The 285,340-nt window shown below is 47.7% G+C and overlaps 5 protein-coding genes, 2 long non-coding RNA genes and 1 pseudogene across 18 annotated transcripts; 7 read left to right on the plus strand and 1 right to left on the minus strand.

The window, feature by feature from the left end:
• Positions 1 to 38,174: 38,174 nt before the first annotated feature.
• GATA4 (GATA binding protein 4) lies at positions 38,175 to 122,650 on the plus strand. 4 transcript variants are annotated; one of them, XM_033177110.1, is made up of 7 exons: positions 38,175 to 38,288; positions 69,086 to 70,181; positions 111,551 to 111,720; positions 112,717 to 112,842; positions 117,717 to 117,804; positions 119,589 to 119,737; positions 120,952 to 122,650. In XM_033177110.1, exons 2-7 carry the CDS (start codon positions 69,566 to 69,568, stop codon positions 121,132 to 121,134), a joined length of 1,332 nt encoding a protein of 443 aa, XP_033033001.1. In that variant the 5' UTR covers positions 38,175 to 38,288; positions 69,086 to 69,565; the 3' UTR covers positions 121,135 to 122,650. The 4 variants fall into 4 exon arrangements, with proteins under 4 accessions (XP_033033001.1, XP_033033012.1, XP_033032992.1 ...); XM_033177121.1 differs by lacking the exon at positions 38,175 to 38,288 and adding an exon at positions 61,527 to 61,728; XM_033177101.1 differs by lacking the exon at positions 38,175 to 38,288 and adding an exon at positions 65,161 to 65,504.
• A 1,706-nt stretch (positions 122,651 to 124,356) lies between these two features.
• Positions 124,357 to 125,711, plus strand: CUNH8orf49 (chromosome unknown C8orf49 homolog). The gene is given in 4 exon segments (XM_033176631.1): positions 124,357 to 124,440; positions 124,442 to 124,619; positions 124,622 to 124,858; positions 124,861 to 125,711. Coding segments are annotated over 4 exon segments (687 nt in total). The 3' UTR covers positions 125,049 to 125,711.
• A 6,998-nt stretch (positions 125,712 to 132,709) lies between these two features.
• NEIL2 (nei like DNA glycosylase 2) lies at positions 132,710 to 153,487 on the plus strand. Of its 3 annotated transcripts, none has more exons than XM_033177145.1 (5): positions 132,710 to 132,866; positions 135,611 to 135,750; positions 145,050 to 145,402; positions 149,354 to 149,550; positions 152,116 to 153,487. In XM_033177145.1, the coding sequence occupies exons 2-5, from the start codon at positions 135,613 to 135,615 to the stop codon at positions 152,424 to 152,426; spliced, it is 999 nt and encodes a 332-aa protein (XP_033033036.1). In that variant the 5' UTR covers positions 132,710 to 132,866; positions 135,611 to 135,612; the 3' UTR covers positions 152,427 to 153,487. The 3 variants fall into 3 exon arrangements, with proteins under 3 accessions (XP_033033036.1, XP_033033053.1, XP_033033045.1); XM_033177154.1 differs by lacking the exon at positions 132,710 to 132,866 and adding an exon at positions 133,444 to 133,837; XM_033177162.1 differs by lacking the exon at positions 135,611 to 135,750 and having other exon boundaries at positions 132,732 to 132,866.
• A 2,528-nt stretch (positions 153,488 to 156,015) lies between these two features.
• Positions 156,016 to 156,650, plus strand: LOC117063478 (annotated as a pseudogene).
• Positions 156,651 to 168,767: 12,117 nt separating this feature from the next.
• FDFT1 (farnesyl-diphosphate farnesyltransferase 1) lies at positions 168,768 to 203,396 on the plus strand. 3 transcript variants are annotated; one of them, XM_033177198.1, is made up of 8 exons: positions 168,768 to 169,083; positions 174,912 to 175,009; positions 175,788 to 175,971; positions 189,413 to 189,541; positions 193,379 to 193,570; positions 197,821 to 197,997; positions 199,089 to 199,241; positions 202,487 to 203,396. In XM_033177198.1, exons 1-8 carry the CDS (start codon positions 168,985 to 168,987, stop codon positions 202,706 to 202,708), a joined length of 1,254 nt encoding a protein of 417 aa, XP_033033089.1. In that variant the 5' UTR covers positions 168,768 to 168,984; the 3' UTR covers positions 202,709 to 203,396. The 3 variants fall into 3 exon arrangements, with proteins under 3 accessions (XP_033033089.1, XP_033033079.1, XP_033033100.1); XM_033177188.1 differs by lacking the exon at positions 168,768 to 169,083 and having other exon boundaries at positions 174,535 to 175,009; XM_033177209.1 differs by lacking the exons at positions 168,768 to 169,083; positions 174,912 to 175,009 and adding an exon at positions 175,475 to 175,629.
• Positions 203,397 to 207,424: 4,028 nt separating this feature from the next.
• On the minus strand, positions 207,425 to 233,280 carry CTSB (cathepsin B). 5 transcript variants are annotated; one of them, XM_033177215.1, is made up of 10 exons: positions 233,136 to 233,280; positions 218,147 to 218,297; positions 217,440 to 217,525; positions 215,784 to 215,898; positions 213,685 to 213,803; positions 212,715 to 212,800; positions 212,310 to 212,453; positions 211,687 to 211,803; positions 209,977 to 210,105; positions 207,425 to 209,530 (listed from the first exon to the last, which is right to left on the minus strand). In XM_033177215.1, the coding sequence occupies exons 2-10, from the start codon at positions 218,270 to 218,272 to the stop codon at positions 209,433 to 209,435; spliced, it is 1,020 nt and encodes a 339-aa protein (XP_033033106.1). In that variant the 5' UTR covers positions 218,273 to 218,297; positions 233,136 to 233,280; the 3' UTR covers positions 207,425 to 209,432. The 5 variants fall into 5 exon arrangements, with proteins under 5 accessions (XP_033033106.1, XP_033033123.1, XP_033033113.1 ...); XM_033177232.1 differs by lacking the exon at positions 233,136 to 233,280 and adding an exon at positions 232,382 to 232,514; XM_033177222.1 differs by lacking the exon at positions 233,136 to 233,280 and adding an exon at positions 232,005 to 232,025.
• A 20,521-nt stretch (positions 233,281 to 253,801) lies between these two features.
• LOC117062771 lies at positions 253,802 to 255,098 on the plus strand. The gene is made up of 2 exons (XR_004428579.1): positions 253,802 to 254,028; positions 255,060 to 255,098. It is a non-coding gene; the product is annotated as an uncharacterized LOC117062771 (long non-coding RNA).
• An 18,212-nt stretch (positions 255,099 to 273,310) lies between these two features.
• Positions 273,311 to 274,491, plus strand: LOC117062775. The gene is made up of 2 exons (XR_004428583.1): positions 273,311 to 273,613; positions 274,160 to 274,491. It is a non-coding gene; the product is annotated as an uncharacterized LOC117062775 (long non-coding RNA).
• The last annotated feature ends 10,849 nt before the right edge of the window (positions 274,492 to 285,340 follow it).

The raw sequence follows: 285,340 nt of genomic DNA on the forward strand, positions 1-285,340 counted from the left end.
CCTTCTTCTTTTCGGTTAAGTAGCAAGTCTGGTCCTTGCTTTGCTGAGCAGAACCCAGAGCTTTACAGTTAATATCCTGCCGCCTCTGATTGCAGCTTTAAGAGGTGTAACATTTGATAAGCCCCATTTAGCTTGGCTGAGCTGCATTGTTTAAATTATTCGAAGACAGATTGCTCCCTCCCCCCACCCCGAGGATTTCTGCTCGACTGAGCTTGCCCACAGCAAGTTACCAGGAAATACGGCAGGGAAGTCAGCAGGGCAGTTTCTCACCGTGAGGCTGAAAATCAGTTCCAGCCGCTGTTCTGCAGCCATCACACCCCATTATTCCCTGCTAATTGCAAGCCTGGTATGCAGGTTAACTCTTTGAGAACAATGCCAGCTTTGATGGCTGAGGAGGCTTAGTCGCCACCGCACCGTCCCCAGCCCGACCGCCCTCTTCTCCCACCGTCCTCAGCTGACTCTGCCTGTCTGGGATTCCAAGCATGTCACACTGGGAAAGAAGAGTCAGGGTTGGGAAGGAATCTGAAGTGAAGCCTGTTCCCCAGGCACTCCGATTGGGGGAGGGAAAGAGGGCACGGAGGGGACAGCTGGGGGGTCCCAGCCCCCTGAGACGTGAGCAGCCTCCATTCTAAATGATGTCGAAGAGCGGGCAACCCAGACACAGCTGCTCTGCAAGCCCACCTGCCCAGGTCCAGGCTCAACCTCAGGACACGCCCACTCCTCCTGGTCCAAAGGCGGATGGGGAGCCTCCAGCCAGTGCTCCTGGGCACTGTCTCACTCACTCACCCCAGCATTGCTTAAAACACACTGGGTAAATGTGGATGGCTGTCAGACACTTTTAATGAGGAAATATTATTTCAGAGACTGTGTTTTTTTAATCTACAGAATCTACTGGCCTAGATTTGCCAGACATTCATTTAGAAACAATAAAAATAACCGCAAGAGCGACTACATGGCCTGCAGAGCCTAAACCATTTCGTATCTGGTCTTTCACAGAAAAATGTTGCTAACTCCCCGCCCTCCCAGCCGCCAGAATTTGGATTAAAAGAGACTAAAGCGATGTGACAATGAAATGCAATGCGTGAGCCTGTCTCGAATTGGATCCTAGACCAGAGAAAGGACATTTGAGGGGAAACTGGCAACCTTTGAAAGGGATCCGCAATTTAGACAATAAAGTGCCTCAAGGTCGGTTTGTTGGTTTCACTCATTTCACTGTGGTTCTGTGAGCTGTTAACCTTTGGGAAATCTGGGTATGTGGTCATTCTTTGTACCATTTTTGTAACTTTTTTGCCAGTTTGAAATTATTTTAGAAAAGAAATCTTTAAAAAATGATCATAAGGAGAGGAGACTCTTACTCCCCAGAATTCTTGGAACCTGGGAAAGGCGGGGTTGGTGGGGAGGCGTCTGGGAAAGAAGCTCTTAGAGTAGATGCAGTTACTCCCAGAGAGCTGGAGTGTCAGGGGTGTGGAGTCGGAGGAAACCCAGGGGTCCAAGAAACATGGGCTTTTGGAAAGGACGTGGAAGTGAGGAGGGAGGCGAGGCAGGGTGGCAGAAGGATGTACCTGAAGTGATCCTTAAAACTGCAGTGAATTCACTAACCGGATGACATACAAGAGTGGCGAGATTTCTGCTTGAAGAGGCGAAGGGTCCAACGTTGCGCCAGCTGGCAGGAGGGTGACTGAAGCTGACAGATCTGGATGTAGGAGCCAAGGCAAGGGCCATAAGGAAGAGAGACTGGCCCTTCACAGGCGTCCCAGGAGGCCTCCGGGCTTCCCCAGGCTGTGCCACACGATCAGAGCGAGGTGCACCTCAATTGCTCCAAGTGCAGGGCTAGCCTCTCACGCACTACAGAACACACAACGGGCATGACTTCTCGCAAGGGAGCTTACCCCCTCTGCTCCCTTGAGAACACACAGCCCAGGCTGATATGGGGCCTAAGCCGGGCACCAGCAGTCACTCCATCAGAACTCAATGCACTCCCTGAGCTGTTTGCTTTCTCCAGCTGTAGAACCTGCTAATCAAAGTCTGGAAGAGGCACATTTGCTGGGCTGTAAGCAGCATGATCGACCTGTGGATTACCTATGAATAGTAACTAATCACAAAACAGGGAAGTCTTGCACACTGCAAAAGTATCTTTAAGCAAGGATGGATGTAAAGAGGCCAGAAGATCCCTATCAGGTAGGTAGGAAAATGGTCAGGTTAGGCAGCGTGGCCTTAAGAATCAGCCTTTACAGACACCCTCCCACCCCAGGGCAGCGCTCACTGACCAGGCTGCACTGCTGCTATGAAATCCAGGGCAGCTTTTCTAGGAAGGCCTCCCTTCCCACCATGCACAGGCTGCTCCCAGCCACAGCTGAGTACAGCAGGGAGACCGGGCAGGCTCCTCCGGTGGCCAGCGTGAGCACAATGACTCCCTGACTGTTTTGCCAGACTTGCCTTTGATGGCATCTTCGTCGAGCAATTTGCACCCAACTTTCTCTCCCTCTCTCCTTCACCCAATTTGAACTCGCTTTGAAGACTGACAGTTCCAGATTCTCTTGCTCCTTCTTCATTTTCTCTTACACATGCATTTCCCCTAATAAAATCTTAGCACGTTTAATACCATCTTAGCATCTGTTTCTGGGAGGATCAAGATTGACCCAGGCGGTTTTGGAAGAGGCTGGCCCGCTTCATGTGTGCTGTTCCCAAGATGCTTCCCTCCTCAAAAGTCACCCTCAAGATGCAGCAAGGCTTTGGGAGGAAGATATTTTCATAGTGCTTTTTAAATAAATTCCAGTAATATAACCTGTACTATGATTATAAGAAGAGGTGGTAAACTATACACCCTGGGGAAAAAAACCCTTCAAACTTGATTTCTGGTTAGATACCTTCCTACTAGTTGCAGTGATATCACTTTTGTACTACTTACTGCCAATGTCTTTAAATGTTTTGTTGAACAATTACTGAAGGCAGTTTATAAGGAAAAGCACGATCCTCCACCTCCACCCCCAAAAAAGTGAGAAACTATTTCAGATGAATAAGCCTCAGAATTAAGGATCAAGTCAGAAAGCACAGTGGAAGATCATTAGATTGATTGAACCTCTATTTCAACAAGAGTCACATAATGCATATTTACAATATGCAATTATCAAAGTCATACAGTTTTTCGCTGGCTTTACTTAATTTCTGTAAATGCTTTCTCCAACGTAAAAATATATGTATAGGTATGCCTATTTACAAACTAGGAAGCTGCATCAGAAACAGCACGATTTAGAGGGAAATGGGAAAGACAAAATAAAGGGAAGAGCCAGGAAGGAAACACAGAAGGGAAGAGTGTCCACTCTGTGAGGTGGCAAAGTCAAGTGACACGCATTTGGGAAAGGGAGAAAGGGAAGGATCATTGGCTCTGTGGCTAGAGATCCTCTTCAGAGGACAAAGCAGGGAGATGCATGGGTTTGCCAATCCTGCTACTAACAAAAGTCCCAGCCTGAAGTGCCCAAGATGTGCCCCATGTCATCCTGATGGGTAAAAACGTGGAAGGGGAATCTTATTTCTCAGAGGAGGAGAGGGAAACATTTGGAAAACATTCCTGTCTCCACACATGCCAAGGATGTTAGGGACATTCATTGTGTGGGAAACCCAGGGGGAGGGACCCCAGATCAGTGAGAGCAGGGGTCCTGAGGAGGGCAGGGAAGACAGGCTCGGCACTGGCCTCAGCCCCTCCCTACATTGAGGAAGCCAAAGGCTCCCTTAAAACAGTCAAGAAGGTAAAGAGCCCTGGAGGTTAGCACTGAGCAAAGCCTGGGCCCTTTTGGTACCCAGTCTACTTGCTGAGGTTTAGGAAATGGGGCTTGGAGAGGCTGAAAGCTGCTAAGTGAAGAGCTGGGGTTAGACCTGTCTGAGGGCACCATGTTGGTGCCCTGACTCCGTCCTGTGACTCTAATCAAGAAGGCATTCCTGAACTCGCCTGATGACTCTCTCAGCACTCACTTTCTTGGCTGGATTTTGGACTCAAAGCTGCCCAAGTGATGACATCAGATTTGCCTTTGCTTAAGACAGCTCTTTTAAATTGTTTTCAGTACAACTCACAGTAGCAAATATATCTTTACCTGCAGTCCAGTACACACATGTGTGTATCAAGTATCTGAAACAAAAGTGTCACAAGACAATACTCATCCTGAAGATTCGCTATGCATCTAGTATTTTCTTTTCCTGTGTCTTCTTGTCCTTTCCCTATCATTCTTAAAAAGAAAAATGTGCTTGTAATCGGACAAGCACTAGCTGAAAGATCACAACTCTGGTGACCCAAGGACACTTGCTGGCCTCCACAGATTCCCCTAAAGAGATAGCAGGTCATGAGTGAGGCTATATGGAATTATGAGGACCCTGTAGACCACGGGTCAGTCCACTCCACTAAAACACTCGTATTCTAGGTTCAAGGGACATGCCTTAACTCAGATACTCTTATAGCTTTTGACTACAGCAACAATAATTTGCACTTTACTTACATATATTATCCCAGTAGAAAATGCTCAGAATGACCAGGCACAGTGGCTCATGCCAGTAATCTCAGCACTTTGGGAGGCCGAGGTAGGGGGAATCGTTTGAGGCCAGAAAGTCGAGACCAGCCTGGCCAACACGGTGAAACTCCCGTCTCCACTAAAAATACAAAAATTAGGCCAAGTGTGGTGGCTCACACCTGTAATCCCAACACTTTGGGAGGCGGAGGCGGGTGAGTCACCTGAGGTCAGGAGTTCAAGACCAACCTGGCCAACATGATGAAATCCTGTCTCTACTGAAAATACCAAAAAAAAAAAAAAAAAAAAAAAAAGCTGGGCAAGGTGGTGGACACCTATAAACCCAGCCACTTGGGAGGCTGAGGAGACTCTGTCTCAAAAAAAAAAAAAAAAGAAAGGAAAAGAGAAAATGCTCAGCCTAGCAAAATAAGTGACATTATTTTCTTGTTTAACAAAGGGAAAGTTTCTTATGGTCATCTTACCACAATCGTTGCCCCTCCAATAGGGAATTCAGCCAGAGTCCGCTCCGCAAAGCACGAGCAAATGTTCAGGGTCTGGAGACAACAGATCGCTCCAGGAGAAATATGAAGGAGCCACCCTGCTTCCATCTCTGCCTGGGAACTCTTTTAAGCTGCTGAGGTCAGAAGAGATTTGCAAAGCCCTCCAAGAGCCTTCAACGAAAGACGTCGTGTGCTGGGGGTTAATGTTTTTCTTCATTCGTTGTGTTTGTAGCTTCTTGAAATTATCGTATACGGAATGGCACCCACCCCAGCCTCCACTCATCAGCAGAACTGCATTGGGGGATGGCCCCCGGCTTCATCCATCAAACAAGCCACTGTCTGCAGACGTTCCAGGATTTGTTGTATTTGGGATTAAATGGGGGAGGAGGGAAAATTAACAGGTTTCTATAAATAATCACTTCTCTGGTTCTTGTTAAAGCTCTGGGGGTCACAGGAAATCTCTGGTTTCAAACAACTGTATGTGGCGTGATCCTGTTTACTTGAAATGTCTAGCAGCTAAGACCTAGCTTTGCCACGTTAATACTAAATAAATAATATCCACAGAAGCTATTTTTTGGTCCTCTTTGCCAAAAATCTTGAGAAAGGGGTCCAGCACAGAAGCCTTACATGCATGTTTCATATAGAAGCCACAGGTCAATGGAAACTAGGCTTCCTTATTTTTTTTAAAGCTGTTTCATGACAGAGAAAACTCAGCTGGTAAGCTAATCCATACCAAATGACCCATCAGGGCCACCGTACTTGTTACCACCCAGAAGGCAGTTCCATGAACCTCACATTTATTCTCTTTCTATCTAAACTCCCTCTCTGAAAAGGATCCAATGGACGTACCTACCTGAGGTGTAAATGGTTGGTAAGTGGGGGTTGCCAGATTTCGCACATCAAATACAAACTGCTCGGTTGAATTTATATGTTAGACAAATGATGAATAATTTTAAGTATAGTAGGTCCTGTGCAATATTTGAAACATACATATGTTAATTTATTATTTGTCATTTATCTGAAATTCAAATTTCATTGAGCATCTTGTATTTTATCTGGCAGCCCTACTGCTAAGGCCCAACGTGCCACCCTTTAAAGGAACTCGATGTCTCACAGGAGACATAATAGCCAATGTTGTGATTAGGAAGGAGCTTGTGGGCCCGGGAGAGTTCCCCAGTGGAGAGGAGCTTCCTCGTCTAAGAATTTGCTTCGTGTCAGAAGGGACAGCTTATCCCGCTACCCGGTCCCTAAACAAGCTCTGTGCCGTGGCCTGTGAGGATGGTGGCATTGCTGGGTGCCCACTGCTTTACAGTCATGATGAGGGGATATTATCACCCACTTTTACAAAAGGGGAAACTGAGTGCAGGGAGATTAGAAACGTGTCCAGTTCACCCCCATGGGAAGCGGTCACCTGAGCAGTTCAGGACCAATGTGGGAGGGAGGGAGCTCTTCCATAAGCTGCTGCCCTGGGTGTAGAGAGACACAGATGGACAGCAAGGATGCAGAGGGGTGCTTGGTGTCCCCGACACTTCGTGGATGGTCCCAGCGAAAGGAGGTTTGTGCAAAGTGTTTTATGATTCTTACGGCTTCTGGGAAGCTCCAGGGACAGGCGATTTTGGAGAAAATCAGTGAAAGATTTTTAAAGAGGTGATTGAATTGGAGGGAGGCAGAAGAGGTGCCAACTTGATTTCTGAAAATTGTAATCCCAACTGCTCTCAGAGCCACTGCATGGTACGGAAAATGTATCTTCTTCCACTGGCTTTGCACACAATTTTACAGGAAATTCAAGTCAAAATCTCAGGGGAAAAGAAAAGCCTGCTAGCCTTATTACTAGAAAAAGACCCCTCCAATAGAACCCACTTCAGGACAAGGCCTCCAAAATTGCTGTTTATCTCTTATTCGTGCTGCAAGAAAGTCAATATCTGTGTCCTACTAAACTTGGATGTACCGACAGTGAATTTCAAGAGATCCTGAACTCTCTGCAGGCCTACATCAGTGGTTCTCAACCAGGGGATTTTGTCCCCAGGGGACATTTGACAATCTCTGGAGATGTTTTGCGTTGTTATAACTTGGGGGTGGGGGCAGGAGTGCTACCTACGTCTAACGGACAGAGGCCAGAGATGCTGCTAAACGGCCTACCCTGCACAGCAGCAAAGAATCCCTTCTTTGCTTCTCCCCAACAAAGAATCCTCTGGTCTAAGCTATTCATTTATTTCCTTCATTTGAGAAGCATTGACTGAGCACCAGCGATGCCCCCAGTTGCTGGGCTGGATGCTTGGGATGTGCGGATAAATAAAGCACGGCCCCTGGTGTCATCAGCTCACACTCTGGCAGGGAGGAAGACACACAGATGAAGTTTTGCCAAACTGCATGCTTGTGGCACAGGCCAGTGCACAGCCCTGGAAGGAAAGAGGGAAGAGCTTCCAGGAGAGAAACGCGGAAAGAGGCCTTTGAAGGATGAATGGGAGTTTGATGAGCAGGAAAGGGAGGAAGGTCTCAGGCAGTGGAGCCCAGAGGCCCAGAGGCGTGAGAGTAACATGGCATGTTCTGGAAACTCTGCGGGCACTATTCAGATGTCCATGCTGCCTGTGGTGGAGGAGAGACATGGCTGGCCATGGAGGGCTGGCCATTCCAGCCCAGCAATCTGGACTCTCCTGGAGTCTAATGCAACAGGATCTGAACACCGTGCCATCGTGAGCTCGTGTGCAAAGCTGACAAACATGTCTGTGGTGGAGGGTGGTGCGGAGCAGGCTATGGCAATGACACAGAAGGAGGCCTGGGAGGCCGAGGGTTACAGTGGAGGAAAAGCTGGGAGACTTTAGGACTTGGTGACTGGTGTTACTTGGGGGAAGGGAGAAGGGAGAGATGAAGGATTTAGACATTGCAGGAAGGAGGGTGAGTGCAGCTGTGACTGCTGTGCTCTAGGGCTGGAGCGGGGTTGAGGTGGGGAAGTGTATCTGTCAGTTAGGGCTGCCTAAAGGGCCATAGACGGAAGAGCTTTAACGACAAAAAGTATTCCTCACGGCCTGGAAGCTGGAAGTCCAAAGTCAAGGTTGGCAGGATCAGTTTCTTCTAAGGCCTCTCACTGTGACTTGTAGATACTGTCACCTCCTCCCTGCGTTTTCACTGGGTCTTCCCTCTGTGTGTGACTATGTCCCTAATCTCCTCTTCTTATAAGGATGCCTGTCATATTCGATTAGGACGCACCCTAATGATCTCGTTTAACTTTAATTACCTCTTTAAAGACCCTCCAAATACAGTCACATTCTGAGCTACAGGGGGTTAGAACTTCAACATACGAATTTTGGGCAGACACAGTTCAGCCCCTACCCAGAAGGAAAGGAGTTCAGTCTCTTCCCCACATTCCCCGGAGCCACGGGATTGCCACGACTCACAGCAAGAAGGCCGAGGCACCTTACCACAGACCAGGCGGCCTGCCGATTCTCTCATCCAGAAAAAAAGAAACACCTGTTTACTGAGTGACTGCTGTGTGATAGTGCTTTGTGCACCATGATGTCATTTCATCCACACAATAACACTGCAGGCAGCTGCTGCTATCTTTGTACAGATTGAGACTGAGATTTGGAGAGATTAGAAATCCTGCCAAAGCTCTCAAAGCTCAAATGAGCAAGATTCAGCCCAACCTCACCTCCTGGGCTTCTGCTGCACATGGACATGCTTGTCTGAAGAGCCCAGCTCTCCACTGGAGGGTCCTGCCACTGCATCCCGCAAGGGTACCCTTCCCCTCTGTGTCGCCCATCCAGAGCCCCAGCCAGACACATCTATCCCACCGCACCAGGGATGTGCCCGTGGTAACCACAGGTAGCTCCTGGGACACCAGAGCCTCCAGTCAATATTTACCCAGTAATTCAAGCAGGTAATAAACAGCTTACAGGTAGCCTCCCTCACACACACACCAGCTTCCTCAGCCCTCAGACTGGGAACAGCCCCAGCAAGTCTGGGCTGGAGCCTCCTCTGTCTGCCCCAAGGAGCAGCAGCTCCCAACTGGCTGCACATTAAAATCCCAAGGCAGCTTTGAAATCCTGGGCCCAGGCCACCTCCAGAGAAATTAAATCAGGGCCTCTGGGGTGGGCCTCAGGCACCCACATTCTTGTAAAGTTTTCCAAGGTGCAGAAAAGATTCACAAAACACTGACATTGACAGATATGGAAAGACTCTTCAATCTTCGTCATCTGAAGACCAAACTGAGGGCTGTGACCTTCAGCACAGCAGCCCCTCCCTCTGCGCACACAACGCTAGGACTTCCCACTTCAACACCCTGCCACGTAGATGGATACACCCATGTGTGGACATACACACATTTGGTCATATATACACATATGTGCACACCTGCCAGTACCATCAAATGCCAGAGTTAGACTTCTCCAGTGGGGGAAGCACAGGTCACCCCTGTCTTTTACCCCTCATCATCCGGAGCAGCAGAGTAAAATCCGCAGGCCCCGCTCCCAGTAATCTTCATTCCAGATCCTGGGAAGGGTGATGCCAGCATGTAACCAGTGGGGAGCACCACTGCGGGGAAGGAGAGGGACCTTGGCCATGGTCCCACCACATCTGTTCTGTGTGGGGAAACTGAGGCCCAGAGAGGTGAAGGACTGTGCCCAAGGGCTGACCATCCCTGAGCACAAGCCAACAGAAGGACAGGAAAGACCATCACACTCTTCAGTGATGTCACTGATCACTGACTTTGGGCTGGATCATTTTCTGAGGGTGTTAGACATGTCACAAATTCAAAGCAGGGAAGGCTTTTTCACCCAACTTTAGAGATGAGGAAGTTGGAACTCTTTTAACATTGTTGTAAAATACCCAGAACATTAACTATTTTAAGTGTGCACCTCAGGGGCGTCACATGCCCTCCCACTGTTATGCAGCCAATGTTCCCAAACTGAAACTCTGCACCATTCAACACTAACTCCCAAGACTCCTCCCCCCAGCCCCTGGCAGTTCCCATTCTACTTTGTCTGTAGGAATTTGCCTACTCCAGGTGCCTCATGCAGTATGTGTCTTCTGTGTCTTGCTTACTTCACCCAGCATAACGTCCTCAAGGTTCATCCACGTAGCATGTGTCAAATTTTCCTTCCTTTTTAAGGCTGCATAATATTCCATTTATGTACATTTTCTTTATCTATTCACCCATAATGGACACTTGGGTTGTTTGCACCTTTTGGCCGTTGTGAGTAATGCAGCTGTGAGACCCTGCTTTCAATTCTTATTGGTATATACCCAGAAGTGGGATTGCTGAATTATATGGTAATGCTATTGAAGGAAACTCCATGCTGTTTCTCACAGTGGCTACACCATTCTACACTCCCAACAAATGCACAAGGGCTCTGATTTCTCCACATCCTCACCAATACATATTTTCTGTTGACAGTAGCCAAAGACGGAGATCAGGTAATATCTCATTGTGGTTGTGATTTACATTTCCCTAATGATTTGTGATTTTGAGCATCTTTTCATGTGCTTGCTGGACATTTGTATATCTTCTTTGGAGAAATGTGAAACTTAGGGCTTTTAAGTAACTTGCCCAAGGCTATTGAACTAGCAGTGGCAGGACTAAATTTATGCCTAAACATCTACCTGCAGGAACTTGCTCCTAACAACTGGCACTGAAATGATACATGTGGCGCTCTTGAAACAGTGCCATGGATGTATTTATTAGTAAGTGCCCAATAAATGTGAGTTATTACTACTGTATTAGTTTATTCTCACACTGCTATAAGGAACTACCTGAGACTGGATAATTTATAAAGAAAAGAGGTTTAATTCAGCTCACAGTTCTACAAGCTGAATAGGAAGCATGACTGGGAGGCCTAAGGAAACTTACAATTATGGCAGAAGGCAAAGGGGAAGCAAGCACATCTTACCATGGTGGAGCAGGGGAGAGAGAGCAAAAAGGAAAGTGCTACACACTGTTAAACAATCAGATCTCATGAGAACTGACTCACTATCAGGAGAACAGCAAGAGGGAAATCTGCCCCCACAACCCAATCACCTTCCACCAGGTTCCACACCCAACACTGGAGATTACAATTCAACATGAGATTTGGGTGGGAACACAGAGCCAAACCATATCAACTACCACTAACATTACTGCTGTGGAAGTCCTAGTAGAGCAATCAGACAAGAGAGAGCAATAAAATGCATCCAAATTGGAAAGGAAGAAGTCAAATTATCTTTGATTACAGGTGATATGATCTTATATTTAGAAAAACCTAAAGACTCCAGCAAAAAAAAAAAAAAAACTATTAGAACTGATCAACAAATACAGTAAAGTTGCAGGACACAGAATCAACATACACAAATCAGTAGCATTTTTATATGGCAACAGCAAATAATCTGAAAAAGACAACAAGAAAGTAATTCCATTTGCAATAGCTACAAATAAAATTAAATTCCTAGGAATTAACTTAACCAAAGATATCATAGAGACAGAGAGTAGTTGAAACCACAACAGCAACAACAACAACAACAAAACTTAACTGAAGAACTGTAAGATCTCTGCTCTGCAATGAAAATTATAAAACATTAACAAAAGAAATGGAAGAGGACACAGAATATGGAAAGATATTACACGTTCATGGATTGGAAGAATCAATATTGTTAAAATGTACATATTACCAGAATGAATCAACAGATTCACTGCAATCCCTATCAAAACACCAATAACGTTCTTCACAGAAATAGAAAAGACGATCCTAAAATTTGTATTGAACCACAAAAGACCAAGAATAGCCAAAGCCATCCTGAGCAAAAAGAACAAAACTGGAGGAATCACATTACCTGACTTCAAATTATACTACAGAGATATAGTAACAAAAACAGCATGGTGCTGGCATAAAACCAGACACACAGACCAATGAAACAGAATATAGCACCCAGAAACAAATTCACACATCTACAGTGAACTGGTTTTCAACAAAGGTGCCAATAACATACATTGGGGAAAGGAGAATCTCTTCAATAAACAGTGCTGGGAAAACCGAATATTCATATGCAAAAGAATGAAATTGGACCCCATCTCTTGCCATATACAAAAATGAAATCAAAATAATTAAAAACTTAAATCTAAGACCTCAAACTATGAAACTACTACAAGAAAATGTTGGAGAAACTCTCCAGGACATTGGACTGGGCCAAGATTTCTCGAGTAACACCCCAAAAGCACAGGCAGCCAAAGCAAAACCAGACAAATGGGATCACATCAATTTAAAAAACTTCTGCACAGCAAAATAAGCAATCAACAAAGTGAAGAGACAACCTGCAGAGTGGGAGAAAATATTTGCAGAATATTTACCTGACAAAGGATTAATAACCAAAATATATAAGGAGCCCAAACAACTCTACAGGAAAAAATATAATAATGCAATTAAAAAATGGACAAAAGATCTGCATAAACATTTCTCAAAAGAAGACATACAAATGGCAAACAGGTATATAAAAAGGTGCTCAACAGCATTGATCATCAGAGAAATGCAAATCAAAACTGCAATGACATATCATCTTGCTCCAGTTAAAATGACTTTTGTTCAAAAGATGGGCAGTAACAAGTGTCCACAAAAATGTGCAGAAAAGGGAACCCTTGTACACTGTTGATGGGAATGTAAATTAGTACAGTCTCTGTGGAGAACAGTTTTGAGGTTCTTCAAAAAGCTGAAAATAGGACTACCATATTATCCAGCAATCCTACGGCTAAGAATATACTCAAGAGAATGGAAATCAATATACTGAAGAAATATCTGCACTTTCATGTTTATTGCAGTACTATTCACAATAGCCAAGATTTGGAAACATCCTAAGTGTTCATCAACAGACAAATGAATAAACCAAATGGGTACATATAAACAACGGAGTACTATTCAGCCATTAAAAAAAAGAATAAGATCCTGTCATTTGCAACAACTGGATGAAACTGAAGGCCATTATGTTCAGTGAAATAAGCCAGGCACAGAAAAACAAACTTCACATGTTCTTATTTATTTGTGGGAGCTAAAAATTAAAACAATTGAACTCATAGAGGTAGAATGATGAGATGAGATAGAGTGTAGAGGCTGGGTGTGGCGAGAGGCAGTGCGGGGACAACAGTATAATTAGAATGAGTAAGATCTTGGGTGACTACAGTCAACAGCAGGAACAGCAGGGTAACTACAGTCAACAATTACTTACTATACATATAAAAATAACTAAAAGAGTATAATTGGATTGTTTGTGACACAAATAAAGGTTAAATGCTTGAGGTGGTAGATACCCCATTTACCCTGATGTGGTTATTATGCCTTGCATTCCTGCATCAAAATATCTCAGGTACCCCATAAATATATACACCTACTATGTATCCACACAAATTTAAAAAATTTTAAAATTACTGCTACTATTACTACCATTAATGTTACTACCACCATTACTACTATTAATAATCCTACCAGTTCTGCTGCTGTTACTACAAGACTTCCCAAGACTAGAGCTAGATAGTTCTATCTCAAGACACAGTGGCAACTCCACATCTGTAAACAGGGGGATTTTTAGCATGGTTATGACCAAAGGAAAATAGATTAAGGGATTTGTGATTCATTCCCTATTTCAGCATTTCTCAAAGAGTGAACTGTGGACTGGCTGGAACAGAATAACATGAGTCACTGGGTTTAAATCAGATTCTGGGTCTCCTTCTCAGACCTGCCACACTGCAATCACTGAGTGGGAGCAGCTGGACATTTGCAGGACACAAGCCCTCAGGGGACTCTGCTCAGTTCGATGAAGCATCTTGGCCCACTGGAGCTGGGACTAGAGTCTTGTTCACTGGTGAGCCCTGGATGTCTTTTTTATGGTAAAAACAATCCTCCCAACATACCCAAAAATGAAATGAGTGATTGATCTTCTTTTTCCTGCTTTCATAAATTTTTAAATTTCTGATTATCCTGTGTTAGTTTTATGCTTTAGAAACATACATTTTTAAAGCAACTAAAATTTTTGAGGCATCTATATTCTTTTTAACAGCTTTGTGGAAGTAAAGCTGATATACAATAAACTGCACCTATTTAAATGTAAAATTTGATAAGTATTGACACATGTAGAAACCCATGAAACCATCACCATGATCACAAGGGTAAATATATTAATCACCCTAAATGTTTCAACCTGTCCCTCTGTAGAGATGCTTGTATCTTGTGCCTTCCTGTCGTTCCCTTTACCCATGCACTTTCCACCCTTCCTCCAAGATCTTCAGTATTTGAATTTGTGGATTATAAGGCTGTACCTTTTCCCAGTGAGCACTGCCACCAAAACAACCCTGGTGACACTGCCTAGAACAACAGACCAGGTCTCAGCCAGTGGGAATAAACTAAGCAGGCCCCAGAGAAACTTGGACTGCAGCAAATACAGTGCAGTTGTACCAGAAACAGAAAGGATGGGACAGATCACCTGCATGAGCAGGTGCTGGTCTTTGTGCCCAGAACGCCTTCCTCTGGCATCATCCAATTTTCAAACTCCTATTCGTCCTTTATAACTCACTTCCTCCTCTAGGAAGCCTCCCTTGGTCCACCTGCCAGCAGCAGCCTTGTTCAAGGTGATGCCCAACGGTGAGGGACATTTTCTGCCAAGCATGAAACAAAATCAGGAAGCTTGGGGCATCCTCCCAACCACTTTCCAGAAACTGTGATTTCTAAGCCTGTCCCCAAAAGACAGATGTCTCTCTTCTTTTCTTTAAACCTTCCAAGGAAGAGTCATAAATGCCCATGGCAGTGCCTAACAGCCTCCTCAGTTATGCCCAGCTCCGTGCCCACTGCAGCCAGTCATTTGCTCGTCTGTCCAACTGATCCTACTTCCCCCGACTCCTGATCATAGTGCTGTTGGAGCCAGGCCAGCAGCCCTTCAGCACCCAACACCTACCTCAGCTACCAGTAGGGAGAGGGTACAGGGGAGGGAAGGGAGGCAGGATTGAGGAGAATGGAGTCAGACCTGTTTTCTGAGTATTGTCTGGAAGACGACAGAAGTGGAGCACAGTGAAGACAAATGGGCTTTTCTTCCTTAACGACATTACATACCTAGCTGTGCACTGGCTATGAGTTCTCCAAGCCAGGGACCATCAGTATAATAGTAGCTAAATTTCGTGGAGCACTCACTATATAGCGAATTCATTTGCATATAGTATCTCATTTAATCCTCACAACAACCCCGTAAGGTGGGCCATTGTTACTGTTACTCTTCACAGGAGGCAGAGAGGGGCTAACTCCCCCAAGTCACCCAACTAATGTGAGGCAGAGCCAGGAGCCATGTGCTGACAGCTTGCCTGCTGAGTCTGGGTCCTTCACCCCAGCAGCATTCTGGCACCAGAACCAGAGTGTAACCAATGGAAAATCAACGTCTGTCTGCACATTTGGCCGTGGAGCTCTCAGTCCATGACTTCGGCCTCGGTGCTGGGAGTACCATACCCAAGCCTTTGAGAACGAGTCCAGTTCCTGTCCAGTAGCAGAGCTGAGGACAGACGAGAACGCCCTGGGACATCTGGTTACCACTCACAGCTGTCTGGCTACAGCTCCAGACCCACACAACCCTGGGAGCAACCCACAGGCAGGTAAACATGAGGATGGCTCCTGTGTCCAAGCAGCGCTCTGCGCTCTCCAGGCTTCGCCACATGACCTTCTTTCCTTCTCAGAAGAGGCCTGCCTGGGTCTTCCGGGAAGAGAAAGGTGAGTGGCCCCTCCCTCCCTCCCCAGCCGTGGCCTGTAGAGGCCAGGCAGCCTGACTCGGAGCTGCCTTGTCATGCGTGATAAAGTGGAAGGAATGCCGGGTTTCCAGGCAGCCTTAACCAGGGAAGAGAAGAGGTGAGAACAGGAGGAGAGTGGGGAGAGTAAGGGCAGCACGTCAGCCAGTGGGGGCCTGAGAGGAAAGGTTCTCAGAGCAAAATCCGCTGAGGGGGTGGCCAAGGAACCCCAGGGCAATCATGTCCAATATTCGATTTAGATCCATGTGCTGTGTGGTCCTGAAAGGTGAGCTTCCCTCTCTGTTACCTCCCTAGACTTTAATAAAGTCGGTCTCACACAGAGCTGGGATGTCCCTGATGCTTTGGGGTGTGAAGGAAGAGGAATGGCATGGGCAAAGGAGAGCAGAAGAGGGTGGCAGCTACACAGGTTGCAGAGGCACCTCATGGCGTGGGTAGGTGGGGGATGAGAGGGGATTTATGGGAAACGCAGAGAAAATCTGGATCCACTGATGGGAACATAAGCCCCCGAGACCGGGACACATCCGATTGCATCGCACCAAGTCCCCCTGAGGATTATCGAACCAGGGGGTGGAGCCAAGTGCTGAAAGACAGGAAGACCAGAGGACTTATGTCATAGGGATAATGGAGAGAATGATGTCCTACAGCTACCATTCTCCAGATGAGAAAACAGAGGCTTCTGCCCATTTGCTCCAGCCACTCAACCACGGCCGCTCCCACGTCTCCTAAACAAAGGAGACAGGAATCTGGGTCCTCCCTCCTGTGCTTCAATCTGGCTGCTCCAATGACCTGTGGCCACCTGTGTCACCCTGCTGCCTGTCCCCTGGTGGCTGCGGGAGAAGATCCCTCTCTTGGTCATTCCTTGAGGGTAGAGCCATGGTCCCTCCCACAAGCCCGGGCTGTCCTGGCTGCACCTTTAGACTGCAAGTGCCACATGGGCAAGGACTCTGCTGTTCGCCTGGGCTCCACCTTCTTAACTGATTCCCTGCCATCCTCATTTACAGCCCCATAAAATGACACAATTCAAAAGAAATAAATAACCAAGTGGCCGTTGGCACTCCCTTTTCAAGAGAGAGGTTGAGCAGGGTTCTACCTTCCAAGTTCAGAAATGGAAATACTACCTTTCACCCACATAAGAAGTGGCATCCAAGATGCCTTGCCAATCTCATAGTGCTCTGAGCCCTATCCTGCCTGCTTCCACAGGGCATCCATCTGAGGGAAGTCATCTTCAGGGCCCTCTACAACCCCCACTCATCCATCTCTACCCTCTGACTCCCGGCCTCCTCATGACTTGTCCCTATCCAGAGCTGCCCCAAATCCCCAGAACCCTACTATGCCCTGCACCTCCCTGTTTTCCTTCCCTGTGATCCCAGACTAGTGAAGTCCTTCTCCCTTCATCAAAACCCTTTTCCTCCTTTCCCAAGAATTTCCCTCTATGGAGACTCTCACCTTCTTTGTAAGTGAAAAAGAATGAAACTAAGAGCCCTTTCCCACTTCCCAGAAGCACCTTCCTCATCTCCCCAGAAACACCAGCTGGCACCGTAGGCTGCTGTCCCTGCTGCTGCCCGGTGGAAAGCACAGTGGACTTTCTCCCCAGGGCACCTTTGGGGAAGTGGCTGGGTCAGCCTACTCCTTGGTTCCCTGAGGAGCCTTCCAGAACTGTGGTCCCCACCTCAGCAAATTTGGTCTGCTCCAAAAGACCCACGTGAGTCCACCTCACCATCTCTCTGAGTGAAAAATGTACCTTATGAAATAGGAGAAAAGATTTGGAAACCACATAACATATAAGGGGTTAATATTCATAATATATAAAGAATTCCAACAACTCAACCACAAAAAAAAAATCCAATTTTTTTTAAATGGGCAGAGGACTTGAATAGATATTTCTCCAAAGAAGATATACAGATGGCCAGCACACTCGTGAAAAGATGCTCAACATCACTAATCATTAGGGAAATGCAAATCAAAACTTAGAAAGGGGAGTTTAGACTACATAGTTGGTGGGAAGACGCGGACAGGCCCATGAAGTTCTGAAGGAGTTACCCGGGAGAGCGAGGCGCCCATTTCACTAGGGGGCGGGGGGTGGACGCGTGATTAGACACTCCTCTGGGAGGATAGAGGTGACGTGCCAGTTCACACAGGATGTTCCACTGGGTGACTGAAAAGCCGCCCCCAGGATTTTCACTCTGACCATCTTGTTATTCAACCAAGAGCACCTAGAAGTGAGAGAAACGGCAAATTCAAGGCTGACTAAACCCCTGTGCTCATCCAGGGTGGGTCCCAGGGATGCGTGGCCCCAGCAGGGGCAGAGAAGGAGTGTGTCGCTGCCTTCCTGCACCTCCGGGACCAGGCAGTGTGGATCACACTCACGGAAGACCAGCTCTGAAGCCTGGAAGTTGGAGGGGCTTGGTCACGGTCTCTCAGCAGGTTAGGGGCAGAGCCTGGCACAGGCCTCTCACTGCACCACACTGCATCCCCTCACAACCCTCAGCCTGACACCAACCATCTCAGAGATGAAAAGTGGTCCCCAAATTTCAGCAGCTTCCTCATGTCTCGTGTAAACTACTCTCCCTCCTTTGACCTTCATCACCTTTCTGCTTCCATCTTGCCTTATTTCTTTATTATCCAACTGAAGACTTCCTGCCTTACCCAAGGCTCCCCGTGTCACACAATTGTCACTGGCATTATTTTTTTCTGTAGGTGTTTGTGACCGACCTGATGCTGGAACAACCTCTTGGAGTCTGTGCTCTCTCTGCACCACGGCCCTCAAACTGCATGAAACAAGTGCATCAGTTTGTGAGACTCCACGTCTTAAAGGCTTATTCCATCTAGAGAGACGGTACCTGCTCTTTTCCCCTGGGTAGTCTAAACAAGCATCTTAAGAAAAAGGCATTTACTGCCAAGACAATTGGAGATAAGGGAAAATCATCTGTCTGCCAGAATGGCTTGGGCTGGGCCTGAGCTGTGGCATTGTCAGAGTGATTTTAGCACAAACCCTGCTAGACATGAGCCTATTACAAACGCTAGATAAGGCCCTCGTTTTTATAGAGCTTGGAGGAGTAGAGGGGAGACGGGGAGTTGCAGTGATAGTCGCCACTGCAGATAAGAAGAATATATATTTTGTTTAACCAAACCTGTCCGTTGGCTAGAGACTCCAATGCAGTGGTATCCATCAAATCCTTTTCTGATTTACACAAATACCTGATTCCCCCGATAAGGAAAAGTGTAAGTCAACACTGCTCTGTTGTAATTGGGTGTTACCTGCCCCGATACTGGACTTTTTATCTGCAGCTCCTTTTTCAGGCTCGCTCCAGCTTTATTTGCCTCTTAGGCGTGACCAAATTGTCGTGTGTGTGTTTGTGTGTGTGTGTGTGCGTGTCTGTTGGCTCCAAAGGTTTATTCATGAATAGATCCCACAGAAATGTCACAGAGAAATAGTAACTTGAAGTCCAAAGAGGAAAAAAAGGGAGGCGGCAGGCACATGATGGATCTGTGCAATGGTCATATGTAAGCCGCCATGATGTCCAGGCCACGGCGACCCCGTCAGCTATGCATCACCCACAGCACCGCAGCCGAACCCCAGGGCTGCCCTGATAAGAAGCCGAAACTGTGGTAAATCATCCCACACCTCCATCCCACACCTCTGGACTCAGTTTCTCCATCTATGAAAGGGAAAATTCGGTCCACTGCCAGGCATTTATCATGAGGATAAATGAACTGCATTGCGCCAAGTGATCTTGAAACAGGAAGGCTGGTGGATTAAATAAAGATTTACAAAGAATTATGTCAAAATGATCCTTATTTATGATGTGCTTGGTGAAGGTAATAGATGAGAACTCAAAGAGACCCCAAGAGAACCTGCTTCCAGTGCCTTTTTTTCCAGATGGAAACACACGCACACACACACACCCTAAAATTGAGGCCCAGAGAAAAGAAGGAACTTGCCCAAGATAAACTAATCCTTTCCCCACCTCCACCTTCCTTAGCTGGGTAAGGCAGGGCTCAGGAAAGACAAGCTTGTGCTACAAGCTGTCCTCAAAGCCACCTTCTAGCCCTGAAAAGGGTGTGCTCAGAAAGAATTTTTAGCAATGCAAAGAAAAATTGTAGTAAAATGTTAAGGAACACAGCAGAATAAAAAAAAAGCTCACATCCTATGAACTGCAAAAATTGTGCGTGGGGGGGAACAATATTTCAAAAGATGAAAACAGTTGTGTTTGGGAGTGGGTTTTATTTTCAGATTTTCTTTCTATTGTCATTGCTTTGTTACTGGTCTGTTACAAATTATTAATATTACATTCTCTTTGTAAAAGCTTTTGTTTTCAAGCAACGCAGAAGTGAATAAAATGTTTTTAAATAAATAAATAAACAAAAGCACTGCCTTACTCCCACTACCCAACCTCCTAATCTCATTCTCCCAGAGTAACTATTTTCACATTTGCAGGGTCTTTCCAGACCTTTCTTGGATACAAACTTGAACCTAAATGTTTGAATTTCTGTGTTTTGTAATTTAAAGGGGATGGTGGTGGTGCTGGCAGGGTGGTGGAAGTTCCCTGGTGCTATCATTCAACAAACAGGAACAAGCCGTTCTGTGACCCAAGCCATTCAAGGAAGGCGAATGCACTCTTAGAGCCACCAGGAAAACGTGGCTTGTGAGCTGGGTGAGAGCAGAGTTCATTCACCTCCCTCAGGAGAGACATTACTCCCAGAAAGACTGACTCAGGCCGGTTCCGGGTAGCCTGGCTCCTTCCCCCTCAGCCCACAAGGCCCCCAAGTTTATTGGCCTCATGGACTCAACTAGTACCATTGTAGTCAGAGGTCAGTTTAATGGGGGTGGCTCTGAGACAGCAGTGAATTGGTGTATTTGAGTGACTTGACAAAAACAAATAATAAGACAAGAATTCTGGAGAGAACAGGTAGAGCTGACATTATGTTCAATATATTGTAATGTGTGTGGATAATATTCCTGGGAAATCCACTGCCCTTCAAATACCATCTTTGTAAAGCATTCACTTATCTTCAACCCTGGGTTGTCCTACTGTGCTAATCCAAGCTTTGGACAGGACACTTTCATGATGCCAGTAGCCCTGTGTAGGACCCAACCATTGATACAGCATCCCCATCAACACTTACCCCATCCCTTGATCCCAAAACACTTGGAGCAGGCTCTCCATATTCAGGGTTTCTAACTGTAGCAAATAAAAATGCAGGATACCCAATCACATGTGAATTTCAGATAAACACCCAATTATGTTTCTTAACTAGTTAGTGTTGGTATGAAAGTTAATTTTTCCGGATACTTCTTTTATAACCAGCTACCATATAAAACTATCTTATAAGCTGGGGTACCAGCCAGGGACCAGTCAGGAGACAGAAACTACATCAGTATTTTTAACAGATAATTTAATAAAAGGAATTGTTAATTAGGCATGGAAAAACCAATAAAGCAAAAAGATGATCCTAACATATCATGAAGGTAGAGACTGCAGAGGCAGATATTACTTGTAAAGTTGGGCAAGTAGAAGAAAAAGGTTGAAATTATTAACATTTAGACACTTGGAGGAAAGGCCCATGGGGCTGGAAACATATGTCTGAGGAGGGGTGAGTGGCAGACGGTACTTCATGAGCTTGTTTCTGTAAGAATAAGAAAAACCAGGCTGGGCGTGGTGGCTCATGCCTGTAATCCTAGCACTTTGGAAGGCTGAGGTGGGTGGATCACTTGAGCTCACAAGTTCCACACCCGCCTGGCCAACATGGCGAAACCCCAGCTTTACTAAAAATGCAAAAATTAGCCGGGTGTGGTGGCACATGCCTGTAATCCCAGCTACTCAGGAGGCTGAGGCAGGAGAATCACTTGAACCCAGGAGGCGGAGGTCACAGTGAGTGCGTATCGCACCACTGCACTCCAGCCTGGGTAACAGAGTGAGATTCCGTCTCAAAAAAAAAAAAAAAAAAAAAAGAAAGGAAAAACTGAAAACTGGAGTCAGCTCCTGCTATAAGAATCAGCTGTTGCTGCCATGATAGAGAGGCTAAAGAAGGGCATTTATGACCAGGAAGCCAACAGAAGGTGTATTTCCTTCACCTCCACAAGCCTTGTAGTCTCCCTCCATTGTTCTCTATGGGCAGAATCTGACATAGAGCCAGCCAGAAAGACAGAAAAGTGGTGTACAGAATCTCAACCCCACAAGCACAAGACAGAAAATAGAAAGGTGGGTTTGAGGCAGGAACTATAGCTTAGACTTGCAGAGTGTGCAGGTAAAAATGATTTTGCTTCCTCCCTTCCAATTCTTATGTCTCATGTTTTTCTTATATTATTGCATTGGTTAGCTTTTCCGGAATACTGATGTTGGGCATCTTCTTTTTGTTCCTAACAAGAATGAAAAATCTCTTCTGGTTTTTCACCATTAAATAATGCTAGTGGTTGGTTTGAGTCCGATTTCAAACTTTTTTTAAATCTCAATAGCTTTTTGGGTGCAAGTGGTTTTTTGGTCACATGGATGCATTGTACAGTGGTGAAGTCAGACTTTTATGCACCTGTCACCCAAGTAGTATACATTGTACCCTATAAGTAACTTTTTATCCCTCACCTCCCTCCCTTCCTCTTTCTTCTGAGTCTCCAAAGTCCATTATACCACTCTGTCTGCCTTTGCATACCCCACAGCTTAGCTCTCACTTACAAGTGAGAATTGCATACCCCACAGCTTAGCTCTCACTTACAAGTGAGAACACACAGTGTTTGGTTTTCCACCCTTGAGTTATTTTGCTTAGAATAATGGCATCCAGCTCCATTCAAGTTGCTGCAAAAGACATACTTTCCTTTTCATGGCTGAGTAGTATTCCACGGTGTATGTATTTGCTTTCTCTACTCATTAGGCAATGGGCACTTAGATTTGTTCTACATCTTTGCAATTGCAAATTGTATTGTAATAAACATATGCATGTGGGTGTCTTTTTGATATTACTATTTTTCCTTTGGGTAATTACCTGGTAGTGAGATTGCCGGATCAAATGATAGATCTACTTTTACTTCTTTGAGACATCTCCACACAGTTTTCCATAGAGGTTGTACTCATTTACATTTTCACCAGTAGGGTATAATGGTCCCTTTTCACCACATGCAGCCAACATCTATTGTTTTTTAATTTGTTAAATAATGGCCATTCTTACAGGGGTAAGGTGGTATCTTACTGTGGTTTTAATTTGCATTTTGCTGATAATTAGTGATGTTGAGCATTTTTTCATATGTTGGTTGGCCATTTGTATATCTTCTTTCGAGAATGTCTGCTCATGTCATTTGCCCACTTTTTGATGGGATTATTTGTTTCTTTCTTGCTGATTTGTTTGAATTTCTTGTAGATTCTGGATATTAGTCCTTTGTTAAATGCATAGTTTGCAAATATTTTCTCCCACTCTGTGGGTTGTCTGTTTACTCTGATGATTATTTCTTTTGCTGTACAGAAGATTTTAGTTTAATAAGGTCCCATTTCTTTATTTTGTTTGAATCAGATATTTTTATTATGTTATAGGAATATCCTTTTGTTCTAATTTTTAGTAAGAGTTTTATTTGTTTTAATCAAGAAAGGATGCTGCATTTGGTTAAATGCCTTTTCATTCCTATTGGTATAGTTGTATAGTTTTTCTTCCTTTGACTGAATACTGTAATAAATTATATTGCTTCCTAATATTTTGTTTTGTTTCTTAGAGATGAGAGTCTTACTCTGTCATACAGGCTAGAGTGTAGTGGTACAATCGTAGCTCACTGCAGCCTTGAACCCCTGGGCTCAAGAAGTCCTCCTTCCTCAGCCTCCCAAGTGGCTGGGATTACAGGCATGAGCCACAGTGCCTGTTTCCTAATATTAATGACCTGGCTCCCTAAGGGAAAACCCTATTGAGCATTGATATTTTATTTTAATATACCGCTGGATTCAGCTTGCTAATATTTTATTCATTTAGAATAGTTGCATCAATATTAAGAAGAATAGTTTAATTAAAATGACCCCAAATTTATGCCAGTTGTAACCTTCTTTTATCCTAAAAAATTCAGACTGGATGGAGTGGCTCATGCCTAAAATCCCAGCATTTTGGGAGGCCAAGGCAGGAGGATCACCTGAGACCAGAAGTTCGAGACCAACCTGGACAAAATAGTGAGACTCTGTCACTACAAAAATTTTAAAGAATTAGCCAGGCATGGTGGCACGCATCTGTAGTCCCAGTTACTCAGGAAGGGAGGTTGAGGTGGGAGGATCACTTGAGCCAGGGAAGTTGAGGCTGCAGTAAGCCGTGATCACACCACCGCACTCCAGCCAGGGTGACAGAATGAGATCCTGTCTCAATTAAAAAAAAAAAAAAAAAAAGAGGAAAAATTTCAAATCAGCTATCTAAGCTTTCACCTCAAGAAACTGGAAAATAAGAGTAAAATAAATCCAAAGCAAATAAAAGGAAGGAAGTAATAAAGACAGGAGCAGATATCAATGAAATAGAAAATATAAAAATAAAAGAAAAAAACAATAAAACAAAAAGCTAAAAAGGCCGGGCGTGGTAGCTCATGCCTGTAATCCCAGCACTTTGGGAGGCTGAGGCAGGTGGATCACCTGAGGTCAGGAGTTTGAGACCAGCCTGACCAACATGGTGAATGAAATCCAATCTCTAATAAAAATACCAGTTCTTCAAAAAGTGTAAAGTACAACCACTTACTTAATATGAAGTAGGCCATTTAGCCCCGTAACTCCTTTTAAAATTGAAATTGTAGGCCGGGCGCGGTGGCTCAAGCCTGTAATCCCAGCACTTTGGGAAGCCGAGACGGGCGGATCACGAGGTCAGGAGATCGAGACCATCCTGGCTAACACGGTGAAACCCCGTCTCTACTAAAAATACAAAAAACTAGCCGGGCGAGGTGGCGGACGCCTGTAGTCCCAGCTACTTGGGAGGCTGAGGCAGGAGAATGGCGTAAACCCGGGAGGCGGAGCTTGCAGTGAGCTGAGATCCGGCCACTGCACTCCAGCCTGGGCGACAGAGCAAGACTCCGTCTCAAAAATAAAATAAAATAAAATAAAATAAAATAAAATAAAATAAAATTGAAATTGTAATTAAAACTCCAAAAACACACCAATTCAACACATTTTTTTCCAGAAAAAAAAGAAAACATTTTCCAATGCAATTTGTAAGGCCAATATTACTCTAACACTAAAACCAGACTAATATACAAAGAAAACACTACAGCCCAATATCCCTCATTTACATAGATGCAAATCCTTAACAAAATATCAGCAAATAGAAGGCAGCAATATGCAAGAATTACACACCATGACTAGTGACATTTATTTCAGAGATGTCGAACTGACTCAATAATTTAAAATCAATGCAATCCACCACATTAACACGCTAAAGAAAACAAATCATATGATCATACCAATTGATACAGAAAAAAGCTTTTGATGAAATTTGATGCCCATTCATGATAAAAACTCTGAAAATTAGGAATAGAGGGAACTTCCTCAACTTGATAAACAATACTTACAAAAGACCAACAGCTAACATAATTAATGGTAAAAGACTAAAGCCTTTCCACAAAGGCTGAGAATAAGACAAGAATTTCCACTCTCACTACTTCTATTCAACATAGCAATGGAAGTTTTAGCTAGACAATAAGGAAAGTAAAGAAAATAATAATAAAAGGGCTGGGTGCAGTAGCATGTACCAGTAGTAGTCCAAGCTACTGGGGAGGCTGAGGCAACAGGATCACTTGAGCCCAGGAGCTCAGGCTGTAGTACACCATAATTGCACCTGTGAATACCCACTGATCTCCAGCCTGGGCAACACAGCAAGACCCCTTCTTTTTTTTTTTTTTTTTTTTGAGGCGGAGTCTTGCTCTGTCGCCCAGGCTGGAGTGCAGTGGCCAGATCTCGGCTCACTGCAAGCTCCGCCTCCCGGGTTTTACGCCATTCTCCTGCCTCAGCCTCCCGAGTAGCTGGGACTACAGGCGCCCGCCACCTCTCCCGGCTAGTTTTTTGTATTTTTTAGTAGAGACGGGGTTTCACCGTGTTAGCCAGGATGGTCTCGATCTCCTGACCTCGTGATCCGCCCGTCTCGGCCTCCCAAAGTGCTGGGATTACAGGCTTGAGCCACCGCGCCCGGCCAAGACCCCTTCTTTTTAAAAGATAGTACAAAAAATAAAAATACAATGAATACAGGTCAGAAAGGAAGAAATTAAAGTATGTCTGTTTGGAGATAACTTGATCATCTACATAGAAAACCTCCAAGAAATATACTAGAAAAGAAAAGAAAAAACCTCCTAGAACCAACATATGAATTCAGCAAGGCTGCAGAAAACAAAATCAACATACGAAAGTAAACTATAATTCCATATACTAGCAATGAACATGTGGAAAATGAAATTAAATGTATAATATTACTTACAGTTGCTCAAATAATTAGATTCTTAAGTGTAAATCCAACAAAACATATATAGGACTTGTACGCTGAGTATTACAAAACACTGGTGAAAGAAATTAAGATTTAAATAAATGGAGAGACATACCACATTCATGGATTGGAAAATTCAACATAGCAAGTACGTCAATTCTTTCAAAATTCATATATAGATTTAATGCAATTCCTGTGAAAAATCTCAGCAAGATTTTCATATAGAGACAAGATTATTCTAAAATATATGTAGAAAGGCAAAAAAAAAATTATGTAGAAAGCATAGAAAAACCCACCAAACTAGAAGAGCTGAAACAAGTTTGGGGAAGAAGAACAAAGTGGGATTATATGGCTGCAGTAGTCAGGACTACGTAGCATTGATGGAGAAATAGGCACTGCATCAGTAGAACACAGTAGAGAACTCAGAAACAGACCCACATGGGTATGGTTTTTGACAAAGGTGCAAAAGCAATTCAATGGAGAATAGATAGTCCTTTCAACAAATGATGCTGGAACAACTGGATATCTTGAAACTAAATAAATAAACAAACCTTGAACTCAGCTCATACTTTATACAAAAATAACTCAAAGTGGAGCATAGATTTAAATATAAAATGTATAAGTATAAAACTTTTAGAAGAAAACATAGGAGAAAATCTTCGTAACCTAGGGTTTTATGAAGACTGCTTAGACATGACACCAAAAGTACAATTCATTAAAAAATTGAACTTCTTCAAACTGAAAATGTTTGCTGTGTGAAACACCCTTTTAAGAAACTGAAAAGACAAGTTATAGATGCGGAGAAAATATTTGCAAACCAAGGATTCACATCTAGAATATATAAAGAACCCTCAAAGCTCAACAGTAAAATAATAATAATAATAACAATATAAAACCTAACTACTCAGACAATGGGCAAAAGACAGGAGGAGACATTTCCTCAAAGGATATACAGATGGCAAATAAGTATATGAAAAGATTTTCAGGATCACTAGCCACTGGGAGAATGCAAACTCAAACCATGTTAAGTATCACTACACACCTACCAGAACAGCAAATGCTGGCAAGAATGCAGAAAAACTCAATCTCTTCTATATTGCTGATGGACTGTAAAATAGTAGAGCCACTTCAGATGGTAGTTTGGCAGTTTCTTTAAAAAAATAAACATAAGCGGCCGGGCGCGGTGGCTCAAGCCTGTAATCCCAGCACTTTGGGAGGCCGAGACGGGCGGATCACGAGGTCAGGAGATCGAGACCATCCTGGCTAACACGGTGAAACCCCGTCTCTACTAAAAAGTACAAAAAACTAGCCGGACGACGTGGTGGGCGCCTGTAGTCCCAGCTACTCAGAGGCTGAGGCAGGAGAATGGCATAAACCCGGGAGGCGGAGCTTGCAGTGAGCTGAGAACCGGCCACTGCACTCCAGCCTGGGCGACAGAGCAAGACTCCGTCTCAAAAAAATAAATAAATAAATAAATAAATAATAAATAAATAAATAAATAAACATAAGCTTCATCTCATGACCCAGCTCTCACATTTCTGAACATTCATCCACAAGAAATGAAAACTTATGTTCACAAAAAAACCTGTACACAATGGCTCTTAGCAGCTTCATTTGTAATAGCCAAGGACAGAAAACAACCAAAATGTCTTTCAGTAAGTAAATAGTTTAAAAACTGTGGTACATCCATGCCATGGGATACTACTCAATGATGAGAAGGAATGAGCTAATGATATTTGCAGCAACTTAGATGAATCTCAAAAACATTAGCAGGCTGGAAAAAAAAGCCAGCCTCAAAAGGTTACACACACTGTATAATTCTATTAATATAACGTTCTCAAAAATGACCAAATTATAGAGATGGAGAAATTGGTGTTTGCCAGGAATTAGGCATGCTGGGGAAAAGGGGAGTAGTGACTGCAGAGGCATAGCTCAAGGGAAGTTTTTGTAGTGATGGAATATTTCCACATGTTAATTGCAGTCATGGTTCCATGCATCTACATACGGTAAAATGACATGGAACTTAGCACAGGCATTGCAGCAATGTCAAATTCCTGGTTTGGGTATTGTACTATAATCACATAAGACATAATAATTGGGAAAAATTGGATGAAGTGTGTACGAAATGTGTCCACACTATTTTTGCATCTTCTTGTAAATCTAAAATTATTTCATAATTTTTAGTCCCAGCACTTTGGGAGGCCTACGCAGGCGGATCACCTGAGGTCAGGAGTTTGAGACCAGCCTGGCCAACATGGCGAAACCCTATCTCTACTAAAAATACAAAAATTAGCTGGGAGTGGTGGTGCATGCCTGTAATCTCAGCTACTTGGGAGGCTGAGGCTGGAGTATTGCTTGAACCTGGGAGGCAGAAGTTGCAGTGAGCTGAGATCGTGCCACTGTACTCCAGTCTGGGCAACAGAGCAAGACTCCATCTCAAAACATAAAAACCAAAATTATTTCAAAATAAAAAGTTTATATATGTATGTATGCATATACACATACGAATCATGGTGAATTAGCAGCCAAAACGCTTCCCTGTGAGTAAAGACTGAAGAGGAAAGAGCCTTTGTGCTGTAATGAGAGTCTTTTCCTCACATTTTGAAAGCACATATCTCTTTTAATGAAATACAGATGATGATTGGGATGAGAACAATGATGGCATCTTCTTCCTTTTACAACACATTTGTAGTGTCAAAGAAAAGCTTGATCACTTAGAATTTGACATAAATTTTTTGTCAAACCATAAGAGAGGAGATTTGGTTTATCCAATGCCACAGCTTACTTGTTCATACAGGACAATAAGTCAACAGAATGATGGATTATTCTGTGTTTGTGACCCTGTGTTAGTCAGTACTCTTTCAGTTGCAAGTGTCAAAAAATTCAAATTAGCTTAATAAAGACATGGCTCAATCTAGGCGTTCAAAATATGTAAGACCTGAAGACACATGTCCTACCAATTTTGGAACCCCAATAGACAAATGCCTTCTTCAACCATTGTGTCTTCAATCATTGTGGAAGACAGTGTGGTGATTCCTCAAAGACCTAAAAGCAGAAATACCATGTGACCCAACAATCCCATTACTGGGTATATATCCAAAAGAATATAAATCATTTATCATAAAGACACATACATGCCTATGTTGCTGCAGCACTATTCATAATAGCAAAGACATGGAATCAACCTAAATGCCCATCAATGGTAGACTGGATAAAGAAAATGTGGTACATATACACCACGGAATACTACGCAGCCATCTAAAAAGAATGAGATAGTGTGTTTTGCAGGAACATCAATGGAGCTGGAGGCCATTATCCTTAGCAAACTAACGCAGGAAGAGAAAACCAAATACTATATGTTCTCACTTAAAAGTGGGAGCTAAATGATGAGAACACATAGAAGGGAACAACACACACTAAGGCCTATCACAGGGTAAAGGGTGGGAGGAGGGAGAGGATAAGCGAAAATAACTAACGGGTACTAGGCTTAATACCTGGGTGACAAAATAATCTGTAAAACAAACCCCCATGACACAAATATACCTATATAACAAACCAGTACATGTACCCCTGAACTTTAAAGTTAATTTTTTTAAGTTTTATTTTTAATTCATACACAATAATTACACATATTTATGGGGATAAAATACAATGTTTAGATACATGTATATATTACATAATAATCAAATCAGAGTAATTAGCATATCCATCACCTTAAACATTTATCATTTCTTTGTGGTGAGAACAATGTCCAGTCTTCTAGCTATTCTGAAATATGCATTGTTGTGAACTATAGTCACCTATTGTGCAGCGGAACACCAGACTACTTCCTCCTGTCTTACTGAAACTTTGTACCAGTTGACCAACTTCTCCTTATCCCCCTTCCACCCTCGCCTGCCTGCCTCCGGCGACCACCATACTATTCTCTACTTCTATGATCTCAGCTATTTTAGATTCCACACATAAGTGAGCTTGTGCAGTATTTGCCTTTCTGTATCTGGCTTATTTCACTTAGTGTAATGTCTTCCAGCTTCCTCCATGTTGCCACAAATGAGAGAATTTCTTTCTTTTTGTGGCTGAATAGTCTCCCATTGTGTATACGTGCCACATTTTCTTTATTCATCTGTTAATGGACACTTGGGTTGATTCCACATCTTCACTATTGTGAAAAGTGTGGCAATAAACATGGCAGTGCAGATGTCATTTCTACTTACTGATTTCCTTTTCTTTCCCACTACTCAGTAGTGAGATTACCAGATTACATAGGTAATTCTAGTTTTAAATATTTTTTGAAACCTCTATACTGTTTTCTTAGTGGCAGTACTAATTTACATTCCCATCAACAGTGTATAAGAGTTTCCCTTTCTCCACATCCTTGCCAACACTTGTTATCTTTTGTCTGTCTGACCACAGCCATTCTAAATGGAGTGAAGTGATATCTCATTGTCATTTTGAGTTGCATTTCCCTGATGATTACTGATATTGAGCATTTGTTCACATACCTGTTTGCTATTTTTGTATGCCTTCTTTTGAGAAATATTTATTTCATCTATTCAGTTATTTTGCTCACTTTTAAATCAGATTTTTTTGGTGTTGAATTATTTGAATTTCTGACATAGTCTAGATATTAACCCTTTGTCAGTTGTATAGTGTGCAAACATCTTCTCCCATTCTGTGAATTGTCTCTTCACTTTGCTGATTGTTTCCTTTGCTGTGCAGACTTTTTAGTTTGATGTAATTCCATGTGTCTATTTTTTGCTTTTGCTGCCTGTGCTTTTGAGATCTTATCCAAAAAATCCTTGCCCAGACCAATATCATGAAACATTTTCCCTCTGATTTCACAGTAGTTTCATAGTTTTGAGTCTAGTCTTCAAGTCTGTAATCCATTTTGAGTTGATTTTTGTATTTAGTAAGAGATAGAGGTCTAGTGTCATTCTTCTTCATGTAGCTATCCAATTTTTCCAGCACCACTTATTGAAGAAAATATCCTTTTCCCCATGTGTTTTCTTGGTCCCTTTGTTAAAAATCAGTTGGCTGCAGATGTATGAATTCATTTCTGGGCTTTCCGTTCTGTTCCATCTGTCTATGTGTCTGTTTTTATGCCAGTATCATGCTGTTTTGGTTACTATAGCTTTGTAGTGTATTTGGGAATCAAGTAGTGTGATGCCTTTACCTTTGTTCTTTTTACTTAATATTGCTTTGGTGATTCAGGGGTTTTGTTGTTGTTGTTGTTCCATGCAAATTTTAGAATTATTTTTGGACAGAGCTTTTTCATCATTAGCCCTGGCTAAAACATCTCAGGAAAATTCTCAGTGGATCCTCAAATTGGCCAAACTTGGGACACCTGTTGCACCTCAGCCACAGGGAGTGGATGTCCCATAGGAAAGAGGATCTGTCCCTTGAAGAAGGGATGAGAGAGGCCATATGATGGGACAAGCCCTTCAAGAAAACCCTCTTGGTCCTTAAAAATGAAATTACCAGATAGCCCTTGGCCCTATAGACCTTATATCCTTATGTCCCAAGAGGAGCCAGAAGATGAATGTAAATACGTAATTAATACATAAACACCAGAGATGGGAGATTGCAAATACGCACACACTCAACTTATGAAAAGACATTGATCTGACTCGAACATTAAAGGCTGAATAATGAAATGTTGAGCTGGTATCCCAAGTGACTGGAGGGTCTGGGATCAGATGAACCTGGTGCAGAGAGACTCCGAGGAGCAGGGTCAAAGAAGGGAAAGTATGAAAACATTCTCCTCGCACACACACAAGGTGGATGGGAGGATCAAATGAAGCAAGAGAAGAGAATGCTTTGTAAACTGCAACCTGCTACCCAAATTATTGTTGGTATTACTTAGCAAGGTGTGTCAGCTTAAGGGCAGGTATAATGAGTAGGTCAGAGTCAGTCTGGCACAGCAAAAACAAAATAATATTTTTTTGACATGAGGTTTGCTCTGCCAACCAAGATGGAGTGCAGTGGTGTGATCATAGCTCACTGTGACCTCAAACTCTTGGGCTCAAGTGATCCTCCTACCTCAGCCTTCTGAGTAGCTAGGACTATAGGTGTGTGCCATCATGCCCAGCTAATTTTTTTATTTTTTGTAGAGACAGGATCTCATTATGTTGCCCAGGCTGGTCTTGAAGTCCCGGGCTCAAGTGATCCTTCTACTCCGGCCTCCCAAAGTGCTGGGATTACAGGCTTGAGTCACTGTGCCTAGCCACAAGAATATGAGAGTGGAAGCCAGAAGACCTAAGTTCTAGGCTTTCTTGTAAAATTAGATAATAAGAGAGAATGCACACATAGGTCTTGGCACAGTGCCTGGTACTGGGAGAGCCCAAGAAATGGTGGTCATTGATCAAGACAGTCCTGGTTCACCAATGTCCCAGTTCAATGTCAATGTGTAGAAGCCAGAGGGAGGGAGTGTGGCTCAGTTGCAGATGTGGACCCAGTAAAGTGAGCCAGCGTGGAGCTGGGCCAGCCAAACTCCAAGGAGCACACTAACTGCAATACCTGGGATTTTACACAAGAAACTTCCAGTAAACATTTACTGAATCCAATCAAACTGCAGCCTCGGGGGATGAAAATGTTAAGATTTCAATACCGATGATGGTTGCATAACCTTGTGAGATACTAAAAACCACGGACTCATGCATTTTTAAAGGATATGTGAATTATATCTCATTTTGTAACAGTGGAAGCCTAACAGGCTGGAACAGAGAGCGTCGCTCGCTGCAGGATGGAAATGTGGAGTTCAGTCGGAACCTGGTCCATCGGGCCATTTGATTTCAAATTGTTCTCACTTCTGCCCATGCTGTGGGGACTTCAGGTAACTCCAGGGTCCCTTAGCTCTTCTGGAGACTCCAGTGTGAATAAAGTGCCACCCACCAGCAGTTCATCACTTAGGGCTTCCTAGTCCCGAGGGGATACTCTTTCCAGCAGTTCTGTCACCATGATGGGAGAAGCTGCCTGCTGAGCACTCCATAGCCCTGAGCTCCTGGGCCTGGAGCAGCCACAGCCGGCGAACACTCAGCAGGCAGCTGTCCACAGATTTGCTGCCCTAAACACAGGTCGGTCTCGGTGGCTAGAGCAGCGTCACCAGGCTGAATACAAGACTCCTTTTGCCCACAGCTGCTAATAATATTAGCAGTGGTAGTAATAGCTAATTGTTTTTAGTACCAGGCATCACACTAAGTGATTCTCATATGGTTATCGCATTTTAACCTTGGCAAGGACCCAATGAGATAAGTATTATTATTGCACTCACTTTACAGATTTGAAAACTGAGGATTAAAGATGTTCATTCATTTGCTACACTACAGGAAGAAATGTAATTTCTTTTTTTTTTTTTTTTTTTTTTGAGACGGAGTCTCGCTCTGTCGCCCAGGCTGGAGCGCAGTGGCCGGATCTCAGATCACTGCAAGCTCCGCCTCCCGGGTTTACGCCATTCTCCTGCCTCAGCCTCCCGAGTAGCTGGGACTACAGGCGCCCGCCACCGCGCCCGGCTAGTTTTTTTTTTTTGTATTTTTAGTAGAGACGGGGTTTCACCGTGTTAGCCAGGATGGTCTCGATCTCCTGACCTCGTGATCCGCCCGTCTCGGCCTCCCAAAGTGCTGGGATTACAGGCTTGAGCCACCGCGCCCGGCCAGAAATGTAATTTCTGCAGACTGTCTCTTAATCACATGCTGAACGTCAAACAGCTCAGAAAAAGGACAGTCCTCAGATGGGAAGTCGCAGTGGAAGAGCTGCCTGGGGACGGGGAAATGGCAGATGGTCAGAAGACCTTTGTTTTCTGCCTTCTGTAGTACTTTTGGGCAGGACGCAATGGCTCTTGCCTATAATCCCAGCAGTTTGGGAGGCCGAGAGGGAGGAGCTGCTTGAGGCCAGGAATTCAAGGCTTCAGTGAGCTATGATTGTGCCACTGCACTCCAGCCTGGGCAACAGAGAGAGACTGTCTCTAAACATAAAAAATAAAATACAGTACTTTCAAGTTAGTAATGAATATGTAACACGCTGATAAGAAAAAGCACTAATTTTGTGCACGTGCATGCACGCATGTGTGTGTACGTTTAAAGAACAGCGACAGCAGGCCTCAGAAACACTCCGAGGTGTTCCCCAGAAAGTCTCTCTCTGGCACTCTCCCTGCTCTGGATTCCAAGTGATTTTTGGAGTTCTGGCTGGTGTTATCAGCAGTCACATCATCCTCATCATCTCTGGTGGCCCCTCTGACTCAACAGGACAAGTGTGGGAGCACAGAGGCACACCAGCCTCTGCCCAGGACAAGGACACTCAGGAGTCACGGCAGGTGGCTTCACTCATGATGCCTGGGTTCCCTGGGCCTGTCTCCTGGCCCCCTTCTCCACTCTCCTGGGCAGTAGGGGCTGCTGGGCTTCGTTAGATTTTTCCCGGGGAGACACTCATGCTGACCTGCGCAGGCATAATACCCTGAGATAGGCCTCAGGACAATGGAGTTTTAGGTTCCCCAAAATATATAAAACCCCTGGAAAATCTGAAACCGTGGGGGACAAAAATGGGCTTCCTTTCACCTCACAAGAAACAATTCAGAAATATAGGGAGAAATAAAAATACCTGATGGTTCATTAACACTCCCATGATTCCTCTTATTTTTTAAATTTTGGAACACAAAAAAGTGTTCTCTAGGACTTGTATACTTTTCCTGGACATTGGTGGCCTCAATAATAATGCCGTGAGGTCCCCAGATTCTTGTAGGCACATGTGGAGGACAGAGGCAATGGGATGTCAGAGGCGAAGGTCAAACACAGGTGCTCTTGTTACCACAGCACTGGAAGTTATGCTTCCTAAGTTTTTAATAAAGAAGTGAGTGTTCTCTCTGCTCCACTGCAAGTCTCTAGGGAACTTCATGTTCCACCTTCTTCCTTACTGCACATCACTCTCTCCCAGAACTTCGGAGCAGGCAGGGCAATCTGCCCCAAATATGACTCCAACTGTGCTAAGAGGATGCTGCTACTCCCAGTTCCCTGCTACATAGACAGGATGATGGAGACCTCCTCTCCAAATTTTGGATCAAAACTCCATGAGAGGTGGAAAATGGTATGGCAATTCCTCGAAAAACTTGCACATAGACAGGTCCTTGTGAGCCGGCAAACCCCCTTCTAAGGGTATGCCCAGAAGAATTGAAAACAGCAACTAAAACAGACATTTGCACACCTATGTTTATGGCAGAATTAATCGCAGTAACCAAAAGGTGAAAACACCCCAAAGGCCCATCAACAGATGAATGCATAAACACAATACAGTCTTTGTGTGGCCCCTGCTACACCACAGATGAAGCTTGAGGACATGGTGCTAAGTGAAATAAACCAGCCACAAAGGAATACATACTGTATGATTCCATGTATAGGAGGTACCTAGAGGAGGCACATTCAGGGAGACAGAAAGTTGAATGGGGGTTGCCAGAGGTTAGGGGAAAGAGGGGAATGGAGAATTAGTGTCTAATAGGTGCAGGGTTTCTGTTTGGAAAGGTGAAAATGTTCCAGAGATGGAAGTGGTGATGGTTGTACAACAATGTGAATGTACCTAATACCATGGAACTGTACACTTAAAAACGGTTAAAGTGGGATCGGGCACAGTGGCTCACACCTGTAATCCCAGCACTTTGGGAGGCCGAGGAGGGCGGATCATGAGGTCAGGAGTTCAAGACCAGCCTGGCCAACATGGTGAAACCCCGTCTCTATTAAAAATACAAAAATTAGCTGGGGATGGTGGCACGTGCCTGTAATCCCAGCTACTCGAGAGGCTAAGGCAGGAGAATTGTTTGAACCGGGACCTGGGAGGCGGAGGTTGCAGTGAGCCAAGATCATACCACTACACTCCAGCCTGGGCTGCAGAGCAAGACGCCGTCTCAAAAAAAAAAAAAAAAAGAAAAGAAAAGAAAAAAAAAAAACACACACGGTTAAAGTGTCGGGAGGCTGAGGCAGGAGAACTGCTTGAAAGTGGGAGGCAGAAGAGGTTGCAGTGAGCAGACATCAGACCACTGCACTCCAACCTGGGTGACAAGAGCGAAACTCCGACTCGAATAAAACAACAGTTCAAGTGGCAAATTTTGTATTATGTGTTTTTTACCATAATAATCATAAGTAATAAAAATAATTCCATAAGGGAAGGCTACTCCCTTATGTGGGTGAACAAGGCTCCTCCCTGGTGAAAATGGCAGGGCCCCTGGAAAGACAAGGCCTGGCCCTGGCCTCTGCATCTGTGCCTTGTACTGTTGGGCTCATGCGTCAGGAATTTTAATGATCTGACACCACAGGGAGTTTTACACTAAAATCTTCCTGAGGCATAGTTTCTACGAGTCATTTGGCAGGGGAAGAGTATAAAGCCAGATAACAGTAATGGACACTTTATTCATCACTTGCAAAAATATTCAAAACCAAAAATTCTTGGAAGGGAAAAAATATTCATGTTTCCTTCATATTTTTCCTCTCTCTTCCCAGCCTGATTCACCTCTCTAGTTCTGTTTCCACCTGATGACCATACGTTTACTCTTTGATTTCTGGCAGTTCACTTACCTTTTCTGTTTCAGTTTCCTGGCCTATATTTGTTTGTTGTTGTTGTTGTTTGTTTGTTTGTTTTGAGATGGGGTCTCGCTCTGTCACCCAGGCTGAAGTGCAGTGGCATGATCTCAATCTCGACTCACTGCAACCTCCCCCTCTGGGGTTCAAGCTGTTCTCCTGCCTCAGCCACCTGAGTAGCTGGGATTACAGGCACCCGCCACCACACTTGGCTACTTTGTGTATTTTTAGTAGAGGCGGGGTTTCGTCATGTTGGCCAGGCTGGTCTCGAACTCTCGACCTCAAGTGATCTGCCTGCCTCAGCTTCTCAAAGCGCTGGAATTACAGGCATGAACCACCAAGCTCGATTTCCTGGCCTACATTTGGGAAAAAATATTAACTTGTCTGATTTCTCCCTACCTTGCAGAGATTGTTGTAAGGATCCTGGGAGACTGTGAACTGGGAAATATGTGAAAATAGAAAGGTATTGGGTTTCTTCCTTTCCTCCAAACTGCCTTTGGGAGATACCAACTCCCAACAGGGACAACTTCCCTAAATAAAACCAGGCATGAGAGCAGGGAATTCCACAGCAGACCTGTCAGGGGAGATCTGTTTGCCCAGTTCCTCAAATCACATGATAGCGGCAGCTCCCTGTGCCTTTCTGTGTTCCCAGTCCAGCAGTGCTGGGTCATTTGGGAAGCAGCAAAGTGTGGTGGTCAGCGGAGCTGCACACCCATGGCACGCAGAGAATGAGCTCCCCATCACCAAGAGTATTCAAGTAGAGTACGGATAATCGCCTTGGAGGGTATTCCTGATTTAAGCAGGAGCTTGGAATTCTGAGGTCTCTTCCTAGTCTAAGAAGCCATGGATTTCTTTAATTTGAAATTCAATACCCGCTCCATTTCTTTCTTGCTGTGACTTGACCACAGGCACATTCCTAACCTCTCCCAGCCGGTTACCTCATCTAGGTTAATAATATAGCATCTGCCTGCTTGACCCTATTGTAAGGAGCTCAGAAATGCTGTTATAGCAGTGCTTGCAAAAAGATTGTAATTTGTAATTGCATGCTAGGAGGAGTTGCACTGCTCTTACTATTATTTCCATGCCCAGAGGGCAATCACACAACAGAAGCAAATGTCACAAGCAGTCCTCCCTACCTCAATCTACAGGCAAGACTAGAGTCTTAGAGGAGTCTTGGGGTGCAGGAAGCACATACAGTGAACTGAGCATTTCTCCCTATGAACGGCGATTCCTCGGGTCCTTCTGAGTGACCTTCCAGAATCATCTCTGGAACCTTGTGAACATTGACTTTTTTAAAACTGTCCAGCCAGAACTTCATTCCCTAGCAGAATTTCCTTCCACTTTTACACACACACACCAAAAAAAAAAAAAAAAAAAAATGGCTTGCTGAATTAATGAACCACTTCTCTTATCTATTTTTCCTGTTATCTAATTCTGAGAAGGAAGCTGGGAGCTCAGAGGGAGCTGGGAGACAGCTCACAACGTCTCCCTCCCACCCGGCTCAGAACAGCCTGGATTCCCTGGGCAGACTTTGCCTCACACCAGGCCTTGAGCAGCCGCAGGGACGCCGCTCCCACCGCGGGTGAGTCCCCTCCTGGCCCTTTCGGTGACCCCTCTGCCGGGGGAGGCTGGGATGATGGGGAATGGAAGGCTTGGGGAGCTCTCCTTGCTCACCACAATCTCCAGCTGTGGGGAGAGGGAGGTGGGGGAGGGGAAGGCAAGGCTTCCCCAGCGTGGGGCGAGGCGGAGGCTGGGTAGAGGCTTTGAGGCCTTTGCGGGACAGGAAGGAAGGATGAGGCCCGGCCGCAGATGCCAGGCTTCCGTCCCACTGTCTTTCTGGGTCCCTCCTTCTTACAATTACGTGGCCTTTTAGTTTCTCTATTTCCTGATTCAGCTTCCCATTCCCACAACTGGGAAAGGAGAGGGGTGGCTGTTCTCTCAGGCAACACCTAAATCAATACATACACACCAGAAATGAAATGGATCTGCCCAGGTATGCCAGGACCATCTGGCCCCTGCCTCACCGAGCACACCCAAATGCCCTGGGGTCCCCCGCAGTCATGGTGTCCTCTCAAGAAAGCACTTGGAAAGTTCAGGCAAACCCTTCCTGGCCCATGTCAGAGCCAGCCTAGTTTGCTTTTGGGGTCAGAAAGTCTCCACGCTGTTTCCCGTCGGCTGGTTTCATTAGTTAGTAGCTAGGTCTCAGAGCCCTCAGGCTGGGATACTTTTCTTTGCCTATTCGCAGATCAAGGGTCCGCCAGGTTTGGTGCAGGGTTTAATTTTCGTTTATTCTGGAGCCAGACCTATGATGGGAAAGAGGGGTGGGGGTGGATCTTGCAGGTGGACCACAGGGATTGTATTTTTCTTCCCCAGGTCCACTGCATGCTTTGCAGAGCTTTTGGTTGTACTCTTTTGCATACAAGTCCAACTTACCTCTGCTTCCTATAAAGCCAAAGTCTGGACAAATGAGTCTTGAATCTTATTTGTAGCTGAGAAAAGGACTGAGTCAAAATAATAATAATAATAATAATAAATAGGAGTGGCAGCTTTGAGAAGGAGTGCAGCTTTGAGAAGGCACCGGTCAGTGTCATAATCAAGGCTCTGAGAGTTTGAAACCTACCAGGTTTCCTGTGCCTCCTCCACATGCTCGCAGGTTGAAAGCAGACAGTGGCATTTGTTCACTCTGTAGCCTCAGGAGGACCCAGCAAGGGCTCTTCTGGAATTGGGTAGGATTGAGGGCAAAGCCTCTCAGTCCTGGTGTACCTACTACAAATATTAGCTTTGCGAGGCAGAGAACAGAAAATTGTTCCCTTTGACTATCTTTCCATCTCCAGCAGCCCCGCCGGCTTCCAGGGGGTGAATTGAAAAGCTCTCACAAAACTTACACTCATCTGCGTTGCTTATCTTTCCCCTGCCCAACTCTCTGGCTTGCTTACCCTTGCTAATGTTTTCCCAGGGCTGATATTCCTGCTCTTCTGTACGCTGTCCAAAAATAAGGGAAATTGAAAGGGTTTTAGCTGGGAAAAGCAGGGACGGGCCAATCTGAGTTGAGGGAAAGCCGTTCTTATGTAAGGTTGCTAGAATCCTGTGATTTATCATCATAAAATTGGATTGGCTTTTTAAGTAGTAGTAGCAGTAGTTGTAGTATTTGTAGTACTAAGAAATGTTTTGTTTCTGCTGGTCTCATTTTGATAAATCAATCTAGAGTAAAGGATACGTGAAAGTCTCACTTTATGAACTTCTTTTTACAGAGTTCATTTTTAGTGACATAATCATTGCCACAGATTTCCTTTTTCTTCTAAGAATTTGTCTCTGAAAGTGATTTTGCATTCACAAGTTCGATTGGAGGAGAGCCTTAAAGACAATTTTGTGTGCTTAGTATTGAGGAAGTGTTTATAAATTACTCTTTCTCCCTGTTCTAGTCTCAAGCCTAATAAAATATCAATTTCAAATAGCTTTCTAATGTCTTGTTATATTTGCCAAGTGATTTATAGGACAGAAAATTAGAGTTTGCGTGTGTAAAGTTCAGAGATATTTTAGAGCTTGGAGCAGAGGAGAGGAGAGGTTTTAGGGTTAAATTCAAGTCATCAATCTCCAATTGTCTAAACACTGCACGAAGTGGAGATTCTAGGCAATTATCCGAATAATTGGGGGGGGCACTTTCCCCTGAATTATCTAGATAAAAGTGTGACACAGGAGAATGTCCGTGGCCCTGAAGGCCCTGCCTCGGATCTCCACGGTTGCGCGAATTCGGGCAATTTTTCTGCAGGTTCTCAGACTTGGGGATGGGGGAGGAAGGGGATGTTTCTAGAAGCTTAAAGGGGGCTCGCGCCGCACGACTGGAGGTGGAGGGCATTCGCCGCGGGACGCCCCAGCCGGGTCTGATAAAGTCCCGAAGCCGATCTAAGGTCAATAAACTAGGCGGCGTCAGGCTCCGGCCGAGGGCCGGGAGGGGAGGAGAGTGGAGCCCGCTCAGGCTGGCGGCAGAATGAAAAGGAACCAGGACTGCTGGGGTCCAAGCCCTGGTCCGCTTGCGGGGCGCGCAGCCGGGGAGAGGAGCTGGGCGCTCGGCCTGGGCCCCTCAACTGCCTGACCCCAGGACAGCCAAGCACCCGCGGCCTTACAAGTATCCCGGCGAGCCCTGAGTGGGCCGGTCCTGGGCAAACTGTCCTAGCCCTGCACTGAGTTTGGAAAAGCGAACGGAAAGTGACATTTTTACAGGGGCGAGGCTGGGGTCTGGAGGGTGATGGAGACCCCCGAATAATGGAAACGCAGAAGCCTCAGGGACACCACCAAGAGGCAGAGAAGTGTCCCTAAGTGGGGAAAATGAGGAGGAGGGTAACAGTATTGTTCATTGGCCATGAATTTTAGTCCCTGTTGTGTGTCGCCGAATAGTTTACAAACTCTTTCTGCATTGGGGTTTTGTTTCTCCCACTCCCTGCATGATGAGAAGAAAGATTGGGACAAGTTAATCGGCTCAAAGTCACGTCGCTGGGGTCTCCTGCCGGGGGCTTCGACCGGTGGCTAAAGGACTTCCCGCCGCAGGTCTTCCCAAGGGAGGTTCCCAACCAGAGCGCGCAGCCCGCGGGGAAAACCTAACGCGCGCCGGAAAATGACGCCGCTCCCTCCTAGGCCGCTCTGGGGCCGCTTAACCTCCCGAATGTCCCGACCCCGGGCTCCATCTTTCGTGCAAGGCCTGAGTGGGCAGGTGGGAGACGAGGCGGTGCCGGTGGAGCGGGCTCCTTCAGCAGCACGAGGCTGGGGAGATGCTCGCGGAGAGGCGCGACCACGCGCCCTGGAGCCCGCGGATCTTTGCAAGGGACTAACCTGGCCCCCGGATTCATTGCGACTTTCCCGCCCTTGGCCCACGAGGCCAAGGAGCTCCCTCTCTTCTCCTCTCCGTTCCTGGCAAGGCCGAGGCCGGACTGCTTTGGATGCATTTCGACCCATCGGGCGCCCCCTGGGTCGGGTCACCTTGGACGGGCGTCACGCCCACGTCCTCCGGGGTCGCAGGCTGGTGGGCCAGGAAGCCCAGGCCATGCCCAGCAGGGTCCGAGCCGCGGGCGGTGGCGTGACCTCTGGCCAGGCCTGGAGCTTCTGGAAACGTGTCTCTGGTTGCCCTTTGCTCCAGAGACCCCACCTGGGGAGCGCGGCATCCTCCCCGCTGCGCGGGGATACCTGGGGCGGCGAGGGGGGCCCGGCTTCTGCGCACTCGTCTCCGGATGCCAGGGGCTCACTCACCCTCCCCCGGCTCGCCCCGACGCCGCTGTCCCCACGCTCTCAGCAGCGAGACCTATAGCGAAGCCCCGACCCATTTCTTCTCAGTTGCGACTCTGCGTGAGACCCCTAGAGAGGCCGAGGATCACAGTCAGTGTTTCATCAAAATGGCCACTGTGTCCCCAGGTTAGGCGGCCGGTATCTCAATATCACCCTGCGGGGAGACCCGGTACCCCGCAATCCCATACCCCAGTCTGCAAAGCGCAGATCTCAGGCCTTCTTCCTCTGGCCGGGTTTGGAGGGACATTGAGGGGCATGGGTGGCACCCCAGGCTCGCAGGGGTCGTGGTCCCGAAAACCGAGCCCAGGAAATCGCCAGCTCCGTTCTGTTCGAAGAACCTTCGGGTGTTAGTCACAGGCCCTGGCCCGCGCGGGATCTGGAGGCAGCTATTTCTCGAGGACTGGGGACTCGGGGTTTGTCTGGGAGCCGCTGCGTTTCCAGGCCTCTGCACGCTGCGGTTCCGGCAAAGAGCTCTGTCTTCACCGCTCCTCGACCTGCTCCCTAACCCGACGAATCTCCAGCACTCGTCGCCCTGGGTTTCACAAAAGCTCCTGGCAGACCCTTCCAGGACCACGCGTGGCTCGACTCGGGGGCCGTAACTGATCCCCGCGCAGACGCCCAAATCCGGGGCCGGGTCCCGGCGCAGATGCCCGAACCCGGGGCCGCGTGCGGCACTCGCGGGGGCCGATGAGGTCGGTCCCTCTTGGGAACGGCTGCTGTTGTTTCTTTAGATACTGAGATGTAATTTCTCCCTCATCCACCCCACCCGCTGTTCTTAACAATTTTCTTTATTGGTTTGCTATTGTCTTGCTAACGTTTCTTCTCTTCCCCTAGCCTTTTTTCATCCCCTCTCTTCATTTCTCTCTTTTTCCTTAATTCCGTTGCAACGTTTCCTTTTCTTGCTTCATCAAAATCCTCCCCGCTTACTTTGTCCTTTGTCCGTAGCATTCGTTCTTCTTTTCTCCTTGCCTGCCTTCTTCGTTCCCGCTGTTCTTGGCCGTGGGCAGACACGGCTGATTTAGGAACTGCAGTTTTTCCCAGGCATACTCTGCGCTTTCGGATTTGGTCCGCGTCTGGCTGGGTCTTTTCCCACCCCAACCCGAGGTCCTTGCCCCCCGCAATAAATTCGTTTTTATTCATTCTGATGTTTGCATACAGAAATTACTCGATAAAGATGTTTTGTTTGATGACTCAAAAGGCTTCTTGTCTTCGAATTATTTTAATTTCTGGATATTAAACTGCACAGTAGCTATTTTATTTGCCTTTAAGAAATTTCTAAAATTTTTACCTCTAACTAATGGCACATTATAAATAATTTTCCAAGCACTAGGTGGTGTCTGACAAGGTTGAGTCACTCAAAAACAATGCAGAATTTCTTAAATGTAGAATCTTTTAAAACGGTGTCAGATGGCTTCTCCTGCTACATCGTTTATTTGTGGCTTTCCACTAACTCTGAAGATTGAACAGGAAACTGATATGGTAGAAATAGATAACTTTTCCTTGTTCACTAGCTAAGATTTGATTTGCTTTCTGTTAGATCACAGTAGTTCTAGCATAATAATGATAGAACAATTAGTCTTTCCTTGTAGATAAATAATGATTTTGAGTGCTTATTATTTGTTTTATGTAGAATTTGTTGTTAGATCACACATGAGAATTTTATTTCACTGAATAGTGCTAATAGATAGTAGATGCTTTTCATTTTCAACAAAACAGAGACAAGATTTTGCTCTTAAGAAGTTTTTTTCCCCTTCAAGAAACTTAAAGCTTTAACTCTTATAAAAAATTCTAACAAAACTTTTCTTGAAGAACAAAATTACTAATAGGTAAAAACTTGACCATGAGAAATTCAGAAGGAAGGAGTGAAAGTCAGCTGTGTCTCCTCTGCTAATTGCAGAACAACAAACATTAGAAAAGTTACCATCCTACTGGTCAGATGCAGTAGACCCCGTTTGTGCAAAACACCTCTGGGTCGTGGCGAGGTGGGGAGGGGGTGTGGTCAAATCGTCCTCACTTCTCAAAGGTTGACACAGAGTCTAACAGTTACCCTCTTAGAACTACTCAGTAGGTAGTAGTTAGAATTCAGTAGGTAGTAGCTAGTTTCCACACCGGGGACCTGCTTTGTTAAATGCTGTGGGTGTGGGGACAAGACCTTGGATTCAGAAAAAGTTCTGGGAAGAGCCTTGAGGTGGAAACAGCCTCGGTGCGCGGGGGTTTCTCGACAGCTCTCTGGTCTCTCTTACCCCCTAGGTTTTCCCAACCTTCCCGCCGGATTGCCTTGGAAAGCTCTTGGTGTGGTGGCCCCTGCGGTTTGCTCCAGCAAAGATAATGGAGGGGCTCGCTATCTAATCTGGACAGCAGCAAGAACAATCCATTAGACCTCAGCTTTTATCGGGGCGGGGGAGGCCGGAGGGACGGGGCTGGCGTGCTCCACCCGGCCCTGGGAGGCGCAGGTCTGCCCCGTAGGTGGCAGGGGGATTAATCAAACAGACTTCAGTGCGAAATCAAAACTCACCACTGCGTATTATGCTTGCTGATGCCGGCAAATGGTAATTCTACCCATTGTGACTGTTAGGAAGTAGCAGAAGGCCTTTGGGTTGGAGGGATCTTTTTTTTGTTTTAAGAAGTTCAATGTGCTTTACATTGTCTCATTCAAACTCACCCATCGAGGGGCGCGGTTCGATTCCAACCTTCACCAGTATTCCTTGAGACTAGGGAGACTAAATCCATCCGCCCATTCTTTCATTCATTCATTCAGCAAACATTTACCAAGCTTTCCTCTGCGCTAGGCACTATGTCTTGTACTGACAGGTTAAATTATTTGCCCAAGATGAGGACTAAAGCCGGTGACTGGGGCGGGACGCTAAATCAACTATTTCAGTCCCGCAACTGCTCACTTGTTTGCCCCAAGACACACAAATTGGAGATGTTTGGCATTGGAAGGGCCCCAGGGGTTATCTAGTCCAGCCTTCCATTCAGTGCAGGAATCCCTCCCCACAATGCCCGGGCGGGGCCCCTACCTGTACTCTCTGCCAGCTCAGGAAACTACAGCTCCCGGGTGGGCTTCCCCTTTGAAAGTGGCCCGGCAAACGGGAAAGAATTTCCCTGGGAGAAAACGGGTTTAGTTTACCCACGCCTAAACTTGGACTGCTGAGCCCTTCATGCTGCTGTGACTCCCAGGTCTCCGGATTTATGCACCAAGAGTAAGCGTTCCCCTGCCCAAGGGCAACCCATGTCCTCAACCATAACTGGCTGGCCTCCACCCAGGCTGTGCCACGGCTCCCATCAGCTTTGCCCTGGTGATGGAGATCCCTGAGTTGCTCAACACTAAAGCCCTGTAACTTGAAGACACTGTGGGCCTTAGTCAAGCCAGCCTTCCTCTGTTGCTGTGGTGGGTATTTGCTGCAAGGTGAGAGAAAACACCATAGGCAGTAGCCAAAGAATTGCCAGAGCCTGGATTCTAGATTCTAGTTCCCACACAAACACCTACAAGCTGGGTGACCTTGAGCACGTTATTTCACTTCTATTTCTAGCATAGTCTAAAAATAAGGTGCAGGAATGTGCTTCTCAAAAGTTGAAGATGACATCTTTTTCAAAGACAAAATTTCTCCTTATAATCTGTGCTCACAAAAGGCAATTTCTGAACCATAAACTCATTACAAAGAATGCTCTGGAACCTTTTTAGATTTGATGAGATCCTAAATGTACATTGTCCCTAGGTCAGTGTAAGAGTTTAGACTCCGGTGTTAGAATGATGTGATTTGAATTCCATCTCCACCACTCACTGGTTTTCTTGGTCAAATTACTTAACATTTCTGTGTTTCAGTTTCTTATATTTTAAAATCCTTATAAACCTTAGAGGACAGACAGACTGCCCTAATCCCTGAGATAATCATATGTTCAGTTAGACACTAATGTTCTCCTTGTTTTTGTTTGGCTTTGTGTGTTTTGCTTCTTTACCTATTACTTCAAAACGCTTCAGTAATTAAATACATCTAATAAGAGGTAGAAATTTACCTGACATATTGATAAATATATTTGTTTATTTAGCTTGTCCAAAATTGACTGCTGCTGGTGGTTGTGAAAATTCTGAGTGCAACGTTTCTGAAAGGCAATTTGGCAATAGACATTCAAACCCCAAAAAGTGGTCATATTCTTTGACCCATTTTTTCTGGTAATAGAAATTTACCCTCAGGGAATAATCACAGGTTTACAAGATGCTTTACTTAGCAAAATTTATGATTTGACAAGGATGCAACAAACATTATTTATTGAGGTGAAAACCAGATAATAACCTAAACTCTAAACAATAAGAGTTTACTTACATAAACTGTACTAAATCCATTACATGATCATTAAATTATGTTTTCTTAAGATATTCAATGACATGAAAAGTCTCGATTCTTAAGAAATAAAAAGTAGATTGTGAAACACTTCTATCACAATTGAGAAAGAGAAGAGAGAAGACTAATGTTTCCAATTCTTTCTGCCTAATGTGGCTAAGGATGGATTTGGTTATCCCTGTTATATTTTTCTGTATTTCCAAATGGACTAGACAAACTCGTGTTTATTTGAAAGTAGAATAAAGAAATATTTTGAGAGAGGTGAAGAAGACAGGCCAGATCCAAGACATGTCAGCCTTCATCAGGCTTCCTATGATGTTATGACTGTTGCGTTTTCATAGCAAAGCATTTGTTCCAGAGGATTCAGTTTTAGGGTCCCCAAAACTCAGTGGACTCAAAACTCCAAGAACAGCCCTGAACTCCTGATTTCAGGCTAGAGATGTTCACAGTTGGTAGGAGTCACTTTTCCACAAGGAAGAGATTCCCCTCCCCATTTAGAAAATGTTTTCAGGTCCAAATTGTCTCAGAATTTCACTTGCAACCTTGAGTGTTTCTGAAATTGAAAACAATCGTCTACATTCTTGTAACTTTTCCCTCTTCCACGACTCCCTTTTCTGGCAGGAGGATGTGGTGGGATGTGAGGCCAGGTGCAGGGTGGTGAGGGGGGGCGCTGCAAATAGAAGCTGATTATTCAGACCTCAGGGAGGGAGAAAAGGAGGAGACTTGGTGGGGAGGAAAGTCAGACCTTTGGTGGTGGCCAAGAAGCCAGGTGTTCACAAAGGAAGGCCGTGTGAAGGCAAGAGAGCCAAAGCGAAGGACTGGACTGCAGACCGAATGAATCACAAGACAGCTCTTAACAAATGTCAGGTGCGGGTTTTGAAACTGAAATAGTTTGCGCTTGCAGAGGAACAAGTAACAGATGCCTTCCTCCCTCCCGCTTTACAAGCAGGGCGCGGGATGGGGCTGGGTGAGAGTGGTCACAAAAGGAAGTAGAAATTAGGTTCCACCATAAACTTAGGAGACCTTCAAAAGATCTTGTACTGGGTCTTTTCTTTTTTTTTAATCTTAATGTAGCACATCCCAGTCAATAGAAGATAAAAGTAACATCAATATAAAGATCAAATTCACTTTTATTAATTAGCAAATAAATATTTAGCAAATAAATTGCATTCTGAATATAGTATGAAATATAAACTTAAAATACCACTTAATAATGGTATTTTCTTTCTCTAAGTCCTACATTTCAAAAAAAAATTTGAGGTTGGCCTTTGTTGCTTGGGTGGGTGGGTGGTTGTTGATAATGGAGTATGAATAGAATTTTTGCAAACCACAGAATTTTCTGAAGACTGGATCCAGCTCCTCCTAAGCTCATCTCTCCCCTTCTTCATCTACAAGGCAAGCAGGGTTCAGACAGGCACCGTAGTCATCTTCATGTAATTTTCCAGCCCCCTGCACTGCACAGGCATCGTGGTAGGAACATTCTTGAGGGATGATTCTTGCAGGGGTGAGTTCCAGACACCTTTGTTGACTTAATTCTCTACAAACAAAATCCTCAGGCTGGGGGCAGTAGCTCAAGCCTCTAATCCCAGAACTTTGGGAGGCCGAGGCAGTCAGATCACGAGGTCAGGAGTTCAAGACCAACCTGACCAACACGGTGAAACCCTGTCTCTACTAAAAATACAAAAATTACTTGGGCATGGTGGTGCACGCCTGTAATCTCAGCTACTCAGGAGGCGGAGGTTGCAGTGAGCCAAGATTGCGCCATTGCACTCCAGCCTGGGCGACAGAGTGAGAATCCGTCTCCAAAAAAAAAAAAAAATCGTCAACCACAGTTGTTTTATCTGCCCCTTTTCTAGGAAAGGGATCAACTCCAAAGCCTGAGTAGTGTTCTTGATGTGGAGAGGATGCCTCCCAAAGTAAGGGGTGTGAGAGGCAAGGAGGGCACCGCTGGGAGGGAACAGATTTCCCTTGCTTTTGAAAAATGCTTCATTCTCTGCTAGCTACGCATTCTGGGGTGGGTGGGTCAGTGTGTTGTTGACTGTTTTTCTTATCACTGTACCATTTAGCATTCCCAGAAATGGCTCCTCAGGCACAGGTTTTTTTAGGCATCCATAGACCAACCCCCCTCCCAGAGAAGTCTCCTAGGTGCTCCATCTTTGTACAATTTTGTAATAATTTCCACCTGTAATCAAAATAGAATGAGGGAGGTCAAGCAATCTTCCTCTTGGCCCTGCTACAAACTGCTGAATCAAACTGCTCTATGCCCTCATCTGTGAGTTGGGGGCAATAAATAATAGCTGTGGTTTATCAAAGTGCTGTCACATATGTCACATTTGAACCTCACAGCAACTCTCTAGGGTAATTGGTGTATTATTAGAGCATTTCCCCCTTTTTATAGATGAGAAAAGTGAGACTCAGAGATGTTGTAAAGCCAAAGGTCACAGTACTAATAAGTAACAGAATTAAACTCAAAATGCCTTGCTCTAACTACCAAGTGCTGCCTCCCTCACCCTCCAGAGAAAAGCCAAGGATACAGGAGATTGTCTACATGAGCTGATATATAATGGCTCTGACAAGTTTTATTGGGATCCCTAACTTATCCAAAAATCAAAAAGCAACACAGCTACAAGGCTCCTAGAGCTGATCAGGCCATGCACCCGTTTCATTTTGAAGGTGTGGCCCAATGAGGTGAAGTGATTTGCCAAAGGTCACTCCATGAGTTTGTGGAAAAATGACCAATGTCATTTTTTTTTTTTTTTTTTGAGACAGAGTCTCGCTCTGTCGCCCAGGCTGGGGTACAGTGGCCGGATCTCCACTTACTGCAAGCTCCGCCTCCTGGGTTCACGCCATTCACCTGCCTCAGCCTCCCCAGTAGCTGGGACTACAGGCGCCCGCCACCTCGCCCGGCTAGACCAATGTCATTTTTTAAAATTAGTTAAAATTACCTTCTACCAAGCCCATTTTTATGGCTTATTTTAAGCGGGTTAATAAGTATACCAGGCACAGCTTAAACCCAACTGAGTAAATGCTGACACCAGTTTATAGATTCGGCAGATAAGTAGCAATAAGGAATTATTCATCTCTCATTTATCATCCAACCTCTCCAAGGTGCAAGTTATAAAGTGAAGCAAATAGCAGTTCAAGAGCCCCCCACACACATGAGATCAAAACAGTGAAAAAACAAATTGATTTTCAAAGCTATATGTTTATAATGCGTCTATGCCTGAGGTCTCCTGAAATATGAAAAAGAATAATATTTGGGAAAACTTTTTGCATTTCACAAATAGGCACATTTCTTATACAGAGCTCTATATTTGACCTTCAGACATATTCAATCATTAATTCATTCTTTTGAGTATGTATTGGGTACCTACTCTGTGCAGACCAGTGTAGGAGATTATAGAATTATTAAATGATATTCCAGCCATCAAGAAATTTTTAAACCTAATGAGGTGACAAAATAAAGCACACATGTGTGCATGCGTGCACGCACACACACACACACACACTTGAATCTCAACCCTATAAATCTCTGTGTGGGGACGTTATATGATGCCCAGAGCCAGTGGGTGTCAGGGGGAGTGTGTGCATGGGGACAGGAGGGAATGTGAAGATTGCCTGGTGTGACTAGGGGAGCCATAGCTAGGAACACATTGAGGAGATGGCCTTGCCTCAACCTTCTCCCCAGTAACATATCTTTATCATGAGAAGAGGGTTAGGAAAACTCATAGGCAAAAAATAAGACAAAGAATTGATGGCCCCAATTAAGAACCTAATCCCCAAATCCCCTGAAGCACAAACTGGTGGAGAGATGGATGAGGGACCAATGGGGGCAATAGCAGTTATAATATTTGTAATGTCTGCAGAAAATGAATAAAATCAACTGATGATTTATTTGGGAGGTGAGCACTAATGAATTCTCATGTGTTATTTAGAAACATTGGCTTACCTTATATTTTTATTGCTCCCAGTCGCCTTCCAGTGATGGACCTGAGACCCAAAATTCAATGTCAATAACAAAGCAGCGACAAATCAAAAAAGTGACTTTGCTCTTAGTTGCCCAGACAAGAAGCTGCAAGACACCTTCTGGAACCTCCCGTGGGTCAATTCACTGTCCCTCCCCAGGGATGAGGCCTGTTTCTTCAGGCCAGTAACTACTTATTTCTGGGCTCTGCATCCATAAAACTGAAGCATTTTCCAGTGTAAAAATAAATGGGAAGACATTTACTCATGGGGTTTACTCAAAATCCTTTACTTGGGATATTGGGAAACCGAGGCTCAGCAAATTCAAATGACTTATACATAGAGTGACCACATAATTTGTGTGAAATTACAGGTGAATGTGTATATCACTGATGATTACCCAGAACAGCAGCATGCACCGGGCCTGTTTCAGGCACCCAGGACATTAGATCACCCCCAATAAACAATGAGAATCAGAACAAGGATCCACCCATTATGCCCCACATACACTTGACTACCTTCTTTTCTTTATTTTGAAGGCTGAGTCCACAAGACCATTAGGAAGATATTCAGTCTAGAGATGCAATATGTGCCTGGTGCCCATTTTGGCTTCGTTTATCCCCAGTCTAAGTAGGGCATGGAATAACTGTGGCTTTGAATGTCTATGATCTCCCTTTACCTCATCCTCAAGCCCTCACCCGCCCCTACCCTTGACTGGGCCAACGTCACTGTTTCCAGTGCCCTGCAAAGGGCGTGGGCAGCAGCTCTAACCAGGTTGCCTGATTTCTAGGCTCTGCCCCAGAGCCCAGGGCTGCCTTATCTCTGATCTTCTCACCCTAGTGATTGCAACAGGGTGAGGGAAGTTTGGCCTTGGGAGTCAATGTATAGAGGGGAGATATCAATTCCTATAGTAGCATGTTGAAATGGAAGAACAGAGTATGACCAGGGTGCCAGGGAACCTTGTCATGGTTGTGCCGCTAAATAGGTGTGTGACTCTAAAGGGCTCTGTATCTCTTTCTGGGTACTAACTGCCTCTTCTGCAAAATGAGTGAATTGGACCAGAATCCTTGAAGTCCCTTGCAACTCCAGGGCTCCACATCAGTGTCAGAGAGAGGCTGTCTCAGGACTGATAAATGGGCCAAAGGTACCTGGGGCCATAATCACCCACCAATGGAGGACGAAGGTGCTGATGAGGTACCACATGGCATCTTCTGCATGTGAGCTTCTGTGTTTGCACACAGTGGAAGAGACCATGGCACCCGCGTCTCAGCCACAGCCATGATACCACATCTTTAGTCATCAAGGATGGGGATTTACACTGTATTAGGACAAAGTGGAAACTCCACTTTTTAAAATACAATTCAGCAAACTTAAAAAAAAATCTACTATAATTAGAAACTGGAAAATACAAAGATGTCAAATGTAAGATTTCTGCCTTCAAGGAGATTAAAGTTTTGGGGAAAGAGGTATATACAGAGGCAGATGTGTAGAGAGATTAAACTAAAATACAACATGATAAAGGCTGTAAAAACAGAAGAGGAAAGAGACTGATTCTGGAATAAGGATGGAAGTTAAAAAAAAAAAAAAAGCGGGGGGAGGGGGCTGGCCTGGTGTGGTGGCTCTAGCTCAGACCTGTAATCCCAGCACTTCGGGAGGCTAAGCAAGAAGGCAGTGGGAGGGTCACTCCAGCCAGGAATTCCGGACCAGCTTGGTCAATATAGCGAGACCCTGTCTTTACAAACAAACAAACAAACAAAATAGCCAGGTCTGGTGGTGTGCACCTGTACTCCTCACTACGCCGCAGGCCGAAGTGGGATGATCGCTTGAGCCCAGGAATTCGAGGTTCCAGTGAACTATGATCGCACTACTGCACTCCAACCTGGGCGAAAGAGAAACACCCTGTCTCTCTCTCTTTAATAAAAAAAAAAAAAGAAAAGAAAGAAAAGAAAAAAAAAGTTATGTAAGAAGATACCCAGCACAGTGCCATTGCCTTGCCCCGAGGAGCAGTTTTTGAGTTCTGCAGTCAACCTACTTGAATTTAAGTCTTGGCTCCACCACCTATTAAGCGGGGCAAGTTACTTATTAGTTTGTGCCTTAGTTTCTTCATCTGTAAAACGGAGGAAATAGAGTGATTGTGTGGATAAGTGACTGTGTGGTTAATCAATCTATGCAGCATACTTGGCACTGTGTCTGGCATATAGCAATGCCCAGTGTTACTCAATAAATGTTTGCCTAGTAAATGGATCCCAGTTTTCACCTGCAAACCAAACCTTTTATTTTGCATATTCAAATGGGCCTCCCATTTTTAGTTCCTCACTGAACATATTCGTTATGAATGGCTAAGATTGAATTCAGACTTAGGGTCCGGTGTTCCCACCCTAAGAGATAAGGCCTCATTCTGTTGCCCAGGCCAGAGTGCTGAGGTGCCATCACTGCTCCCTGCAGCCTCGACCTCCCAGGCTCAGGTGATCTTCCCACCTCAGTCACCCTGGTAGGTGGGACTATGGGCATGTGCCACCACACCCCGCTATGTTTTTGTATTTTTATTAGAGATGGGGTTTCTCCATGTTGTCCATGCTGGATTTCGGGAGCTTAAAGTCACAAAATGTTGGGACAGGAAGGAACCTAGGAGACAGTTTAGTAGTCTCTTCATTTTACGGACAGAAAACTAAGGCTTAGAAAGTTAAATGACTTTCCTGTGGGCATGGCACTCCTCTGGTGGCAGTGGTGGGATGAGAACCCAGGAATCCGGACTCCCAGACCAAGGAGCTCCCTCCAGCCTCAACCAGACCCAGATCTTCCAGGCTTAAGCTTCGCTCTACAATGACACTCAGGCCACAGCAACCTGGGGTCCATCCCTCCTCTTTCTATGGCACCCCAAAGAAGAGGCTACCTGTTTCCCAGTTCTTAGGGCACATCTAAGGAAGAAATTAGGACTTCCCAGTCCAGGGCTAGCTCTCAACTCATACAGGGAAGAAAAAAAACAAATCAAAAACCACTTCAGACCATAAATGCTCCACGTTGTTTCCAGTGTTGACTTTCTCCTTTAATTCTCATTCACGGAGACTGCTTCGCAGGGGATCTGTTCATGACCCTCACCTTAGTGCCACTAACAGAGGTGGCCGTGGGGGCTTTCCGTAGAAGAGGCAGGCAGGAGCTCGGCCCACTTGTTCTCCAGCCTGTCGGGCTCAGGTAACCGCCCAGCGGCCTCGCTCCTCCTTCCCCAAAGGCAAGGGAAGAAAAACGAGGCAATAACCAGAGGGAGGAAGGTGGAACTGGGGGAAACTGAGCGCAGGGGTGGAGAATGAGCCAAGCTCCGTCACACCTTTTCAAGCACAGCAATGACAGTGTGTGCTGTTATAAAAGAACACTTGCTCCATGAGAACATTCGAAAAGTACCAAAAAATTCACGCAAGACCTCGCCGTCTTTATAGGCAGGTGTGTTTCCGTTGATTTCTCTATCTTATCTATCACTATATAATTCGAATGAACCCTAATAGAATATTGACCAGTGTCCTGAATTTTCTCCTCCGTGCACAGCGTGAGCAATTCCCCTGAAACTTTGCTCTTGCCGATCTAGATTGAATCCGATCCTTCTGGCCGCGGCGGCTCCGCCTGGGAGGACGTGGCCCCTGTGCAGGGGCGGGGACCGACCCGGGTGGGCGCGCGGCCCCTGCGCCTCCGCCTGCCTCCGCCGCGGGTGGGTGCGGGGTGCGGGGTGCGGGGCTGCCGCGCCGGGAGACTGGGAGGGAGAGCCGGGGCCGGGACCCACGCAAGGCGCGGACGGGCGGGGGCGGGAAGCGAGGCTGCCGAGGGGAGGAAGCGGGGCCGGCGCAGCGGGCGCCAGGCCGGGCAGAGGCGGGGGCGGCCGGCCGAGGGCTGACCCCGAGCGCCGCCGAGTCTGCGCCGCCAGCCGCCTCGCGCTCGCCTCCAGCCGCCCGGGGTTCCGCGGCGGCCGTCAGCGCGCACCTCATCAATAAGGCCTGCCAGGCGCCCGCCCCGCGGCCATCCATCACCCCGCGGCACCCCCGGCCGCTCCGAGGCTCCGGCGAGCGCCTGCGGGGCCTCTGCGTGGAATGGGCGGGGCCCGCGTTCACCCGGGGCTGGGCCTAACACCCTCGTGTGGATTGCAGGCAGCGTTGTTCTACCCGGCAACACATACGTGGCTTTATTCCATCTCTTAATCCCAACGTCTGTTAACGATGCTGTGATCATTTGTTCCTAAAGAGCTGTAAGGAAGCTAAGAAATGATTCTGCCAGCGGGCGCGGTGCCGCACGCTTGTAATCCCAGCACTGAGTGAGGCCGAGGCCGCAGGATCGCTTGAGCCCAGCAGTTTGAGACTAGCCTGGACAGCAGGCGAAACCCCATCTCTACAAAAACATAAAATTAGCCAGGCGTGGTGGCGCGTGCCTGTGGTCCTACTGGGGAGGCTGAGGTGAGAGGATCTCCTGAGCCTGGGGAGGTAGACGCTGCAGTGAGCTGAGATCGCACCCCTGCACTCCAGCCTGGTGACAGAGCCAGACTCTGTGGAGAAAGAGAGAAAGGGAGGAAGAAGAGAGAGAGAAAAGAGGATTGATTCACCACACACACACACACACACACACACACACACACACAGAGCGAGAGCGAGCGAGAGACAGAGAGAGAGAGAAAGGACTGATTCAGCACAACCAGTGCATTTCACAGATAAGGAGACCGAGGGCCAGAGTGGGCGGCTGGCGTGCCTGAGGCCACACCAGGAGGTGGTGATGGAAACTAGACTAGGGCCTGCATCTCTTGTCCTACCCCCACTCCCAGCCCTTGTGCCCTCCAAATGGGCACTCCGCAGGTCCAGGATCAATATGCATGTTTGGCATCGAATGTGTGAAAAGGACGAAGTCATGGGTTATGGGTGTGGGTGTCAGTGCATGAACAACACAGAGTCCGCAGGCATTCTGTCCCCCAACTCAGGCCACACCCTCTCTGTGTGTGTGTGTGTGTGTGTGGTGAGGTCCAGAAAGAGTATTAGGTAAAAGAGAGGGAGAAACACGTCTCCATTAAAAGCAAAGTGTTCCTTGAATTCATTTAGGTCATCTCCCACCTGCCTTTTTCCCCAAGGAGGCACAGTGGGTCCCCTTCCTGCTGGTGTCTGTGCCAGCATTCACTCCTGCTCCTGTCTGCAGGACGCTTTTGCTCTCTGGTTTGCAGGTAGAAACTTGTGTTCATCTGTGTATCTACAAGTTTGCATGGTGCCTGGCACATGATAAACATTCAATAAATGTTTGCTCTGTGAATGGTAGCTCTTGTGAGGGAATTCGAGTAATTCTGGATCAGAGGGCATGTAGGCTGAAAGAACTCACAGATTAGTTGTTCAATCTCATTTCATAAGAGGGAGACTGAGGCTCCCAGCATTGCCCCATTGAACCATTGCCTGGTTCACTCAAGGCCTTCCTCTGTAAGGTCAGAGCAGGCATGACCCTCAGGGATCCCTTTCTTTTCTCCCTGCAGAACATTGTCCTGCCACCAGCTCTCATCACTTCTTTCCCTTGCCACCTTTTGGTTCCTCTGCTGCTTAATTAGCAAGCTCTCCCAGGGTGAGGGACAGAAAAGATCATGGAAGCCAAACTGTCTGCTTTTTTCCTAGGAGGAAACACAATATTTTGTGGGGGATTGTTTTGTTTTTGTTCATGGTGTTGTTTTCTTAGTGTTGGTGGTGTTGGATTTTAAATTCAAATTCAAATGACGAAATTAAAATCAATGAGTGTCTGCTAATCTTAACATCCATTTTTCTTCCCTGATCGCAGAGGTATGACTAGAGTTAGAAACAATGATATTATCAAGAACTCTGGGAAGAAGTAGAAATAATCAATCTCCTCTCTCTCTCTCTCACACACACACACACCTCACTTTTACTGAAGAGCAAAGGGAGCAAAGACATCTTGTAGCCCAGGCAGTCAGTGGCTTTGGGCTCCCATGTGATGTCCACTAGACTATAATTGCTGTAAATACAAGCCTAGAGTGTGATTTTATCTGGCACAGAGCACTTTCATCTGGCTACCTTGCACCCTGATGGTAGCCCATCCATGTGAACATCATGACCTGCAACTGAGCATGATGGAAATTGACTTAAGAATCAGAGCCAGAGGCCAGGCACGGTGGCTCATGCCTGTAATCCCAGCATTTTGGGAGGCCGAGACTGGTGGATCACCTGAGGTTGGGAGTTCGAAACCAGCCTGACCAACATAGAGAAACCCCATCTCTACTAAAAATGCAAAAATTAGCCGGGCATGGTGTCACATGCCTGTAATCCCAACAACTTGGGAGGCTGAGGCAGGAGAATCACTTGAACCCGGGAGGCAGAGGTTGCGGTGAGCCAAGATCACGCCATTGCACTCCAGCATGGGCACCAAGAGCGAAACTCCATCTCAAAAAAAAAAAAAAAAAAAAAAATCAGAGCCAGAGTAATGGGTTCTGCAGAATGATATCGTCTTGTACAGAAAAGACCACATTTCATTGACGGCTTTTCCCTTAGTCCATTCAGAAATACAGTCCTACTCTCAAGGGGCTGAAGTGTTTCCCCTTCAAGGCCAGTCCTTGGCTTACCCTTGCCTCAGGGGACCAGCTGGACCAAACTCAGTTTGCAAGGACTGGCTGGTTCTCTCTGCTTCCCATCACCCTCTTCCAGGCAGCCATCAGATTGTTGAAAGGGACTTAGCAATCCCTGAGCTTCTGCTGTTTGGCTTCAAGACCTTCAGGATGTGAGAGGAGGATACCCCTCACTCTGACGTCACCCTTCCAGCAGCCTGCCCAAAAACCTGAGTGCACCGTTGCTCGTGTGTTTGTGCCATACATGCTCAAGATAGGCACTGGAACTGTACCCAGGATGGACCACTGTGGCCATTCCTGTGGACCAAGGATGAGCAAAAGGGAGGACCAACCCTAAAAAATGATCCTTTAAAAAGAAATGCAAGGCTTTCTTTTGTATATAAATCACTCTTCTAGCATATTTTAGGTGGGAGTCAAAAGTGTACCAGGGATGTGGAGTCACACTAAAGACAAGATGGGGCTAGAGAGAATGGGAGCTGAAGAGTCTTATCCTGCCCCACCTGTGCTCTTTTTCCTGCCTTTTTCAAAGCCAGATTTATTGAAGTGTAACTTATATAAGTAAATTCACTCCTTTTAGTGTACAGTTTTCTCAGTCTTGACAAACACACAAATCGTGTGACCACCATCACAAGATATGAGAATAGTCCCAGGGCCCCTCCAAATTTCTTCCTCCCCCTCTGTAGTCAACTCTTCCCCTCCCCAGCCCCTGGCAACAACCTCTGATCTGTTTTCAGCCCCTATTATTCCATCTTCTTCAGAATGTCATATAAAATGGATTTTGTCTATAATCTTTTGAATGTTCTTTCGCTTAGCTGAATGCATTCAAAATTCATTAGTGGTGTTGGGTGTTTGTTGTTCATTCCTTTTTGTTACTGAGTAGTATTCCATTGTATGGATGTACCTCGGTTTACCTATTCCCCCGCTTAAGGATCATTTGGGTGGTTTCCCATTTAGGGCAATTATGAATAATTGTAGGTTTTGAAATTGAAAGCTGTAGGTTTTGAAGATACCAACAATACTATTTTATAGTTTAAAACACAACTTACATTTAGCTCTTCTTGTCCTGAAGCTCATTGCAAATAGTATATCTGCTGGGGCATGTTCAAAGACTAGGGTGGGGAAGTCACAGTCCCTGACAAAAGGTGGTGTATGGAGGGGGTGTGTGCGTCTCCATTCGATGTATGGAAAGAGAGATGAATTCAGAGTTTGGGAAGTGCAGTAAAGACAAAGTGCTCACAGGATGATTGAGAAACTGAGGTGGCAAGTAAGTCTTTTATTGACTCTACCTGTTCTGAGCCCACCAGCCCCTGAGCCCAAGAGTGTGGGCCCCTGGAGCTGGGCATCTGCAGCGTCTTCCTAGGGGAGGCCCCCTGGGGAGATGGTGTGAAATAGGGGAGGGAGGAGGAGATGAAGTCGGGATAGCTTTGCACCTTCCTGAGTGACATCCTGCCAGTCCCCTCCACCTAGGTGCGGAGAGCTCCGTTTCACGACGCCCCTTTGCACTTTGGATTTTCTCTCTTCACTTCCTTGCCCTTTGGCAATTTGCTGTTCAATAGCACCTCTGCTGCAGACCAGGGGGCAGTCCCAGAAGTCCCACTTTAACCGGAGAGCCCCTGTCCTTCTGTCAAACACACGCACACGCACAAGACTAACGAGGGGGATGAGTGGAAACCAGCCGCAAAGAAATGGAGTGGGAGGTTCTTCTTTAAAATCCACTCCGTTCAAGTGAACACCCTTTGACAGAAGAAGGACTGTTTAGCTATTCCAAGCTCCGTGCCTCCCCTTTCTTGAGACTATTGTTACAAGAAACCAATGATTTCTAACAATAGGAACCTCCCAGCTCGGGAAGCGGTGTTTGGAGGGGAGCAGCGCTCTCGGTGGGCACCTGCTGCGGTTGGGGTGGGAGGAGTGGTCGCGGAGGCCACTTTCGCGTCCACCGCCAGGGAAGCCCGGCCTGTCTGAGGGGGTCCTCGCCTGCGCGGGGGACGGCCGGGCCTCCCGTCCCAACACAGCCCCCCTTTCAGAGGACCCCGGGTCTCTGCGCCGGCGGACCAGAGGCTGTTTTCGCACTTGGGCTTCGCGCTTCCTTGACACTTTCCTGTCTCTGCTCGCCGCGCCAGGTCGCGGCGCCTGCCTGGGCGTCTTCCCCAACTCCGGGTCATCTCGGGGCGAGGGCAAGGGTGCCGGGCCGGTGGGGTGTTCCGGCCACCACGGGGCGGGGGAGGGGCGGCCTTTGCGGAAACGGGCCGAGCTGGCTCCGGGAATGCCAGATATCTGGGGGATCCACCAGTCCCCTCGTGTGCGCGTGGAGGTCTTGGGCCTGGCGGCGCTCCAGCCGCGGTTGTCCATACCGTCACCACTGTCCTCCCTGGGAGCTGGGCAAGGGGAGCCCTGGACTCTGGGTTGACCTCGTCCCAGTCGGGTTCTCTCTCCTCTCACCCAGGCCCGGCCGCTTTCTGGCGTCCTTGCTCTCCCAGGAGGTCCTGGCCTGTCTCCGTCTCCAAGTCTCTTGACTCCCAGCTCGCCTTACTTCCCAGAGTCTGTGGGCTCTCTCCTTTCTCTGTCTCCGCTCTCTCTGCCGGTGCATTCCCTGCTTTGGTTTTTCCATAATATTTCATCATTCAACACTCTGTATTTGACTTATATATTGTCCCGTTTTTCTCTTACAGCATGTAAGTTCCTTAGGATAGAATTCTTCTCTGTTTTGTTCCATGCTGAGTACTCATGCCTGTAGTGTTCCTGGCACAGAGTAAGTGCTCAGTCAATGTGAAATGAATGAGTGGGTGAGTGAGTGGATGCATGAGTGGATGAATCGTCATCTCTCCCTCTCTGCTACCGGCCAGTCATTTCTCTCTGTCCTGGTCTCTGCCTGTCTTCCTCTGTCTCTCCCGCTTTTCTCTCCCTCCTCTTGCTTCTCCTCCTCCACTCCTCACCCTGCATTTTTCCTCTATCCCGCTGACTTGGTCCCTCCATCCTTCCAGGATTTATGGGTTGGGCTCCCTATGCCTCAGAAAGGGTGCACCTGGCTCCTGGTCAGCCTTCATCCCCGGAGCCCTGAGGCCTCCCTCGCCAGTCTAACAGCCTAAGCATCTAGCCAGGTTCCCAGCTCAACTTCCCAAATCCTGGCTGCACACAGGGAAGTCCCTTCTTCCTGCAGTCCCCAGGATATGGGGACCCTGAGGTGTCCTTAGGAGCAGCCTAGATTTGAGCTGGTGGTTTGTGGGAGGTAGCAGCTCCACTGGCAGATGAAGCCACCAGGGGGATTTGTGCCACCCAGGGTGGGCCACTCCTTCCACTTCTGGTCAGTGTTCTATTCTGAGAAATGGCAGTCCTGCCCATCAGTGCACCAGGTCCCTTGAGGGGCAAACATTCCCTTAAGGGGAATGTTTCATTCTCCATCTCCCAGCAACTTTGATGGATGCTATTAGCAGCCCTTTTTAAAATTTTAATCATTCACCCAACACTTATTGACCACCTACTGTAATCGTTGCTTTAGGCAGACCAGGATTTTGGTCACTGCCTTCACAGAGCATACCTTTTGGGGTGTGTAGAGGGGAGGTGAGTGGTGCATGTGTGTGGACAGCCAACCCCATATAAATTACTTTATGACTTCAGGAGGCATGGACAAATGAATAAAGTGCAAGATCATTTTACTAGTCCAAGGATGTTAACTGTGCTCTTGCTCTGGGCTCAGCACAGACAGCACTGTGACTTCAAAAGTCTCTCACTGGGGGGTATCGAGGCCCCACATGTGAAAGAATTGGGGCCTGTGTCACCAAGAGAGATCCCAGAGGAGGCAATCCCCGAAGGAAAGGGCCCCTTACAGACTCAAAGAACCTGCAGTCTGGGAACCAGACTCCCTATGGTCTGGGTGGTGGGTGGCCTGGGCAGTAGGCGTTAGCAGCTCTTTCAGGCTGCTGTTTTCTCCAGGTCCTTGGATGGGGAGGGAGAGAGGGAACCAAGTTGGCAGCAAGAGAGGCAGCATACATAGTGGCACCCACATAGCCACTACGCCTCCGGTGCTGGTGCTCCCCAACCTAGTGGGGCCCCTGCCTGGACTTGCCTACACTGGACTGGGCTTCAGTCCTAGTCTCAGCTATGCTGGACCTGAAGAGGTCCTTCCTATTAAAAAAGGCTATGGTGTCCACCCCAAACTCAGCAAAAATGTTCAGAGATTTCTTTTCACTTTTCCCTGTCTTCCTGCGGGCTCTTAGATTATGAGATATAAACTGTTTAAAACATCGATTTTATTTTTTAAATGTTAAACATGCTCATTAAAGGAAACTTAGAAAAATCTTTTAAAGACAGTTTTTAAAAATAGGTTTTCATGGTAGAAAGTCGACATTTAATAGAATGGGGAAAAAAAAGAACTAAGATTCAGGAATCCAGGTTCTAGATCTGCAGTTTCGCCCTTGCTTTGCCACCTCACACAAGTACCTTAACCTTTCTGAGCCTCCATATGCTGGTTTGTAAGGTGAGGGTGATAACACCGTTTCTCCCTCCCTCTTGCTAATGATATTGTTGTTCCCTAGAGAAAAATGAGATTTGAAAGTGTTCTGTAATCTGGAAGTGACTATAAAATATGAGGGGGTGTGCCACAAACTCTGGTCCTCAGGGCTGGAAGCACCAGGAAGCACTTGCGGAGGTCTACGAGGGAGAACATGTATTCGCTTTGCAACCCAAGTAGTAATTTCGAAAGCAAGACCATTAACAAGAGTTGCTGCTTCCTCTCCTCTCGTCTGCAACAGGCTGCAGAGCACGGTTCCGGGGGAACAGGGCGGGGCCTCTACGTCCACTCCGTATCCCCAAGAATTCTGAGTGTCCGAGGCACGGACCATAGGAAGTGAAGGAAGGTAGGTCGACGTGGCCTTGCAGCTGAATTCGTTCTCCATTTTTCCTTCAGCAGGGACGCGTCTTGCTCCGCACCGTGGTTCTCCGCGCTGCACCCGCGGGGGCTCGTGCAGGGCACGGCGGGCAGCGCCGGTGAGGACCGAGTGCTGCGCAGGGAAAGAGAATCGCAGACCGGCGCCCAGGCCCAATGGGGGAATCCGAGGGCCGTGTGGGGGCAGGACTTGGCATTCGTTTTGCGCGGGTCACCTTGAATGTCTGTCCGCAACCCTCGCGACCTGCCGCAGAGGTGCGTCCAGATCTTGGAGGAATTCGTTCCATAGAAGGAGGGTTGATTTTCTCTGGGGTTTCTTGTTTTCCATTATAAGACTCTGGCAACCTTGGTGGCGCCACATTTTTTTCAGACGTTGCTTTTGTTCCGGGTGTAGCGGCCAAGATCATGGTCCCTGGCGTTGCACTTGGTTTAAAGCAAACTCGGACACGTCCCACCAAAAACTCACAGGAACTCGGCACTGGGAAACCATCAGTGGTTTCACTGTGAATTCCAGCATCCCCCGTTTATTTTTATTTTTTGGTGGAACCAGTGTTTAAATTCCTCTGTACACAATGCGCAGCCTACAATTTGCCTCTTCTAGGGTATGGACCAGCTCAAGTCCCAGGAACCTTAATGAAACAGGGCAAAGCAATTTATTCTTACCTTGGAGATATTTTTTAAAAGAGTACACCTAAGTAATTCTTATTTGTCTAAAATCTGACGACCTGACGCTGGGTCATTAGACCCAGGTTCTTAGAAAAAAAAAAAAAAGTCAAAGACGTTCACAGTGTTAAATTCTCCTCCTAGATTATGGGAAAGGAAACCCGAGAGAGGACTTGAATGGGGATTGGGCCGCTCTACCCAGGCCAGCCCAGGCATATCTTCCTTAAAAATAGCCAAGAGGCCGGACCTCAGAGCACCCACCCGCTGCCCCCCTTCCCAGCGGCCTCTGGAGCGAGAGAGAAGCCTGGGAACCTAGAGAGGCGCCGATAAACCTCCTCCAGCCGGCGGCCCAGCGAGGCCTTGACATGCTCCCCGCTCCTGGCAACGCGCAGCCAAACTGCAGGCTCCCGCTTGGCCCAAGGGAGGGAGGGGGCGAGCGAAGGCGGAAAGGAGGGAAAAGGAAACACCCCCCAAAAAGCAGCTCGTTTGCCAACCACTCCTGGTTTGTCCTTGAGCTGAGGCCTTGGGGAGAAAGTTGGGGCGCTGGACCTAGAGGAAAAAGCCACAAGAAACATAATTTTCTCTGTCCCAGGCGCTTTCCAGAGACAGCGAATATTCCTGGGTCAGGGGATCCCAGGTTTCAGTCCACTAGGAGCGCCAGCGGAAGGTGCGGGTAAAGGACTGGGTGGTGGGGGGTGGTAGGAGGTGGTAGGGGGCCCAGGGCTGGCAGAAAGTGGCGGCTCAGGGAATCTGGGGTTCCTAGCAAGCAAGCACCCAGCAAAAGCAAGCGATCCCACCCAGGGGTGTGGCAGCGGCCATCCACAGCACAGCCTGTTACAGCCCCACCAGTGTACAGAGCAGGGGATTGAAGCTTAGGGAGGATGGGGAAGGCGAGGGTGAAGGATCGCCGCAAGGCACTGCACCTCCCGCTGCGGCCCATCCCGCACTACTGAGAGAAGCCGACGTAGGAGAGCAGCCTGTGTCTTTGGCTGTGGGGAGAACGCTCAGATGGCACCCCGCCAGACACTAAGCCCCAAGCCCCTGGCTTGTTGCTAAGAAAATTCACTGCCTGGTCCAGACTCAGCCCTTTTCGCCCTTTGAGGGTCGCGCGTGGGAGGCAGCTCTGAGACCCCAGGCAGCGCTGGAGCCACAGATTTCCTCGGAGAAAAGAGAGGCCGGGGCACCTTCCCGCTCGCCCAAGCCCAGAATTTCCACTCTCCAGAAAGGCCTTGCAGGCCCCTGCCGCGGGCCTTGGCTTCGCGCCTCTCTCGCTCACCCCCGCGAGGATGGTTGCCGGTTTCAAACCGTTAGCAGGGAGTCTGCTTCCTTCTCCGCTGCGGCCGAAGGATCGCAGATTGGAGCGTGCTCCAGAGATCGCTTTTCCCCAGCGCCGGCCTCCGAGATCACCAGGATCCCTTCAGCCTTAAGTTCCCACGTCTCAGGTCCGTGGCGCCAATTCTGCTAAGGCGCAGGCTAGGAGTTGGGGGAAGTCGGAGAAGAAATCCTAAGTGTGCGCCCCCAGCCTCCGGGGTACAGGTCGGCCGGGGTCTGAAGGAGCGGCTGCAGTGCGTCCAGCCTGTGCGCAGGCCTTTCGCCGCTCGTCGCCCCACGCAGCCTCTGTTTGGGCCCCCGTGAACCTCCGCACCTCTCATTCCGGGAGGAGAATTCCCCGCGCAGCCGCGCTCGTTTCTTCCTCTGGGATTTTCCTGAGAATCCCCAGGAGTTGGCCACGATCCCATGGGGGGTTTCCTTCCACCCAGCCCCGCGTCCTGGCCTGGTCCTTAACACCTGTGTTGCCTTCACTGACGCTGGGAATCCACGACTGGTTTCCTACTGCCGAAGCGGGTGGCGTCCCCAGCCTGCTTTCGGAGCAGCACGGATTTCGTGCAGGGTGATATCCCGACCCCTTCCCCCATCCCTTTAATCTGGTTTGAGAAGCCTGTGCTGGGGAAAAAAACGCGGCCAAAAAAAAAAAAAAAAAAAGTCTAACCGAAAGCGTGAGAGCCACCCGCCGGCTGTTATCTGGGGCTGAAGGCTGCGGTAATCGATGGGTTATTTTTACGCGGTAATAGGGCCCGGTGATTGCTCTATTAACCTTTAGACCTGTCTGAGGGACTCTCCGGCTCGCAGTCCCGCTGCGCGGGGGCCTCCAGGCCCTGACGCCGACTCCCAACTCAGGCCTGACACATTCCCCTCCCCCGTTCCCTGGAAGAGCCCCCTCCACGGAGAAGCTCCCCTGGGCCGCCGGGCTCCCCAGTCCTTGCCACATCCCTTGGGTTGGTGCTGCGGCCGCCGCAGGCTGCAGAAAAAACGGGGACTGATTAGAAGAGAGGAGGCAACGGGCGATGGGAAGTGTCGCCAGGAAGGGATGCAGACTTGGCTTAAATACATAAAATTGAGGGTGAGGCCTGGGCTCCCGACCGTCTCCCTGTGCTTTTGGGAAGGTAAAAGGGAGGCTTCGGTCTCTACGCTCTGATTTTAGGAGGCAGTCTGGGTGTCTCCTGAACCTCCCCGAATTCGGGCAGGATACCCCTGCCCAGAAACTAGCATCCAGCCGGGCATCCGGGTGACGCAGTGCCCCACACAAGATCGGGAGTTGAGCCCAAGAGGTCACCTTCTTCTCTACTGGCCCCGCCCCTCGCCCACCACCGCGGGATGAGGACCACGGGAAGGGGGGCGGGGAGGGAGAAAGGAAACTCATTAATAAAGCTGACCCTGGGCACCACAGCGAACCCAATCGACCTCCGGCTGGGCTGCGGGCGATTCCCCGCGCCCGGCCTGTAGCACTTCGGCGTTTTCCGCGGAGACCCCAGAGCCTGGACTTTGCCTGCCGGAGGAGCTTTCCGCACAGCCCCGCTGCCGGCGCCCGGCGGAGGTGTAGCCGGGGCAGCGCACCCCCGCCCCGCCCTTGCACGTGACTCCCACAGGCCAGTCAGCGCCCGCGGGCCGAGTCGCAGGGCCGGGGACCCGAGCCGCGAGCAGGGGACTCGGAGGCGACCGGCGCAGGGGCCGCGAGAGGCTTCGTCGCCGCTCCAGCTCCGGGGGCGCCCAGGGGAGCGCGCGCGGAACCTCCAGGCCCAGCAGGTAGGGCTTTTTTCTTCCCTTTCTTTGCTCCTTCCCGCGGTCCCCCAAACTCGGAGTTTCTCCGCCCTTGCTCGTCTGGAGACAGAGAGGTAGCTAGTGGGAGGAAAAGACATGCGCTCCTCCCTTCCCCGAAATTGGCCAACCCCGCTCTGCTTTTGACTTTGCCTTAGCAACATCTTTAGGTCCAAGTAAGACTTGGGGGCAAAACAGAGAAATATTGGAAGCGCTTTTGGAGTCTTTCCGTGTGAACTTGAACGCTTTCAGTCCCTGCCCCCGTGTGTACATTCTGCAGCCCTTGTTTGCACATTGCAGGCCGGGGCCTGGGTGCTCATGGTGGCTGTGTGAAGTGACCGGGACTGACGCACCCGAGACAGGCCGCACGGCAGCTCGCACAGGGAGGGAAGTAGACGGAGGCGTGTCGCCCACCAGCGACTCCGGGGACGCAGGGTGGCGGCGCCAGGCAGCGCCGCTGGGCCTCGGGGGCCCCCGGGAGACGCGCCGAGGTGCGGGAAGGCTGCTGAGTGGCGGAACTGTTCGTGCCCTTTCTGGCCAGCCTCCTCGCCCGCGGGGCTGGGGTCCAGGGACGGAATGTTCTCTGGAAACTCACCACCCCACCTACCCGCGCTGCTTCTGCCTGAAACCGGCCGAGGGCCCGAGCCCGGACCGGAGCCGTGACTTCCCTCCGCCGGCCACGGCGCTGCCAGGATCCGCCGGGTTATGTCGCTTGGCTTTGGGCTCAGGGGTCACCGTGGGCAGAGGGATGGCCGGGGTGGCGGACTGCCACCAGGTGGAGGGAAGGAGGGGCCTTTTGGTTGAGGAGAGAGCGTGGTGGGGGACCCGCGGCCGATGAAGCCCTGGGGTAGTGCCGCCCGCACCGCGGAGTTTGGGGAAGCCCCTCGGGGAAGTGTTTCCTGTATTCCCAGAAAAGGAAGACAACCGAGAGCAGGTTTCAGGCTTTTTCAGAAAGCCTGGGGTGAGGAGGTGATGCTCCGCACATTTCTGTGTCTCCTTCCCGGCTGCGGCCGACTGGGTTGTGCCGGCTCGTGTGTGACCGTCCTCCTTGCTGCAGGCCGAGAGCGGAGGCGTAAGCCCAGGCCAGCGAGCAGTGTCCTGTAAAGGGACGGGTACATTTGGGCGCTTGCAATTCTCCCATTCCCAAAAACCGATCGGAAGAGGGCTGTTGGTTGATTCTTGAAAGGAGAGTGTATTTCCTGTTGGCCTGAGAATTTGGGGTGAACTGGGACAAGTGATCAGAAGGAGAGCAAAAACTCCCCGATTCTGGCAGCCTCAGGAGCTGCTGGGCTTTCTCCGGAGGTGCTGGGCTTTCTCCACCAACTGCAGGATCCAGGTTCAATTTCAGCAACTAGCCAGAGGCGTTTTCAAAGAGTAACTAATTTCTTGTCTTTCCAGAAAGTTACAGAGGGATATTTTCTCCACCTTCTATTGTTGTAGTAATTCAACTCAGGCAATGTATCAGCCATTTGAAAAGGCAGAGAATGTGATAAAGACAAATATTCGATTTATGACATTTTTTGCATCTACATTTTAAAGTCTGCAAGTTGCTACCTGTGTGTATACTGGAAGTTGGATTATAAAATTCTGAATCTCCTTTCTTTGCCAATGTTATGAGAGAAAAAATATTACATTATCTTGAAGAACTGCAGGAGTTGAGTATTCCAGAAAATGCAATAAAATAGGTCAGCTACTTGATTTAAAAGTCAAATACTGGATCTTTTATTAAGGTAAACTCATAATTCTTTAACTTTATTTTCAAAGGGAAAAGTTAGTGACCTCAGGTCAATTTTTTTATCTGTTCGCTAACCAAACTTGCTGGAATGAACTATTCGCCAAACTAATAGTTTATTGCATATTTTGAAAGCAAATAAGCTTTTAGGAGTTATCTTGTGATTATATAATACAATACAGTACTATTAATTCCATTATTATTACTAGTGATGTTGCAAAAAAGGTGAAAAGCATTATGTGGTGTGTATTAAAGATTCCGTTTCCAGATTTTACAGTAATAAAGATGATCATTTATTATAGTACATACATCTGAGGTACTTTCTTGTGTTACGTTAGAAATCTGTAGCAATAGTCAACTGTGTTTTAGAACTTTCTTTTTGCCCGTTAGGACAGTTTTATAAAAATCTGTTATAAGTGTTTTACAAATATTAATTTATAATCCTCACTCCTAAGCTTCACGATGACTTTACAAAATAGGTGCCTTTAATATTTGCATTTTGCAGATGAGGAAACTGAGGCACAGAGAGGCTAAGTAATTTGTCTAAGGGTATTTATTCCGTAAGTGTCAGAGCCTGGATTCAATATATAGTTAATATTCTTGTAAATCTACTATTGAAATAAAAAAGAAATATTTGTCGGGAGTAGTTGCCTTTTCTTAAAGAGAGAAATGGAGTGTGCTGGACAGCTTCAAGTCCCTGGAGCCCTGCTGATCCCATCCCCTTCCCCCACCCCTTCTGATTGTACTTTGATCTTCCACAAGTTTCAAAACTTTCCAGTGCTTCAGTTCCCTCTTGTAAAATGAGGAGAGACACCTGTACAATGAGGAGAGTTGTAGAGAAGAAGACTTGGAGGTAATTCAGACAGCAGGTAATTCAGAAAGTGGAGCTCTTGTTTTATCAGAAAAATTGCCTGATAGCAAAACGCAGGATGCTGGGAAGTATATAATCAAGTTCCACAAACTGCTCTTTCCCCAAGCTTCCACTTTGGTGTTAGGATTCTGCTTATGGGTGGACTTATGATTCCATATGAAGAACACATTCAGTGAATTAGAATGGTCCAGTGGGTTATTCTGTAGAGCAACATTGTACATTCTTCTCACTTTTCTGGTTCTGATATACAATTTGCAAAATGACTAAATTATAACTATTTGCAAGAAACCTGTAACTTGTCCGATTTGACGTCCACATGGTATAGTGTGTGGATGAGGGTTTCACAGCCCTCTTCATGAGGCTTAGCAGACACCGTTGTTCATTTATAAACATTTGGACTCTACTTCTGTTTTGTTTTTTTTTTGGTTTTTTTTTTTTTTGTTTTTTTATTACAAACAAACTTTGTTAGGTTGTTATTTTGTATAGTTTGTCCTTGTCCCCCCAAGGACAATCTAAAGTTCTTTCTAGGTCAGTAATGCTTGGGGAGAGATGGGGGAACGGAGGAGGTGAGAGATTTCTTGGGTCCCAGGCGCTCTGCATGAACCCCAAACTTTTGGGCTTACACTTACAAAAATATGCTTGCAGAATAAGGTAACATTAAAGTCCTTCCTGACAAGCAATATAAAAATAATTGACCAAGATCACAACCAATAACTGCACGCCCAAGACCCGGGAAGCCCCTGGTCCCCGGGGCGCCTCTCCCAGACTTGCCTGGGCCGCCTGACCCAACGCCTGGACAAAACAAAGGCCCCTGCTTCCCGGCACCGCGCGGCCTCCGGAGCTGGACCCCCAAACCCCCGTGGCGACTTCGATTGCAGCGTGGAAGAAACAAGCACGCAAGTAGACAGTGGGTTCTGAAAGCTCTGGGATGAACCGCCCTCTCTCTTTTTCTTACTCCTCCTTTAGGAACCCGGCTGCAGCGAGGAGGAAGGAGCCAGCCTGGCCCTCTGCCTTGGAGCCAGCCTAGCAGCTTCTGCGCCCGTGGCCGCAGGTGTCCTGGAGGCCTCTCGGCGTGACGAGTGGGGGACCCGAAGGCCCGTGCGCCACCTCCAGGCTTGGACGCTGCCCTCCATCTTCTGCCCCCAATAGGTGCTCCGGACCTCCCGGCCCTGGGGTGAATTCAGCTGCTCCGGCATCACCTTCCGGAACCACCAAAAATTCAGATTGGGATTTTCCGGAGTAAACAAGAACCTAGAGTCTTTGCTCAATGCTGGATTTAATACGTATATATTTTTAAGCGATTTGGTTTTTTCCCCTTTGATTTTTGGTCTTCGTGACAGTTCCTCCCACGCATATTATTGTTGTTGCCGTCGTTTTTTCTCCCCGCGTGGCTCCTTGACCTGCGAGGGAGAAGGAGGACCCCGAAGCCGGGAGCTCTCAGGGGCGATGTACCAGAGCCTGGCCATGGCCGCCAACCACGGGCCGCCCCCCGGTGCCTACGAGGCGGGCGGCCCCGGCGCCTTCATGCACGGCGCGGGCGCTGCATCCTCGCCGGTCTACGTGCCGACGCCCCGGGTGCCCTCCTCCGTGCTGGGCCTGTCCTACCTCCAGGGCGGAGGCGCAGGATCTGCGTCCGGAGGCGCCTCGGGCGGCAGCTCTGGTGCGGCCGCGTCTGGTGCCGGGCCCGGGACCCAGCAGGGCAGCCCAGGCTGGAGCCAGGCGGGAGCCGACGGAGCCGCCTACACCCCGCCGCCGGTGTCACCGCGCTTCTCCTTCCCGGGGACCACCGGGTCCCTGGCGGCCGCCGCCGCCGCCGCCGCGGCCCGGGAAGCTGCGGCCTACAGCGGCGGCGGCGGAGCGGCGGGCGCGGGCCTGGCTGGCCGCGAGCAGTACGGGCGCGCCGGCTTCGCGGGCTCCTACTCCAGCCCCTACCCGGCCTACATGGCCGACGTGGGCGCGTCCTGGGCCGCGGCCGCCGCCGCCTCCGCCGGCCCCTTCGACAGCCCGGTCCTGCACAGCCTACCCGGCCGGGCCAACCCCGCTGCCCGGCACCCCAATCTCGGTGAGTAGGAGCGCGAGGGCTGGGGCGCGTGGGGGCCGGGGCAGAGGCCGTCTCGAGCCCGTTCTAGGGCCTCTTGTTTTTCCGCGAGCGCCTGCGTCGGGCTGGGGATGGTGCTGGACTCCCTCGGGTTTCCAGGGAAGGCAGAAGCCAGTGCGGGGCTGGCGACATCACAGCCCCAGGAGATCGGCTTCTGTGCAGTGGGCCGGACCTGCCCGCGGGGGCCGCTTTGGAGACGGTGGCAGGTCGGAGTGCGGCCCTCCCGCCATCCCGGACATCGGCGTGGCCACGCCGCGCTGTGGGTGACGCGGGAGGACAGCGGGCTCCCTGGAGAGCCGGGGGCAGCGGCCTGAGCTCCCCTCGTGGACGCTGCTGTCAATTGCTGGGTTTCTGCGCCCATTTCCTCCCCACCCGCCCTCGGGCCTCCGCAGGGAACTGATTACAGCGGTTTGGACCTTAGACCTTCTGGGCCATTTGGCGGCCCAGTTGGAGGATCCCTCGGGGTGGCTGATGCTGCTGATTTTCCTGTCGGGGGTCTCACACCGAGAACAAAGGAGGGATGGACAAAGGAGACGCCGGGGAGATGCGCGGAACTGGAGCGGGCACCTTGCGGGTGGCACCAGCCCGGCGCGTGGGCGCATCATGCCGGCGGCCGGGGGGGAACACAGGGACCCCAGACGGGCTTGTTTGTGACACCCGAGTTAAATGGAGACTGCAGTCGCTTGCACGCGTGGAGCCTTCTCTTCTCGCGTGGGCCAGGGTTGGAAATAACCATTGTGGGAGGTTCTGTACAGTGTTTGCATCGGATGTCAGACGGGGAGGGATGGCAAACGTGTCTCCACGTCCACCGATTCACCCATAATCCCGGGGCAGCGGGGTCTGAGAAGGGGAAGAAAGGGAAGCGGCAATCCCTAGTTCAAAATGCAAACGACCTCTGGAATTTCGGAAGAGACGGAGGAGGGAGTTTGAATTGCGCCCACCCTGTGGGGGAGGGGAAGCCCGGACTTGAGAAGCAAAGCTCGCGTTTATTGACCACCTACTAAGTGCTAAATCCTTCTGCATTTGTTCTCACTTTGAAGAGTAAAGGTTGCCCCTGCCAGGTTTCCAGGCTTGGGCTGGCTCCGATAAAGGCCCGGGCTTTGAAGCGCTTTTAAATTATTCTCTGGCTCTGGGTGGCCAGGGAAGGTCCCCTGGGGTGCAGCCGAATACACATCGCCGGCAAACTGATTAACCCTGGAAGTGGCGCCGAGGCCCGGTCTGCGGCCCTTGGTGTTCCCCTCCCCCTCATCCCTCTTGGGGGAGCCAGACGGCCACCCCCGGGGAGGAGGGCCCCCGCCGAGCCTCGCAGCGACCTCTGCGAGATTGGGCGGCGACATCTCCACACAATGGCGCCCGCAGGCGGGAGTGTGGGGCGGGGCGGGGCGCCCTGGCCTTGCGCGCTTACGGGGTCCTCTCCAGGGCCCTCTGGGGTCTCTGACTTAAAATAGGCAGGACTGGGTCAGGAGATCGAGACCATCCTGGCCAACATGTTGAAACCCCGCCTCTACTAAAATACAAAAAAAAAAAAAAAAAAAAAAAATATATATATATATATATATATAGCCGGTAGTGGTGGCGGCGCCTGTAGTCCCAGCTACTCGGGAGACTGAGGCAGGAGAATCGCCTGAACCCGGGAGGCGGAAGTTGCAGTGAGCGGAGATCCAGCCACTGCACTCCAGCCTGGCGACAGACCAAGACTCCGTCTCCAAAAAAAAAAAAAAAAATAGGAGGACTGGTCCAGGGAGAGTTTGCTTTGTAATCCCGATAATCCTGGAGGGGATTTGGTGTTTGGTTAAGCAAAAGAGAGTTCAAAATCGTGAGTTACATCCAGCAGTGTAAAAACGAAATATCGGCAGGGCGCGGTGGCTCACACCTGTAATCTCAGCACTTTGGGAGGCCCAGGCGGGCGGATCACGAGGTCAGGAGTTCCTGGCCGATGTGGTGAAACCCCATCTCTACTAAAAATACAAAAATTAGCTGGGTGTGGTGGTGCTTGCCTGTGGTCCCAATTACTTGGGAGGCTGAGGCCGGAGAGTCGCTTGAACCCCAGAGGTGGAGGTTGCAGTGAGCCGAGATTGCACCACTGCACTCCAGGCCTGGCGACAGAGGGAGACTCCATCTCAAAACAAACAAACCAAAAAAAAAAAAAAAAAAAAAAACCTGAAATACTATGTGAGTGTGCACACAGGATTCAGATTTTAAAATGTCAGTCATGCCATGTAGAGGCTGCTGCTGAAGTGATGTTTCCCAAATTCCTGTGTCAGCAAATGGCAAGCTGACCTCCCTGAGCGTCTCTCTGCCAAGAACTGCCACCTGCCTTCTCTGGGCTCTTCCCGGATAGCTTATGAAGTCCACAGCCTTTGAGTCTGGCCTAGAGGGTAGATTTTCTCTTCCGCACGCAGCCAGGTGTTTTAGGAGAGGTGTAACTCTCTGTGAGGGAACACAGGGCATGTTGAACTTGTTGGCATTCATAGCTTCGGCGTGTTCTGCAGGTGGCACTTACATAAAAGCAACTGAAGTTAAAAGCAATGCATGTGGTCAGGCGCGGAGGCTCATGCCTGTAATCCCAGCACTTTGGGAGGCTGAGGGGGGAGGATCATTTGAGGCCAAGAGTTCGAGGTGAGCCTGGGCAACATAGTGAGACCCCATCCCTACAAAACATTTTTAAAAATTAGTCAGGCATGGGGTTGGGTGCCTGTAGTCCCAGCTTCGGAAGCTGAGGTAGGAGGATCACATGAGCCCGAGACCACTGCACTCCAGCCTGGGTGACAGAGTGAGACCTGTCTCAAAAAAAAAAAGCCAGTGCATGTGAATGTGCTTTTTATATGTTCTTCCCATCACTTGGGCTCTCCTAGCTGCCTGGCAGCTTTAGTGAGGACCAGCATCACATACTAGCTGAGCCTGAGTGATGGAGGGAAGATGAGAATCGACCCCAGAGTTCTGAGGAGTTGCCACTGAGCCCTAAGATGGCCAGACAGTGCGGTGGGAAGAGCACAGGGTTTTAAAGTTGGGCAAACCTAGATTCAGTTCCAGGAGCCTCGTGTCATCTTGGGTAAGTTACTTACCTCTCTTGGTCTCACCTCTTTTTCTGTAAAATGGGATCATCATAACTTTTTTTAGTATTGCCTTAAATTAGAAAAATAAGGTAATACTTGTGAAGAATTTGGCTTTGGCCCTTCATAAATGATGGTTATTTTATTGAATAGCCACTCACTATCATGTGGCGTTACTAATTTTGCTGGTGTACCCAGGACTGAGGGTGTTCTCGGAATGTGGGTTTGTTAGTGGTAAACCTGGGACAGTCCCCAGTGAACACAGACTGTTGGACACTCAATAAAATGGTGCATGACCCATCGCTGCAGTTTGGTAATGAGCTGAGGACAAAGGAGAAACAGCAGAGGAGAAGCAGCTGAGAGCAAAGGAGAAGCAGCATTCTTCTTCCCTCTGCTGAGACTCTGGAAGTTGTCACTTAAGTGCTGCCATCTGCATTTGGTATTGAAGGGTGAGGAAGAGATTGTCAGGAATTTTTTTAAAAAAGAAATATTGGGCCGGGCGCGGTGGCTCACACCTGTAATCCCAGCACTTTGGGAGGCCGAGGTGGATGGATCATGAAGTCAGGAGATCGAGACCATTCTGGCAAACACGGTGAAACCCCGTCTCTACTAAAACATACAAAAAATTAGCTGGGCATGGTGGCGAGCACCTGTAGTCCCAGCTACTTGGGATGCTGAGGCAGGAGAATGGAGTGAACCCGAGAGGCGGAGCTTGCAGTGAGCCCAGATGGCGCCACTGCACTCCAGCCTGGGTGGCAGAGTGAGACTCCAGCTCAAAAAGGTATGTATATATATTGACCATTTTATAGGGAAAAAAAGAAAAAGAAAAAGAGGCCAGGCTCAGTGGTTCACATCTGTAATCCCACCCTTTGGGAGGCTAAGGTGGGAGGATTGCTTGAGCTCGGGAGCTTGAGATAAGCCTGGACAACATAGTGAGAGCACATCTCTAAAAAAAAAAAAAAATTAGCTGGGCATGATAATGCTTGCATGTAACTCCAGCAACTCAGGAGGCTGAGGTGGGAGGATCATTTGAGTCAGGGAGGTTGACTGAGGCTGCAGTGAGCCGTGATCGCACCACTGTACTCTTACCTGGAGAACAGAGCAAAGACCCTGTCTCAAAAAAAGAAAAAGAAAGGATATACTCTACTAATATGTTGTGTGGCACCATGAAATAATACAATGCAACCTGGCCTTTGGTTTAAATAACATATTTGTCACTATAAGTAAAACTATACAGACTAATTCACCCTTAACTCGGAAACTGTTTTTAATTTCACTGAGGAGAAATAAGAGAACATTTTTATTTTTCTATGTAACTGCTGTAGTTTTAACAATATCTTGCCATAGTTCTTATGTTGGTTATTTGAATAGGGCAAAAATCAAAATAATAAAAGTTAACAGGGGCCTCTGTAAAGCCCTGAACTTAGGTTGGAAGAAATAAGTGTGGCCTGATTGCAATGTATGTGAACTTTAATTCACTCCAAGTTCCATATGAGCTATGACCCTAAAACAACTGTTAAAATCATTAATTAGACTGCATGAATGGAATTATGTGACCTTACTGAGGGCAGGTACAGAGTCTTACTCATATTTAAGTGCCTGGCACATGTTGGACACTTAGCAAATATTTGCGTAGGGATCTTGGTGGTAATTGCCCCAGGACTCTGCCCTACCTGGGTCCAACCACAGAGAATGGCTGCAGGAGTCCATTAAGAAGCAAACTGGAGAGCCCTAGGGGAAGGGTGGGCAGGATGGAAGAGGGTTCTGGAAACTTCAGGGAACCACTGGTGGAAAGTAGGGCTTTTAGGCTAGAGAAGTCACTGAGTGGATAAAAGTAAGTTGGAGTATGACTGTGTCCAAATTTCTAAAAATCAAAAAAACAAAACAAAACAAAAAAAGACCATGGCCTTTTACCTCTGTGTTACTGAAGGTGAGCGATATTAGATGCGAGAACACTCCTAGATGATTGTGGTTGTGTGGAAATGCAATATGGAATGTGACTTGCGTTCATCATAAACTCCTGGGCACTGGAAACACCGTGGTGGAGGTGGGCGGACAGTTCTTGCCTTGCAGGGGCTAGGATCTGCATGCGCCTGTGAAACAGACAGAGCCGGAGAAGGTAGCTCTTGCCTTTTAAAGAACCCAGTCACGGTGGTTACACATGTATCTCCATATGGCAATATTGTGGAGCTGTGCTCTTAAAATGGGATCTTTTATTGCGTGTACATTACACCTCAGTGAAGCTGATTTTTGTACCAGTTAATGCTTATGAGTACTTAAGGCTGAAAAGGAGACCGAAATGGAAATAGATTGTAAATATGCCTTGACGGATATATGGTGGTAGGTGTTACTGGAAAGGCTAGGAAAATATATTTTACTATGGGATAACAATTATTTTGTGTAATGGAGAAATAAGCAATTATGATATTCTCCCAGGATTTCAAAAATTTTGAGTCATTTTTAGAGTCAATAAAAATAACAACACAATGAAATACATGTACAGTATATCACTGTGTACCCAAACGATTTATTTAAAAGCAGTTTTGCCCCATTAGGGATGGAGTGGGGGCATTCAAGGTGTTCTCGGAGTTTGTTTATGGTGCAGGTCAGTGAAAAACCCTGAAGTGTTTTCTGGATCTTTTGGGACCTGCTTATCAAGTACGCTAGTGGCTTTCAGAGTCGGCTCATTTGTGTGGGGAACTTTGTGAAACTGGAGAATGATTTGTCAGTCTTCAGGAAAACCAAAGTTGTTTAACTTTCTGGTTACCACCCTGAGCAGGTCAGTCAGAGCTGGGGTTGGTCTGTGGTGCTACGCTGGGAACGAATTAAATAAGGAAGGCGTGTTGGGGTAGCCAGGGGTGTGGCACTACCTCTAGTGAGCCCAATTGTGTCCCATCAAAAGGTCAGGCCACATTTGCTAGGCACTTTCTAAGCACTCAGGTGGAATGATGCCCAGGAGACAGTTCTAGATAACGTTTTATTCTGTATCCCTTCCCATTTCTTTTCTTACTTAAATGCACTAAGAAAACAAACATACTGAGGTGTGGGGAAACAGGAACTCTGATACCTGTGGGTGGGAGTGTAAATCGCTCTGACCTTTATGGAGAGTCTTTGGTGTAGTAGCCATAAAATTGCGAAGTAGACAGCCCTGACTCCGGAATTTTCATTTCTAGGGATTTGTTCCACAAATACACTGGCACATATTAATTTCAGTATTGCTCGTAATAACAAAATTGGAAATAATCTACTTGTGCATCCTCAGGGGACTGTTTGTATGCACATGGCACGTAGAAACCATAAGCTATGTGGGCATAAAAATAATGAAGTTCGTTATCTAATGTATGGAGTCCTCACAAAGACATTTATAAATGCAGGAAGTGTATATAGCACTTTACTCTTTGTGTTAAAAAAAAAAAGGGAAGAAAAAGATTATATTCACTTGAAAATACAAAATCTCACGAGAAAGTTGTAACACAGATTTGCCTGTGGGGAGGAAAGCCGGTAGGGGAGGGGTACTGGTAGAAAAGGGATTTTCACTATGCATGCCTTGGAACTCTTTGAATTTTTTAACCACCTTAATCATTTTTATAGTCATTTCTGTGCTTCATTAATCCATTTAATAACAAGAAAATACATTTAACATACAAGGAAGTTAAAGTTAAGTTTAATCTAAAAATTTCAAATCATTGGCTGGGTGCAGTGGCTCACTCCTGTAATCCCAGCACTTTGGGAGGCCAAGGCGGGCGGATCGTGAGATCAGGAGTTCAAGACCAGCCTGGCCAACGTGGTGAAACCCTGTCTCTACTAAAAATACAAAAATTAGCTGGGCATGGTGGCACGTGCCTGTAATCCCAGCTGCTCAGGAGGCTGAGGCAGGAGAACTGCTTGAACCCGGGAGTCGGAGGTTGCAGTGAACCAAGATCACACCACTGCATTCCAGCCTGGGCAACAGAGCAAGACTCCATCTCGGGAAAAAAAAATTCAAATCATCTTAGCCATTTTTAAGTATACAGTTCAGTAGTGTTAAGTATATTCGCATTGCTGTGTATCAGATCTTTAGAACTTAAACTCTGCCCATTAAAATACGACTCCCATTCCTCTCCACACCAGCCCCTGGTAGCCCCCATTCTATTTTCTTTTTCTTGTGAATTTGACCACTCTAGGGACCTCATACAAGTAGAATCATACAGTATTTGTCCTTTTGTTTCTGGCTAATGTCACTTAACATAATGTCTTCATGATTCATCCATGTTGTATCATGTGCCAGAATTTCCTTCCTTTTTAAGGCTGAATAATATTCCTTTGTATGTGTAGACCACGTTTGGTTTATCCATCCATCCATGGATGGACACCTGAGATGCTTCTCCCTCTTGGCTATTGTGAATAATGCTGCTATGAACATGGGTATGCAAATGGAACTTTTGAATATTGAAGGATGTGACTATATTACCTATTTTAAAAAATATATTAAACTAATTAAGTTTTAAAAAACAGATTATGGTATTCATGAATCAACTTCCTGAAAGTAGAGTTTTTTTTTAAAAAAGAAGATTCTGTACTGAGTGTTGATGGATGTACAGGAAAATTGCTTTCAGGTATAGGTTGCTTTTATTAAATTTGTCTTTTGCCCATTCTTTTATAATTTTGGGGGTTTTCCTTTGTGCTCAAGCTTCCTCAAGATTCTTAATAGGTAGATCAAAACTATCCTGAGTGACAATCCTGTATTTGGCTTTTGAGTTTGCTTATCTCACAGGAGGTTGCTTTACTGAGAGGGGCGAGTCTCTCCTCCTGGTCTCAGTACTGGTAGTAGATCTAAGTCAGCAATGGGCAGACACCCCAACCCCACACTACTGTGGCGTCCCCACTTGTGGGCACAAACACTCACATACTAGGCAATGGTGACCTCTCCAGGTAGGCAGTTTTCCCTCAGGTTATATTGGAGTCAGAACCTGCCTGAAAACCGCTAACCGGCTGCAGTGGTGGGATTGTGTGAAGAACAAGTTACCTTCCTCCAGGGCAAGGTGATTCTTTTCAACAAATTTTAAGACAATTTAGTTGTACTGAATTTAGAGCTGAAGCCAGTTGCAAATGTAGCTGCTTGTGTTTGCATAAGAAAGAGGAAGTATGCTGGTTTTCCTTTCCTCGTTCCAGAAGGGGGCAATTCTTGCGGATGAGAGCTGCTGCTTTAAGAACTTGAAGCGAGTTTTCAGACGTCTGAGACTATTTGTGTTTTGGGAACGTATTTGTCCTAGCCTGCTTGCAGAATCAGCTGATAAGGCTCTCTTGGGAAGGAGTATCGCTCTGCTGTATTGGCCTCTGGTAGACCATGACATGGCCCCATGTACCATACAACATAAACCGGTTACTAAGACTAATTTAATGGCTATCTCTAGAGCTACTCTTTTGTCACCTTCTAAAGAAGACCGGGAAGACAGTATGAATGGGGTTATAATAGGAATAATCTTGAATCTGTTTTGATTTATACAAAGTCCATTTATAAATTTTGGTACATTCATGTTTGGATCCTGGCTAACAACTTTTTAGGGAGAGTAGCCTGTATCTTGCATGACATTCCATTGAACAGTAAGGTGGATCCCAGTCAATGAAGAAATCATCTGATGCCAGGGACTTTGAAGTCTTTCTCCAAGAGGTAGATATGATGATCTCTGTTTTGCTGAAAAGGAAGCTGATACCAGAAAGAGGCTGTAATCTCAGGTCCCGATGGGTAGTAACAGCCCTGGTTTGGAACCCAGTAAGTCCAACCTGCAGGATTGTACTTTCCCCTTTCCCCACATTTTGCATTTGCCAGATCTGATATGAGAGCACGTAGCTCTTCAGAACCAGAAGCTATGTGTGACTGAAGAGCTCTATTAAAACCTTAGGATTTTCCATGACTTGTCGCTCCCATCCGCTTCCTCTCCCCAGGGTAGCTTCTTGTCTGAGTTTCCGTTTGCTTCCCACCAATGACTGTCTCTCTAGGACCAATGTCGTCCTAAGGTTCCTTCTGTATCATTCCTCAGCTGCAAGCTGTGCAGTTGAGGAATGCAATGTTAGGAATCCCAGTGTTGCACAAACTTCCTTTTTAGCCCTTGGATTCTGGTGTGCAGAGAATTAAAGAGACTTCCCGGGATTCAGACCCTTCCAATGAGTGGATTCTCCTAACTCTGGGGGAACTGTTGACTGCTTAAGAGCAAAACCATATGGCTCACTCAAAAATCCCTTTCCAAAGAGAAATCTATAACTGACCTCTCTGTCTTCCCTTTTCTCTGAAGATTTCAAATATATTTGTGGTAAAAGCAGAGAAAGAAAAGGAGAAAAGCACAATAAAAGCACAATAATGATGATTTTAGTAAAGATGAGAATAGGGGCATGGATCAAGACAGTGACTTAAACCCCAGGCAGGAAAAGTCCCGTGGAATTGGTCTGAACTGAACACAGCAGCCCATCAGTGGAAGTTTTCTTGTTTCTGGCAGGTGGCCTATGCTTTTATCTGTTACTGCTCTGTAATCAGAATTGAGCCACTATATTCAAGCTTCTTATCTGAATGATGGGAATTTGGTTTTCTGGCCTTCTGCATTTTGCAGGAGCCCAAGAATTGACTTGATGTTTTAAAATACGTTTTTCCTCCAAAGGAGGAGTATAATCCAGACAGGTGGGCCATTCTCTGTGTTTAAAGGCACTGAAAAGCCTCTGCAAGTAAAATTTGAGGCTGTCTGTAACCCACATTGAATAGTTCCAGGTATGTTTTATTTTGGAGGATGAAAAATCAAGAAGTGACTACCACAGTTTGGTGGGAATCTTGAAGTTTGAAATTTTCCTTTGTACTCAAGATTCCTCAAGATTCTTCCATGCAGATCAAAGCCATGGGTTTGGGGATCCCCTAATCGCAAATCCAGTTTTGCTTCTTAAAATCTAATTCAGTCCTTAAGTTATTTTTTTAAATTTTCCTTTCTACTCCCCAGTTTAAATCTCCATTTCTACTTCTAGAAATCCAGTCAAACCTTATCACCTCCATTTAGAACTGATCAATAGCAACTGGTGAGCAGGTTAATTATAATCGCAGAATAAACGCTGAAGTTTCAAAGTTCACCACTTTTGCAGTGTTTCCAAACCCCTCGGGACCATGCCAGGCGGCGCTCATTGACCCATGCGGAGCAGGTGCGGGAGTTTGAACCAGGGGCAGACAATCGGATCTGATTCAAACAACTCAATTTGGTTTCTTATCTAGAGGTTTTCCTATCTTATGATGTCTGTCATTTCAGATAAAAAAGAGTTCATCAATTGAGCTAGGAAATGGCAAGTTACATTTTATTCTGATAAAAGTTTTCTAGTTGTTGTTTTATCAGCTTGGGTTGAAATTGTGTCTCTGTCAAGGTCTGCAATGACCTTTTCAGATATTTTATCAGGTATTAGGTGGGGGAGTCCTTTTTTTTTCTTTCTTTGACCTAGAAAAGAATGACCTGACTTCCAAGATCATAAATCAAACCAGGTAAAGAGAGGCAATAATACAGGTTGCCCCTCAAAATTGAGTAGGCGGGGAAAACAAACAACAAATAAAACCTTTCCCTAGCATTTAGGGAGAACTTAACTTGACCCTAAATAAAGAATGTGGTTCCCACGGAGTGCACAGATACACGAAAATACTGCTTATATTAAAAAAGAAAATGTTTTCCAGGCCAAAAATGGCTTCAGAAAAACACGTAGTATTTTTTTTTTTCAAGTAGTATCAGGGAAACTTCTTTCTTTTATTAAACTCAATGTATATTTATTACAGAAAAATGGAAAATTCACATAAACCAATGTGAAAATAATTGATAATCTTACCATCCAAAGATAACCACTGTTAGGCATTAATCCTTGACTTTTAGTTATCATACATATACAGGCATGTGTATAACTACATTATTAAGTAGTCATAAAAGTTACTGTTTAAAGTCATTTCAGCACTGATGGCAGTTTCTGTAAAATTAGTGACCCAGACTGGATCCTTAAACCCTGAAGATATTTTTAAATAAAGCAGAAATGAGAAATTGACCAGCACTGTCAATAACAGCCGAATGGAAGAGATGGGTGTAAAAATATGTTTTTCAATCTTATGGTATATCATTTATAGCCACTTTAAAACTAAAGCATATTTGTAAGTTTTAAATTAGGGTCCTTGAAGTGAGGTGCCCCCAGGATGTGTGATTTAGAAGTCCTCACTGGGGAACGGGAGTTGCAGCGCTCAATATGCCATTTAAGAACAGAAAACCAAACACCGCATGTTCTCACTCATAGGTGGGAACTGAACAATGAGATCACTTGGACTCGGGAAGGGGAACATCACACACTGGGACCTATCATGGGGAGGGGGGAGGGATTGCATTGGGAGTTATACATGATATAAATGACGAATTGATGGGTGCTGACGAGTTGATGGGTGCAGCACACGAACATGGCACAAGTATACATATGTAGCAAACCTGCACGTTATGCCCATGTACCCTAGAACTTAAAGTATAATTAAAAAAAAAAAAGAAAAGGGGTGACCCGAGATCCCAGCAGCTGCAGGGAGGTGAAAGCACATTGGTCTGGCACGGAGAAAGCCTGGGCTCCTCTCCCAGACCCTTGTCTTCCTGCCGTGTGACTCACTGTGCCTCTGCTTGTGCGGCCACTTGTAAAGTGAAGAAATCAGGCCAGGTACAGCAGTGGTGAGGACTGCCCTACTGCCCTTTGGAGATGTTTAAAATCCAGTGTCTTCCGGCATGCCCCGTGACAGCCGTTCAGGCTGACTTTGTCTTTCCCGGTGCCACAGAGGCCACGTTAACCGTAAGCCTTCCTGCCCCTGCGTGGACATCAAACTCACATTCATCCTTGCCTGTGTCAGGCGGGTTTCCATGGCTGCCTGCCTCGTTTTAAGCAACTCTGTGAAATCTTGGGTTTGATGGACTCATCTTTTCTTTTTACCTTTTATTTTAGGTTTGGGGGTGCATGTACGGGTTTGTTACATGGGTAAACTCGTGTCATGGGGGTTTTTTGTACAGATTATTTCATCACCCAGGTATTAAGCCCCAGTACCCAATGCTTACCTTTTCTACTCCTCTCCCTCCTCCCACCCTCCACCGTCAATTAGACACCAGCATCTGCTGTTTCCTTCTTTTTGTTCGTAAGTTCTCATCATTCAGCTCCCACTTACATGTGAGAACATGGGAGTTGGTTTCCTTTCCTGCGTTAGTTTGTTAAGGATAATAGCCTCCAGCTCCATGTATGTTCCCTCAAGAGACATGATCTGGTTCTTTCTTATGGCTGCATTGTTTATCTTATGCAAAGTGACCTCAGTTGCTCTTGAGTTTCCTGCTGCTTGGGCTTTGCTTTTCTGTTAATAAACCCACTCAGTGTTGTCTGCAGGTTTAGGCAGTGGTGGAGATTTCATGGAAGGTCAGCTCCCTTCACACCCCAGCTCCACATGCCTGATTTTGCTTCATCCATCCACCAGCCAATAAATACTTCTCCCCGCTCCCTGCGAGCCTGGCACTGGTCAGGCTGTAAAGATAGAAAATGAACAGAAGTGTCTCCGAATCCCAGCAGCTTAGAGCTTGCTAGGGGAGGGAACACGTGGATGTGCACTCTTAGGGCAGGGCATGAAGCACAAGGGGGGAAACTGGGTTCTACGGAGGGCTTAGGATACCGAAACTGGCCTCAGCGCCTGAAGTCCAGGCCAGGCTTCCTAGGCCAGGCAGACTTGTGGAATCCTAAAGGATGAGTAGGAGTTTGCTGCCTATGGGAAGGTCATTCTGAGCCCAGGACTTAGCTTGAATCAGGCTGTTCTGCAGTCCTGAGTGGAAGGCGCAAGGCAGGAATGCAAGCAGAGGCATGTCGTTGAGGGATGTTAGAAGGCTGGAAAGGTGAGCAGGATTCGAGCAGCACTTCAGATACAGCGCATTGGTTATGGTATAGAAAGGCGCAAGCTCCTGGCTCTTGGTTTTGTTTTGCACCCATGCAGGGTGATGAGTGCCTCCCGCTGAGTCACCCATTTCCCATAGGAGAAGGAACTCTGGTTAAAATGAAGCCACACGCTACAGGCCTGTTTTGGAGGATTTATGTGATGTGCTTCGGCAGTAGGGCATGGCGGCTGTGTGGTTTGAGTTCAAGTTGAGGGCCAAAAGGGGACGAAACTCAAGCCAATTTTAGTCCCCAGATCTGGATCCCTGCCCTGGGAAGGAAGAGGAGTGTTACTCTGACCCAGAAGGTCAAACGTCTTGTAATTCTGCCCTCTTGAACGTCTCTAAAGGTGGTGGGATAAAATAGGAATACAATATAGATAATTACAGGGGACAATACTATGATGCAAGGATGGATTGCCAGACCCTGTAGGCTGGATTCACCTATCTCCCAGGAGGTGTAGAGGTGAAGAGGAAGGGCTCAGATTAACCAGTCTTTCTTTCTCATTTGAACCTCTCTCACTTTGATCCACCGCCCTGCCTTTAAGTTCAATTTATACCTTTTAAATAAGTTTAAAAAAAAACTTTTTTGAGACAGACTTTCACTTTGTTGCCCAGGCTGGTCTCTAACTCCTGGGCTCAAGCGATCCTCCCACCTCAACCTCCCAAAGTGCTAGGATTACTGGTGTGAACCACCACGCCCCACCTAAGTAAGTTTTTAATGTGAAAAATTTCAAACATAATAAAAATAGAGAGTAGAATATTCATCCCTCAGCTTTGACAAATATCAATTCATGACCAGCTGTTTAATCTATACATTACTCACTTCCCCCATACAGTGTTATTTTGAAGCATATTCCATACAGCATGTCATTTTACCCACAAATTCTTTTGTATATATCTCTAAAAAGTACAAGGACTCTTTTATTTAAAAAAAATACAGCCCCAGTGCCATGTTATCACCCTGAAACAAATCGTCACTCTTTAATAACATTAAATATCCAGTCACTGTTCAGATTTCCCAGTTTGTCTAATTGTCTTTTAACGCCTTGTTCCAATCAGGATCTAAATGAGGTCTAAGCATTGCCTGTGTTATGCCTCTTAAGTTTCTTTTAATCTATGCATTTCTCTTTCATCTCCTTTTCTTCTTCTTGCATTCTGTTTGCTAAAGAAATGAGGCTTTTCCCAGAGGACTGCTGCAGACTGGATTTTGTTGACTGCATTCTCTTGATGACATTGAGCATGTGCCTCTGTCCCCTGTTGCTCATGTAAGTCTGTGGTGGGAAAAATGGGCATAGTCAGATTCAGGTTTGTGATGGCAGCAGCCCTGGGTGCTCGTTGCCTAGACTCTTTGCGTCGTTAGGCGTTGCTAATGGTGATATTCTAATGCCATCATTCCTTCTTCATTTGTTAGCTGGAATTCTTCTATAGCAACAAGCACATTTTTAGCTTATGGAATATTTGGTTACCTTGAGGTACAGTTTGTCTAGGAAAGGCAGGATACACGCCTACTACTGTCACTTTACTTTTCATTGTTCAAAAGAACAAATTAGTTCTCTAGCATCCTTCAACGATTACCAATGAAATTAAGTTGTTTTCAGCATGATTAAGAACTCATGGACTTCAGCTGAGTGTAGAGGCTCATGCCTGTAATCCCAGTACTTTGGGAGGCTGAGGCTGGAGGATCGTTTGAACCTAGGAGTTTGAAGCTAGCCTGAGCAACATAGTGAGAGCCTGTCTCTACCAAAATAATAGTAATAATAATAATAATTAGGCAGAGGCGGTAGCATGTGCCTGTAGTCCCAGATACTTGGGAGGCTGAGGTGGGAGGATCACTTGAGCCTGGGAGTTCGAGGCTGCAGTGACCTGTGGTCCAACCACTGCAATCAGCAAGACCCTGTCTTTTTAAAACAAAACAAAACACCCTCATTGGTTTAAACAAGTATGATGTGTTTCTATCCTTGTATCCTGATTGATGCTCAGATTGTCCTATCTTTGCTAGAGGGAACTTGCTCAAACTGAGCTCTTTTGACAAAATCTTAGTTTAATAGTTTCTTGCTTTCCATCCTATAAAATGTCCTAATCTCTTTTTATGAGTTGTCAGGCCTGGATTTGGCCATTTCCCCCAAGAAACCTGGTTCCTGTTAGTGAGGAATGGCATTTGGAGATCAATCTCAGAGCTAGTTCTGCCAGCTGGGCTTATTGCTACTGGGTTAGTCATTCAACATGCAGAGTTAGGAAATCCGTACCCCTCCTACCCCAAAGATAAGATAAAACACAGCATGTCTTCCTACTGATGCTTTCAATTCAAATTTAGGGCTAAAAGGCTTTTACTTGCTTTATTCATCTTTTTAAAAAAATTATCATAAACTATACATAAGATAAATGTACCATTTTAGCCATTATTAAGTGTACAGTTGGGTGGCATTAAGTACATCCACAGTGTTGTGCAACCATCACCCCCATCAGTCTCCGGAACTCTTGCATCTTCCCAAGCGAAACTCTGTACCCATTAAATAATGTCTCCATACCCGCTTCTCCCCAGCCTCAGGCAGCCCCCATTCTGCTCTCTGTCTCTCTGAGTGTAACTACTTTAGTTACGTGGAAGGACACAGTATTCTCTTGTGACGGGCTCATTTCCTTTGGTGTAGTATCTTCAAGGTTTCTCCGTTTTGCAGCATGTCAGAATGCAGCATGTCTTTTTTTTGAAGGCTGAATAATATTCCATTCTATGGATCGATACTGTATTTTGTTTATCCATTCATCCCTCTACAGACACTTGGGTTGTATCTGCCCTTTGACCATTGTGAATAATGCTGCCATTTTTACCTGGGTGAACAAATACCCATTCAACTCCCTGCTTTTACTTCTTCAGGGTATATACCCAAAAGTGGCACTGCTGGATCCTAGGGTAATTCTATGTGGTTTTTAGGGACCATCATCCCGTTTTCCAGAGACTGCACCATTTTATATCCTTCACGGCATCTTTACATCTGTCAATCTTTCCATCCACACCAAAAATCCCATTCTCAACATCTCCAACATAATTCTTCATTTTCTTTATGTCATAACATCCACATCTCTGAGTAATAATAGCAACACTTCACCAGCAGTACCAGTTCTGAAACCCACCCTGTGTGGCTTGCCTTTTGACACTGGGTTCACCTCCAGTGTTTCTAGCTCTTGGCTGTGGGCTTCTCATCACTTTCCTGAGCTGGTGGCACATGGGCAGGCATGATTAAATAAGTGCCTTAGGGACACACGCACACAGAAGTGTGTGTGGGGTGTGTGTGTGTGTGTATCAAATGCATTGCTCACATGGGGGCTGAAGGCAGAGGCTTGAGAGAGGAGGCGGTCACAGGCCTAACCCAGCCGTGGGAGTGAGTGGGTGATGGCAGAGGACATGGAAGGAGGAAAAGTCACAGGCGAAATGGGGAAGGAAATCCATGGGGGAGCCAGTGGCCATTGTCTTTCTCTTGAGCTCCTGTAGCCACAGTGTGAAGGGAAGAGCTGCACAGTGTCCACCGGCTGCGGGTGGGTCATCCCGACGTGGCCCGCTCAGGGGTGGCCTTCGCATTTGCTTCACCGCCTTCATTCTCTGCTGTCCTTCTGTGTTGTCGTGGAAGGAGTCATGCTTTGTCCTTGGAGCCCACGCATTCCCTGTGGGGCTGGGGTGGAGAGGAGGGAGGAGGGATACCCCTGTAGTAGTAAATGGGATCCGGTCATCTGGCCCACGCCAATGTCATCGCACTCCCCATCGGGGATTTAGATCCATATTTTCCCAGTAGCTTCATTTGCTGGGTTGAGAAAGTCTGGAGGGACTTTTGAATAGGGAGTTGAGTACATTTTGAGTAGGTTGTGAACGTTACAAAAGACTATCTCACCCCCAGTCCCATTGAAGCTCCCTGCATCACGCAAGGGCTGGGGAATTGATCCCGCACTGGCCCCCACCCTCAGCAGCCTACCACCCCAGGCACAGGCCGGGAAGTGGATGCCGCTGCCAGGGAGGGAACTTGCAGAACCGAAGGCCTCTTTTTGACTGGTTTCCTGTTGGGAGAAGAGCAAATCCTACAGTATTTCTGGAGAGTGCTTGGGTTTCACTGCGTGGGCTGGGGTGAGTCTTGGTCTTAGTGGGGATGGCAAAGGTTTGTGAAATTCCTGCCCCTCGCTGTTGACTCTGGAGGTCAGACTTGCTGCTGCCTGCCTGTCGTGGCAGGGAAGAGCGTGGACCCAGCAGCCTTGGCTCACAGCGAGTGCTGACCCTGAGCCATTATTACTCCGCACCTTGGCAATCCGTCTGGTACTGATGGCCTCAGAGGGAAGCAGAAGGTGCATCTTGCAAGTGCATGAAAGCCAGTAGCGGGAAAGGGGTCTGGGGGCAGGGGAGCTGCCTCAGGCCTCTGCATCTCTGTGTGGCTTGTCTCTGCAAGCAGCTTTTGACTCATCTCCAGGCGCAATTCCTGAGCATCAGCCAGTGGCCTCTGTTCTCACTATGCCTTCTGGTACTGTCCTTTTATTTGGATCCTAGTTCCACTAGTCTGGAAGTATTTGCAGGGCAAGAATTATGCCACATTTCCTTTTGGGGTCTGGAATACAATCACCTGGAACATACCAGACATGTGCATGTGTTCCTTCACTGAAAAAATGCAACCGGGAATTCATCCTGAAGCATTTGGCAACTTTGGCTCACATATTCAGACCTCCGTGAATGGCTCTGCTGAGACATCTCCAGTGGGGAGCAGAGCCATCCTTATAAAAGGAACCTGAGAAACAGGAGCCCAGGGATGAGCCCGTGTGGATCCCTGGCCAGTTTTACAGGGAGAAGGAGCCTGAGAGATGTCGGGGGAGATTGAGGGAGCAAAGGCGCCCAAAACCTAGAAGGCCAGGAGGCCAGAGGAGAGTGCAGAAAGTTCTAACATTATGTTCTCAAAGGTAGTAACACTACCTTTGAACAGGGCAGTGAGGTGTGGCCAACACCGGAGACCTCCTGGGTCTGAGGCAGGGAGAAAGGTGCAGGTGGAGATGTCCCGGGGACAGTTGCACTGGTGGTGGTGGCTGGAGTCTGAGGGCTAAGGGCTGGTGCACACGTGGGCCCCTCCAGCCTTGGTTTGAACCCTTGAGAGTAGGAGAGAGCCCCCAGGGGAGTGGGGGCGGTGCAGAGGGCTGGAGGAGGAGCTCTGCAGAGCTGGCTTCTGATGCAGTTGGAGAGCTTGGGAGGCCCAGAGCCAGGCAAGGGAGATGAGGAAGTGGACAGGCAGTGTGCCCTCGTGTTTGCCTATAAACACCCCTGGCCTCCTCACTTGATCCCTTGGTTCTCTGCTGGGCCCTGATGGTGCCCTCCTGGCTTCCAAAGGCCCCCCGCCATCTTCACATTCCATCAGTGTTCTGGACCCGGAGCAGATGACTCACAATCTCCTGCCAGCTCAAAGGGACTTCTGGAGTGTTCACTCAGCTAGTTTATCCTTTCCCATCTTGGGTGCCTCAGCCCACGGTTTTTCCCTCCAGCTCACTCTGAGAAGATTCCCCAGGATCCTTCCTGGAGAGCCCCTTGAGGCACCAGGAGAGCTGTGTGTGCCAGCCACGTTCTCAGACTCATCATAACAAATGCCACAAGGAAAGAAGCTCCCTTCAGACCCTGTTTAAAGGTGTTTAAAGGCAGTAAGTGCCTGTCAATCTTGGAGGATAGTGACTCCCTGCCTGAAAAGCTTCCCAGAAGTGACAGGACACTTTCCTTCAGGGAATGTTGATATTGAGTTTCCTTCCCCGTGTAAACACATCTCCAGGAGTGGCATAAATAATGGGGACCCTTTCTCCAGCACCAAGCAGAGGATGGGGGGAGAAGGAAGAGGAGAATGGACCCGCCTGCTGGGAAGGGGAGAGCTGGCCATATAAGCAGCTGTTCCTGGTGAAGAGGGAGCCCGTTAGCCAGACCCCTTTTTCCTTTGTTTTCAGGAATTTTGCTTATAATCCTTACGGGGACCTCCAGCTTTTTTTTTTTTTTTTTTTTTTTGAGACGGAGTCTCGCTCTGTCTCCCAGGCTGGAGTGCAGTGGCCGGATCTCAGCTCACTGCAAGCTCCACCTCCCGGGTTTACGCCATTCTCTCGCCTCAGCCTCCCGAGTAGCTGGGACTACAGGCGCCCGCCACCTCGCCCGGCTAGTTTTTTGTATTTTTTTAGTAGAGACGGGGTTTCACCGTGTTAGCCAGGATGGTCTCGATCTCCTGACCTCGTGATCCGCCCGTCTCGGCCTCCCAAAGTGCTGGGATTACAGGCTTGAGCCACCGCGCCCGGCCGACCTCCAGCTTTTTATTTGGCAGTTGATAAGGAGAGGCAGTAGAGTCTAGTAAGTGGTTAAAGAAGCTGGAGTCAGGCACCTGATTTAAAATTCCAGCTAGCCTGGGCGCGGTGGCTCACGCCTGCAGCACTTTGGGAGGCCAAGGCGGGCAGATTGCTTGAGCTCAGGCGTTCAAGACCAGACTGGGCAACATGGTGAAACCCCTTCTCTACCAAAAATACAAACAATTTGCCCGGCATGATAGTGTGTGTCTGTGGCCCCAGCTAGGGAGGCTGTGGTGGGAGGATCGCTTGAGTCTGGGAGATGGAGACTGCAGCGAGCCATGATCTAGCCCGGGCGCCAGAGTGAGACTGTCTCCAAAAAAAAAGTAAAAAAAAATTTCAGCTTTACCCCATATAATGTCACCCAATTTTCATGCCCATAAAATTAGAATAGAAACTACTCCACAGAAGCTAAGAAATAATATTCATAAAGCATAGTACTTGGCATGTAGTAAGTATCTATAAATGTTAGTCTGTATTTATTTGTTATTTATAGATGGAGTTTCATTCTTGTTGCCCAGGCTGGAGTGCAGTGGTGCGATCTCGGCTCACTGTGACCTCCACCTCCAGTTTCAAGCGATTCTCCTGCCTCAGCCTCACGAGTAGCTGGGATTACAGGCCCCCGCCACCACACCCAGCTAATCTTGTATTTTTAGTAGAGATGGGGTTTCACCATGTTGGCCAAGCTGGTCTCAAACTCCTTATGTCAGGTGATTCACCCATCTCGACCTCCCAAAGTGCTGGGATTACAGGTGTGAGCCACTGCACCCAGCCAAATATTAGTCATTAAGCCAACCATTAATAAATGCTAGCTATTATCATTTTTTTTTTTTTTTTTTTTTTTTTTGAGACGGAGTCTGGCTCTGTCTCCCAGGCTGGAGTACAGTGGCCGGATCTCAGCTCACTGCAAGCTCCGCCTCCCGGGTTTACACCATTCTCCTGCCTCAGCCTCCGGAGTAGCTGGGACTACAGGCGCCCGCCACCTCGCCCGGCTAGTTTTTTTTGTATTTTTAGTAGAGACGGGGTTTCACCGTGTTAACCAGGATGGTCTCGAACTCCTGACCTCGTGATCCGCCCGTCTCGGCCTCCCAAAGTGCTGGGATTACAGGCTTGAGCCACCGCGCCCGGCAGCTATTATCATTAAAGGAAATATTTAAAATAGGATCTTTTTTGTTTTACTTTTATTTTTGAAACAGGGTCTTACTCTGTTGCTCAGGCTGGAGTGCGGTGCTGCAATCATAGCTCACTGCAGCCTCGAACTTCTGGACTCAAGCACTCCTCCTTCCTCTGCCTCCTAAGTAGCTGGGACTACAGGTGTGCCCCACTGTACCCAGCTTTTTCATTTTTTTAATTATCATTTTACTTTCTGTAGAGGCAGGGTCTTGCTCTGTTGCCCAGGCTGGAGTACAGTGGCATGGTCATGGCTCACTATAGCCTTCAACTCCTGGGCTCAAGCGATCCTCCTTCCTTAGCCTCCAAAAATGCTGAGATTATGGATCTGAGCCACTGTGCCCAGCCCCGGATTCAATAACATAAAGAGTTAGATTGCACAGGAGGCTGCCAAGTTGAATTAAGTGGGGTTTTATATTAGTGAGAATTTGCTTTCTTTCTCAGTATTAATCTACATTTAGGTCGTAGACCCCATATCCAACTTACTGTCTATGATTTATCTTACATAGGGGAGCACATAGGTAAGCAGAGACTAATGGGGTTATAGTCATAGTTTTAGAATATTTTAAAGATCTAGCTGAGGGCTAGGCATGGTGGCTCACGCCTGTAATCCCAGCACTTCAGGAGGTTGAGGCAGGAGGATCACTTGAGGTCAGGAATTCGAGACCAGCCTGGCCAACATGGTGAAACCCTGTCTCTCTAAAAATAGAAAAATAAGCCATGTGTGGTGGCAGGTGCCTATAATCCCAACTACTCAGGAGACTGAAACAGGAGAATCACTTGAACCCGGTTGTGGTGAGCCATGATTGTGCCACTGCACTCCAGCCTGGGCGACAGAACAAGAGAAAAAAGAAAAGATCTAGCTGAGGAAGTTGGGACCAGATGACTTTCTCCAGTGATGTCTGAACAAAAAGAAAAAATGCAGAAGCCAGGCATGGTGGCTCATGCCTGTAATCCCAACACTTTGGGAAACCAAGGCGGGTGGATCACGAGGTCAGGAGTTCAGGACTAGCCTGGCCAACATAGTGAAACCCCATCTTTATTAAAAATACAAAAAATTAGCCAGGCATAGTGGCATGCACCTATAATCCCAGCTACTCGGGAGGCTGAGGCAGGAGAATCGCTTGAACCCAGGAAGCAGAGGTTGCAGTGAGCCGAGATTGTGCCACTGCCCTCCAGCCTGGGCAACAGTGTGAGACTCCATCCATCTCAAAAAAAAAAAAAAAAAAATGCAGAAGCTACTTAGGTTGAACTCAGAAAGGGAGAAGGACTGTGTGGTTCAATAGTGTGTGTTCTGAGAAAGCCCTCATGGGGTTGGTCTCTAGTAATCTCTGGAAATAAGTGAATCATTCCAGCTTGAATTATCATGGTGTAAAATTTGTTCACTGAAAAGCAGGGGTTAAGTCTGCTGCCCTGTGAATTTCTGCCTGGAAATGCATCTGACCTATGGTGGCTGCTCAATTCTGAATGAGTTTGGAGAAGAAAGGAAAATGAGGAGTTACTTATTAGTTAGTTGTTATGCATTGTTGGTTTTTAAACCCAGTATATAATTCCTGGATATTCCTGCCACTTATTATTTGTTGTTGTTGTTGTTTTTATTGTTTTTGAGACAAGATCTTGCTGCATTGCCCAGGCTGCAGTGCAGTGGCGTGATCATGGCTCACTGCAGTCTTTACCTCCAGGGTTCAAGGAATCCTCACACCTCAGCCTCCTAAGTAGCTGGAATTACTGCCATGCCCAGCTAACTTCTATATTTTTTGGAGATAGGGTTTTGCCATGTTGCCCAGGCTGGTCTTGAACTCCTGAGCTAAAGTGATACTCCTTCCTCAGTCTCCCAATGTGCTGGGATTACAGGCATAAGCCACTGTGCCTGGTCTCACTGAGTGGTTTTATGGGCTGGAGTCAGGATCCGAATTTCCTGTGCTTCCATCTTCACTGCAGGAGTGACATACATGGACGTGGTGTCCATCTCAGAGGAGCCAAATGGGCTTGCCTAGGCTTTTGATTCTTGTGAAGATGAGTGAATTGAAACCAGATACCTCTTAGATCTGTGAGCCCGTCTACCTCTGATGACCTGTGAGATTCAGTGAAGGTGAACACTCACTGTCGGGATGTTTTAACAGTTTTATTAAAAATCTGAATAGAATGTGAAACAAGGGGAATTGAAGGGTGATTATTTGTACTGTTCTGATCAGGAGCTGGGGGCTTTGTCTGGCCTCCATGTAGGGGCCAGAGGACAAGAACTAGGCAGAGGTGTAGACAGCAAAGAGGAGGATGGATCCTGGGTCTTCAGGCCACAGCCAGCCTGCTCAGCAGAGCAGTTGTGGGGAAAGGTGTGATATTTGGTGGTGGCATTGAGGCCCAGCGAACACTGAGCGCTTATGATGTTCCCCACTGTCCTGGCATTGTTTTGTTATTTATTCCAGCAACTTCCTGTGGGCAAGAACTGTAATGTCCATGGGCAGGAGAAGAAACCCAGGTCACAGGAACCTGCCCAAGGCCACAGAGGGCCCGAGGCTGGCGGGACCTAGGTCAGCCTGACTTCCCTGGCCAGTGCCCTCTCTGTTTGTCTCGTGTCATCTGCCCCAGGAGCTCCCATTTCAGGGCATGTGGCCCAGTGCCCACTGAGGTGCAGCCTGTGTGCCTGGATGGCTGTCAGGGCGAGCTTCTTGGGCAGTCTTCCTTTCCTCTCGATTTGTTGCTGCAGGATTCTCCTTTGGTCCTGACTTCTCTGGTTTTTCGTTTCCTTACCTGTAATCTGTTCACTCTTGGTCAGCAAGAGAATAATATGGCAGCTACCACTGCCTCTGAGTTTCTTCCTGAAAGACTGAGTCTTATGAAGACCCGGTCTTGAGGAGTTTCCTGGCTGGATCAGCAAAGCCACCGTGATCCACATTTGATTGATGTATTTTGAGGCGACATTTATTCCCAGTGTTTATTTTCTTGTAAAAATGAGCACATTATTGATTAAAAGAGAGAGACACAATATCCAAAAAGTAGAAGCAGCCTAGGTGTCCATCCACGGATGAATGAATAAACACATGTGGTCTGTGTGCACAGTGGAGTATTAGTTCGCCTTGAGAAGGAAGTCTTGCACTGCCACGACACAGACGAATCCTGAAGACATTACGCTAAGTGAAACAAGCCAGTCACCCAAGGACAAATACTGTGTGGTCCCACTTCTGTGGAGCCCCCAGAGCAGTCAAATTCATGAAGACAGAAAGTAGAATGGGGGCTGCCAGGTGGCGGGGGAGAGAGGGGAGCAGGAGGATGGGGAGTTAGTGTTTAATGGGTGCAGAGTTTCAGTTTTGCAAGATGAAAACAGTTGTAGAGATTAGTTTCACAACAGTGTGAACACATTTACTATCACTGAACTGTACAATTAAAAATTGTTAAGATGGTTAATTTTATATGTATTTTATCACAATTTAAAATAAAGAAGAGAAAAATGGAGAGGCAGTGTACAAGCTTAGCTAGTAGAAAGTACATTGTGAAAACCTTTTTCCTAACACCTCATTCTGTTTCCTTCTTTGGTCAAAGGTGTAAGTAGCATTAATGGAAGATTAGGTAGAACTATCCATCCAGAATTTGTTCTATAAGATTGCCTTTCTGGCTCTTCACTGTTTCTGTCTGCCCAAGTCTCAGTGTTATCCTGCTATCAGAACAGGGCTGATCAATAAGGAGAAGGTTATCCTTGGTGAGGAGGTAGAAAATGGTGATTTTTAAATGTTGTACTACAAGCAACTAGTCCGATTTTGATCTGCAAATTTACCATGTTTATAATCTGCATTACAATTTTAAGTTACATTCATAAAATATAGCAGTGAATGCACTTTTATAATTTCCTTGGGAATGCAAATCAGATTAGATTAAAACTATCAACCACGCAGAATAAAAGACTGTAGATTTTGTAGCAGCTTCATGCTCCACCTAAGATGTCTGCCAAGTAAGTGAAATTTATTTGTAAAAAGGCAGATTGAACTACTAGACGTTTTTGTCATCGAACTATGCTCCAGGAGCACTGATTTCAGCGCAGGTGCTTTAGATGGAAGGAAGGCTGAGAGCAGGGTCTGTGGGGTCCCTAGTGCAGAGAAGCTCCATTTCATCTACTTTATATTTGATTTGTAAATGTTTGCTTGGCTAAAGAATTCCGAGGCTAGAGCAACAAAACAAAACAGGGAGAGGTTGGGAAGAAAAAGTGAAGTAACACCAAAAAATGAACTGCTGTTGCAAAATAAATAATTCAAGATAAAACAGATAATTCAAGATAGATGCGATTGATTGCCATAAAGATTCATGAACACGTCAGGTGAACCTGAATCTGAAGGCTAGAGGAAGAGGAGCTGACGGAATTTGAGAAGGGTGTGTGTTTGGTCTGAAGAACAGGTGGAGACTTCCTGCGAAGGCTAGCAGAGTAAAGGTTTGCTTTCTCCCCCTCCTCCCTGAAGACCAGCACATCAGATGAAAAGAAACCCCCAAATCAAGTAAAACTTTTATCTGCAGTGAAATTAAGAGACAACTTATATCCCCAACTATAGAAAACTGCCAAATATAATATAAATCCAGACCACATTGAAGGAAAGACTTTAAGAGCTGGTGCATACCTCTCAGCTCTCCAGCCAGGAGTAAATTTCCCTGTTAATAAAATAAATGGGATAGGAAGAAAAGTGGCAATGTTTTCATTATTTGCAGATGAAAGACTGGTCAACTTCAGTAAACAAGTGTAAGTTCCCTGTGGAGAAAGCTATAAAGCTTTACTGAAGGGCATAAAAGAAGACATGAATAAATGGAGAAGGATACTAGATGCTTGGATTGGAAAAGTTGGCAGCATTCTTTATTCCAAACTCCCTCAAACAAATCTATAAATTTAACACAGTCTCAGGAAACATCCCAACAAGATTTCTTAAATACGACGTGTCCAGCTGATTATAAAATTTATATGAAAGAGTTATTGTACAAGAATAGCCAAGATAGTTTTTTAAAAGGAGACTTAAGAAAGGGGAACTTGCCTTATCAGAAATCAAAACAAACTAGAGACATGCTGGCACAGAAGCTAAAGCAGTGATGTTCATTGCAGCCCTGTTGTGTGTAGCAGTGAAAAATTACTTGCTGAAATGCAGCCAAGGTATTAGGAATGGGGAGGCTGTGGTACAAAAAGATTGGCATTAGCATTGAATCCTTTCAAATATCATCTACAGCTAAACAGCTGTGAGAATTATGGAGTAGAATGTAAACGTTATGTGTCTTAACAATACAAAACTAATAAACCCTCCTCAAAGAGAGAAGTAGATCTGTGCTGATATGGAAAAATGTCCAAACAGATACGCTTCCCTGCAGAAACAGCTGCAGAGGAGTATTGATGCTATGATCCCACATGTGTTCAGCACACTGCTCTGTTCTTCCCATACTGAGGGAGCCCATATCTGCTGAGGATTATTTCCACCACCCTGATGACACAGGCTTGGCTATGAGACTTGCTTTGATCAAGAACATGTGACTCAAAGTCACTATGCAACTTCCACAAAGAGGCATTAAGAGCCATTACATGGTTCTGTCATTACTTTTTGCCTCCTGCCACAAGGCTGGCATGGACCACATAGAAGTTTTGCCTTCAACCTGCATGTCCAAGTGAAGTACACATAGAATTTCAGCCAACTTGCAGCTGACATGTAATGTGTACAGCAAACAGATAAATATTTGTTACAGCATAACAACTTAAACAGCACCAAAACAAGAATAAGTGTTTTATGCATATACATTTGAACATGGCTAAAATATATCTCCTATATCCTACTTTTCTCATGTGTATAAGCAGACATGTACAAGGATGCCTGAGGAAGCATTGCTATTACAGCAAAAAACTGAAAACAATCTGAATATATGTCAGTAAGTGTCTTAGTCCGTTTAGGTTGCTGTAACAGAGTATCATAGAATGTGTGGCTTTAACAACACTTATTTCTCAAAGTTCTGGAGGCCAGGAAGTCCAAGGTCAAGGCATTGGCAGATTGGTGTCTGATGAGAGTCCCAAGCCTGCTTTGCAGAAAACCATCATCTCGCTGCATTCACACATGGGGTGGGTGTAGGGAGATATCTCTTCTGTCTTTTCTTTTTTTCTTTTTCTTTTCTTTTCTTTTTTTTTTTGAGGCAGAATTTTGCTCTTGTCGCCCAGGCTGGAATGCAATGGCGCAATCTCGGCTCACTGCAACCTCCGCCTCTTGGGTTCAAGCAATTCTCCTGCCTCAGCCTCTCCTGAGTTGCTGGGATTACAGGCATGCACCACTATGCCCGGCTAATTTTTGTATCTTTAATAGAGATGGGGGGGGGGGGGTTTCACTGTACTGGTCAGGCTGGTCTCGAACTCTTGACCCTCAGGTGATCCACCTGCTTCAGCCTCTGAAAGTGCTGGGATTACAGGAATGAGCCACCACACCCAGCCTCTTTCTCTTCTTATAAGGGTAATAATCTGGCCTGTTCACCTTCCAAATGCCCAACCTCCAAATACCATCACATGTGAGTTAGGATTGCAAGATCTAAATTTGGGGTATTCACAGACATTTAGTCCATAACCATAAAGAAATGAACAAGTAAAATGTGATTTATTAATACAATGGAAAACTATAAATCAACTCAAATAAAGCAGATCCATATGTATAATTAAAACTGGGAAACATAATGGGCAAAAAGAGACTGGAATTCTGGGTTACACAGAGGCTCTACTGTATCTGCAGTGTTGTATTTCTTTAAAAACATCTGAAGCAAATATGGTAAAATATAAAGATTTGAAAAAGCTGGTGGTGGGTTTAAGAGTGTTGGCTATATTTTTTTTCTCAGTGACTGAAATATTTCATATTTTTTAAAGAAAGCATTCATGTAAATCTTTAGAATTGCAAAGCAATGCTTATGTTCTTCACAGGAACATTTATACCTGTGTGTAGAAGTATATAAATTAATTAGAAGGATAGACACTAAATTCAATATATTGATTGGATAGCAGATGGTGGGGGAACAAACAGAATTGTTACAGTGTCCTTTATGTTTTTATGTAATTTTAAAATTTCTAAAAATAAAAATGTTCACTAATGAAGTAGAAGATATCTGGAAAATAGAAAAATGTTTCGCTACCTCTGCCCCTGGGGATGGGATAATGGTGATGGTGGAGACCTTTTGTTTCTTTTTTTTTTTTTTTTTAGACTGAGTTTCACTGTTATTGCCCAGGCTGGAGTGCAATGGTGCGATCGGTTCACTGCAACCTCCTTCCGGGTTCAAGCAATTCTCCTGTCTCAGCCTCCCGAGTAGCTGGGATGACAGGCATGCGCCACCACGCTGACTAATTTTGTATTTTTAGTACAGATGGGGTTTATCCATGTTATTCAGTCTGTTCTCGAACTCCCGACCTAAGGTCATCCGCACGCCTCGGCCTCCCAAAATGCTGGGATTACAGGCGTGAACCACCGCGCCTAGTTGGGACCTTTTGTTTCTATGTGACATTCTTCTGTACTGTTTGTTTGAATTTTTTTTTTTTTTTTTTTTTTTTAGACAGGGTTTTGCTTTGTCACCCAGGTCGGAGTGCGGTGGTGCGATCATAACTCGCTTGCAGGCTTGCAGTCCCGCAGTCCCAGGCTCAAGTGATCCTCCTACCTCAGCCTCTGGAGTAGCTGGGACTACAGGCCAGGGCCACCACGCCCAGCTAATTATTTTTTTTTAAGAGTTACCATGTTGCCAGGCTGGTATTGAACTCCTGAGCTCAAGCCATACTCCGGCCTCACAAAGGGGTGGGATTACAGACCAGAGCCACCATGCCTGGCCTGTTTGAATTTTTGTAGCAATAAAAAATTGCATAATTTAAACACAAATTGAAGGGGACAGGGACTAAAAACATAAATGAGAATTAGAATGCAGTGCCATGTTGAATGCTTTCACAAGTAGGAGCCTAGAAGTCATCTTTTCCGACCGGGGGTGGATCACGAGCTTAGGGGATCGGGACCATCCTGGCTAACACGGTGAAACCCCTGTCTCTGCTAAAAAAACATACAAAAAACTAGCCGGGCGAGGTGGCGGCGCCTGTGGTCCCAGCTACTTGGGAGGCTGAGGCAGGAGAATGGCGGGAACCCGGGAGGCGGAGCTTGCAGTGAGCTGAGATCCGGCCACTGCCCTCCAGCCTGGGTGACAGAGCAAGACTCTGTCTCGAAAAGAAAAAAGAAATCATCTTTTCCAACGACTGCACTTTTGAGTTGTGGAGACCAGACCAAGAGAGGTGAAACGACTGTTGGCCGAGACGTCTACCTCTGCTTGCCTCTGGAATTGCGCCTGCCCCCGCCTTTGTGTCTGGTCTGCGAGGCTCTGATAGTGAAGCCGGGGGGACCCCGTTCCCCGCATCAGGCGAGCCCCGAACAGCGCGTGGCAGGAGCTCTGCAGCGCCGGACGCCCTCTAGGGGCTGGAGGACCTTCCTCAAGGCCCCGGGAAGTGTGGATGTGGACCTGGAGTGCTGGGCAGAAGACGGGGCCACCCTTTCACCCAGTCCACTGCATTCCTCTGTCTTTACTGTTGGGCTTCCTCAGATTAGATTTTCTTTGAAGAAAGAGTTCTGCAGCTTAAAAAAAAAATGACAGAAAAATCACTGGTGCAGAGTAAGGTATAGCATTAGCATTTGATCTGATATTATCTCGATTATTTTCACACTAGGAAGGACCTAAGTCATCTGGTCTAACACCTTCCTTTCACAAAGAGGATCTGAGGCCTATATAAGCAAAATGTGTGCTGCCCAAGGTCCATGGCTGCAGGGCACCGTCTCCTGGCCCTGGAAATCTGGTCTTCATTCTTATTTTATGTTTTGTTTTGTGTTAAATGAACTCAGAACTTAACAGATCCCTCGCAACTTGGCTTAGACTACATTTCATGCAAAAAGCTTTCAGGGTACAAGGGTAACTGGGTGAATTAGCAGGAGAAGAAGATGTAAAGTGATGGCGATTGGAGCTTAACCTTGGTTTGATTAAGTAATCCTCCAGAAACCCCCGAGAGGGGAAAACAGTCCCCACGTATAAATTTCTACACCCTTGCTCGCCTCCTCTTCTGAAAGGCGTAAATCTCCCCTGAAATGCCTCCCTAGCATTCAGGGCAATAAAGAGGTCACATTATATCTCCATAAATCTCCCAGCTGGCTGCTGCTGCCGCCATTCCAGAGGCGAAGGGGAAGTAGTTTCCTCCTGACGGCAGGCCATGGGCCTGGAAGGAAAAGCCTCTCCCTGCAGACCCATTGTCTCGGTCCCTGAGGGAGCTGCCCTGGCAATTTGTTCAATATTCCTTTTCCGTCCTGCCAGCTCCTAACTGGGGTTGCAGAGTCAAACGGCCCAGACTAGCCCAGCTTGTCTCCTCTGGCCAAAGCTCCATTGCGGTCTTCCTAATAAATAAAAGGAACCAGGACCATATCACTGAGCATTAGAAGCCAGGCCAGGGTTCCCCAGGGCTGAGTCTGGGGCTCCCTGGGGCAGGAGCTAGGGTGCTGTGAGAGGTGACAGTGGGTCAACAGCTTTAGGAGTGCAGCAAAGCTAAGGACCCACTTGGGAAATGGGTTCCATTTTCTTATTAGGGAATTAAGATGCTTTTGTAGGAAAGTAAGGTGGGAGAAAAGATGCTTTTGTGGAAAAGTCTGAAAATGGAACCTGCCCAGCTTTAAATTAAAAATGTTACTGCATGAAAGAGTGATGATGCTAGCCCATAACATATTTCTGTACTTTATTTAACATGCAAAAGAATCATAGGCCAGGTGCTGTGGCTCACACCTGTAATCCCAGCACTTTGGGAGCTTAAGCCTGGCAAATCACCTAAGGTCAGGAGTTCAAGACCAGCCTGACCAACATGGTGAAACCCCATCTCTGCTAAAAATACAAAAATTAGCCAGGCCTGGTGGTATATACCTGTAATCCCAGCTTTTGGGGAGGCTGAGGCAGGAGAATTGCTTGAGCCTGGGAGATGGAGGTTCCAGTGAGCCAAGATCATGCCACTATACTCCAGCCTGGGTGACAGAGCAAGACTCTGTCTCAAAAAAAGAAAAAAAAATCACTATCACAAATAAGAAATACATTAACATTAAAATAGTTGAGTATTTAAAAGTGACACAACAGCAAACAATGAGAAGTACCTCCGTGAGCCACCAAGGCGCCTCCCTGGAAGCGACCAGTATGATCAGTTTCTTGTCTGTCCTCCTAAAAATGTTCATTGTATATATAAACAAATCCATGTATAGATTCTTCTGCCCTTCTTTTTGTAAGAGAATATCAATGTATTGTCCATGCCTTCTAATATTTCACAGCATATACTGGCAAGAATTCCATATCAGTACATCAAGACCATTGTTTATGGCTACAAAGTATGCCTTAATTGAATTAACCGGTCCTGTGTTGATGAACGTAAGAGTAGTTTTTCCAGTCCTCTGCTATGGAAAAACATGCCATAGTGAATCTCCTTGTATATAAACCATTTTACACAAAAGTAATCTGGAGGATAAATTCCTGGAAGTGGAGTTTCTGGATCAAGTGACACATGCATTTATACTTTTGATAAGATATTGCTAAATTGCTTTCCCCACTGGCTGTGGGGCTGTACCATGTCACGCTTCCCATCAAGACCCAGAGTGTCTGCTTCCCCACATCCCCCAACCCCAGGGCACACTACAATGACTGAGGCAAGCTGGGAGGAGCCTAGAGAGGGGTATCATCACAACACAGTGACTTGGAAGAACCAGGACCAGTGCCAGACTTTGTCCACAGCATGACCAGCAAGCTCTTCATGTACCTTCTACCCTGGCTGGGACTGTACCCCGAAGGGAGGGGTTCTCCCTTTCTTTCTGTAGGGTGGGAGGAATAGTTGGTGCCATAGAGATGCTTGAGCCCAGATGGGGCTGCCACTGTGGTGGGGAGGCAGCTGGGCCCAAAGTGGAAAAAGTACTTTGTATTTTTTCTTTCAGACCGGGAGGATCCCAGGAAATTGAAGAAAATAAACGTCTCCGATCCTGCAGTGCCTAGGCAGAGATGCTTGTTTAATTAACTGCATATTTAACTAATTTAAACCATGTTACAGGAAGAGAAAATAGGAAGAACATAGTCTATCCAGTTGTCATTTAATAAACCAACTCCAATTCCCGTATGGCTTTACTGAAACTTTGTTTTTGTATTCATTCTTCTACCACTGGGCATCTTGGTTGTTTCCAGTATTTGGCAGGAACATCTGAAAAATAGACATTTTCCCTTTAAAAACAAGTTATTCCAGTGAATTCATTAGAGCAGTTTTATTGCTAGCAAGAGTGGGCTGGCTTTTAGTGCAACGCAGTGTAATTTTCCCATATACATCCATTATATATGATTTTACATACACACATATATACACACATGTATGTGTACACACACACACACACACACACACACACACACGGAAACTTCTGGCCCTGCATAGATAATTCTCACAGCTGAATTATGGTGTATGTCCAGGAACAGGGCATCCCAGTGGCCAGGCAGCCCGGCTGGCCGGAAGCCCAGCCCTGTCCCATCGTCATTTCGGCCGCTTCACGGGACCCCAGGCACTGGGTTTGTTGGAACTCGATGGTTCTGTGTGCAGAGCTTCTGTTATGTGCAGAGCTTCTGTCGTGCGCGGAGCTTTTGTCGTGTGTGCGGAGTTTCTGTTGTCTGGAGCTTCTGGTGTGTGCCAGGTGCCACAGGTGGCGGGGTCCAGCGGAGAGCAGTGTGGTCTATGGAAGGCGAGGACTGGGAGCTCCAATGAGGCACTTGCCCGGCCTGCTCTGCACCTTGGTTTCCTCTTCTGAATGTTCACGGAATAGCCCAGACCCAGCTTGCAGGTTTTAAGACTGTACCACTGTGCCAACTGCCCCTTGCTCCTGGACCCTCACAGCCTCTCCCTCAGCAGGACTGGGGATGTGCAGAGCGAGCCAACTCAACAAGGCAGTGGGCAGGGAAGCGGCGGCGGGGAGCGCCCTTTGCGTGCAGTCCCCAGAGGCCAGGAAGGAGTAAATATCTGCAAGTGCTGTTCCCCCGCCAGGGCTACCCTGGCTGTATCTGAGCTTGAAGCTGGAAGTCCCAGGAGCTGCAGGAACCAGCGCCCAGTGCGGTGTCCTGGCCTCTTTCCTGGCATGCTGCGTGTGGCTTGTCTGGGAGGGGGCACGTCAGCCGTATTACCTGTCAGCTGGGACACGAGGGAGACACGAAGAGGAGGGATCAGCACGTCAGGGATGCAGGTCTGACAGTGAGGTCTGCAGAGCGTTGCCACACACCCTGGTGTTAAGATTGTGCTTTAAGAATAATTAGTAATGTGCCCCCCCCCAAGAAGTGTCCCATGTATGGTGTTTTGTATGTGTTTTGTATGGTGAGTCACAGGCTCCCAGATTAACCCGGGGAGGGGGACAGCACAAAGAGGAGAACATTGTCCCAGGTTTCGGGGTGGGGACTGCCGGGCAGGGTCTCTGCAGACACAGCAGCTGGGAGGCCGCCCAGGCCCCTCCACTCTGGGACTGATCGTAGCTTCCCACACGGAGGCCCCCAGGAAAACTCCACAGCTCTTTCACCTGAGGGTGACAGCCGGCAAGACAGTCTTTGTAAAAAATGTATTGGTATAGGGGCAAAATGCCGGCACTGGGGAGAGTTTTCAAATAGAAATGTAGAGCTCACTGCCATCTTTCAGTATTCCCTTCTTTTCTTTGTTCCTTTTCCATTTTTTTTGGAGACAGGATCTCACTGTGTCTCCCAGACTGTACTACAGTGGCATGATCACAGCTCACTGCAACCTCTGCCTTCTGGGTTTGAGCAATTCTCCTGCCTCAGCCTCCCGAGTAGCTGGAATTACGGGGGTGCACCAACATGCCCACCTATTTTTTATATTTTTGGTAGAGACAGGCTTTCACCATGTTGGCCAGGCTGGCTTTGAACTCTTGACCTCAAGTGTTCCACCCGCTTCGGCCTCCCAAAGTGCTGGGATTATAGGCATAAGCCACCATACCTGGCCCTTTGCCCGTTTTTAAAATGGTATCCCAGCCTGCGGTTCTCTGGTGGGAAGGGGCCATGGTGACCATTTTCTGGGAGTCTGCATGTTTAGTGTCGAGATATAGCAAATGAAGTCATATTCACCACAATACTTTTGTTTCATTTGTTTCAAGAAAGTGCTTGTGGCCAGAAGTGGTGGCTCATGCCTGTAATACCAATACTTTGGGAGGCTGAGGCGGGAGGATTGCTTGAACTCAGGAGTTCAAGATCAGCCGGGGCAACATAGTAAGACCCCATGTCTACAAAATGCTACAAAAACTAGCTGAGCATGGTGGTATTCACCTGTAGTCCCAGCTACTCAGGAGGTTCGGGCAGGAGGATCGCTTGAGGCCAGGAAGTCGAGGCTGCAATTAGCTGTGACTGAGCTACTGGACTCCAGCCTGGGTGACAGAGCAAGACCCCATTGCAAAAAAAAAAAAAAAAGTCCTGTGAGAGTAATGCAACAGTCCACAAGTTCACGGACTTCGCTCTATGGCATTGTCATTGCAGAGGCTCAAATTTGAATTCAGAAGCATCCTACATTTCTCTTGGAGCCAACAACTGATCCTGCATCTTATGGGGAAATCTTTATGCCATAATTATAGACCACGTGTAGGGGTTCTTGAAGGTCTCAAAATCGAATCTTGACAATGATGAAGGCCAGGAAGCATTTCCCAAGTGGGTGAGCAGAAAGCATGGAAACAGAGATGCTGGGACGTTTCTGGGATCAGACACGCTGGGAAAACAGAGCACGCTTGGGCTCTGGAGTCCTACAGCCCTTGCTGCTCACAGGTCAAATCGAGACTGATTTTCTCTCTGCTGCCAGCTACTGCCGCTGGGGAAAGGGTCAGGGATGGCCAAGACATCTGTGGGCAGAGCTGGTGGGACCCTGGCCTGCGGTTAAGAGGCTGACTGGCCAGCCTGGGTTTGATCCCATCTCTGCTGTTGATTAGCTCTGTGGCCCCGGGCAGAATCTGTTTTCTAAAGCACATGAACATTCCTCCATTGCCATCCCTCTCCTGGACCAGCCTCCCACGCTGACCCTGCTATGAGCACAGACCAGGCAGGTGCAGAGATGCTGGGAGTTCTTAGACCTCCAGGGAGGAGCCGCTGGGGCCCAAGGTGTCGGGGGCTGGAGTCTTTCCATAGTTCCTCCAGTGACAGGTGTGGTTGCATGTTACAGCCTTCAAGCTCATCTTTCTCTTTGTCATTTGTAAAACATCTTTGCATATGAGCAGGTGTATTTTCCTCTATCATTTGATCTTCAACCTCTTCCTCCTCTGTCTCTCTGTACATTCCCCCCACCCCCATTCTTGTTTTTGTCTTTTTTGTTTTGTTTTGTTTTTTTCCTTTCACAATGTCCTTGCCTGTTTGTGATTCAGGAAAAAAAAAAAAAACCGAGTCACATGCCGTCACTGCAGCCAGCCAGCGTCCTGGGGTCTTGTGCTTTATAAGGGTCAGAAGCAGAGGCCTTGGACTCTGTGGGGTGACTCTGCAAGGTGGGCGGTAACTGGTAACCTCCTCTGTTCAGCAGCTGCAGGAGCTTCCAAAATAGGTGATTTCATCCCCTCGCCGGAGCCCGCTGGAGCTGTGTGGGCCTCCCCGTGACAGCCTCCTGTCACAGGCATCTGCCGAGCCTGACGAAGCCCAGAAGACGCAGGGCTCAAGAGCTGCCAGGAAAACCTCAGGCTTTGTTTGGGCCTCGTGCCCCACACCCAGGCGCCAGCCGCAGGGACAGATCGGGGCCTGTCGGGAAATCCAGGCTCCATCTCTAGTGAACTCTGGATGGGACGTGGGCCTGGGGTTCAGCAAGGGACCTCTGGGTGGGGCTGAGACTTCGCTCTGAAATGCTTTTAGTTCCCAGGGAATGGTCTCCGGGCAGGTCCCTCCCCTCCTGCCCAGTCTGGGCCGGGGTCTGGCCTTTTCCAAGAAGCCTTGTGGGTTGCATCTCCTTGGCCCCCCGGCCCTTCTTGTGTAGCACTGCCCAGCTGCCCCGGGCATGGGCCCTTTCCACTGTTGATGTGTCTCTCCCTGAACGTCCATTATGCTGAAGGTCTGAAGCCGGAGGTGGTGGACTGGGCACCGGTGTGAGGCCCAGGCTCACTGCAGTTTGTCACCTCAAAGGTAGCGATGAGTTTTGAGTTGGGCATCCCCAGCTAGACCAAAACAACTTAGGGCAAGGAGTTAGCGTGGGTTTTTCCACCATGTTCATTCTGTCTGGCACTCGTACAGGGGTGCGTAGACAGACACATGGCAAATGTTTGAGCTTCAGACATTGCAGTGAAGGGGCTGAGACCCATCACCTCTGCCTCCAGGCATGAGGGTGAGGCTCTTTCCAGCGCAAGCTGGGGCTCAGCACCAGCTCTCCCCAGCAGGTGGAGGTCTGAGGGCGCATTTGCAGGAGAGCAGACCAGGCTCTGTGGCGCCGATGGGGCGGCAGCAGTGGCCTGAGCTGTCTCCCCAGCAGCCAGCAGTGCCCAGGGGAGGGAGTGGAGAGCGGAACCGTGACCCTGGCCTCTGATTCCTCTCCCTTTCTTCCTCCCATGCCTTCCCTCTCCCAGCCCTGCTTGGCTTCCCCTTGTTGGGGTGGGTGGGTTCCCCAAGATGGATGGAGCAGGTCAGAGGAGAGGAGAGGTCGCAGTCTTTGCCTCTGGTTGCGTCAGTTCTTTGTAGGGAAGTCAGGGGTGGGATGTTTCAACCTCCTGGCCTACATTCTTCTTTCAGGCACTAGGGTGGGAGTACTTTGCCTTAATTCATAGGAACATCCCTATTGCACTGGATGTCTGAGAAATCAGACTCTCAGACTTTGTTTCCTCTTTAAAAAAACCTTGTTTTAGCAGGGTATGGATGGAAGTGAGGAGTGAGATCCCCATCCTTGGAGTTAGGACATAGTTTATTTTGTGCTTTTCATTGCTAAACTAATCATTAATTCATACTTCCATGAGCAACCACTTGGAGACCGAGTAAGTGTACACGGTCAGCCTTGCTGTCAGTTGGTTCCCGGCTTGCAGTCTCAAACCTGACGGCTGAGAGCGACAGACAATTCTGAGCATAGCCCCAAGTGGTCTAAGAAAGGTCAGATTCCCCAGTCTCCTAGCTCTTTTATCTGTCCTCCCCTCCTCCAATAACCAGCGCCAAGGTTTGTCATGGTCTCTCCCATTCCCTCCTGACCCCTCCAACTTCAGCCTCCTAACAATAATCCATCATTGTTATCTCATTTGATGTTTGCAAAGCACTTTACAGCCATTGTTGTAAGTTTTTCCTCTCATTTGCAAAGTACTTTACAACTATTATTACAAGTCTTTCCTCCAAACGTGGGTGATGCCTTCCAAGTGGCTGGAGCAGTTCCCGGGATGCCAGCACTGGGTGGGAGAGGCTGCATCCGAGGCCACAGCTGTGCCCCCTGGCTTCAGAATCATTCTTCCCTCCCAGTACCTTTCCTAGGAAGGAATGAGAAGTGGTGCTTACCGAGGTTCATACCAGATGTGAGTGCTAGTTTGGGACTTAGTGCTGTGTTTGTCATTTAACATTATAGGGTCAACATTTTCCTCTATGGTTACCTTGTTTTTATAGTCATTGTTTAAAAATGTGTGTAACATTTCATTGACCGGGTTGGATGGCAAGATTCTGTGGTCAGAAATATGGAAACCTCTGCAGATTTGGAGGTGCTGCAGAGTGTCTGCTGGGTGTCTTTAGGAAGCATAGCCTTTACTTGGGCTGTTTTGGTAATCCCTGACCCTTCTATCACAGTGGGACTTTTATGCTGGTGGGAATTCCACACTTTCTGCCCTAGACAATTAGGGTCTGCCATGAGTCCCCCACTCTGCTGAGGGTATGTTCTAAAAACAAACCGAGTAATATTATTACTCATTATTGATATTCAAATCCAAGTTGTCCAAATAGATCACTAGCATTCTGAGACCTGGGTTTCCTCCTAGCTCTGTGACATCTAACAGAGTGATTAAATAGCAGATGCTCAGTAAATATTTGTTGGTGACAAGTACATATTTGGCAACCTCCAGTGACTTTACCTGGACAGTAAAATAGTTGCTTGAATGCGTTACCCAACTTTGACGTTTGCCTGCAGGGGCTTCCGAGGCAGACCTGTGTGTTGGGTTCTCAAGGCAGCCAAAGGTGAGTCAGCAGCTGAGAGGACGCTCCAGGGATTCCTGGGTCCTTTAATAAGATTCTGGGGAGCACACGGTTCTGGGGTGGGCACGGTGGCTCACACCCATAATCCCAGCCCTTTGGGAGGCTGAGGTGGGAGAATCGCTTGAGCTTAGGAGTTCAAGACCAGTCTGTACAACATAGTGAGAGCTTGTCTCTACCAAAAATACAAAAAAAGAAAAAAAATTAGCAAGGCATGGTGGCAGGCACCTGTAGTCCCAGATACTTGGGAGGCTGAGGCGGGAGGAGTGCTTGAGCCCAGGAGGTTGAGGCTACAGTAAGCCAAGATCACAGCACTGTACTCCAGCCTGGGGGACCGAGTGAGACCCTGTCTCAAAAAAAATTTTTCTTTACATCAGTGTAGTGTGGGAAGAAGAAAAAAAAAAACACTCCATTCCTGCATATAAAACAATAATTGTGAGAAGAAAAGAGAATCTCCCCTCCGAACAAGAGGAACACATTATGAGATGTTTTTGACTTAAATGAACCAGAATGTAGGAGAGAAGCCAGTTTGCTTATTTTTAAGAGTGTGATTCTTTATCTGTTAGAGCAACATACTGAGATATTTGTGAATAAAATAATAGAAGTCTGGGATTTTCTTCAGTAGCACAATGTGGAGGAAAGTGAATGGAGGTATAGATAAAACAAGATTGACCACAAATGATTGGAAACTGGATGTGATGGTCAAGTCAGAGTTCTCTTTCATATTCTGTCCACTTCTGAATATGTTTGAATTTTTTCATAATAAAGGAAAATAGGGCTGGGTGCAGTGGCTCATGCCTGTAATCCCAGCATTTTGGGAGGCCAAGGCAGGAGGATCACTTGAGCCTAGGAATTTGAGACCAGCCTGGGCAACATGGTGAAACCTTATCTCTACAAAAATTAGCTGGGGATGGTAGCGTATGCCTGTAGTCCCAGGTACTAAGGAAGCTTGCGGTTGCAGGGCCCACTGCACTCCAGCCTGGGTAACAGATTGAGACCCTGTCTCAAAAAAAAAAAAAAAAAGATAGAAAAAGAAAAATAGGCTGAGGCAGGAGGATCTCTTGAGGCCAGGAGTTGGTGGCTGCAGTGAGCTACGATTGCACCACTGCACTCCAGCTTGGGTGACAGAGTCCCGTCTCTAAAGAGAAAAATAAAATAAAAAAGGAAACCAGAATGAGAGAGTTGTGCTAGGTTTGGACTGGAAAGGTGATCCTATGTCCAAGTGTCATTCAGGCCAGACTGTGCGTCTTGGTTCAATTTAGAGATGGTGGTGCCACCTAGTGTTTATTGCTGACACCCAACAAAATGACGACATTGCCTGCGCCCACCTCCTGCTGTGGAGTTGGCTTGGTCTAATGTCCTTTTGTAAATTCCTGGCCTTTCGAATCCCCTCATGAGCAGGCCTGGATGAAAGAAGTGACGCTGACAGGCCATAGGCACAGACTGTAGAGGTGGCAACAGGAGTGTTCATTGTGGGGGTCCAGCTGTGAACAAGTCATGGACGGGAGTGGCCGCATCTCATGTATGGGTCTGAGGGCAGGCGACCTTGGTAGAGGCTGTCAGTGTGACCCAGGTGTAAAAATAGCCTCTGCTGTGACGCCTGTGCTCCGCTCCCTGGCCTGAGCAAATAGCCCCTCACACCTGCACACTGTTTACTCGGTGTGGACACACAGCTACCTGTTTGCAGGTGCAAATGACTGTTTGTGTACCCAGAGTTGGGGGGAGGGCCCCCCACCATGCTTTTCTCTGGCCCACATTCCCTTAGAGCAAGTAGCTGGGCCACAGAACTAGCAAAATGTGCAACCTTAACCCCCTCCCGGGCTGGGTCCTGTTGGAAAGAGAGCTCTTCACCACCTGTCCTCCCAACTCAATAAAAGCTCCCCTCTCCACTAGAGAAGAATCTGCCCTTGCCTCTGGCAGCAGCATAGGAAGAATCTGGAGACCAAGGTAGATGTGTTTAGGGACAGCAAATTAGGATAACATGAAGTCAGACAGACTTCTGGAGATTGTGAGCCAGGCTTTATATAGACTACAGGGAATGAGAAAACTGGCCCAGCCTGTCTCATCAGGGTGAGGAGGATGGACACAAGTGGAACCTGTCAGTTGTAACGTTCTGTAGACATGGACAATCAAGGTGATGGCGGGGAGGAGCGAGCGAGTGAAGGGAGCGGCAGACCCAGCAGCCTTGTGGTAGTTGGGGAGACGCTCCGCTCATGTGAGCGCCTCTGAGGTGCCATTGCTTATAATATACACCTTTATTTTATATACCAATAAGCAAGAAAAATGTCAAACTATGATACAGCAGCCCATACAGGTATATTAAAACAGAAAAAATGAATGAATGAAGCGTTTTTTTGGCTGGACAGTTAGAAAATTCCAAAAACTTAAAATAAATCTAGTGCCTTTGACTCAGAAATTCTACTTCTCGGATTGTATCCTAAGGAATAACTAGAAATGCACAGATTTATGCACAAAACAAGCAGTGTTTACGTAATAAGAATCCAAAATTGGATGAAAATTAATAGTTGAATGATACTAGTTAAATGATGGCATGTTTATATGATGGAATAATGATATGCGTTTATAAAGAATTTTATAAAATGAGTTTATAAAGAATTTCTCATTGAGAAAATGTTTTGGTATTAAGCAAAAGACCCACACAGACTCAGAATTATATAGCTTGGCAAAAATATATATCAACATATGAAAGTTTCACAAGCTTGGGTGTGGTGTACTCACCCAGTACTTTGGGAGGCCAAGGTGGGCGGACCACATGAGGTCAGGAGTTCGAGACCAGCCTGACCAACATGGTGAAACCCCATCTCTACTAAAAGCACAAAATTAGCTGGGTGTGGTGGTGCACGCCTGTAATCCTAGCTACTTGGGAGGCTGAGGCAGGAGAATCGCGTGAACCCGGGAGGCAGAGGTTGCAGTGAGCTGAGATTGCGCCATTGCACCCCAGCCTGGGCGACAAGAGTGAAACCCCATCTCAAAAAAGGAAAGTCTCACAAAGGGCTGAGCACAGGAGCTCATGCAGGTAGTCTCAGCACTTTGGGAGGCTGAGGCTAGAGGATCACTTGAGCCCAGGGGTTCAAGGCTGGACTGAGTTATGATTGCACCACTGTACTCCAGCCTGGGTGACAGAGTGACCCTGTCTCTGATAAAAAGAATAAAATACAGTCTTACAAAGGATACAATAGAACCAAATGCTGAAAACATTAGTGACAATCTGGATTTTCCTTGTATATTTTGGCACTGATTTTCCTAAGGTAAATATTTATACCTTTATGCAAAGGGAAAAGTAATCTTACTAACTTTGAAAAGGAAAAAGAGAGCGCAAGAAGGTTTGCATGGACCTCAGTGTGAGGTGAGAGGCCTGGGGCTGCAGGCTCTCAATGTGATATCTGGACTGAAATCCAGGTGTCCTGCCTCCCAGCCCAGGACGCGGCTGATCACTGCAACCTTTCCTCTTCTCATGCTCAGGGGAGCTCACAGTGTCTGGGATTAGGGGGCAGGGGCTGAAGTCAGAGTGAGGAAGAGCAAGAGCAGCCCAAGGTGGTCTTCTCCTTTCAAGGAAAGGGTATTGTTTCTGCACTCTCTAGATTCTCAGATGTAAGAGATGGGCATAAACAAAGAATTAATCCTCTGTGTCTTTTCTTGTCTGTTCTCCCCAACTCAGTAGATATGTTTGACGACTTCTCAGAAGGCAGAGAGTGTGTCAACTGTGGGGCTATGTCCACCCCACTCTGGAGGCGAGATGGGACGGGTCACTATCTGTGCAATGCCTGCGGCCTCTACCACAAGATGAACGGCATCAACCGGCCGCTCATCAAGCCCCAGCGCCGGCTGGTAAGCACCTGCCTCGCGGCCTCCTCTCGGCACCTGGCTGCAGGGCTCTCGCCTTGGTGGGACATCCTCTGGTTTTGAATTTTGGAACTTGAGGGTGTGGATCAGGGGATTAGATGGGAGAGAGCTCCACCATAACTCTCACAACTTTAGAGTTAGCTGGAGCCACCAGAATGATCCAGGCTGTCCAGTTCAACCTCTTCAGCACACAGAAACGTAAAGTGAGGCTTAGAAAATCTAGTGGCCTTGCTCATAGCCACTAAGGTACTGAGTCTCCCATCCAGGTTTCCTGGTTCCCACTCCAGTGTTGACTGGAGTGTCTCCTCCATCCACACCAACCCTGCAAGGAAGGTCACCTCAGAGGCTGGTCTCTATCCTGACCTCAGTTGATCAGTTAGTAAATCCCAAAGCTCAGAAGTACAAGCAGCTTGTGCTGGGCCCCGTGGCTGGGGAAGAGTTTGGGCCTGGGGCTTGGCTCTTGGCTTCATGCTCCTTTTTAATATAATTTGATTCTGATCAACACCAACCAGATTGCACTATATTAAGGAGGGAAGAACAGAGGGGATACACCCTGGTGCCTCTCTTTCTTGAGGTCCCAGGGCCATTCAGACTTTGATACCGTTTGGACACTGTGATTCCTCACTCTCCGTCTGTGCCTGGCACCTGCAGCTTCTTTCAGGAGAAGCTTTCCTTCCGGCAGTGTCCGGCACCCACTGGGTTATTTGCCTGATGGTGAATGATGGTAGGACTGGAAACCAGGTCTTCAGTGCCCACGTTCGCTCTCCTCGTGCAGCAGCAACCTTGTTCTGATTTACTCCTCGCAGTGGCTCAGGTGACAGGAGAGTTAGGTGCTGTCACAGGTCAGAGATCTCATGCAGGGTCATTAGGGCCCAGCCCTGCCTCCCGTTAGGGAGGCCCAACTCCGCAATCGCACGCAAGGTGGAAGGGGCAGTGCCCCCCTTTTACTTGGACATGAAGGGTCTGTTTCCTGTCTTGCAGTCCGCCTCCCGCCGAGTGGGCCTCTCCTGTGCCAACTGCCAGACCACTACCACCACGCTGTGGCGCCGCAATGCGGAGGGCGAGCCTGTGTGCAATGCCTGTGGCCTCTACATGAAGCTCCATGGGGTACGTGGGTCCCACGCCCACGCGGCATCCTTGCCTTCTGATGCCCATCTCTCAGTCAACGCTTGTCTTCTTCCTTTGGACTAGCATTCATTTTCCCTTCTTAACAAAGATACTTAGATTTGGAAGGGACTTTCAACAACTTTGCTGGCCTCTTCCGTCCTTTACATTGCTTAAGTGAATTTTCCATTTTACAGATGAGCAGGCCATATTTATGTATAGCAGCTTGGTAGGCAACAAAGGCGGCATTTCGATTCAGTGGATAAGAAGCTTAAGGATAGTTGCATTGACAAAATTGGCTGTTCATTTGGAAAACAAAAGGAAAGCATCACCTCCACCTCCTACTTAAACAAAAATAAACTTAGGTGAATTAAAGATATTAAACGTAAAATATCTTTGAAATAAACTAAAAGTAAGGCCAGGCATCATGACTCATGCCTGTAATCCCAGCACTTTGGGAGGCCGAGGCAGGAGGATTGCATGAGCTCAGGAGTTCAAGACCAACCTGGAAACTCTGTCTGTACTGAAAAAAAAAAAAACTAGCTGGGCATGGTGGTGCATGCCTCTAGTCCCAGCTACTTAGGAGGCTGAGATAGGAGGATGGCTTGAGCTTAGGAGTTTGAGGCTGCAGTGAGCTCTGATTGTGCCACTGCACTCCAGCCTGAGTTACAAAGTGAGACCCTGTCTCCAAAAAATAAAAATATTAGACAATAAAATACTACAAAAAAAAAAAAATCAGACGATAAAAACACTGCAAGAAAATGTAAGGGGAAGTATTTATATAACTTTGGGGATGGGAGAACTTCTTAAACAATATTTTAAAACTTTTTAGCCATATAAAAATAGTTAGATAGATTTGATTTTGTAAATATTTACTATTAGTGCCTGGAAATGATAGCTAGGGAAAGTAAAGACCAATACACACAGTACCAGAAAAAGGGTTAATATTTCCAGAATTACAAGGAGCTTCTACAAAACTCTTTACATTTTTATTGGAACATTCTCCATTATATAGTGTTAACAAAAAGGCAAGGTGCAGAACAGTACTTACTATGGCACTATTTTTATAAATATGAGGAAGAACATAATTTATACATGGTTGCTTCCATGTACACAGAACACCTCTGGTAGGATATGTAGAGTTTGGTCACATGGTCACATTTATGCATATATGTGTACATGGGGTGCCTCCAGGAGAAAAACTGGGGTCCTGGGGGGAAGGGATTGAAAGGACACTCTTTTTGCTGTGTACCCCCTTGGTACCTTAGACGGTACATTTGCAAGTCTTAATTGTTCAAATACAAGTTAAATTAAAACCAAACCAGAAACAGATAGACCTTATAGCCTAGTAAGAAAAGAACACTTGATCTTTCCCCCACTTCCCCCAAATGGGCAAAAGACACAAACTGACATCTCACAGAAGCTGTCCACAGAGCCATGAAACATGTGCAGACATGCTGAACTCACAGAAGCTGTCCAGATAGCCATGAAACATGTGCAGACATGCTGAACTCACAGAAGCTGTCCACATAGCCATGAAACATGTGCAGACATGCTGAATCTCACTGAAAATCAGGGAAATGTACCTGAAAATGACCACGAAAGTCCCTATTTTGCCCATGTATTTGGCAAAAATTAAAATGTGTGCTGCTATGGATTTGGGGAATTAGATACTCTCATGCATTATTGATTTGTATTTGAATAACTGCATCTATTAACTTAGTGGTATTTTAAAGGTTAAAACCCATAAACACCTTTATATCTGGCAGGTCTACTGTTGGGAAACTAGCCTATAAAAAATAACCAGTACATGATGACCTTTGGACCATTGATTGCTGCATTGTTTGTGGTGGCAAAAACTAGAAGCTACCTTAAAACCCCATAAAGAAATGGTTGAAAAAATTCTGGTATATCCCAAAATGTGGAATATTGAGGAGAAATTTAAAAATAGTGATCCAGAGCCATGTATCTTGATCTAGAAAAGGAAAAAGCACATTGCAAAGAAATATATGTAGCATGACCCCATACTATGAGTGTTGAAGGTGCAGTAAACACACATACATATGGGATGAGTGGACAGACCAGCGGATGGGTGAACACATACACCCAAATATACATGTATAGGTGTATTAGTCTGTTTTCACACTGCTGATAAAGACATACTCAAAATAAAAAAGTGGTTTAGTGGACTCACAGTTCCACATCGCTGGGGAGACCTCACAGTCATGGCGGAAGGTGAAAGGCATGTCGCCTGTCTTACATGGCAGCAGGCAAGAGAGAATGAGAGCCCAGCAAAAGGGGTTTCCCCTGATAAAACCATCAGCTCTCATGAGACTTCCTCATGAGAACAGTATGGGAGAAACCACCCTGTGACTCGATTATCTCCCCTCAGGTCCCTCCCACAACACGTGGGAATTATGGGAGCTACAATTCAAGATGAGATTTGGGTGGGGACACAGCCAAACCACGTCCATAGATACATATGTGTACACGTGTTTGAGAATTTTTTTTTAATGTAAGAATATATAACAGGCTGTTAAATCCAGTTGCCTCATTGGGATAGGATTTACGGTAGTGGAGTGAGAGGGCTGTTATTAACTTAATCTCATGTATCTTTTCATGATTTCTTGTTATAATGAACAAACAAATAGCTGAAGTTATGAACATTCATAAGAAAACATTTCTTTCTGCAAAGAATATATATAAGGGTGTTTGTTAATCACTGTAATAGCAAAAATGGAGGGGAAAAAACCTTTGGAAGGAAAATGGTTAAACTATTATTCTTCAATATGGGAATGGTACAAGAAACTTATTGGGAAATATTATATAGGTATTCAAAAGATAATATTCTCAGAAAATAAAACAATAAAATTACCACATGATACAGCATACCATTTCTGGATATATACCCAAAAGAATTAAAGGCAGGGTCTCAGAGCTATTTGTACACTCGTGTTTATAGCAGCATGGTTCACAAATGCAGAAAGATGCAAACAACCCAAGTGTCCATGGGGAAGTGAACGGATAAATAGAGTGTGATGTATATACACGTAGGATATTATTCAGCCTTAAAAGGGGAGGGAATTCTGGCCCCTGACACCACGTGTCAAATCCATGGAGGCAGAAAGTAGAATGGAGACTGTCAGGGGCTGAGGAAAGGGGGAATGAGGAGTGATGTTTAATGGGTATGGCGTTTGAGTTTTGCAAGATGAGAAGAGTTCTAGGGATGGTGGTGAGGGCTGCAGAACAGTGAATGTGCTTAACACTGCAGAACGATATACTTAAAAATGGTTAAGATGGTAAATCTTAAGTTACATGTATTTTATTTTACTGCAACTGAAAAAAAAGGCATACCTAAGTGAATGGAGATTAACATGAGGGGAAGATTCTTCTGAGGCTAGAATGGGCTTGAACATTTGAGGCATAGTTAGGGGGATGGGGTGGGGGAGGACACCCTCCCACAAGGTGGAAAATAGGGGTCTGGGTATAGAGTCACAGATAGGCAGATGGTGGGGTAGGGGGTGCAAATGCTGCCCCATCTACCCACAGTTAAATAGGAGGCAAGTTCAAGTTCACATATGCTGGTGCATTTCTCGCTTAACCATTCCATGTTCATGTCTCTGAAGCAGTAATTGCTTTTCTTTCTGTATTTGCAGGTGTGGCCTTTATCGATCCCACATGGTAGACAAGCATAGCATAGAACGGGCTAAAAGACTTGGCTCAGCCTAGGAGAAACCAGATGTGGGGAAGGCACCCTGCAGTCCTGCTCCCCAGGACTGGCTTAGGCATCTGTGAATGGCTGTGGGGCCTGCCTCCCGACAGAACTGTGGTCAAAGTATTGTCCAGGCACATTTTATCTCAGAACCTGGTCACAGGGCAGTCTCTAGAATAATCTCTTACTGCTCCCCACCGTTCATAGAAGCACCAGTGGCTCCAGCCAGACCCAATGCCGTACAGAGCTGCTCTAAGTAGAGTGATGTTACATCTCAACTCGCTGGGGCTGTTGCTGTTGAGGCCAATTTTCCCAGCACAATTATTGATAGCACCCCCTCACTCTCGCCCCTTTTTGAGACAGGGCCTTGCTCCATCACCCAGGCTGGAGTACAGTGGCACAATCACGGCTTGCTGCAGCCTCGACTTCCTGGGTTCAAGTGATCCTCCTATCTCAGCCTTCTAAGCAGCTGCGACTACAGGCATGTACCACCATGCCCAGCTAATTTTAAAACTTTTTTGTAGAGATGGGATCTCACTATGTTGCCAAGGATGGTCTTGAACTCCTGGATTCAAGTAATCCTCCCACCTCTGCCACCCAAAGTGCTAGGATTACAGGCATGAGCCACTGTGCCTGGCCTAGCACCCACTTTTTGTTTTCAGGGTCCTTGTGTGGATGATAAAGGCTTTTGAACATTCTGTCTCTGCTGCCTGAAATGCCTGCCTCTGTCTACTCAAAACCTTTTACAAACTCAGGTGTCACCTCCACACGGAAACCTTCCTTGATATCCTCACGTGCCCCTCCTTCCCACTCCTCACCCCAGCACAGTTTCATGTTTCTCCATCTTTTTATATCACCTACCAGAGTCTGCTTATTTCTACTTCTCTCTGAATTTCTGAGGGTAGGAACTGTGTGTCTTTCGTTCCCTGTTCTCCAGGCTCTAGTAAAGTCCCCATCACATCACGTAGGTGCTCGATAAGCTCTTTAAAAACAGAATTGATTTCTTTCTTGCTGAATTCCAGGGGCCTGTGCACATCGTCTGAGCCCCAGCCTTTGCGGAGAGACTGCTTAGGTGCTGCCTTCTTGCAGCAGGTGTGTGCCTTTCAGTGCTGTAGCAGATGATGTAGACATGGAAAACCATATGTATTGACTTGTGACCCTCCAGGTCCCCAGGCCTCTTGCAATGCGGAAAGAGGGGATTCAAACCAGAAAACGGAAGCCCAAGAACCTGAATAAATCTAAGACACCAGCAGGTGAGGAAAAGATCTGTGAGTGATTATGTGAATACGTCAGAAGCCCTCAGAGTGCATAAGAATGATATCTTCTGGGTTAGGCAGGCCAGCCCAGGCTGCCAGGGTGTGGGGACAGCATTGTACATCCCTGGCCTTTCAGGACAGGATGAAGAGCTCAGCAACAAAGTAACAATTGCCATGGAACGTATTGGGAGCTTTTGAAGCAGGCCCAACTCAGGCTGGGGTCTGATCATTGCCAACTGCAAAAATCTCAGTGGGCAGGCTGGACCAGTTGAGGGCCTGCAAGAAAGAGGAACTTGACTAGGTCCCTTCATCTTCAGCGCTGCAGCCACCCAAAAGCTCAGTTCCTTTCCATTTTCTTTGGGCTAACGGGGATCCAGGAGGACAGGGTCCAATTAATCCTATTCCTAACAGATTGATCTCTAAGCCAGTGGATAATTAACATCATGCAATGCTTTGTGCTTTAGAAAGCCCCTTCAGAAACATGATCTCCATGAACGTAAGACTCCATGAGAACCAGTTTATGACGCCATTTTAGTAACAAGCAAACTGAGGCTCATAGAGGACGGTGATTTAACGAGGGTCATACAGCTGTTAATGGGTAGAGAATTAAAACCCAAGCTTTTATGCTTCTGCGTCAATGTTCTCTTCAATATACCTGCCTTCTTAATTTCTAGGTTAAGAATAAGGGCTGCTCAAAAGTTGGAGGCTGCAGTGACCTGTGATCGTGCCACTGTACTCCAACCTGGAGAGCAGAGCAAGACCCCATCTCTCAAAAAAAAAAAATTAAAAAGAACCAGGGCTGTTCTTTTAAAATTTATTTTTAATAACTTTATTAAATATTTATTAAATTTAAATTATATTTATTTGTATTTATTAAATTATATATAAATTTATGAAAGAACAAGGGCTGTTCTTTAATACATTTATGTTCCCTACCAAAACATTCCCCACTCAGTACTGCTACCCAGTTAAAGATTGGACTGGTCAATGCTACAGTCTCAGAGAAAATCAATTGGCTGATCTGATGGAAAATTTATCTTCTAACCTAAGGCATGACAGAGTCAGATAAATTGGCCCTTTCCACTACCAAGGACATGATCAAAGTTCTACTTTTCTAGATTCAACCATGGCTTGCCCCTTAGGCATATTTCCCCCCGGAGTTTTCAGTGCCTCACACCTGTGGTCTGCCACCTCTCCTCCTGCTTCCCTGCTGCTGCCGAGTGCCCTGTGTGCCCTGGGCAACCTTAGTTCCTCGCACGTAGCAGTCACGGGTAGAGAAGACATTCGGCTCAGGTGCGCCATCCCCGGTCCAGAATTCCAAACCCAGGAAGCTAGAGTTGGCAGCAAAACCTACTCTGAGCAGACACAAGGCTGTGGATAGTCTCTGTTTACCTCATTCAGTGTGATGTTCACATGCTTTGCTGCGGGGATATTAATTATTTACTTATAGGGTATTGTCTCGGGCCCTGCTGCAGGTATTCTATAATACACAGTATTTGGACTTTAAAACATTTGAATCTTCAAGTTGAATGAGGAAGAATTTTTTTTTAAAGTTTTGAATTCTGAAACCCATGTGGCCTCAAGGGTTTGAGATGAGATGGGGGAAGAAGCCATCCCCGTGAGAACTGTAACTCTCCACTGATACGGACCCCTGCGGCTCTCCCTGACACATGTCGATAAAGCCATTAGCACAGACCCATCCCCGCTGTCTCACAGGCTGCCCTCTGTTCATTATTTGTCCCTGCCGCTGATTTGGGTGTGCTGACTCTGCTTCATTCCAGGTCCTTCAGGCAGTGAGAGCCTTCCTCCCGCCAGCGGTGCTTCCAGCAACTCCAGCAGTGCCACCACCAGCAGCAGCGAGGAGATGCGCCCCATCAAGACAGAGCCCGGCCTGTCATCTCACTACGGGCACAGCAGCTCCGTGTCCCAGGTACACACCACGGGTGGGGCGCCAGGGCTGTTTGTGGGGAGGCTGACTGCAGAGTCCCAGGGGCCAGCCTAGTCTTGGGTGGGACTTGCAGCCAGGCCTCACAGGTGCAAGCAGTGAGCTACCCTCTGGGCTAGGAAGCTGCAGCCTTTGAGCTGCGTGGTGCCCTCAGGGCCCCTCGAGGGAGGCTAGGGGTCTCTGCATGCAGCTGTATTTCAGGACATCTTATCAAGCTATGGTGGTGTGGACAGCATTATGACTCACAATTTGTTAACAGCTCCTCTGTGCCACTATCTTTGGAAACAAAGAGAGAGGAGTCTGGGGCTGGCATACAGCATGGGTGGCGGGGAGGCAAACAACGCACAAGTACAGCCTGAATGAGACTGCCTGCTGCAGCGAGGGGAGGCGGTTCCGCTGTGGGAGGAACCACGTGGTTCCGCCTGGGAGGCAGAGCAGGGGTTCTCGAGGCAAGCCTGTCTCCTACGTTCAGGGAGGTTAGACTTCAACAGGAGAGGGTGGGGAAGGAGGAGGAAGCTGGCATGGGGAAAGGCCTGGACCCTGCAGAGGGCAGGGAGGGCAGGCTGGTGGGAGGTCACAGGCAGGATGCCACTTTCATGAGGCCCAGCTCTGCACGTGTGTCAGGGGACACCCGGGGCAACCCGGGTTCCCTCTCGTGGAGGATGATGGCATCTCAGCTTCCCCGCCTCGTCCCCTCTGCAGTTCCCTCTCTTGGGACCAGGATGCACCAAGCTTGACCACAGTCTCCTCTGACCAGCCCCTGCTGTTAATCTTGCCTCTGCTCTTAACTGAGAGAGGCTGTGTCTTAAGAGCTTCTTCTTGCCTGGGAGAACCTGATCCCACAGAACCAGGGGCAGCAGGGGCCCCTTCTGGGCCGGGCGGACGGCTTCTCTGTTGGAAAGTGGATGTGGCAGTGGTAGGATGGTAGAAAGTATGCCTGTAACCATCAGAGCCTTCTGGGCAGCCACAGTAGCCACAGGCCCGCCGGGTCCTAGCCCTGGTTGTATACTGTGCTCAGAAGCAGCGGATGCGTCACCCAGACCCTTCGTGCCCAGATCACCGGGATCAGGAGAAACAGAGACGTGCTCCTTGGTTCCTTCCTGAGGGCGGGAGCCATCCTGGCGACATCTGCAGAGTAGGGCGCCCTCCCCACCTCAGGAGCGTCTCCATAGCCTCATCGTGTGCTTTCTGCTTTTCAGACGTTCTCGGTCAGCGCGATGTCTGGCCACGGGCCCTCCATCCACCCGGTCCTCTCGGCCCTGAAGCTCTCCCCACAAGGCTATGTGTCTCCCGTCAGCCAGTCTCCACAGACCAGCTCCAAGCAGGACTCTTGGAACAGCCTGGTCTTGGCTGACAGTCACGGGGACATAATCACTGCATAATCTTCCCTCTTCCCTCCTCAAATTCCTGCACGGACCTGGGACGTGGAGGACTGCGAAGAAGGAGGCCCTGGGCTCCCAGGGACCGGCCTCCTCTGCCTGGGAATGACTCCAGAACAACAACTGGGAAGAAACTTGAAGCTGACAATCTGGTTAGGGGAAGTGGGTGTTGGATTTTCTTGGATGCCTTTATACGGTGGTGGGACTGGAGGGAGCCCAGCCTTCAGCATGAGCACACTGCATCTCCCTGTGAGTTGGAGACTTCTTTCCCAAGATGTCCTTGTCCCCTGTGTTCACCGCTGTGGCCTAGACGGTGGGTTTTGCATTGTGTTTCCAGCACCAGGGATCTGAGAACGAGCGGAGGGCTGGGCCCTGGGATCCCTGCTCCAGCCCAAATGATGGCATCTGTTTGCCATATACCTGGATGGACGGTCCCCTGGGGAGAGGCCCTTGCCCCATCCATCCGCTTGAGAAACGGCACCGCCCTGCATCCCCAATACCAAATCTGTCTCCACAACTGTGGGATGTGACAGAAGTGACCGAACACTTCCTGGGGAGCTAGAGGAGCACTGCACCCGCCACAGAGCGCAGCCTCATCCACCTGCAGCTGGCAACTTCTCCCCCAGGCACCTTCCCCTGCTGCCGGCCTTTGCTCCTTCACTTCCAACGTCTCTCAAAATAAAAATCCCTTCTCCTGCTCTGAGTGATTCAGCTCTGCCTGCAGCTTGTACATGTCCCTCCCCTGGCAAAACCAGAGCTGGGTGGCTTAGCCAAACGGCTCCCCCTCGAGTTCATGCAGGCCCTTCATTCACCCTGTCACACACAGAGGTTCTGAGTAAGAACAAAACGTTCTGCCGCCCAAGCCAGTCTGGCAAACACTCAGCCGGGCCTCGAGATCCTTCCGGGGAGAGTGTAAGTGGACAGAGTCCTGCTCGGGGGGCAGGAGTGTTCCAAAGGCTGACCCACCTGCTGTCTGCTCCTCCTGGTCCTTGGTCAGGTGGCAGCCAGAGTCCCTCTGGACCTGCAGCCTCGCCTTGGCAGAAGTCTTTTGTCCAGGAGGCAAAAAGCCAGAGATTCTGCAACACGAATTCAAAGCAAACAAACACAACACAACACAAGTCATGGAAAGAAGATGACTGCTAGGACACGGCAGGGGGCCTGGAGGGAGCCTCCGACTCTGAGCTGCTCCGGGATCCGCTGCCTTCTCCTCTGCACATTGCTCAGTTTCCGCCCCTGACGCTGGAGCTCATGGAGACTCCTTCCTCTTTCTCAGCAGAGCTGTAGCTGACTGTGGCATTACTACGCCTCCCACACGCCCAGCCCCCTCACTCCAAAATCCTACTGGCTGTAGCAGAGAATACCTTTGAACCAAGATTCTGTTTTAATCATCATTTACATTGTTTTCTTCCAAAGGCCCCCTCGTATACCCTCCCTAACCCACAAACCTGTTAACATTGTCTTAAGGTGAAATGGCTGTAAAATCAGTATTTAACTAATAAATTTATCTGTATTCCTCTTTCCCTCCTCTTCCCTCAGTGGTCTTCACTGGGAGGTTCAGCACTGCTCTTCTCTCCTGGGGAATCTTGAGGCCAAGGATCCACTGACCCACTCACGGCTGCTTCCTTTATTTTTGGCCATTGGCCAAGGCTCCCTCTTTTTGTAGCAGTGGAGCCTGAAAAGAACGCTCATCCCAGCCCTGCTCATGCCAGGCATTAGATGGGTGTCACCGCTGGGCTTTAATTTCCTAGGAGACAGTTGTACCTATCCATAAGCCAAGTTCCTTGTGGTCCAACAAAAGTTGCTCAATGTATTTATTGATTTATTGAGACAGGGCCTTGCTCTGTTGCTCAGGCTGGAGTGCTGTGTGCCATCATGGACCTACCTGGCTCAAGCGATCCACCTGCCTGTCTCTTCAGTAGCTGGAACCACAGATGCACACCACCATGACCAGCTAATTTTTATTTTGTAGAGATGGGATCTTGCTTTGTTGCCGAGGCTGGTCTTAAACTCCTGGGCTCAAGCCATTCTCCCGCCTCGGCCTCCCAAAATGCTGGGATTAGAGGCATGGATCACCACTCCCAACCATCTGAGGGCATTTTTAGAGCCCTCCTCCAGACAACAGGGCCTGGAGCATGAGACTCCACCTGCCTGGAAGAAAATGTTCTCTCTAGCCCCTTCCGACTTAAAAGTGGGTCCCTCTAGGACAAGGAGCTCTTGCCATTTTATGGTTTGATCCAAACAGGCTAAGGGGCAAATGATGCCTCACAAGAATGAGAGAGAAGGCGGCACTTCCTCTCCTTGATCCATTTGTCTTCACCTCCTTAGGCCACAGGGGTGCTTAACCACTTCATCTTAAAAGTATGTGGAGTGGCCGGGCGCGGTGGCTCAAGCCTGTAATCCCAGCACTTTGGGAGGCCGAGATGGGTGGATCACGAGGTCAGGAGATCGAGACCATCCTGGCTAACATGGTGAAACCCCGTCTCTACTAAAAAATACAAAAACGAGCCGGGCGAGGTGGCGGGCGCCTGTAGTCCCAGCTACTCTGGGAGGCTGAGGCAGGAGAATGGCGTAAACCCAGGAGGCGGAGCTTGCAGTGAGCTGAGATCCGGCCACTGCACTCCAGCCTGGGGGACAGAGCGAGACTCCGCCTCAAAAAAAAAAAAAAAAAAAAGTATGTGGAGTGGGGCCGGGCACGGTGGCTCACCCCTGTAATCCTAGCATTTTGGGAGGCCAAGGCAGGAGGATTGCTTGAGCCTGAGAGGTCGAGACAAACCTGGGCAACATAGGGTGACCCCATCTCTACAAAAAATTAGAAAATTAGCCAGGTATGGTGGCATGCCCCTGTGATCCCAGCTACTCAGAAGGTTGTGGGAGGATCACTTGAGTCCAGGAGGTCAAGACTGCAGTGAGCTGAGCTCATGCCACTTACACTTAAGCTTGACTGTGTCTCAAACAAAAAACAAAACCTTTTGAAACCCACATCAAGTCTTTTAACAATTAAGGAGCGCATTTATCTTTAAAATTAGACTTTTAAATGCCTCTAAGATAGGTGAGCAGTAACAAAGTTAATTTTAGCTGTGATTATGCTGTGATTGTGTTTGGCTTAACAGTAATGAAAATAAGTTTAGGCCGGGTGCAGTGGCTCATGCCTGTAATCCCAGCACTTTAGGAGGCTGGGGTGGGTGGATCACCTGAGGTTGGGGGTTTGAGACCAGCCTGACCAACATGGAGAAACCCCGTCTCTACTAAAAATACAAAATTAGCCAGGCGTGGTGGTGCGTGCCTGTAATCCCAGCTACTCAGGAAGCTGAGGGAGGAGAATCGCTTGAACCCAGGAGGCAGAGGGTGCCGTGAACCGAGATCTCACCATTGCACTCCAGCCTGGGCAACAAGAGCGAAACTTCATCTCAAAATAATAAGTTTACAATCTCTGAATATGTACCAAATGGAGCCAGGGGTGGGGAGTATTAGGACAAGCCACCCACTGCAGAGCCCCCAGCTCTCACTCGTGGACTGAGTGCACGGGACGCAGCCATTCGGAAAGCTCTTTCTTCCGGAGTGGGACTGGGTGTTCTGGTTTGGGTTTGCTTGTTTTATCATTTTGTGACATTGGCACCTATTCTTCAGGTTGCATCCTTGCCTTGCTTGCTTAAAGCTGGAGCACAAATGTTCCATCACCCTGTAACAATACAAGTATGCGTCATCCCTGCGAGGCTTAGCTTGGGAAGCGAACCTCCAGGAACCTCCTTCTCTGCTCTGTCTGCCACTTTACACTGTTGCTCTCGTTTCAGTCACTGAGGCCCTTTCCCTTATCCTCCAGGGACATGGTGCTGCTCTCTAAGCTCTGACTCCAGTGTGACTTTCATATTGCTCTTCCAGATAGCAGTGGCAGTGGCATTTGCAAAAAGGTTATTTGAGAACAAGTAAGAATAAAATCATCAAAGCGAAGATGATAGTAAAACAGACCTCATTTTTCAAAGTCCATTCTTTTTTCTGGTCTATGCACTGCCAGCTCACTCCTCTGGCTAAAACCCGGGGGTGGCGGGGGTGTGGGGGGCGGGGGTTAGTTTTGCAGAAAGCACTGATGGCACAGGTGTGCTCCAAGTTAACCAGAATACAAGAACGAAAAAAGCCTGTGAGACACTGGTGCTCATGATCGCAAGCTCCAGGTCAGGGGGTTTTCAGATGAACACAAAAAGGGGGCTTCTCCCGTCCCAAGATGAGTGATAAATGAGGCACTTCTCATACACTCACACTCACTCCATTCCCTCTGGGATGACTGTCTTCTATCCTACAGCTGTGGCTGCCGTCCTCTGCCTGATAAACTTCTTTCCCTCTCCCTCCCTCTGACACAGAAACACACACAGACACACACAGACACCCCACTGGATCTATAAGCAGTTTGCAACAGGATGCACCAGTTCTAATCACTTTTCAAGTCAACTAAACCAGTCACAGCTTCCTAATCAGTGAATGACTGACATAAGGAGTTAATTCAGAAGCAGCTCAATACTATGGACAATACTAGTGAACAATATTAGCATAATGTTTGTACAAGAAAGATACCATAGTCTCTTGTGCTCCCTCTTCAAGATGAATTTGCTGAAAGTGGGTTGTAATTAGAGATGTTAAAAAAAAAAAAATGGCTGGGCATGGTGGCTTACTCTTGTAATCCCAGTACTTTTGGAGGCCGAGGTGGGTGGATCACCTGAGGTCAGGAGTTTGGTACCTGCCTGGCTAACATGGCAAAAACCCATCTCTACTAAGAAAACAAAAAATTAGCCGGGTGCCGTGGTGGGCGCCTGTAATCCCAGCTACTTGGGAGGCTGAGGGCGAAGAATTTCCTGAACCCAGGAGGCGGAGGTTGCAGTGACCCGAGATTGCGCCAGTGCACTCCAGCCTGGGCAATAAGACTGAAACTCCATCTCAAAAAATAAATAATAATAATAATAATAATTGAGATTTATTGTTCCTCCTCTGTCCTTTTCCTTGAGAACTTAATAAAAATGGAAAATATCCATTACTTCTAGGGTTCTTGATGATCTAAAATGGTTAAGCCGGGATGGAGGATAGATGTAGTCAGTAAACACTGAAATCACAGAACCCTAACGAGGCCAGGGCTCTGCTGAGCAAAGCAATGGGTCCAGAGTGCCCCTAACATGCTTTTCCGTTGGAAGGAGCTGCTATAGCCTCTGAGGGGACCGCGCCCTGCTGAAGACTCTGGGCTGGCATCCTCTGCGATATCCTCCACAGTCACCCATTGTATACCTTTCCTTGGGGCTCCTCAGAGTGGCTTCCAATCTTCCCATCAGCAGAGTCCCCTTTACCTACTCTCACCCCTGCCATGGGCCCCATTTTTGTTTTTGTTTTTATTTTTGAGACAGTCTTGCTCTGTCCTCCAGGCTGGAGTGCAGTGGTGCAATCACAGCTCAGGGCAGCCTCCACCTTCCAGGCTCAAGTGATCCTCTCACCTCAGCCTCCTGAGCAGCTGGGACTACAGATGTGTGTCACCACCACATTTGGCTAATGTTTTTGTATTTTTAGTAGAGACAAGGTTTCACTATGTTGCCCAGGCTGGCCTCAAATTCCTGGGCTTAAGTGGTCTGCCCACCTCGGCCTCCCAAAGTGCTGGGATTAGAGGTGTGAGCCACCACACCCAGCACAGGTCCCATGTTTTGAAGTAGTTTTAACTAATCATTTGGGGTTTTCCTCATTTTTCGTAGATAAAAACAACCACATGAAAATTATACCTCAATTTAAAAATGAACAAGCCAGGCGCAGTGGCTCACACCTGTAATCCCAGCACTTTAGGAGGCCGAGGCGGGTGGATCATTTGAGATCAGGAGTTTGAGACCAGCCTGGCCAATGTGGTGAGGCCTCATCTCTACCAAAAATACAAAAATTAGCTGGCGGTGGTGGCGGGCACCTGTAATCCCAGCTACTTGGGAGGCTGAGGCAGGAGAATCCTTTGAACCTGGGAGATGGAGGTTGCAGTGAGCCGAGATCCCAACACTGCATTCCAGCCTGGATGACAGAAAGAAACTCCATCTCAAAATAAAATAAACAAACAAACAAACAAACAAAAACCATAACTGTTCATCTCTGCTAACAAGTACCAGAGAGTCAATACACCAAGCTGGGTTCCCGCCTAAGGCAAAGACATTCCATTTAGTTTACTTTGTGGCCTTGTGACAGATACTAAATGGATGGTTACTTAGATGCTTTCTGACTGTTTTTCAATGGCTTGTGGGTTTCTCTGGGTCCTGGGGCCTCCAGAAGGGGCCACTGCCACACACACACACGGAAGGATCCTGTACACCTGTGCTTCTGCCTCCTCAAAAAAAAGGAGGGGACTGGAAGTGCCCACAACAGGGAATTCTGAGACCTGCCTTCCGGCTCAAGTTTGGTCATGGGCTGGCCGTGTGCTGTTGGGCCATTCACCCAACTGCTCTGACCTCAGCATCCTCATCTGTGAAATGGTTTGGCCTGGGCAGCTTCAGGTGTCCAAGACTGGACCAGCAGCTATGGAATCACAAATTGGAGGAAAATGACTCACCTCTCTCTCTGGGCCTCACACAGTCTCATTGGTACAGATGACACCTCAGGGCCCCAAGATTTGAAAATGCTCTTTCTGGAGACTCCAGATTGATGTCTTGGCCAAGTGCGGTGGTTCACACCTGTAATCCCAGCACTTTGGGAGGCTGAGGCGGGTGGATCACCTGAGGTCAGGAGTTTGAGACCAGCCGTGGCCAACATGGTAGAACCCCGTCTCTACTAAAAATACAAGAAATTAGCTGGGCATGGTGGCGGGCGCCTGTAATCCCAGCTCCTTGGGAGGCCGAGGCAGGAGAATTGTTTGAACCCAGGAGGCGGAGGTTGCAGTGAGCCAAGATCACGCCATTGCACTCCAACCTGGGCAACAGTGCGAGACTCTGTCTCAAAAACAAAAACAAAAAATAAATAAATAAATAAATAACATTGATGTCTTGAGTCTCAAATGGAAAGCAGTGTCGTCATTATGTCCCAATTAATAAGGTTTAAAAAAAAATGGTTCCAAGAGGCTGGGCGCGGTGGCTCATGCCTGTAATCCCAGCACTTTGGGAGGCCGAGGCAGGCAGATCACGAGGTCAGGAGTTCAAGACCAGCCTGGCTAACATGGTGAAACCCCATCTTTACTAAAAATACAAAAATCAGCTTGGGCCTGGTGGTGCGTGCCTGTAATCCCAGCTACTTGGGAGGCTGAGGCAGGAGAATTGCTTGAACCCAGGAGGCAGAGGTTGCAGCAAGCAGAGGCCGCAACACTGCACTCCAGCCTGGCAACAGAGCGAGACTCTGTCTCAAAAAAAAAAAAAAAGGTTCCAGAATTATACATCCAAAAAGCATTGTTCCTCAAAGTAGCCTTGGAAACTAAACTTCTTCCAGAAGACAAACTGCTAATGATTGGGAAGTTAGCACTCCTAAGTTTCCAACAGCTGGCCTGAGAGACTGAATGGAACAAAGAAAACTGAACCCTGCTAAGGAAAGGAAGCCCAGATTGAGATATCGTGCCTGACTCATTTACAAATCATGTCGGGTCTCGAGACCATCTGGTTCAAACCCTTTTGTCTCTCAGTCAAGGGAACTTGCCCAAATCCACAGAGCTGGTGTGAGAAAGAGCAACATTCGCTGACCACCCACCCGCACTGGAAGGCCATGGAGCCGACCTAGAGCACGCCCTTGCAGTTAATGCGCCTACCATGTGGGGGCGCACGTGTTCTCCCTTTCAGCCTCCACTGCAGCCTGAGTTTTCCAGCCGTCCATCCCGACGCAGCCCCGAAATGCTGCCAGCAAAAATTGCCTGCTGCTTGTTGAACACGACTGCATGTCCAGCGCTGCTGGTAGCTTTCGACAGCCGCAGGAAACACTTCCATATCCCCCCACTCACGTTTTGCACATAAAAAAGACATGGCCCACGGATTTTAAGTCACTTGTTGAAGGTCACAGCTAGTAAGTGCAAATCAGGGTTCAAACAACATCTGTTTCACTCCAGAATCTGGGCTTTTACACCCCACTCTTGAGTCTCCTAAACAGGGGAAATCAGCAAGCCTGGAAGCCCTGCCCAGTCTGGGATTAGCCGAAAGTCCAAGAGGAAGTCCTTCAGTGTCTTTCTAGAAGTTGAGGAGAATCCTTGGTTCCAAATTCTCCCGAATTATACGTGATGAAAGAAAGACCTAGAGACACTGGGGAATAGGGCTTGCTGTCCACGGCCACATACACCAGAAGAGGGGCAACTGGAAGAACCTCCAGAATCCGCTCAGCCCCTGCCGCTGTGGTGCTCCTAGAGCCATACGGACCCTCCCTGTGTGCTTCAGAATCCCCAAACTCTCAGCAGTAATTCAATCCCTTACAGGATCCTAGTGTTTTTTCTCTTTCACTCCCTTCCTTGCATTCTTTGGGGCGGCTGTATTTTAATCTCTTTTCATGTGCATTACAACTCTAGCTCTGTTGGAAAAAAACAAGGACACAAAGGCAGGGAGAGCAATTGGTTCCACGCCTCTTAGAAAGGTGGGCGCCAGTCCTTTCCGAGCTGAGGCCCACTCCAGTGGGCTTGGGGGTTGCCCCACTCCAGGAGGCAAATGCTACTACTACTACTAATAATACTACAAATAATAATTATTAAAACGTTTAGTGATTGCTATACACCAGATCCAGTGCTGGAGACCCAGTGCAGTGACCAGACCCAGTGCAGTGATGGAGGTGAATCATTTCAAGAAATCACACAGGGGCCAGGCGTGGTGGCTCAGGTCTGTAATCCCAGCACTTTGGGCGCCTGAGGAGGGGGCATATCACCTGAGATCAGGAGTTCGAGACCAGTCTGGCCAACATGGTGAAACCCCATCTCTACTAAAAATACAAAAATTAGCAGCGTGTGGTAGCAGTTGCCTGTAATCCCAGCTACTCGGGAGGCAGAGACAGGAGAATCGCTTGAACCTGGGAGACAGAGGTTGCAGTAAGCCGAGATCGCACCACTATACTCCGGCCTGGGCGACAGACTGAGACTCTGCCTCAATAAATAAATAAATAAATAATAAATCAGTAAGGTCATTATTTGCAGATGAAGAAACTGAGATACAGAAAGGGTGAGTTACTTGCCCAGGCTCTCCCAGCTGAGTGGTGGGTTGTGGACCCAGGCAGCCTGGTATGGGAGCAGGTTTCTAGCCACTCCTCTGTGGAGTCACTCTTCCAGGCTGGCCTTTTCCAGGCAGATTATTCAGCCTTTTTGTCTTAGAATGATGATTGCATATGCTTGCACAGTACTTGCATGTACTTACAGTTTATGTGTGTTTCCTAGCTAATAGCTCATTTAATCATTCACTCAACATGGATGCATTGAATCATTCACTCAATTTGCTGAGTGTCTACCAACTGTCAATCGCTGTGCTCTAAATTCTTGCTGCTTGTCAAAATGTAGCCCCTAGGGCCGGGTGCGGCAGCTCAAGCCTGTAATCCCAACACTTTGGGAGGCCAAGATGGGAGGATCACCTGAGGTCAGGAGTTCGAGACCAGCCTGGCCAAGCTGGAGAAACCCCGTCTCTACTAAAAATACAAAAATTAGCTGGGCATGCTTGTACGCACCTGTAATCCTAGCTACCCAGGAGGCTGAGGCAGGAGAATCCCTTGAACCCAGGAGGCAGAGGTTGCAGTGAGCTGGGATTGCGCCATTGCACTCCAGCCTGGGCAACAAGAGTGAAACTCCGTCACAGAAAAGAAAAAAAAAAACAATGTGGCCCCTAGGTCAACAGCATCAGCATCACCCAGCAGCTTGCTGGAAAGGCAACATCTTGGGCCCTGGTATAGACTTTAGAATCTGCATGTAAACAAGGTTCCCAGGGGATTCATCGGCACATTGAAGTTTGAGAAGTGTGGCTTTGTAATATTTCTATAATACCATTTAATAGATAGCCCATTTAATGAATGAAGTCAGAGATACTATGACTTGCTTGTATCCCCACAACTAATAATCAAGTAATATATGCAAAGCGCTTGCAACAGTGTTTTGCACATAGTATGTGCTCAATGAACAATAATAATCAATGACACAGCCAAGCTGTGAACCATCTGATTTTCAATTGCATAGCCCCTTGGCCTCAGAAGAACCCCTTTAGGCACCAGGCATTCATTCCACCAGGTGAGGTGAGAATTATGGCTATGGCTTCCCTCCCAGTTCAGCCAGTCTACAGAAAGGGAAGCTAGGGGTTCCAGAAGCTACCATTGTGGTGAGCCTGATCCTATGGCAGGGGCGTCCTGGGAGGGGTGGGGACGTTATTTTCCAGAAAAGGCCAGATATAGAAAGAGGGGGACCAGAGGCTTTCCGAGGGATGCCTCCTGCAAACCCCATACCCTCCAACTTCATCCCCTCTGCCTCCAGATGCCTTTCTAGATGAGAACCTTATACCCTAGGCCTCCCCAGGCCTCCCTCTCCTCACCTCCTGCCCTAATCTGTTCAGTAGGTGACTACTGTGGGAAGGCCACTTGTACCCTTCCTCTCAATCAGTAGGACACAACCATGTCTCTGATGGTGGTGGGTTGGGCTTGTCTCCCTGTGCTGACCAAGTCCTTCCCCAGGGCCCCCTCAGCTATGGTCCATGGTGACTTCACCCCAGCCTATTTCCTGAACACCTGCTGGGGAGTTCCTCAAACTTTCCTCCCAACTTCCTGGAAAGCGCAGGCTCCCCATCCTCCTTCGAGAACTAAAGACAAGAAAACATGTATCTTTAAACAGCCTATTGTTTTATCTCTTTTATTCTTTGAAATAAAAAATTTAATACACAAATATTTTAAGCAAAATTTGCTTACAGTAAAAATTCAAGTAATAATATTCAAACAATAGAAAGCAAAAAAATCCCACCCGTTCAACATTTCAAGAGTCTTGACCACCTGTTTCCTTTGCACCATACTTTATTAGGCTCGGAGGCAAAGCAGAACCCTCGCCATTGTGGGAACACCCAGGCTGTCCCATTCCGATCCATTGGCTAAGAGGGTTAACTTTTCCCTACAACTGTTTCCTTGAGACAAGAAATGTTCCAAAAGGGCCGGGTGCGGTGGCTCACGCCTGTAATCCCAACAGTTTGGGAGGCCGAGGCGGGTGGATCACCTGAGATTAGGACATGGTGAAACCCGGTCTCTACTAAAAATACAAAAATTAGCCGGGCGCCAGTAAGCCCAGCTACTCGGGAGGCTGAGGCAGGAGACTCGCTTAAGCCCAGGAGGCCGAGGTTGCAGTGAGCCGAGATCGCGCCATTGCACTCGAGCCTGGACGACAGAGCGAGAATGTCTCCTCCGCCAAAAAAAAAAAAAAGTTCCAAGAGCATCTCTTCAACGTTAGTCCCAGCCTGCACCCTTCTTCCACCTCGGCTTTCACTCCCGACCCTGTAACGCAGCTCCGCCTCCAGCGACCCCGGGGACAGAACCCCTCGCCCACCCGCAAGTGAGCAGCCTCGACCCCCTTTCCAGGAGATAAACCCCGCGCCTGCGCGCACCCCGGCGCGTAGCTACGAGCCCCGCCACCGCCTCCAGGCCGGAGGCCACGCCCACTTAGGGGAGGAGCCCCGCAGCCTCCACCTACAGGGGCGTCCCCTAGGAGGACGGAGCCTTTGTGGGCCGCGGCCCCGGGAAATCTCCGCCCCCAGCTGGAGCGGCTGCGCGGGCTGCGCAGCAGTGCTGGGTCGGGCCGAGGTGCCACCCACCCGGAGCCGGTGAGTGCAGCCGTCCGCCCTCCGGTAGATCCGCGGCCTCGCGGAGAAGTCGGGAGGGGACAGGGGGGGAGGGCGGGCGTGGGGCCCTCCTCCGTCCCGGCAGCCTGCGGAGGTGCTGCCCACGTCTGGAGGACCCCAGTGACCCTCAGGCCCGCGTTTGCGCCCCTCTCCCCACACACCGAGGCAGAGTTGGGAAAGCAGTGGTCTCAGACCCCCCTCGGGCACTCGGAAGAGAACGGCGAAGACACCCCTCCCCTTCCCTGGCTGGCGCAGAGCCAGCCGCGAGCTCGTCGGTAGCCCCCGGGCAGGGAGGGCCCGAGGATGGGGCGCGGCAGCCGCAGAGACTCTTCGAAGCCCCTTCCGCGTCTCATCTGTTTTTTTTTTTTGAGGCGGAGTCCCGCTCTGTGGCCCGGGCTGGAGTGCAGTGGCGCGATCTCGGCTCACTGCAAGCTCCGCCTCCCAGGTTCACGCCATTCTCCTGCCTCAGCCTCCCGAGTAGCTGGGACTACAGGTGCCCGCTGCCACCCCCGGCTAATTTTTTGTATTTTTTTAGTAGAGACGGGGTTTCACTGTCTTAGCCAGGATGGTCTCGATCTCCTGACCTCGTGATCCGCCCGCCTCGGCCTCCCAAAGTGCTGGGATTACAGCCGTGAGCCACCACTTCCGGCTCCGCGTTTCATCTTTAAAGGCTGTTGCAGAGGCGGCTTGCTTCCCACCTGTCCATCTCCATAAAAATCCCTAAAGGAGACATGCCCACGTGTCCAGAGCTTTTAAGGACTTGATGCATTTCAGATGAAGGCTTTTCCAGAAGCTTCTGCGTAGGAGAGGATCAGGCTTCCAACTGGTTATGGTCAGCAGCGTTTGGCACGTCTCCTTCCAGCCTGGAGGTTTTGTGAGGATTCCCTGTAGAGTGTCTCTCGAAAGCCTGATGAGGGGAAATAGAACCTTTCAGTGAATCGGCACCAGCGAGTGTAAGATGCACGTTATTGAATGTATTGCCGCCGAAACTATGAGAATGCTCAGATTGTGAGCCATCCCCCTTTCTGAGATTTTGAAAGTGTTCTAAAATGTGTTTTAGGATCACTGAAATATAATAGCTACCACGTGCCCGATATCTACTTAATTCTTTTCGATTTAAGAGGCTGGTGCAGGAACAGGTGGTTAGGCAGCTGCCCTGGGTGAGACTGGGGGTCTCCTCTGCCCTAGCAGCCCGGGTGTAGACCACTCAGACTGTCTTATGTAGGCGGCGCTCAGTGGACTGGGATGATTTGGGGCAGGGAGAGTAGAGGTGGCCCTGGGAGCCCTGCGTGGTCATTAAAACAGAACCACGGCTGTTCTCGGTGATCAGAGATAACTATCTGAAGTTAAGCTGGGCTTAACTACATGGCTGGGAGTCTCACTTGTGATTCTGAGCTCTGTCCGCATATTGGTTGTCCCATGCACACCTCCCCCATGTGAGTGGTCGGTGGTCCTGGAGGGCAGTATCCAGTCCCTTCAAAAGTGGGAAATCAGTCAGCAGCAGTGGGTCAGAATGGCTGTTTTTTTTGAGAGCGGGAGGAGGGGGCGCAGAAAAAGTCAGGAGGTGTTAGAGGCTCCCAGTCCAGGCAAAAAGTAACAAGGGCCAGTTCCTGGTGTGGCAGTTGCCAGTCAGGAATAAAGTGGATGGTGCCCATGATGTGCTGCCTAGCACACTGTTGGTGCTCAATAAGTGTTTGCTGCATGAAGAAGGGTAAGAGGGGCTGCCTTTACTGCTAAGTTGGCCACACCCTGCCACAGCTGGTCTTCTCTATGATCTGATCCCCTTCCAGCCACAGCTGGTCTTCTCTATGATCTGCCCCCGCCCTGCCACAGCTGGTCTTCTCTATGATCTCACCCCCTCCCAGCCACAGCTGGTCTTCTCTATGATCTGACCCCCTCCCAGCCACAGCTGGTCTTCTCTATGATCTGACCCCCTCCCAGCCACAGCTGGTCTTCTCTATGATCTGACCCCCTCCCTGCCACAGCTGGTCTTCTCTATGATCTGACCCCCTCCCAGCCACAGCTGGTCTTCTCTATGATCTGACCCCCTCCCAGCCACAGCTGGTCTTCTCTATGATCTCACCCCCTCCCAGCCACAGCTGGTCTTCTCTATGATCTCACCCCCTCCAGCCACAGCTGGTCTTCTCTATGATCTGCCCCCTCCCAGCCACAGCTGGTCTTCTCTATGATCTGACCCCCTCCCAGCCACAGCTGGTCTTCTCTATGATCTGACCCCCTCCCAGCCACAGCTGGTCTTCTCTATGATCTGCCCCCTCCCAGCCACAGCTGGTCTTCTCTATGATCTGACCCCCTCCCAGCCACAGCTGGTCTTCTCTATGATCTCACCCCCGCCCTGCCACAGCTGGTCTTCTCTATGATCTGACCCCCTCCCAGCCACAGCTGGTCTTCTCTATGATCTGACCCCCTCCCAGCCACAGCTGGTCTTCTCTATGATCTCACCCCCTCCCTGCCACAGCTGGTCTTCTCTATGATCTCACCCCCGCCCTGCCACAGCTGGTCTTCTCTATGATCTCACCCCCGCCCTGCCACAGCTGGTCTTCTCTATGATCTCACCCCCTCCCAGCCACACTCCCTTTTTGGCTATATTTGCTCTTAAAGTTAGTTGGCAGCAAAAATGGTGGCATGGAGGTTGCTTGGCACTTGTTAGAGATGCTAGGGATAAATGAGCTAAATCCGTGGCCTCTTTTGCCCATTTCTGCCCACAGGGATGCCAGAAGGGCCCTTGGTGAGGAAATTTCACCATTTGATCTCCCCCTTTGTGGGCCAGCAGGTGGTCAAGACAGGGGGCAGCAGTAAGAAGCTACAGCCCGCCGGCCTGCAGTCCCTGTGGCTCCAGGACACCCAGGTGAGGCATCCTCCTCTGAAGAGCTGGCTCTGTCGCACATCCTGCACCTCCCCTAGGATCTATCCCCACGTGTCTCAGGGTGTCACTTCCCTGAGTCCGGAACCACCAAGCTCGGCCTCCATGCAGCTCCGTCTTTCAATCTCATGGGTCTCAGCCAGAAGTAGATATTGCTGTGGACTGTAGAACTGTAAAGAACATGTGTACATGAGCTGGAGACCCTGATTCAGAGGGTCTGGAATGCTTCCGTTCTCTCCAGCCACAGCTGATGGGCACCTTTGGCTGGGAACTATGTTCAATTCCCCTGAGCCAGCGGAGAATTAAGGAAAGAGCAGAACCGGCTGGGTGCGGTGGCTCATGCCTGTAATCCCAGCACTTTGGGAGGCTGAGGCAGGCAGATCACGAGGTCAGGAGTTCAAGACCATCCTGGCCAACATGGTGAAACCCCATCTCTACTAAAAATACAAAAATTGGCTGGGTGTGGTGGTGGGGGCCTGTAATCCCAACTACTCGGGAGGCTGAGGCAGGAGAATCTCTTGAACCCGGGAGGCAGAGGTTGTAGTGAGCCGAGATGGTGCCACTGTACTTCAGCCTGGGTGACAGAGTGAGACTCTGTCAAAAAAAAAAAAAAAAGAAAGAAAAGAGCAGAACTTTCAGATCTAGGTTCAAAGCAGCTCATCCTTCCAGGGGCTCACGGGGCTCCCTGTTTTCTGACCCCTGCCTCCCTCTCTAGCCTTCTTATCTTGCCCAAAACCTGTCTTCTGATGGATGGAACTGACTGTGGCTCTTCCTAGTCTTTCTGTCCGCGGTTTTGACTTGCTGCCCCTGCTCAATCACTTCTTCCTTTTCCTCCCAACTCTGCCCCTGTCCCCTCAAATTTATAATGGTTATTCCTGGTCTTCCAGCTTCCACTTGGCCATTGCATCCTCAGAGAAGCCTGCCCTGTCTGCTTTACGTGGGGAGGAGACTCCATCTCTGCGCTTCCAGGATATCGTGTGCTTCCTCCTGTTCTTCCCTTTTTACTGAGTTGTTCTGCTTGTTGAGGGGCGAGGACAGATGCAGAGGGCAGGGGCTGCCCCTTGCCAGTATTGTGCCCCTAGCACTTAGCTGAGTGCTGGCACATAGGAAGCACGGGGCGGTGCCTGCAGATGAACTCATGAGCTCTGCTGCTGCTTAGCCGTGTGCTCTTAAGCATGTTCATCTCTTAGCTCTTTCTTCTATTGTAGAATGGAGATAAGCCACTGACCTCTTAAAATTGTTGTTTTAAGTAGACTTTATGCCTGGCACATAATGGGCACACCATAAGTACTAGTTCCCTTTCTTCCATCTTGCCCTCAACCCCCACCCCTGCAACACATACACACAGAGGTTTTAAAACTGTTTTTTGTTAGAACTGGAGAGATCTTGTAGCCCTTTACCCACAGATGATTCCTCTGGAGACTGAGGCTCGGAGAAGGGAGTACTGAGCCCAAACTCAGGTGGCTGGCAAGGAAAAGGTGAGAGCCCAGGGCCCTGTGGCCTCCAGGACTGTGGCCTCTTTGTACACACTGTCCTGCGAGGTTTGCAGGGGCGGGATTATGTCTCTTGTCTCTGGATCCCCAGCACTTACCAGGGTGTCTGCCACAGAGCTGGCTGCAAGGGAATATTTCTCGAGTGAGTGGGTGGACAGATGGATGTGCAGTGAAGGAACCTGTAGACGGGACTGGGAGCTGCTTTCCCAGTAAACCAAGCAAAAATCCATGTTGCAGGGAACCTAAGGTTGCAGGGAACCTTGGGGGCTGCCTGGCAGTGCTTTGAAGTGAGCGCCCTTCCCTGCTTCTCCCTGTGGGTGGATCCCTGACCCTAGGAACTTAGAATTGCATTGAGAACATAGGGCCTGTGTTGACACAGGCCACACTATTAAGCTACACTAAATGGGGAGGGCAGAGCACATGATGAAGGCCCAGGTAATGGCCCTGATAGGAAGAGGTCCCAGTGGCCTGGAGATGATGCGTGGGAGGTAGGACTTGAGTTGGGCCTTGAAGGCTGAAGGATTTCGGTGAACTGAAGAGGGAGGAAAGGGCATTTCAGGCTTGAGAAGCAGTTACAGGCAGGCTGATGGAGGTAGAGTGAGCAGGACGAGTTGATGAGGCAGGAGAGAGCTTGGCTCCACCCTGTGCCATCTGTTTGTCTGGCACATCCTTTCCTTGTCAGCTCTCCATTTTCTGTATCAGGAGTTGTGTTGGATTACTCGTAACAGACTGAGAAAAATGACTACTCCAACTCAGGGTTTCCCCCTCCACTCCAGTAATGGAACAGTCGAGGGTGGTATAGGAGCAACATTGGAAAACAAGCTCCTTCCACTCTCCCCTTCCAAGACTGGGTAGTTTATTAAGGAAAGAGGTTTAATGGACTTACAGTTCTGCATTGCTGGGGAGGCCTTGCAATTATGGCAGAAGGCGAAGGGGAAACAAAGGCACATCCTACATGTTGGAAGGCAAGAGAGCTTGTGCAGGGGAATTACCATTGATAAAACCATCAGGCCAGGTGTGGTGGCTCATGCCTGTAATCCCAGCACTTTGGGAGGCAGAGGTGGGCAGATCGCCTGAGGTCAGGAGTTTGAGACCAGACTGGCCAACATGTTGAAACCCCATCTCTACTAAAGATGCACAGATTAGCTGGGCATGGTGGCAGGCACCTGTAATCCCAGCTACTTGGAAGGCTGAGGCAGGAGAATTGCTTGAACCCAGGTGACAGAGGTTGCAGTGAGCTGAGATCGCGCCACTGCACTCCAGCCTCGGCAACAGAGCGAGACTCCATCTTAAAAATAAAAACAAAAACAAAAACAAAAAAAGCCATCAGATCTTGAGACTTACTTACTATCACGAGAACAGCCTGCATGATTCAATTACCTCCCACTGGGTACCTCCCACTGGGTCCGTCCCATAACACATGGGAATCACAGGAGTTATAATGAGATTTGGGGACACAGCCAAACCATATTATTCCACCCCCAGCCCCTTCCAAAGCACATGTCCTCACATTTCAAAACCAATCATGCCTTCCCAACAGTCCCCAAAAGTCTTAATTCATTTCAGCATTAATTTAAAAGGCCACAGTCCAAAGTCTCATCTGAGAAAAGGCAAGTTCCTTTCACCTATGGGCCTGTAAAATCAAAAGCAAGTTAGTTACTTCCTAGATACAATGGGGGTATAGGCATTGGGTAAATGCACCTGTTTCAAATGGGAGAAATTGGCCAAAACGAAGGGGCTACAGGCCCCATGCAAGTCTGAAATCCAGCAAGGCAGTCAAATCTTAAAGCTCCACAATGATCTTTGACTCCATGTCTGTCATCCAGGGCACACTGATGTAAGAGGTAGACTCCCACGACCTTGGGCAGCTCTGCCTCTGTGGCTTTGTAGGGTACAGTCCCTCATCCTGGCTGCTTTCACAGGCTGGCATTGAGGGTCTGTGGGTTTTCCAGAGCAGGCTGCAAGCTGTCAGTGGATCTACCATTCCGAGGTCTGGAGGACAGTGGCCCTCTTCTCATAGCTTTACTAGGCAGTGCCCCAGTGGGAACTCGGCACCGGGGCTCTAACCCTGCATTTCCCTTCTGCACTGCCCCAGCAGAGGTTCTCACTGAGGGCTCCACCCCTGCAGTACACCTCTGCCTGGACATCCAGGCGTTTCCATACACCCTCAGAAATCTAGGTGGAGGTTCCCAAACCTCCATTCTTAACTTCTGTGCTCCCGCAGGCTCAACACCACATGTACACCACCAAGGCTGGGGGCTTGTACCCTCTGAAGCAGCAGCCTGAGCTGTACATTGGCCCCGTTTACATTGGCACCATTCTGGGGTCTGGAGCACAGTGGCCCTCTTCTCACAGCTCTACTAGGCAGTGCCCCAGTGGGAACTCGGCCCTGGGGCTCTAACCCTGCATTTCCCTTCTGCACTGCCCCAGCAGAGGTTCTCAATGAGGGCTCTGCCCCTGCAGCACACCTCTGCCTGGACATCCCGTTGTTTCCAGACATCCTTAGAAATCTAGGTAAAGGTTTCCAAACCTCCATTCTTAACTTCTGAGCACCCGCAGGCTCAACACCACATGTAAACCACCAAGGCTTGGGGCTTGTACCCTCTGAACCTGGGTTGTGCACTGGCCTTTTCTAGCCATGACTAGAGGGGCTGGGACACCAGGCACCAAGCCCCTAGGCTGCATACAGCAATGAGGCCTGGACCTGGCCCCGGAAACCATTTTTTCCTTCTAGGCATCTGGACCTGTGATGGGAGGGGCTGCGGTGAAGGTCTCTGACATGCTCTGGAGACGTTTTCTTTGTTGGCTTGGTGATTAGCATTTGACTTCTAGTTACTTATGCAAATTTCTGCAGCCAGCTTGAATTTCTCCCCAGAAAATGGGTTTTTCTTTTCCACTGCATCATCAGGCTGTAAATTTTTCAAACTTTTGTGCTTTGCTTCCTCTTGAATGCTTTGCCACTAAGAAATTTCTTTCACCAGCTGGGCGTGGTGGCTCATGCCTATAATCCCAGCACTTTGGGAGGCCGAGGCGGGCAGATCACAAGGTCAGGAGTTTGAGACCAGCCTGGCCAATATGGTGAAACCCTGTCTCTACTAAAAGTACAAAAATTAGCCAGGCATGGTGGCAGGCACCTGTAGTCCCAGCTACTCAGGAGGCTGAGGCAGGAGAATCACTTGAACCCGGGAGGCAGAGGATGCAGTGAGCCTAGATCATGCCACTGCACTCCAGCCTGGACGACAGGGTAAGAATCTGTCTCAAAAAAAAAAAGAAATTTCTTTCACCAGATACCATAATCATGTCTCTCAAGTTCAAAGTTCCATAGATCTCTAGGGCAGGGGCAAAATGCCACCAGTCTCTTAGCACAGCAAGAGTCACCTTTACTCTAGTTCCCTACAAGTTTCTCATCTCCATCTGAAACCACCTCAGCCTGTGCCTTATTGTCCATATCACTGTCAGCATTTTGATCAAAACCATTCAACAAGTCTCTAGGAAGTTCCAAACTTTCCCACATTTTCCTGTCTTCTTCTGAGCCCTCCAGACTGTTCCAACCTCTGCCTGTTAACCAGTTCCAAAGTTGCTTCCACATTTTGGGGTGTCTTTATAGCAGTACCCCACTCTGGATATCAGTTTACAGTATTAGTCTGTTCTCATGCTGCTGATAAAGACATAACCAAGACTGGGTAATTTATAAAGGGAAGAGTTTTAATGGACTCACAGTTCCATATGTCTGGGGAGTCCACAATCATGGTGGAAGGCAAAGGAGAAACAAAGGCATGTCTTACATGGCAGCAGGCAAGAAAGAGCATGTGCAAGGGAACTGCCCTTTATAAAACCATCAGATCTTGTGAGACTTACTATCATGGGAACAGCATGGGAAAAAAACCCACCCCCATGATTCAGTTACCTCCCATCGGGTCCCCCCAACAACACACGGGAATTATAGGAGCTAAAATTCAAGCTGAGATTTGGGTGGGGACATAGCCAAACCACATCATACATTTTACAGTCAGTGATGTCCAGTCATCAGCTGATGGACATTCAGATTGTTTCAACTCTTTGACTTCTATGGATAATGCTGCTGTGGGCATTCAGGTGCAAGTATTGGTGTAGACATATGTTTCCATTTCTCTTGAGACTATTCCTAGGAGTGAAATTGCTGGACTATATAGTATGTTTAACTTTTTTAGTGTCTTCCATAGTGTTTTCCAAAGCAGCTGCACCATTTTATCGTCCCCCAGCAGTGTATGAGGACCAATCCTTCCATTTTTAACCTCTTGCCATAGCACCTGTGGCCTATCTCCAGCTCACCTGGGTTCAGGGTGGGTGGGTTCCCTGGGTTGCCTCTTCCTTGGGGTCTCCCTCTGCTGCAGCAGGGGTCTCTGCTCTGCCTCCCGTCAGTTACCCTTCCTGTGCCTGTTCCTCATCTCCTGGAGGGAATTTGTATCTCCTGTCTGCTCCTCCTCTTGATCCCAAGGGTTTAGAGCTCTTTGGTTCCTGTGGCGGGTTTGTTGGGAGCAGTGCTAACAGCGCACGCCCTAGCTACTGTGTCTGACCAGGAGCTCCCCCTCCCAGTGTGGGGTTTCCACCTCTGCGTTCAGGTGTGTCCCCTCAGCTGGGGACTCCCTATCTCCTCTGCCTTCCACTCTTCTTGTGAAGCCCAGCCCAGGTAACTGCCAGCTTCCCCTCATGATGTAGACTCTTCTTCTGTGTGCTACCTCTGCTTCTGCCCACACTTTTCTTTTTCTTTTTTTTTTTTTTTGAGGCGGAGTCTCGCTCTGTCGCCCGGAGTGGAGTGCAGTGGCCAGATCTCAGCTCACTGCAAGCTCCGCCTCCTGGGTTCACGCCATTCTCCTGCCTCAGCCTCCCGAGTAGCTGGGACTACAGGCGCCTGCCACCTCACCCGGCTAGTTTTTGTATTTTTAGTAGAGACGGGGTTTCACTGTGTTAGCCAGGATGGTCTCGATCTCCTGACCTCGTGATCCGCCCGTCTCGGCCTCCCAAAGTGCTGGGATTACAGGCTTGAGCCACCGCGCCCGGCCTTTTTTTTTTTTTTGTACAGATGGGGGTGTCACTTTGTTACCTAGGCTGGTCTCGAGCTCCTGGGCTCAAGCAATCCTCTTATCTTGGCCTCCAGAGTGCAGGGATTACAAGCATGAGCCACTGTGCCTGGCCTACCCACACTTTTCTCCATGCTCTTGTAGTATCTGTTTTCATACTTGTCCCCCTCCCACTCCCACCATGTTATACATTTTTTTTTTTTTTTTTTTTTTTTTTTTTTTGAGATGGAGTCTCGCTCTGTCTCTCAGACTGGAGTGCAGTGGTGCAATCTCGGCTCACTGCAAGCTCCACCTCCCGGATTCACGCCATTCTCCTGCCTCAGCCTCTCGAATAGCTGGGACTACAGGCGCCCGCCACAGCGCCCAGCTAATTTTTTTGTATTTTTAGTAGAGACGGGCTTTCACCATGGTCTCGATCTATTGACCTCGTGATCCGCTGGCCTTGGCCTCCCAAAGTGCTGAGATGACAGGCGTGAGCCACCGTGCCCGGCCGCCTTTTAAATTTTTTTAAAAATTGTGATGAAAAACACATAACAAAATTTGCTATCTTAACCATTTTAAAGTATATAGTTCAGTAATGTTAAGTATATTCACGTTGTGTAACAGTTTGCCTGAACTTTTTTATCTCCCCAAGCTGAAACGTCATACCTGTTGAACACTAACTCCCTTTCCTCCCTTCCCGCAGCTCCTGGCAATCACCTACTTTCTGTCTCTCTGAATTTTACTCCCCTAGCTACCTCGTATCAGTGGAATTATACAGTTATACAGCATTTGGAGTTTTTTTGACTGGCTTATTTCACTTGGTATAAAGTCCTCAAAGTTCACCCATGTTACAGATGAGGGAACATTGGAGATTGTTGTCATCTATTTTTGCTGCTATTACAGAATATTTGAGACTGGGTAATTTATAAACAATAGAAGTCTATAGAGCTCACAGTTCTGGAACGTGCAAAGTCCAAGGGCATGGCATTGGCATCTTGCCGTGTCATTTGCAGTTGGCATTATTCCATTCAGGAGGTCAGAACCCTATGGCCTAATTTAAAGGGGCCATCTCTTACCACTGTGCCATTGGGGATTAAGTTTCTGACACATACTTTTTGGGGAACACATTCAAACCATTGCAGCGCCTTACTCATCTGTTTGCCCTTGGAGCCTAGCACACTGCCAGGCACATTGAATAAGCTTAATTAATGATTAGCGAACTGAAGTGGCTGCAATGTCACAGGAACCTAAAAGAGGGACAGTAGAAATTGCCATAGTTGGAGAGGGTATGAGGACATCTTGACCTAGACATTTTTGACCTAGTAAATGTTTTGATCATCATGGGCATTTGACAGTTATTTTCATCAGAATTATATCAACATTGGTGAATTTATACCAAGAAATATTTTCTGCAGCAGATGCTATTATGCCCACTTAAATCCTTGCTCAATTTGTTTTTTATGTAGGTCAGTTAAACCATTTCTAGTATGTGGCAAATAACAATCTGTGCTCAGATTTACAGATAAGCTATTCTGGGATTATTTCGAAAGGTAATGCTCTTTTGTGTAGAGGATTTCAAGATTAATTTGTATGCTAATTAACAAGTTAAAGATCATAGCAGAACAGTGATCTTTAAGCACAGACCTGTAGTGGTCAAAAAAGTAACACGGGCATTTCCAGTATTAATGCCAGATGTTTTGGCTTATGCTCTTTGAAAGACTGCCTGAATTTCAGGCTGTGTAGAACTGACGCATCCTGGAATCTAGGCATACATGCTGCATATCAGGAGGTGCAACATGAAAATAAACTCAAAGCAAGGGCCGGGTGTGGTGGCTCATGCCTGGAATCCCAACACTTTGGGAGGCCAAGACAGGCAGATCACTTGAGGTCAGGAGTTCGAGACCAACCTTACTAATGTGGTGAGACCCGGTCTCTACTAAATATGTAAAAATTAGCTGGATGTGGTGGTGTTCACCCTACAGTCCCAGCTACTTGGGAAGCCGAGGCAAGAGAATCGCTTGAACCCAGGAGATGGGGGCTACAATGAGCCAAGATGGTGCCACTGTACTCCAGTCTAGGCAAGACTCCGTCTGAAAAAAAAAAAAGAAAATAAACTCAAAGCAGCCGGAACATCCTTTAACACACATTTTCTGTATTTATTTTCTTCTACTGAAATCATTTTCAGTGAGATAAGGTGGGTCCTTTGCCTTGTACATTTCATAGTGGTGATTTGATTCATTGGTCCATTTTTGTTTCAGTATCTAATTTTTATTGATTACAGTTTTCTTATCAAGTCCAATACATTGGTGGAGGGGGTAGCGTGGGGTACCCCGTTTTATAGTGTGTTGTCTTTAGCTGCTCTGTGTGTGTGCATTCCCAGGCACTGCTTATTTCTGGCATAGAAAATGTATTATGAATGGAATGAAGGAATGACAACTTATGTTCACTTCTTAGCTACTGCATGAAAAAATTGGGAGCGATTCCCCTCAGGTTGTCCAGGGTGGTCCTGCCGTCTAGCATGGGTCTGTTTCACTGCCAACTCAGTCTACTTGCTCCCGGTCCCTTTGAAAACCGCATGCGAACTGCTCACACCACTGGAGCAAAAGAGCAAAAAGCAGAACCCAAAGACTTCATTTGGGAAGGCTCCCCGCGGGGGGCGAGGAGGAAGACCTTTGCAATAGGATACGTATCTGCGTTCCCCGTTCCCCTCTGGGTCTGGAAGGCTTAGACCTCTGTTCATTTTTTCTAGGTCCATGGAAAGAAATTATTCCTTAGATTTGATCCAGATGAAGAAATGGAGCCCCCTGGCAGCAGCCCAGCGCCAGAGCCTCCACAAAAAGAAGCGCACAAGGAAGGGGCTGCGGACCCAGAGCAGGACGGGGAGCCCAGCGGGCAGAAGACGCTTGATGGATCCTCACAGTCTGCAGCGCTCAACCCCCAGGGAGATGATGAATCTGAGTGTTTGGAGGGAGACGCCCCTGCAGGAGATGCTGGGAGGTGGCTGCGTGTCAGCTTTGGTTTGTTTGGCAGCGTTTGGGTGAACGAGTTCTCCAGAGCCAAGAAAGCCAACAAGAGGGGAGACTGGAGGGACCCTTCCCCGAGGTAATGGTGTGACCATCTGATTCTCAGGGGCTCTGATAGTCATAGGGCCCTGCTTGATGGGGACACACTGAGGACGTCCAGGCCGCCCCCCAGGGCCCTGCTGTCTTGGGGAGAGAGGCCACCTCTGTATCTACCAGTGATAGGAAGTAGACTGTGGTCTGCATGCAGGAGAGGGTTGTGCACCCAGTGGTGGCTGGGAGAAGCGGAGAATTTTCCCAACAAATGTGGCACTTGAGAGTAGACTGTCCCTGAAGAACATTTTATTGCCTGACTCCTGACTTGTGTGCTTTGAGTTTAGGGACAAGATTTTCTCAGTTTTGTTTTAAGTATACTGTTTGTGTGTTTATTTTTTATTGAGACATAATTAACATATAATAGAATGCAGATCTTAAGTGTTCAGCTTGATGAGTTGTTTTGGTTTGTTTTGAGACGGAGTCTTGCTCTGTTGGCCCAGGCTGGAGTGCAGTGGCATGATCTCACCTCACTGCAACCTCCGCCTCCCAGGTTGAAACAGTTCTCCTGCCTCAGCCTCCTGAGTAGCTGGGACTACAGATGCGTGCTACCACACCGGCTAAGTTTTGTATTTTTAGTAGAAACGGGGTTTCACCATGTTGGACAGGCTGGCTGGTCTGGAACTCCTGGCCTCAAGTGATCCACCTGCCTCCAGCTCCCAAAGTGCTGGGATTACAGGCATGAGCCACCACGCTGGGCCCCAGTTTTTAATCTATGAATGTTGAGATTAACATTGTGTGCGTAAAACTCTATCTAGGTTTAGGATCATATGCTCAGTGTCAATTCCCAGAGGAGAAATTGCTGCTCAGAGGGAATGCACATGCTTAGGGCTGTACATTTGATGGCCGTAGGAAAGTGCTGGTGAGCTGAAATCTCATGAATGTTAGGTCGTTTGTGTACTTCTTATCAATGTATCGAAGCCTTTGGACCGAAAGTCTGTTTGTTTTTGTGACACGTGTTGCCAGCATTGTTTCAGGTCTGTCCTCCGTCCTTTGAGCTTAATCCATTTGGGATTTGAAATTTGTATGTCGTCAATGGTGGGTATTTTTCTTGGTTGCTCATAGGTTTCCCCTTTTACTAAAAAAAAGGTCCCCTCTACCCCCAGAGAAAGTCACATGACTTCTGTTTTCTGAAGTTTTATAACTTGTAAAAATGTTTAGAACTGTAGTCTTTTTTTTGTGGCATGATGTAGGTATCATAGGATGCTTTGGGCTTCTGTGGCCCGGAGATTTTGCTCACATCACTGGAAGTTCAGAAGGAGGGTAGGTTTGGGGTTGCAGTTCCGATGTTCTGGCTTCATGTGATTCTCCTGGCTTTGCACTTTCCACACATTGGTTTTGTCCTTAGACCAGCAGCAAAAGGCTACTGCAGCTCCAGGATTTGATTCACACCAAAAAATCCAGAAGATGAGAAGGTCATTTTTAGAAGTTCAGATGAGGAAGCTTTTCTTAGAACCTCCAGCAAACCTCTCATCATCAGGAGCTTGCCCTTTGCTGAGTCCTGGATTAGTCACCAGCTGGAGGCGTTGAAATGCGCTCCACGAAGCAGGCTGACCCCTAGGTTGTCAGATATATTGCCATAGAGTGAATGTGTATCATGCCGTTATTTTTAAATCTGTTTACCTGGTTATGTCTCTTTTCTCATTTACATGTTTTATATTTATTTTGCTTTGTCTCTTTTTTCTTTAATAGGCTGGCCTGAGTTTTATCTATTTGTTGGTCTTTGAAATAAATAATAGTAGCTTGCCAGGCATAGTGACTCCTGTCTGTAATCCCAGCACTTTGGGAGGCTGAGACAGGAGGATCACTTGTGCCCAGGTGTAAGAGACCAGCCTGGGCAACATAGTGAAGACCCTGTTTCTACAAAAAATAAAAATAAAATTAACCGGGCATGGTGGTGCATACCTGTAGTCCCAGCTACTTGGGAGGCTGAAGCGGGAGGGTAGTTTGAGCCAGGGAGGTTGAGACTGCAGTGGGCTGTGATTGTGCCACTACACTCCAGCCTGGGCAACAGAGCGAGACCCTGTCTCCAAATAAATAAATAAATAAAATTAGCTTTATATATCCTTTCTATATGGAAAGGGTATATGGAGTATTGAAAATATTAGGTCAGGTGTGGTGTCTCACACCTGTAATCCCAGCACTTTGGGAGGCTGAGACAGGAGGATCACTTGTGCCCAGGTGTAAGAGACCAGCCTGGGCAACATAGTGAAGACCCTGTTTCTACAAAAAATAAAAATAAAATTAACCGGGCATGGTGGTGCATACCTGTAGTCCCAGCTACTTGGAGGCTGAAGCGGGAGGGTAGTTTGAGCCAGGGAGGTTGAGACTGCAGTGGGCTGTGATTGTGCCACTACACTCCAGCCTGGGCAACAGAGCGAGACCCTGTCTCCAAATAAATAAATAAATAAAATTAGCTTTATATATCCTTTCTATATGGAAAGGGTATATGGAGTATTGAAAATATTAGGTCAGGTGTGGTGTCTCACACCTGTAATCCCAGCACTTTAGAGGCCGAGGTGGGTGGATCACCTGAGGTCAGGAGTTTGAGACCAGCCTGGCCAACATGATGAAACCCCATCTCTACTAAAAGTACAAAAAATTAGCCAGGTATGGTGGTATACACCTGTAATCCCAGCTACTCGAGAGGCTGAGGCAGGAGAATCGCCTGAACCCAGGAGGCAGAGATTGCAGTGAGCCAAGATAGTGCCACTGCACTCCAGCCTGGGCGACGAGAATGAAACTCCATCTCAAAAAAAAAAACTTATAAGTCAAAAATGTGTCTAATATCTAGCCTACCAAACATTCTGGCTTAGCCTAACCTCTAACCTACCTTATATGTGCTCAGAACAATTACATTAGCCTACAGTTGGGCAAAATCATCTAACACAAAGCTTGTTTTATAAAATGTTGACTATCTCACGTAATTTATTGAATACTGTACTGAAAAGAAAGGTTTTATAGGTACTCAAAGTATGGCTTTTACTGAGCATGCATTGATTTTGTACCATTATAAAATCAAAAATTAAAAGTGAACCATTGTAAGTCAGGGATGTCTGTATATGTGTATGATCCGACCACACAGTGTGCTCTGACTACATTGTGGTAACGATGTGGGGATGTGTGTATGATCTGACCACACAGTGTGCTCTGACTACATTGTGGTAACGATGTGGGGATGTGTGTATGATCCGACCACACAGTGTGCTCTGACTACATTGTGGTAACGATGTGGGGATGTGTGTATGATCCGACCACACAGTGTGCTCTGACTACATTGTGGTAACGATGTGGGGATGTGTGTATGATCCGACCACACAGTGTGCTCTGACTACATTGTGGTAACGATGTGGGATGTGTGTATGATCCGTCCACAGAGTGTGCTCTGACTACATTGTGGTAATGATGTGGGGATGTGTGTATGATCTGACCACACAGTGTGCTCTGACTATATCGTGGTAACAATGTGGGGATGTGTGTATGATCTGACCACACAGTGTGCTCTGACTATATCGTGGTAACGATGTGGGGATGTGTGTATGATCTGACCACACAGTGTGCTCTGACTACATTGTGGTAACGATGTGGGGATGTGTGTATGATCTGACCACACAGTGTGCTCTGACTATATCGTGGTAACAATGTGGGGATGTGTGTATGTGTGTATGATCCAACCACAGAGTGTGCTCTGACTATATCGTGGTAATGATGTGGGGATGTGGGATGTGTGTATGATCTGACCACACAGTGTGCTCTGCCTGTGTTGTGGTAGCGATGTGGGGATGTGTGTATGTGTGTATGATCCGTCCACACAGTGTGCTCTGACTATATCGTGGTAACGATGTGGGGATGTGTGTATGTGTGTATGATCCGTCCACACAGTGTGCTCTGCCTGTGCTGTGGTAGCGATGTGTACATATGACCTGTTCTTTCTTCCCAGGTTGGTCCTGTACTTTGGTGGTGGTGGCTTCCTGGCATTTTATAATTGTCAGATGTCTTGGAGCTCTTCCCCAGTGGTCACACCCGCCTGTGACATCCTGTCTGAGAAGTTCCATCGAGGACAAGCCTTAGAAGCTCTAGGCCAGGCGCAGCCTGTCTGCTACACACTGCTGGACCAGAGACACTTCTCAGGGCTAGGTATGACTCATGGGGAAGGGGTGAGTCCACAGAGTTGCTTCATGGAAAAGTCGCTCCTGTGGGAGTCACAAGACCTGAGGCCCACCCTAGTTGTGCCAGTGCTGTTGGTCTTGAGGTGCCACTTGCTTAATCTCCTTTGTTTTACTTCCCTTGTTTTCAGACTGAGGGCATTAGATCAGGCAGTTTTTAACTTGTCTCTCGGCTTCAGAATCCACATCCTAACTGGGTTATCAGTTGTGAGCCTTCTGCCAGCAGCGCTGGAACATTGTCTCCTAAAGCGCGGGGTCATGTCTCGGGCACCTCTGTACCCTCCACAGCACAGTGCAGTGCCTGGCACACAGGAGGTGCCTGACCTGTGTCTGTAGGAACTGAAGTCGTGCAGGCTGCTACCAGAGGAGTGAGTGCACGTTCTAAGGGATGCTGCTTTTGGGTGGATGGAGCTCCCCCGCCGGCCAAAGCACAGAGATGACTCAGTCTACATTGGGCTCTTACAAGACACGAGTGAAGAGGAGTTTCCCTCTCTCTGTTGCAGTGGCATGAGCAGTGAAACCGTGAGCATTTCAGGATAGGGAGAAGAGCTGAACAATTTCAGAAATACATATAACAGCTAATTAGCTGGACTATGAGAGCGTGGCATTCTTATTACCCACAGCAGGGGAATAATTGTGCCCAAAATTGGCTGCTGAAGCAATCAGGCAAGTTGGCGGTGACAGAGTCACCTCCATATCCAACATGTGGCTTTGCTGCCTGCTCACCTCCCCTCATGAGGGTCGGAGAAGGCCCGGTGGTGCACCAGGCACTAGCCTTGCATTTTCATGTTAGGACCATGGGAGTCCCTGTGCCCTCAGGAGCAAAGAGCCATCGGAAGTGACTTTTTGGGTATATGTGGCAAGAGCTAATAAAGTAACAGTAGTAATTAATAATGGCCAGTGTTTTCCAAGCAGCTCTGATGTGCCAGGCACGCGTTTTGTCCTTAGTGCTGTTCCATAGGATATGGTTATAGTGGGTTTCCCTTCCTTCAGATGAGGAAACTGAAGCAGAGAACGCATCTCTAGTAAACGGTGCAGCTGAGATGTGAATCCAGGTATTCTGTCAGCGAATTCTGGAGAGACCGATGTGTGTAATGAGGAGTGTGACTATGAGGCTCTTGGGAAAAGCAAGAATTTCCTTCACCCGCTCACTCCAAACACACACTCACTTGACCTCTGTCACACTCACAATCTCTCCTTAAGGAGATCATTGTTTAATGTCCCAGCAAGCACAGACTCAGTCCACTGCGAGTTAGGAAAGATTGCTAAGAATCCCTGGTGGAGCTGAAAGGGTATGGTTGGAACATTCCAAAGAGAGTTACTGATTGTGGAAGGAGGGATCGAGGCTGGCTTCACAGAGAATGAGGCAGGAGTAGAAAAATCATAAGATAACACCTCCCCAAACACTTTCTACATAATGAGCATTATGCTTGGTATTTCATTTTGTTTTATTTTTTGACACGGTCTCTCTCTGTTGCCTAGGCCGGAGTGCAGTGGCACAGACACAACCCACTGCAGCCTCAACCTCTGTGGCTCAAGCGATCCTCCCACCTCAGCCTCCTGAGTAGCTGGGACTACAGGTGCATGACACCACGTCTCACTAATTTTTAAAATTTTTGTAGAGACAGGCTCTCACTGTGTTGCCCAGGCTGGTCTTGAACTTGTGGGCTCAAGCGATCCTCCTGCCTCTGCCTCCCGAAGTGCTGGGATAACAGGCATGAACCACTGTGCCTAGCTATGCTTGACATTTTGTTTTTAATTTTAAAAAAAATTGTTTTTTGAGACAGAGTCTTGCCCTGTTGCCCAGGCTGGAGTGCAGTGGCACAGTCTCAGATTACCGCAACCTCCGCCTCCCAGGTTCAAGCGATTCTCGTACCTCAACCACCTGAGTAGCTGGGATTACAGGCAGGTGCTACCATGCCTGGCTAATCTTTGTATTTTTGGTAGAGATGGGGTTTCACGATGTTGTCCAGGCTGGTCTTGAACTCCTGGCCTCAAGTGATTCACCCGCCTCTGCCTCTCAAAGTGCTAGGATTACAGACATGAGCTACTGCACCAGGCCGACATTTTAAATAATAACAACAGTTAATATTTATTGAGTACTCTACATACCAGCCACTGTGCTCAACGTTTTTAGTGAATTCTCATTTACTGCTCACAAAAACCAGGTGAGCCATCCCTGCCTTACAGATAAGGAAACTGCAGCTAATTGAGACTGAGCAGCTTGCCAGGGTCACGTGGGTAGGATCTGCTTGAGCTGGGATTCAAGTGCAGGCAGTCAGGTGCCCGACCCCTTTTTGATAGCCTGTTTGCCATGACGGGCCATGCATGAGTTTCATTTCATCTTCACAGCAACCTTAAAGGTAGGAATTGTCAACTCCAGTGTACAGACAGAGAAGCGGAGTCAGAGATTGCGGACCCGCCCAGGGTCCCACAGGACGTGGAAGAGCTGACCTCTGCCGTGCTAACTTTGTGGGTGGTTTCATCGTGCCATGTGTCCTTTCTCCCTCGCTTACCCTCCCCTGCTTTATTTCAGGGAACATCATTAAGAATGAAGTCTTGTACAGAGCTGGGATCCATCCCCTTTCTCTTGGTTCAGTCCTGAGTGCCCCGCGTCGGGAGGCCCTGGTGGATCACGTGGTGGAGTTCAGTACAGCCTGGCTGCAGGGCAAGTTCCAGGGCAGACCGCAGCACACGCAGGTCTACCAGAAAGATCAGTGCCCTGCTGGCCACCAGGTCATGAAGGAGGCGTTTGGGCCCCCAGGTGGGTTCCGGAGGCTCACCTGGTGGTGCCCACAGTGCCAGCCCCAGTTGTCAGAGGAGCCGGAGCGGCGCCAAGTCTCCTAAGGAACTCGTGGTGCTCTTCATGGAACCTTGGCCATTGGGGAGCCTGACGTCTAAGTGTCCAGAACGGAGGATGTGAGCAGGGATGGGGTGCAGAGGATCGTGTATGTTGGGGTGCCAGGATTATAATATTCACCTCCCCGGAGTTATGTTGAAGGCAGAGTTTTCATAGGATTAGATTCTTCTTATCCTTTTCCAGTTCAGTGAATTCGTCCTATTGAATTGCATCATAGTGAAAGATGAGAGAAATCGTGATGATGGGGAAGGGGAAACCTCCCAGAAGGCACTGGGGCAAGGAAAAAGAAAGCCTATGGGAAATGGCTGAGCTCCCAACATGGCTTTGCAGATGATGCGGGGTTTTGTTTTTGTTTTGAGACAGGGTCTTGCTCTTGTCTCCCAGGCTAGGGTGCAGTGGCGTGATCTTGGCTCACTGCAGCCTTGCCCTCCCAGGCTCAAGCAGTCTTCACCTCAGCCTCCAGAGCAGATGGGACGACAGGCATGTGCTATGATGCCTGGCTGATTTTTGTTTACTTTTTATAGAGATGGGGTCTTGCCATATTGGCCAGGCTGGTTTTGAACTCCTGCAACTCAAGCAGTCCTCCCACTTTGGCCTCCCGAAATGTTGGGACCATGGGTGTAAGCCACCGCGCCCAGCCAGCTCCTGTGTTTTGTTTTTGTTTTGTAACTTTGGTTGATGTTAAGGCCCTCCATTTTGGAAAGCAGGAAAACAGGTTGTTTTTTGGTTTTTTTGTTGTTTTTTTTCTTGTTCCCCTGGAGGATCCAGGGATGAGGATAGAGTGACCTGAGAGCAGTGCTTGGATTCAGCCTCCTGCCGGACACAGACACCAAGAGGCGGGGGTGGAGCAGGGAGCTGCGCCTTCTTGGGATGCCCAGTGGTCTGTAGAGAAAAGCTGCTTGTTTACTCCTTAAGTCAATGTCTTTGTGACTGTTGATATTTTGAACAATTCAGGAATCAAGGGCTGTGGAGAAACTCCCTCCAGTTGTTGGCAACAGGTGAATGAAGCTAGAGCAGTGACATGAAAATAAAGCTCTCTGTTACTGGCTGTTGTCATCTTTTTTTGATAGTAAAAGGTCTTTAAATAACAGAACTATTCATGGGGGTGGCCTCCAGGGCTTACTGGATTAGCTGAGGAATCTACATGAAAGGAGCAGTGAGAAGAGGTGAAGGCACGTCTGCTCTTCTGCCGCAGGCGAGCAGAGATGGACTGAAGCTCTGTCGCCGTGATGTCTGCACAGAGATTTGTGAGAGTGAAACAGAAAACACCGGCTGATGATTCTGGCTTTCCTTTATTCTCACACACGCACGTTCTTTTTTTTTTTTTTTTGAGACAGGGTCTCACTGCGTTGCCCAGGCTGGAATACAGTGGTGTGACCATGGCTCACTCCCGGGCTCAGGTGATCCTTCCACCTCAGCCTCCCCAGTAGCTGGGACTACAGGTGTGCACCACTATGCCCGGCTAATTTTTGTATTTTTGTATAGACGGAGACTCGCCATGTTGCCCCGGCTGGTCTCGAACCTCAGGCCTCAAGTGATCCGCTTGCTTCGGCCTCCCAAAGTGCTGGGATAACAGGCATGAGTCACTGTGCCCCACCTCCTCTGTCTTCAGTGATTGAGAACTGTCAACAGTGCGGAGAGCCACTTGATGGCAGACTGAATCTCTTGTACTGAAGGCTCCCCCTGCAACCAGGTGCTCTCCCTGTGTTGAGGGCTCTCTCTCCCTCACCCAAGTCCTCACCACTTCGCTTACTTCTTGCACATGATCTACAAAACAACTCATGAAGACAGGTACTCACCCTTGTCCTTATGTTATAGATGAGAAAACGAAAGAGTCTAGAGAGGCTGAGGACCTCGCCTAAGCTCACACAATTAACAAGGGCCAGAGCCACACCTGAGTCAGCTCTGGCTGCCGTCGTGTGCCATAGGTGGGTGACTGAAGCAGCAGACTGTTATTTCTGATAGTTCTGGAGCCTGGGAAGTCCAAGATCAAGGGCTGGCTGACTCAGTCCTCAGTGAGGTCACACTGGGGATTAGGGCTTTATAGGTGAATTTTAAGGGAACAGAATTCAGTCTGTTGCAGGCTACAAAGGAATTTGGGAGAAAATCCTCAACTTCTCAAAGGCCATCTCCTCCCACTCTTTAAAAAAACGTACAATAGCTTATAAAAACTTTACTTTCCCTTCATGAAGTCCTGGATTCAAGAAAAAATGAAGAAAACCTCAATTCCAGAATAGACGATGGGAAAATATTGAACAATGGATTTATTTGTATTTAGAAGAGTAGAAGAGCATACTCATGCACTTGTGTGTATATATGCACATATATAAAACATGTAACATTAAAGAATGTGGGCCAGGCATGGTATCTCATGCCTGTAATCCCAGCACTTTGGGAGGCAAGGCAGGTGGATCACCTGAGATCAGGAGTTCAAGACCAGCCTGGCCAACATGGTGAAACCCTGTGTCTACTAGAAATACAAAAATCAGCCTGGTATGGTGGTGGGCACCTGTAATCCTAGCTACTTGGGAGGCTGAGGCAAGACAATCATTTTAACCGGGGAGGCAGAGGTTGCAGTGAGCCGAGATCATGCCACTGCACTCCAGCCTGCGCCACAGAGTGGGACTCTTATCTCAAAGAAAAAAAAAAGTGTGTGTGTGTGTGTGTGTGTGTGTGTACTGAAACGCACCTTTCTAACCCATGTGGCTAGGACAAGACTAGGACTCCAGGCATGAGCTGCAGCACATGAGGCTGAGACAATTTCCTGTGAGTTGGTGTCTACAGGACAGTGGGTCCAGGGGCTCCCCAGACCTGGCGGGGACTGGACGCCACAGCCTGCTTGTGGTCTGCTCCAACTGGGATTGGTAGAAAGGAAAAGGCTGTTGTGGTGCCGAGAAGGAAGTTGTTGACAAGCCATGGGGCGGCTGTAGCTGTAGGAGTGGAGAGGGTGAGAGGCGCGGGCCACGGCGGCAGTGGCTCTGTTGGTGACACCTGGCCAACAGTGTGGGCACCAGGGCGAGAAGGAAACACTGGAGGGGCTCAGCCAGCACTGAGCTGAGCGCTGGCAGAGGCCACCGCCTGGCAGATGGGGAAAGGCAGAGCGGGTGAGCGGGCACTGTGTATCAGCCCCTGAGGCGTGTTGAGCTCGAGCCTGTGACCACCTGTGCTGTGGAGAGGGAGACAACGTAATTGGGGAGCAGGCCTGGCCTCCCACAAGCAGAGGCTGGTCTTAGAGGCACCGATGGGGCAGCTTTCCTAGTAGGAGTCAAGATGAGCTGGAGAGGCTCACAGTGTGTCATGGAGTATGAGGAAAGGTGCAGGGAATCCTGGAGAGTTTAAGTTTAAGGAGCAAGAGAGGAAGGAGAAACCAGTGAGATGGGTCAAAGGTAAGTGGAGAAAGGAACGTCCAAGGAGAAGCGGGCAGTCGGCATCGTGAATCATGCGGAGATGAAGGCGGAACGATGGAGCAGTGGCCCCCTGGGGTTGGCAGGTGATCAAATTCTAGGTCATGGTGACCTTCAGGAGAGCACTGTGCGCAGAGTGGGAAGGACCGGGTGGGAGGGAGGATGTGGAATGTGAGGGTGGTCTCCCCTGCAGGAAGTTTGGCTTTGGAGGGGATGAAAATGAAGGGCAGGGATGTTGTGCACATGTACCCTAGAACTTAAAGTATAATAATTATAATAATAAATAAATTTAAAAAAGAAAAAAAAGGAAATGAAGGGCAGGGAGGAATCGCGAGCGAACCAGAAGGAGGGTGTTTGACTGCTAGAGCTGAGTGAAGCAATGCCCCAATCAAAGGAACTTGTTTCTTCAAGCTCTTCTGGGAGTGATTCTGACAGTGAGGTTGACAAGAAGTTAAAGAGGAAAAAGCAAGTTGCTCCAGAAAAATCTATAAAGAAGCAAAAGACAGGTGAAACTTCGAGAGCTCTGTCATCTTCTAACCAGCGGAAGCAGCAGAGATGATAACAAGTTTCAGATTGGGAAAATGAGGTACGTTAGCGTTCGAGGTTTTAAAGGGAAAGTGCTAATGGATATTAGAGAATATTGGATGGATCCTGATGGTGAAATGAAACCCGGAAGAAAAGATATTTCTTTAAATCCAGAACAATGGAGCCAGCTGAAGGAACAGATTTCTGTCATTGATGATGCAGTAAGAAAACTGTAAAATCCGAGCCATATAAATAAAACCTGTACTGTTCTAGTTGTTTTAATCTGTCTTTTTACATTGGCTTTAGTTTTCTAAATGTTGTTCTCCAAGCTATTGTATGTTTGGATTGCAGAAGAATTTGTAAGATGAATACTTTTTTTTAATGTGCATTATTTAAAATGTTGAGTGAAGCTAATTGTCAACTTTATTAAGAAGGATTGCTTTATGTCCACCACCTAGTGCAAAATAAAATCAAGCAATACAATCTTAACTGTTGTGGGCTTTTTTGACCATAAGAGTTGGTACTGTTTAAGGCCAAAAGTAATAGTTTTTATACATCTTTTAATTTCAACTCAGCTTTTACAATAAAAAGGATTTGTATTGCATTGAGTTTATAAACTTTTGGTTTGTGAAATCCGTATTTGATCTGTTCTCTTCCAATCAAACGTCTAGGTTTGTTTGACTTCCACCCCAGTGATTTTTCACTCTTTTTATTTTGTTTACTTCATTTTTTTAAATAAGTTAATCTCTTCATGTTCAGTTTTTACTTCACTCTTTATTCTTTTCCTTGAGTATGTTATGCTTATTTGGAAAGTCAGTGAAACTGTCAAAATGTTATCTTAATATGATACTTATAATTATATGAGAACTACAATCACCAAATCCACTGTATTCAATATTAGTAGATCTAGTTTGATAACATGGCTTGTGTGGAAACTGAGAAGGTGTTTGTCATCACCCATAGTGTTCTGTGTAGTTGTTGCTTAGTCTGCAGAAAATAAAGACCTAGATGAGATGTCTGACTTGCTTTCACTTATTTTTTTTTTTTTTTTTTCTTTTTTTTTTTGAGACGGAGTCTTGCTCTGCCACCCAGGCTGGAGTGCAGTGGCCGGATCTCAGCTCACTGCAAGCTCCGCCTCCCGGGTTCACGCCATTCTCCTGCCTCAGCCTCCCGAGTAGCTGGGACTACAGGCGCCCGCCTCGTCGCCCGGCTAGTTTTTTGTATTTTTAAGTAGAGACAGGGTTTCACCGTATTAGCCAGGATGGTCTCGATCTCCTGACCTCGTGATCCGCCCGTCTCGGCCTCCCAAAGTGCTGGGATTACAGGCTTGAGCCACCGCGCCCGGCGCTTTCACTTATTAAACATGTTCACCATGGGATGATGTCTGTAACATCAGATATTGTTAAACTAGAGTAGGATTTAATAAAAATTGTGAAAGCTTACTGGCCTAACACTTTATTTCATAATATTGAGTATGAATTATATGTAGCCAGAGACGTCATGAAGCTTTACTGTTATAGTAGGTAATGTGGTTAGTTTGTAGGGAAAAGAGCATATGAGTACATGCTTGTGTATTTTGGCCTTTGCCCCAGTAGAACAGACAATGGCATTCTAGGCTTGATGTTACTAAGTTTTAGCAGACACTAGCAAGTGGTTTGTATTTAACCACACCCATGAAGCAGACAGATTGAGGCACAGATTTTAGTGGCTTTGTGGCAGTAAATAGGGCATGGTGTGCCTTAGGAAAAAAATGTGTATAAAGGGAATTATAACTGAAATTAAAGGAGGCAGCAGTGAAGAGGAAATAATTGTCTTCTATATAAATGATATACACATGATATTTTGAGATTTTTATAAGAGCAGTGGAATACAGTTCTAGGTAGAGTAGAAAAAGGAAAGGTTTAAAGACATATAAAAGATTCTTGTTGACAATTCATTTTTGGTAGCAAATCTCAAATGAGTACTTGCTATTAAGGGCTGCTGTATCAGAGTTTTGCACTATTTTGCTACCAAGTTTGATGCGTACATCTAAAACATTTTGTAGTTGATTGTCAAGGACTTAATTTGAAAATCATTTGCCAGACCGCATAGTTGTCAATTTTTTTCTAGCAGCTATTCTGTTGTATTTGTAAAACATTTTTTAGATGACTTTTTAAAGTATATTTAGCAGTAACCTTAAGAGGTGCAAATTGCTAAAATAAATCTCTTCTTGTAATTTAGCCTTCATCAAATAATAGGTACCAATGTATTAAAAATATGTATTTTTTTTTCCAGCCCCTTGAACCAGAGTAGGATCAGAGAAACTCCCAAAATTTGTATTTTAGACACATCATGCTTGATTGGTAACTTCCCTCCTTTTTTGGGGAACATGTTTGTGTCTTATTAACTTAATTGGATAGATTTTTAAGAATTTCTTATTTTTGGCACACAGGGTTGTTAGAATTCAGAACTTGGATTTTTGGTGTAGATGCAGAGAATGATGGGTTCATTTCCTAGGTCTATATGGATTTAGGGGGTGTATGCATTTTGAAACACTATTAACAGATGGTGCTGAAATCTATTACCTACATGTTTTCTAGCTGTTTAGCATTATGTTAATGAAGCCTCCATATAAGGAGCGTTTCTCTGGCACAGTTGGTAAATTGACTGCTAACTTCATTTAAATGTGTTACTGGATATGTAGTGTACTGAAATTATCAATCCTTTTTTTGTGTATAGGAAAAGAGAACTGGGTTAAAAGAAGCAAATTAACTTGTTCTGAAAAGAAAGTATAGGTTAATTTTGTTTTCTGTTTAAATTTTATCTCCTTGGTAAGATTTTTTTTCCAAGGCAGAAAGCTTAGCATTTTTAGGCATAGATACCTTACCTTACAATGCCAAAATGAATTTAATTCCAGTACTCAGGTTTTTCCCTTTAACAGACTCTATGCATATCAGGGCTTTCTAATGGGTTTTTTTTTTTTTTTTTTTTGAGGCGGAGTCTCGCTCTGCCTCCCAGGCTGGAGTGCAGTGGCCGGATCTCAGCTCACTGCAAGCTCCGCCTCCCGGGTTTACGCCATTCTCCTGCCTCAGCCTCCTGAGGAGCTGGGACCACAGGCGCCGCCACCTCGCCCGGCTAGTTTTTGTATTTTTAGTAGAGACGGGGTTTCACCGTGTTCGCCAGGATGGTCTCGATCTCCTGACCTCGTGATCCGCCCGTCTCAGCCTCCCAAAGTGCTGGGATTACAGGCTTGAGCCACCGCGCCCGGCTCTAATGGGTTTTTCCTCTTTGTTTTTAAAATGTGAGCAGCATTTGACCAATTTCCAGTGCTCTTAGCATTTTACTTAAGGAACAACCACTAAAAAAGCAGCTTTGTAATTTGTCTTTTGCTTTGCTTTGTCAATGCCTAAGAACTTAAGAATACTCCTACCTCATTAGCTACTCAAGATGCTGTGACGATCAAATCTATTCTACATCATGTGTTCAGAAACAAAGACTTGGGTGAAAAAGGAAATAAGTATATTCTGACTTGGCTATTGAGGGAGAAAAAAAGAATTCAGTATTAAGTGTTCCTTATAGGAGCTACGTTAGCAGCATACTATAAAAGTTTGAAATTTTTAAAAAGTACTAATATTTAGGTATCCTGAAATTCTTTGCCGTTTGTTTTTTATGGAAATTAATCCAGTGAAACACTCAAAAGTTGTTTTTTTTTTTTTTAATGGTGTTTTTCCAGATAAACTCTAGGGTAAATATTCACATAGTCACAAATACGTAATTCTGTAATTGTGAAATACCTGTATGCTTTGTTTTCATACATCTTCCATGGCGATGTCTGAATATAATACTCCATCTATGAATATTTTAAATGTTGAAATAAAAGTAAGAAATGTGGAAAAAAAGAAAAAGAAAATGAAAGGCAGGGAGGAGAGCAAAGGATGAATATAACGTGAAGGTTTGTGTGTAGTTAGTTCAGGGGAGAAAACCAGGAGAGAGAGAGAAAGCTTACACCAGAGCTGTCACTTAAAGATGACTGGGCTAGGATGGGGAGAGAAAGAATAACAGGTCCCTAGAGAATTTGCTAAAAGTGAGGCCTTTGGGGTACAGAAGAGTGAGGAGGTTTGTAACAGCTGTAACGGAAACATGATCACTTCGGTTAGAGGGAAGGGCTGTACAGCCACACGGCAAGCCCAGGGCACTTGTGCATTTCCTGACTTTTCCTGACAGCATCCAGTGGCTTAGGATCAAAAACGAAGACATTGGATGTTGGATTACCCCACAATGGACGTGGACGTTTGTTGGGGTAAGAATGGTGGGAGACCAATGGGGCAAGGAGAAACATTGTTTTTTAAAATTACAAACGTCGAAAGAGCCACACAGTAAAGTTTATAGAGTGAAACGTGAAAGAATGACCTTCATCCCTGCCTTAGGAGGATCTCTGGAGCAGCCTTGCTAATAGTGTCTCTGACTGCAGTGACTTATGGAAAAACCTAATAGTTGGGAAAATACTAGTATCTAGCAGTTGAGAGTAAGGGTTGTGGTTGGTGCCGTTGGAACTCTGTGGAACGTGTTCCACATGGAAGAGGTGGGGAAGGGGGAATGTGGGCAGGTAACAAGCCACACTCCCATGCTTCTCTCCCAGTGAGTGAGATCTAACTCACCCTGGCAGTAGGCTCTCAGTGGGTTTCAGGTTGGTTCCAAAAGGAGGTAGGGCCTGGTGCAGTGGCTCACATCTGTAATCCTAGCACTTTGGGAGGCTGAGGCAGGAGGATCGCTTGACCCCAGGAGTTCAAGACCAGCCTGGGCAATGTAGTGAGACCCCATCTCTACAAAAAAATACAAAAATTAGCCAGGCATGGTGATGCACACCTGTAATCCCAGCTACTAGGGAGGTTGAGGTTGGAGGATCACTTGAGCCCAGGAGGTCAAGGCTGCAGTGAGCCAAGATCATGTCACTGTACTCCAGCCTGGGTGACAGAGTGAGACCTTGTCTCAAAAATAAATAAAATTTTAAAATAAATACATAAAAGGAGGTAGGCATGATACAGTGTAAGTGGACTGAAAGAGAGAAGAGGAGATGGTACAGAGACAGCAGGGTGGAACATGACCAGTGGCAGTTATGCCTTTTGTGCCTGTGCCTGTTGCCTGGAAGGAGGAGAGGTTTTTGCTCTACAGGACCGTGAAGGAGGGCATGGAAATATGGGGGGTGGGGGGTGAATCTAGGCTTCCGTCAAAGAAAGGAGAGGCGGGATACTTGGACTCGACAGATTCTAAGGGAAAGATCGGTGTAGCTCATGAGTTGGGGTTTTGAGATAATTGACATTGTGAAAAATGTGGGATTTAATGTAAGCTTTCACAGTGGCTCTAGACACTTCATAAATATTTCTTAAATACCTCCTAAATGCTAGGATTTGGGAATACAAGGATAAACAAAACACAAAGCCAGATCCTATTGTAACGGGAGTGTGAAAAGTGTTTCTGTTAATGGAAAAAGCACTGTGTGAGGATGGGGGATAAGTGACTGGACTGTCCATGTTCTGATGATGCTGTAAGCACTCTGCCAGATACTGTGTAGGCCCAGTGCTTGCCCGTGAGGGGCCACTGTGAGGCAGTGAGACAGACAAGAGATTGTTAGAATACAGAAAGTTCAGGATGGGAAGAACCACTGAACATGGCAGAAGTACTAGAAGTACTGAGGTCTGTGAAAGTAAAGACCAGCCCAATGAGCACAAAAAAATGAGGCTCTTGATTCAGAACTTGCTCAAGCAAGGGAGTTTTGCACTTAGTGGACACTCCGAGGCAGGCAGGGGAGTGGGAATCTTTACAATGGAAAAGGGGAAGGCTGCAGGGGTGCTCTGATTGAGGCTTCTGGCCTGGGGAGGCTGGAGGCAGCTGATAGAGGTAGGTGTCTTCAGTGATTGGTTTGAGGAGCATATTTGTCTTTCTGTGGTTGATTCTGAGTTGCAAGAGTCCTGACCATTTGGGGCTGATTGCTGCTGAGATTGTGGTTTTGATGCAGGACAGGCAAGCCCCAAATTGGGCCTTAGCCCATGAGGGTTCTTGGCTTTGCCCAGGAAAGAATTCAAGGGTGAGCCAGTGGTAGGGTGGAAGAAAACAGCTTTATTAAAGAGGCAGTGTGAAAGCTCTGTGACTGCTTCTGCAGAGTAGGGCTGCTCCACAGACAGTGTGCTGAAAGCAGCAGCTCAGGACAGTTCTGCAGTCAGAGCTATACCTACTTTTAATTGCATGCAGATTAAGGGACAGTTTCTGAAGACAGTTCTAGGAAACGGATAGTAACTTCTGGGTTGTTGGGTCATTGCCATGGAAAGGGGTCTTAAGGCCAGGGTGTTGCCATGGCAATGGTAAACTGATATGGCACACTGGTGGGCGTGTCGTGTGGAAGGCTGCTTCTGCCCCTCCCTGTTTTAGCTGGTCCTCAATTTGGTCGGCTGTCTAAGCCCCGCCTCTGGATTCGACTCTCATCTCCTACCTCAGTTTGATTTCCTCAGACTGCTTGCAGCAGTGGTTGTTTAAGCCACAGTTCTGTTATCATATAAGGTCTGGCTGTTGTCCATTTGTATATTCAGCCTCCAAGTGGGCACCTCAGTCAGATTGAGGGAGCTGGATTAGGGTCTCCAACTGTGTCTCTAATAAATAGCACCATCACGTAACACGTCTGTCTCTGCTTGTAAGCTCTTTGGGTGTGGAACCTTATCTTACTCATCTTTGTTTTTTCCCATGTCTGCTGCCACATTGTAGATGTTCAACCAATGTTCGTTGCATTTAAAGAAGAGAAAGAATCACAGCCACTAGGAAACTGAGATGGGAAGACGGGAAGATCCTTGATCCCAGGAGTTTGAGGCCCACCTGGAAAACATAAGACTCTGTCTGTCTCGCACAGAAAAAAAAAGGGGAGGGCGGGGTGAGAACAGATAAAGGAGAGGCCAGGAAACACCAGAAAAGGATGATTCCTGAGGCAGATCCCACCTGACCTGTCATGGAGGCGTGGCAGGTGGCTAGGCAAGGAGCAGGAAGTGTATTCCAGGCAGGTGAATTGCATCCAAGGCCGGATGTGCAGTACTGCAGCCTGTTCGGGGAACAGTAAGTGCTGCTAGGACTGGATCAGGGTGTAAAAGTACAAGAGTGGGTGGACAGGAGGCTGAAATCCCAACAAAGGATGTAGATGCCAAATGGCAAGGGAGTTTTTCTTCTATGCCAGAAGGCTTGATTTCCTTTAAATGAATCCATTGATTCAAAGACATTTCCTTTGAGGAATTTAAAATGGAAGGATTATAATCAAGTGTGTGTTTTGTTTTTGTTTTTATTTTTTATTTTTTTGAGACGGAGTCTCACTTTGTCGCCCAGGCTGGAGTGTGGTGTTGTCATCTCGGCTCCTGGGTTCAAGCAATTCTCCAGCCTCAGCCTCCCAAGTTACTGGGATTACAGGCACCCACCACCATGCCCAGCTAATTTTTCTGTTTTTAGTAGAGACAGGGTTTCACCTTGTTGGCCAGGCTAGTCTCGAACTCCTGACCTCAAGTGATCCACCTGCCTTGGTCTTCCAAAGTGATGGGATTGTAGGTGTGAGCCACTGCACCCAGCCCAGTGTGTGTTTTAGACAAATAACTCTACCTGCCATATGGAAAGGACAGGGGAAGTCAACTTCAACATGGTTTGGGAAAGAAGATGTGGCTTAAACCAAGATAGAGCAGAGAGGAGAGATTAAAATGAAAGATATTTGTTTTCTTGGACTCCATAGGACTTGATGAATGATTTTGAAGGGGTGGATATAAGGAAAGAAAGGGAGTTAGCAATGACACCCAGATTTTGTGATTACAAAACTGAGAGACTGTTAATGCTATCCACAGGAGAAGCAGATTCAATGGGAGAGAGATTTAAGGAATGGGCATGTTAAGTTTGCACTGTTTAGGCGCCATCAAAGAGGAGATGTCCAACATGCAGCTCAATTCAATAAATATTCATTGAGCACCCAGTATGTGCTGGGCACTATTCTAGATGCTTGAGGGGACATTAGTGAGCAAAACAAAGATCCGTCATCATTGAGCTTAGATTTCTAGTGTTCACTTAAAAATATGATTTATCAGTTTAGAAAAGGAGAAGAGACTTTATTTATTCTAAAGGGTTACAGCATGCTTCCAGCTTAGACCAGACAGGCACTTCGAAGGAGAAAGGGTTGAGGTAGGCGCTTTATGCTGAATGGGTTGGCTAAACATACATATTTAACAGGTTACAAGAGGAGCTATGAATATTTATGAAGGTGGACCTGACACATTGAACAAACATGTATGTAATATATGACCCATAGTCACTTTGAGAGAGAGACTCAACATGTGAATGCATTACAATTAGACTGTATATGTCAAAAGTCTTTTTAGGATAGGACGGTGTCTTGAGTGTACAGTCTCCGTAAACTGGTCAGACCAGTCCACGGTCGGTGGTGTTATCAGCAGAAAGTTACTGAAATCAGTCTCTTGACCAGTCAAAAGCCGTAGTTATGGCTGGTGGAACAAGGATTCAGTTAGTCACTGTCTGGTGGAGCTGCAAGTGTTTTACTATTGCTTATCTCAAGGCCAGTGTTGTTTAGCTGCTGGAGAAATAGAAGACCCTGTGGCAGTTAGAGCTTAGTTGATTCTTTAAGTGTAGGGGTGCCTGACTTCACCATTGCCTGCATGGCCTTAGGACCTGTTTATAATTGGGTATCTTACTGCCACAGAGTCTGTTCCATTAGTCTTATGATCTCTGTTTTAATGTTAATGCCAGTCAGTTGTGTATGAACTCCAAAAGGGAGGTGGTACAATGAGGGCTGTCTGATCTGCTGTCCCGTTATTTGAAATGCTTGTTCCCGGTGCCTTAAAGAAATAGCACTTGAGCCGGGCGCGGTGGCTCACGCCTGTAATCCCAGCACTTTGGGAGGCCGAGGTGGACAGATCATGAGGTCAGGAGATCGAGACCATCCTGGCTAACACGGTGAAACGCTATCTCTACTAAAAAATACAAAAATTAGCCGGGCGTGGTGGCGGGCGCCTGTAGTCCCAGCTACTTGGGAGGCTGAGGCAGGAGAATGGCGGGAACCCGGGAGGCGGAGCTTGCAGTGAACTGAGATCTGGCCACTGCACTCCAGTCCGGGCGACAGAGCGAGACTCAGACTCAAAAAAAAAAAAAAAAGAGGCCGGGCACGGTGGCTCAAGCCTGTAATCCCAGCACTTTGAGAGGCCGAGACGGGCGGATCACGAGGTCAGGAGATTGAGACCATCCTGGCTAACACAGTGAACCCCGTCTCTACTAAAAAACACAAAAAACTAGCCGGGCGAGTGGCGGGCCTGTAGTCCAGCTACTCGGGAGGCTGAGGCAGGAGAATGGCGTAAACCCGGAGGCAGAGCTTGCAGTGAGCTGAGATCCGCCACTGGATTCCAATCCAGGCGACAGAGCGAGACTCCGCCTCAAAAAAAAAAAATAAAATAAAAAATAAAAAAAAAAAAAAGAAAGAAATAGCACTTGTAGGCAGGGCGCTGTGGCTCACGCCTGTAATCCCAGCACTTTGGGAGGCCAAGGCGGGCGGATCATGAGGTCAAGAGATTGATACGATCCTGGCCAACACGGTGAAACCCCGTCGCTACTAAAAATACAAAAATTAGCTGGGTGTGGTGGTGTATGCCTGTAGTTCCAGCTACTCAGGAGGCTAAGGCAGGAGAATCGCTTAAACTTGGGAGGCAGAGGTTGCAGTGAGCCAAGATCGCACCACTGCACTCCAGCCTCGCGACAGAGTGACACTCCATCTCAAAAAAAAAGAACAGCACTTGAAGTCTGGGCGTGGTGGCTTATGCCTGTAATCCCAGCACTTTGGGAGGCCGAGGTGGGTGGATGACAAGGTCACGAGTTCGAGACCAGCTTGGCCAACATGGTGAAACCCTGTCTCTATTAAAAATACAAAAATTACCCAGGTGTGGTGGTGGGTAGGAGGGAGGCTGAGGCAGGAGAATCGCTTGAACCCAGAAAGCAGAGGTTGCAGTGAGCCAAGATTGCGCCACTGCACTCCAGCCTGGGCAACAAGAGTGAAACTCCATCTCAAAAAAAAAAAAAATAGCACTCGAACATAAATTTAATTTACTCAGCAAGGCTATTTTTACTTCCTGCAGAAAGGGTACACTTGCCAGCAGTTTTGCCACGAGAGTATACCAAACAAAGGAGAAAGGGTCATTCATAACCTGACACATCCACCCTACTGCTGTGTCCGGTGTCCGTTGTCTGGCATGGGACCTGACGTTCTGTAATTGTCCCGATTGGCTAGCAACTTAGAACTTTTTAAAAGAGAAAAAGGTAGAGGAGAACAAAGGAAGGAGGAAGTAACTTGTGGAATGGTGAGAAAGGTAAAAACACCTTCAAACAAGAAAGAGGAACAGGCTTGCTTGGACCAGTATAAGCGTGCCAGGGCAAATATTTAGGCTAAATTGTGGGAGCTAAGAACATAAAGTACATTGATTTCTTTATCACGGCTAGAAGATATTTAAGAATGTTAGCACAGGTCTTTGAATAAATTTTGCTTCTAAGAGAAGTTACTATTTATTCCTAAATACGGAGGAAAGTCTTTGAAGAGAAACCTCTACTTTACTTTTTACATCATCATGACTGGAAACTAAGTTTTTAAGATTTTTCTGGGGTTCCCTTGGCCAAGGTGGGGAGTGGGAGGGCTGTCCAGTGGTAGGGGCTTAGGATTTTAATTTTAGTTTACACTAGCAAGGGGAAACACTCTGTAATCTAATACATAAGTAAATGATGTATTTACCATAGAATATGGTAAATATAGGCAAGTGGAGCAGGAAAATGGGATCAGCAGTGGTGGAAATGCGGGGGAGGGCAAACAGGTGGGTCTAGATGAGGTGTGAGCAAACTCGAGGGGCACAGGAGTTAGCCAAGCCAGTATCTGGGGGATAGTGCAGGAATAGTGAACAGCCAGACAAAAAGCCCCAGGACTAGAGAAGGTGAAAGCGTAAGAGATGGAGGCCAGAGAGGTAATCTGGGTGGAAGACTACTCATTGCAGCCTCTCGGGATCCCCGTAGGGGCTTTGGCTTTTGCTGGAGAGACACTGAACGGCTTTGGGCAGTGAACGGACCTGACAAGTTTTTGTTTTTGAGACGAAGTCTCGCTCTTGTCACCCAGGCTGCAGTGCAATGGCGCGATCTCAGCTCACTGCAACCTCTGCCTCCGGGTTCAAGTGATTCTCCTGCCTCAGCCTCCCAAGTAGCTGGGATTACAGGCATGTGCCACCATGCTGGGCTCATTTTTTGTATTAGCAGAGACAGGGTTTCACCATGTTGGCCAGGCTGGTCTTGAACTGCTGACCTCAGGTCATCCGTCTGCCTTGGCCTCCCAAAGTGCTGGGATTACAGGAGTGAGCCACCACGCTCGGCCAGACCGGACAGGTTTTAAGAGGATTACTGGTTGCTGTGTTAAAACAGACTGCAGAATGGCTTAGGTAGCCAGTTTTTTTTTTTTTTGAGACGGAGTCTTGCTCTGTTGCGCAGGCTGGAGTGCAGTGGCGTGATCTTGGCTCACTGCAACCTCCACCTCCTGGGTTCAGGTGATTGTCCTGCCTCAGCCTCCGAAGTAGCTGGGACTACAGGCGCCTGCCACCTGATACCCGGCTTTTTTGTATTTTTAGTAGAGACGGGGTTTCACCATGTTGGCCAGGATGGTCTCGATCTCTTGACCTCGTGATCCACCCGCCTCGGCCTCCCAAAGTGCTGGGATTACAGGCGGGAGCCACCTCACCCCGCCAGGTAGCCAGTAGTTTCTACGGCTGGAGAGATCTAGGATGAGAGAAGTTTCCCCCTTTCTGTTATGGGCCCTCTAAGGCTTCAGCTCCTTTTTCTAGGACTAAGCTGGATCTCAAGTAAACACTTTAGAGAGGAGGCAGCTGAAGCTCCAGGAGTGTGCGGGGCTCCCTGGGGCCGGATGGCGGTGGCGGGCAGGAGAGCGGGCTGTGCTGGGGCGTGTTACAGTAAAGACGCCCAGCTTGGCGCGGGGCCCGCCTTTTCACGGTCTTAGGCTCCATGGGGAGCGGCTGCAGAGCTCATCCAGTTGGCAGGAGCCAAGGAGGCCGGACACGTGGACGACTTATTGACCAAGCGGGGCGCACACCGGCCGGCACTGCTCTCGAGACGCCGGACCACCGTTGGGCTCCTGCGAACCCTAACCGGCGTCCTCACGTCCTCTCCCCACGGCGTTCGCACTCCCAGCCGGGGTAAGCTGGAGAAAACAAAGGCCCGGCTCCACCAGGGCACCAATCCCGCTCGTCGGCCTCTTTCTCCGCCTCCAATGAACTTCTAGGGTGTTGTCACGCCAGGCTCCTTCCGCCACTGATTGGCCGGCGTCTTCCTAGTGCGAGCGGCGTTGGCCAATCAGCACCCGTCAGTCCACCCCGCCAGCCCGCAGGTAGCCACGCCAGCGCCCGAGGCCCGTTGAAGTGGGCGGAGCGGCGGGCGGGGCGTCGTCGTGCTGGGCCCGCCCCCTGCCCGGCCAGCCCGGAGCCGCGCCTACTCCACAGGTCCGGCCGGCCGGTGAGAGCCTGGGGACCGCAGAGGTCAGCGCCGCGCCGGAGAGTCCGCCACCTGCGCCAGGATGGAGTTCGTGAAGTGCCTGGGCCACCCCGAAGAGTTCTACAACCTGGTGCGCTTCCGGATCGGCGGCAAGCGGAAGGTGATGCCCAAGATGGACCAGGTGGGCCGAGCATCCCTGCTTCCTGGGTCGGGGAGGCAGCGCGCGGGGACGGCATCAGGGCCTGGGCGGCCGGGCCCACATCTGGGGCAAGGGGCGCAGCGAGCAGGGCCGACGCCTGGGCGTTCCCGTCCCCCTTACCTCGAGCCTTCCCCACGTCGGGTCCGGGTGGACGCGGCCCTCCTGGCAGGCCTGTCCCTGCCCCCGCGAGCCGCCCTGGGCCTGAGCGGCTTCTGCGTGGTTCCCGGCGGTTGCGCTCCCCGTTTCGTCCCTTCCGTGAGCATCGGCGCTTACCAGTGTTCTAACCCGAGGGTTGCACATCTGAGGCGATGTGGGTGGGTTATGTGGGAGAGGACGAGTGAGTGTTTTGGTAAGCAAAACGAACCATGCAGGTAACATCACATGAACACCGTTTCTGGAATGAAATCTCACTCCTCCAGTTTCACCTCCTCCTCCAGAGCTCTCCCCGCCTTGCTGCCATCCACCGCCTCATCCTCAGCGCTTCCTGAGTTTTAAAATCGCCTATCTACACTTCCGAGTTCTAATGAGTCATCTGTACGTCTGTGGATTAGCTAGGTGGTTGGTGGAAGGTCAGAACTTGGTTTTACTTACATTTTATCTGCCTCATGCCTGTACTATGTATTAAATGAATGCATAAGAGGTGTTTTTATTTCAACAAGAAAATTATTCTATGTGATTATTGAACAGACACATTCAACCAAGTTCTTCTGGTCTGGACCAGCCTGGCTGATTGCTGTGACTTTCTTGGGCCAACAGGATGGTAGCAAATGTGACTCCGGCCGAGGCTTGATAGGCGCCTGAACACTGGGGTCTTTCTGTCAGTGTCCATGTGCTTCAGTCAACACACTAGAAAATAAATTTCTGGGTTTTGTCCCCATTAGACTGCACCCTCGTTTGGTGTTGTCTTTCACATGCTATCTTTAGGACAGGGACATCCTTCAGCCTCTTTGTAGAATATTCAATTTTCTCCATCTTTTCTTTGCCAGTGCTACATTATTTTAATGATTTTGCTGCAGAATAACTTGTATTATTTGATAGGGCAGATGTCACTTTTTAGATTTAGATGTAGCATTCATTTATTTAACAAATATTTGACCACCAGTTGTATATCAGATTGTGTTTTAGGTGCTGGAGATACAACGGTGAACACGATAGGTGAAGACCTTGCTTTTATAAAACTTACTTTTTAGTGGAAGAGAGACAATTCAAAAAAACAAATGTACAGTTTTTCAGGTGGAGAAACGCACTGCAGAGGAAGATGCTAGCAGATGGGTTACCTGGTGGGAGGGAAAGTGGGTGGTCATGGTGAGTAGTGAAAGACTTCACAGTATGCCGTTTTTGTACATTTTGATTTTTTTTTTAAAGTGAGACTTGAGCTATTCCTTCTAGCTCTGATAATATGGTACAGTATTATTTGTTTTGTTGTAGTCTTTCTGGGCACTATTTAAATCCCCATGAGCCGTTAAAAAAATAACTGAGTTGTAATTAGGGGAAACAAATTGGAAAATACATTTCCTTCACTTAACATTATCTTAGTTTCTCCCTCTCCTTTTTTTTTTTTTTTTTTTTGAGATGGAGTCTCCCATCTGTTGCCCAGGCTGGAGTGCAGTGGCGCAACCTCAGCTCGCTGCAGCCTCCGCCTCCCAGGTTCAAGCAATTCTCCTGCCTCAGCCTCCCGAGTAGCTGGGATTATATGCACCTGCTACCACGCCCGGCTGATTTTTTGGTATTTTTAGTAGAGACGGGGTTTCACCATGTTGGCGAGGCTGGTTTTGAACTCCTGACTTCAAGTGATCTGCCTGTGGTCTCCCAAAGTGCTAGGATTACAGGTGAGAGCCACCGCACCCGGCTTTTTTTTTTTTTTTTGAGACGGGGTCTCACTCTGTTGTCCAGGCTAGAATGCTGTGGCCTGAACATGACTCACTGCAGTCTTGACTTCCCTGGCTCAAGCCATCCTCCCACCTCAGCTTCCTGATCCTGAGTAGCTAGGACTACAGGCACGTGCCACCAATGCCTGGCTAATTTTCAAATTTTTTTGTAGACACAATGTCTCGCTACGTTGCCCAGGCTGGTCTTGAACTCCTGAGCTCAAGCGATTTTCCCATGTCAGCCTCAAAGTGCTGGGATTACAGGTGTGAGCCACTGCACCCAACCAGTTTCTCTCTACAAACTAGGGAAAAAATTTACACTTAGCAGATATTGAGGGCTGATTATTTCTATTGCAGAAGGATTTGGCTATAGAATTTCAGGGTTTAGTAAACTTGATTTATACTGCATTTTTAGGAGCATATCAGTAAATCTAGGGGCATATGCTGCCTGCAAGGTGTGTGGCATCACCCAAAAGCCAAGTGATGGAAAAAGCAGGCTGTTTGTAATCAGGCAGATCTGGCTTCTATCAAATCTAAATCCTGTTATTTAGACTAGTATCTTCTCTTAAGTCTATTATTAACTCCAGTTTCTGACTCTATTAAGTTAGGTGAACAACCTTGGTAACTTAACCTCTGAGCCACAGTTACTTCATCTGTAAAATAGGGATGTATGTGTGGTCACGATTTTTTAACCACAACTTCCCAACTCTAAGATGGTCTGAAAACGTTTTTTTGTCAATTTGGCTCAAAATCACTTGGCAGCAAAACCTGACTTGAAGTGGAGGCTTCATTCATCCCACTTAGTATAAATATTCAAATGTTTTGCTAAAGAAATAATTATGAGATGCTACTTCACACGGACTGGGATCGTATATGCATTTTATTGCCTATTTTCTAAAACACTAAAATTGCTAAATTCTGCCCCAAGTCTTGCCACAAATGTTTCAGTGGACTGTAGGCCTTTGAGACCTTAAAGGGTTGAGTAAGGATAACAGGCGATGTCCACATTGTGCTTGAAGTTAGGTGCCTGATAAATGATGGTTATCAATCTGATTATGTAAATTCAGTTCTGAGTTTGTGGTATTTTCCCCTCCTGGAGAAACCTATTCTATTTTAAAGTGAGGAAGGCTGCACAGAGGGCCGGTAGCTGGTAGCTGTTCACTTGTGGAACTTTCAGCCTGAGGCTGGAGCCCCTTCCTGAGAGTCTGGTCTTGTCCTCCTGACCACCCCACACCCCTCCTCTAAATTCCCTCCATCCCTGTTTTCTCCCACTTGCAAGCTCTTGGGAGTGCCCTGAATCTCAGACTGCAATAGAAAACCCAGGAGGGACAGGCAGCAGTAGCCTGAGCTTTCTTTCTCCCTTAGCTCATGAGAATTAAGAGGTGGAAATTTTTAGTGAGTAGTGTTTTCCATAGTGTGCTTACTAGTTGTGTCTTCCTGTTTTGTTCTTGGTGATTTGAAGAAACTGTTGTTACAGGGGAAGGCCCTGAAACAAATAGGTGACAGGAAAAAGAGCAGCAGGGGTACGAGCTGGAGGAGTAAGTGGCTTAGCTTGCTCCCTTTCAGAGTGGAGAGCTGTATGGAAAGGAGGGGTAGTGTTCTTGAAGAGTGTTGATGTTCAAATCTAGGGGATTTGGCATTGATTGAATGCCAAATTGAATGTGTCTTGGCATTGATTGAAACTCCTGGCTTAACATCAGCCCCCAAACTCTTGGTTGGACTGAACATGACATTGGGCAGTGCAGTTAGAAATACTGCCTGCTGTAGCCTGGTAATGGTCACGCTATGTGAAGAGCTGATCTGGAGCTCAGTCCAGAGCAGGTATTCTTGTTTCTTTCACTCTGAAATCTTGCCTCCCCATATTTTGAGAGGGAAGGAGTTGGTGAATTGTTTTAAAATACTCGATGAATGTCTTCATTTTTTTCATCACACCTTTACCGAATATGTTTATGTGCCAGACACTGAACTTAGTTACTAATATTATGGTGCCCAGTAAATATTTGTTTTTACGAATAATTTTTATGGCAATAAAATGACTTTTTCAGAATTATGTGATTTAAAAGATTGACTCTTTTGGCAAAATAATATGTATTCATGATAGGAAATATACACAAATAAAAACAACATAGTTCACTTAAACCCCCCACCAGAGCCCAGGGTTCACTGTTACCATTCTGAAGTGACTGTGGAATTTCCTAGCAGTGGATATGCCATATTTTTTTTAACCACTCCTATTAGATATTTGTGGGTTTTTAAATTTTTTTTGAGATGGGGTCTCACTCAGTAGTATACGATATCATAGTTCACTGTAACCTGTTATCTCCTGGGCTCAAACGATCCTCCCACCTCAGCCTCCTGAGTAGCTAGTCTTGAGTAGCTAGGACTACAGGTGGGCGCTACCACGACTGGCTTTAAAAAAAAATTTTTTTTTAAAATTTTTTGTGAAGATGAGGTCTCACTATGTTGCCCAGGCTGCCCTCAAATTCCTGGACTCAAGTAATTCTCCCACCTTGGCCTCCCAAAGTGCTGGGATTACAGGCGAGAGCCACCACACCTGGCCCTGTTAGATAAATGATTCCCATCTCTCTCCTAAAAAGAACTGTTGTGAGACTGTCGGGTGAGGAGAGGGAAGTGGGGAATAGGAACCCGCTGTACTTTCGACTCCCTGCGGGCCTAAAACTGCTCTAAAAAATAGTCTGTGAAAATAAATACACTACAAACAGCAACTCTTTGATATGCTTGCATTTAAAATAAGACTTTTTTTCCCTTTTGGAAAAACACAGTCCTTCCTTGCTTTAGGGAAGAGTAAAGGTCAGTGCACTGCATTCCATTAATTTCGAAGGGAAAGATGAGAAGACAGGAATGGCTGGCTTTCTGGAGAAGAGTAGAGGCTTAACAGGTGTCAGAGAAAAACCACAGTTTTCTCTGAAAACAGGTGTCAGAGAAAAACCATAGTTGGACAGTGGTAGTAAAACGGCAAAACACCGATTTTATTCAGAACAACGATTGCAGTAAGAGGAGAGAGACCTCGGTACAGAACTGGGCTCCATTCCGAATACAAGGACAAGTAGGAATTGATGACAGAGGAGCCGGATGTCAGTGGATGGAAAATCATTACGAGGAAACACATGGGTGAGGATTCTTGCTGAAGGCAGGCCAGAGTTATCAGACATCACCTGAGGGATGCAGGGGCTGTGGAACCTGATCAGGTGTCCAGGGTGATCAGATACTGAAGTTGGGGGATTCTGGGCAAATCAATTTAGCAGGATTCTTGGTAAAATTGGGCGATGCAAAGGCAGACGCGTTGGGTACAAAGTCCAGGCCTTGTTGGGAAGAGGATTCAGCGGAGCCTGAGTAGAGTTTGGTCTAGGGAGACTCTGTCACTGGGAGGACAAGCGAGCTGCTCGGAAGTGCGCCGGGTTCCATTAGCGGCAGGTGGGTTCCGTTGAGAAGGGCAAGCCCGGGAGGAAGCGGGCGCCAGGTGCCGAAGGGGTGCGGAGCGGGAGACCGGGGGCGGGGCTGCGGGCCGGGCAGCGGCCTCCACGTGCGGGGCGGGCCCGGTCTGGGTCGGCCCAGCGCGTATTCGAGTAGAGGGCGAGCCCGTCCCGCCCCTCGTTGGGCGCTTCCCAGATCTGCTCGAGTCTATGGAGGAAAAACTCCGCGGGGTCCGCGATTCCCATGGCCGCAGCCGCCTGCGGCACCAAGGCCATGGCCCTCTTCAAGCGCACCTTGGTGCTGAGTCCCGCCGCGGCGCCCAGGGGCCCGGGCGCAGGCACCGCCCCGCGGGGCTGCTGCTTGCCTCCTGCAGCCTGGCCCTGCAAGGACTGGCCCCGGGGAGAGGGCGGCAGGCTGTGGAGCCGCCTGCCCCAGCCCCTGCCCCAGCCCCAGCCCCACTCCTGCTCCTCGACGTCTCCCACCGCCGCGTGTCTTGTCTGCCCGCAGGACTCGCTCAGCAGCAGCCTGAAAACTTGCTACAAGTATCTCAATCAGACCAGTCGCAGTTTCGCAGCTGTTATCCAGGCGCTGGATGGAGAAATGCGGTGAGTGATGGAGGCAGCGCCTCTGGCTTGGAGGAAAGCTTGTCCGGGGAGCTTTCAGCGGTTGGAGGCTACGTTTTGATATAGCGCTCAGCGTTGCAGCCTCGTTGCTGTGGCTTGCCCAGAACATAGCCCTGCCCTATGTGTTTACTTTAGAAAGCCCTTCCAGGCTCTTTGCCATCTAGTAGTGTCCCTTTGGGCCCAGCCTTTCAGAGAAGGGGGGAGGGGGTGATGTTTATTAACTTTTTTTAGTCCTGACAGCTGAACCTGTCTGTGAGCAGGTCGTGTATTTTCTCGGCTTCTCTTATCCAACTTTGCATTTCTATTTCTAGCATATTGGGTTGATTCTTTTGAAGCCATCTCTGTGCAGATTACACCCATGAACTTAACACCAGTTGCCTTTATGTATGATCGTCTTTATACTGAGAAGTTACTGTGTTTTTTGACTTTCTTTTCTATTTGCCAAATAATTAGTTCGGTCTTTTGGTCTCTATAGTTGTTCTGCATTAGTTAAATGCAACTCACTGCTGGGAGTACTAGTGACACCCAACTAGTAGGCTTTTAATTTTTTAATAAACAAACTACAGAAGTTCATTACTCTCATGTAAGAAAGGAAAACTAATGTAAGTTTCGTTAAATATGAAAAGCTTTGGATATCCTTATAGTTCTTTAGAGTTAAGGGTGTAGATGGGTTTAGAAAACGGCGTGGCACAAGTTATTTTAAAATAAAATATATTTGGTTGTTTGTTCCAATATATTAATAGTTTTTCCTTTTTTACAGCAACGCAGTGTGCATATTTTATCTGGTTCTCCGAGCTCTGGACACACTGGAAGATGACATGACCATCAGTGTGGAAAAGAAGGTCCCGCTGTTACACAACTTTCACTCTTTCCTTTACCAACCAGACTGGCGGTTCATGGAGAGCAATGAGAAGGACCGCCAGGTGCTGGAGGACTTCCCAACGGTGAGTGGGGTTGCGCATCTTGTCGGCTGACCGTTGTGTTCATAATTGCTAATGTGTCTGTCCGCTAGCCTGCATACCTATGGAGAAAGGTAAAACAGGCAGTCTGAGGGCAGCATAATGTGATGGTTAAGAACCCTGGTAGCCAAGACTCTGGAGCCAGGCTGCCTGGGTTGGAATCTCAGATCTCCCACTTACTAAACTGTTGGTTATTTGCAAAGCCTCTCTGTACCTCAGTTTCTTCGTCTATAAAATGGGGTAATAATAACACCTACCTCATGGTACTCTGAATATTCAAAGAATTAACATAGGTAACGGTCTTAGAATGTTAGTTACTGCTATTATTATCAGTATTGGAAGTCCGGCGTTTCTTCCTGTGGGAAGAGGCACTCACATTTTAGTGTTGTAAAAGATTCTCAGGCTAGCTTACAAAAACCTGCTGACTGTATAATGCAGCCTACCTGTGTGACACTGCTGGCCTCTTGACTACCCTGAGCCTGGTAGCAAGGGACTGCTGCTCCAGATGGGTAGCAGCCTGGCATAGGGGGTGGTGTCTGTTGGCAGCTAGGGTGAGGATTGAGAAGCAGGGTGAGCCTCTGTCACTTCACCTGTGATCCTGGGCAAATTCCTTATCTGCTTTGTGTCTCCATCTCCTCATTTGTAAAGTTAGAACTGAGAGGATTGAGTAATTTCACATGTATAAAGTACTTAGTGCCTGGTACAGAGTAAGTGTTCTGAAAATATTAGCTATTTGGTCTATTTTGTTGGAGTAAAGTGGGTTATAGTTAAAATCCTAAGCTTTAAAAAGTCCCTCAAGTTTATGTGGACATCTGATTAGGTCCTACTCTCCTAGAATTCGCATGTCTTGATCACATAAATAACTGATTCTGGCCGGGCGCGGTGGCTCAAGCCTGTAATCCCAGCACTTTGGGAGGCCGAGACGGGCAGATCACGAGGTCAGGAGATCGAGACTATCCTGGCTAACATGGTGAAACCCCGTCTCTACTAAAAAATACAAAAAAACTAGCCGGGCGTGGTGGCGGGCGCCTGTAGTCCCAGCTACTCGGGAGGCTGAGGCAGGAGAATGGCGTGAACCCGGGAGGCAGAGCTTGCAGTGAGCTGAAGTGAGCTGAGATCCGGCCACTGCACTCCAGCCCGGGCCGCAGAGCGAGACTCCATCTCAAAAAAATAAATAAATAAATAAATAAATAAATAAATAACTGATTCTTCCATATCTTATAAATAAAAGTTTGATTTGGCAAAGTCACATGTTCTGTAATGGCCCAAAGAAGCCCTTTTTATCCACAGTTGCCAGACCTTTTGGAGAACATTCCTTATGTTACTGAAAGAAACCTAATCTATATCTGAGTTGGGAGGGAGCTAAGTGGACAGATGGAGGGTCCTCCGCCAAAGAAACGAATCTTTGATTCTTCTGCATAATGGGACAATATTTTTTAAAAAAAGGAATATTTGGGGAAGACTCTTTTGGTGCAAAGGCTATTTCAGATTGCTGAGATCAGACCTTCAGTACCAAAGCCCAAAATATAGTACAACACGATACAAATGAGAAGAAAATATCTGAAGAATAATTCGAGTTTATACAGTACAATTCAAAAGAAGAAAGAAAATTTATGACGAGTAACTGGGTGAGAATTAGAGCTGTAACCCTGGGAAGGTCCTGGTGATTTGGCTCTCACAGGACACCTGATGGCCAGAGGATGGATTTCCTTTGATGGGAAATCTGTGACCATTCATTGATGGGCCTCTGAATTCTGCTGAAGCAGAGGAAGTAGTCATACCCCATTTATAATGGAAGCACATTCTCACTTAAAAACAACTAATATTATTCTAGCTGGACCTAGCCTGAAATTCCATAGTCACTTCAGATTGGTAACAGTGAACCCTGGGCTCTCGGGGGGAGGGGGTTTAAGTGAACTATGTTGTTTTTATTTGTGTATATTTCATATCATGAATACATATTATTTTGTCAAAAGAGTCAATCTTTTAAATCACATAATCCTGAAAAAGTCATTTTATTGCCATAAAAAAACAGCCAAATTACTTTTGACTTGAGTAGATTCATAATAATGAAAAAATTTCTGGGGCATGGGATAAATGTCTTAGGTATTACATAAGTCAAGGCAGCCCTATCCACTCAGCAAAAGTGAAAGAAGATGAAAGTGTGTGAATGCTAACATAATTTTGGGGACTATCACTAGCAAATTTTCAGATGATATTCCAATATGTTTGTAAAACTTCAGTGTCTTCCTTTGTTCATACAGTGTTCCAGTGGAAAAATAATTTTTAGTTCTGGAAGGTTTCAGATGTGAACACTGAACTGATCGTTTTCTCTTTTGGGTAGTAGAGTTAGAGATGCAGTCCTCTCGAAAGCAGAGTTGCCCTGGGGAGAGTAAAAGGGAGCAGAAAGCGCAAGCCAGGCCACTGCTATTTTTGCTGTTGTTAACCTTTTGTATCCTTTATGAATATAAAGATGTACTAAGTTGTGCGTTTTGTGTGCATATATAATTTGAAGCTACATGAATTATAGGTCCCTCCAGTCTGTGATTCAGCTTGAGATGGGACTGTATGGGAATTAATAGTGCCTTGTTTTCTTAAGGAATGATTTGTATATGTGCTGATATGGCCCAGCATCTCTTTTTTTTTTTTTTTTTTTTTTGAGACGGAGTCTCGCTCTGTGGCCCGGCTGGAGTGCAGTGGCCGGATCTCAGCTCACTGCAAGCTCTGCCTCCTGGGTTCATGCCATTCTCCTGCCTCAGCCTCCCGAGTAGCTGGGACTACAGGCGCCCACCACCTCGCCCGGCTAGTTTTTTGTATTTTTTAGTAGAGACGGGGTTTCACCGTATTAGCCAGGATGGTCTCGATCTCCTGACCTTGTGATCCGCCCGTCTCGGCCTCCCAAAGTGCTGGGATTACAGGCTTGAGCCACCGCGCCTGCCCACCAGCATCTCTTTGAAACCAGTTGTGTGGGGCTAGACCTGCAATCAGCTGTTGGCTAAGAGGTCCCAGGATAGAACAAGTAGTGTAAAAGAGGACTAATAGCTTGGCGTCACTCACACAGTACTGCTGTTACACTTGGGCAAGTGGAACTCCTCACTTTAGAGGGCCCCATGGGGTGAGGGTCACCGGGGCCATGGGAACGTGCTTATTCAGCGCTCATGGGCTCTCCTACACCACGTTCTGGACATCTGGAGTTCCTTGCCCCGAATCCCTGAGCCCATGTCTGCATCCACACAGTCTGTTTCCTAAGGTCTGTCCATCTCCTCCAGGTGGGAACGTGCCACCATTCACTGTGCCCTTGGGCCTGAGTGATGGCCCAGGGCTGTGTTGGGGAGTGTCGTAGATGGATCCGGGCACTAAGGGCTGGGATATCCTCTCAAATGAATGTGAGGTGCCTCCCATGCTGGAGAGAGCGGGATTCAGGAAGCAGTGGAAGGGAAGAGCCTGGGATATGAGGATCAGCTGTCTGTGTCCTGTTGCCTTTTGGAATAAACCTCTGAGGGACTAAGAATTTTAAATTCAAACCTGAATCAACCAGGTTGTTATGAAGATATGTTTGTCAAGGCAGGAGGATAGAATGTATTTTATTTAACAAGTTGTTAACTCGATTGATCGTTTTAAAATTTTTAGCTACATGTAGTAGGCCTCCATTTGTCCTCTTATCCCAGGCCTTGCAGAATTTAGGAATAAGCCTCAATACAGTGTTCTAACCAAGTGACCTCCATCTCGACGTACAGTAGATTGAACCTGATGCTTTATACTTTAGTGATCATTAGTTGGTACCAGTTCAAGTCAGGCTTTCTAGAACTCTCATTGTATATTAGGGGTTGGATTAGAGCACAGTCATGCATCACTTAATGAGTGGCACAGGATACATTCTGAGAAATGCATTGATAGATGATTTTATCATTTTGCAAACATCATAGAGTGTACTCACACATACCAAGATGGCATAGCTACTACACACGTAGGCTCTGTGGTACAGCCCATTGCTCCAAGGCTGCACACCTCTACAGGACGGTACTGTACTGAATGCTGTAGGCAGTTGGAGCACAGTGGTATTTGTGTCTTTAAACATAGAAAAGGTTTAGTAAAAATAGGGTGTTACAATCTTAAGGGACCAACATTGTATTTGCAGTCGTCGTTGACTGAAACATCATTATACAATAGATGACCACGTATCTTTCTCAGCTGGTACTAGTGGAAAGCTAGAAAGCTTAGAACTCTACCTGTAAACATAATTTAAGTAATAATACAGCCTTATTTCCTTATTTTTAAATGATAATAGCGATAATAGCATTCACTTACTGAGCAATTACTATGAGTTAGTTGCTAAATATATTTCATCGTTAATTTACTCTTTGTATTATTTTATCTACAACATCGTTTAACAGGGAAATTACCTGGTACATAACATACTGTTATTATCTACATTTTATGTAGATGAGGAAACTGAGGCACAGAGAAATTAAGTAGTTTGCCTAGGATTACCTGTAAAGTTAAGTGGCAGAATCAGTGAATCTGGAAGGTCTGGCTTCAGATCCCTTGTGCTTAGTCACTGGCATAGTTTACTGCCACTTTAAAAAAAAAATGGTTGAAAACACAAAGCCAACAAACCAAAAACAGTTTAAACATAGGCAAAGGTAGGCCCACCCAGTGTTGTGATCACAGTACTCCTAAGGTTTGTAATCAGAGGAATTTGTATTTGTATTCCCTGCTCCTCTTACCTCCTATGTAGGATTTGGCCTTTCTCCATTTTCCCTGTGGACTTGCTCTAGTACCTTCTTTCTTGTACTTGGAATCACCAGAAAGGGATCCGAGAACACAGAAAACTACTGTGTTGTGGAACAGAATTACCTGGAAGGGGAAAAGCCGTCCTGGCTCAGTTCACATGTCAGGGCTTATTGTTGTACCCAGGGAATATACAAAACTGGGCACTGAGTGTGGAGTCAGCAAAGCCCTGTCCGTCCTCTGGGTTTCTGGGAAAAACCATAGGGCTCTTCATTGTCACTTTCTCCTGTATGTTTTTGTTTTTACTTTTGGAACTGTACAATTGTATAATAAATACCGAAAGTTGTTGGAAGGATCGGTCAAGTTCAGAAGTGAAAGTGTTTTGGAGGAGTCTAAGCTCCTCCCCACTCTCATTGGCCTTTCCTCTCTAATAAATAGAACTGGTCTAGCCAAGGATCTGTGGAAGGAGCAGAGTCCTATAGAGATTCAGGGATTCTAATAACCTCTTGTTGAATCACTAGTTTGTTTCAGCCACAAGAAGGAATTATCTTTTGGCATTAGCTTGAACAGCTGTTCTGCAAAGAACAACTTTTTGGAAACAGTTCTGGAAAGACCTGATTGATTTGATTGATTTGATTTTTTTTTTTTTATGGGAGGGGCATGGGGATGTTGACAGTTGATGTGAATCAGAAATCCTAAGTTATGTGAATTCCTGGTGCTTTGCAGTCAGCCGGCCATCTGGTTTCCTCTGGGCCCTTAATTCTAGGTGTTTTCCGAGGACGTTTTTCTAACTTTTCCATAAACACAGACCGAGTCTATTGCACGCTTTCAATGTTTCACCACATCTCTCCACTGTTTGCAGTATTATATATAGGTTCTCATGTTTTGTTTTAAGACTTCCCATGGTGTTTTTATATTGTGTTTTGTCAACCTATAAACAATTCTTTGAAGTTAAAACAAGACATTTGGGCAGTAACAATAAATTTTAAAAACATCACTTCAACTTTTCTGCATTAGGGCTTGGACTATGGAAAAAGTATTGGGCAGCATGCCTCATATTGAGTTGTTTAATGAATGTAAAAGTATAGCCTTAATAGTGAGAGAGACTCTATAGCTTCATAATGTAAATGGGGTAACTAATGAGATGAAATGATTGGCAGATCTGCTCACTAGAATCTAAGCTCTTCGAGGGTCTGAGTTTTCTTTTTTTCTTTTTTTTATTATTTTACTTTTAAGTTCTAGGGTACATGTGTGCAACGTGCAGGTTTGTTACATAGGTACATATGTGCCATGTTGGTGTGCTGCACCCATCAACTTGTCATTTACATTAGATATTTCTCCTAATGCTATCCCTTCCCCAGGCCCCCACCCCCCAAACAGGCCCTGGTACGTGATGTTCCCCTCGCTGTGTCTACGTGTTCTCATTGTTCAACTCCCGCTTATGAGTGAGAACATGCAGTGTTTGGTTTTCTGTCCTTGTGATATTTTGCCAAGAATGATGGTTTCCAGCTTCATCTATGTCCTTGCAAAGGACATGAACTCATCCTTTTTTATGGCTGCATAGTATTCCATGGTGTATATGTGCCACATTTTCTTTATTCAGTCTATTATTGATGGACATTTGGGTTGGTTCCAGGTCTTTACTATTGTGAATAGTGCCAGAGTAAACATACGTGTGCGTGTGTCTTTATAGTGGCATGATTTATAACCCTTTGGGTATATACCCAGTAATGGGATTGTTGGGTCAAATAGTATTTCTAGTTCTAGATCCTTGAGGAATTGCCACACTGTTTTCCACAATGGTTGAACTAATTTACATTCTCACCAACAGTGTAAAAGCATTCCTGTTTCTCCACATCCTCTCCAGCTTCTGTTGTTTCCTGACTTTTTAATGATCGCCGTTCTAACTGGTGTGAGATGGTATCTCATTGTGGTTTTGATTTGCATTCCTCTGATGACCAGTGATGATGAGCATTTTTTCATATGTTTGTTGGCTACATAAATATCTTATTTTGAGAAGTGTCCGTTCATATCCTTTGCCCACTTTTTGATGGGGTTGTTTGGTTTTTTCTTGTAAATTTGTTTTAGTTCTTTGTAGATTCTGGATATTAGCCTTTTGTCAGATGAGTAGATTGCAAAAATGTTCTCCCATTCTGTAGGTTGCCTGTTCACTCTGATGATAGTTTCTTTTGTTGTGCAGAAGCTCTTTAGTTTAATTAGATTCCATTTGTCTATTTTGGCTTTTGTTACCATTGCTTTTGGTGTTTTAGTCATGAAGTCTTTGCCCATGCCTATGTCCTGAATGGTACTGCCTAGGTTTTCTTCTAGGGTTTTTATGGTTTTAGGTCTTACATTTAAGTCTTTAGTCAATCTTTAGTTAATTTTTTATAAGGTGTAAGGAAGGGATCTAGTTTCAGCTTTCTACATATGGCTAGCCAGTCTTCCCAGCACCATTTATTAAATAGGGAATCCTTTCCCCATTGCTTGTTTTTGTCAGGTTTGTCAAGGATCCGATGGCTATAGATGTGTGGTGTTATTTCTGAGGCCTCTGTTCTGTTCCATTGGTCTATATGTCTGTTTTGGTACCAGTACCATGCTGTTTTGGTTACTGTAGCCTTGTAGTATAGTTTGAAGTCAGGTAGTGTGATGCCTCCAGCTTTGTTCTTTTTGCTTAGGATTGTCTTGGCTATGCAGGCTCTTTTTTGATTCCATATGAAATTTAAAGTAGTTTTTTTCTAATTTTGTGAAGAAAGGCAATGGTAGCTTGATGGGGATAGCACTGAATTTATAAATTACCTTGGGCAGTATGGCCATTTTCACTGTATTGATTCTTCCTATCCATGAGCATGGTATGTTCTTCCATTTGTTTATGTCCTCTTTTACTTCGTTGAGCAGTGGTTTGTAGTTCTCCTTGAAGAGGTCCTTCACATCCCTTGTAAGTTGGATTCCTAGATATTTTATTCTCTTTGTAGCAATTGTGATTGGGAGTTGACTCATGATTTGGCTCTCTGTCTGTTCTTGGTGTATAGGAATGCTTGTGATTTTTGCACATTGATTTTTGTATCCTGAGACTTTGCTGAAGTTGCTTATCAGCTTAAGGAGATTTTCGGCTGAGGTGATGGGGTTTTCTAAATACACAATCATGTCATCGGCAAACAGACAATTTGACTTCCTCTTTTCCTAATTGAATGCCTTTTGTTTCTTTCTCTTGCCTGATTGCCCTGGCCAGAACTTCCATTACTATGTTGAATAGGAGTAATGAGAGAGGGCATCCCTGTCTTGTGCAGGTTTTCAAAGGGAATGCTTCCAGTTTTTGCCCATTCAGTATGATATTGGCTGTGGGTTTGTCATAAATAACCCTTGTTATTTTGAGATATGTTCCATCAATACCTAGTTTATTGAGAGTTTTTAGCATGAAGGGCTGTTGAATTTTGTCAAAGGCCTTTTCTGCGTCTATTGAGATAATCATGTGGTTGTTGTCATTGGTTCTGTTTATGTGATGGATTACGTTTATTGATTTGCATGTATTGAACCAGCTTTGCATCCCAGGGATGAAGCTGACTTGATTGGGGTGGATAAGCTTTTTGATGTGCTGCTGGATTAGATTTGCCAGTATTTTATTGGGATTTTCGCATTAATGTTCATCAGGGATATTGGCCTAAAATTCTCTTTTTTTTGTTGTGTCTCTGCCAGGCTTTGGTATCAGGATGATGCTGGCCTCATAAAATGAGTTAGGGAGGAGTCCTTCTTTTTCTTTTGATTGGAATAGTTTCAGAAGGAATGGTACCAGCTCCTCCTTGTACCTCTGTTAGAATTTGGCTGTGAATCCGTCTGGTCCTAGACTTTCTTTGGTTGGTAGGCTATTAATTATTGCCTCAATTTCAGAACCTGTTATTGGTCTATTCAGAGATTCAGCCTCTTCCTGGTTTAGTCTTGGGAGAGTGTATGTGTCCAGGAATTTCTCCTTTTCTTATAGATTTTCTAGTTTATTTGCGTAGAGGTGTTTATAGTATTCTCTGATGGTAGTTTGTATTTCTGTGGGATCGGTGGGGATATCCCCTTTATCATTTTTTATTGTGTCTATTTGATTCTTCTCTCTTTTCTTATTAGTCTTGCTAGTGGTCTGTCAATTTTGTTGATCTTTTCAAAAAACCAGCTTCTGGATTCATTGGTTTTTTTGAAGGGTTTTTTGTGTCTCTATCTCCTTCAGTTCTGCTCTGATCTTAGTTATTTCTTGCCTTCTGCTGGCTTTTGAATGTGTTTGCTCTTGCTTCTCTAATTCTTTTAATTGTGATGTTAGGGTGTTGATTTTAGATCTTTCCTGCTTTCTCTTGTGGGCATTTAGTGCTATAAATTTCCCTCTACACACTGCTTTAAATGTGTCCCAGAGATTCTGGTACGTTGTGTCTTTGTTCTCATTGGTTTCAAAGAACATCTTTATTTCTGCCTTCATTTCGTTATTTACCTAGTAGTCATTCAGAAGCAGGTTGCTCAGTTTCCTTGTAGGTGTGTGGTTTTGAGTGAGTTTATTAATCCTAAGTTCTAATTTGATTGCACTGTGGTCTGAGAAACAGTTTGTTATAATTTCTGTTCTTTTACATTTGCTAAGGAGTGTTTTACTTCCAATTATGTGGTCAATTTTAGAATAAGTGTGATGTGGTGCTGAGAAGAATGTATATTCTGTTGATATGGGATGGAGAGTTCTGTAGATGTCTTAAGTCTGCTTGGTCCAGAGTTCAAGTCCTGGATATCCTTGTTAACCTTCTGTCTCATTGATCTGTTGTCTGATATTGACAGTGGGGTGTTAAAGTCTCCCATTATTATTGTGTGGGAGCCTGAGTCTCTTTGTAGGTCTCTAAGGGCTTGCTTTATGAATCTGGGTGCATATATATTTAGGATAGCTCTTCTTGTTGAATTTATCCCTTTACCATTATGTAGTGGCCTTCTTTGTCTCTTTTGATCTTTGTTGGTTTAAAGTCTGTTTTATCAGAGTCTAGGATTGCAACCCTTGCTTTTTTTTTGCTTTCCATTTGCTTGGTAGATCTTCCTCCATCCGTTTATTTTGAGCCTGTCTGTGTCTTTGCACGTGAGATAGGTCTCCTGAATACAGCACACTGATGGGTCTTGACTCTGTATCCAGTTTGCTAGTCTGTGTCTTTTAATTGGGGCATTTAGCCCATTTACATTTAAGGTAATTTTTTGTGTTTGAATTTGATCCTGTCATTATGATGTTAGCTGGTTATTTTGCCCATTAATTGATGCAGTTTCTTCATAGTGTTGTTGGTCTTTACAATTTGGCATGTTTTTGCAGTGGCTGGTACTGGTTGTTCCTTTCCATGTTTAGTGCTTCCTTCAGGAGCTCTTGTAAGGCAGGCCTGGTGGTGACAAAATCTCTGAGCATTTGTTTTTCTGTAAAGGATTTTATTTGTCCTTCGCTTATGAAGCTTAGTTTGGCTGGATGTGAGATTGTGGGTTGAAAATTCTTTTAAGAATGTTGAATATTGGCCCCCACTCTCTTCTGGCTGGTAGGGTTTCTGCCGAGAGATCTGCTGTTAGTCTGATGGGCTTCCCTTTGTGGGTAACCCGACCTTTCTCTCTGGCTGCCTTTAACATTTTTTCCTTCATTTCAACCTTGGTGAATCTGACAATTATGTATCTTGGGACTGCTCTTCTCAAGGAGTATCTTTGTGGTGTTCTCTGTATTTCCTGAATTTGAATGTTGGCCTGCCTTGCTAGGCCTGGATAATATTGTGAAGAATGTTTTCTAACTTGGTTCCATTCTCCCCATCACTTTCAGGTACACCAATCAAATGCAGATTTGGTCTTTTCACATAGTCCCATATTTCCTGAAGGCTTTGTTCATTTCTTTTCACTCTTTTCTCTCTCATCTTGTTGATTGGCTTTAATGCGGCCCCCAGACCAAATGCCAGAGAAAAGGCAAGTAGGCAAGGCAAAAAAACCTTTATTTACAAACCAAATGTGAGGGAGGGGCAAGGTTCACCAGCCTCCGGCGGTGGAGGCCGACGAAGTCGCTGGGGCGTTCTGGGGCGAGGTTCCCAGGTCCGCACAGGAGCAGGGGCCAAGGAAGCTGGCTCCGGCGCTCTCGGGCGAGGTTCCTGGGTCCCACACAGGAGGAGGGGCCAAGGAAGCTCGCTCCGGCGCTCTGGGAGGAGGCTCCTGGGTCCCGCCCAGGAGTAGGGGCCCAGGAAGTTCGCTCCGGTGTTCTCCGACGAGGTTCCCGGGTCCCGCGTAGAGGAGGAGGGGCCCAGGAAGTTCGCACCGCGCGCCCCCCCCCCCCCCCCCCAGCGGCTTTTATGTCCTGGGCCCGGGAGTGGGCGGGCAGTGGGCGGGACATAGGCGGGTCAGGGGCGGGGCGGTAGGCGGGGCTAGGCGGGTTCCGGTTTCTCTCCCTGGGAGGTCGGGTTGCGCCTGCGCAGTCGACCCATGTCTTTCCGGGGCGCGGGAAAGTTGACAGTGAAGAACCCGGAACTGCGCCATCTTGCCTCCGTTTGTCCAAACACTTGTCTTCTTGCTTTATTACATTAATGTGATCTTCAGTCACTGATATCCTTTCTTCCACCTGATCGAATCAGCTCTTGAAGCTTGTCTATGCTTCACGAAGTTCTCGTACTGTGGTTTTCAGCTCCATCAGGTCATTTAAGCTCTTCTCTAACTGGTTATTGTAGTTAGCCATTTGTCCAACCTTTTTTCAAGGTTTTAAGCTTCCTTGTGATGGGTCAGAACATGCTCCTTTAGCTGGAGAAGTTTGTTATTACCAACCTTCTGAAGCCTACTTCTGTCAATTCCTCAAACTCATTCATCCAGTTTTGTTCCCTTGCTGGCGAGGAGTTACATTCCTTTGGAGGAGAAGTGGTGTTCTGGTTTTTGGAATTTTCAGCATTTCTGCTCTGATTTCTCCCCATCTCATCTACCTTTGGTCTTTGATGTTGGTGACCTATGGATGGGGTTTTGGTGTGGATGTCCTTTTTGTTGATGTTGATGCTATTCCTTTCTGTTTGTTAGTTTTCCTTCTAACAGGTCCCTCAGCTGCAGGTCTGTTGGAGTTTGCTGTAAGTTCACTCTAGACCCTGTTTGCCTGGGTATCACCAGCGGAGGCTGCAGAACAGCAAATATTGCTGCCTGATCCTTCTCTGGAAGCTTTGTCCAAGAGGGGCATCCACCTGTATGAGGTGTCTGTTGGCCCCTACTGGGAGGAGTCTCCCAGTCAGGCTACATGGAGGTCAGGGACCCACTTGAGGAGGCAGTCTGTCCATTATCGGAGTTCGAACACCATGCTAGGAGAACCACTGCTCTCTTCAGAGCTGTCAGGCGGGGACGTTTAAGTCTGCAGAAGCTGTCTGCTGCCTTTTGTTTAGATATGCCCTTCTCGCAGAGGTGGAATCTAGAGAGGCAGTAGGCCTTGCTGAGCTGTGGTGGACTCTGCCCAGTTTGAGCTTCCCTGCTGCTTTGTTTACACTGTGAACATAGAACTGCCTACTCAAGCCTCAGCAATGGCAGATGTGCCTCTCCTCGCCAAGCTCCAGCATCCCAACTTGATCTCAGACTGCTGTGCTAGCAGCGAGCAAGGCTCCGTGGGCATGGGACCCGCCAAGCCAGGCACTGGAGGGAATCACCTGGTCTGCCAGTTGTGAAGACTGTGGGAAAAGCGAAGCACAGTATTTGGGTAGAGGTGGACTGTTCCTCCAGGTACAGTCACTCACGGCTTTCCTTGGCTAGGAAAGGGAAATCCCCCAACCCCTTGCGCTTCCCGGGCGAGGCGATGCCCCGCCCTGCTTCAGCTTGCCCTCCATAGGCTGCACCCACTGTCCAACCAGTCCAAATGAGATGAACCAGGTACCTCAGTTGGAAATGTAGAAATCACCCAGTGTCTGCGTTGGTCTTGGTGGGAGCTGTAGACCAGAGCTGTTCCTATTTGGGCACCTTGGAAGCAGCTCCAGGTCTGAGTTTCTGTTTGTGTCCGTGATATACATCCCCAGGGCCTAGAATGATACTTGTTACATAGGTAGTGCTTGATCCATGTTTGCACAAAGGAATCTTTCTCATAATGAGGTTTGTCTAAACAAGCTGTTCTCCCTAAAATTCTCATACTCAACTTTATGTTGAAGCATCTCATTATACATTGGAAAGATGGAATGTGTAGTGAGACTTTGAATCTTCTTTTTAATCTAGAAACGTTAGCATTTTTAGACCCTTCTATTATAATATTTATAAAATTTATGGTATAATAAGAAACATGAGGCTGGGCACAGTAGCTCACACCTGTAATCACAGCAGTTTGGGAGGCCAGGGCTAGTGGATCATGAGGTCAGGAGTTTGAGACCAGCCTCACCAGCATGGTGAAACCCAATTTCTACTAAAAGTATAAAAATTAGCTGGGCATGGTGGTGCATTCCTGTAATCCCAGCTACTCGGGAGGCTGAGGCAGGAGAATCATTTGAACCCGAGAGGCGGAGTTTGCAGTGAGCTGAGATGGCGCTATTGCACTCCAGCCCGGGCAACCTTGCGGGACTCCATCTCAAACAAAAACAAAAACAAAACATGTATGACCTAAATTAGGCTTATAGATGAACCACTGCAGAGTGATAATTAATTCCACCATTGTTTGCCTTGTGATCTTTGGTGCCATGTCTGCACATATTTCATGATTTCTGTGTTTTTACGGTTTCTATTTCAGATCTCCCTCGAGTTTAGAAATCTGGCTGAGAAATACCAAACGGTGATTGCCGACATTTGCCAGAGAATGGGAATTGGGATGGCAGAATTTTTGGATAAGCATGTGACCTCTGAACAGGAGTGGGACAAGGTTAGTCTTGTAAAACAGTGTCTGTGTGTGATGTATTAGACACAGCTAGCAATCCTCCTAGTGAAGCTCAGAACAAGAAAAGTTGTTCACTAGTTCCAGGCCCTCTGGTTTTACAATTCATCTGTTTAGGTTGAATGTCTCATCATAGACACTTTGGAATTGATTCCAAACCAGCAGCTATGTAGGATATTGGCCAGGTTAGGAGTAGGGAATTGGAGAGAAGTGATTATCTAGACAAAGGGATATAATTGACCATGAAGATTAAACCACACATCAAAACATAAGGTAGGGTTAGGAGTCTTGCCTATTTTTCATAGGAATGGTGTTTGCAAGACTTATCACTTCTGTGGAAGCAAAGACATTTTATTATTTTAAAGCCAGTCAAATTTAACAGTCAAAGACATTTCAAACATCTGAAGTGTTGATGTATTTCATACCTTTAACAGTGCCTAAATTAGGATCTCCAAAGAGATGCTGCTACATAGTCACCAAGTTAGTGGGTCTGAGGTCTTGGGCCTCTTAATTTTTCAAACCTCAAAACATGACAGCAATATCTTTGGAACTGCTGGTTTGCGCTTCCCAAGTTAACAGCATATAATGAGTGCTAGAAATCAATTTCTGCATTTAAGGTGAAGTTAGCCGGGCACTGTGGGTTACCTGTAATCTCAGCCCTTTGGGAAGCTAACGTGAGAGAATCATTTGAGCCTAGGAGTTGGACACAAGCCTAAGCAACATAGCGAGACCCCATCTCTCAAAGAATTAAAAAATTAGTAGGGCATTGGTGGCATGTGCCTGTGGTCACAGCTACTCTGGAGGCTGAGGTGTGGGAGGATCGCTTGAGCCTGAGAGTTCAAGGTTGCAGTGAGCCATGATTGTGCCACTGCACTCCAACCTGGGTGACAGAGCAAGACCCCATCTGAAAGAAAATAAAGTTGAAGTTAAAACTTCTGGCCAAGAACCAGCACTGGTTATGATAGTAACTTCATTTTCTGTTGTGCAGATTTATTCAGGAAACTTAATTGTAGGTTGTTGAATAGAAGTTCTGATCAGATAAAACTGAATTTTTTTGAGACAGGGTCTTGCTCTGTCATCCAGGTTGGTGTGTAGTGGTGTGATCACAGCTCACTGCAGCCTCAACCTCCTGGGCTCAAATGATCCTCCCACCTCAGCCTCCTGAGTAGCTGTAACTACAGGTGCATGCCACCATACCAGGCGAATTTTTGTATTTTTTTTTTTTTGTAGAGAGAGGGTTTTGCCATGTTGCCCAGGCTAGTCTCAAACTCCTGGCATCAAACAGTCCTCCCACTCCAGCCTCCCAAATGTTGGGATTACAGGCATGAGCTACTACTGCACCCAGCCAAATATTTTAAGGAGTTTTTTTTTTTCTTCAACTTTGGAGGAAGATGAATTATATACATCTCCATTTTAGAAGTATTTCTACCAAAAGAACTATAATCTTAAAATATATTTTTGGATAGTACTATAGATATACTAATGATTTTTTTAAATTTCTAGTAATTCTTTTTAAGATTTTGTATAGCTGCCCAAAGCTAATTTATTTACATGTAATTTCAGCAAAATGTTACTTTTTTCATGTTACTTTTCTCCTAGAACAAATTTCAAGTGCTTTCTCTTTGCCTGTTCATTGTGCCCCCGATTCGTCTCTGGCCTTGTATTACTTTGAATCAGAGACAACTTTTTTTTTTTTTTGAGACAGGGTCTCACTCTGTCACCTAAACTGGAATCCAGTGGCACAAACAAGGCAGCCTTGACTTCCCAGGCGCAAGCAGTCTTCCTTGCCTCAGCCTCGTGAGTAACTGGGACCACAGGCATGTTGCTACTGTGCCTGGCTAATCTATTTTAATTTTTGTTGTTTTTGAGACAGGGTCTTGCTCTGTCGCTCAGGCTGGAGTGCAGTGGCATGATCAAGGCTGACTGCAGCCTCGACCTTCTGCGCTCAAGCAGTCCTCTCACCTCCGCCTCCCGATTAGCTGGGACTATCGGCGCACACCACCACACCTGGCTAATTTTTGTAATTTTTTTGATAGAGACAGGTTTTCATCATGTTGTCCAGGCTGGTCTTGAGCTCCTGGACTCAAGCGATCCACCTGCCTTGGCCCCCCAGGTGTGAGCCACCACAGTCAGCCCTTTTAAAGTTTTTTACAGAGATAGGGTCTTGCTTTGTTGGCCAGGCTTGGTCTGAAACTCCTGGGCTCAAGCAGTGTTCTCTCCACAGCCTCCCAAAATTCTGGGATTACAAGTGTGAACTTTGGTCATTGCCTAACTTTTACCCTTCCTAATGACACTCCAGAGCTTACCTTCTTTACTTTTCTCTTCTTAAGTTAACTAATAGACAATTATTGTATGTGAATGTTGTGTTAAGTTGTCTTAGGATACCCTTTTCAGAGGAGGATAGCTTATAACAAATTGGTGTCTTGGAAAAAAAGTATTTGACAATTAAGACTTGCCTTTACTGAAATCTCTTTTGAGAGAGGGAAAGTTACGCTATCTCTAAAAGAAAAATTTAAAAAAAGGGGGGAAGTTTTAGCAAAGTTGTTAAAGCCTCACACTTAAGTCAGACTACCTAGTTTTGAACCCTTAGCCCCTGCCACAAACATGGCAGCCCCACCTTCCTGGGTTCAAGTGATCCTCTTCCTTCAGCCTCCTGAGGAACTGGGACCACTGGCATGTGCCACCGTGCCTGGCTAATTTTTTTTTTCTCAGATGGGCAATGTTGGGCAAGTTAATTAACTTTGTGCCTCAGTTTCCTCATCTGAAATGGAGATCATAGCGCTATGTACCTGATAAATGTTTGTGAGGATTGAATGTGCAAAGTTCTTAAAACAGTGTTAAGAACACATGATAGTTATTTGTTCTTTCATATAATGGTGATTCTGAGGGCCTGCAGATCTTCAAATGTTTTCAGGTTGGTCAAAAAAAGATTCAGCTATACTTAGTATGGTCTTAGTTTCTGTTAGCCAGAATATTCCATCTTTCATCGTTGCCTTCTCTCACAATTTTATGCATCAAAAAGTTTATTGTAAAGCTAAGCCAGGTGTGGTGGTTTGGGCCTGTAATCCCAGCACTTTGGGAGGCCAAGGCGGGCAGATCAGTTGAGGTCAGGAGTTCAAGACCAGCATGGCCAACATGGTGAAACCCCATCTCTACTAAAAACACAAAAATTCGCTGGACGTGGTGGTGGGCGCCTATAAATCCCAGCTACTCAGGAGGCTGAGGCAGGAGAATCACTTGAACCTAGGAGGCAGAGGTTGCAGTGAGTTGAGGTTGTGCCACTGCACTCCAGCCCAGGTGACAAAGTGAGACTTGATCTAAAAAAAAAAAAAAAAAAAAGTTGATCGTAAGGTGAGGCTAGACACAGTGGTGTTTGCCTACAATCCCAGCTATTTGGGAAGCTGTGGCAGAAAGACTGCTTGAGCTCAGGAGTTTGAGTCTAACGTGGGCAACATATGAGAAAAAATAACATGAGAAAAAAAATCTCTGAAAAAAAAAATAAAATAAAATAAAAAATGTTTACTAGACTAGTTTTTTTAATAGCCTTTTATTATAGTAGCAGTACATGTGCATTGTAGAAATTTAGAAAATAAGGTAAAAAATAAAAACATCAGATTCCGATCAGCCAGAGACCGCTGTTAAATCTTATGAGCACATCCTTGGATGTTTTTTTAAAAATTCTGGTATGTATATTTGTATTTTAAAATCAAAATGCATTCTTACCCATTCTGTTTTGAACCTGCTTTTTTGGAGCTAATGATCTCTAGTGTGTCTCTTTCAATAAAAATTCCATTATTAAAGTACTTTAAAAATCATCTCTTGCAGTACTGCCACTATGTCGCTGGGCTGGTAGGAATTGGCCTTTCCCGTCTCTTCTCGGCTTCAGAGTTCGAAGACCCTCTAGTTGGTGAAGATACGGAACGTGCCAACTCTATGGGCCTGTTTCTGCAGAAAACAAACATCATTCGTGACTATCTGGAAGACCAGCAAGAAGGAAGAGAGTTTTGGCCTCAAGAGGTAACAGATTCAGGGTAGTTTGGGGGAAAAAAATTTTAGACGTTCTCTGAAAAATCATTTAACTCTTGAGATTGGGAGTGACAGAAACACAAGTCAGACCTCCCCCAGGCAACAGAAGAGGATGTGGAAAACAGGCTAGTTTGAGATGAGCTTGCTTCAGATAGACTGGCTGAATCCCAGGGTTTACACATTGTGATCAGTGTATTCAAGCCTTGCTGTCTTTGCTTTCTTTCAGTCTTTCTCCAGGTGGTGGATGTGATGATAACCCATGTGCACTAGCTTAACAAAAAGTTCTTAGGAAGGGCTTTGTTCGGCCCAGTGCAGTGGCTCACGCCTGTAATCCCAACACTTTAGGAGGCTGAGGTGGGCAGATCACCTGAGGTCAGCAATTCGAGACCAGCCTGGCCAACATGGTGAAACCCCGTCTTTACTAAAAAATACAAAAATTAGCCAGGTGTGGTGGTGTACACCTGTAATCCCAGCTACCCGGGAGGCTGAGGCAGGAGAGTCGCCAGGAAGCAGAGATTGCAGTGAGCTCAGATCACACCACTGCACTCCAGCCTGGGCGACAGAGTGAGACTCCATCTCAAAAAAAGAGGAAGGGCTTGGTTCTTCTGCCCAGCCCTGAATCAGTTGCTATGCAACTGAGTTCTCCGGCCTCACCTGGATTATGTCTACACAGTACACACAGAATGGATTTCCCCCAAAGAAAGAATTCTGCCGCAAGAAGGGGAAAGGGATGCCAGGTAGACAAAACACTCCAGATGTCTGTAATAAGAGACAAGGGTCGATCTTTAACTTAATTAAAACATGGACAGGGAACGGAAAGATTTTGATACTGATTTTGTTCAGAAGGAAACTAGAAAATTTTATGACTGTTTCCTGAATTTATTCCAGCATTTACCTTTTGCTTTCCATAAAATTGTTTCCTGCAGCCAAGTACTTTAAATTTTTAAAAAGACGAGTGAGGCGTCTCATACTTGTAATCCCAGTGCTGAGGCCAGGAGTTCAAGACCAGCCTGAGCAACACAGCAAGACACCATCTCTACCAAAAATTGTTTGAAAATGATTATGCTGAAGGAGAGCAAAAATAAAAATTAAAGAAAGTAGAAAAAACTAAATTTAAAAAATTAACCAGGCATGGTGGCATGTACCTGTATTCCTAGCTATTCAGGAGGCTGAGGCACAAGGATCCCTTGAGCCCAGGAGCTCAGGGTTGTAGTGAGTTATGATCACACCACTGCACTCCAGCCTAGGTGGCAGAATGAAACCATCTCAAGAAAAACAAGTGACAAAGGGGGAAACAATATTTGCAACTCACAGAGCAGATAAAGGGTTCATCTTCCTAATATAAAAAGAACTTCTAAAAGTTAAGAAAAAGACCAACTGCCCCATAGAAAAATGGGCAAGGAGATAAGAACAGATTGTTCACAGGAAGAGACATACAGATGATTATTAAAAATCTGAAAAGATGCTGAGTCTTACTCCTAAGAAAAATTCACATTTAAACTACCCTGGGGGCCAGGTGCGGTGGCTCACGCCTGTAATCTCCACACTGGGAGGCCAAGGCGGGAACGTCACTGAAGCCAGGATAGCAAGAACAGCCTGGACAACGTAGTGAGACCCTGTCTTTATAAAATAAAAAAAAAAAAAAAAGTAAAAATTGGCCAGGCACAGTGACTGCCCGCCTATAATGCCAGCACTTTGAGAGGCCCAGGTGAGTGGATCACTTGAGTTCAGGCGCTTGAGACCAGGCTGGCCAAGATGGCAAAACTCCGTCTCTACTAAAATTACAAAAATTAGCCAAGCGTGGTGGCATATGCCTGGAGTGCCAGCTACTTGGGAGGCTGATGCAGGAGAATCGCTCAAACCCAGGAGGCAGAGGTTGCAGTGAGCTGAGATCGCACCACTGCACTCCAGCCTGGGTGACAGAGCGAGACTCCGTTAAAAAAAAAAATTTAAAAATTAGCTGGGCATGGTGGCATGCCCGTATAGTTCTAGCTCCTTGAGATACTGAGGCAGGAGGATTTCCTGAGCCCAGGAGTTCAAGGCTGCAGTGAACCATGATGACACCACTGCATTCCAGCAGCCTGGGTGACAGAGCAAGACCCTTGTCTCTAAAAAAAAAAAAACAGAAACAACAACACTACCCAGAGCTCGGCCACGGCCTTTTAAGTTTCCTGGGTGGCTTGTGTGCAGCCAGGGTTGTTGAGAAACCACTCTTGTCTACCCATCTTTTACTGACAGCAGGGCTCCAAGGAGGGAAGGGGTTTGTCTGGGGTGCACAGCGAGGCAGTGGCTGCCTTGGAAGTGGGGTCTCAGTCTCCTGGCTGCTCGGCCAGCACCTGACCACTGTTCCATTGTCTCCCAGACGGAACATCAGCCACAGGCATGTGATTCATGAGCATGAGCCACAGCATCCTGCACACACAGGCGCAGAGCCCTGCGCTTCTCATTCACTTCCTTTATCTGTAAAATAGAATGATTTCTACCGCAGTGTGGTGGTGTGAATAAAATGAGATGAACTTCTAGCACAGAATGCTTAATAGAGGTTCTGGACATTTCATAGTAGTTGAATCATCCAAATGTGGTCCTAGGTGATTGGCTTCTTTTGCTAGTGTGTTTTTTTTTTGTTTGTTTGTTTGTTTGTTTGTTTGAGATGGAGTCTCGCTCTGTCACCCAGGCTGGAGCACAGTGGCCGGATCTCAGCTCACTGCAAGCTCCGCCTCCCGGGTTCCCGCCATTCTCCTGCCTCAGCCTCCCGAGTAGCTGGGACTACAGGCGCCGCCACCTCGCCCGGCTAATTTTTTGTAGTTTTTAGTAGAGACGGGGTTTCACCAGGTTAGCCAGGATGGTCTCGATCTCCTGACCTCATGATCTGCCCGTCTCAGCCTCCCAAAGTGCTGGGATTACAGGCTTGAGCCACTGCGCCTGGCTTGCTAGTGTGTTTTCAGGGCTCTTCCATGCTGGGGCATTGCATCAGTGCTTTATTCCTTTTTATTGCCCAGTATTATTCCACTGTGTGGACAGACCACATCTATCCATTCATCAGTTGAAGGATATTTGGGTTCTTTCCATTTTTTTGGCTATGGTGAATAGTACTGTGTACATTTGCATATAAGGTTTTGTGTGGATGTGTGTTTTCCTTGTTCTTGGGTCTATGCTGAGAAGTGGAATGGCTGGTTCATACAGCAGCTCGAACCTTGTGGGGAGCTGCCAGACTCTTTTCTAAGGTGGCCCCACCATTTTACATTCCCGTCGGCAGTGTGAGAGTTCCAGTTTCTCCACATCCTCACCAACACTTCTTGTTATCTCTTTTTAACTGTATGTATATATACTTAACATTTTCTTATTTATAATGTACATAATAGAGAATCTGCCATTTTAACTATTTTTAAGTGTATCATTCAGTGGCATTAAGTACATTAATGATTTTATATAACCGTCAACACTATCTTTCCAGAACTTTTGCTAGCTTCAGAGAATCCTCTAAATAATATCATTTAAAATCATCAAGCTGAATCCCACTGTTAGAACTGAGGGTTTTATTTTACTTTCTAATTATCAGGATCCAGAGAGGTAATACACTTAGAGGATAGACTCAGCTCGTTTCCCAGGTATGGCTTTCAGCAGCATTCTTACCAGAGTAGGAATATAATATTAGTCATTATTTAGAGGCCTGGCCATCTTGAGAACATTTAATGTTTAGTCTACAGTACAATTATAACATTTTTGTATATCGGGTTATTTTTTTCAGAAGTAGACCGACAGCTCTAACAGGAGCCTCTTTAGACTGAATTCATCCAAGTAGTGCAGCGTCGCACTAATTGTCCCTAAGGACATGCTCTCCAATGCTTAACTCACTCCTAGGTTGCAAATGGACCCTTACTGGTAGTCAGAAATAGCTATTGCGTGGAGCTTAAAACAAACTTGATCTTGGTGAAAGATGAGTGTGCAGCTAAGAGAGACTTTACTGTATATCATCGTTTTATTTTTTTTTTTTGCCACCGCACCCAGCAAATTTTTGTATTTTTAGTAGAGACAGGGTTTCACCACCTTGGCCAGCCTGGTCTTGAACTCCTGACCTCATGATCCACCCTCCTCAGCCTCCCAAAGTGCTGGGATTACAGGCGTGAACCACCACGCCCAGCCTGTGTCATAGTTCTTATGCACAAAGATCCTTTAATATTGTTTGTAAATTCTCCCCTATGCACATGCTGACCTGTTCCTTAATCTTCTTATCTGTCTAGGTTTGGAGCAGGTATGTTAAGAAGTTAGGGGATTTTGCCAAGCCGGAGAATATTGACTTGGCTGTGCAGTGCCTGAATGAACTTATAACCAATGCACTGCACCACATCCCAGATGTCATCACCTACCTTTCGAGACTCAGAAACCAGAGTGTGTTTAACTTCTGTGCTATTCCACAGGTAGGGAATGGGACTCCTCTGGGTGAATATGGGGTTAAAGGGAGTGGGGTGGGTGTAAGGGTGGATTTTGCTGTGCTGTATTCAAGGATATGATTCCTTAAAAAGATGATGGCTCCAGTTGATTGTGCTGGGGGTTTAATAGCACCCCGCTTTGCTTCCAGCCACCAAACTCATCTCAGCCTTGAGGTTAAGCCTGTTCCTTTTCAGAACCTTTTTTCTGGATTTACTCTTTTCCACAGCTGTTCTAAACTAGTTAGGTTCTTATCCTCAGCTAAGTCAAGGTCTTTGGCCTAGATTTATGAGGAGTGCTGGGTAAAACATGGGTGAGGCTGTTATCATTAAAAAGTCTTCATTACGCGTGTAATTATTGCTGTCCTTTTCCTAGACCCAGGATAACAAGAACCTGGTCCTGTAGACCTAGTCCCTCAGTATGCTAGGACCTTACACTTTTTAGTTCCCTTTACCAAGTATTTCAGATACTACTGCAAGTAAGTGAAGAAAGTGATAGCGTTTAACTGATTTGGGAACTTGGTTTGATCTTGTTCTCATGACCAACTTGGAATGGTGGATGAAAGTAAAATCTATATCCTTGTCTCATGTTTCAGTTTACCTAGAAATAGTTTATCTTTGAGCACAGGAAATTAATCCCCTTCTGTTGTTCTCCCCTGGCATTAGTTTTAAATATGTAATGATTATGTTTGTTGTAGGAAAATAGAAAAACAAGTAAAACAGAAATGTCTTTCATATATTATGTTGAAATAGATATTTCAGATCTAATAATCCATTGCTCTAGCATGGAAAATGTTGGATTTACTTGTGTTTGCCTTTTCCAAATAAAATGGAAGTTTTGTGGCTAAACTGTAGAATTGTTTTAGACTGCTTAATTCTGTGTGTTGTTGAGAAAGGCAGTCGTCGGGAAGGTAAAAATCTTGGCATACTTTCTTCGTGGGTATTTTTTCCTGATTAATTACATCTTAGTTCATTAGCGGTTAGCAATTGCCCGTGCAACAGAAGGTTTTCTTACCTTTTTGTGATACTGATAGCTTACAACACGATCTCTTCTTTTTCCCCGCTCTGCTTGCTCTCTGTAGGTGATGGCCATTGCCACTTTGGCTGCCTGTTACAATAACCAGCAGGTGTTCAAAGGGGCAGTGAAGATTCGGAAAGGGCAAGCGGTGACCCTGATGATGGATGCCACCAATATGCCAGCTGTCAAAGCCATCATATATCAGTATATGGAAGAGGTGGGTTTTTATTTAACTCCTTGGATAATTTGTAGCTACTTTTATGATTTAGTAATGTCACTGTTTAAACATGTTTGGATATTAGATGGTCCTAACAACTCACTCTCCTATGGCCTAAAGAGACAGGAGTTGATATCCTTTGTTAGGAAACAAATCTGTGCACAGGAGTCGAGCAGATTGCCCCTAAAATTTTACAGTCACTAGATGAAAGTATTCAGCCACTGACCAAAAAAATTGCTACCAAGGAGACGCTCCAGTTTGCCATGTAGCCAGGACTTATTTTGAGCTATGTGCCTGGGGTAGTGACCGAGTAGGTGGATAGGAGTAATCTCAGGGAAACTCGAGCCCCAGCCTCATGGCTGCAGTGATCATTTGAACCCAGGTCTGTCTGACATCAGAATCCATGATGCTAACCCCAATTCTAAGGGGTTCAGCTACCCTTTCTCAATGGAATCCTGCCATATTAAGCACCATTTCTTCATTTTATATAAATTAGAAACATTTTATGTAGTAAGTTCAGAGTGTTTCGGTTTTGCAGTTTTATTCTGATCACTAGTTTTAGAAACCAGTTTTTATTTTTATTTTTTTTATTTTATTTATTTTTTTTGAGATGGAGTCTCGCTCTGTCGCCCAGGCTGGAGTGCAGTGGCCGGATCTCAGCTCACTGCAAGCTCCACCTCCCGGGTTCCCGCCATTCTCCTGCCTCAGCCTCCAGAGTAGCTGGGACTACAGGCGCCGCCACCGCGCCCACCTAATTTTTTTTTTTTGTACTTTTTAGTAGAGACAGGGTTTCACCGCGTTAGCCAGGATGGTCTCGATCTCCTGACCTTGTGATCCGCCCGTCTCGGCCTCCCAAAGTGCTGGGATTACAGGCGCGAGCCACCACGCCCGAGAGAAATCAGTTTTTAAACATTTTGTGGCCAATTCCATTACTGTATTAAAATTCAGATGGATTTGATTTTTCCTTAACTATTGGAATTAAATCCTAGTGGTAATTCATAGTTTGAGGGTAAGGGTGGACAGCCTACAGTTGGCCGAGCCCTGTTTTTGTGAATAAAGTTTATCTGAATACAGCCACACCCATTTGCTTCTATATCTTCTGTGGCTGCTTTTGCAATGGAACGGCCGAGTTGAGGAGCTGCAACGGGGATGACTTGTAAAGCTAAAAATATTTTTTGGCCCTTGAATAAGAGGTTTGCTGGCCTCTGGCTTAGGGCATCAATTTGTTTTGTTTAAAGTTATCCTAGTAAAACTCAAGGCATTTGGGGAGAAATGTTCATATTAATACTTAAGTTGATTTGATTTAGAAAAATCTCTGAAGATTTCTAAGTCTTAAGCCGTAGAACCTGTTAATGGTTTTAGTTTCAGCAGTAAGGACATTTTACAAGTAAAGTTTTAAATGAAAACATTTTGTATAAAGCCACAAGTTGTCTGGCCTCTTGCTGGTGTCCAGATATTAACACTGATCCTATTTCTCCTCGCTGACCGAGTCTGTCCTTTGCAGTAAGAAAGGAGGAAATGTTGATTCTGTAGGATCTCTGGACTTCGTGTTGTAGCGAGCATGCACCTGGAAGGGACTTGCCAGAGGACCTCCTGATGCCTCTCCAGTGCTTAGTGAGGACTTGGGAGTGCAGCCCCATGCCTTCCCAAGCAGGTGGCCACACTCTGCAGGGCCCTCACCCCACCGTGGAGCAGCCGCCACTTTAAACCAGCCTGGACACCTGTCAGTTGGGGAGAAGATCAACCTGCTATTTTGGGATATAAATAAATGCTCAGCCAAACGGCCAGAAACCCCCATTCCCCTCTCTGCCAAAGTGATTCCTTGGCAGGGAGAATCTTGTTCGTGTCTCTGCACACTTCCTGTGCCCTCCTGTGGTTAAGTCAGAGCATCATCAGGCTCTTTGGACCCCAGGTGCCTTGCTGCTCAAGGATGGTCCCCAGCCAGCAGCCGCTGGGAATCACCTGGGAGCCCGTTAGACATCAGCCCCCACCCAAACCTGTCAAATCAGAATCTGCCTTTTTTTGTTTTTTGCCAAGTGATGTTTTTGCTTTAATGGGAGTTTAGATGTTCATAGATGAGAGTTTTAAATGATTATCAAGCTGATTCCATATTCTGTTGTTGTAAGTAGAACTGCTGAGACCTGGGAGTACCACATGGACTCACAGAGGAGTTCCTGTAGCAAGCATTGCACAAGAGCTTCTTTCAGTCCAGTAAGCACTTACAGGAGCCTCCGCTATTTAGTCATCAGGCCCGGCACTGTGGCTCACACCTGTCATCCCAACACTTTGGGAGGCTGAGGCAGGCAGATCACTTGAGGTCCGGAGTTCGAGACGAGCCTGGCCAATAGGGTGAAACCCCATCTCTACTGAAAATACAAAATTTAGCCAGGCGTGGTGGTGCACACACTTGTAATCCCAGCTGTTTGGGAGCCTGAGACATGAGAATCGCTTCAACTCAGGAGGTGGAGGTTGCAGTGAGCTGAGATGGCTCTACTGCACTCCAACCTGGGCAGAGTGAGGCCCTTTCTCAAACCCCTCAAGTATTTCTTTTGCTTCAACTGTATGCCAGGCATGTAGATGAAAAGTCTGCCACATCCTTTCCTTGACAAGCAGATGTAACTCCTTGACTGAGACTGGTAGGTTTTTAAGACCTGAATAATTGAGTTTGCAAAAACCTACTGTGTGCCTTCAGGTGAATGGAAAGTGGGGTTTGGGCTAGCAACCAAGCATCTAGACGGTCCCTTTGGCCTTAGCGGCTCTGTTTTAGGTAAGGCCACGTCTGAGGACCAGTGACTGCAGCTTCTGGCTGTGCTGTCATGCCTATATATTAGAAGTGATCATCAAAGGACTCAAACGTTTTGCCACTAATTGTATTACCGGGGACCGTGACAACCAAGATTTCTCTTCATTTATTCACCTTACTTATCTCCTGGAAGGGCACTGGGAGGTGCTGGGGATGGGAAGATCAGTGTGGCTCAGCCGCTGCTCTTGAGGGCCTCCGGGGTGCAGTATGCACACCTGTGCTTCCCGTTTGCTCAGGAAGACAGGCTTTGCGATGAGTCGGCTGGGGCTGACATCTCCACCTTATCATTGGGGTGGCTTTGGGTAAGTTACTTCATGTTCTCTGAGCCTCCCTTTCCTCATTGGTAAAATAGGCATAAACTACCTACCAGTGGAGGGTTGTAAGTAGCCACGGAAAATGTGAAGCACATAGCACTTACCATTTTTTCCTGTGTCTTTCACAGATTTATCATAGAATCCCCGACTCAGACCCATCTTCTAGTAAAACAAGGCAGATCATCTCCACCATCCGGACGCAGAATCTTCCCAACTGTCAGCTGATCTCCCGAAGCCACTACTCCCCCCTCTACCTGTCGTTTGTCATGCTCTTGGCTGCCCTGAGCTGGCAGTACCTGACCACACTCTCCCAGGTCACAGAAGACTTTGTTCAGACTGGAGAACACTGATCCCAAATTTGTCCGTGGGTGAAGCTCACCATAAAATGCATTTACTTTTTTTCTTTAAGGATGGATGTTGGCTTCTCTTTATTTTTTTCCTCCTACTTTAATCCCTAAAAGAACTGTGTGGCCGGGGCCTTTAGGAAAGTGAGATGCAGTTGAGAAGAATATAAACATGAAAGCAGAGGGTGCTTCACCCCAGCAACCTGTCCTTGTGGGTGGTGATCACTGTGCTGCTTGTGACTCATGGCAGAGCATTCTGTGCCACAGTTTAGGTGAAATAGCTGCGTGTGTGACTGTCCTGAGATCCTATTTAGTGTGATCCTGGCTAGAATGAGAATTAAAAGTATTTAATTTGAAGCAACCTTTGAATGTTCACAATAGTAGAAAATGATGTGAAATTTCTTTCTGTTGAGTTCCTGTTTTTCTCATCATTTTGTTTTCTTTAATTGGGTTGAATGGAGTAGATGGAAATATTTATGGTTTAGGTGACACTTAGGTGTTTCCTAAGAATGCAAACTGCCTTTTGCACACGAAGGCTGGGAATAAAATTCTGGGTGTTCTCCTATTATCGTAAGGGAGTTTAGCTTTCAGAGAGAAACAGCAGGATTGCCTTTGACCCCATTTCAGAAGATTGGCCTTCAGTTAAGGTGGATATTTTTGAGATTTTTATAATAAAGAATTTAATTGCTCTGCATTTGTCAAGTTCAGTTGACTTGGAAGCCTGCCTGACTGTGGAAAAGATGGAGCTCAAGAATGGAGTTGATGGCCCAGCGTGGTGGCTCATGCCTATAATCCCAGCACTTTGGGAGGCCGAGGCAGGCGGATCACTTGAGGTGAGGAGATCGAGACCATCTTGGGTAACATGGGGAAACCCTTTCGCTACTAAAAATAAAAAAAAAGTAGCTGGGTGTGATGGCAGGCCCCTGTAGTCCCAGCTACTGGGGAGGCTGAGGCAGGAGAATGGCTCGAACCTGGGAGGCGGAGCTTGTGATGAGCTGAGATCGTGCTACTGCACTCCAGCCTGGGCGACGGAGTGAGACTCCATCTTTAAAAAATTGTAAAAAATTGTACAAAAAAAAAAAAAAGGTTATTTTTTTCCCCCAGCAGTTTTTCTTTTTTAAAGTTACCAGTTTATATATTCAAGTCTTAAGAAAGGCAAAAGCTGTCTTCAGGTGATTGGCTTGGGAGCAGAACAGTACTTCTGCTGCTTGGGGTTTTACCTTCCTCTCTACCCTAGTGCAGCAGAGCTTGTGATGTGCTCTCACTGAGGCGCTCAGTGCGTCGAGGAGGCTGTGGACCCTCGAGTTGAGAATCGGTGTACTAGGGCATTCAGTACTTTCTAGAAGCCGTTAATGCTACAGGTACTCACAGTATGTAGTCTACTCTTCTGCAGCCCGTCGTGGATGGTGGCTTAACCATTGAATTTGAGTTGTTTCCAGCGCAATGTTGGATTTGCATTGTTGTAAACACACTTGCTGTGACCACTGACACCAAAATTAGTTTGGGTCCAGGGAGACCTCAGTTAATGGGTTCATTTGAGGCCCCTGAACACATTTGTCACCAGCCAAGATAACTTGCCAGATGGAATACAGCCAGACCAGGGATCCCCAACCGCCAGGCCTAGGACTGGCACTAGACCTACTGTTCCGTGACCTGTTAGGAACCGGGCGTCACAGCAGGAGGTGAGCAGCGGGTGAGTGAACATGACCACCTGAGCTCCACTCAGCATTAGATTCTCATGTGTGGCTGCGCGTGTGAGGGATCCGGGCTGCGCGGCTGCGCGTGTGAGGGATCCGGGCTGCGCGTGTGAGGGATCCGGGCTGCGCGGCTGCGCGTGTGAGGGATCCGGGCTGCGCGTGTGAGGGATCCGGGCTGCGCGGCTGCGCGTGTGAGGGATCCGGGCTGCATGCTCCTTATGAGAATCTAATCCCTGATGATCTGAGGTGGCAGTTCCATCGCAAAACCATTCCCCTCCCTCTGTCCTTGGGAAAATTGCCTTTATGAAACTGGTCCCTGGTGCCAAAAAGCTTGGGGACAACTGAGCTAGAGGCAGCAGTATTTTCCAAGGAATTAAAGCCTCAAAACTTGGTTTGAGATTTCAAGGTAGGTTGTTACAAATCTGCGTGTTGAAATCTAAGATTTAGTTCTGCCAAAGTTCACGTGAGACTGAACAACCTGCTGGAAAGAGCTTTGGTTGAGTGGGGCCTGCGGAAATCTCTCCTGACGTGGTCATTACTTGTGGGACCACTTCCTGAGCTGTGTGGTTTGGGTGATCTCAGGTTTTTTCTATCTGTAAAGCTATGTACGTTTTTCTACTCGCTGACTTGTACAAAGGTATTCGCTCTCATTCCATTCTGAAGCTCTTTGAAAACTTGTTTTCCTTCTAAGTATCTTCTCTACTAAGGTTGCCAGATAAAATACGGGATGCTGGGCATGGTGGCTCACACTGTGGTCCCAGCTACTTGGAGGGTGTTGGGGCTGAGGCAGGAGGATCGCTTGAGCCCAAGAGGTTGAGGCTGCAATGAGCTGTGTTTGTGCCACTGCCCTCCAGCCTGGATGACAGAGCAAGACCCTGTCTCAATATAAGTGTAAAATATCAACTGTCATTATATAAGAAAAGAGAAAAGAAAAACATAAAACACAGGATGCTCAGTTCAACTTGAATTTCAGATAAACGTTACAATCTCAGCTCAGTGTAACCTCCGCCTCCTGGATTCAAGTGATTCTCCTGCCTCAGACTCCAGAGTAGCTGGGACTACAGGCACATGCCACCACGCCCGGCTAATTTTTGTATTTTTAGTAAAGATGGGATTTTGCCATGTTGGTCAGGCTGGTCTCAAACTCCTGACCTCAGGTGATCCGCCCACCTCAGCCTCCCAAAGTGCTGGGATTACAGGTGTGAACCACCGTACCCGGGCAACAGCCTTATTTTTTAGAATTACACTCTAAATATTGCATGGGACATGTTTAGACTAAAAAAATTGCTTGCATGGCTGGGCACGGTGGCTCACGCCTGTAATTCCAGCACTTTGAGGGGCCGGGGGGGGGGGGGGGCAGATGACCTGAGGTCAGGAGTTCAAGACCAGCCTGGCCAACATGGTGAAACCCCGTCTCTACTAAAAATACCAAAATTAGCCGGGCTTGGAACATGCCTGTAGCCCCAGCTACTCGGGAGGCCAAGGCACGAGAATTGCTTGAAACCAGGAGGCAGAGGTTGCAGTGAGCCGAGATCACGTCATTGCACTCCAGCCTGGGCGACAGTAAGACTGTCTCAAAAAAAAGAAAAAACAAGAAAACTTGCATATCCGAAAATTCAAAAGTAGTTGGCCATCTTGTATTTCTGTTTGCTAACTCTGGCAACACTACCCTCTACCCCCCACTTCTAATATAATTTTATAGCATCTCTGGCATACAGTCTACTTGGATCCTACCTAATGGTGGAATATTTTAGGCTTTCCTCAGAGGAGCCCCTGACCCGTCTGAATCTAGGACCATAAACAATGACAATGGTTGGGAACAAGAGTTTGACGTCTGCATATGGGAACTTCTGGATGCCTGTGGCCAAGTGCGGGGAGGGCCCTTCTTCCATCTACTGAGCCATTTCCCAGGGGCTTGGGTGTGTATAGGAGGAAGAGGGCGAGTCAAGCATGTTAACAAGCATTCTAGGTTATTCTTAGCAGTTTTGGAAAGAGTTCTAAAGAGGCTGTTGTTCTCAGACTTTATATCAGAATTGCCTGATTGCTGGGACCAAAGACTTTGACACAGTAGGTTTGATGGGGTGCCCAAGAGCTTGCAATCCTAAATTCTCAGGCATTTTTCTAATCAGGGAGCAGTTGGAAAGGCGTTCTGAGCTTGAATGTACCTGGGAGACACCTGGGGTCTTGGCAGATGCAAATGCTGGTTCAGAGGTCTGGCCTTCTCACACTCTGAGGAGCGCATTTCCTAACAGGCTCTCAGGTGATGGCCGTGCTCCTGGTCTGTGGACCACTTGAGTATGGCTGAGGCACATTAAAGAGGGCAAATGACTGCTTTCTTTAAAGAGTGGCAGCCGGGCACGGTAGCTCATGCCTATAATCGTAGCACTTTGGGAGGCCAAGGCAGGTGGATCACTTGAAGTCAGTTCGAGACCAGCCTGGTCAACATGACGAAATCCTGTCCCTACTAAAACTACAAAAATTAGCCACATGTGGTGGCGGACGCCTGTAATCCCAGCTACTTGGGAGGCTAAGACAGGAGAACCGCTTGAACCCAGGAGGCAGAGGTTGCAGTGAGCCAAGATCATGCCACTGCACTCTAGCCTGGGTGACAGAGCGAGACTCCATCTAAAAAAAAATTTTTTTAAAGGCAGAGGTTGGACTGCCTACCTGTACTCTAATTTCCATTCTGGAGCGACTCTGGAGAGTCTAGGTAAAGACTGCAAAGGCGTTGTCACCTCCACCTGTCATGTCACTTGGACAAGAATCTAGGAGAAACTACTGAACTGAGGTGACCAAGTGATCAATGGGGTGATCTGAGGTGCATTAAAGCACTGAGCTCTATCCCAGTCACAAACACTGCAAGGCAGGTGTTTCTAACAAAGCCTTAAGCCGATGTCGAGCTGCCCCACAATTCCTTCTGTCACTAGCCCATCCCCGCTGGCTCCATGCAGAGGCAGGGAGGGAGTTGCAGGTGGGGATACGATGGAGGTGAGGGAGACAGTGCGCGTGGAATGATGCAACTCAGTTTGGGAGCAGGTAAAACTTTATTGAGGTTATGAATATACTCTAGTTGAAACCGGATGAGTAAGTGGTTATGAATTGTGGCTTTGGTAACCTTTGTTAAGCATCTCTAAAGTGCCACGATGAGCACAACCTTTCCTACAATGCTCCTCAGATATTCAGAGCTTATTTGATGTAGGTTCTGCTTCCTAACTTCTGAGTCACATCAGAAACCAAACTTCAATGCTTCTGGAAAGAGCTGGCCCCACACCACCTCAGTTGGGAAGGGGAGTACTGAGGTGTACCTTGGCAGGGCAGTGGAATGATTGCGGGGTCTTCTAGTTTCCTCTACACCAGGAACTGCTGTAACATGATTCTAAACCAGGGCTATGCAAAGCACTAGAGTTCTTAACCAGCAATGCAAACCAGTGGCATACAAATTCAAAATACTGTATGCAGGCTCTGACGCCAGCCCAAACCAAGACTAGAGGGCATCCAGGGAGATGTGGTCCTCCACGGGATGGCATCTTGGTTATGTGAGCTCACCAAGACACCAGGCCTATTTTATGAGCTGAATCCTCAGGCTGCTGCTGGATTTGTGGCTGATAAAAACGAGAGGCCAGGCACGGTGGCTCACGCCTGTAATCCCAACACTTTGGGAGACCGAGGCAGGTGGACCGCCTGAGGCCAGGAGTTCGAAACAAGCCTGGCCAACATGGTGAAGTATCGTATCTACTTAAAAATACAAAAAGTAGCCAGGCATGGTGGTAAGTGCCTGTAATCCCAGCTACTCGGGAGACTGAAGCAGGAGAATCGCTTGAACCTAGGAGGCCGCAGGTTGCAGTGAGCCAAGATGGCGCCACTGCACTCCAGCCTGGGCGACAGATTCTGTCTCAACAACAACAAAATAGAGCACAGCTGTGTTGTTAGCGCTTAAGCAAGGGCAAGCTTACCAAGGACTTACAGAGAAGGTTGATGAGGATGACAGGGAACTAAGAGGGAGGGATGCCATGGTTGGAAACATGGCTGGGGCAGCGAGAACTTAAGATGAGGTCCCAAGAGTCGCAAGAACATGCAGTTCCAGGACGTAATTCTCTGCAGGGATGAGGATAGACAGCAGCCACAAGTCTATAGGCAGTGACAAATGATCTCTGAGATCCCATCAGAGTCGATTTCAAGTTGAAGGAGAAACCTTTTATTGGTACAGGCATTCCTTGTTAACTTGACAGGGTGAAGCAGTAATTCTTAAAAAACAGTAAAAGCTGGTTTCTCCTAAACTAGTTTCCTTGTGGTAGTAGAGATCAGTGGGTCAGAAACAAGTCATCACCACTTGGTTTCGTTTTGAGCCGCACCATTAGGAGGCAAGCTGTAAAACTAGCACAGGTGCTCCCAGCTGTTCGACTCACTCACCCACATGATTAGCAGAGTGCACAAAAGAGAAGACTTCTATTAAAAAAGAATCATGCTGAGCACAAGATCAGAGAGGTTGTGACATTGCAAACTCGATAGATGCAAGGGGTCTGGGAGAATGTGGCGTTCTCCAAAGGGCTCCCAACACCATCTCTCCTCTGATCTTGTAGCAAATGTGGAAAGCTACTTGCTTACAGGTACTGGGGGCAACTAATGGGGGGACTTTCATCCTGTTAGGGACTCCACTTTCCATTCCTGGGTCTCTGTCTTGCTCCCTGGAGATGGATGGATCGGGGAGGGGCCGCAGTCAGCTGGGGCAGCAGGCACTCCCTATGGCACTGGTCTGTAGGGGAGGACGCTCTGCTGGCAGCAGTGGCTCACATGGCCTGTCTGCAGTGTAACCACAGGCTGCGATGTAGCCAGGATTTGGGATGTGTCTCCTTGGAAGACAGGTCTGATGGCTGATGTGAGGTTTGGCCAGTCCAGTCCTTCACGCCCTGTCTAAAACTTGTATGTTACGTGAACTCAAAGAATAAAAGGCATTTCTACCCCCATCTCACCCCCGTCCCTGACTGTATTCAGGGAAAACTCCCCCAGGCCTGGCAGGACAGGCCCACAGCAGATTAGATCTTTTCCCAGTACTGATCGGTGCGTGGAATTCCAGCCACCACTTCTGATTCGATTCCACAGTGATCCTGTCCTCTGAGGATTTTGAAGAAGCCTGGGAATAAAAAGGAAGGTGCTTTTGAAGTGTGACAAGGGTCAATCAATATATTCAGACTCATCCCTAAAAGACCTGGGAGTAAGTCAGCAATCCCTGGCAGCGCCTGCTGTTTGCCCAGTAGCACAGCCCTCAGCACCATGAGGCTTCTGGAGGCAGCCGTGGGGCACACCTCCGCTGACAACCCTCCCGCCCGGTCACCGCCCCCATCACAGCACCTGGCTCGATGCTGTGGGAACTGTGGCAGGCATGGGCTCTGAAGCTGCTCAGAGTCTGCCCTTGTAGCAAAAGGAAACTCCTGGGTGCCTGGCACCTAGGAGGAGCTCACAGCCTGGCCTTAGGTCCAGGGTTTGAGGCTGTGCAGCGGGTAGAACAGAGAAAGCCGAGACGGGCACTGTGTGTGGCTCACAAGTCCCTGTTCTCGACAGGAAGGGGCCGCCACTCACCATTGTCACCCCAGTCAGTGTTCCAGGAGTTGGCAACCAGCCAGTACGGTGTGCCGTTCTCCACTCCCCAGCCCAGGATGCGGATGGCATGGCCGCCCATCATCTCTCCGGTGACGTGTTGGTACACTCCTGAAAAGAACCGGCTGAGACCAAGACCAGGCCACTGGCCCGCACCCCACAGGACCCCCCACACTCCGCGGGTCACCCTCCGTGCAGGAGAAACAGCTTCCAGAGGGACCCTGCTGCTCCATCAGAAGGCTCCGGGGTTACAACACTGGGGAATATTAAATACATTTCTGAAGGCCCAACACACTCAAACCTGTTGAGTAAATATTAAAATAGATTCCTACAAAATGTGCTTGTTGGTTGTCTTTAAAAATAGAATTTCTAATACATTCTAGTTTGTAAAACATTTAACGTTAGACGACAGATTCATCCGTTCTATATACTGGGATTCCATGTAAGCAAGGGTTTCTCAAAAGGGTTACACGGCTTACAAAGGTTTAACAGCTGCTCCAGGTACACCCTGGAGAGGTGAGGGAGAAGGGCGGGCTGGTGGCGGCCAGTGCGAGCTGATGGGAAAGATACCGGCTAAGGGGCTCAGGGCTGCCCAGCCAGGCTCTCCTGTGGTAGGGAAATCACCATCAAAGTGGAAACGCATCTTTTAATAATATGGGCAAGGACTGTGCTAAGAACTACCATCTTGGCCGGGCGCGGTGGCTCAAGCCTGTAATCCCAGCACTTTGGGAGGCCGAGACGGGCGGATCACGAGGTCAGGAGATCGAGACCATCCTGGCTAACACGGTGAAACCCCGTCTCGACTAAAAATACAAAAAACTAGCCGGGCGAGGTGGCGGGCGCCTGTAGTCCCAGCTACTCGGAGGCTGAGACAGGAGAACGGCGTAAACCCGGGAGGCGGAGCTTGCAGTGAGCTGAGATCCAGCCACTGCACTCCAGCCCGGGCGAAAGAGCAAGACTCCGTCTCAAAAAAAAAAAAAAAAAAAAAGAACTACCATCTTTACAGTCATTTTTTCTTGCCAGAATCATCTTCCCTTGTCAAACTGTTGTTTTATAAGAGCTGAGAGCTCTGGAGTTTCCCATCTAGCAAAATATTAATGAGATCGATGCGGTCAGCAAAGACTGTTCATCTGGAGCAAGGGATTTCTAAGACAGGACTTGGGGATGGGGACTGTCCAGATTCCTTGGTTCGAGTCCCTACAGCACTGCCCAGGGCAAGGTCCTCCCTGTGTGTTCATCCACTGGTGTGAGGCATGATCTAGGCCTTTGCAAAGACAAAGATGAAGAAAACGTGCCACCCAGTGCAGACACGGAAGGCCTGCCGTTATAACGGGAACACGCTGGTAAAGCAATGCAAAGCCATGAAGGCGAGGGCAGGCAGGGTCAGCCGCCAGGGAGGGAGGCGCTTCCACAGAAAACACATGTGAGCTGGACTCTAAGGGATGGGAAGGAACTAGCCCAGAGGGCCTGGGAGAGGCCTCCGGAATTCTCTGTGTGGTGGCACAGCAGGTGGAGAGACAGACTGTGAGGAGAGGAGCCAGCCTGGTCCACGGAGGAGTGAGCCTGTGCAGGAGGCCCCTCACAGCCTCTTCCCCAGCCCCTTGCCTGCCTACCCCAATCAAGTCCTATTGGCCCCTTGGGCTCCCCTCCCCTGGAGGGTCAGCATGAGCCTCCACTGGTAGCAGCGCGCACCTGACTTGTACAGCAGGAAGTCCGAATACACAGAGAAAGCTCCCTCCACAGGGCCATTTTTGTATATCTCGGCCATGATGTCCTTCTCGCTATTGGAGACACTGTAGGAATTGTATCCTGGAAAATAAACCAAGCTGGCGGTCGGGGAGGGCGGTGACCGTGCCTCGTGCTGTGCCACCATCAGCCAGTCACTGATTTCTGGTGGCCTCCAGGGGAAGACTGTGCGTCTCAGGGGACTTGCCCAGCCAGGGGAGCTCGAGGAAGGCTCCCCTGAGGGAGTAAGGACGGGGCTGGGGCTGGAAGCTCAGAAGTGGGAGAAGGGAACAGTGAGCATGCGGCCCTGGAAGAGGCCAGGATACCCCAGGACTCCAGGACATGCCACTCCCCTGTAAAAGGAGGGCTTTGGTCCCTTCCAGCTTGGGAGGGCTGAGGCTGAGTTCAGGGGGGAACAGGCAGCAAGTGGAGAGCGTGCTGCTTCCCCTGGCAAGACGGCATCGTTTCCCTTTCCTTCCCCATCTTAGGGTTCCTGGACCCCCGGCTTCTCAGCCCTGACCTCGTCCCTGCAGTGCAGGGAAGGATGCAGCAGCTCCCCAGCCTCACGCGGCCGTGGCCAGGCCCCTTACCGTAGTGCTTGTCCTGTTTGTAGGCTGGGCTGTAGCCAGGCTCGCAGATCTTGCTACACTTGGGGGTATCACCCTCACCCGTGCATGGGGGCCGGGAGCCGTTGACGTGGTGCTCACAGGGAGGGATGGAGTACGGTCTGCACCCTGATGGGACCCAGGAGAAAGTGGAGTCAACCTACAGCCCCCACCAAGAAGCCCCGCTGGGACAGGCAGACCTGGGGCAAGGCCAGCCTCGTGCCTGCAGCATGGATGCCAGGCAGGTCCTGCCAGAGGCCTGTTCACCTGCTCGCACCTTTCACCCGGCCCTCTGTCTCAAGCTCCACTGTATAAAGGCAAATAAAGCCACGATGGCTAACTGCTTAAACAATCCATCTGGCCAGAAAGGGGCCGAGGGGAGACACTCACCTACGTGGGAGTCATAGAGGCCACCAGAAACCAGGCCTTTTCTCGTCCAGAAGTTCCAAGCTCCAGCAGGATAGCCGCCATTGCAGCTGAAAACACAGGCTCTCGTGAAAACCTCCGAAAGAAGGACTAGCTGCTCTCCAGACCACTGCGTGCCGCCCGAGTGCCCGAGGCCACTCGTGGACCCGCCCCCACCTTCAGCAGGTGGTGCAGCAGCCCTCCCAGACACCAGACCCTCCAAGGGACGCTTCCTAGATTAGCACAGCTTGCAGGAAATGACCCCCAGCCCCACCCCTGCCCACAAAGATCCTGGAGGAGACAGGAGGTTCTCCTGTTCATGTCCTTCCAGGTAGAACAGTGATTCTCGACTGAGCAGACACGAAACTTCCCTGAGGTACTTACAAAAAACCACCAACTGGTGGTTCTTAGGAGAGAACCACCAGTTCTCTGACATGAGAATCGCCAGTGATTCTCATTTAACTAGTTTGGGGAGAGGCCCAGGCCCATGTTTGAAGTCCTCAGGTGTTTCGGATCTGCAGCTGCGGGCGAACACCACTGCTGCAGAACCAAGGTGAGGCTGGGCTGGGACGTTCTGGGCCACCACCTTGCAGTTAAGGTGGCTCCATCCTCCTTAATTACGCATAAGGAAATGCCCGAGTGCTTCCCCAAGCAGGAAAAAGGAACATGCGGTGACACGAGCCAGGCCAGGGGTCAGACATTCCACCACATGTTCTGAGACTGTCTGTTCTGCTGGGACACCACCCCTCAGACAGTTCTGCTGGGCCAGCCTTGGTTCAGGCACCTCCCAGGAAGCAGCAGCCATGCCGGGCCCTAGCTGCCAGACTCCCGGAGTCTCCCTGAAACACTTCTGACTCCCAGGAGTCCCAGAAGTCCTGCAAGTCCCCTCCACTGAGAAGCCGGGGCCCAGGGTCTCTCAGCAGTAAACCCACTGTGGAAGCACAGCCTGACTCACCCGTCTCCACACATGATGCCACAGCAGGTGAGCAGGTCCTCCGCCGACACCTCCACGCTGACGTGCGCATTGGTGTGGATGCAGATCCGGTCGGAGATGGCTTCCACAGCCCCAAAGGCCTGTGGGAACGAGTCCCACCGCATGAGGCTGCCACATTCGGGCTGGGCCCTCTGCAGCGGGCACCTCAGACCTTGTGGGCAACTGATCTCTCAACACCAGGGGAGGCTCCTGGGGCTCAAACTCAGCTTTCATTTTCTTTGGTAGAAATGGGGTCTTGCTATGTTGGCCAGACTGGTCTTGAACTCCTGGGTTCAAGTGATTTGCCCACCTCAGCCTCCGAAAGCGCTGGGATTGGAGGCATGATGAGCCACTTGCCCCACTCTCCCGCCTTGACATCTGCCCAACTCAGCTTTTAAAGCAAGAGAACCACCACCGTGAACCTCCGCCTGGGAACTCGGGTCATTTCTGAAATGTGTAAAATGTGTAGTTTTAGTTTGTATGTGTGTGTTTTTCACTTTTTTATTTTTATTTTTGGAGGTGGAGTTTTCACTCTTGTTGCCCAGGCTGGAATGCAGTGGTGCAATCTCGGCTCGCTGCAACCTCTGCCTCCTGGGTTCAAGCAATTCTCCTGCCTCAGCCTCCAGAGCAGCTGGGATTACAGGCGCCCGCTACTACACCCAGCTGTTTTGTATTTTTAGTAGAGACAGGGTTTCACCATGTTGGCCAGGCTGGTCTCAAACTCCTGACCTCAGGTGATCTGCCCACCTCAGCCTCCCAAAGTGTTGAGATTACAGGCGTGAGCCACCGCGCCTGGCCGTTTTTTTCTTAACAAAAAACACAGCTCACCCAGAAAAGAAATACTGTGTGACCCACTTGTATGAGGTCCCTAGCAGTCAAATTCAGAGACAGGGTGTAGGGTGGGGGTCACCAGGGCTGGGGGATTGGGGTTAATGGGGACAGAGCTTCTGTCTTGCAAGGTGAAAAAGAGTTCTGGCGACAGACGGTGGTGATGGCTGAGCAACACTGTGAATGTCCTTAATGCCACAGAACTGTACACTTGAAAACAGTTGCCGGGTGTGGTGGCTCACGCCTGTAATCCCAGCATTTTGGGAGGCGGAGGAGGGCAGATCAACTGAGGTCAGGAGTTTGAGATCAGCCTGTCCAACACGGCAAAACCTCGTCTCTACTAAAAATACAAAAATGAGCTGGGTGTGGTGGCGCACACCTGTAGTCTTAGCTACTGGGGAGGCTGAAGCAGGAGAATCGCTTGAACCCAGGAGGCAGAGCTTGCAGTGAGCCGAGATCCCGCCACTGCACTCCAGCCTGGGTGACAGAGCGAGACTCTGTCTCCAAAAAAAATAAATAAATAAAAAGAAAAAGAAAATTGCTAAGATTATTAAATTTTCTGTTACGTGTATTTTACCACAATTAAGTGACAAAATTAAGACAGCTCGCTGACACTAAAGGGACGCTTTCTTGAAGCAGAGCAGTGGTGAGAGCTCCTGGTATTTGTGGACGGGGCAGCGTGTCAGGGGAAGGGAGCGTCTTCGCCGCCCACACACGTGGACTCGCAATCTGCAGGATGCTCTGCCCGCCATTCCGCCTAATCCTTGCCATAATTCATGGCCAGAGAGATTGTGATGTTTGTATGGATGGAAAATGGGACTCAAAGTTTCTTTTTTTTTTTTTTTTTTTTTTTTTGAGACAGAGTCTCGCTCTGTCGCCCAGGCTGGAGTGCAGTGGCCGGATCTCAGCTCACTGCAAGCTCCGCCTCCCGGGTTCCTGCCATTCTCCTGCCTCAGCCTCCAAGTAGCTGGGACTACAGGCGCCGCCACCTCGCCCGGCTAGTGTTTTTTGTATTTTTTTAGTAGAGACAGGGTTTCACCGTGTTAGCCAGGATGGTCTCGATCTCCTGACCTCGTGATCCGCCCGTCTTGGCCTCCCAAAGTGCTGGGATTACAGGCTTGAGCCACCGCGCCCGGCCTCAAAGTTTCTACAACTTGCCTTGTCAGAGTTGTCCCCACCCCGAATCCCCCAAGACTCCCCATTGCTGCTTCCTCTCTCTCCGGCCCTTCCCCCGCCGGCCAGCAGGGCCTTACCCAGCAGGAGCCACAGGAGCCCTGGTCTCTGATCTCTTTGATGGTGGGACACTGTGGCCATTGTTCCCGTGCATCGAAGCTTTCAGGCAGCTCCAGGTCCTCGGTAAACATAACTCTGGATAAAGGAAGTCTTCATTACAAGCTGTCATCCCACAGCTCCCTCCCCAGTCCCTGCAAAGGCCACTTGCTTTAAGAGCAGTCACTGTGGCTGGGCCACAGTCCCCTAGAAAGGAAGTGAGCACAACAAGACACGCAGGAGAAGGCTGCAGGCAGGTGTCCCTGGGACTTTCACAGAACCAAAGGAAATTCTATTGCTCAATGCAACTAGCGATTTTTTCTTTGGGGATGGGGGGTGGGCCGGACAGAATTTCACTCTGTCATCCAGGCTGGAGTGCAGTGGTGAGATCTCCGCTCACGGCAACCTCTGCCTCCTGAGTTCAAGTGATTCTGCTGCCTCAGCCTCCTGAGTAGCTGGGATTACAGGCATGCACCAGCACGCCCGGCTAATTTTTGTATTTTTAGTAGATGGGGTTTCACCATGTTGGCCAGGCCGGTCTTAAACTCCTGGCCTAAAACGATCTGCCGCCTCGGCCTCCCAAAGTGCTGGGGTTACAGGCGTGAGCCACCATGCCTGGTCTGACTTGCGATGTTGTATGCTTCTTCCTAGGCTTATGTAATGGATTTTTTGAATGAGTTTATCCACAAATAATAAACTCATTTTTAAATGAGTTTATCCAGTCCAGATAGTGTTTCTTGCCCCGCTCTCCTGCCTCAACATCTGCCCAGGATCCTCTCATCATTTCTCGTATCATCCCCATTGTGCAGAAAGCAGTGTCCCGCAACTTAACTACCCCATCCTCACGTGGGAAGCGGTGCGATCTTGGCTCACGGCAACCTCCGCCTCCCGCGTTCACACAATTCTCCAGCCTCAGCCTCCTGAGTAGCTGGGATTACAGGCTTCCACTACCATGCCTGGCAAATTTTTGTATTTTTAGTAGAGCCACTGTACTTGGCCTTATCTGGCTTTTCTTAGATTTTCCTTAAATTACTCAAGATTGAGTCTGCCCACATAGTGGAGACCCAGACCTAGTCTCCCACACCTAGGGCTGAGACACCTTGGAGAAGCGCACCAGAAAACACTGAAGGTGGCTCATGCTGGTAATCCCACTGGGATGCTGACGGGGGCAGGTCACTTGCTGAGACCAGGAGTTTGAGACCAGCCTGGCCAATATGGCAAAACCCAGTCTCCACTAAAAATACAAATATTAGCTGGGCATGGTGGTGCAGGCCTGTGGCCCCAGGTACTCAGGAGGCTGTGGCATGAGAATCGCTGGAACCCGGGAGACAGAGGTTGCCGTGAGCCAACATGGCGCCACTACACTCCAGCCTGGGTGACAGAGGGAGAGACTCTCTCCAAAACAAAAGCAAGCACCAGCATCTTCTCTACTAATAACTTGAGAAGGAAAAAATAAAAAAAGAAAAAGCAAATAATACAAAAATGAAAAGAAGAGACAAGTGCTGTGCCTCAAGCGGTGTCGGTAGCCCTGGGTGGCATGAGCCCTGCGGATGCCAGAGGCCTTCACTCTCCCACCTCCCACTGCCCCAAACCAACGCCCGCCACTCACATGACAGTGGTGTGGAGGAGCGGGCACTCACCTCTGGGGCGGCTTGGGCCCACCCAGGAAGGTGCCACACAGCCTCTTCAAGTAGCTCACGTCCACGTTGTAGAAGTTGTGCCCGGCCTGCAAGAGAGTCACCCACTGACTGAGGGGTTTCCTGGGATAGTGGTGGATGGGCACGCTGCCCACACACCAGGCCCAACCCAGGGAAAGCCAGGGGCCCTACCCAGCTCGAGGGCACGAGGGTTGGGGGGCAGTGGGGAACAGCCCAGAGTGACACACAGGCAGAGTGGGTGCCTCCCCTGTTCTGCTCCCATTTGCTGACAATCAGAGACCCTCTCTGGCCCTCAACATGGCTCACTCTTCATTCCAGGTTCTCAGTCCCAGGCTCAGAGCTGGACAGAGACAAAGGGAATCAGGGGCAGGACTGATGAACTGCCACTCTGCCATGGCAGGTGTCACAGGGGCTAGCTGGTTCTGAACACTTCCAAAGCTCACCTACTCCCCCACGCACCTCCGCGTGCACACAACCATACATTCATACACATGCACACATATGGGGTATGGGACAGAGGAGGCACGCGTGGTCCAGAGCCGCTGTGACCCGGGGTCAGGGCTGTTCCTCAGCGGTCCAGGACATCATGTTCTGCGGGCCACAGTGAGAGTCAGCTCCCCACCCCTGAAGTCAGTGTGCACAGACCGACCTGGGAGGGGACATACGCAGGATGCAGCCCCACAGCCTACCTGCCACGTGGTGTTCCGTTTGTTGACATAGTTGACCAGCTCATCCGACAGGGGATGGAAAGAGGGCCTGCTCTGGGCATCGCCCAACGCCAGCAGGCAGCAGAGGGAGGCCCAGAGCCGCCACATGATGGAAGCCGGATCCTAGATCCACCTGGAGAGGACAGAGGGCATCAGGACACTTCTCTGTTATGTGGGTCAAAGGCTCACACACACACACGGGCACCGTCTCAGGCATCAGTGGACCCCCGTGCTCGTCCTGGCCCAGGCGCAGAACTCTGAGGAGCTGAGGTACCCATGGGCTCCCCGCCTCCCTGCCCTGGTGCCTGCGGCATGCCATGACCTCGTGTGTGTCCCCGGGGGCCAGGCGGCCAGAGCCAGGAGAGAAAGCCAAAGGGCTGTGCTGGACTAGACCGAGTCCAGGGCCTGCTCTACTATTTTTAAACGGCCTTTGCATGGATTTGTAGAACAGCTTGAGAGACTTGCCCACGTAAGTGACATGAAACAGTGAAGAGCCTGTCTGTGTCATGACACCCTAAGTGAAACAGCCATGGGACAGGGAGATGTAAGAAAAGTCAGAAAAGAAACGTAAGAAAAGACAGGAGTCCTAGTTTTCACAGGACACAGACAAACAAGCTTGGCGTGGGCTGGTGGGGCTGGAGGCTGAGAGGTGGGGCTGGGCTGGCCATCCACCCACTCCCAGGGCCTCTCTGGTTTTTCCAGTCAGCCAAGGGCTCTGCTTCCGGCTGCAGAGATGAGGCTTCTGGGAAGGAAAATTCTCACCTTGATGCCTCAGCCCTTTGATCTGGGACTGGCTCATGAGTCACAAGCCAGTGCTTTCCAGCTTGAACTCTGAGTCACCCTCCTAAGCAAGTAGCTCCACAAAAGCAATCCATGTCCCCTGGGCGCCTGCACCCAGGGCTGGCGAGAACCGCAGCGTGGGGAGATGGGTGAGGCAGGGGCTCCTGTCCCTCACTCCAGGGGCTTCCGTGGGTGGGTGAGGTGCTCTCCCTCCCACAGGTCACAGGTCAACATGAAAGTCACAGGACTGTGGTGTTAGTGCTTAACAAACTGACTGGAACATAGTGGATTCTATCTGAAAAACAATTGAAACTGCACTGTTGCTTAAGCAACAATTCATCTGGGAGAATAAACACATGAGGACAGCAAGATGGCTCTGGAAAAAAGTTCTTTTTTTTTTTTTGAGACACGGTCTTGTTCTGTCACCCAGTCTGGGGTGCAGTGGCACGATCTTGGCTCACTACAGCCTCTGCCTCCCAGGTTCAAACAATTCTCATGTCTTAGCCTCCCAGGCAGCTGGGATTACAGGTGTGCGCCACCACATGCACCTAATTTTTGTATTTTTAGTAGAAATGGGGTTTTGCCATGTTAGCCAGGCTGGTCTCGAACTCATGACCTCAGGTGATCTGCCGGCCTTGGCCTCCCAAAGTGCTGGGATTACAAGGGTAAGCCACCGCACCCAGCCAGTGGAAAATAGCTCTGATGGGAGCCCGGCCCTCTGGGGCAGCAAATGTATCATAAAACGCTGGGTGATGCCCATCAGCAGAGGACCCAACAGACCACTCGGAACACCTCCTCCATGGAGGAATGAGTGTACCTAGGTGGGGCCAGAGAGGAAACAGGACAGTGCTTGTACAAGTGGCTGGCTGAAGGCTGAACCTTCACACTGGACTCCTCACACACAAAAACTACCACATGCAACACAGACTTTTGAGACGGAGTCTTGCTCTGTCACCCAGGCTGGAGTACAATGGCATGATCTTGGCTCACTGCAACCTCCGCCTCCTGGGTTCAAGCGATTCTCCTGCCTCAGCTTCCTGAGCAGCTGAGATTATAGGTGCGTGCCACCATGCCCAGCTAATTTTTGTATTTTTAGCGACAAGATTTCACCATTTTGGCCAGGCTGGTCTCGAATGCCTGACCTCATGATCCACCCACCTCGGCCTTCCAAAGTGCAGGGATTATAGGTGTGAGCCACTGTGCCCAGCCCACAGATCTTAATTATAAAGGTTTTATGAAAAAAATCAATGCCCTTTTAAAAATGGGCCGGGTGCGGTGGCTCACACCTATAACCCCAGTACTTTGGGAGGCCAAGGCAAGTGGATCACTTGAGGCCAGGAGTTCAAGACCAGCCTTGACAACATAGTGAGACCCCATCTCTAAAGAAAATAAAAGTTTTTTTTTTAAAGTAATGCTGCAGGAAAGCCTAGGATTGACAGAAAACATAGCCTTAAGAGGAAAATGCTTGCATTAAACTGAAAAGTCTCTTTAAAACAAAAACTGACAAAGCAGTACTAACATATAATTTAGGCTTCCTTTCCTTGATCTACAGCAACGCCCACCAGTTTCTAAATCTGCATGTCCTGGGACTAGGCAACCTGACATGTAGAAATGTATCCCACAAAATGCAAAGATACATGCACACGAGTGCTCGCTAAATAATTTTTGCATTAGCAAAAGACCAGAAATGAAGCAAGTATCTAGTAACAGAGTAATTGTTAAATTATAGTAAGTGGTTAAATAGAATATGAAGCAACCATTAAAAAAGCAACTAGTTGGCCAGGCACAATGGTGCACCACCCGAGGTCAGGAGTTCGAGATCAGCCTGACTAACATGGTGAAACCCTGTCTCTACTAAATACAAAAACATTAGCCAGGCGTGGTGGCACATGCCTGCAATCCCAGCTACTCGGGAGGCTGAGGCGGGAGAATTGCTTGAACTCAGGAGGCAAAGGTTGCAGCGAGCCGAGATCGCACTATTGCACTCCAGCCTGGGCAACAAGAGCAAAACTCCATTTCAAAAATAAAAATAAAAATGAAAATAGGCCGGACGCGGTGGCTCATGCCTGTAATCCCAGCACTTTGGGAGGCCAAAGTGGGCGGATCATCTGAGGTCAGGAGTTCAAGACCACCCTGGCCAACATGGTGAACCCCCATCTCTACTAAAAATACAAAAATGAGCCAGGCGTGGTGGCTCACACCTGTAATTCCAGCGACCTGGGAGGCTGAGGCAGTAGAATTGCTTGAACCCAGGAGGTGGAGGTTGCACTGAGCTGAGATTGCGCCACTGCACTCCAGCCTGGGTGACAGAGCGAGACTTCATCTAAAAACAGTAACAACAAAATAAATAAATAAAATAAAAATAAAAAAGCAACTAGTTGAAGTAAATTCTATTGTACTAACAAAGTAAAAATGCCCCAAGTCCCAGTGTTAAGTGGTGAAAAAGCAAGCTGTCGGTGACCGAGGACCATAAGCATCTGACCCTCAACAATCTACACATGCAAGCACACTCCTGCTACTACACGCGGAATGCCGAGGACGATGCACAGTTGTCGGTCACTACAGCGGGAAGACTTTTTTTTCACAACATACTCTTAAGAAAAAAAAAAAAAAAAGTGACTATGTTCCTATTATTTCAGTTTCGTTTCTTCAAGGAAAAATAGTTGGCGGTGTTACTTAAAGGCCCTGAGCCACCAAACTGATAAAAGGACATTTGGTTTAATGATTCCTCACAGCATTTCCTTCCCACCAATGAGGTTTCCTCCCTAGTGACTTTGAGACAGGAATCTGGCTCTGTGGCCCATGCTGGATGGAGTACAGAGGCGCCATCTTGACTTACTGAAACCTCCACCTCCCAGGTTCAAGTGATTGTTGTGCCTCAGCCTCCTGAGTAGCTGGGATTACACGCCTGTGCTACCACGTCTGGTTTTTTTTAGTACAGTCGGGGTTTCGCTATGTGGGCCAGGCTGGTCTCGAACTCCTGGCCTCAAGGGATCTGACTGCCTCAGCTTCCCAAAGTGCTGGGATTACAGGCATGAGCCACTGGACCTGGCCCTTAGTGACTTTCTTAATAATCTTCCCCTTTTCCGCGACTCATGGGTAGGCAGCATCTCACGTGGTCCTGCGTGTCAGTGACCCATACAGCCTCCACACTGTGAGGTGAGCGTGTCTCGCGGGCAGACAGGAGTGTCCTCGGATGTCCCCGGGGGCTTTTGTGCTGTAGAGATGTTATTTTAAATAATAAGCTAAGTCGAGGATGGGAGCGTTTCCATGGCAACTTGAATTTTTAAACCAAGATTTCTTTGGGATTATAGGTGTGAGCAATTGAAAACCCGTCAGAAAACCCGCCCAGCACGCAGGTGGGCAGAGGCAGCAGCGATGCTCTGTGGTGGCTGAGAACACAGGCAGCTGCCATGTCCGGCGGCTCTCAGCTCCTGGAGGACAACCTGCCACAGCTATTCCCTGGAGTCCCACAGGGCCCCCTCGCCACTCCACTAGTGGGCAGCTTCCCGGAACCCACCCTTCTTTTCATGGTTCCCAGGCCCTCCCACACCTGCCTGTGCTCCCTACTCATTCCCAGGCTCGCTGGGGCCACCACCAGCAGCCCCAGGGTCCAGCCCATTCCACTAGTCCCAGGCTGAGCGCTGGGAAGTTCTTTCAGTCCCGCACTTCGGCGCAGGGCTGTGGTGTTCCTGGCTTCTCTGCTCCTCCCACATGGCATCCAGGTTGCGGTTCAAGGGGCCACCAGCCTGCTGCAACTGGCTGATAAAATGAGCCCTGCACTTGGAGTCAGGAGACCTGCATTTGGATCTGGCTATGCCACTGACTAAATGGCACCCTTGGGGTATGACCTTCCCCAAGCCTCAGTTTCACCACCTGTAAAATGGAGCTAGTAACCACCATGTCTCAGGTGGCTGTCAAGAATGAACTGAGGACGAAAGCGCCAGCACGTGCCTGGTGTGCAATGATAAGGTAGGAAGGGCAGTTGCTCCAGTGGGCTCTGTTCCCTCCCTCTCTTCTCTTCCTCCACCACTTCTAGCCCTCAGTTCACACTAAACCTATTTCAATAGGTCCCCAACGCCGAAAAGAATCTAAATGAAAAGAAAGTTCATTTGTTTATTTGTTATTATTTTGAGACAGGATCTCACTCTGTTGCCCAGGCTGGAGTGCAGTGGCACGATCATGGCTCACTGCAGCCTCTGCCTCCAGGGCTCCCCTCAGCCTCCTAAGTAGGTGGGACTACAGGCATGCACCACTGCACCCAGCTAACTTTTATATTTTTTGTAGAGATGGGGTTTTGCTATGTTGCCCAGGCTGTTCTCAAACTCCTGGACTCAGTGATCTGCCTGCCTTGACCTCCCAAAGTGTTGGGATTATAGGTGTGAGCAATTGAAAACGCATCAGAAAACCCGCCCAGCACGCAGGTGGGCAGAGGCAGCAGCGATGCTCATCAGCCTTGGAGGCTTCCAGGGAACCAGGAGAAGCAGAGAAGCCCCACTCCACCTCCCTCACCTGAACCAGGCTGGCCACTCACAAGTCCTTCCCCGCACTGCCCACCTATACGCAAACCAGGTGCTGCAGGGCCAGTAAAACAAGCTCTTAACTTCAATTAACCCCAGCATTTAATATCCAAAAATGCTTCCACTCTGAGGGTCCCAAGACTGCTGAGAACCCAAAAAGTGTGAAGCCAGGCACAGAGGTCCTGAGAGCAGTGACAACCCCACTCCATCCGTGCAATAGGCGCCTTTCGCTCCACAACAACGCAAATCTCACTCTGGACAAATGCGAATGGTGAAAATGACAAGCTGGGCTGCTGACAGGTTCCAGGGTCTTTGCATGGGACAGCAACTCGCTTTCACTTCCCTTTGTATAGGCACACACTTCCCTTTTATTTCTTAATTCTGTGCTTTCTGCTCTGCTTCTTACAAGAGATGATGAACACAAAGTCCGTATTTCATGAGGGAAGGATGTGAACTCTTGCGTGCCACAAGAACCCTTTCCAGGATGCGGGCTAGTGGAAGAACAACTGCAAGCAGATGCATCTCCAGACTATGGTCAGCTGGGCTGCTTGGGCAGACCTGGGTTCCACTGCACCCCCTGCCCCTTTTCCAAGTTAATCTTTGGGTTAAAAAAAAAAAAACAGAAAGAAAAGGGTGCCCCTCATATCCTCTCTCTCCACACCTGCGGAGTGCTTATGTGAAAGGATGCTCCACTCTAGATCTGCAGAATGTTATCACCTGCCAAAAAGAGCACGTGGCCAGGAGACTCTATCAACCAGGGCACCTTAACAGCACCCCAGACGACCCTGAAGCCACTCCCAGGACAAACAGGGACCTGAGATCCTGGAAGCAGGTGGAATGAAAACTCCAAGGAGAGGAGGTGCTGCTAAGTCACAGGAGGTATTAAGTCCTGACATCCTTAAAGAATCCGTTTTGGGCTGCCACCAAGCTCAAAAAAGCAAGCTTTCCGCCCGGGCACAGTGGCTCATGCCTGTCATCCCAGCACTTTGGGAGGCTGAGACAGGCGGATCACCTGAGGTCAGGAGTTCGAGACCACCCTGACCAACATGGCGAAACTCCTGTCTCTATTAAAAATACAAAAATTAGCCAGGCATGGTGGTGGGTGCCTGTAATCCCAGCTACTTGGGAGGCTAAGGCAGGAGAATCACTTGAATCCAGGAGGTGGAGGTTGCAGTCAGCTGAGATCATACCACTGCACTCCAACCCGGGCAACAGAGCGAGACTCTGTCTCAAAAAAAAAAAAAAAAAGAGGCCAGACATGGTGACTCACGCCTGTGATCCCAGCACTTTGGGAGGCTGAGGCAGGTGGATCACAAGGTCAGGAGTTCAAGACCAGCCTGGCCAACATGGTGAAACCCTGTCTCTACTAAAAATACAAAAATCAGCCAGGCGTGGTGGTGGTGCCTATAATCCCAGCTACTCAGGAGGCTGAGGCAGAATTGCTTGAACCCAGGAGGCAGAGGTTGCAGCGAGCCGAGATTGCACCACTGCACTCCAGCCTGGGTGACAGAGTGAGACTCTCTCAGGAAAAAAAAAAAAAAAAGAAAAAGCTTTCTTACATGGACACAGCCCTCAGGTAGACTGGACTCTAAATCTGCAAAGGATTTAAGGAGACAGGACATGTACACCTAAAATTTCCAAATAAGCCAAGTTGCTAGCTCCTGGCTGAGAGAGAAAAAAAGTGAAAGAATTCTTAGCAAATCTCTCATGCAGTCTTTTGCTCTTCCACGTTCACTGATGCTGTGAATATACTGCTGGCTCCTCTCATCATTAGCTCTAAAGAATGGAAAGTTGGCTGGGCGCAGTGGCTCACACCTGTAATCCCAGCACTTTGGGAGGCCAAGGAGGTGGATCACCTGAGGTCAGGAGTTCGAGACCAGCCTGGCCAACATGGTGAAATCCTATTTCTACTAAAAATACAAAAAATTAGCCGAGCGTGGTGGCGTGCATCTATAATCCCAACTACTTAGGAGGCTGAGGCAGGACAATCGCTTGAACCAGGAGTTGGAGGCTGCAGTGAGCCGAGATCGCGACATTGCACTCTGCCTTGGGCAACAAGAGCAAAACTCCGTCTCCAAAAAGAAAAAAAAAATCCAAAGTCGAGTTGCCTACATTTCGCCAGAAGCCACAAATGAAGACTGTGCTTTATAGGCCAGCCGAGCGGCTAAGAGCAGCGGAACAGTGGAAAGGTGGGAGACCGTGAAGGCTCAGTAAGACCTTCCCAGGGAACTTACTTTCTCTCTTACAAAAACTAGTCTTGGCGCTCACTGCTAATAACGGCAGTTGCTCCTGAAGTTTCGACCACTTAAGTGCACCCACAAAACAAGACTGGCGAGTTTCATCTTCCCCTACTTCCATCTGCCAGACGTACCTCAACGCTGGAGCAGCCCTGCACTGGGAGGGAGTGTGCTGACCTCAAGTGTGCTCTGGAGTGACCCAGAGGAGACCCCGGGGACCTTTCCTTTTTGAGTAGGAATCACAGCCTTGCTGTGGCCTCTGATGTGTTAAGTCTTTTCCCCTAATGGAACGGTGTTTAGCAGATTCTTGGCTTATGATTAAATTAAGGACAAAAACGAAATCCAAAGGGCTCTCAGGCCTCGGTCTCATCACTCTCCTGATGAACAGGCGCCAGGGGCCCATCTGTCCCATGGAGCGGGCTCCCTGCTGCCTTAGCCCCCGAGCAATTGAAAACCCGTCAGAAAACCCGCCCAGCACGCAGGTGGGCAGAGGCAGCAGCGATGCTCATCAGCCTTGGAGGCTTCCAGGGAACCAGGAGAAGCAGAGAAGCCCCACTCCACCTCCCTCACCTGAACCAGGCTGGCCACTCACAGGTCCTTCCCCGCGCTGCCCACCGATACGCAAACCAGGTGCTGCAGGGCCAGCCCACGCAAGCTGCTCTCCACGGGCCTGAAGACACCCATGAGTGGATATTGTACAAGGTCAGCCACAGCAACCCCACATCCTGCAGCCAAAATGACTACCGTATGCTTGAAATAGCAGACACTACGAAGGCCCTCAGCAGTTGATTTGCTGTTGTTGTTGGCTGGAAACAAGACAATTTGGTTAGTCAATGTTTTAGAAAGTTCTGAAAGCTTTTGCTCCCTAGTTCTGTTACTGACTTGCTCAGAGGCTGACAGAGCCAATGCATTCACCATTCTGCATCGGATACCAAAGGACCTTGGGCCTGCTTTATAAAAGCTTTGAGAGATCCTTTGAGATTGCAATGAGATTAGTGTTCTGTGTCTCTCCAGTTGCAGAACACGGCGGTTCCCTAATTCAACCACAGGCGAGATGACACCAGGGCAGTTGAGGCCCTGGCTGACACGAAGGCGAGCCACAGAAAGGCCTAGCTCTCGGATCTAGCTAAGGCCTGTTTCCCTCCCTTGGGGCCCTGGGAACAGATACTCATCTCACAAGGCTGATGGAAGACAGAAGGAGACGCTCTTTTGAAAGTGCCTACCCTGCACCAGGCTCAGAGCAGTGCCATCTGGGAGAAACCTCCTCAGTCACTGGGAGGGTGAAAAGTCATCTCCTTATACACAGGACAGCCAACATTTGCTGTCCCAGAGTCATCATTTCTATTTTCAGAAGTATCCTAATTTGGATGAAAAATAATGGCAATTGTACTCAGTGACAAGGCCTCAAAAGTTGATTTGTTCTGCTGTCTTGACTGCCAAAGCAATGCACGTCCCAAACACCAGGAGAGCTAGGTGGGTTGGGAATGGGTGGCAGGTAGCCCCCAGCACTCTGATGTGGTTTGAGATACGCTGCCAACCCTCGAATGGGAGAAGCCTGTGGCTGGCACTGCCCTCCCAGGACTTGCGCAAGCCAGGAAGCTGTGTGACTATGTATGTGTGCACATTCTGCCGGACTCCAGGTCAGCAGGTCAGAGGGTCACGAAACAGCCCAGCCCTCCAGGTCTCTTAGGGCAGAATATCTAGATGTCTTCTACAGGGCTCTCTACTGCTCCCGCTACCATCTTGGCCACACTGGTCCCATCCTCCTCCATGCAAGCTTGCTGGTGATGCTAGATTATCTTGATGACCAGACCAAAGAAGTTACTGGCCTGGTAAAGACAGATAACACAGTCAAGACTGCCGGCCACACATCCTTCTCAGCACCCAGCATTTACAAAACATCAGTTCTGGGCTGGGCACAGTGGCTCACATCTATAATTCTGACCCTTTGGGAGGCCAAGGTGGTAGGATCAACTGAATCCAGGAGATTAAGACCAGTCTGGGTAGGATAGTGACCCCATCTCTATTTAGAAAATTAAAATTTAAAATTAAATAGGCTGGCAGTGGCTCAGGCCTGTAATCCTAGCACTTTGGGAAGCCGAGGCAGGCAGATCATGAGGTCAGGAGTTCAAGACCAGCCTGACAAACATAGCAACACCCTGTCTCTACTAAAAATACAAAAAGTAGCCAGGCGTGGTGGCACACGCCTGTAATCCCAGCTACTCAGGGCGCTGACACAGGAGAATCGCTTGAACCTGGGAGGTGGAGGTTGCAGTGAGCCGAGATTATGCCACTGCACTACAGCCTGGCGACAGAGCGAGACTCCGTCGCAAATAAAAAAAGAAAGAAAAAAACCAGCACATACACCATCACGGACCAACAATAAAAACAGGAAAAATGTCACTCATTAACCCATTTATGCCAGAGGTTGCAACTTTTTGAATTGCTGCTGAGTAAAAACATCAGACCTTGGTGATGATCTTGAGCAGTACGATGTAAAAACTCCCACATGCTTAGTGTTCCAATAATGGAACACTAGGCATAAGTGGGTTAATGTTTTCCTATGGCAAAGATTAAATTTGAATTTCTGGTCATGAAATTAAAACAAGGGTACAACTTCAAATCCATCAGATTGGCAAAAATCAAAGTCTGGTAGCATCTAGTGTTGGTAAATGTGAGGAACAGGAACTCTGCACACTGCTGGGCGTGTAAATTGATGCAACCACACTGGAGAACCCTTTGCCAACATCCAGCAAGATGGAAGATGAACATACGTCAGGACCCAGAACAAGCTCTCCTGCATTTGCCCTGCAGAAACTCTTCTAAGCATCTGGGAGACACAGGATATTTACTGTAGCACGGGATAACAGTGACAACGAAATAATATAACTGTCCCTCAGTAGATAAACACACTGGGCACTTAAGACAAATGGACTAGAATTGGATGTATCAACAGAAATAAATCTCACAACCGTGAGTGAAAAAGGATCCATGTAGTGGAACTGAAGTCATATAAACTTAAACATTGTTTATACACTGATGCAGAGTTTTAAAAGTACAGGCCGGGCGCGGTGGCTCAAGCCTGTAATCCCAGCACTTTGGGAGGCCGAGACGGGCGGATCACGAGGTCAGGAGATCGAGACCATCCTGGCTAACACAGTGAAACCCCGTCTCTACTAAAAAAAAAAAATACAAAAAAACTAGCGGGGCGACGTGGCGGGCGCCTGTAGTCCCAGCTACTTGGGAGGCTGAGGCAGGAGAATGGCGTAAACCCAGGAGGCGGAGCTTGCAGTGAGCTGAGATTGCGCCACTCACTCCAGCCCGGGCGACAGAGCGAGACTCCGTCTCAAAAAAATAAAATAAAATAAAATAAAATAAAATAAAATAAAATAAAATAAAATAAAAGTACAAAAAGGCCTGGAAGTGGCTCATGTCTTATAATCCCAGCATTTGGAAGGCCCAAGTGGGAGGAGGTAAGGGGATCACCTGAAACCAGGAGTTTCAGAGCAGCCCTGGCAACACGGAGACCCTGTCTCTACAAAGAAAAAAAAAAAAAAAAGCTGGGCACTGCCTGTGCTCCCAGCTACTTACTACTTGGGAGGCTGAGGTAGGAACCAGATCGCTTAAGTCTGGGTGGCCGAGGCTGCTGTGAGCCATGGTCGCACCACTGCACACCAGCCTGGGAGACAAAGCAAGACCCTGTCATGAATCAAACAATGAATGAATGAATGAATGAACAAAAAAATGTGCAGGAGAATCCAAAAGAGGAGCAGCAGACAGGGAATACAATGGCCCCTGGAAGGACCAGTAAACAGGCACAGGAGTGGTCTGTAGAGGCGGAGGATAAGGCTTGAAGCTAAAAACAAGATTAGTTAAAAGTCTAAACACACGGCTGGGCACAGTGGCTCACGCCTGTAATCCCAACGCTTTGAGAGGCCAAGGCAGGATATCACTTGAGGTCAGGAGTTCAAGACCAGCCTGGCCAACATGGTGAAACCCTGTCTCTACTACAAATACAAAAAGTAGCCAGGCATGGTGGTGCGTGCCTGTAATCCCAGCTACTCGGGAGGCTGAGGCAGGAGCACTGCTTGAACCTGGGAGGTGGAGGTTGCAGTGAGCTGAGACCGCCACGGCACTCCAGCCTGGGTGACAGAGTGAGACTCTGTCTCAAAAAAAAAAAAAAAAAAAAAGTCTAAACACAGAGTGGAATTTGATCCCTAAGTCTCCTACCCCACACAAGCTAGGGTAAATATAAACTTTAACAACCATGCCAGGGCGCAAGGTTTGCCTCCCACACACTCTTTCTCAGGCAGCCTGGGACCAGACATAGAGACTGCTCCCTGCCACCCTGATATCCCAGAGGCACAACACACCTGTACATGCCTCCGCTAGACTCAACTGCCTGTCACCCCAACCATCTCCCTTTCCATGTACCATGTGGAAGTGCCCAGTAAATATCACTCAACGGCACATTTTTCCAATAATCTCCTTACGCCAGGCCATCAAAAAGAGGCAGCAGACCGGGCGCAGTGGCTCATACCTGTAATCCCAGCACTTTGGGAGGCTGAGGTGGGCAGATCACGAGGTCAGGAGTTCCAGACCAGCCTGGCCAACGTGGCGAAACTCCCATCTCTACTAAAAATACAAAAATTAGCTGGGTGTGGACGCGCATGCCTGTAATCACAGCTACTCAAGAGGCTGAGGCAGGAGAATCGCTTGAACACAGGAAGCAGAGGTTGCAGTGAATTGAGATCTTGCCACTGCACTCCAGCCTGGGTGAGAGAGTGAGACTCCGCCTCAAAAAAAAAAAAAAAAGAGAGAGAAAAGGATAAGAAGTGGCATGCCTGTAACTCCCCCTCTCAATGTTTCAGTCCATATCGCAAAAGGAAGGTGTCTTATTCTACACAACCATAACTCATTAACAGATTGAAGAAAATCACCCCTACCCCACGCGGTGGCTCACACCTGTAATCCTACCACTTTGGGAGGCTGAGGCGGATCACCTGAGGTCAGGAGTTTGAAAACTAGCCTGGCTAACATAGTGAAACCCCGTCTCTACTAAAAATAATTTTTTAAAAAGCCAGGTGTGGTGATGGGCACTGGCAATCCCAGCTACTTGGGAGGCTGGGACAGCAGAATTGCTTGAATCTGGGAGGTGGAGGGTGCAGTGAGCTGAGATCGCACCACTGCACTCCAGCCTGGGCAACAGAGGGAAAGTCTGTCTTTAAAAAAAAAAAAAAAAAAAAAAGAGCCGGCGCGCTGGCTCATGCCTGTAATCAATCCCAGCTCTCAGGGAGGCAGAGGCAGGAGGATAGCTTGAGCCCAGGAGTTCGAGACCTGCCTGAGTAATATAGCAAGACCCCGTTCTCCACAAAAAAAGACAAAAAAAAAAAAAAAAAAAAGAAAGAGAACATCACCAACAGACATCCCAAGGCACTCCTGAAACGTGACCTCCCTTCACTTCCCAGTCCAACCAAGAGCAACAGAAAATATCTGTTATCCCTAAAATGGGTGCAACTTCTCCAACTCCCAGGTCCAGCAGCCAGGGAAAGAAAAGAACCTGCCTACAAGAAGAGCCTCAACCAACTGCTAAATCAGTACCACATGGGCAGTTTCAACCTGGAGCCAAAGGGCTGCCACCCCTCACCACCTGACCAGTTGACGACAGGGCTGTCCTGAGCCAACATCCAGGAGAGCTGTTGGGGTGAGAGCTGTGCCAGGGCCGGGTCTGGTCTGCGTTGCCACCTGGGCCAAGGGACCTGTGCCTTTCCACCAGAGGGTACCCCAGCTGGGGGACAAATGACCAAAAAGGAGGGGAAGCCTCTGCTCTCCAGGAGACGTTTGACTCTGTCTTTGGGAAAGCTACACAGGTTGGGCGGCCCAGCCCCTTTCTCCAGGAGCTGGCGGGTTGGTTCTAAGTCACCATCACCAGAGCCAACAAGAAACAGCTCTCGGCCAGGCATGGTGACTCACCGGGAGGCCGCGGCAGGCGGATCACCTGAGGTCAGGAGTTCGAGATCTGCCTGGTCAACATGGTTAAAACTCATCTCTACTAAAAATACAAAAATTAGCTGGGCGTGGTGGCAGGCACCTGTAATCTCAGCTACTAGGGAGGCTGAAGCTGAATAGCTTGAATCTGGGAGACAGAAGTTGTAGTGAGCCGAGATTGCGCCACTGCACTCCAGCCTAGGAGACAGAGCGAGACTCCATCTCAAAAAAAAAAAACAAAAAAAAACCCATGTTATGGAAGAGAAACAGCAGCCCTTAACCAAGCCAACGCCCTCTTAGGCCTCCTCGCCTTACCTTTCTGAACGTTTGGATTCAAAGAGGGTGCATCTCAGCTATCCTCTCCTCCGGCGGGAGGCAGTGGGGATCAGTTTTTCCAGGCTACAAAAACGTGCCAGGTCTGCCTTTGAGCCCCACAGCGTCACTTCTCCAGTGGGTTTGGGGGTGTCTCCTCCGTTAGGAGGAGGGGTGTAGGGCCTGCGCTAGTGTCCTTTTCCTTGCCAGCCTGCTGGCTTCCTCAATGCCTGGGGAAGGGGGTGACAGAGGCCCACCAAGAAGCCAAGTGCAATTCACTTCCACCTGGATCACCCACCCCAGCCTGCCTGCAGCGCCCCACACCCAGGCACCCACCGCTCCCCAGAGGCCAACTCCCCCCGGCCTCCAGGGCTACTAACCGAGGGGGAGGTAGGGCCCCAGGGACTCTGCCCGGCTTCCCTTTACTGGAGTCCAGGGGCAGGGAGCGCCCCGGCCTTCTCCCCACCCGGCATCCAATCGCTCATTCGCCTCTTGGTTTCGCAGCTTGGTTTCTCTTCCTGTTTATGGATTTAACCCCGTGCGGGTTCCTCCCCATGGATTTAACCCCGTGCGGGTTCCTCCCCAGCCCACCCAGTGCCAGATCCCTGTTCTTCAACAGGACCTGTCTTCTGGGGTCCCAGGAATTGTGTGGGATCTTGAGCAGAAAGTTGGCCAGGCAAATCCTCTGGAACGAGGGGGAAATACACCGAAAATAGATGCCGGCAGATGCGATAATCTCGGCAGTTTGTCCCGGGGACACCGAGGCCCAGGCGCTGGGAGCGCGATCCCAGGCAGCAGCCTCCGGACCTAGCCGAGCTCTTCCTCGCAGGCGCCTCCCTCGGGGCTCCGGGGGCCGGGGGCCCGCGCACAGCCCGGGGAGGGGAGCAGAGGGGAGGGGGCGGGCGGGGCTGTTTTCTGCTTTTCTCGTCCACGCTTCGGAGCGCGCGGGCTCCCACCCCAGCCCGCCCGTCAGGGACAGTCCCGAGGGTCCTGGCTCCCCGCCCGCCCCCAGGGACGCCGCGGGGCCGCGCCTAGGCCCGACCGGGGACGCAGAAGAACCCGTCTCGGCGGCTGGTGGCACCGTCCCCGCCAAGGTCACTTCCGCCGCGGTGACCCCGCGCCCCCGGCACTCACCGAACGCTGCGGCCGAGAGCCCGAGTCTGCGGCCCAGCCTGCGCGCCGCGGAACCGCTGCTGTTGCCGGAGCCCTGCAGCCGCCGTAGCCTGGGCCGGCCCCGGCCCTAAGTACCCTCCCGGCCCTGCGCCACGTGACTACCGCGCAGCCCCGCCCGTGCCCTCCCGCTGCCCGCGCGCCCCGCTTCCCAGCCCCCACCCCTCCCGCCACCTTCCGCCGCCCGCGCTCCCCTCTTCCCGGCCCCGCATCCCCCACCCCTGCAGCCGGGGGTCCGGAGACACCGCCTGGGAGGGCGGGGGCCTGAGCGCGCGGGTTGGGGAAGCGGGGCTTGGAGCCCTGCGGGCCCTGGGTGGCGAAACGCTGCGAATTGGGGCCGGGGATGGGGAAAAAGCCCCTAAAGGTGGTCCCAAGGCCCCCACCCCACCTAGAAAAGTCCCCCCGCCTTGCGGGACCGCTTCTGCCCGAACCGGCGCGGGGGATCCCTGCCTGCCGCGTTGGCGGGGGCGGGGTGGGGGAGAGGGCGCCGTCGCTTATTTCATTCATTCAGAAGCCGCTGCAGGGGCTGGGGGTGGCGAGGCTGTGGACCCTACAGAACAGCCTTTGAAAGCTCCACTTTGTTGTTCTGAGAACGTACCCACCAAACACTCCAGCTACGTACAAACAGAAAAGGGTGGCTGTCACCGCGAAGGAACCTAGGAGCTGCGTCAGGATTTCTACAGAGGAGGAGAAGGACCTTGGGGGGCGGAAATCGGCTTGGCACAGGAGTCCCGGGAGACCTGCCACCTCGCCCGGCTAGTTTTTTGTATTTTTCAGTAGAGACGGGGTTTCACCGAGTTAGCCAGGATGGTCTCGATCTCCTGACCTCGTGATCCGCCCGTCTCGGCCTCCCAAAGTGCTGGGATTACAGGCTTGAGCCACCGCGCCCGGCCTTGATGGAATTTTCTATCAGTGTCTTATAAATCACTTTTGAGAGGTAAAAATAACTTTTGAAACAGAAACAGGCTATGTGTGGTGGCTCGCGCCTGTAATCCCAGCACTTTGGGAGGCTGAGGCATGCAGATCACCTGAGGTCACGAGTTCCAGACCAGCCTGGCCCAAATGGTGAAACCCAGTCTCTACTAAAAATACAAAAATTGGCCGGGCGAGGTGGTATGTGCGCCTGTAATCCCAGCTACTTGAGAGGCTGAGGCAGGAGAATTGCTTGAGCCTGGGAAGTGGAGGTTGCGGTGAGCCAAGATCACGCCATTGCACTCCAACCTGGGCAAGACTCCGTCTCAAAAAAAAAAAAAAAAAGAAGAAGAAGAAAAGAAATAGGTTGGGCACGGTGGCTCAGGCCTGTAATCCCAGCACTTTGGGAGGCTGAGGCGGGCAGATCACGAGGTCAGGAGTTCAAGACCAGCCTGACCAGCATGGTGAAACCTCGTCTCTACTAAAAATATAAAAATTAGCTGAGTGTGGTGGCGTATGCCCATAATCCCAGCTATTTGAGAGGCTGAGGCAGGAGGATCCCTTGAACCAGGGAGTCAGAGGTTGTAGTGAACCGAGATCATGCTATTGCATTCCAACCTGGGCAAGACTCTATCTCAAAGAAAATAAAAGAAATAAATTACTACCAGAGTAGAATTCATCCCTTCCTGGGACATCTAGGAAAGCTTCATGGAGAAAGGAACGTACAGCATATTTACTTGTGTATGTTCCTTCCTGCCCTCACTGGATCTTAAGCGCCACCTGGGCAAGGATTTTTACCTGTGTTGTTCCCCCCGCTTCATCCCAGCACATTGCAGGCTGTCTGGCCCATAGCAGAGGATGGAGAAATGTCCGTTGAGTGGATGTGTAATGAATGAAGTAGGCCTTGAAGTTAAGGAGAATTTTGGCTTAACCTGCTAGATTTGGGGATCAGGGTTCAGGGCCTGGGGAACAGCTCTCAGAACTTACAGAGAGACCTGACTTACATGTGTAAAAGCTGTTTGCTTGTTGAACATCTGTAAAAGAGACCTAAGTTAACACCTGAAAGAGATGAAAACATATGTCCTCACAAAAATCCGCCAGGCACAGAGGGCTCACGCCCGTAATCCCAGCACTTTGGGAGGCGGAGGTGGGCAGATTGCTTGAGCCTAGGAGTTCAAGACCAGCCTGGGCAACATAGTGAGACCCCATCTCTAAACCAAAAGTTAATAACATATATATATATATAAACTTGCACCATTATTTACAGCATTATAAAGCAGCATTATTTACAATAACCAAAAGGTGAAAACAACTCAAATGTCCATCCATTAAAAACCATTGCATGAATAAACAGTCATAAATGCACCAAATGGAGTATGATTATTCAGTCGTAAAAAGGAATGAAGTAGGTGACACACGCTACAACAGTGATAAACCTTGAAAACATCTGCTAAGTAAAATAAGCCAGGCCCAAAGGACCCTGTATTGTATGATTCCATGAAATCCTCGGAATACGCAAATCTATAGATAGCAGCTAGATTCATAATTGCCTTTAGGCTGGGGGCGTGCACATGGGAGGTTAGGTAGGTGACAGCTAAAAGGTGTGGGGTTTCTCTGGGGGCTAATATGAATTTCTTTTTTTTTTTTTCTGAGACAGAGTCTTGCTCTGTCGCCCAGGCTGGCGTGCAGTGGCACGATCTCGCCTCACTGCAACCTCCGCCTCCCGGGTTCAAGCAATTCTCCTGCCTCAGCCTCCTGAGTAACTGGGATTGCAGGCACCCACCAGCATGCCCAGCTAATTTTTGTATTTTTAGTAGAGATGAGGTTTCACCATGTTGGCCAGGCTGGTCTCAATCTCCTGACCTCGTGATCCACCTGCCTTGGCCCCCAAAGTGCTGGGAATTACAGGCGTGAGCCACCGCGCCCAGCCATGAATGTTCTAAAATTGATTTGTGATGATTGCACAACTCTGTGAATATACTAAAAATGATTAAACTGTGCACTTTAAAGGGTGAATATTTATGTCAATTCTATCTCAGTAAAGCTGTTACCAAAACAAACAAACAAAAACAAAAACTAAAAAACAAAAAGTTGATTTTGGAAGTCCTGAAAACAACTCTTCCCGCCCCCACCCTCTAAATGAGACCCTATTGAGAGGTCTCTTTTCTGAGGAAATGCCCAATTTGTTCTCCTTTATTTTACAAACCCTTGTAAATCTGATTGCCTCTGACCTCCAACAGTTTCTAAATCCCGGAAGTGAGACTGTGGTGAACGGTTTTTAATGGATGCTCTCTGTAGATATGCAGTGGGTTCTTCTGTAGTTGACAATTGGAGCCTGACGGTTTTGGGATGGGCCAGTTCTTTCTCCCAGGTATGGGCTCCACAGAGTGCCGCCTGATAAGAGTGAATCCTCTCTAACCTCTCTTTCCTCCCAATTAGTGCTTAAACCCATTAGTTCAAATTTGTTTAGAGTTCAAGGTCTTGCAAGATCAGACCAACCTTCCTACCCAAATCTGTTTAAAACAGGCCAGGCGCAGTGGCTCACGCCTGTAATCCCAGCACTTTGGGAGGCCTAGGCGGGCGGATTGCTTGAGCCCAGGAGTTTGAGACCAGCCTGGCCAGCATGATGAAACCGCATCTCTACTAAGAATACAAAAATTAGCTGAATGTGGTGGCGCTGTAGTCCCAGTTCCTGGGGAGGTTGAGGCGGAATTGCATAAACCCAGGAAACAGAGGTGGTGGTGAGCTGAGATGGCGCCACCACATTTCAGCCTGGGCGACAGATTGAGTCTCCATCTCAAAAAAAAAAAAAAAAAAAAAACTTTTCCTCCAGGCCTTTCATGAGCCTGAAGGATTGATGTCCTGCGACCTCCAGCAGATGGAAGGAGTGTGTCTTTGAAGGAGCATTTCTCACCTCCCTTGACACCCCCCATTCATCTGAACCCACAGGTGGAACTACCATGGAGCAGGGCTTCCTGTCGGGCTTGGGGAAAAGGTTTAAATGCTCCCTCGCACAGGGGTCTCCTTTCCCAACACTCTTGTTTTACTCCTCACAGCCAGGGTGAGAAAAAAAAAAATGAGGCCCCGAAATCCTGGCTTGGATCCTAGTCCCACAGTTACATCCCTCTCCCAGTGTCAGAACATGGTGTTGTGAGGAATACATTTCAATTGGATTCTACAGGAGACACCAGCCACATGGCTTACAGATACAGCGTGCGCTGGTCACAAAGCCCCTCCCATTTTCTAATACCCACGGCCAGATACGCTGAAGGTTCTAGTCTTACAAAAAACATTGACAGTAGTAACGGCTGGCAAGTATGTGCTACAGTGGAAGTTCTCGTATGTTGTTGGTGGGAGAACGAGAGTACAGCCACCTTGTTTTAAGAAACACTTCGGCATTTTTAAAATTTTTGAGGCAGAGTCTCACTCTGTTACCCAGGCTGGAGTGAAGTGGTGCAACCTTGGCTCACTGCAACCTCTGTCTCCCAGGTTCAAGTGATTCTCCTGCCTCAGCCTCCCTTGTAGCTGGGATTATAGGCACATGCCACCACACCCAGCTAATTTTTTTTTTTGTTTTTTGAGATGGAGTCTTGCTCTGTTGCCCAAGCTGGAGCTGGAACTGGAGTGCAGTGGCTTGATCACAGCTCACTGCAGCCTCAACCTGTCATGCTCAAACAATCCTCTTGCCTAAGCCTCCCAATTAGCTGGGACTATAGGTGCATGCCACCATGCTCAGCTAATATTTATTTTTTGTAGAGATGGGATCTTGCTATATTGCCCAGGCTGGTCTCAAACTCCTAACCTCAAGCAATTCTCCTGCCTTTGGCCTCCCAAAGTGCGGAGATTACAGGCATGAGCCACCATGCCTGATCTTGAGAACATTTTTATTTCAACAAGGTAGTGAGCACAAAACGAGGGGCAAGGCCAGTCATCCCTCCACAAATGTTGGCTGAGAACCTGGCCTGTGACAGGCACTACAAACTGGAAGTTCAAGGGAAATTTTGCTATAAGCCACCTAGATTTGGTGGCATATGTATTAGTAATCAAAGTAAATTTCCTTGAAGATAAGTGCAACAGCAAGTGATCCTTCCTATATTCATTTAAAAATCTTGGCCGGGCGCGGTGGCTCACGCCTGTAATCCCAGGACTTTGGGAGGCTGAGGTGGGCGGATCACGAGGTCAGGAGATCAAGACCATCCTGGCTAACACGGTGAAACCCCGTCTCTACTAAAAATACAAAAAATTAGCTGGGCGTGGTGGCGGGCACCTGTAGTCCCAGCCACTCGGGAGGCTGAGGCAGGAGAATGGCGTGAACCTGGGAAGTGGAGTTTGCAGTGAGCCAAGATCGCGCCACTGCACTCCAGCCTGGGCAACAGAGCAAAATTCCGTCTCAGAAAAAAAAAAAAAATCTTTGTGTTGTGTTGGCCAAGCATGGTGGCTCATGCCTGTAATCCCAGCACTTTTGGGAGGCAGAGGCAGGAGGATCCCTTGAGCCTAGGAGTTCGAGACAAGCCTGGGCAACATGGTGAAAGCCCGTCTTTACAAAAAGCACAAAAATTAGCTGGGCATGGTGGTGCATGCCTGTGGTCCCAGCTACTTGGTAGGCTGAGGTGGGAGGATCCCTTGAGCCTGAGAGCTGAAGGCTACAGTGAGCCAAGACTGCCACTGCACTCCAGCCTGGGCAACAGAGACCTCGTCTCCAAAAAACAAACAAAAGAAAACTCTGTGTTGTTTCCTGATTTATAATTAGAGGTAGTATTCATTCATTTTTTTATACTGCAACCAAGAATCTTCATTGGTTTCACATATAATTCTGGCTGGCTGCCTGGCTGATATTTGATGTCTACCTCTACACTGTTAAGCCATCCTAAATGGTAGTACCTCTTCGCTGCCTGTGGCTATAGTCAGAAGAGAGTTCAGTAGTCCTTGTTAAGAAGGTACCTTGGGGACTGAAGATGTATTCATCAGGGTGATAATGCAAGCTGCTATAACAAACAAGCCTACCCAACAATGGTTAATTTCTTATTCAGGTTGGAGACCATGCGGGTTGGGAAGTGGGGAGATGCTGTGCTTTGAGGTTCCTGAGGGACTTGGGCTGCTTTGGGATGCACCACCGTCTCCTACACATGGAGCCCAGGGTCCCTGCTCCAGGGAAGGGAGACAATGGGAAAAACTCTCATGTCTTGAAAACCACCCCAGTCAGTGAGCAAGATATGTGCTCCATTGATGACAACTGTCTGAGTATCACAGGTTTGGGGAATGTGGTTAAGCTGCATTCCCAGGAAAAAAAATACAATTTGGGGGAGCTCCAGCTTATCTGGGCCGTGGGTTTACGGTCCTGGTTCTACCATGTCCCCACTGGTTCCTTGGGTAAGTTCATTAAACTCCATGGGTCCTTCCTCATCTGTAGAAGGGTTGTGATGATGGGCTGGTGTCACAAGGCTGTTGTGAGATGAGGGAGTTAGTACCCCTGGTATTCAGTGAGAGCAAGCTCAGTTAACATTAGCTACCAGCCCTGCAAACCACCTGCGCTCCTGTAACTCCTTGTAGTTTACAGTGCATTCTCATCTTCGTAACCGTTTCTACTTTTAGCTTCTCAGCAAGCTGTGGGGTAGGCATTTCACAGATGAGAAAACCGAAGAGAGGCTGGGAGATTTGCCAAGGTCACATGGCACTTATACAGCTCAGCCTCCTGACGGTCCAGCAGTTTTCCTGTCTCTTTGCTGAGATCGCAGTTACCACCTTGAGTGCAATGTGGTCCCCTGGGCCCACCCCAAATCTGCCGGGAAGTTTGCGAAGAAATCTGAGTCACAGAAAAATGACGCATCTACTTCAGATCCTGTATCTTGGTGTTTCATGGAATATTTTGGAGTGTTTTAGTCCTAGGTAGTAAATTTGACTTCGCTATCTGTGAAAAATAGATCTGTGTTGTCAACGGTGGACACTGAATGTCCACCTGGCAAACTTACCAGCTCAGTTTCTGTGGACAAGAAAAGGAAACAATTGGGAAGCACCCCAATCAGGGTTTCTCAATCATTTTTGGCCCAGTCTGTGGTCCAAATGGAAGAGACAGGCCAGGTGTGGTGGCTCATGCCTATAATCCCAGGACTTTGGGAGGCCAAGGCAGGTGGATCACCTGAGGTCAGGAGTTCAAGACCAGTCTGGCCAACATGGCGAAACCCTGGCTCTACTAAAAATACAAAAAACTTAGCCATGTGTGGTGGTGGGTGCCTGTAATCTCAGCTACTTGGGAGGCTGAGGCAGGAGAATCACTTGAGCCCAGGGGCGGAGATTTCAGTGAGCCGAGATCACGCCACTTTACTCCAGCCTGGGCCAAAAAGCAAAACTCTGTCTCAAAACAAACAAACAAACAAACAAACGAGATATTTCGGTACCACAGGCCAGCAGAAAGAGCTTGTGAATGACACTTCTTTTGTGGGTGGAGTAAACGTAGACAGTAAACCGTTTCCATGCATCATTGTTACTCTGACTTATTTATTTATTTGTTTGTTTGTTTTTTGATATGGAGTCTCGATCTGTCACCCAGGCTGTAGTGCAGTGGTGCGATCTTGGCTCACTATAACCTCCACCTCCTGGGTTCAAGCAATTCTTTTGCCTCAGCCTCCCGAGTAGCTGGGATTACAGGTGCCCGCCACCACACCTATCTAATTTCTGTATTTTTAGTAGAGATGGAGATTCACCATGTTGGCCAGACTGGTCTTAAACTCCTGACTGCAAGTGATCTGCCAGTCTCAGCCTCCCAAAGTGCTGGGATTACAGGCATGAGACACCGCACCCAGCCTATTTATTTATTTAATTAATTTTTTTTTTGAGACAGTATCTCGCCGGGTTACCCAGGCTGGAGTGCAGTGGCGCAATCACGGCTCACTGTAGACTCAGCCTCCTGGGCTCAAGCGATTCTCTCACTTCAGCCTTCCAAGTAGCTAGGACTATAGGTGTGTGCCACCACACCTAGCTAATTTTTATTTTTTTATTTTTTTATTTTGAGATGAAGTCTTGCTCTGTTGCTCAGGCTGGAGTGCAGTGGCGCAATCTCGTCTCACTGCTGCCTCTGCTCCCTGGGTTTTCTCCTGCTTTAGCCTCCCAAGTAGCTGGGATTACAGGTGTGTACCACCATGCCCGGCTAATTTTTTGTATTTTTCATAGACATGTGGTCTTGCCATGTTGCCCAGGCTGGTCTCGAACTCCTGACCTCGTGTGGTCCACCAGCCTCAGCCTCTCAAAGTTCTTGGACTACAGGCATGAGCCACCATGCCTGGCCACCTGGCTAATTTTTGTATTTTTTGTAGAGATGGATTTTTGCCATGTTGCCCAGGCTGGTCTCAAACTTCTGGGCTCAAGCACTCCTCCTGCCTTGGCCTCCCAAAGTGCTGGGATTACAGGCATGGGCCACCACACCTGACCTGCTCTGACTTACTTAGATACCAGTGAGATCATCCATGGAGAAGGTCTAAGGGCTTTATGGATTTCATTATCATTGGCATGCTCACCATAGATGGCCATGAAATCATTTTCAAAAATGTACTCATCTTTAAAGAAGTGTTTTTATTATTTGTGAGTTTTGCTTTGGTTGAGGATGTCTTTGGAGTTTAGAAATCCATGTTGAGGCATGGAATAATTTGTTTTCCCAGATGTTTACCTGCCTGAGCATATGACCCTTGTTCGTTTATTTAGGGTTCTGTGTGGGCAAGAGGACCTAATTGGCAGATGTGTCTGTGACTAGACACAGACGACATTTTTCTTTTGTTAGCCATCTTGTTTGTGTGTATGGAGGGAAGTGGTGGATTACTCACCCGGGAACATGTGGGAAGCTGGTGAAATTTTGCAACAAGAGCTGGGAAGGGCTTGAACGTTTTATAGGGGCAGGGTACCTCTTCAGTCTCAGGTCAGCTGGCTTAACGAGAGCTCAGGTTGACTGCCTTTCCACTGGAAGTGTCCTTCAGAACCGGAACCAGGCCGGGCACTGTGGCTTACTCCTGTAATCCCATGGGAGGCCGAGGCAGGTGGATCACCTGAGGTCAGGTGTTACAGACCAGCCTGGCCAACATGGTGAAACCCCGTCTCCATGAAAAATACAAAAAAAAAAATTAGGCTGAGCGCAGTGGCAGGTGCCTGGAATCCTAGCTACTCCTCGGGGAGGCTGAGGCAGGAGAATCTCTTGAACCTGGGAGGTGGAGATTGCAGTGAGTCGAGATTGCGCCACTGCACTCCAGCCTGAGCGACAGAGTGAGACTCCGTCTCAAAAAAAAAGAAGAAGAAAAACAGGAACAGGAGTTTCCTGGAAGATTGACTGGGGTTGGGGTTGCAGGCGAGTGAGCCTATCAGAGAAGGGAGCCTCCTGCCAACAGAAGGGAGCTGGCATGCGGAGGCAGGGTGGGAGCGCGGCCGGGCCTGTCGTCAGAGTGGCTGTGGTACTACTGGGCCAGATGTCAATCTGGAGCCAAGGGTGGAGACCGAGCTTTGCCCAAGCCTTTATGATGAATCAGCCCATTAGCTCAAGACCGGGGCAGGAAGGGAACCAGGGTCTGTGTGTGTAAGACAGTCCTGAGTTAATTTAGACAAAAGTATTGTGCTCTGTTCATTTATCCCTTTTATTCTTTTTTCTTTTCATGCTTGGCCTTTAGGTTTCTATGTGTGGCCTCTCCTCCTTTTAGATCTAGGTAAAATGGACAAAAACCTTCTGTTTTCGTGGTGTCTGGTGGCTTAAAGCTGTCTCTAAGATGTTTGCAAGCCTCCAGGCAGAGGGAAGTGCTGGTGGAGGAGGCTGTGGTTGTTTTTCATTCATACTTTGATGTCTTGTCTCTAAGAGGACGCTTTCTGCATGTCTGTCTCTTGGGCATGCTGCTTGATCTGGCTGTAAAATTCAGCCTCTTGCTTGATATCTATGTACACGGGAATCATAGTGAGTTTAGACTTTTCTGGAGGCTTAGGGGTAGGCAATGAGGATGAGGAGGGATTGACCAAGAGATAGAGGAGGGATTTACTTTGTAGAAATGCATCCAGAACACGGGCGTTGCCTTTCAGATAACATTGTTTGGTGACCCAGGCTAGATTTCATTTCACCCTGAACTTCTCATTTTTTGGTTCCCTCTCACCCTCATTCTCAGATTTCCCTCCGTTCCTTTCAGTGGCAAAACAACCCATTTCTTCTCTGTCCCCTGAAGAACAGCCTCCCTCATGATCTACAGGCTCAGAGCTGACTTTCATCCCACAAGATGTAATCTGCCCCAACCAGGTCCTCCAGGCTAAAGATAGTTCCTTCACTGGTTAGAGTTCTGGTGCCAGCTGTTCTCTCTCTTTTTAATTTCACTTCTCTAGAAAAGCTTCTTAAGAAATTCCAGCCTTGCTTAGCTCGACGGAGGGGGTCAGGGCAGGACTGCTGGTGGGGTCATGTGTGCTTGAACACCAAATCTTCTTGTAGCTTCCATGGTTCCCAACATGCCCATAGGAAGCAGATGGGCTGGCCAGGGGGGCGCCTAGCAGGGAGATAATGGGGGTGGAGTGGGGCCCCTTTTTCTCTGTTGGCTTGGTCTGGTGCTGGTGTCCCATAAGCTCTCCCAGAAGAATGACCTCGTTCTACAAACGTACCCACTTAGGCAATTTGCACTAAAGTTTCATCTTAAAAATGCATGTGAAATTGGACTTATACTCCATGAAATATTCATGTTTGTATTAATGTAAAAATAATGTCCTTCTAAATTAGCTGGGAGTGGTGGTGTGCGCCTTTAGTCCCAGCTACTTGGGAGGCTGAGGCAGGAGTATCACTTGGACCAAGGAGGCAGAGGTTGTGGTGAGCTGACATCGCGCCATTGCACTCCAGCCTGGGTGACAGAGGGAGATTCTGTCCCAAGAAATGAAATAAAATAAAATGAAATAATGTCGTTCTCTAGGCTTGCAGTGTTCATCTATTATTTTGCCTTCCATGTGCCAGGCACCGCACCAGTCAGTGGGAACTGAATGTCAGTCCCCCTGGCATGGAACTGGCGTCTAGGTTGGAGAAGACAGATGTCAATCAGTCAGCCCAACCAGAGACAGTGTGCTTATCTCCCAGCAGCAGGCCCTCGGGGGCCTGATAACCCGGGTTATCAAGTGCTGTCTTATGCTTCTCCAAGGGATTTCTGTAGCTGTTCCCACATCAGGCCCACAGCAGCACCTAGTAGACATCAGCTGGATGGGGTAAATGTGTGAATTATAAAGTCCAACTCTGGTTCTCATCTAGAAGCGTGGTACAGCCACTCTTGGTTAGGGCTAAAATCCAGGGAATGGAATGCAAAATCATTTTTCATTGAGGGTCTTCAGAGAGGACCAGGCACACCCTTAATGGAGCGTTGAGGAGGATTAGGCCCAGAGAGATAACATGGGCCTGCGGCTCATTCAAGCTGGAACTCCTGCAGTCCCCTGCCCCACTCTGCCTGTCCTTGAGACACACCCAGATGTCCACAAACAGAGACACTCACATGATGCTGGTGTGACCTGGGCCAGAGATAACAAATGCCAAGGTCATAGTGTTGATCCCAGCACTCCCCCAGTCCCTGGCTGCCTGTTGGAGAGTAGGTCAAGGGTATGGAGCTGAGCAGGGTGCTCGGAGCCACTGGGATGGGCCGGCAGGAATGTGCTCTCTGTGAACCATCTTCGGTCCATTACTGGCTGGGTACTTGCTTTAATTAGGTGGATGACAACCCTGGAGCTCCCCCGACTCCTATAGTGGTTTCCCCTCTGAAAGGGGTTCAGGGACCTCCTGAGGGTCTTCTTAGGGGTCTCTAGGGGCAGCCCGAATGAGCCACACAGGTATGCCTCAGTGTCCTTTTGTTTATCTCACTGCAAGGCAGGGTGAAGGAGGGAGAACAAGCTTTGGGGGCCAGCACAGGTGAGCCTGAACCCAGGCTCTGTGCTGTCTTGTTGGTGCCTCCCTGGGTGAGTCCCACAGGTTTTCCCAGGCTCAGGTTTATTCTCTGCAGCGTGGGGATAGTATATTTTTCACAAAACAGAGGGAAAGATTAAACACAACAGGCCGGGCGCGGTGGCTCACACCTGTAATCCCAGCACTTTGGGAGGCTGAGGTGGGATCACCTGAGGTCCAGAGTTTGAGACCAGCCTGGCCAACATGCTGAAACCCAGTCTCTACTAAAAATACAAAAACTAGCCAGGGGCCAGGTGCGGTGGCTCACTCTTGTAATCTCAGCACTTTGGGAGGTTGAGGCAGGTGGATCACTTGAGGTCAGGAGTTCGTGACCAGCCTGGCCAACAAGGCGAAACACTGTCTCTACTAAAAATACAAAAGATTAGCTGGATGTGGTGGCGTGTGCCTCCCAGCTACTCAGGAGGCTGAGCAGGAGACTTGCTTGAACCCGGGAGGCAGAAGTTGCTGTGATTTGAGATGGCGCCACTGCACTCCAGCCTGAGCGACAGAGCGAGACTGCATCTCAAAAAAAAAAAAAAAAAAAGATTAGATATAGCATACGTCATGTGCCTAGCACAGTGCTCGGTGGATTGGAGGGGTTAGGCTGCAGGTAATAGTTGGCACCATAATTACTGTTGTTCTGCGAGGGACCCCACTCTCTGATACCCATGAGCACAGGGACTGAGATGGGAGTTTGTGCAACACTCAGCACCACCTTCAGAGTATGCAAGGAATGGCTAAAGGTGGACTTAAGTATTGAGGACTTGACCCGGCACAGTGACTCATGCCTGTAATCCCAGCACTTTGAGAGGCCGAAACAGGAGGATCACTTGAGCCCAGGAGTTCAGGATATGCCAGGACAACATAGGGAGACCCTGTCTCTACATAAAATTAAAAATCTGGCTGGGCACGATGGCTCACGCCTGTAATCCCAGCACTTTGGTAGGCTGAGGTGAGCGGATCACCTGAGGTCAGGAGTTCAAGACCAGCCTGGCCAACATGGTGAAACCCCATCTCTACCAAAAATACAAAAATTAGCTGGGCCTGGTGGCGTGTGCCTGTAATCCCAGCTACTCAGGAGGCTCAGACGGGAGATTCGCTTGAACCCAGGAGGCGGAGGTTGCAGTGAACCAAGATCGTGCCATCGCACTCCAGCCTGGGCGACAAGAGCGAAACTCCATCTCCAAAAAAAAAAAAAGAAAAATTAGTCGGGTGGTGGCATTTGCTTGTGGTCCCAGCTACTGGGGGAGGCTGAGGTGGGAGGATTACTTAAGCCCAGGAGGTGGAGGCTGAAGGAAGCTGTGATTGTGCCACTGCACTCTAGCCTGGGCAAGACTGAGATTCTGTCTCAAAAAAAAAAAAAAAAAGGTATTGAGGACTTGATGGAGTTTCCTCCTCATGCCAGTGGTCATCAGGCCCGTGTGACTTTGCTGTGGTTGAGACTGAAGCCAGGCAAAGGCGTTAAATTGGTGTTGCCCAGCCTACCCGTAGAATCAGCAAGAACTCTCTCCCATTGGAAGGTCCTTCAGTTACTGATCTGGTTAGTAGCTAGATTCAGTTAAATTCTAGAATATTTTTAGTGAAACGTTCATTTGATTAGGCAACTTGATATGGTAAAAAGAATGTGCATTTTGGCCAGGTGTAGTGACTCACACCTGAAATCCCAGTACTTTGGGAGGCCGAGGCGGGTGGATGACTTGAGGTCAGGAGTTTAAGACCAGCCTGGCCAACATGGTGAAATCCTGTATCTACTAAAATTTCAAAAATTAGCCGGGCATGGTGGCGGGCACCTGTAATCCCAGTTTACTGGGGAGGCTGAGGCATGAGAATCGCTTGAACCCAGGAGGCAGAGGTCGCAGGGAGCCGAAATCAAGTCATTGCACTCTAGCCTGGGCAATAGAGCAAGTCTCAGTCTCAAAAAAACAAAACAAAACAAAACAAAACATGCCAGTTTTGTGACCATACAAACCTGATTGCAAAGCCTGGCTCTGGCACTCACTATGAGCTGAGTCAAATTAGCTGACTTCTCTGAGCCTTGATTTCTTCTGCAGGATAGAAAAAAAAAAAGTCAGTATAGCTCTAAGGGTGAAATGAAATACACCAGGTGTATTTCTTTGCTTGGGCCACTATAATGAATACCACAGACTGGGCAGTTTAAACTATGCATTCATTTTTTTACTGTTCTGGAGGCTGGCAAGTCCAAAACCAAGGTATCAGAAGTTTCATTTCTTCTGAGGCCTCTCTCTTTGGCTTGCAGATGGGTGCCTTCTCACTATGTGCTCACATGGTCTCTCCTCCGTATGTATCTGTCTCCAAACCTCTTTTTTTTTTTTTTTGAGACGGAGTCTCTCTCTGTCCCCCAGGCTGGAGTGCAATGGCACGATCTCGGCTCACTGCAACCTCCACCTCCCAGCTTCAAGCCATTCTCCTACCTCAGCCTCCCGAGTAGTTGGGATTACAGGTGCCCATCACCATGTCCGGCTAATTTGTATATTTTTTCTTTAGTAGAGATGGGGTTTCCCTATGTTGGTCAAGCTGGTCTTGAACTCCTGACCTCAGGTGATCTGCCCACCTCGGCCTCCCTAAGTGCTGGGATTACAGGCGTGAGCCACTGTGCCCGGCCTCCAAACCTCTTTTTTTATGGACACATGGAATTAAAGCCTACCTGTATGACCTCATTTTGACTTATGGCTGGGCACAGTAGCCCATGTCTGTAATCCTAGCACTTTGGGAGGCTGAGGGGGGAGGATTGCTTGAGTCTAGGAGATTAAGACCAGCTTAGGCAATAAGCAGTTGGCCTTGTCTCTACAAAAACACTCCATTTCTTTCTTCTTTTTTTTTTTTTTTTTTGCGACAGAGTCTTGCTCTGTCGCCCAGGCTGGAGGGCAGTGGCACAATCTCGGCTCACTGCAACCTCCATCTCCCAGGTTCAAGCGATTCTCCTGCCTCAGCTTCCCAAGTAGCTGGGACTACCTGCGCGTGCCACCACGCCTGGCTCATTTTTGTATTTTCAGTAGAGACAGGGTTTCACCATGTTAGCCAGTTTGGTCTCGAACTCCTGATCTCAAGTGATCCACCCACCTTGGCCTCCCAAAGTGCTGGCATTACAGGCGTGAACCACTGTGCCCGGCCGGCCCCCATTTCTTTTCTTTTTCTTTCTCTTTTTTTCTGAGACAGAGTTTCTCTCTTGTCGCCCAGGTTGGAGTGCAGTGGAGCCATCTCGGCTCACTGCAACCTCCGCCTCTCAGGTTCAAGCGATTCTCCTACCTCAGCCTCCCAAGTAGCTGGGATTACAGGCATGTGCCACCACGCCCAGCTAAATTTTGTATTTTTAGTAGAGACAGAGTTTTTCCATGTTTTTTTTTTTTATTTTTTGTACTTTTGTTGTAACGCCTCCCTATTAAGTTTTTTTTTTTTTTTTTTTTTGAGATGGAGTCTCACTCTTGTCCCCCAGGCTGGATGGAGTGCAGTGGCATGATCTTGGCTCACTGAACCTCTGCCTCCTGGGTTCAAACAATTCTTCTGCCTCAGCCTCCCTCGTAGCTGGAATTATAGGCATGTGCTACAATGCCCAGCTAATTTTTGTATATTTACTAGAGACGGGTTTTACCATGTTGGCCAGGATGGTCTCAAACTCCTGACCTCAAGTGATCCACCCACCTCAGCCTCCCAGAGTGCTGGGATTACAGGCATGAGCCACTGTGCCCGGTCGGCCTGCATTTCATGGCAAAAAAAAAAAAAAAAAAAAAAAATCATAATTAACTTACCTCCTCAAAAATCCTATCTCCAGATAGTCACATTCTGAGGGACTGGCAGTTAGGACTTAAATGTATGAATTATTGGGGGACACAGTTCACCACTGTAGCTGTTTGTTTTATATCTATATATTTGTTCAAGACAGAGTTTCATTGTCGCCCAGGCTGGAGTGCAGTGGTGCAGTCACAGCTCACTGCAGCCTCAGCCTTCTAGGCTCAAGCAATTCTCCTGCCTCAGTCTCCCAAGTAGCTGGGACCACAGGCATGCACCACCAGTCCCAGCTAATTTTTGTATTTTTTGTAAAGATGAGGTTTTGCCATGTTGTGGCTGATCTCAAACTCCTGACCTCAAGCAATTGGCCCATCTCGGCCTCCCAAAATGCTAGGACTTCAGGCGTGAGCCACTACCCTCTGTCTGGCTGCTCTTATTACAAGAGCTCTCAGTTCCTTCCTGCAGCGCCTCCTCATTCTGGACTGTTTCCATGGTTTGGGAGTTGGTGATTCTGCAGGGGGTGCTTGTGATATTTTTTCAGAGTTTCATGGGAAAAGCTGACGTCAGGAGGAGAAAAACATGTAAAGCCTGCTCAGCATCATCTAGATGCAGGGTCTACTCTCTGGTATTTTTCTTGGGCTAGGAGTACTGAGGAATTGTTTGCTTTTTCGGGAATTCACGGAAATGTGTTGCAACCAAGTCAGAGGAGGAGAAGAAATAGGCGGGATAGTGGTTCTCACACAGATCCAGGTGCTGTTCCTTCAGGAAGCAATGCGATCATCAACACTAGGAAAAAAAGAGTGTTTTTTCTTCTAATTTCTCTAATTTCTGACATTCAGACTCACCATTCAGTCCCTGCACTTTCCCCTTCCTTACATTCAAGTAGCCTCATGAAGTCCTGCTCTTTGTTGTAATAAATAATTACATTGTTCCACTTGTAAAAATGTTGGCCAGTTACGGCAAGTCTGATGTAGCAAACCTGTCCTAAATATTTTATGGATTTCTAAAAGCCGACTCTGTGGTTTGAGCTGAAAGTAGTCTCTTTCTGGAGTAGTCTCAGATCGCTGTGCGCTCAAGGATAGGTCACTCCCTTCGGGTAGTTATTGAAGCAAATTTTTATCTCTGGGTGCAAGGTAAAAACGGCTCTGGAATTTTCAAAGACAGATTTAAAAATATACGTTTTGTATACATAACAAGTACATATAAATGGTAATAATAGTTAACATGTACTTTCAATGCACAATATCGTTCAGTCCTTGTATCAATCTTTTAAGACCTTTTAACAGATGAGGAAACTGAGGCACAAGGAATGAAGTAACCTACCCAAGATCCCAGATCGGCCAGCAGTAAAGGCAGGACATGAACTCAGTTCAGCGACTGGTATTCAGCAAAGATGGCCGGGGCAGTGACGGAGAGAGACTGAGAGAGATGGAGGGCTCTTCTTGAGCCGGCAGGGTGGGAAGAACATGGCGTGGGACAGAAAGCGGAGTGAGCCCCAGAGATTCCCTCAAGGAGCTGGAATTCTAGCTGGGGATCCGCATGAGTTAGCATTCAGCACACACATACTTACTCACAAATGCTGTGTCAGGGAGGGTGGGGAGGAGAGGCTGGAATTCAGACTGAGAGACTCAGGAAGGGTTTACCATAGAGGCTTCGGAGCAAGACGGGAAGACGGGGATTTCTTTCTTTGAATCTTCTGACAGTAAAATCTAGCTGGGAAGAGGACTAGAGGTGCCCGGAAAGAGCAGCTGAGGGAGGGAGGTTAAGCACCAGGAAGGAATGGTGGCCACAGTAGACCGTGGGGCATTCTTTTGAAGAAGTTTCACATGGAGTCTTTCATAGCCATGCCTTTGAAATGTGTTTTGGCTGCTCTCTGTACTTCAAATGCCCTCCCCTCTCTCCATTTCCACCTGGGAGCTCAGGCCAAGAATGAATGCGTCTGTTTTCCGCAGCATTATTGATCCCTGTGGTGGGAGGTGAACTCTGCCTCTCCTAAGCCTGCTGGAGTTCATTCTTGGTCATCACCTTGCCAGTGGCCTTGCAGGTATTATACCTTGCAGCATAAGTGCCACTACCCTGGGTTGCCCTGGAGGGAGGGATGGCACCCTACACTTCCCTGCCCTCACTCAGGACTGGTTCCTGTTCCTGCCTGCCTCCTCCCTCAGCCCCTTCCTGCTAAATGAGTCCATGGAGGAGTTATGGGAGCCCCTCAGGCAATCCCCCACCAGTCTCAGGAGGTCTTGGCACTCACTACGCAATACATTTAGAATTCTCTGGGAAGCAGATGGAACTGAACCATGACTGTTATCGACTCTCGAGATACCTCCCCAAGATTTGTGTTCCCCTTTACCAGAAAATATGCCAGGCAGAGAAAAGAGAAAGTGTCATGCCAGAAGGATCCCTTGCAAAAGTCCCCTGGGTCTACAATCTACACTTGCTTTTTTCTGTTTCAATTTGACAGTTAAAAAACAAGAGCCTAGCCCATCATTATTCTAAATAAGGCAAGAGAAGCATACAGGATGCCTTCCTGAGCCCCTTCTCTGCACCAGGGGAAGAAAGAAAAGAGGCTTTACGTGTATCTGCAGAGGGTCTTCCAGAGCGTGGCTGCAGGGTCCAGGCGACCTGTCAATGGTGGTAAGGACCCCGGTCAGCCGGGCAGCGAAGATGCCCCTTTGGCGTGGGACGTCCCCCATATTGCATGGCATTACTTTGCACAGGGACCGAGATGGTGAAAACATGTTGCCTGGTCTCTGTCTCTTGGTGTCCAGAAACTTCCTCGTTACTGTGACGGAAGCATCCAGACAAGGCTAGTCTGGAGAGGCCACTGATGTCCTGGGTGCTCCTGAGGCTGCAGCCTCCTGCAAGCTCCCACTCCACAGCCAGGACTGGCGAGGCCTTCGGAGGCCCCGGAGGTTTGCTTTGCCGAATCTGCTTTGAGGGTCATGGAAACAGAGTCTGACCCCGTAACCAGCCCCACGCCTTCCTTCCTCCCTTCTGTTCATTTTCCCAGTGATGCTTAGAGGGCTCCTTCTGTTGGCCATGCCTGCCCACCCTGCTCTCCTGGTCCTAGGCCCAGATCACACCTGATTCTCCTCTGTCTCCAGGATGCACTGAATGGCTGTGTGATTGCCCATGGCACAACCTTAGGGGGTGCCACTCACATAAAGGGTGAGGTGAATTGCACTGAGGAACACAGTAGCCCATGAGCTCCGTCCACAGCTCAGAAACAGTCCTGGTTAGGGCGGAGTCCATCAGAGGCTCCCCGGGTTGGCAATTCAGGGTTTTTGTTGCTGTTGTTTTGAGACAGGATCTTGCTCTGTCGTCCAGGCTGGAGTGCAGTGGTACAATCATGGCTCCCTGCAGCCTCGATCTCCTGGGCTCAACTGATCCTCCCACCTCGGCCTCCTAAGTAGCTGGAAACACAAGCATGCACAACCACGCCTACCTAATTTTTTCTTTTCTTTTCTTTTTCTTTTTTTTTTTTCCACCTATGTAACAACTGAAGATCCCAGCTAATTATTTTTTTTTTAAAGATGGGGTCTTGCTATGTTGCCCAGGCTGGTCTTGAACTCCTGGACTCATGTGATCCTCACACCTCAGCCTCCCAAAAATGCTGAGGTTACAAGTATGAGCTGCCACATCCAGCATTTTTATTTTTATTTTTTTTGAGACAAGGTCTCACTCTGTTGCTCAGGCTCGAGTGCAATGGCACAATCATGGTTCACTGCAGCCTCAAACTCCTAGGCTTCAGCCATCCTCCTGCCTCAGCCTCCCAAGTAGCTGGGACCACAGGTGTGTGTCACCACACCTAGCTAAATAAATAAATAAATAAATAATTTTTATTATTTTGTAGAGATAGGGGCTCCCTATGTTGCCCAGGCTGGTCTTGACCTCCTGGCCTCAAGTGATCCTACCACCTTGAATCCTCAAAGCGCTGGGATTATAGCCATGACCCACCATGCCTATCCCTATTTCTCTTTTTTCTAAAAGAAAAAGTTCAGTGACAATGACAAGTGGTAATTAATATGTGGCCTCATGTTGGGGAGAAACTAAAAGAGGGAGGAGGAAAAGTGGAACGTGTAAGCCTTAAATAAAGAGGGTAGCTTCCACTCAGTTCTAGCAGATTCCTGCCAAGAGAGGATGATAGCAGAATGTTGCCATGGCTTCTGGCTTATTCGCTAGAAGTAGAAATCCATATTTTTGGATGAAGCTTCCTGCTTTTTAAATGTTGGCTCAAATGAAAGACAGAACAGGAATAGAGGCAAGAGGAGAGGGTGACTTGGAGCAGGGGCTTGCAGGGAGGTGTGAGAAGTGAGAATATTCTGAAGGCAGAGATTTCCTCATGGGTGGGGTGTGGGCTCCTCCTAATGACCCCCTGCCTCCTGCTTTCTCCCTCACCCCCGGCATGCCAGTCTCAACGTAGCACCCAAGGGCTTCTTTAAAATCCAAGTCCAATCATATACTCCTCTGCTCAAAGGCCACCAATCGCACCCACACCATCAAAGTAAAAGCCCAGGCCCAGGAAGTAGAATGGGGGCTGCCAAGGGCTGGGGAAGGGGGATCTAGTGTTTATTTATTTATTTATTTATTTATTTATTTTTGAGACGGAGTCTCGCTCTGTCACCCAGGCTGGAGTGCACTGGCCAGATCTCAGCTCACTGCAAGCTCTGCCTCCCGGGTTTACGCCATTCTCCTGCCTCAGCCTCCCGAGTAGTTGGGACTACAGGCGCCGCCACCTCGCCCGGCTAGTTTTTTGTATTTTTTAGTAGAGACGGGGTTTCACCGTATTAGCCAGGATGGTCTTGATCTCCTGACCTTGTGATCCGCCCGCCTCGGCCTCCCAAAGTGCTGGGATTACAGGCTTGAGCCACCGCGCCCGGCCTCTAGTGTTTAATAGGTGCAGCCTCTCAGCTGGCGGATGAGAAAGTTCTGGAGATGGATGGTGGAGATGGTTGTGCAACAATGGGAATGCCATAAGCGTGGGTGGGGAAGACTTCAGAGGAGGAAGTTTTATGGGGGAGAGCAGGAGCTCAGTTTTGGGCATGTCAAGAATGAGATGCCTTATTAAACATTCAAGCCAAGACGCTGAACAGAGCTGAGTCTGGAGTTTACAGAGAGCCGAACTGGGGACATGGATTTGCAATCAATCAGTGCACAGAGGGCAGCAGTTCTATGGGACTGAGAGTTCACCAGTGTAGCGAGAACAGCCAAAACCAAACCAAACCAAAACACTCTCCACAGGTCCCAGGAGTGAGCCAAATACTTGAAGGTGAAAAGGTCAGCCATCCAAGGAGGGACCAGGAAGGGGAAGAGGAGGGGCAGCATCGAGGGAGGGAGGACCGCGGGAAGGGTGTGTGCTTTGGTCGTGGGCTTGGGCAGAGTGGCATATTGGGAGCTCCGTACCATCAGGGTTTGTGCCTGCACGAATCGGTCTCCAGCCACTGCTAAATCTGAGGGCCATCGGGAGGCAGTTCAGGGTTTGGAGTTGTGTGAGGAGACAAGGTTGGGGTGGGAACTGAGGAGCAGTGCAGGAGGGCTGGGCGTGTGGAGAGGTGCCCCAGTGGAGGGAGTGTGTGGGTTGGGGAGTGTGTGGGTTGGGGAGAAGCTGTTCAGAGGGGTCCACTGTGGGCCCCAAATGCTGGGGCCGATTCCTAGAGTAAAGAAGATGGACATATCCTCTAGGGACCTGCACTGTCCCCTCTCACCCCCGTAAGAATGGTCTGAGGCTGCTCATAGAAGTCTCCTCAGTCAACTGACTTGGGGGTTGACAGGGTCTGATGGTGAGAGCCAAGAACGGGAAGGCCTGCGAAAATGAGGCCTGGTCTGTGGTGTGGGTCTAAATAGTGACTTCCCCCAAATTCACACGGTGATACCCTAAGTCCAACTACCTTAGAATGTGACTATATTTGGAGATAAAGTGTTGATTTTTGTTTTGTTTTAGAGATAGGATCTTGCTCTGTTGCTCAGGCTGGAGTGCAGTGGCACAATCATGGCTCACTGTAGCCTCTACTGTCTGGGCTCAAGTGATCCTCCTGCCTCAGCCTTCTGAGTAGCTGGGACTGCAGGCATGTGCCACCACACCCAGTTAATTTTTTAAAATTTTTGTAGGGACAGAGTCTCACTATGTTGCCCTGCTGGTCTCAAACTCCTGGGCTCAAGCAATCTTTTCTCTCCCACCTCCCAAAGTGCTGAGATTACAGTGTGAGCCACCACACCCAGTCTTTGGAGACAAGGTCTTTAAAGAGGTAGTTAAGTTAAATGAAGCTGTTAGGGTGGGCTCTAATTCAATCTGATTGGTGTCCTTATAGGAGGAGGGAGAGACATGAAGGCTGCACATACGCAGAAAAGAAGAAAAAAAAAAAGAAAAAAAAGAAAAACGTGGGAACACAGAGAAGGAATAGCCTCAGGAGAAACCAGCCGTGCCAACACCTTGATCTCAGACTTCTAAGCTCCAGAACTATGAGAAAATGAATGCCTACTGTTACAGAAGCCCGAGCAAACTAACACAGCCTGGCGTTTTTGCTCTGAGGTTTACAGGATTGATTGGAATTTATGAGAATAGATTTATAGTTGTGCAACTCAATGCTATTCAGGGGTTTTTCCCAGCGTGATTCCTTTGGTGAAACAGTGGCCCCCACTTCCACCTGTCTGCCCAAACCCAGGCCAGTGAAAGCATCCATTCACCCGTCCATTCAGTTGTTTACTCATTTGTTCAACACATATTTATTGAGGACTTACTGTAAAGGTCTTATAAAAGGTAATGAAACTTTGTCCATATCAGGGTTAGACATGGCTAAGTTCTGGGGAATTAGAACATGTTATTAATCTCCATAACAAATACAGCTTTCGATGACACACACAAACAAATGAAAACAGACACAAAGTCCCGATCAGTTTTTGGAAATAATCCAAAAAATAAATGGAAGTTTCAGTTCCATAAACAACTGGGATCTAGAAATCAGATAATTCCATATTATATTGAAAATGAGGAAATCGGGCCAGGCGTCAGCATGTTGGGAGGCTGAGGTGGGCAGATCACTTGAGGTCAGAAGTTCAAGACCATCCTGGCCAACATGGTGAAACCCTATCTCTACTAAAAATACAAAAATCAGCCAGGTGTGCTGGCACATGCCTGTAATCCCATCTGTTCAGGAGGCTGAGGCACGAGAATTGCTTGAACCTGGGTGGCAGAGGTTGTAGTGGGCCAAGTTTGTGCCACTGCAGTCAGCCTGGGTTACAGAATGCGGATCTGTCTCAAAACGAAAAAAAAAAAAGAGGAAATCTAGGGTTTGACTCTAGCTCTTTTATATGGTTTGGCTGTGTCCCCATCCAAATCTCCTCTTGAATTGTAACTCCAACAATTCCCATGTGTCATGAGAGGAACCCAGTGGGTGGCAATTGAATTATGGGGGCAGATCTTTCCTACACTGTTCCTGTGACAGTGAATGAGTTTCACGAAGTCTGCTGGCTTTAAAAATGGGAGCTTCCCTGCACAAGTTCTCTTCTCTTGTCTGTCCCCATGTGAGATGTGACTTTTGCATTCCACCATGACTTTGAGGCCTCCTCAGCCATGTGGAACTTTAAGTCCATCAAACCTCTTTCTTTCGTAGATTGCTCAGTCTCTGATACGTCTTTATCAGCAGCCTAAAAATGGACTAATATTACCTTGTATACTGTTTGGTTCCTAAATGCTCTTCTGGGAGACAGGCCCCACAATGTCCACCAAAGCCGGGCTGCTTTCTGGGGTAGAAAGAGCTTGATGAAGATTAATATCTTTGTGTTGAGTGAACTCTGAGATGGCTCCCTGGGGTCCCTGACTCCTGGTGTTCACACCCTTGTGTAATGTCCCCCATTGTGTGCGAGCAGGATCTTCGATTTCGTTCTAACAAACAGAGAAGAGCAAAGATGATAGGATGTCACCTCTGTGAATACAAGATGATGACTTGTGTCTTGGTGGCAGACTGTCTCCTTTATAAGCGTTCATAGAGCAAGTTGCTTGGTTAGGGAGGCCCACAAGATAAGAAACACAGGGCGCCTTCTGGGCAAAAACACCTAGGAATCAAGGGTCTCAGTTCAACTGCCTAAAAGCCATTGAGTCATGTCAACAACCAAAAAGTGAACTTGGATTCTCCCCCGGTTGGGCCTTTGGATACGACGCAACCTTTGCTAACATCTTGAGTGTGGTCTTGTGAGAGACCGTAAAATGGAGGAACCAGCTGAGCTGTGTCCAGATTACTGACTCACAGAAACTGTGAGAGAACGTGTGTGTGTGTGTGTGTGTGTTTGAGACAGAATCTTGCTTTGTCACCCAGGCTGGAGTGCAGTGGCATGATCATAGCTCACTGCATCTTTGAACTCCTGGGCTCAAGTGATCCTCCTGCCTCACCCTTCTGAGTAGCTAGGATGGCAGGCACACATCACCATGCCCAGCTAATTTAAAAACTTTCATTTTTTGGTAGAGATGATATCTCACTATGTTGCTGAGGCTGATCTCAAACTGCTGGCCTCAAGTGATCCTCACACCTCAGCCTCCCAAAGTATTGGGATTACAGGTGTGAGCCACTACACCCTGCCAATGTGTGTTGTTTTAGGTGCTAAATTTGTGCTGATTTGTCACTCAGCAGTAAATAGCTAAGACAAGCTTAAACAAGGGTTTTGAGATGGTAGAATAAAGATTCTCTGGGGTCCAATTAACATTGGCCTGAGGCAGATTCCCTGAACAGAAAAGGAAGGGCCCAGTAAATTTGAGTCCTCTGGGATGAGGCCCCTTGCCGCTAAACCCTCAGATTCCTTGGAGTGCATTGGCACGATCTCAGCTCACTGCAACCTCCACCTCCCAGGTTCATGTAATCCTCCTGCTTCAGCCTCCCAAGTAGCTGGGATTATAGGCGCACATTACCACACTCGGCTAATTTTTTTGTTGTTGTATTTTTAGTAGAGATGGAGTTTCACGATGTTGGCCATACTGGTCTTGAACTCCTGACCTCGTGACCCACCTGCCTCGGCCTTCCAAAGTGCTGGGATTACAGGCATGAGCCACCGTGCCTGGCCTTTCTTTTCTTTTCTTTTCTTTTCTTTTTTTTCTTTCTTTTTTCTTTTTGAGACGGAGTCTTGCTGTGTCACCCAGGCTGTGGAGTGCCGTGGAGTGACCTTGGCTCACTGCAACCTCCGCCTCCCAGGTTCAGGTGATTCTTCTGCCTCAGCCTCCGGAGTAACTGGGACCACAGGAGGGGACGTGCCACCGCACCTGGCTAATTTTTGTAGTTTTAGTAGAGATGGGGCTTTGCCATGTTAGCCAGTCTGGTCTCAAACTTCTGACTTCAGGCTATCCACCACCTTGGTCTCCCAAAGTGCTGGGATTACAGGTGTGAGCCACCACACCTGGTCACTTTCTTTCTTTTTTTTTTTCTTTCTTTTTTCTTTTTGAGACGGAGTCTTGCTGTGTCACCCAGGCTGTGGAGTGCCGTGGAGTGACCTTGGCTCACTGCAACCTCCGCCTCCCAGGTTCAGGTGATTCTTCTGCCTCAGCCTCCGGAGTAACTGGGACCACAGGAGGGGACGTGCCACCGCACCTGGCTAATTTTTGTAGTTTTAGTAGAGATGGGGCTTTGCCATGTTAGCCAGTCTGGTCTCAAACTTCTGACTTCAGGCTATCCACCACCTTGGTCTCCCAAAGTGCTGGGATTACAGGTGTGAGCCACCACACCTGGTCACTTTCTTTCTTTTTATTTTTGTGTATTTGTTGTATGTTTTTAGATTTGAGGTTACTGTGAGGGTTGCAAATATCTTGTAAACAATTATTTTAAAGGGATGACAACTTATTTATGCAATAAACAAAAACCAAACTAACAAACAAGCAAAAAGAAAACTAATAAAAATTCTACACTTTAACTTGATCTCCCTGCGTACTATTTATTTATTTTTTTGAGACAGAGTCTCACTTTGTCACCTAGGCTGGAGTGCAGTGGCACGATCTCGGCTCACTGCAACCTCCGCCCCCCAGGTTCAAGCAATTCTCCTAGCTCAGCCTCTCTAGTAGCTGGGATTACAGGTGCGTGCTAATTTTTAGATTGTCATGCCTGGTTAATTTTTGTATTTTTAGTAGAGACAGGGTTTCACCATGTTGGCCAGGTTGGTCTCGAACACCTGACCTCAGGTGATCCACCTGCCTCCCCCTCCCAAAGTACTGGGATTATAGGAATGAGTCACCATGCCTGGCCCATTGTTTCTATTTATAACTTATTGTACTGTCTATGAGTTGAAAAGTCATGGTAGTGATTTTTTTTTTGATTGGTTCATCTTTTAGTCTTCTTCCTCAAGATGAGTAGTTTACACACAACAATTATAGTGTTATATATATTATTTTCGGTTTTTCTGTTTACTTACCAGTGAGTTTTGCACCTTCATAGGATTTCCTATTGCTCATTAATGTCCTTTTCTTTCAGATTGAAGAACTTCCTTTAGCATTTTTTTTTTTGAGACGGAGTCTCGCTCTGTCGCCCGGGCTGGAGTGCAGTGGCTGGTTCTCAGCTCACTGCAAGCTCCGCCTCCGGGGTTTATGCCATTCTCCTGCCTCAGGCTCCGAGTAGCTGGGACTACAGGCGCCCGCCACCTCGCCCGGCTAGATTTTTGTGTTTTTAGTAGAGACGGGGGTTTCACCGTGTTAGCCAGGATGGTCTCGATCTCCTGACCTCGTGATCCGCCCGTCTCGGCCTCCCAAAGTGCTGGGATTACAGGCTTGAGCCACCGCGCCCAGCCTTTTTTTTTTTTTTGAGATGGAGTCTCACTCTGTCACCCAGGCCGGAGCGCAATGGCACAATCTTGACTGACTGCAACCTCTGTTTCCCGGGTTCAAGCGATTCTCATGTCTCAGTCTCCTGAGTAGCCAGGATTACAGACGTACATAAACATGCTCGACTAATTTTTATATTTTTAGTAGAGATGGTGTTTCGCTGATCTTGAACTCCTAGCCTCAAGTGATCCGCTTGCCTCAGCCTCCTAAAGTGCTAGAATTACAGGCATGAGCCACAACCCCGGCCCTTTTACCATTTCTTGGAGGACAGGTCTAGAGTTGATGAAATCCCTCAGCATTTGTTTGTCAGGGAGTTTTTCTCCTTCATGTTGGAAGGATATTTTTGCTAGATCAAGTATTCTAGGTAAAAGTTTCTTTCTTCAGCACTTTAAGTATGTCATGCCACTCTCTCCTGGCCTTTCCACTGAAAAGTCTGTTGCCAGATGGATTGTAGGTCATCTGTTTCTTTTCTCTTGCTACTTTCAGGATCCTTTCTTTATCTTTGATCTTTGGGAGTTTGATTATTAAATGCCTTGCGGTAGTCTTCTTTGGGTTAAATCTGATTGGTGTTCAATAACCTTCTTGTACTTTAAAATTGATACCTTTCTCTAGGTTTGGGAAGTTCTCTGTTATTATTTTATTGAATAAACTTTCTACCCAATCTCTCTCTACTTCCTCTTTAAGAGCAATCACTTGGATTCGCCGTTTTGAGGCTATTTTCCAGGTCTTGTAGGCATGCTTTGTTGTTTTTTATTCTCTTTCTCTCTCTCTTTTTTTTTTTTTTTTGTCTTCTCTGACTGTGTATTTTCAAGTAGTCTGTCTTCAAGCTCACTCATTCCTTTTTCTGCTGGATCAGGCCTGGAATCGAGGGCCCTAAGGGCCCTCTTGGTGCTCTTCAGTGTGTGGCTGAGCTGGCATCTAAGCTCATGACCAAGTGCCCTTTCCTCTTCCCTCTCTCTTCCTCAAGCAGCAGGAGTCTCTCCTCATAGCCACCAGACTGTGAATGTGCTTCCGGTCACACCTGAAGCCAGCACGCCTCAGAGTCTTACTCAAGGCCCACTGCCTCTACTACTCGGTTACTGCTGCTAATTATTCAGGGCCCAAGGGCTCTTTATTTAGCAAGTGATTAATTCTTCCAGGACTGAGCTCTTCCCTCCAGGTCAGTGGGTTCCCTTCCAGCCCAGGGTGTGTCTAGAAACATCATCCAGGAGATAGGGCCTGGAATGGAGGCCTCATGACTGTGACTAGTGTCCTATCTTACTGTGGCTGAGCTGGTATCCAAGTTGCAAGACCAAGTCCTCTTTAGTTTTCCTTCTCCTATGCATCAGGAAGGGGTCTCTTTTGGAGCTGTGAGCTGTGCTGCCTGGGATTGCAGGAGGGGTGCTGCAAGCACTCCCTTAGCCACCCTGGGTGGTGTCTTACTAGCTCATGTGCCCTCCAATGTCCACTGGCTCTGAGCCCACCACAGCACCAGGACTTGCCTGGGAGTTGCAGTCCTTGTGGCCTAAACATCCTTCAAGTTTATTTAGGTCCCCATTGCACTTTAGCCCATGGTGGTGAGGCTTGCCGAAACTCAAGTTCCAACCTCTGGGATGGGTTGGAATCTATCCTTCTGGCTGGGACTGGTCTAAATGCTCCCCTCCCGGGCCACTGGCTGAGTTCAGCCCCATGTCAGTAGCTCTGAGTTCCAATTCAAGGTCCCGCAATTGCTGTGCTCTCCTGCTCCCAAGCACACAGATTCTGTCTTCATGCCACACAGCCAGTCACTGTCAGGGGACGTTGGGGGATGGGAGGAGGTAATCGGCAATTTAAGACTGTCTTTCCCACACTCTTCAGCGGCTCTTTCAGCTATATGAAGTTAAAACCAGGTACTGTCATTACTCTCCTGATTTTGGGTTCTTATGAAAGTACTTTTTTTGCGTGGATAGTTGTTAAATTTGGTGTTCCTGCATGGAGTACGATCAGTGGGGGCTTCCATTTGGCCATCTTCCTTCACTTCTGTTTTTAATTTTTTGTAGATACAGTGTCTCACCATGTGTGCCCAGGCTGGTCTTGAACTCCTGGGCTCAAGCCATCTACCTGCCTGGGCTTCCCAGACTGCTGGGATTACAGACGTGAGCCACCATGCCCTGCCTCCATCTCTATTGAAAAAAAATTTTTTGCATCAACTTTGGACAAAAATTTTTAAAGATAAATATTTTAACATTTACATTAAAAAAATTTAAAAGCTCTGCTGGCAGAAGCACACAAATATTTTAATGCGCTTATTATTTCACTTCTGTGGACAAATATGATAGGAAAATTGAATAAAATAAATTCAGGCTTGGCGTGGTGGCTCACGCCTGTAATCCCAGCACTGTGGGAGGCTGAGGTGAGCAGATCACGAGGTCAGGAGTTCAAGACCAGCCTGGCCAATATGGTGAAATCCGTCTCTACTACTAATACAAAAATCAGCCGATCATGGTGGTGGTCGCCTGTAATTCTAGCTAGTCGGGAGACTGAGGCAGGAGAATTGCTTGAACACGGGAAGCAGAGGTTGCAGTGAGCCGAGATTGCACCACTGCAGTCCAGCCTGGGTGAACGTGTGAAACTCTGTCTCCAAAAAACAGTGGGGGCGCTCACTGCCGTTGGTAAGCCAGCAGCTCTATGAGCCTATGTCACATTGCCACATTTGAGGTGTGTCAAAAAGACTGTCTACCAGGCCATGAAGCCATGAAGGGCGGTGTTTAGTCCAATATATGTCCATCCCATGCTCACGCAGATTCCTTTCTGCTTATGGAAGTTGATTAATTTTTCTGGTTATGATCCTGAATATTGTTACATTTTCCTTGATAGTATAGTATCATCTGGTTGATGATTTTGCATCTTTTTTTTTTTTTTTGAGACGGAGTCTCGCTGTGTCTCCCAGGCTGGAGTGAATGGCGCCATCTCGGCTCACTGCAAGCTCCGCCTCCCGGGTTCACGCTATTCTCCTGCCTCAGCCTCCCGAGTAGCTGGGACTACGGGCGCCCACCACCCCGCCCAGCTAATTTTTTGAAGTTTTTAGTAGAGACGGGGTTTCACCGTGTTAGCCGGGATGGTCTCAATCTCCTGACCTCGTGATCCGCCTGCCTTGGCCTCCCAAAGTGCTGGGATTACAGGCGTGAGCCACCGCGCCAGGCCGATTTTTCATCTTAACATGACACTCCCCTTCTCCCAGCAGCCAGTGCCTCCCTAGTCTTCCTCAGTCACACTGGGGCTCGCTGCAACCGCCACTCAACTGGCCCAGGTGCAGCCACTTTCAAGAAATCCAGATTTTAAAGCAACATTTCAGAGAGCAAAACTTTCACAGGGACTTTCAGGCATCATTTGACCAGGTCATTTGACCAGGTTGTTTTTTTTTTTCTCTTTCTGTCCCCCGGTCTGCGTGGTTCCTGGCCTGCTGTCAGGGCATGATTTAAGATGGTTGTTTGCTTAGCTTGAGTGGAGGCCCCCACAGGCCAGTTCCCACCCCAGAAGGACTTGAGGGCAGTGTGAAGTGGGGGCGGGGGGGGCTGCTGAACCGTGGATGTCAGACCCGTCTACGCGCAGGCCGGGAGAGGGCACAAACTTGACAACACAGCGAAACTCCCCTTGTTTCTTCACGAGTCTTTAGACAGGAGCTTTCATTTTTGTATTTTTGCTTCCTTTCTCAAATCTTTGGCTTGCACAGTGACCTCAGTGTCTCCTGACCATGGAATCACATGCCCTATCTACTTTGGAGTTTGAGCTTTTCAAAACCCCAACTCTTTGGCAATAGCTGGTCTGTGAGCCTGGTGTCAGCAGTGGAGAACAGTCTTCCTGCCACTTTCCATTCATGTCTACGTGACTCCAATCTAAAATAGATTTTTGGGGGAGTCCTTGATTGTAACCTCCAACAGAGAAAGTCATGCTAGGCAGATTCTCCTGAGACAGGCCCTTATATGCTAGTAAGAGCCTTTGTTGAGTACGTTAGGATTTACAAAACCTCTCCAAAGACAGACTTTCATGTGATCCCCACAGCAATCTCATGGTGTTTCAAGCCCATTTTACAGATGAGAAGATCTGCCACTGAGTGGGAGAATGGTGGGATGGGAAGTGTGGTTAAAGAAGAGAATCAGCGTTTATTATCTTTCTGGGCCTAACATTGGGCTGGGTGCTTTATATATGTTTGATCCTTTAACACACTTGTGGAGCCAGTAGTATTTTCATGCTATTTTCTTTTTTAGGTGAGATCACTGAGACTCAAACAGGCACAGCAGTCATGGAAGCACAGGAACGGAAACACAGCTCTGCTATCTCATGGTTTGTGCTTTTGCCCGTCACTACTTATACCAGTGATCTTTTGCTGAGAAGCAGTTTACTTCCAAACTTAGTGGTTTAAGACAACAACAGTCATTTATGATCTCCTGTTTTCTGTGAATCAGGGATCTGGGAGTAATGGAGCTGGGCTGTTCTGACCTAGGGGTCTCTCGTGGAGTCTGTGTAAGGGATCTGCTGGGGGCTGCTGTCATCTGAAGGCTTGATGAGGCTGCTGCTGCTGCTTCTGAGGTGGTTCACTTGCATGGCCGGCAAGTTGGTGCTGGCTCTTGGCAGGAGGCCTCAGTTTCTCTTCATCTGAGCTGCTTCAGCACCCTCTCCATGTGGTGCTGACTTCTCCCTGAGTGAGTGACACAAAAGAGAGCAAGGCAAAAGCTGCAGTGTCTTTTAGGACCTTGCCTCGGATGCCACACAGTCATTTCTGCAGTGTCCCAGTGGTTACCCAGTCCAGCCCTGGGCAGTACAGGAGGATCAGCAGATGTGGAGGTCACCGGGCAGGACAAAGGTCCAGAGAGGAAGCACAGAGGTGTGACTCCCAGGAGCAGGGATTGCCGGAGCTGTCTTGAGCTCTAAGTACGACACTGCTCATCTGGCCAGCGAACGTGGATGTCAGCGTTGGCTGCTGAAAAGCATTCAATACAGGAACAGCATTTGCTTTTTTATGTTTTTTTTTTTTTTTTTTTTTCTGAGATGGAGTCTTGCTCTGTCGCCCAGGCTGGAGTGCAGTGGTGCAATATCGGTTCACTGCAAGCTCCACTTCCTGGGTTTACGCCATTCTCCTGCCTCAGTCTCCTGAGTAGCTGGGACTACAGGCACCTGCCACCATGCCTGGCTAATTTTTTATACTTTTAGTAGAGACGGGGTTTCACCGTGTTAGCCAGGATGGTTTCGATCTCCTGACCTCGTGATCCGCCCACCTCACCCTCCCAAAGTGCTGGGTTTACAGGCGTGAGCGACCGCCCCCGGCCTCTGTTCTTCTTTTTTGAGACGGAGTTTTGCTCTTGTTGCCTAAGCTAGAGTGCAGTGGTGCAATATTGGCTCACTGCAACCTCCTCCTCCCAGGTTGAAGCGTTTCTCCTACCTCAGCCTCCTGAGTAGCTGGGATTACAGGCACGTGCCACCATGCCTGGCTAATTTTATATTTTTACTAGAGATGGGGTTTCTCCATGTTGCTCAGGCTGGTCTCGAACTCCTGACCTCAGGTGATCCGCCCGCCTCAGCCTCCTAAAGAGCTGGGATTACAGGCGTGAGCCACCGCGCCCAGCCAGGAACAGCCTCGAACTCCTGACCTCAGGTGATCCGCCCGCCTCAGCCTCCTAAAATGCTGGGATGACAGGCGTGAGCCACTGCGCCCAGCCAGGAGCAGCCTCGAACTCCTGACCTCAGGTGATCCGCCTGCCTCAGCCTCCTAAAGAGCTGGGATTACAGGCGTGAGCCCCACGCCCAGCCAGGAACAGCCTCGAACTCCTGACCTCAGGTGATCCGCCCGCCTCAGCCTCCTAAAGAGCTGGGATTACAGGCGTGAGCCACCGCGCCCAGCCAGGAGCAGCCTCGAACTCCTGACCTCAGGTGATCCGCCCGCCTCAGCCTCCTAAAGAGCTGGGATTACAGGCGTGAGCCCCCGCGCCCAGCCAGGAACAGCCTCGAACTCCTGACCTCAGGTGATCTGCCCGCCTCAGCCTCCTAAAGTGCTGGGATTAGAGGTGTGAGCCCCACGCCCAGCTAGGAACAGCCTCAAACTCCTGACCTCAGGTGATCCACCTGCCTCAGCCTCCTAAAGTGCTGGGATTACAGGCGTGAGCCACTGCGCCCAGCCAGGAGCAGCCTCGAACTCCTGATCTCAGGTGATCCGCCCGCCTCAGCCTCCTAAAGAGCTGGGATTACAGGCGTGAGCCACTGCGCCCAGCCAGGAGCAGCCTCGAACTCCTGACCTCAGGTGATCCGCCCGCCTCAGCCTCCTAAAGAGCTGGGATTACAGGCTTGAGCCACCGCACCCAGCCAGGAGCAGCCTCGAACTCCTGATCTCAGGTGATCCGCCCGCCTCAGCCTCCTAAAGTGCTGGGATGACAGGCGTGAGCCCCACGCCCAGCCAGGAAGAGCCTCGAACTCCTGATCTCAGGTGATCTGCCCGCCTCAGCCTCCTAAAGTGCTGGGATGACAGGCGTGAGCCCCCACGCCCAGCCAGGAACAGCCTCGAACTCCTGACCTCAGGTGATCCGCCCGCCTCAGCCTCCTAAAGTGCTGGGATGACAGGCGTGAGCCCCACACCCAGCCAGGAACAGCCTCGAACTCCTGACCTCAAGTGATCCGGCTGCCTCAGCCTCCTAAAGTGCTGGGATTACAGGCGTGAGCCACTGCGCCCAGCCAGGAGCAGCCTCGAACTCCTGATCTCAGGTGATCCGCCCGCCTCAGCCTCCTAAAGAGCTGGGATTACAGGCGTGAGCCACCGCGCCCAGCCAGGAATAGCCTCGAACTCCTGACCTCAGGTGATCCGCCCGTCTCAGCCTCCTAAAGTGCTGGGATTAGAGGCGTGAGCCCCCGCGCCCAGCCAGGAGCAGCCTCGAACTCATGACCTCAGGTGATCTGCCCGCCTCAGCCTCCTAAAGTGCTGGGATTAGAGGCGTGAGCCACCGCGCCCAGCCAGGAACAGCCTCGAACTCCTGACCTCAGGTGATCCGCCCGCCTCAGCCTCCCAAAGTGCTGGGATTACAGGCGTGAGCCACCGCGCCCAGCCAGGAACAGCCTCGAACTCCTGATCTCAGGTGATCCGCCCGCCTCAGCCTCCTAAAGTGCTGGGATTACGGGCTCACGCCCAGCCAGGAACAGCCTCGAACTCCTGATCTCAGGTGATCCGCCCGCCTCAGCCTCCCAAAGTGCTGGGATTACAGGCGTGTGCCCCCGCGCCCAGCCAGGAACAGCCTCGAACTCCTGATCTCAGGTGATCCGCCCGCCTCAGCCTCCTAAAGTGCTGGGATTACAGGCGTGAGCCACCGCGCCCAGCCAGGAACAGCCTCGAACTCCTGATCTCAGGTGATCCGCCCGCCTCAGCCTCCTAAAGTGCTGGGATTAGAGGCGTGAGCCCCTGCGCCCAGCCAGGAACAGCCTCGAACTCCTGATCTCAGGTGATCCGCCCGCCTCAGCCTCCTAAAGTGCTGGGATGACAGGCGTGAGCCCCACGCCCAGCCAGGAACAGCCTCGAACTCCTGACCTCAGGTGATCCGCCCGCCTCAGCCTCCTAAAGTGCTGGGATTACAGGCGTGAGCCCCCACGCCCAGCCAGGAACAGCACTTTCATAGCATTAACTGGATTCCAGAATCTGGCAGCGTGAAGCTTTTTAGGTTTTCCTGATTTTGTAATCAAAATTTGACTCAGGGATTTCTTCCCACCAATGATGTGAACATGGAAGGGATTAACATAAACAGATGAGATTGTGGTTTTGGAGTATTTCATGAATTACAAATTTTAAGCATTCAGTATATGTTTAAAAAAAAAAAGATTTCCCACTTTGAGTCCAAGAGTGAGACCAACCTGGGCAGCATAGCAAGACCCCATCTCTAAAAAAAATGTTTTTAAAAATTAGCCAGGCATGGTGGCGTGTGCCTGCAGACCCAGTTACTTGGGAGGGTGAAGTGGGAGGATCGCTTGAGCTAAGGAGGTCTAGGCTTCAGTGAGCTATGATGGTGCCAGTGCACTGAAGCTTAGGTGACAGAGTGAAACCGTGTCTCAAGAAAAAAAAAAAAAGGATTTCCCAACATAGCTTAAACTAACATTATCACACTTAAAAAGTAACAATTCTTTATTATCACCTAATGCTCAATCCAGGTAGACCCCTAATGTCCTTTTCAGTTAGTTTATATAGAACCAAGCATTGCACCTGGTTGTTATGTCTCTTAAGTTTCTTTGACTCAAAGGTAGACCCTTTCATCATCACGCTGATCCTGGCACCAAGAGTTCTGCAGAATGCCGCCCACTTTCTGGGCTTGTCTAGTTGCTTCCTGTGGTGAAGCTTAGCCTGTTCCTTCACACCTATACTTCCTATAGTTGAAGGGTAGATTGACATTAACTCATTAGCTGGAATTAATCATAGGATATGAATCAAGAGGCACAGAGAATCTGGTTGTCCTTCCATTAATGTTGTTTACAGTAACTCCTGGATTAGAGGGAGACACCTTGATCTCCCCACTGGACAATTTTTTTCCTGCTTGTGGCCAGAAAGTAATATTTGAATGTTCTCTTAGCATCGTACAAATGTCCAGATCCCAGTTTACAATTCACTTCGTAATTTCAACATTAAAGAATAACCCTCAATGACTGGAAAATAATTATTTTCTAATTCCATGAATCACTTTATGTTTGTTTTTTTTTTGAGACAGAGTCTTACTCTATCACCCAGGCTGGAGCACAATGGCGCAATCTTGGCTCACTGCAACCTCAACCTCCCGGGCTCAAGAGATTCTCCTGCCTCAGCCTCACAAGTAGCTGGGATCACAGGTGCCTGCCACCATACCTGGCTAATTTTTTTGTATTTTTGTAGAGATGGGATTTTGCCATGTTGGCCAGGCTGGTCTCAAACTCCTGACCTCAAGTGGTCTGCCCGCCTCGCACTCCCAAAGTTCTGGGATTACAGGCGTGAGCCACTGCACCCGGCCTCATTTTATGTTTATTAGCTGGTATATTTTTCTGTAAAGCAGAGCTTTTCCTCATCAACTGAAATATAGTTCCTCCTGGAAAAATAGAATACACTAGAATTCCTTCCCTTTAAATTATAATTTCCAAAGCAGGAGCCAGTTTTATAATCACCTCAAATAGTAACAAATGAGTTGTGTTTTCTTATTGTCTTGGGTTTCCCTTCTTTGAGTATCATTATGGATATGTGGATTTTGTGATTCATTGTGCTTAAGCAACTGTAATCAAAAGTATTTGATGCTCTGATTTTTTTGTTTGTTTCTTTGTTTGTTTGTTTGTTTTGAGACGAAGTCTCGCTCTGTCACCCAGGCTGGAGTGCAGTGGTGTGATCTTGGCTCACTGCAACCTCCACCTCCTGGGTTCAAGTGATTCTCCTGTCTCAGCCTCCTGAGTAGTTGGGATTACAGGCATGCGCCACCACACCTGGCTAATTTTTGTATTTTTAGTAGAGACGGGGTTTCACCGTGTTGGTCAGGCTGGTCTCGAACGCCTGACTTTGTGATTCGCCTGCCTCAGCCTCCCAAAGTGCTGGGATTACAGGCGTGAGACACTGCGCCCGGCTTTTTTTTTTTTTTTTTTTTTTGAGATGGAGTCTTGTTCTGTCACCTAGGCTGGAGTGCAGTGGTGCGATCTTGGCTCACTGCAACCTCCACCTCCTGGGTTCAAGCCAGTCTCCTGCCTCAGCCTCCTAAGCAGCTGGGACCACAGGCATGCACAGCCATGTCCAGTTAATTTTTGTATTTTTAGTAGAGACGGGATTTCACCATGTCATCCAGGCTGGTTGAACTCCTGACCTCAAGCGATCTGCCTCCCTTGGCCTCCCAGAGTGCTGGCATTACAGGCGTGAGCTACCGCGCCTGGCTGCTCTGATGTATTTTGATTATTTATTTTTTTGAGACAGGGTCTCACTCTGTCACCCAGGCTGGAATGCAGTGGCATAATCACAGCTCGACTTCCTGGGCTCAGGTGATCCACCCGCCTCAGCTTCCTCAGTAGCTGGGACTACAGGTGCGCGCCACCAGGCCCTGCTAATCTTTGTATGTTGTTTGTAGAGGTGAGGTCTTGCTGTGTTGCCCAGGCTGGTCTTGAACTCCTGGGCTCAAGTGATCTGCCTGCCTCAGCCTCCTGAAGTGTCTGACGTATTTTAAAACAACTCTATGCAATCTGTCTTTACTTCCACGTTTGCCCCAGGCAGCCACTGATATTCTGTCTGTTCCCATTTTTTTTTTTGACATGGAGTCTCAGTCTGTCACCCAGGCTGGAGTGCAGTGGCACGATCTTGGCTCACTACAATCTCTGCCTCCCAGGTTCAAGTGATTCTCCTGTCTCAGCCTCCCGCGTGGCTGGAACTAAAGGCATGTGCCAGCACGCCCAGCTAATTCATGTATATCTATTTTAAGTACAGATGTGGTTTTACCATGTTGACCAAGCTGGTCTTCAATGCCTGACCTCAGGAGATCTGCCTGCCTCGGCCTCCTAAAGTGCTGGGATTACAGGCTTGAGCCGCCACACCTGGCCCCCATGAGTTTTCGTTTCTAGGCATTTTGAATAAACGGAACCATACGGAACATTATCTTTCACGTCTGGCTTCTTTCATTCAACAGAATGATTTTGACAATCATCCATCTGTTATGTGTATCAGTGGTTTGTTCCTTTTAAAAATTAAAAAAAAAAACTAACAGCTTTCATGAGGCATAACTGACATACAGTAAACTGCATGTGTGTAACCTGTACACTTTGATAAGTTTTGTTGTTTTGTTTTGTTTTGTTTTGGAGACAGGGTCTTGCTGTGTCGCCCATGCTGAAGCGCGATGGTGCGATCATGGCACACTGCAACTTTTAACTCTTGGACTCCGTGATCCTCCTATTTCACCCTCCTGAGTAGCTGGGACTGGAGGTACGCACCACCACACCTGGATAATTTTTGATTTTTTTTTGTAGAGGTGGGGTTTTGCTGTGTTGCCCAGGCTAGCCTCAAGTTGTCCTCTTGCCTTAGCCCCCCGGAGTGTTGGGATTAAAGGCATGAGCTACCATGCCCTGCCAATAACATTAAATCCTTTAATATACACTGTAAGCCATCACTAGAATCAAGACAATGAAACCACTCATCACCTCCCAACATTTTCGGGTGGCCCTTTATCATCCTTCCCTCCTGCTCCTTCTACTGCTATCTCTAGGCAACCACTGATTCTGCTCTCACTTGGGATTTATTTGCATGTTCTAGAATTATATACAAATGAGATCACATAGTATGCATTATTTTTTCAGTGGGTCTGGGTTCTTATTTGGAGATTCCTCTACACAGGTGCCTGTATCAACACTTCATTCTTTTTCATTGCTGAGTAGTATTCCATCAAATAGACAGACCTCAATTTGTTTATCTACTTACCTGTTGACAGAAGTTTAAGTTTCCATTTCTTGGCCATTATAAGGAAAATCACAGTGGCCATTCTACTGCAAGTCTTGTGTTTTCATTTCTCTTGAGTAAATACCTAAAAGTGAAACCACTGGATCATATGTAGGTACATGCTTAACTTTTTTTTTTTTTTTTTTTGAGACGGAGTCTCGCTCTGTCACCGGGCTGGAGTGCAATGGCCGGATCTCAGCTCACTGCAAGCTCCGCCTCCCGGGTTTATGCCATTCTCCTGCCTCAGCCTCCCGAGTAGCTGGGACTACAGGCGCCCACCACCTCGCCCCGCTAGTTTTTTTTTTTTGTATTCTTTAGTAGAGGCGGGGTTTCACCGTGTTAGCCAGGATGGTCTCGATCTCCTGACCTCGTGATTCGTCCGTCTCGGCCTCCCAAAGTGCTGGGATTACAGGCTTGAGCCACCGCGCCCGGCTACATGCTTAACTTTTAAAGAAACGCTCAAACTGTGTTGAAGTGGTTGTACTACTTTATACTGCCACCAGCAGCGATGAGAGTTCCAGTTTTCCATATCCTCAGCGACAATCAGTGGGGTCCGTCTTTTTAATGTAACTGCTTTCATGGGGGTGAGGTGGGATCTCATTGTAGCTTTAATTCCCTGATGATTAATGACACTGAGCATCTTTTCCTGTGCTCAATGACCATTCATACATCTTTCATGAGATGTTTGTTCAAGCCTTTTTTGAAATATGGCCATTTGTCTTCTTCTACATGAGTGAAATGAGAAATATAAAGGATGTTATAAACATGACAATTATTCAGTGGTCCCTGTCCAGTTTTGCTCCTGACTTCTGTAGCTTGCTGCAGCCATTATGGCTAGGAATCTGTTGGTGGAGGTGGAGGGCAATTGTGAGGACCTGGAGCAAATGCAGCAAAAAAAGTCACATGGCAGAGGCGGAGAGGGTAGAGAAGAGGGAGAGGCAAGGTCAAGGTTATGGCTTTATAACCTCTGAAATGGGGCCTTTGCAGTGGGGGAGGTCACACTCTGAGTTTGGGTTCCCCCAGAAAGCTTTTGGCCCCAGTACCCAAATGACTCCAGGTTGAGTATCCCTCAAGCGAATGACTTATAAACTACCAGGAAATTTGGCTGCAAAGTGAAAACACCATAGATGAATCCCATCTATGTTAATGTCCACGTAAAACAGGAGCAGCCAGGAGCGTGTGCTTCCTGGTCTTTGCTCTGCTCTTCCTGGGCGCTGGATGAGAGGTCTTTTTCCAATAATGATGATTAAGATAATGATATTAATAATTCTTTGTCTTCATTGAGCATGTAATAATCTTAAAAGTCTTTTCTGCCTACCAGACTTCTTCCCTCCCAGCTGAGCAGGGCACTGGCCAGTGTTCCCACTTCACAGTTAAGCTGAGCCAGGTCCTGAGAGGCTGGGAGGAAGAGCCAGGCTCAGTTCATGGCCTTGACTCTCTCCTCAGTCCAGAGACCCACGCTGAACCATTCCCAGCGCTGTCTCCTGCATCTTCTAGTTGTGACTCCCACAGTTTCCCAGCTCTGAAATCAAAGTTCAGGACTGTCTGCTTTTTTTTTTCTACCCAAATCCTGTTGGGGATAGTTTGGACCCACCAATACCCTGTTGATCGCTCTGAGCCCTGCATTTTGTTTACTACATAAATATGCACTGTTCAGAAAACAAACAACAAAAAGGGAAGCAATTCTGTTTACTAGACTTTTTGTTTGTTTGCTTGAGACAGGGTCTCTCTTTGTTGCCCAGGCTTGAAGGCAGTGGAGTGGTCATGGCTCATTGCAGCCTCTTCCTCCCAGGCTCAAGCCATCCTGCACCTAAGCCTGGGGAGTAGCTGGGACTACAGGTGCCTGCCACCGTGCCCGGCTAATCTTTTTCCTGTTTTGTGGAGATGAGTCTGGTTAGGTTGCCCAGGGTGGCTTGCTGGATATTTGAGCCAAGGAAACTTGAGTGGATCTCATAACCTCACAGGGACCCCATGCCCTTGAATGATGGACAGCCACCATTTCTGTCCTATCTGTCTACCTTATGTGGGTCTGACAGGCCTCTCCAGGCCTGGATCTGAGTCTAAGGCAGGGCTCAAGTGATGCAGGCCGCTGGGCCACCGGAAGTCCCCGCGGAGCGCTTCTCCGCGGAGCTCCAGCGGCTGCGGGTGCGGCGGCGCCCTCGGTGAATGCTGGCAGCGCCCCCAAGCGGCCACCTCGCTCCGAGGCAGCCGGGAGGCGGAGAGAGTGGCGAGAGCCCCGCTTGGGTCGCGATCCGGTGGACACCGTCCCGGCGGGGAGGAGCCTTCCCACGAGGACAGATGGCGACACACAAGCTGCGTGGCTTCTGTCGTGACGTAGGCGTTCCCTCCTCAAGTGGGGTCTGTGGCTGGGGCTGTGTCTGGGGGACGGGGAGACTCTCCCGTGAGCTCTGTCTCAAGACCTTCCCGTCTGTGTCTGCAGCGCATTCGCGGGCAGGTGGGGCCGCCGAGTTCCCAACCCGTGACTGCACCTCCACCTCTGCTGGCCCTACCCCTGCCCTTCCACCCAGGCCGTGCAGGCACCAGAGGTGGGATCCGGGCTCAGCTCGGCCACCTGAACTTCTTGTCATTTGGGAAACGGGGGGCAGAGAGACATCCCAGGTTGAAAGCAAAACCTTCTTGCTGCAAGCCAAGTCATGAAGGTAGGTCAGAGGCCAAAAGCCTTTGCCTGAACTTTACGGCCCCGCAGTCTGGCTATATTGCCCAGGCTGATCTTGAACTGCTGGCCTCAAGTGATCTGCCTTCCTTGGCCTCCCAAAGTGCTGGGATTACTCATGAACCACTGCACCATGCCCCTCTTGCTAATTTTTAATTAACATATAGACTTAAACACATTTTTCTGTGCAAATACATATACGTATTTTACAAAAATAGGACCACATGTGCTAACCATCTTTTAGTGTGAAGAAGTTATACCTCTATAGACAGTTACTGAGCTTCTCGAAAGCGGGAGCTCCTACTCATCCTTCCAAGTGCAGCCCATGCCACTCCACCCTGGAGGCCTCTGGGTCTCACACAGGCAGTGTTTCCTGTGCTCTGACCTGGTGGTGGATGATACCTTGACCACCCTTTAATTTCAGTGCTTATTGTCTTATATCTGGCTGTTGGTTTATGCATCTGAACTCTCCACTTGATTGGAACTCATGGCACCATCAGGCCCAGCTAATTTTTAATTTTTTTTTTTGTAGAGATGGGGTTTAGTTGTGCTGCCCAAGCTGGTCTTGAACTCCTGAGCTCAAGCAATCCACCTGCCTCGGCTTCCCAAACTGCTGAGATTACAAGCATGAGCTACCGTGCCTAGGCGCCGCTATCTTCTGAAAGAGCAGAATGCATCGTTTCCTCTCTAGGGTTTGCAGGTTTGAAAAGATGGGGTTTTGCACCATGCACCTAACACTCTTCTTCCCAGAAGCTCTCTGCAGAACAAGGAAGTTTTAAGAAGACTAGGTGCCTTTAGCCTATTTTCTGGAATCTCAAACCTGGTAATCCATTATTTATTCAATAAATATTGATTGAGCACCTACTATGTGCCAGATACTAAGTTCAGAGAGTATAATAGTGAACAAAACAGAAATCCTTGTCTTCTATGGGGCGTACATTTTACTGGAGGCTTTCAGACAATAAACAAACTAAATACTTAAAATATATAGTATGTTAGACGGTGTTGAGTGTTTGCAGAAAAATAAAGTGGAAGGGACAGTCCTATCCTTAGACCTGGGCAAGAGGGACCCTCGCCCCAAGCTGCACCCTTCTCTAAGTCCCTCCAGGGCAAGGAGTCGGCCAGGACGAGGGGATGTGGCCCCTGGGAGCCCAGGATCCTTCTCTAGGTTTCACTCTGGTTATCCAAGACCTCAAGAGTTCCTGCTCAAATGGCACTGAACCCATGTTCGGGGCGTGTATGTGTTCCCATAGGTCTCACCCTGAGAGGGTGGAATGTGCCCCTAAGCCAAAAGTACGGTTACGAGGTGACTGTTTCCTGGGGATGTAGCTGGGATGTTCAAATGTATGACTGAGGTGCAGGATGGAAATGGGGGTGGGAAGAGAAAGGGGATGAACCATCATTTTTACTTTTTTTTTTGAGACAGAGTTTCGCTCTGTCACTCAGGCTGGAGTGCAGTGGGGTGATCTCGGTTCACTGCGGCCTCCGCCTCCCGGGTTCAAGTGGCTCTCCTGCCTCAGCCTCCTGAGTAGCCGGGGTTACAGGCACATGCCACCACGCCTTCTAATTTTTTGCATTTTTAGTAGAGATGGGGTTTCACCATGTTGTCCAGGCTGGTCTCAAACTCCTGACCTCAGGTGATCTACCCACCTCAGCTTCCCAAAGTGCTGGGATTACAGGTATGAGCCACCGTGCCCAGCCCATTTTTATTCTTTTTCCAGGCTCTCCAAACGTTAGGGACAGGCCTGGGAAGCTAGGCATGGAGACTGGGGGTTGGGGTGTCACTGCAGTTTTAAATACAATGGGCAGGGAAGGTGACATTTTACTAAAGAAGAGGTAAGGACTGGTATGTGTGGATATCACTGAAAGCGCCCCCAGGCAGAGGAAAAGTGAGTAGGAAGGTGTGGAGGCAGCTGTGTGCCTGGGATGCCCAGGAAAAGTAAACCTGGGTACTCCCCAGGTGCCATGGCCCAGGGGGACCTGCCAGATTTGTGTTTGTGCAGAACTTAAAAGAAATAGGCCCTTGATCAATATTGGACTGAACGAATGAGCGGTTCCACCTCCAGGAGGAGCCACTCCCACAGCACCAGCTGCCTCTTCTTCCCGGCTCTGTGCCGAGGGATGTTTCAGCTTTGCTTTGATCCTGATGACCAGGCACTGCTATTCTTCAGGCCAGGATTTCCCCAAGCCTTGCTGTTTTTAAAAATACATTATAGTTTCCTTGAAACGGCCTCCTTATCACTTCCACCTTCCTGTTTTCATCTCCCGTTCCCCACCACCCTCCATCTCCCCACAGTGTCCCCAAAACGCTGCCTGCATGCCCATTGGTCCTAGCCTGGGAGCTGGACGTGGCTGCAGACAGAGCTGAGAGGGTGGCCTCGGGTGGGTGGTGGCAGTCTCCTGGCTGTAGGGGCAGAAGTGGGGGCCCGGGAGGTGGCAGGCAGCTCGGGCCTAAGGAAGGACGGAGTCAGAGCTCGGAGATGTGACCTGAAAGGGCTCAGCCACGGGAAGGAGTCTGGGGATTTACCCAGATAAGTACCAAATTATTAGGCCAAAATTGAAATGTAAATAGGTACTGGGAGATGTAAACAGAATTCAGAAATCATTTTTGCCTTGATGGTATTTTTTGATCCTGACAAATTTAGACTTTTCTTTAACAGTCTCATGGATGATGCCAGAGAGAAATAAATATTTAAGCTCACGAAAGTTGGGAAGTTGAATAGAAAATTTCCCCCACAAGAGGCTAGGATTGCAAAAGGCCACAACTCTAAAGTAAGGGTAAACCAGATATACACCAGTCCTTCTAGGGGTTATCAGCTAGAGTTCTCATTGCCTGGGTGGTCCAAGGAACATCAAACTTTGGACTCGGTTTAAGGTACCTCTGGAGAGACAGAGCCTCTAGGCACCCGGCAGAGGCAAGCAAGATCCTTTTTGGAGGAAGGTAGTGTCATCCTGGACCTGAAATGATTACTATAAATATATTTTTAGTGCAATGAGCAGCACACAATGAAAGGTAACCTGACACCAAAAGAAAATAAGGTACCGTGAGGAGAACCAGGAGAAAGAACAGGCAAGAGAATCAGATCTACAAATGCTTTGACTGCTGGAATAATCAGAGAGGGACCCTCCCGCTGACACACACAAAAATAAAACCCACCAAAATTACAATTAGCATGCTTAAGGAAATGAAGAAGACGCTAGGAAATATCTGCAGGAAACGTTCAAGAGTGATATAGCAGATTTTTTTTTTTCCTTCTCTTTCAATGACTTTGAGACACAGCAGATTTTAAAAGGAAGCAAAAAGAACTTGCACAAATGAAAAATACAATCACTGCAAATTAAAAGTTCATTCATGAATGGGCACAACAGCCGATTGGACACCATTAAAGAGATAATTAGTGAATAGGAAATTATCCAGAAGAAATTAACCAGAATGTAACATGAAGAAATGAGACCATGGAAAACAGAGAAGAAAGGATAAGATATATAGAAGACAGAATAAGTTTGAATCCCAGAAGAGAGAATAAAACAGAGGCAATATTTGAGGTGATAATAGTTAATTATTTTTTAGAATTGATAAAAGGCCTAAATCCACGGCTCAAGTCTAATAGAATAAATCACTACCTGAATAAATAAAATACTTTCACACGTCCTAATAAAACTGAAGAAAACCAAAGACAAAAATATCTTAAAGTAGCCACATAAAAAAGGTAATAAGGCCGGGTGCGGTGGCTCACGCCTGTAATCCCAGCACTTTGGGAGGCCGAGATGGGCAGATCACCTGAGGTCAGGAGTTCGGGACCAGCCTGACCAATGTGATGAAACCCCATCTCTACCAAAAATACAAAAATAAGCTGGGTGTGGTAGCGCGCACCTGTAATCCTACTCAGGAGACTGAGACAGGAGAATTGCTTGAACCTGGGAGGCAGAGGTTACAATGAGCCGGGATCACGCCATTACACTCTAGCCTGGGCAACAAAAGTAAAACTTCATCTCCAAAAAAAAAAAGGTAATAATAGAATCCCGAAGGTAATCAAATACTTTCTTTCTTTCTTTTTTTTTTTTTTTTTGAGACACATTCTTGCTCTGTCACCCAGGCTGGAGTGCAATGGTGCAATCTTGGTTAACTGTAGCCTCTGCCTCCCGGGTTCCAGCGATTCTCCTTCCTCAGCCTCCTCGGTAGCTAGGATCACAGGTGCACGCCACCACACCTGGCTAATTTTTGTATTTTTAGTAGAGATGGGGTTTCACTTTGTTGGCCAGGCTGGTCTTGAATTGACCTCAGGTGATCTACCCACTTTGGCCTCCCAAAGTGCTAGGATTACAGGTGTGAGCCAATGCACTGAACCTCTTTTTTCCTGAGACAGAGCTTTGCTCTATCACTCAGTGATCAGATGATGATCATTCCATCATCGTGTGGCACGACACAGCTCAGTGCAGCCTCGACCTTCCAGGCTCCAGTGATTTTTCTGCTTCTGCCTCCATAGTAGCTGGGACCACACGTGTGCACTACCACCACACGCTACTAATTTTTAATTTTTATATATTTATTTATTTAACTTTGTATTTTGAATAGAGATGAGGTCTTGCTATGTCGCCCAGGCTGGTCTCGATCTCCTGAGATAAAATGATCCTCCCACCTTGGCGTCCCAAAATGTTGGGATTACAGGCAAGCGCCAACAGTCACAGCCAATAGCACTCAATTTTACACTTTGATGAGAAGTTAACTCTGTATGTTTAATTGCTGGGGTAATCACGATAAAATAAGGCATATACTTTTCAAATTAGTAGAGGGAAAGAATGGAATGATAAAATTAAATAAGGTGATGAAGAGCCAGGTGTGGCTGCTCACGCCTGTGATCCCAGTACTTTGGGAGGCTGAGGCAGATGGATTACTTGAGCCCAGGAGTTTGAGATCAACCTGGGCAACATGGTGAAACCCTGTCTCAACAAAAAATGTTAAAATTGGCTGGGTGTGCTGGTTTCCACCTGTAATTCTAGCTATGCAGGAGGCTGAAGCAGGAGAATTGCTTAAACACAGGAGGTTGAGGCCATAGTGAGCTGTGATCATGCCACTGCACTACAGCCTAGGCAACAGAGCGAGATCCTGTCTCAAAAAAAAAAAAAAAAAAAAAAAAAAAGCATAGAATATAAAAAAATTAAAAAAAGTGATGGTAAGAAGAGAGAGAAAAATAAACATAGAACAGTCAGGACAAACAGAAAATTACAAAAGAGGCGGGTGCAGTGGCTCATGCCTGTAATCCCAGCACTTTGGGAGGCTGAGGCAAGGAGATCACAAGGTCAAGAGATCAAGACCATCCTGGTCAACATGTTGAAACTCCACCTCTACTAAAAATACAAATATTAGCTGGGTGTGGTGGCGCACACCTGTAGTCCCAGCTACTTGGAAGGCTGAGGCAGGAGAATCTCTTGAACCCGGGAGGCAGAGGTTGCAATGAACCAAGATCGTGCTACTGCACTGCAGCTGGTGGCGGAACGAGACTCCATCTCAAAAATAAAAAAATTAATAAATTAATTTTAAAAAGAAAATTACAAAAGAAGTGGTAGATTTAACTCAAATATGTCAGTAATGACATTAAAGGTAAATGCACTAAGTGCTCTTGTTAATAGACAGATCTTAAGATCATAGAGAGGAAACTCACCTGCCTCAGGTCCACCGGGAGCCATAGAAGGGCCAGCAGTCCGGGTGACCTGCTTCCTGGTCCTGTGTTCTGTCAACTCTGCCCAATTCCGTTCAACCCAGCCCGTTTATGTTGAACAGCCTGTGCTGGTGAGGCTGGGGACAATTTTGGAACATACAAATATATCAAACAAGGTTTCTATCCTAAAGGCATTTTCCTGAGTGAGGAGAAAAGTACGCTATAGCATGAATTCTCAGGATACTTATTCCTCTAAGGGCATATGGACACATCGTATCTTTACGGGGTGTTGAAAACAGCTCGGTTGTGGAGACCCTAACCCAGTGGCACTAGAGGAATTAAAGACACACACACAGAAATGTAGTATGGAGGGGAAATCAGAGGTCTCACAGCCTTCAGAGCTGAGAGCTTCGAACAGAGATTTACCTACGTATTACCGACAGCAAGCTAGTGATAAACATTGTTTCTATAGATTATAGATTAACTAAAAGTATTCCTTATGGGAAATAAAGGGGTGAGCCAAAGTAAAGGGATGGGTCTGGCTAGTTATTTGCAGCATGAACATGTCCTTAAGGCACATGCTATTGCTCGTGGTTTAAGAATGCCTTTAAGTGGTTTTCCGCCCTGGGTGGGCCAGGTGCTCCTTGCCCTTATTTCGGTAAACCCACAACCTTCCAGCGTGGGTGTCATGGCCATCACGAACATGTCAAGTGCTGCAGAGATTTTGTTTCTGACCAGTCTTGTGGCCAGATTATGGCCAGATTTTGAGGCCTGTTCCCCAACAACGGGGCCTGGGGTTGGGGGTGGCAATGTTTGGGGCTGTGTCTGAAAACGGCTCTGCCTGTGCCTGGGTGTCCACCGCCTTGGACACACACAGGCAGTGGGCAGGGCGGGAGTAGGTGCTTTTCTGAATGGAAATTCATCAATGTGCTTCTGTCTGCTGCGGTTATCAGTGTTGCTATTTCAGTGAGTAATGGTAGAGCCTTCACCCGGCTCATGCCAGACGCGGAGGGTGGGGGTGCGGGCCGGCGATACGGCTGGGGTCCTCTCTCGTCAGAAAACATGAGCTCATGCCAAGGTTTCCGCAGGTCACCGAGATAGCACCGGCTCTCTGGAGACAGGCGTGACCCCCAGGTCGGCTCCTTGTCATTGAACTAAGTGGGCTCAGTGTCAGCTTGAACGTTAGTGGTGATAAGGGCCGGATAATGGTAGCCAAACTCCCACGGCCTCTTTAGGCCTCCCCCGGGGCCCTGAGGCCAGCGAGAGGGCAGGTCAGGGAGGGGCCAGGAGGAGGAGCAGGCAGGGAGGCTGCTGGCGCCTTTGGCCCAGCCGATGGGCTCTCAGCCCTCTGGAGTGTGCCCTGGGGACCAGTTTGTCCATGCTCCTGCCTCCAGGGCAGCCACTAGGACCAACAGATGTCCCAGGGAAGACACTGGCCACAACTGCGTCCTGGAGCCATGCCAGACTCGCAGCACTTACTTCTCTGGACTTGATTTTGTTTCATCGAATTTGCTGGATCTGTTGGCAAATTTGAGTGAGTGGGGAAGTTGTAGATGTGTGTTCAGGCTCTGCTGTGGACCTGGAGGCCGGGGTTAACCTGCTGGCGGTTTCAGGTGGGAAAGGCCAGAGCTTGATCACAGCACACACAGCACCTGGGGGTTTCTCAGCCTCTGCGCTTGCTGGTCCTGAGTCTGTCACCTGTGAGGTCAAGCTTCCTAAGCCTTCCTGGGCTGGAAAGGAAGCCACACTGCTTCCAAAATAATGACACCTGTGTGTAACCCAGATGGGAGCATGGTCCTGGCCATGGGTCTGCATCTCTGGGCTGCTCCCCAGCACTCAGGGGAGGGCAGGAGGTGGGTTTTATGCTGGGAGGGCCTCAGGTGGCCTCTTGGGTCAGCAGCACGCATGCTGCCCCGTCCCTCTCATGCCCCTCTATTGCTGGTCCAGGACTGAACCTTTTCTTTCTCTGCCCAGAGCAGCCTCCAGGGAGCCACTCTCAATGGACAAGAGGCGGTGTGTGACATGGGATGATTTGCCACCCCTGAATCAGCTCCGCTTTCCCATTCTAGGAGGAGGGCACTGAGGCAGGGAGGGGCCTGGCCAGCCCAAGCCCTATCTGCGGCTCGGCTGAGCAGGAGGGATCTGAACGCAGCTCTTCGTCCTCTGCCCTGTGCTTGCCTTCTCATGAGCTTTCTCTCTAGGTAAAGAAATACTTCTTTTGGTTAAAAATTTTTTTATTTTTACATTTTTATTTATTTTGAGACCGGGTTATGAGACCGGCTAATTTTTGTATTTTTGCTGGAGATGCGGGTCTTGCTATGTTGCCCAGGCTGATTTCAAACTCCTGGCCTCAAGTGATCCACCCCCCTCATCCTCCCAAAGTGCTGGGATTACAGGCGTGAGCCACTGCGCCCGGCCGCAAAGGAAATCATTCGAGGTGTCATTGTTTCCGATGTTACTTTAAGTTTGGAAAAATAAAGCTACTGCGTTTTGCAGGTGGACAGTCTCAGACTGCAAAGCGAGTCAGCACTACAGCAGAGGGAATCCCAAACTCGCCGCTGAGAACAGAACAGCTGCGCCCTTGCCGACTGGGACCCGAGTGACATCTACTGGAGCAAGCAGGCGCTGCGCGTGCACGGGCAGCCATTCAGTCACTCTCGTCATTCCAACACAATGGAATTTATGTAGAAAATTTACATGTGTCATAGGCTATTTATGAATATATGCACACGTAGAAAGAGGACAAGTACACTCGGAAATGGTAAACATAACTTGAAGAGAGTAGTTACCTTTGGATTGGGTAGGGGTGAAGGAGTGGTGAAGGTTTTAGTTTTATCTGTACCATTTCTTTTTTCACTTATTTATTTGTAGAGATGGGAGTCTCACTATGTTGCCCAGGCTAGTCCTGGTGTCAAGCAATCCTCCCACCTTGGCTTCCCAAAATGCCGGGGTGACAGGCGTGAGCCATCCTGCCTGGCCACGGTTTGTTTCTTCTTTCAAAAGATCCGATACCAATGTGCCAAAGTATGGACATCTATTAAATCTTTCTGGCGGTCATACTGAGGTCTGTTTTTCTGTACTTATCTCTATGTTTAAAATAGTTCGTAATAAACATATACTTTATAATGTAATAATATACAGTATGTATTTATTATACTATATATTTATTACATTGTATACATTTTCTATTTGTTATATATTGTATACTTACATTTATGGAAGGAAAATAAAAAATAAAAATGGAAAATTTGTGGTCCAGGTTCTTGGTGCCAATGGTAGCAGGGCAATTTAATAGCAAAAGTTCTTAATACTTGTTGGCTGCTGGTATCATCAGTAATAAGTTTCCTGGCGTTTCCTGGAGTAACTGAACAGCAGCCGAAGCTCATGTGTAGGCTAGAGGAGAATCGCCCTCTTCAACAGTGGTGATGAGATGAAGATACACTGAGAAGGCTCATTTATTTGCTATTATTGAAAAATGGTTCATATCCCATAGGAAGATGTGGCATGGAACATCAGAATGTTCTTAGAATTGGGAAACTCTCACGTAGGAGGCTGAAAGAGAAAGCCCAAATGACCATTTTATTTCCAGATTAAAGTTGCTGCCTAGAAATGATCACAAACACAACCTCCCACTGTTAGAACCAGAGTCCAGAAGCACCTAACACAGGCAGCAGAGTACTAGAGCAGGGCTCACAACATTTTGATAATTCAAGTTATACCTTTATGAGTTTTCACATATCCAGGTTGTTCTGTTATTTGTATAACATGTTTTTAAAACCTCACTTTTTATGCCAGAGGTTTGAATGTAATCGGTCTGGGTTGTGTCCTGGGATTTAAAAAAAAAAGTCCCCAGTTGATTGTAAATATAAGCCAAGATTGAAAACCATTTCTTCAAATCAAGAAAGGGGAATCCCAGATGCCAGAGATGAAGAGGACATTGAAAGGTAGAGTGGCAAGTGTGAGAGTTGATGTCGGGGAGCTGGAGCCTGGGTGGGACACATTCTGAGGAATTGGCTATAGGACCAGGAAATCAGTCCTATTGGCCAGAGGCTTGGATTTTAACACTCTTATGGGGACAGGTGATGAGGCCTTAGGCTTCTAAGAAAGGGGAGCTGGATCTGAGATTCGTGCAAAAGCCAGGACCCTTGAAAATCTGCCTGCTCAGCGAATGGGGAACCCAACAAATCCTACCTGCCGGTGAGGGAGACTTCATTTGCTTAGAGCTCTCGGTGGGGAAAAAATATCTCTCATGTAATAAACCAAAACCTAAGCTGAGAAATTCACTTAAACATTGGTCCAAACAACTCAAATATCCATCCATGGATGAATGGACAGACTAAATGTGGAATATATGTACAATGGAGGATTTTCTGCCTATAAAAAGGAAGGAAATTCTGATACATACCATAGCATGGATAAACCTTGAGGACATCATGCCAAGTGAAAGAAGCCAGATGCAGAAGGACAAATACTGTATAATTCTACTTACATGAAGTACCTAAAATAGTCAGATTAATAGAGACAGAAGGTAGAATTGTGGTTATCAGGGCTGGGAAAGAGTGGAATGGGGGATTAGTGTTTCATGGGTACAGAGTTTCTGTTTGGGATGATGGAAAAGTTATGGAAATGGATGGTGATGATGGCCGTACAACAATGCAAATGTACTTGCCGTCACTGAACTGTACACTTAAAAATGTTTAAAATGGTCAGTTTATGCTATGTGAATTTTATCACATTAGACAAAAATGATCCCAAGTTTATGATACCCCTCATGGAGCATCTGGCAGAGTCAAATAGTAAAGTACATGATTCTCTTTTCAGTGGGTAGAATTTCTACAATAGAATGGCAGGGAGTGGGGTGGTAAATCCTCACTGAAAATCCTCACTGAAATAAGTGAATAAGTAAGTCCTCACTGCAAATAAGTTCAGTAAATTAAAATTCAATAAATTAAAGTTCAGTAAATTAAAGGTCAATAAATCCTCACCGAAAATAAATCACAAAACATATAGAAAAATAGCCTGCCATGATAGTCAGTAGGTACAATGAATAGCAGGATTACTGCCAAAGATACTGAGATAATGACACAATCTGAAAGCAAACAAATAAACATGTGAGAGATGAAACTATAAGACAATGCTATTATGAGAGAGATGAGCTATTTAGATACATCTAAAGAGAAAATCAACAAGTGAGAATATAGATCTGAGGAAACTGCCACATATGAGGCTCAGAGCTAAAAAGCAATGAAAAATATAAAAATGAGGTTAAGAGATATGAAAAATCAAATGAGAAGTGTCACTATAAATTTGAAGATGATTCTGGTCATGCATTGTGCTAATTTGCTTAACCCACCTGATTTTGTGCAGCCGTAGTGCAATGCCAACATTTCATGCATATTTCATGGGCAATGCCAGCATCCCTTCTCAACTGCAGACCAGAGTGTCTCTCTGTTCTTCTGACTCTGGGCTTTCCTCAACACTGCAAAAGCCCATTTAGCTTATGCACAAAGAGTTCAGACCTTTGAAGATGCTGACACAGCTGGCAGCAGCCCTCAACTAATGAGGGATGAGAGTAAGTAGATAAATGTATCAACTCAATTGTCCTTTGGTGAAACAATCTAAGGCATTCTCTATTAATTTACTCAAAGAATCCTCTGCAGGACTGAGCCTCAGTGAATCTCAGTGGTAGTCAGCTCATAATCCAACTTTATTGGATTTTCTGTTTTACTCTTCCGATTCCATCACTTCAGTTCACGGTGACCACCTCTTAAATTAACTCAAGTCTTCCTTTCAGGTTCTGCTTTCACAGGAACTTAAACTAAGGCAAAAGGAGGAGATGCAAAGAGTGAGGGAAAGGCAATATTTGAAGCGATAATACTTGAGTGCTTTTCAGAATTGATGAAGGACAAGTATCCTTAGATTCAGGAAACAGAAGTCCTAAAAAGATTTTAAAAAATCGATTTCCATATGCATTATAGAATACCAAAGATAGGAGGAAAATTTCTAAAGCAACTAGAGAGAAAGAATGGGTTAGCATGCCAAGGCACAGCATT

This window comes from Trachypithecus francoisi, unplaced genomic scaffold (assembly GCF_009764315.1).
Source record: "Trachypithecus francoisi isolate TF-2019V2 unplaced genomic scaffold, Tfra_2.0 Contig01554, whole genome shotgun sequence".
Lineage (NCBI taxonomy): Eukaryota > Metazoa > Chordata > Mammalia > Primates > Cercopithecidae > Trachypithecus > Trachypithecus francoisi.

Excerpts from the sequence above, each read along its gene's own strand:
- GATA4 (XM_033177110.1), top strand. The coding sequence starts at position 69,566 with ATGTACCAGAGCCTGGCCATGGCCGCCAACCACGGGCCGCCCCCCGGT. Across the intron at positions 70,182-111,550 it reads TGCCCGGCACCCCAATCTCG|TAGATATGTTTGACGACTTC; the intron begins GTGAGTAGGAGC and ends TCCCCAACTCAG. Across the intron at positions 112,843-117,716 it reads TCTACATGAAGCTCCATGGG|GTCCCCAGGCCTCTTGCAAT; the intron begins GTACGTGGGTCC and ends GTGACCCTCCAG.
- NEIL2 (XM_033177145.1), top strand. The coding sequence starts at position 135,613 with ATGCCAGAAGGGCCCTTGGTGAGGAAATTTCACCATTTGATCTCCCCC. Across the intron at positions 135,751-145,049 it reads TGTGGCTCCAGGACACCCAG|GTCCATGGAAAGAAATTATT; the intron begins GTGAGGCATCCT and ends CATTTTTTCTAG. Across the intron at positions 149,551-152,115 it reads GAGACACTTCTCAGGGCTAG|GGAACATCATTAAGAATGAA; the intron begins GTATGACTCATG and ends GCTTTATTTCAG.
- FDFT1 (XM_033177188.1), top strand. The coding sequence starts at position 174,648 with ATGGCCGCAGCCGCCTGCGGCACCAAGGCCATGGCCCTCTTCAAGCGC. Across the intron at positions 175,010-175,787 it reads GCGCTGGATGGAGAAATGCG|CAACGCAGTGTGCATATTTT; the intron begins GTGAGTGATGGA and ends CCTTTTTTACAG. Across the intron at positions 175,972-189,412 it reads TGCTGGAGGACTTCCCAACG|ATCTCCCTCGAGTTTAGAAA; the intron begins GTGAGTGGGGTT and ends TTTCTATTTCAG.
- CTSB (XM_033177215.1), bottom strand. The coding sequence starts at position 218,272 with ATGTGGCGGCTCTGGGCCTCCCTCTGCTGCCTGCTGGCGTTGGGCGAT. Across the intron at positions 215,899-217,439 it reads GGGCCCAAGCCGCCCCAGAG|AGTTATGTTTACCGAGGACC; the intron begins GTGAGTGCCCGC and ends TCCTTTATCCAG. Across the intron at positions 209,531-209,976 it reads CACTGACTGGGGTGACAATG|GCTTCTTCAAAATCCTCAGA; the intron begins GTGAGTGGCGGC and ends TTTTATTCCCAG.